At 42.4% G+C, this 232,475-nt stretch overlaps 5 protein-coding genes across 15 annotated transcripts; 2 read left to right on the forward strand and 3 right to left on the reverse strand.

The window, feature by feature from the left end:
• Positions 1-7,579: 7,579 nt before the first annotated feature.
• SPATA9 (spermatogenesis associated 9) lies at positions 7,580-29,349 on the forward strand. Its single transcript, XM_084801800.1, has 5 exons — positions 7,580-7,731; positions 7,876-7,964; positions 12,215-12,442; positions 23,457-23,552; positions 28,910-29,349. The coding sequence occupies exons 1-5, from the start codon at positions 7,671-7,673 to the stop codon at positions 29,192-29,194; spliced, it is 759 nt and encodes a 252-aa protein (XP_084657926.1). The 5' UTR covers positions 7,580-7,670; the 3' UTR covers positions 29,195-29,349.
• RFESD (Rieske Fe-S domain containing) lies at positions 19,940-47,413 on the reverse strand. 7 transcript variants are annotated; one of them, XM_084801802.1, is made up of 5 exons: positions 46,791-47,258; positions 39,961-40,140; positions 39,833-39,867; positions 37,196-37,371; positions 19,940-20,333 (listed from the first exon to the last, which is right to left on the reverse strand). In XM_084801802.1, exons 1-5 carry the CDS (start codon positions 46,831-46,833, stop codon positions 20,171-20,173), a joined length of 597 nt encoding a protein of 198 aa, XP_084657928.1. In that variant the 5' UTR covers positions 46,834-47,258; the 3' UTR covers positions 19,940-20,170. The 7 variants fall into 7 exon arrangements, with proteins under 7 accessions (XP_084657928.1, XP_084657927.1, XP_084657930.1 ...); XM_084801801.1 differs by having other exon boundaries at positions 19,940-20,336; XM_084801804.1 differs by having other exon boundaries at positions 19,940-20,336; positions 39,961-40,133; positions 46,266-47,258.
• A 28,693-nt stretch (positions 47,414-76,106) lies between these two features.
• Positions 76,107-78,906, reverse strand: GPR150 (G protein-coupled receptor 150). 2 transcript variants are annotated; one of them, XM_084801045.1, is made up of 2 exons: positions 78,490-78,906; positions 76,107-77,860 (listed from the first exon to the last, which is right to left on the reverse strand). In XM_084801045.1, exon 2 carries the CDS (start codon positions 77,851-77,853, stop codon positions 76,567-76,569), a length of 1,287 nt encoding a protein of 428 aa, XP_084657171.1. In that variant the 5' UTR covers positions 77,854-77,860; positions 78,490-78,906; the 3' UTR covers positions 76,107-76,566. The 2 variants fall into 2 exon arrangements, with proteins under 2 accessions (XP_084657171.1, XP_084657172.1); XM_084801046.1 differs by lacking the exon at positions 78,490-78,906 and having other exon boundaries at positions 76,107-76,803; positions 77,002-78,181.
• A 4,085-nt stretch (positions 78,907-82,991) lies between these two features.
• Positions 82,992-113,027, reverse strand: ARSK (arylsulfatase family member K). Its single transcript, XM_084802020.1, has 8 exons — positions 112,776-113,027; positions 108,190-108,319; positions 104,555-104,714; positions 96,879-97,158; positions 93,768-93,939; positions 88,539-88,763; positions 86,674-86,898; positions 82,992-83,784 (listed from the first exon to the last, which is right to left on the reverse strand). Exons 1-8 carry the CDS (start codon positions 112,908-112,910, stop codon positions 83,480-83,482), a joined length of 1,632 nt encoding a protein of 543 aa, XP_084658146.1. The 5' UTR covers positions 112,911-113,027; the 3' UTR covers positions 82,992-83,479.
• Positions 113,028-113,120: 93 nt separating this feature from the next.
• On the forward strand, positions 113,121-206,395 carry SKIC3 (SKI3 subunit of superkiller complex). Of its 4 annotated transcripts, none has more exons than XM_084802018.1 (46): positions 113,132-113,208; positions 113,800-113,868; positions 116,639-116,762; positions 122,560-122,630; positions 122,840-122,934; positions 124,442-124,573; positions 127,183-127,273; positions 129,444-129,587; positions 129,917-130,008; positions 131,048-131,123; positions 131,625-131,765; positions 136,422-136,520; positions 136,604-136,712; positions 143,488-143,628; positions 144,203-144,304; positions 146,755-146,894; positions 149,033-149,119; positions 149,700-149,803; positions 150,486-150,612; positions 150,962-151,141; positions 151,832-151,956; positions 152,818-153,071; positions 154,516-154,618; positions 156,604-156,780; positions 156,876-157,020; positions 157,127-157,205; positions 157,294-157,355; positions 158,381-158,437; positions 159,880-159,948; positions 160,989-161,063; positions 161,940-162,081; positions 165,141-165,234; positions 167,098-167,175; positions 168,892-169,016; positions 169,973-170,096; positions 171,694-171,912; positions 173,138-173,210; positions 176,596-176,649; positions 176,802-176,913; positions 178,515-178,643; positions 183,512-183,633; positions 185,660-185,818; positions 196,624-196,776; positions 199,812-199,942; positions 201,730-201,853; positions 203,862-206,395. In XM_084802018.1, exons 7-46 carry the CDS (start codon positions 127,184-127,186, stop codon positions 203,934-203,936), a joined length of 4,692 nt encoding a protein of 1,563 aa, XP_084658144.1. In that variant the 5' UTR covers positions 113,132-113,208; positions 113,800-113,868; positions 116,639-116,762; positions 122,560-122,630; positions 122,840-122,934; positions 124,442-124,573; position 127,183; the 3' UTR covers positions 203,937-206,395. The 4 variants fall into 4 exon arrangements, with proteins under 4 accessions (XP_084658142.1, XP_084658144.1, XP_084658143.1 ...); XM_084802019.1 differs by lacking the exon at positions 113,132-113,208 and adding an exon at positions 113,239-113,267; XM_084802016.1 differs by lacking the exon at positions 116,639-116,762 and having other exon boundaries at positions 113,121-113,208.
• Positions 206,396-232,475: the final 26,080 nt, after the last annotated feature.

Genomic DNA, 232,475 nt, shown 5'->3' on the forward strand with positions numbered 1-232,475 from the left:
CCGTTCAGGAGAAAGGAACATAGCAGGGTATTATGGTTTTGTTTAAGTAGAACATTTATCATTAATTCAAGCAGAATAACCAACGAGTATAGAATTGTAAGTAAAAGGCTATTCTTATGTCAGGCCCTAGAACCTGAACTCAATTTCACAGCGTGACCAAAATAGAGACTAAAGACAAAATGGCTTCTGTTAGGTTAAAGATGAAACAGGTGTCAACAGAGGAGCTACAGTTATGCTATAAACTAAAGTAGCCTCAAAAGAGGGTCTATAGTTATGCAAAAGTTAAAGGAAGCCTCAACATTTTATAATGAATGTTGAGGAAATAAATGAACTATGTGATATAATAGAGCACAGTAATTAGTATTCCACAGTGAGGGTTCTCTATGAAGAAACAGGGTGATTTGGGCTGAACATATTTCAAAAAGCATGCTGGTTTTTGTTTTTGTTTTTTTTAGTTAGACAGCCTTGGGTTTTATTTATTTTTCCTTCTGCCCCTCTGTCCCTGGAAAAGTCAGTGAAAGGCTGACTGGGATTCTGTCCTGGGACTCTGCAGCAAGCGGTGTCCAGGACGTGTTCTAGCACTTGGGTGCTTTGAGATGGCATCCTTATTCTGACAAATGAGAACAAACCCATTCTAGATCGTCAGAGGGAGCTGAGTTCTCTGTTAAAGTGTTGACAATACCATAAATATGTTATCATAACTTTTAAAATATGCTAATTTTATTATGTCATGCCTTTTATCTCTTAGAAAGGTGTGGGCGTTCTTTATTTTTTATTGTACCTACTAAATCTGTTGATCCAAAGCAAATACCATGCATTTCAAACTTTTCCCTTGAGAGAATCGTGCTGTCACAATATGAAATTATTAGGATAATTTAAAACAGAACAAGCTACTGAAAAAAATCTTTTAAGAATTTAACTGTATTCCATGAGGTGGTTTGAATGAGAATGCTCTCTCCCACCCCGTAGGGTCATATATTTACAATTCTTGGTCACCAGGTGATGACCTGTTTAGGAAGGGTTAGGAGGTGTGGCCTTTTGGAGATGGTGTGTCACTGAAGGTAGGCTTTGAGGTTTCAAGAGGGCAAAGCAGCCTCTGTCTCTCCCTCCCTCTCCAGTCCCTTTCTCTGTCTGCTTCCCGTGGTAAAGCTCTCAGCTGCTGCTTCGGCACCATGCCTGTCTGCTTCCTCCCATGATGGTTATGGTCCGATCCTCTAAAACTGCAAACAAGCCCCCAATCTTTTATAAAGAGTTGCCTTAGTCTTGGTGTCACTTCCAGCAACAGAAGAGATACGTCACTAGCTTTAGTTTGGTTAAAGTTACAACGTGGGGCTATTAAGACGGCTTAGTGAACAAAAGTGTCTGTCGTTAGACTGGTAACCTGAATTCCATCCCTGAGACCAACAATGTGGAAATAAAAAAGTGATTGCCACAAGTTGTCTTCTGACATCCAAACACTCATGGTAGCATGCATGTCAACACACACACACACACACACACACACACACACACACACACACACAGTGAATAAATGAAAGCAGTTTTAAAATTATCCGTAATGTTACAATTGCTTCCATCTATTCTTAGTCTTTTCCCTGAACATTACTGAGTTAGAAATCTAGCTTTACTCTGGCTGTGTTTTTCATCAGTGTGTAAAGCATGTGTAATCCGTCAAGCTGTGAATGTTACTACTGTCCGAAGTATACAGCTCAGGCAACTTTCACAAAGTACCACTTTCTCATCCTGAAAATATTTACTCACATTGATCTGAATCACGGGAATATTCTAACATCTTTTCAAGCAAAAATAGCTCTTACTATTTTTATGAAATTTATTACAGATTTTGGGAGGAGAGTCTAGTTTAAAAATACTCTTCTTGGAAGCTATCCCAGTATTATTTTCTCTATATACAGATGCCTGGCCCATAAGCAAGCATCACATTTTGACTTAATCCAACTGGAATGAAGCTCATTGCTAAATGATGAAAGCTGCTAAGACAGTTATATTTTCATTTTTTTTATGTGTTGTTTAGTTATTTAAAATGGGGTAGTATTTTTTATTAAAACACAAGAGCTATTTTTGTTAGCACAGTTAGTAATTGATTTATTCTCCCATAGCCTAAAGTTTGCAAAGACCTGTGAGGATGCAGCCACTGTGGTACCGTGTTAGTTTTCTAAGATGACAGGGCGTTATTTATTACAAGGAGACAAAGATTTCCTATGCTTCCTTAGCCACTGGCCGACTAAGGCAAGAGACTGATGCTAACTCAAAAGATTGTTGCAGTTGCAAATGGCGGATAATTGGTAATATTTAAGACATTGATTAATTAAATTCCCAGGAATTGCAATACTATTTATACTTTCAATAAAACTTAATATATCTCGTATTTTTTTCTAAGTTCCTGTTGTGTGGCTTCTCTAGGAAACATAAGTAACTAGGATGAAAGAAAAGTATTTTGATGAGTAAGGATGATAAATTACATAGTTCTACACGCATAAGAGCATGGGTTAGAGCCACACACACATTCACACAAGTGACTGTACAAAAGAAAACTCCCAGAATCTCAATGAACTTAGAAGTTCATACCAACATCCTGTTTCAGGTTTTGCTGTTGAGCTGTGGTTTATAAAAAAAAAGTCCTTAGTCCTTACTGGGAAAAACTGGGTCAAAGGTAGTTGAGATCTTGGCAGTTTTTGTGATTTCTCATGAGTCTGTAATTAAGATAAAGCTGCTGCTGCTATGGAGCATCGTTATCCTAACTTAATATTTATAAGCTACAGATGGGTATAACTAAATATGAACGTGCCTCTGCTTCTCATCCTTTTTACCAAGTCTTGGAAACCCATTAATATTCTCTTCCAAATATTCTCTACAAAAACCTGATAAAGTGCACTGTATCAGGGTGACCAAATCTCCCCATCTGCCTCTGACATCCCACTGAGACTTGAGTTTCTTCCTTAGCTGTTTCCCTAGAGCCCTGCATGACATCTGACCCCAAGTAGGCTTTTGAGAACTGTTAGTGACGAGAGAAAGAAAGAATGAATAAACGATCTTCCAGGCTCTAAGAGGGTTTTCAGTGTCCTGTCCTCTAGTTAGGTCAAAACCGACCATCCGTTCCCCCTGGTCGCAGCTAACCATCCTCACTAACCTGTCTCTCCAGTTCTATCCCACCCAACAATGCTTTGCAGTTTTAAACGGCTTTGGATTATTTAATTTCTTCACACACACATTTTTATCATTATTGTTCATCTTCTTCTCAAATATCCCTTGTATCTGTCCCTTCCAATTCATTCTTACGTGTTTAGTTTATGTGTAAACGTGGCTTTGTTTTGACCCCAGGTGTGAGATATGGGGCTACTCCGGGTTTGTCCACGGCTGACAGTTGCTTCCTGAAGGGGCACGTGATGTTTGTCAGCTGTAAAGTACCTCGTGCGGGGCCGTGGCATTTGTCAGTGGGAATAAAAGCCAGACCCAAAGGGAGACTGGGGGCTTCCAGAAGGAAGAAGGCTGATGGTGCTTCCCGCTGCTGCTCCTGTTGCTGCTGATGCGATTTGAGAAGCAGCTGGAGGGATCCTGAACTGAGGACTTGGACTTGCCCTAAGGAACCCGACCACCCCGACCAGCAGGAAACAGCTAAGGAAAACCACGCCCACTCTTCCCGCTAACCTCCTTTCTCTCCTCCCTGGTGTTGGGGTGTTGGAAGGGATTGGCGTGGAGTAGGAAGAGATTTAAGGAACCCAAAATAAAAATAATTTTTAAAAGTACACCTACACTTACAAATACTAGTTTACGATCATTTCATTACTCAGTATGCCTTGATTCAGTTTTCCGAAAAAGCCTTAAATTCTGGGAAACATTTTAAAATATACTGTGTTTTTCAGTTCACTCCACAAAGATCATAATGTTTGTGATCACTGCTACCATTCACTGAGTACACACTGTATGCCAGGCGCTGTTGATATATATACATCGGACTCCATAACAAGACTATGAAGCAGGCAACTTTTGTCATGATCTTAAAGATGAAAAAAAAAAAATCAAAATTCACATATCACATTTTTAAAAGTAGCCAAACCAGGAGATGAACTCCAGTTAGCTAGATTCCCAATCACTGTGAAATATCATCTTCCCAAGTGCAGTTACATCATGTTAGTTCACTGACACATACTTTCCAGAATCTCTGCCCAGAAAAATTAGATACTCAAGAACCAAGAGCTGCTACTGACACTTGTTAAAGCGCAGTAAGGAGGCAGGTTTTAGTCAGTATCCTCATGATAGATGTGAGAATCAGGTGGCGACATGGGAACTGGTACTCACACGTGCACATCTTCATCTGTACTTAAGGATACTTACTGCCTTCTTCGCCCTCACTGTGAGTACTTGAGGATCACACACTGTCGTTAACTCAAAATCAAACAAAAGCAAAGGGAAAGGCAAGGAAAAATATGAAAATACAATGTGTAAGTGGCCTTAGTAATTTTTATTCAGTAACAGATCTAATAGTGGGATATAAAAAACTAAATAATTGGATCAGCTTATTATTGTGCATTTATTCTTAGATTAGCAACTATACCTACCTTTGTATAACTCAGATACTGATGAAAAGTCAGTCATGCAGTTTTTCCGAAAAAGCCTTAAAATAAGAGAAGTAGAGATTTTTACAGTCCATGTTCTCTAATCTAAATTCCAACCAAAAATAAGATCTCAAAATGTAATTACTTGAAAATTGTAAAACATAGCTAAGATATCCCTTGGGGCAAATAGAAAATCAAAGAAATCACAGAAAAGAATCATTCCTTCAAAAATCTATAGGCTAAGGTGAAAGATACACTTAGAGTACTCTCATTGTTGAAGAAGGAAAACTAAGAATAAGATAGCGTTTTATTTAAGAAAAGAGAGGGCCTGGAGAGGTGGCTCAGAGGTTAAAAGCGCTGGCTGCACTTCCAGAGGTCCTGAGTTCAATTCCCAGCAACCACATGGTAGCTCACAACCATCTATAATGGGGTTTGGTGCCCTCTTCTGTCATATATGCAAATAGAATACTCATTTAAATGAATAAATATTAAAAAAAGAGAGAAAGAGAAAGACATACATTCAAGATGAAAATAACATAGATAAGACTGAAACAATTACATGGAGCCCAGTGGCAACATATCTAAAACCCTTGGAGTAAGTATTTCCTAGTGAAATATATTATGAAAATTACCCAGAAAATGTAAACACGTATTGTCACATATGAATGCAATAGCTGGAAACTGCCTTCTATTGGAAATACAAAGAAAACAAAGGAAAAGTTAAAGTAATTCTAAACAGTTCAGGAGTTAGTGTTCTAGACATTACCGAAAAACTCAAGATGTCTTAATTTGTACTCACAAAAATATGCTGCTGTTTTGTTAAATAATGAAAGATCCATGAATCAATCTCACCTATGGACATATTTATAAAATGTTTACATCAAAACTTACCCAATGACATGGCGCAAGGAGTCAAAGGACCAGGAATGATCAGAGTATCAGCATGGGTAGTCTAGCACATGGTTTGATGTGTGTGTGTGTGTGTGTGTGTGTGTGTGTGTGTGTGTGTGTGTGCGCGCACGCAAATGGAGGGGGAAGTGGGTCTCCCATCCACAGATGGTGATGAAGGGAGATAAAGCCCGACAATGATTTCCAGTAAAAGCAAGTTCCAGGGGGTCATTCAAGGAAACTAAATATGGCAGAGTTCCTTAGGTTCCCATTTATTGGTTTAGGTGTGGTAAACATATGAGGGATATTTTGGGGCTTGTTGGGTTAATTCTTTAGGATGTCCAGGAAGTGAGATGAGAAGAAATGTCCATGAAACAAACTGTGAACTTAGGAAACACGATGAAGGGGGTGCTGGATAGAAGCAGAGGACCAGGTATAGCAGAGACAAAGAGGCTGCCTGAAGATCGTCTGGGGTAAACCCTTAGCCAAGTGCCCTGATGCATCAGTGAAAGCATATCATTATCTCTCAGACTCACCATTTACATCGTTAATCATTAATGAGTAACATTTTCTTTCTGGCAATGTATTACACTTCTCAAATGTTAACACATACTTAATAAATTAAGGCTATAAAGGAAGAAAGAGAATGCTATTTGCCAGAAGTGGATATGGTGTAGTAGGGAGTATTTACAGTCAGGTTAAATGCTGAGGAAAATGTGATAGCAGGGATCTCTTCCTCCCCAGTTCTGTGAACAATCTTCCCTTGTCCGCAGCCTCCAACTTGTTGAAGACAGCCATCAAGATACAATAAGTGTAAAATCAGACTTTAATCTACCAACGTTTAACTCATCCACATTAACTCAATCAAACTGATCAGATATTTAGTTCTTTCCTTGTATGGGAAGCGAGAGGCAATGATTTCCTAGGTGTGTAAAAAAAAATTGAGGTAACCCCAGACCCAGAAAGACACACAAGGTATGTACTCATTTATAAGCAGATTTTAGGCCGGGCATGGTGGCACACACCTTTAATCCCAGCACTCGGGAGGCAAAGGCAGGTCGATCTCTGTGAGTTCGAGGCTAGCCTGGTCTACAAAGTGAGTCTAGGACAGCCAAGGCTAACACAGAGAGACCCTGTCTCAAAAAACCAAAATAAATAAATAAATAAATAAAAGCAGATTTTAGCCATCTAGGACAGGACAAAATTACTACGATGCACAGACCCAAGAGGATAAGTAACAAAGAGGGCCCAAGGGAGGATGCTTAACTCTCACTGGAGGGCAAAGAGGAGAGAGGGAACAAGGCAGAAGAGGGAGCACAGAGAGAAAGAAGGGTGGAGATCAGACCTGGGGAGAGTGATGGGGCTGGGGTAGGGGTCCAAAATACCTGCAGAGACAAGACAAGGCGTTGCCAGGCCATAGGAGAAGGGGAGGAACTCAGTCCTAATGCAACTTGAGGAGCTGGGGCAGGTGGGTAGGGGGCTACCCTTTTCCAAGCCATAGGGGAGGGGGGATGTAGGAAGGAGAGTGGTTCTGAGAAGAGAAAAAGAAGCGGGCTACTCCTGGGATGTAAAGTGAATGAATGAATAAATAAATAAATAAATAAATAAATAAATAAGCAAACAAACACTGTAAAAAATAAATAAAGACAAGCCAAAACCAACATAATGTTTCCTGAATATGATTGCTCTTCATTTGGATGAAGCTGTATTTGCTTAGAAGTCTTTCCAAATTAATTGTTCTCTCTCTCTCTCTCTCTCTCTCTCTCTCTCCGCCCCCCCCCCGTGTGTGTGTGTGTGTGTGTGTGTGTGTGTGTGTGTGTGTGTATGTGTGTGTGTGTTTTGAACTATATGTGAAGCATTTTTTTTTAAAACACATCCCAACCCCCTTCAAAGGGAGCTTTGTTCTTAGGTGATCCATTAATTCCAGTGGCACTGTAGCATTTAGGACAAAACTCATTTTGTATTTTGCAAGTTCCTAACGTGATTCACTTCCCAGGCTCCTCGGCCCCTCCCTTCTTGCCTCCAAACACATTCTTCTTCTTCCCACCAACACAGCTATTTCAGAAGGTTCTGTGTAACAAGTTCTCAGAAGGCCCCATTGTGTCGCAACAAAGGCAGGTTCCGTCCTCGCCTGCTGTCCCGGGTGGAGGACATCCTTATGCCAGGCCTGCAACTCACTAACGCTTGGAGCCCGAGTTGCAGCTCATCATGGAAGTCAGACCTATTGGGTGGATATGTGGGCAGGTGCTGAAGAACTTCTCCGGAAGAAGTATGACTGGTCCTCCTGTAACTGGGGATATGGGAACAAGTCCCACACGCGTCCCTGTGTTCCCAGTTACCCGGGAGGTGGGCCAGTGCTCCATGTGCTGCGAATGTTACAGGATATATCTTTCCTAACTTCTCCTTTTCTTAGTTGAGGGGCTCCACAAGGCAATCATGGACCTTCTAGATGAGTTTAAAGATGACCTCCCTACCATCCTAAGATTATCACAGTCTAACCAGGTAATGTGACTTATAAGCTTCAAAAAGAAGACAAAATATGTTGGTTTTGTATCGTACAATTTTTTAGTGCCGAGATTAGGAATGTTTAAGAAAACACTACTTTTTCCTCAGAAGAAAAATTATTTTAAATTTTACTTACTGGGAGAAGTCCTTGGGTAGCAGATAGATAGACCAGGAGGCGGCTGACATAGATCAATTAAGATTAACAATAATCATTGCATTATTAGATTAAAAATCTGTGAATCTTTCATATCAGAAGCTGACAATATAGTTTACTCAATTTAAAATTGGAAAAGTAACTAGAAATACTTTGAAGCACTGGAAAATTTTCTTGGCCAAATGTTGGAGTTCTAAGAGATGAGATGGCCAGGTGTCCATGGCGGACCTAGAATGAACAGGCTTAAAGTGGGTGGTAATGGACACTATTACTGAAGTCTCAAGGGGGGTCACAGAAGCCAGAGACATGCTAGAAATGTTACTATTCCAAAATTTGTTTCCTCTCTTGCCAAACTTAGAAACACTGATATTTTGTTCAACCAAAATGTAATTTGTACTTTCTTTGTAACTCCTCTCATCATTGTCACCAGATGTAAGGCCATTAGCTGCCTTTTTCCTAAACAACGCTCTCTCCTGTTTCCCACACCTTGAGTTGCTTTCCTTACGAGAATCTTAGGCCTCTCAGAGAAGAACGTAATGAGAGCTTTCTGCCCATTTTGAAATCCATTGTCCTTTTTTCATCACTCACTTTGATAACTTAGTTACACAAACCCGTTCCTACGTGTGAGATGTACAAAGCACAGGACTGTGTAGAAGGTGGAGAGACCTCATCCGAGCCTGTAGGAAGTCCTTAAGAAAGTAATGACTCCTACTTACCCCAGCACTCACCGCCCCCAACCTCCCAGCTCTGGTTTTGTCTGGATTTGACAAGAACAATTTCAACTTCCACGAAACACTCTTGATTAAGTTCCACAGATGTTGAAAAGGGAACGGGAAAGAAGTTGTCCCCATTTCCCTTTCGTATGAAGTTCAACAGCAATTGAGCCAATGTAAAGTGTGATTCTCACATGGGTTTTGACTGGATCCCAAGGCTAAACAAGGCAGCGGGGAAACCATGAAGTTCGCTCATCTGGGGTCAATGCTTAACCTCACACACATGATTTGCTTAAAACAAACAAACAAACAAACAAAATAGCATAGGAAACAGAAAAAACTGACAGCTGAGGTTGGAGAACCTTTAAATTTTTTTCCTATTAGAATTAATTAAGAAACTTGTTGAAATTAATACTGCCTTGAAAGCATCCTAAGCATGTCACTCGCCCTCTGAGGAATGTAAGCAGCTGCTTCTCACTGACAGCTTTTTGTTCAGAGAAAAGGAGAGCACCACGCCTGCGTCCCTCGCTTTGCTTTCCTCCATCATTTTCCTGAGAGGCAGGGAGGATGTCTTCTTGGGAAAGAGCCAGTTCCGTGGTTTGTGGGAGGGAAGGAAGGCAAATGTGGTCCGATTGGAAGTAACAAGTCCTTGAAAGGCATATGGGAAAGTGTTTTGTTTTTTAAAAAAACATTTAAAAAGGTATGCAGGTCATCTCAGGATCACATTTGTAACAACCGGCTCAAGCATTAAAGAGGAACAAAGACCGTAGTCATGAGGCACAGGTTAAGACCTCGCGACAGCTGGGATTTCATGATGACAGCTAAACAGGCCATTATTGCAGTCCGGGCTTGCATGAAATAATATTAAATCATAATTTTTTTTCAACAAACGTCATGTTTTGATCAACCTAAATGATGTGAGCCCTACGTGAGGTCTAAGATGACCCAATTATCAATGATAATTAATCTTATTTTTCTATAAAGACAAAAGGCAAGAAAGAAAACGTGGAAAGGGAGCTAGATTCATCTGGTGGAATAAATCAGTTTGTTTAAAAGAAGCGACAGATGGTGACCATCAGTGACTGCAAGCCGTGGGCTTGGGAGGAACTTAAGCCATGCTAGTTCGTGCCTGCCACGTCAGCACTCGGGGCAGGGGGAGGAGGGGCTGGAGCCAGGAGCCAGGAGCCAGGTTGGCAGCATAACGACTAGGAGGCCAGGTTGGCTTAGATAACATGCCTGTGTCTCAGAAACGGACAGAAGGAAGTAAAGTGTCCTGTACAGACACTTAGAAAGCAAGAGGAGGAGACTGTGGATGGCTGCCATCTCACAGCTGCCACCACGGTAAGGACACCCAAACACCGGTCACTTCAAAAGAAGACAAAGTTTACAAGGTGAAATCTCACATGTCCAACGCCTGTTTGTCCTGGCAATGTGGCTGGCTGCTCTTAATAATTCCAGTGAGGGAGAACATAGGTAAACTGCAATCACAAGTAAAGCCAAAACTGGTGCCAAGCCCACATGGAGGAAGCTTTGAAAAGGGCGAGTACAGCTTATAGTCAGAGGAGAAATGGACGAACAGACACTGGAGCTCCAATGCTGCAGGCAGCGTGGCTTCTTCCCGGCTGTCCTTCAACCACAGCCAGGGGAGAAAAATGACACCAAGTTAATTATACCTTTGTGCTGTTTTACTCGCTCTGCTTTTAGATTGCTTGTCTCTACCTGGCCTGGGAGGCTGGCAGTTTCAACAGCCTACCATCTACAGGGCACTATCTACTGTTGCCGTTACCTGGGAGACCAAGACCACCTGTGGGCTACAGGACTTTTCAAAAAAGTTAACTGAACAAACCACTAAGGACTTCCTTCCCTCCCACAAACTCAGGACACTAAGAACAGGGCAAAAAAAAAAATCCTCATAGATGGGCCAGAACAGCTTTTGTTTGTCTCCAATGAAAAAAATGCTAAACAATAAGAAAAACACACAAGTCAGTTAATGTATATTTATTTTTAAAGTAAATACACAAAAGGTTAGCTCTTAGACAAGCACATGATGTTCACTGCAAACAAAACCAATTCAACAGACCTTGTGCATGTATATACTTAAGCTTGACAAAATATTACAGACTCCAAGTTGCTTCTCTGTAGCCAACGCTTAACCAATATTTCCTCAGTTATGGCCAGATGACCCCCAAATTGCTTAGGTTAATGATGAAACTGCCTGTCTATTGCCCGGATTGCAGTCTAACCACACTCTATGCAGTTTCTCTGTGGTAAACTAGTGGGTTGAATGCAGAAGACACCACATGTTATATGTCTTGATAAGGCTACAGGCTGTTAGAAATTACTAGAATTTCTGAAGTTTTGAGATTTAGGATGTTCTTAAGCTTACCAGTAGATCTGTATATATGGCATTTGATTTAGTTTTCTTTAAATCTTTTCTGCCTATTCTACATGCTCTAATTCATGACTCAAACCCTTTAAAGTTAACTTGTAAGATAGTTGCGACAGCTTTAAATAAGTACTGTTGCTTGATTATTTCAGATACCAAGAAATGCTTGGATAAAAATTACTATTTACAGTGGGGCCCCGCAGCACAGGAGTGTCGTCCCAGATGAACAGGAGGCCGAGGCAGTGTGATTGCAAGTCCAAGGCCTGAGTGGGCTACAAAATGAGTTTACACCCAGCCTGCACAATGTATATGGCCTTGTCTCAAAATAAAAAGTGAAAAGAGAGCTAAAACACAGCTCAGTGGTTAAGCACTCCCCTCGCATGTACAAGTTACTGGGATGAATTCCAAGTATTGGGAAGAAAGGAGGGAAGGAAAGAGAGAGGAGAGAGAGAGAGAGAGAGAGAGAGAGAGATGAGAAAGAGAGAAAGAATCTTGTTTATTTTTTTTAAAGCAGCCTGTAAAATCAGTGTTAAATTACCATGTACCATGAAGCACAGTAGCTCATGCCTTTAATCCCAGCACTCGAGGTAAATGGTGATAACTAGCACTCTATGAGTTTGAGGCTAACCTGGTCTACATAGAAAATTCAAGGCCAATCAGGGTGACAAATGAGGATATAGTGAGACCTTGTTTCAAAAAACAAAAACAAAAACAAAAACAAAACAAAACCATAAACCCAGAAAGAAAATGTAAAAAAAAAAAATCTATCTTTTGGTTAATTCAATTCTTGATATTTATCCTAAGGAAAAATTAAAGTGTTCATACAAACTAATTAGGGGTGTCCTTGAATTGTATGACGTGTGTTTATTGCACTGAGTGAATGTATGACATCATGTACAACGTAGTTGTATCTGCAGTTTCTGCTACAGGTAGATTCTAATAACGTATCAGAGAACCGTATATCAGATTCTTTTTAAAGCTTTTTTTTTTTCAGAAAAAAGGTCCAGCTCAGAAAACATCCAAGGTCAGAATGGCTCTAGCCTTAGCAAAGATCAATCGTGGAACATTGATTCAGGGGCTAAACAGCATCTCCAGCTCCTCCAAATCGGTAGCCAAACTTCTGCAGCCACAGCTGGCATGGAGACTCTTAGAACTGAGGCACATATCCCATCGGCTCCTGAGGGAAGTGAATGCACCGAGGCAACCCCTGTACAGCATGCAGGTAAGGGCACACTGCATGTGTAGAGCTGTGGAGCTCTTCTAAAGATTCGTAACTGACCAAAGTGCTGAAAGTTAAGTGACTGGTGAACGCTCAGCCCTGAACGGGTCATCCATAACACTCCTTTCGAGGCTCAGGGGACATCATGGGGGGGGGGCAGATGACTGGAAGAAATTCTGTGAAAGCCCAACTTCTGGACATGCCATGCCAGTTGCACCCATGAGCTCACAGCAGCAGTGGCTGCCTGAACAATAGTGAGCCCATTTACACTCCATTACCGACTGGGAAGGGCTAATACGGCTGTTGACAGTTAATGGCGACTAGAGGAGGAGTGAGTCACTTTCCTTGAGCGGTATAGGCACAGGTAAATTGCCCTAGCCCTATGCTCATACAAGTATACCAGTTACAGGTAGTGGGACACCCCTTCCCCCCCAAAATAGGAAATTCGGAGGTGACTTGTTGGGGAAAAGGTGTCATTAAGAGAGGGAAAGGATAAGACAGACAATATCATAATCAGTTATGAAATTGATCAAAGTACAATTGAAAAACTGTGATCAAAGTACATTATATTGCACAGAATTGTGAATGAATAAATAACATGTTACAACTTCTTTATTTTATAAATGAAACTACAGTGAATTTGGGGTCCTTCATGAGAAATAGATAATGTTGGATAAGAGAAACGAATATAGTACAGTTTCTAGTTTAAATCTGAAAGGGAAAATAATGTGTACTTTTTCTATCTTATTGTTTAATTGAGCTGTATAAAACTGTCCATTTCAAATAGTTCAAAGTAAATATCAGCATGTACATTGACTACCTGTGTCAAACTTAAAGAGAATTCTACAGTGAATTTTCAAAGGTTGTGGTTTGCTCCTTACACCCAGAACATTGTGAAGGTTAATTTTATAAAACTGTGCTTGTTTCTGTTTTTTCCTTAACACCGGTATCACAAAAATAACTGAGACTCTATTATATTATTTTAACAAGGTTTACAGCACAATCTTGAGCAGTATTAACTCTATTTTTAATCTTCTAAACTAATTTGCCTCCTTCCAGCATACATCCCAGAGATACTTGCACTTTGTGGCCTTTCCCGATGAGCTCTCTTAGTCGCTCCTGGACACCTGCCTGTGGCTGAATCCCTTACTTTCTCTTCCAACTCCTCCTCCTCTGGCTTGCAGGAATTCCAGCCCTATTCTCTCCTTTGCTCAGCTATTGGCTGTATGATGCCTTATTTGCATACCAAGAGACAATTAGGGAGTAGTGTTTACATAACATTGAGATAGGAGATTCTCAGAACAAGTATTGTAGCCAGATATTGATGGTATGGAAATTAGCATTTGAATTACACAATAACCTTATGCCTATGTATTGTTATGTTTCCAAAAATAACCTTTGGTATGGTAGTTGGGTGTATTCAGCTTTAAACTTACTTGAGTATACCCACTAATATTTATTTATTTCTAATTATGTTCTCTGCATGGCTTTATGGAGCTTCTGTTATTTTTTTTTTATTAAAAGATGCAACTGTTAAAACTTTTTTGTTCCTGAATATTATTTTTAAACCTTGTGACCCACTACTTTAGATGCTTCAATCTGAATGATAGGCAGAGCATCTGAACCTGTTTTGTTTTGAGGTGCTGAGTCTCACGCAAGATCTCAGCCCCAGGTGTATCAGTCTGAACATTTGCTGAGGGGAGAAATTGGGTTAAACCAAAAAAGAGCAGACACAGCGGCACAGACAGCAAAGCAATGTCTTTTCCTTTGCGTGTCTTCATTCTTCTGTCTGTGCCTACTCCATTCATACACGATCCAGCATGACTGCTTGGGGGTCTTCAGCAGAAACGCAAGCCCCTGACCCAGTGCTCCTGAGGTTCACTGGTAGAGGAAGGCATCCATCTCAGCCCTTGCCTTTAAAGCAGAGAAATGGTGTTGGCTCTCTTTCTTAACAATTAAACTTTATCATACAACCCAACTATCTTACACAAGAAGGAAAAAAGGTTAAAAGGAAAAAAGAGTGAATCTTCTGGCATCTGTTCCATGGGACAGATCCCTAGGTGTCTCTGGCCTGCACGCTGGTCCTTTTCCCGATCCACGGATGCTCAAGCTCGGTCTGAACCTGCTGTCCCTCTTGTCCTCTCTGCCTGTCTGTCTCTCAGGTGCAAGGGCCAGTCTCCTCCTCCCATCAAGGGTCGATTAGAAACACAATAGTCCGGGTGGAGTGTTCTCTGCCCCCCCCCCCCCATCCAGTCAGCTTCCTGAATTCCAGGCCCAGGATGGTTCCACCCAGTCTCTCAAGGTTAATCTCAGGGAGTATCCATGGTGTGTCCAAGGGCAAAGCCCGACAAGACTGCTTTCACCTGTGACAAAGCTTACAATCCTTCCCACAAAATGGTCTACATCACTTGACCTGGGAGAGATTCCCTGCTTTATTTCCAGTTGGGGTCGGAGCCCTACACAGACCACATGGCCTGAAAGGTGGAGTGGGAAGGACGTGTCTTCAAACAGAATGAATGTTGCGTGGACCACTTTATCATGTAGGAGTCTGTCTTTAACTCAAGGCTTTTACATTTGAAAAAAATCAGATACTTTAATTACTCAACACCGGAGAACAGAATTTATAAAAGGTTTTCTCGTGATAATTGATATCTAAGAATACGTTTTTTAAAAGTTTGCATTTGCCAACCAATGGATTCTTTAAGAGCTCCAAGTTTCGTTCCTTATCTTTATAACATTGAAAAAATTTTTTTGAATTATCTTAAGTTCCTCTGAAATGTCCTTTGAAGGCTAATGTTTTACCTTGCCATTACTTCTTTGAATTTTGTCGAAACCATAGGCTTAAAAAAAAAACCAAAACCCAGCATTATTTTTATTTTATCGAAAAATGTTTTGCCTTTATGTAATCTGTGTATCACTTGTGTGCCTGTGCCCATAAAGGTCAGAAGAGGGCATCAGCTCCTCTGGAACTGGAGTTACAGACAACTGTAAACCTCCATGTGGATGCTGGGAATCCAGTGAGTGCCCTTAACAGCTGAGCCTTCCCATCCCCAAACAATAGTTTTTATAGAGTTGTGGGGAAATGTCTTTTGAGAATATTTCTGAAGGATTTCCAACAATTAGGCTGTCATGATGGTTGATTTTTTTTCTTGATTTTCTACAAATTCAGAGCTTTCAAGGATCTGAGATTTTACTTTGCTTTTAAGCCAAAAAGTTTTCCTCTTGTACACACACACACACACACACACACACACACACACACACACACACACACCTCACATCCTTTATGTCAGAGACATAGATTGTAGTCATAGGAAAACTATTAGCTAGAACAGTGTTTTGTGTTGGTTCCCTACTTTTCATTCCATCTATAGGATGATGCAGTAAGGCGGCTTTGTTAATTGTGTATATTTAATGCACAAAGAGAGAAGACCTTTTTTTTTTTTTTGGTTTTTTGAGACAGGGTCTCTCTGTGTAGCCTTGGCTGTCCTGGACTCGCTTTGTAGACCAGGCTGGCCTAGAATTCACAGCGATCCGCCTGCCTCTGCCTCCCGAGTGCTGGGATTAAAGGCGTGCGTGCGCCACCACGCCCGGCTGAGAGAAGATCCTTGAACTGAAGAAACAGAGCCCTTTTCAGGGAAACTGGAAGACCTGCCCAGCTTCTCTTCTAAGGGGGCAGGGTATCCATCACCCTGGAGGATTCATCTCTGATCTCACCACAGGAATGCACTTGCTGTATCCTCTAAAGCTATTTGATACTCAAACATGTCCCTTGCTCAGAAGACACAGTTTGTACAGGAATGAGTAATCTATGGAGAAAAATCCCTTTGTACTCATAAAAATTTAGTGACAGAAAAGCTCTATCTTTGTATCCCAAATAAACTTGTGTGTTTCTTTTTATCCACTAAAGAGAACTAAAAAAATACAATGTATGTATGTGGTTATGTGTCTGTATGTGTGCATATGTCTGTGTGAGTGTGTGTCTATGTGTCTAAGTGTGGTCGTATGTGTATGTATGTTTATGTACGTGTGCATGAGGCTATGGTTATGTGTGCATGTGAGTGTGTATGCATATGTGTGTGTGGTTATGTGTGCCTGTGCAAGTGTGAGTATGCATGTGTGTGTGTGGTTACATGTGTGTGTGTGTGTGTGTGTGTGTGTAGAGGGTCATGTGTATATAGAGAGGCCCAAGGTTGAGATCAAGAATCTTCCTCAATTGCTCTCCACTGTATTGTTTGAGGCAGGGTCTGCACGAAGCAGCTAGCCACAGCTCTAGCTTCTAACACTGGCTGGAACTGTGTGCCACATAGCCTGATTTTTTTTTTAAACTCAGGGCTTCATGTTTGTACGGCAAACATGTTACCAGATGAACTGTCTCTTTCTTGCCCCACATTAATAAATTTGGACAGACCTGTGAATTCCTTCCCAAGGGATTCTGTTTCTTTTCTCCTTCAACTCTTGGCATGCTTTCTCGCTTTAAACATTCCCAATTATTTTGACCATGTTTGTGTGTATGTGGCCTTTGAGATGATTATTCTTTGAAGTGATTAGCGACTCAGTTTTCAGACTATGATGCTTTGTGTTGCATAGTCATAGATAATTTCCACAGGCTTTATAATTGTATTTTAACTGGAATTTCCCCAGCAGAGTATCATCTTCGTAAAATCGTCTGATTTTGCTTGTGCTCCAGGGGTATATGGAGAACCTGGGATCAGCAACAAGCTTCCCCAGCTCAGCCTTTTCTGGACTACTCTGAGAATCTCAGATCCTTCTCAAAGGCATGATTCCAATGAGAAAATTCCCAGCCTGGCCCGGGTGGGGAGCAGCTCCCTTTCTTCTGGTAGTGCCTGTTGCTGTTATTTGAGTCTCATTCTCACTGAAACTGCAGCTCGGCCCATCCTCCCCTCCACTTTATGTCCATCCAAGCCTCACACGCAGCCGTGCATGAAGCTCATCTGGTGGTCCAGTAGGGGCCCAGACAGCCTGAGGTAGCAGCTTATGTGCTTGCTTCTGTTAGTTCCTTCTTTGTTCTAAAACACAGGGATTTATTTCCCTTTTTTTGGAGACTTGGCCTTACATGGAGTTCGGGGTGTTTAATTTTAAATGGTATTTCTCAGTGATTTTGTGTGAATGTTTCCACATTAGTTCAGCCTGACATGTTTCTGAAGACATCTTTCTTTCAGCCCTACTTACCATTTTTTTTTTTTTACAATTTAATATAAGATGCCTACGTTTCTTTTAGGAAGTAAGTATGGTATAACTTAACCTTTCAATCAATCCGGAAAATATTTACTCAAGTCGGTTATATAAAATCAGAGGTATTTTATCCTTGCCTCAGTGAGGTAATGAGATACAGAATGCAGATACTGTCAGTTGAGCTAGTAAGTGTATGACCAAAGGGTGCAGAATAAACTGTAGAAGGATCCAGAAGACACATGCAATTTCAGAGTGGCTACTAAAAACTACCTAGAAAATGCAGTATTCTAAGTGAGACCAGAAAACAGAAGAACAATAGAGAAAATAGAAGAACAGATCGGGTGACAGGAAAATCATTAGCGGAAATGTCCACAGTGGCATGACTGGTGTAAGAGAATGGCATTTTAGGGAAAATAAGCAGCAGTGTGTGTTTGGGGTGTCGGGGTGTGATAGAAGAGTGTCTAGGGGTCAGAGGTTACAGGATATTTGAGCATCAGGGGTGAGGAAAACGCTTTACCACAGTGGCATACAGTGATTAACAGAGAGAAGAATCATCACGGAGAGGAAACTATTCGCAGCAAGAAAGAAAACGGGCCAAATCAGAGGGCACAGCGAGGGCGTATCTGGAAGTACGCATGTGACCATTAGGCCAGAGAGTCAAAGGTACAGCAAAGGGGAGCGCGAGGTGTGAAACGTAGGAAGGCTGAGGGTGGCTTTCTGGGCAGACTGTTTCCACGGTGCTAAGGCACATCGAGTACCTCTCAATCACAGCATGGAGAAGCTATGTTCATTCTTAATAACCCAGCTGCTGGGCGGGGCGTGGTGGCTCAGGCCTTTAATCCCAGCACTCGGGAGGCAGAGGCAGGCGGATCGCTGTGAGTTCGAGGCCAGCCTGGTCTACAGAGTGAGTCCAGGACAGCCAAGGCTCACAGAGAAACCCTGTCTCAAAAGACAAAAAAAAAAAAAAAAAAAAAAAAAAAAAAAAATGCCGTGTGAATGACTGGAGGATGTCGCTTTATGTAAACATGGCTATGGGTAAGTTGGTAACCTAGTAACCAATCCGAAGCTTTGTTTCATGGTCCAAGGATCATTTTCAAGTGTGCTGTTGGGTCTCTGATCTGAGAGTGATGAATGATAGAGAAAAAAAAAAAAAGCATCTTTTCTACCTGCAACAATTTAACTGGTTCTACCTAAATCTCTTACTTATATGGAATACGTGAGGCATATTACTTTGTAAAACAAGGAAATAGAGGAACATCGTCATTAGGACATTGACAGTAACTAGAGTGACGTTTGAGCCATATGGTACAGGGAGGTCTACAGAAATGCTTCCCTTAAGATGAGCAGAGAGAGGATGCTGGTCCAGAGCACCTAAGACAGACCCCTGGGTCTTCTGAATGGATGCTTACATCTGGAACATGTGACATCTTTTCTTAGCCTTTAAAATGCATACAAAACATGAGCTGCCCGAAGACCAGATCCACACTCTTTACTTAAAGAATTTGCAACCGCCAGTCATGAGTCGAGCACAGAGGTCGGTTAGGGTTTAGCATCTCGGTGCTGAGTCATGTTCCTTCCCCATCGCTTCCAGGTTCTGCAGAGCCGAGGCGGCAGTGATGGAAGAATAGCTAATGATGTTAAGCTTCAGAAATGGAAAACTCTGAGCGGAAAGAGTTCCCCGGAGGTTTCCGACATCCCTAGCACCAGTACTTGAGAGCGGTGCGCCCGCCCAGCCTGCCTGCTGCCTGGCTGAGCAGAGCCTGCAGCTGCTTTTGCTGCAGTGACCTAGATAATCAGCTTAAATGCTGACTTCAGCCAAGACACGTCAGCTCCAGAGAGAGCTGTTGACTCTGGAAAGCCTGTCAATGTGGGGCCACAGAACTGAGAACTCTTCCTGGGTGGAGAGGAGGTGACCGTTTCTATTGTTGCGTAGGCATCGTGGGAGGTGCGGGACAAGATACTGGCAAAACCTGAGTGAACCTCAAGTCCCATATTCCTGGATATTTAATTCAAGCACAGTGAACTCATGCCTTCTTTTCAAGTTGAAGTGAGAAGCTTTCTAAAAAGACACCCCCATCCCCCCCGCCCCCCCCCACGCACCACCTTCCCTGCATCCTTCTGGGTGCAGTGAAGAGTTGAAAGTGTGCATTACAAATATAAGGTCTTCTGTGGGTTCCTGATGGGCCTGCCTCATCAACCTAGCAAGTGTGATACAGACATGGGAAAAGAGGACATTTCCCAAGACAGAACTTTTTTTTGTTAATGTAAATTTATTTTTTTATTCACTTTACATCCAGATGGTAGCACCCGCCCTCTCCTCCCAGACCCACGATCCTTCCTGCTCTCTCCATTCGTCCTTCCTCACCAAGTCCTCAGAAAGAGGGAGCCCTCTTCCCCTACTGACTGACCCCAGCCTATCAAGTCTCATCAAGACTGCTTGCATCCTCATTTACACAATACATTTTGAAACTGATTTTGTCTTTTTATGGAAGAATAAATCTGGGAGAAGTATGTAGTGAAACAAAGTATGCTTTCTCACACAGACGCCTCTTCTGTTTTGTGACATGTGACATGCACAGGCCTTCCACTATGCGCACTTTGTTGGGGGAGGGGAGGTGCCTGCTTCTTCCGCCCTTTTCCTGTGTGCTTGTGTCCTGTAGCTGTGCAGCCAGATTCAAAGGCATGACGCATGCCCATGCTTCTGGAAAGAAAGAAAATGCAACCTTTGATTCATTTCCCAAAGACTCTTTAAGAAAGCCAGGAACCCTGAGCCTTGACTTACAGAGAGAGTAGTCCAAGTTAGAGGAAACGTGTTTCCTATGGGGGTAACTTATTACAGAAAGAGAAAGCACGCATTGAAAGCAGTAAGAAAGTTGTACCTATCCCCGTGTCTGGGGGGTTGGTGTGGTCTGGAGAAAGGAAAGAAGAAAACCATACAGTTCACATTACATTCCCTCGGCGTTAGCTGAGAGGCTTTCTTGGCCTCTTATTTGCTTCTGCCCTCCATAAGCCCCTTACTAAGAGATGAGGACATACTGACTGGCCAGTTTTCTTCTTCATTCAGAAGTGGCAGCCATCAGGCAAAATGAAACATGCAGGGCATTGGACACACTTGCAGTTTAGAAATTTCACTAGCACAATACCCTGCGCTTCAACTTAATTCGGATAATACGGAACAGTCTAATCTGAACCTGTGTTCCTACTTCATAGCTTTCTTAGGGATTAAAACAATGCTAGTAACACTATTAGAAGAGAAGCTAGCATGTGAGGAATGCTTATTAATATTAAAGATACAAAGTTGTATTCGGAAAAAAGCAATTACAATTTTGATATATTTCTGTCAATTTTCTATAAAAACCTAGGTGTATTTCTTATACATATGAGATGGATAGAATTCTTAAATTTTAAATCCGAATATTCAGGCAAGTGTGCAAATCATTGAATGCATAACTCAGTAGTTTTCATAAACTGAACATTATGGTAGTAGCTACACCACAAAAATCTCATACTTTGGTAGGCACTGATTTCACCGCTGTGAGAAAGGAGCTCATTTTCTTTTTTTTTTTTTTAAGAGAAGCTAAGATTTATTTATTTATTTATTTATTTATTTATTACTATGTATACAGTGCTCTGCCTGCATATATATATTTGCAGGCCAGAGGAAGGCATCAGATCACATTACAGATAGTTGTGAGCCACCATGTGGTTGCTGGGAATTGAACTCAGGACCTCTGGAAGAGCAGTCCGTGCTCTTAACCGCTGAGCCATCTCTCCAGCCCAGGAGCTCATTTTCATAACTCCCACCAATAGAGATTATTTTGGTTCACTTTTATTTAGAGTTCAATTATCCCTAGGCACACAGTTTTAACACCATTCTTTCTCATATACCTTGAGACCATATACATGAGTCTATCATGTGGCTTAATGCTACTGTGTACAGGTGTTCAAATAAGTTCTTTATGTTTTTGTATTCCTAGCAAAACTTTGAAATAAACATTAGCCAGCTCCATTTTCCCCTTTCTCACTCTGACCATCAGACCAATTCCAGCCCTCAGCCCACACGTCCAATTAGGGGTTAGACCAGAGGTGTGAGTCCTCTTTGAAGTCTGACTTTACTTTCAACAGCAGTTACGTTGTCACAGAATGTATGTTACGTCTGTCTCTCCTTCCTGGCTCTTTGTGGAATGGCAGCAACGGAAACACCACCTTTCTGGGGTCATCTTAAGGATAAAATCAAGTGTTTATAAAGCACATATTTGTCTTTGTTGCTGTTCTGTTTGAGCTATGGTGGGTCTATGCCTTCCAGGCTGATCTGCGGAGCTGTGACAATCAGCCTGTGCTACCGTGTCACCTTATGAAGCGAGCAGCAAGACACCTGCAACAGAATGAAATGCTTGCGCAATGGAGCATTACCATACACACTTGAGAAGCACGATCTTAAACATACGTGGCAGAGCAGACTATTGATAAGACTTCTTTTTCCTAGCCTTGCACTAGCAGTAACTGTTCTGGCTTTGGGGGGGCAATATAAATAACCTTTGCAAAATGAGATCTTCCTATGCTTCCCAGGATGACCTCAGACTGCCGTGGTGAAGGAATCCTCCTGCCTCAGCTCCCCCCAAACAGCTGGAACACATGCTCCTATGTGTGGGTACATTTTTCCTTGTTTTTGTTTTGTTTTGTTGGTGTTTGTTTGTTTGCGATGTTAGGGAATAACTCGGAACTGGAGCTGCTGGGCAAGCACTGTCCCACTGAGCTTGTTTAAATAATTTCTCAGGGCCATGCGCATACTGTTGTTAGCACGCACGCACTAGCTACTGTGCATTTCTATTACTTTCTTAGATACAGCCCTATCATTGGACTGAAGCTGCTGCCCGGAGGCTTGGCTCTCACTTCAGAGCGGTGTGGCTAACTGCCGCTTCACTGCTGGAGGAAAGGAAATGCTTTTTCTAAGGCCCTCCTTTCAAAGCCTGTTCAAAGCAACAGAGGTATCCCATAGGCACAATCCCCTTAAACTGAATATGTTCAATTGATACATTTAAGGCAATAACATCTGTTACCAGAAACCAGAAACACACGAGAGGCAAATTCATTATTAGCATAAACCCTGCAGAGAAGTAGGCTGGGTCAGAAGAGGGAAACTTGCTTGGGGCTTAATGATCATCTAAGGTCAAGGCTGGCTGCTGCAGTCCCATGATTAACATTTCCAAGCAGGTCATTAAATCTCCAGGAAATGTTTAGTATTTTGCTTGCTGTTTGCTTAATTGAGGTTGTGAATAATTTAGTAAAGAATGATTACATGAGAATTAGAAAAAGACAGAACTGTTCTAATATTCAGGGAGAACCTCCTAGAGGGCACCAGTCACAGCGGTAAACACTGAAATAGTTCAAGGTTCAGGAATGGAAGAGTCCAGGTTTCTGTAGATTTGTCACAGGTTTCTATTAGTAAAAGGAAAAATCTTCCTGTTAAAAAGAGAAGCAGGAAGCCGGGCGTGGTGGCGCACGCCTTTAATCCCAGCACTTGGGAGGCAGAGGCAGGCGGATCGCTGTGAGTTCGAGGCCAGCCTGGTCTACAAAGTGAGTCCAGGACGGCCAAGGCTACACAGAGAGACTCTGTCTCGAAAAACCAAAAAAAAAAAAAAAAAAAAAAAAAAAAAAAAAGAGAAGCAGGAACTAATATTTTCACAATGTAAAAATGCCCATATAGTTAAAATAGAGACAATTTTCATTAGGCAAAAAATTTAAGCTCTCGTAATAATATTGTAAAATACAGCATTGAAACTTTGAATTTTTCGTTGTAATAAACTTTTTTTTTTTGCAGGTCAGAAGGGGTTCTTTGTTTGAAATCATTTCTTTTCCAGCAAAAACTGCTTTAACAAGCGTAATGTATGCCTCCTATGCAGCACTAATTTATTTGGTAAGTTAACTGGTAGAGTCTAGAAATAAATCTTTTCCTGCATTGTATATACCATCTAGTCTTAGTTTTAATGTTACCAGCCATGAGCACACCACTGGCTATGCAAAATGATTTCATTTTGGTTGTTTGCTTTTCTCACAAGCCAAATTAACCCCCCAGCCCAATTTGTTTAGTTAATTACTATTTAAAGGAATTTAGTCAAAACAGTTTAACTTTGGATTTGAGATATCCTGTGGACTTGTTACAGCCATATAGTCTTATGATGTCTTTAGTTCAGTGTTTCATTATTTTGGGTGTGTGACTTTGAAGAACACGGTTACTACATCTCGATTACAAATGCATGATGAAAACACAAAAGACTTTTATTACTTATAAGAGTTTCCCCTCATTAATAAATACCCACATATGCCTTATGGAAAACGTAATACAAGAAAGGTGTTATCTTGAGTTATCACAAAATCCATTGGTCTATATCATGTCATGAGCAAACCTTCCATCTCCTACAGTGGCACCATTCTTGCCTCTCTTTCATTTAAGTGACTGCCATTTTGATTTGTGGGCGACTTGGCTTTTTAGAATGTTGGTAGATTGAGTCATTTACTTTCTTTCACATGTTTTGCTGCTGCTCAGCATTATCATCGTGAGACTCCTTACTTACCTACAGCCGTGTCTGTTCCTGTCCATCCCTGTCTAGTGTTTAGTGACTTGCATTCCCTTTTCCATTCAACTACTGTTGGGCATGATAGATTATTCCTAGTCTGAGCTTTCATAAAATTACCATACATATCTTTGCACATATTTTTTTGTTGAAATTGCTGGGCTATCAGATAAATGCATTTATTGCTAATAGATATTGCAAAGGAAAGAAGCTTCTATAATGGTTTTTGGCAATTAAAACATATCCTAGCAGATAATAACAGCCCTATATTGTCACCAGTGCTGCTTGATGGTGTCAATAATTTCCATTTTAGACATTTTTGAAAGTGTATTAAAAAACTGATTTTAATTTACATGTCCTTGATTAATAATGAGATGAATTACCTTTGCATAACTTAACAGGGAATTTGGATATCTCATCTGTGAATTTTTGTTAAAGTCTTTTTTTCTGAGAGATGTCTAACTATCTAATTTATTGATTTTGCTTTGAGAATATATACAACATATTCTTGTTTGATTTCATGTATTTTCACTTTGTTAGCAGAATCTTAAAGTATAATTTCCTAATCTAATGCATTTCAGCTTATTAATACTTTTCTTTATATTGTGTGGGTTTTTTTCTGTTTAAATAAATCATGACCTACACCCAAGGTCACTGGGTACATTCTCATCTGTTATATTCTAGGAACTGCATTATTTTGCCTTTCACGTATAGATTTATAATCCACGTGTAATTGGTACGAGGTCAGAGGCAAACACTTATCCCAATGGTACCCAGTTGATCTCTCCTTACTCATCCTGAAAAATCTTTTTATTGTCTTAGAACATTGTTAACATTATTTTTGTAAAACTGTTTGTTTCTCAATTTCTCTCTTAACCCAGTTGTCACACAAAGAATCGAGACTCTATTATTATTTAAATAAGCTTCACAGCACAAGAACTGAGCAGTTATTACTCTGTTTTTAACCCTGCAAGCTCATCTGGTTTCCTCTCAGCATACATCCCAGAGATAGTGAGATACATGCACTTTGTTGCTTTCCTACTCCAGCTGCTCCCTCTGGATGGCTTCTTGGACCTCTCCCATGGCTGAATCCCCTGGTGGAATCTTCTAATTCCTCCTCCTCTGGCCCTGTTCTCTCCCATGCCAATGACTGGCTGTAAGCTGCTTTATTGTCATACCAAGGGACAGTTGGGGATCAGTGTTTACACAACATTGAGACAGGAGACTCTCAGAACAAGGATTGCAACCAGATATTGCGGGGCAGGGTACAGAAACCAGCATTTGAATTACGCAATAACCTTATGCCTACATCTCCCCATTTTAGTCCAATAAAAGGTACTTTTTATTATAATAGCAAACTACAAATAATAACAATTATGAAACCTATTAAGGTTTATATTTGTATATTTTGCATCATTGGATAAAGTATTCTATTATCTATCAATTTCTATCATCCTAAATAGTTTAAATTTAACTGTGAGACTATCAATATCTAGTTTTCAACCCCATCAGAGACTTAAGAAAGAAGAAATATTACCTAAATGTGTAGGAAGTGCAGGCAAAAAGCTTCCAAAAGTATAGAAATAACAGAGATATCGGCTGCCTGGACAGTCCCCCCAAATTTTTCCATAATGGTGGAGCATCATCATCCTTTTGGCTCAGAATAGTTCACAGACTTTTCTATGAAGCAGGGATTATAAAGGCCTTGCCTACCTTGTCCTTGCAAAACTCAGCATTGGACTTCCCCACATCCAGTTTGTTCAGTTTTGGACAGTGTTTTGCCTGTAATTGACACAAGGACATTTTCTCGTCCATTGGCTCCCTTGCCACATATGAGCCTTTAATGATCTTTGATGTAGAACAAGGGTGCTGCCAAGAACAGACCTCTCTTATTATCAAAAAAGCCTTAAGTCAATAAAATCTTTAAATGCCATATTCTATCGATCTTTGAGGGTTTTTGAAGACCATTAATCTAACTATCTTATCTGAATTGTTTGTTTTTCCCAATTTTTTAAAAAAATCTGTCAATCTAGGAAACATCTTCCTGTAACTAATTAAGCTAGTATATAATGTGACCAAGAGTTTGATTATCTGACTTCTAATATGCATTGATCCTACTTATGCTAAACAGTTCATAACAGTAGCTTTCAAAATGACTAGAACTTAATGTTGCAGTTTTAAGAATTACATAGTTGTAACCAAATATAATCTTAAGTCTGTATCAATATACAAAGACCCATACCAATGAAATATTTTGGTTTATTAATATACTTTGGTCTCAAAATAGACTCAATAATCTACCCTTTTTTTTTGTATCATTCCTGTAGCCACTCCCTTTAAAACAATAGCAAACATCTGTCATGCATAGAATGACCAGAAACCATCCATCTCCTCTCGGAAATGAGGCATAGCTTTCTTAAATTGCTTCCTGTTGATGTGGGACATAGGTTTTTTTTTCTTTTGGGGGCTCAAGAAAATTGAGATATTGTCCAGTCTTAAGAAAGCTAGCGCACGCCTTCAATTGCAGCACTTGGGAAGCAGAGGTATCCTGTGAGTTTGAGGTCAGCCTGGTCTGCCAAGTGAGTCCAGGACAGCCAAGACTACACAGAGAAACCCTGTCTTAAAAAAAAAAAAAACAAAAACAAAAACAAAACAAAAACAAAAAACCCCAAAAAGCTAGCTGAAGCCAGGCGTGGTGGTGCACACCTTTAATCCCAGCATTCGAGGGAGGCAGAGGCAGGGAGATTGATGTGAGTTCGAGGCCAGCCTGGTCTACAAAGTGAGCCCAGGACAGTCAAAGCTACACAGAGAAACCTTGTCTCAAAAAACCAAACCAAACTAAACCAAAACAAAACAAAAAACCAAACAAACAAACATAAGAAAGAAAGAAAAAAAGCTAGCTATAACTTTTGCTCTTCAGTCTCTGAATGCTGACAAAGTTCAGAGCTTAACTGAAGTCCTGACTGGACAGTCTATGATGCTGGGCAATCTAGAAGCTATTTTGAAATTGCCCTAGATGCAGATTTTTTGGGGAAACAGTTATTGAGGCCGTCTGTGAGAAGAAGTAGGATCAGCTGGGCTACTTGTCTTTTTTGTGTCTGGTCCTCCTGCTCTGCAAAATATTAACGTTCAAATGTATTACACGTTTGTGTATGAACATAAGTATGGGCTGTGCGCTGAGCACAGTCCAGATAAAGGTGATTCTCTGCTCTCTGTTCTAGCAGGTAAGACACCAAAATTAATATAAAGTTTAATGTACGGCATTTAAAAGAATGGCATGATAAGTCCTGAGAGTTTCATAGCCAAAGTTGGATTGGCCATGCACAGCTCAAGTCCCGGCTGGAGACACTTTCATGTCTCAGTCAGTTTCAGAGCTGTTCCCATGTGGAGGGATCAGCACATTATGTTACCTGTCCTATTTGGTCTTGATTTCATTCTGTCTACAGTGAAGATTTTCAGGAGAGCTACCCCTGTCAAATATGATTTTCATCAGTTTGAACTGAATACAGTTCCTTTTGAGACAAGATCACATTCTCTTCCTCAATGCAGCACATTTTGGGATTAGGACCTTTATATGCTGATCTAATTCAGCAGTCTTTTCTAATATCCAGTGTATCTTAGAAGTTGTGTTAGTTGTCTCATCTAAAAACTTTAAAAATCAGTAAAATCATTATTTAATCTATTTTGGGGAGATATTATATTCCCCTTCTGTTCTATGACTACCTTCAAAAATATTGTCATATATTTTCATAATTGTTTGGCCTATAGGATCATAACTTATATTTGTAACAGGTTTTATGTGATAATGTCTAAAAAATGGTTGTACTCCAATGCACAAACATTTTGAAGCACCATCAGCTCCAATTGGCAAAGGCGCCTCCAAGGCAGTCAACCATCTTTAACAATTGTATAACTTAAGAATCATGCTTCCCAGAATTCAAAGCAAAAAGCCCACGGAATTCTGATATCAACCCATGACATGGTACATATATTTCAGTTCTCCAAACGCTGCAAAATGGAACATACAACCCACTGTAGGTCCTTGTTCCAAGGCAGCGCCCAACAGGACCTACATTTCTATTTAGCATATGGACCTTCATCCAGAATCTGAACCTTGACAATAGACACACAATATCCAGAATGATTCTTTAAAAAGACCTAAACGAGTGAGAGGACTAGGAAGGAAGGTCAAGGGATTGGTATGAGGATGAATATAGAAATATGATGATACTTCCATTGTGTTATAACCAATGTTATTACAATAAATGTTCTGTTAGAAAAGCAAAATGCTTTGCAATCTGAAGGAGGGAAAGACAACACTGAGTGCCTACTGTCAGCATGCCATCTTGAGGCAGTTCTTCTGTGTGGGAACCTAGTTCCCTTAACTTCATGGAATATCTGCTCTTCTACTTGGCTCCATCGGCATCATCACTAGTCATACAGCATAAGCTGAATGAAGTGCTTGTTGCATTTTACTTCTGAACTTATTTTTATGAATGCTTTATTTTAAAAGTTTTCCGTATTAGGATGAGGACTTAATCTATCGCTTGCCACGAGTTGGTGTTTCCTCACAGGACAGGCTTTTAAAATTAGAACACGTACATTGACCATGACAGACGTGCTAATTTTTGCCTGTGGTTTTTAGTACCTTAAAAGGAAATTGCTTTTCAACATACATATTTTTTTTTTATTGGTACAGGCAGTCTGTGTTAATGCTGTGCTGGCAAAGATAAAGAATATTTTCCAAGAGGAAGAATCCATAAGGCAAAATAGAGAGAGTGAGAACTTTAGGAAAGCCTTTTCTGAGCCTGTGCTTCCCGAGCCCATGTTTTCTCAAGGTGAAATCAAAGCCAAGCCTTACAGGTCATTGCCAGAGAAGCCGGACACCTTTGCAGGCCACCCTGCACCTCCCGCCAGCAAGCAGAGTAACAGGATCCAGGTTTTACATTCCGTGTTTGACCAATCGGCTGAACTGAATGAGTGAGAAATACGGACAGATACCACTTTACAGAGATACCAGAGAGCAGTTTATATATGCTGAGTGATCTTTTAAAAAGTGGGTAGACCAGGAGAAGCTATGACATCATTCTCTTGTATTTATATGGCAGAGATAATAAAAGAATCTTGATGTACAATATATGTATGGCTATCCAGTGTTTTAAATTTTTATTTTCATCTGTACATGTGTATACATAATAGGAATCTGCAAAGGCCAGAAGAGAGCATCAGCTCTTTAGGAGCCAGGCCACATGGATGCTGGGAACTAAACCCAGTCCTCTAGAAGAACAGAATGTGCTCTTAACCACTGACCATACCGCTGTAGAAGATTATCTAGCCATACAATATTTATAATGAATAAGAGAATTCATATTTTGTTGTGTTAAGAGTTTATACTATTTATAATATAGATGTGTTCATAATTCGTTTTTAAAGAATTGTTTTGAATGTTTATCTGGAAAGAAAAAGTTCATAACCAACTAGTCTACATTTGGGGGCTGGAGAAATGGTTCAGCAGTTAAGAGCCTTTGCTGTTCTTGCAGAGAGCACAAATTCGGTTCTTAGCATCCATGACAGCTCACAGCTCTCTGTAAGTGCAATCTATCTCTGGGATCTAATATCCTCTTCCGGCTTCTGGGGGCCCCAGGTGAGTGTGCTGCACACACATGCTCAGTGTCCCTCCTCATGACTCTCTAAGTCACTTGGGAAATTATGAAGGACTTGATAGTTATGGATAGTGTAAACTTATAAAACAAAATGTTACCTGCAAACCTGATGAGAAGATTTCGTATGTGAGGACAGGATGATAAGGTGAGGTTGTTATCTGATAAAGGAGTTCGGCTATATCCCCAGTCTGGATTCCTGGGTCAAGTGATCCTCTTACCTCAGCTTCCTGAGAAGCCAGGACTACTGCTTATGCCACTGAGCCTGACAAAGCCACCACTTTTATTTCCAAATTTAACGCCACAAATTTAGAACAACAAACGCAGTCCCTAAGTGGAAGCTATCACTGCCATTGGCTCCTGACGGAAATGCTGCTATACTTGGCCCTATAAACCAAGGTCCTAATTTTTACCTAAAGGAGTGACTTTTGTTTCTTCAAGGCACTTTACAGTCTAACACATAAGATTTTGTTGTCGTTCAAGAATTAAAAGGCTGGTATAACTTCCACTCAGAGATGGTACATTTCTTGAACCCCAAGAGTGACTACGTGTTGAAAAAAAGCCCAAGCCTAGCTTATTAGTATTTTTAGAAGTAGCAAATGTCTTCTGTCATGTAACCTATATCCCAAAAGAAAAGGAAATGTAATAATATACAGCAAAAGGTCCAAGCCCCTAATGTCACTAATGTGACATTATTGGTCCAAGTCACTAATGTGGATACTGGAACCAAGCTACAATGAGAGAGCAGCAAGCGTACTTAGCCACTGAGCCATCGCGCCAGTCCCCCTCACCCCCTAACAAAGTCCTTTAGCATGTTAAGTACTATATTAAGATACTTAACTCACCCACAGCATGAAAATTCCTATGCTTTGAGATTTGGTTTTATTTTTAACAGTCTTTACCCTGAATTCATAACCTACACATCCTTTCTGGCCCCATTTACACCTACATTTTACTGTGTGCTTGAGCTCCGCATGAGAGGCGCCCAGGGTGTTGCTTAAATCCGGAAAAAGAAGTGTGATAAGGGTCCCAGTCAGCCAGAGCAGTGCTGGCCACAAGTAACTGGCATAGGAAAACCAGGGTAAAGCAGGTGAACACCAACCTGCTTATCAATGCTGAGGAACAAACTGCTGCATCTCTACTGTATACATGTTTATGGGAAACTCTAAACATATACACAATGTTCTCTAAAATTCTTTTAATCTTTTATTTGAAAGTTGCGTGTAGGCAAAGTACTTTGTCCTGTTGAATAGAAGACTTTACAACTGTCTTGGTGAGCGTGTCACTGTGTGTGGCTTTTTTATTTCAAGAATCAGCCCTGGTAAGAGACAAGTCAAAGACAGGAGGTAGTGGTGCACGCCTTTGATCCCAGCACTCGGGAGGCAGGAGGCAGGAGGCAGAGGCAGAGGCAGGAGGCAGAGGCAGGAGGCAGGAGGCAGAGGCAGGAGGCAGAGGCAGGAGGCAGGAGGCAGAGGCAGAGGCAGAGGCAGGAGGCAGAGGCAGGAGGCAGGAGGCAGAAGGCAGGAGGCAGGAGGCAGAGGCAGAGGCAGGAGGCAGAGGCAGGAGGCAGGAGGCAGAGGCAGAGGCAGAGGCAGGAGGCAGAGGCAGGAGGCAGGAGGCAGGAGGCAGAGACAGAGGCAGGAGGCAGAGGCAGAAGGCAGGAGGCAGGAGGCAGGAGGCAGAGGCAGAGGCAGGAGGCAGAGGCAGGAGGCAGGAGGCAGGAGGCAGGAGGCAGAAGGCAGAGGCAGAGGCAGAGGCAGGAGGCAGGAGGCAGGAGGCAGAGGCAGAGGCAGAGGCAGGAGGCAGAGGCAGGAGGCAGAGGCAGGAGGCAGGAGGCAGGAGGCAGGAGGCAGAAGGCAGAGGCAGAGGCAGAGGCAGGAGGCAGAGGCAGGAGGCAGGAGGCAGGAGGCAGGAGGCAGAGGCAGAGGCAGAGGCAGGAGGCAGAAGGCAGGAGGCAGGAGGCAGGAGGCAGGAGGCAGGAGGCAGGAGGCAGGAGGCAGAGGCAGGAGGCAGGAGGCGGAGGCAGGAGGCGGAGGCAGGAGGCAGGAGGCAGAGGCAGGAGGCAGGAGGCAGGAGGCAGAAGGCAGGAGGCAGGAGGCAGGAGGCAGGAGGCAGAGGCAGGAGGCAGAAGGCAGAGGCAGGAGGCAGGAGGCGGAGGCAGGAGGCGGAGGCAGGAGGCAGGAGGCAGAGGCAGGAGGCAGGAGGCAGAGGCAGAGGCAGGAGGCAGAGGCAGGAGGCAGGAGGCAGGAGGCAGAGGCAGAGGCAGGAGGCAGAAGGCAGAGGCAGGAGGCAGGAGGCAGGAGGCAGGAGGCAGAGGCAGAGGCAGGAGGCAGAAGGCAGAGGCAGGAGGCAGGAGGCAGGAGGCAGGAGGCAGAGGCAGAGGCAGGAGGCAGAGGCAGGAGGCAGAGGCAGGAGGCAGGAGGCAGGAGGCAGGAGGCAGAGGCAGGAGGCAGAGGCAGGAGGCAGGAGGCAGAGGCAGGAGGCAGAGGCAGGAGGCAGAGGCAGAGGCAGGAGGCAGGAGGCAGGAGGCAGGAGGCAGGAGGCAGGAGGCAGGAGGCAGAGGCAGAGGCAGGAGGCAGAGGCAGGAGGCAGAAGGCAGAGGCAGAGGCAGGAGGCAGAGGCAGGAGGCAGGAGGCAGGAGGCAGAAGGCAGGAGGCAGGAGGCAGGAGGCAGAGGCAGGAGGCAGAGGCAGGAGGCAGAAGGCAGAGGCAGAGGCAGGAGGCAGAGGCAGGAGGCAGGAGGCAGAGGCAGGAGGCAGAGGCAGGAGGCAGAGGCAGGAGGCAGAAGGCAGAGGCAGGAGGCAGAAGGCAGAGGCAGGAGGCAGAGACAGAGGCAGAGGCAGGAGGCAGGAGGCGGAGGCAGGAGGCAGGAGGCAGAGGCAGGAGGCGGAGGCAGGAGGCAGGAGGCAGGAGGTAGAGGCAGGAGGCAGGAGGCAGGAGGCAGGAGGTAGAGGCAGGAGGCAGGAGGCAGGAGGCAGAGGCAGAGGCAGAGGCAGAGGCAGAGGCAGGAGGCAGAGGCAGGAGGCAGGAGGCAGAAGGCAGAGGCAGAGGCAGGAGGCAGAGGCAGAGGCAGGAGGCAGGAGGCAGGAGGCAGGAGGCAGAGGCAGGAGGCAGGAGGCAGGAGGCAGAGGCAGAGGCAGGAGGCAGAGGCAGGAGGCAGAAGGCAGAGGCAGGAGGCAGGAGGCAGGAGGCAGAGGCAGGAGGCAGAAGGCAGAGGCAGGAGGCAGGAGGCAGAGGCAGAGGCAGGAGGCAGAGGCAGAGGCAGGAGGCAGGAGGCAGAAGGCAGAGGCAGAGGCAGGAGGCAGGAGGCAGGAGGCAGAAGGCAGAGGCAGAGGCAGGAGGCAGAGGCAGAGGCAGGATGCAGGAGGCAGGAGGCAGGAGGCAGGAGGCAGAAGGCAGAGGCAGAGGCAGAGGCAGGAGGCAGGAGGCAGGAGGCAGAAGGCAGAGGCAGGAGGCAGGAGGCAGGAGGCAGAGGCAGAGGCAGGAGGCAGAGGCAGGAGGCAGAAGGCAGAGGCAGGAGGCAGGAGGCAGGAGGCAGAGGCAGAGGCAGGAGGCAGAGGCAGGAGGCAGGAGGCAGGAGGCAGAGGCAGGAGGCAGAGGCAGGAGGCAGAAGGCAGAGGCAGGAGGCAGAAGGCAGAGGCAGGAGGCAGAGACAGAGGGAGAGGCAGGAGGCAGGAGGCAGGAGGCGGAGGCAGGAGGCGGAGGCAGGAGGCAGGAGGCAGAGGCAGGAGGCGGAGGCAGGAGGCAGGAGGCAGGAGGCAGAGGCAGGAGGCAGGAGGCAGGAGGCAGAGGCAGAGGCAGGAGGCAGAGGCAGGAGGCAGAGGCAGAAGGCAGAGGCAGGAGGCAGAGGCAGGAGGCAGGAGGCAGAGGCAGAGGCAGGAGGCAGAAGGCAGAGGCAGGAGGCAGGAGGCAGAGGCAGGAGGCAGAGGCAGGAGGCAGAGGCAGGAGGCAGGAGGCAGAGGCAGGAGGCAGAGGCAGGAGGCAGGAGGCAGGAGGCAGAGGCAGAAGGCAGAGGCAGGAGGCAGAGGCAGGAGGCAGGAGGCAGAGGCAGAGGCAGGAGGCAGGAGGCAGAGGCAGAAGGCAGAGGCAGGAGGCAGAGGCAGGAGGCAGAGGCAGAGGCAGGAGGCAGGAGGCAGGAGGCAGAGGCAGAGGCAGGAGGCAGAGGCAGGAGGCAGAAGGCAGAGGCAGGAGGCAGGAGGCAGGAGGCAGAGGCAGGAGGCAGAAGGCAGAGGCAGGAGGCAGGAGGCAGAGGCAGAGGCAGGAGGCAGAGGCAGAGGCAGGAGGCAGGAGGCAGAAGGCAGAGGCAGAGGCAGGAGGCAGGAGGCAGAAGGCAGAGGCAGAGGCAGGAGGCAGAGGCAGAGGCAGGATGCAGGAGGCAGGAGGCAGGAGGCAGGAGGCAGAAGGCAGAGGCAGAGGCAGAGGCAGGAGGCAGGAGGCAGGAGGCAGAAGGCAGAGGCAGGAGGCAGGAGGCAGGAGGCAGAGGCAGAGGCAGGAGGCAGAGGCAGGAGGCAGAAGGCAGAGGCAGGAGGCAGGAGGCAGGAGGCAGAGGCAGAGGCAGGAGGCAGAGGCAGGAGGCAGGAGGCAGGAGGCAGAGGCAGGAGGCAGAGGCAGGAGGCAGAAGGCAGAGGCAGGAGGCAGAAGGCAGAGGCAGGAGGCAGAGACAGAGGGAGAGGCAGGAGGCAGGAGGCAGGAGGCGGAGGCAGGAGGCGGAGGCAGGAGGCAGGAGGCAGAGGCAGGAGGCGGAGGCAGGAGGCAGGAGGCAGGAGGCAGAGGCAGGAGGCAGGAGGCAGGAGGCAGAGGCAGAGGCAGGAGGCAGAGGCAGGAGGCAGAGGCAGAAGGCAGAGGCAGGAGGCAGAGGCAGGAGGCAGGAGGCAGAGGCAGAGGCAGGAGGCAGAAGGCAGAGGCAGGAGGCAGGAGGCAGAGGCAGGAGGCAGAGGCAGGAGGCAGAGGCAGGAGGCAGGAGGCAGAGGCAGGAGGCAGAGGCAGGAGGCAGGAGGCAGGAGGCAGAGGCAGAAGGCAGAGGCAGGAGGCAGAGGCAGGAGGCAGGAGGCAGAGGCAGAGGCAGGAGGCAGGAGGCAGAGGCAGAAGGCAGAGGCAGGAGGCAGAGGCAGGAGGCAGAGGCAGGAGGCAGAGGCAGGAGGCAGGAGGCAGGAGGCAGAGACAGAGGCAGAGGCAGAGGCAGGAGGCAGAGGCAGGAGGCAGAGGCAGAAGGCAGAGGCAGAAGGCAGAGGCAGGAGGCAAAGGCAGGAGGCAGGAGGCAGGAGGCAGAGGCAGAGGCAGGAGGCAGAGGCAGGAGGCAGGAGGCAGAGGCAGAGGCAGGAGGCAGAGGCAGGAGGCAGGAGGCAGAAGGCAGGAGGCAGGAGGCAGAGGCAGAGGCAGGAGGCAGAGGCAGGAGGCAGGAGGCAGAGGCAGAGGCAGGAGGCAGAGGCAGGAGGCAGGAGGCAGGAGGCAGAGACAGAGGCAGGAGGCAGAGGCAGGAGGCAGGAGGCAGGAGGCAGGAGGCAGAGGCAGAGGCAGGAGGCAGAGGCAGGAGGCAGGAGGCAGGAGGCAGGAGGCAGGAGGCAGAGGCAGAGGCAGAGGCAGGAGGCAGGAGGCAGGAGGCAGAGGCAGGAGGCAGAGGCAGGAGGCAGGAGGCAGGAGGCAGAAGGCAGAGGCAGAGGCAGGAGGCAGAGGCAGGAGGCAGGAGGCAGAGGCAGAAGGCAGGAGGCAGGAGGCAGGAGGCAGAGTCAGAGGCAGGAGGCAGAGGCAGGAGGCAGAAGGCAGAGGCAGAGGCAGGAGGCAGAGGCAGGAGGCAGAGGCAGAGGCAGGAGGCAGGAGGCAGGAGGCAGGAGGCAGAGGCAGGAGGCAGGAGGCAGGAGGCAGAGGCAGAGGCAGGAGGCAGAAGGCAGAGGCAGAAGGTAGAGGCAGAAGGCAGAGGCAGGAGGCAGAGGCAGAAGGCAGAGGCAGGAGGCAGAGGCAGGAGGCAGGAGGCAGAGGCAGGAGGCAGGAGGCAGAGGCAGGAGGCAGGAGGCAGAGGCAGGAGGCAGAGGCAGGAAGCAGAGGCAGAGGCAAGTGAATCTCTCTGAGTTTGAGGCCAACTTTGTCTACAGAGTGAGTTCTAGGATGGCCAGGGCTACAGAGAAACCCTGTTTTGAAAAACAATAAACAAAAAAAAAAGTATAAAAGAAACAAGACAAGCTAAGTTTTATTTGGTTTTGATATATCTAGCAACCCCTAGCCCTTTCTCAATAGGGCCTCACTATTTAGCACTGGCTGCCTGGGGCTTACTATGTAGACCAGGTTGGCCTCAAAGATTCGTCTGCCTCAGCCTGAGCCTGTTGGAATTAGAGGTGTGTACTATCCCACCTAGCTTTAAGTTTCTCATTTTTATGTCCAAAATACACATTGGCCTCATTTTTTGGAGGCAATAGTAACATGTAAAACATGTTAAACATTTGTAAGCAAAAATATACAACTAAAAATTGAGGATGTCAGTGTATTTAAATTTTACCTTTAAAACTGAAAACCTTGATAGGCAATCTGTGTACACAGCAGTGTAGAACAGAGAATGCTGGGAACTGCTGAAGCAAGTCATGAGGCTCGTTGTTAACTGGTTTTTTTTTTTAAAACAAGCTCGGCTTTTTATTGAGCAGGTTAACAAGAGGTTTAGTCAAAAAGACCAAAGCTCATGTCATCGTTGTTAACTGTTAACTTTGAATGCATGAAAACTTTCCAAAATAAAGCCTGCTGTATTTAATAGGGATCTTTTTATCATTTAAATTTTTCCTGTTTTTGTTTTCTGTTATGACTGTGTTTACTCTAAGTTATCTGCCTCCTCCTTAAACTGTCTCAAGCCTATAATGTACAAAGTCTGATCAGTCCTGAGACAGACAGACTGTATTCTATCAACTTGTTTGGGCCCCTGAAATCATACTAAAGTAAATGTGCTGTTAAATCTCCCAGATCTAAGACTCAAAGAAGTATCTGCTTTTGTTTTTACTTATGTCTAAATGACTTCTGTGTGCAAGTGCTCAGAGAGGCCAGAAGAGGGCATCACATCTCTTGGAGCTGGAGTGCTAGAAACCAAACTCCAGTCCTCCAGCAAGGACCCATCTCTCCAGCCCCTGACAAAATCTGTGGTTTTTAAAGATATATCTACCCATGTTAGAAAAAAAAAATCTGTCTTTGCAACTGAAAAAAAAATTTACTGTAAAATCTTTTCAAGCATCCATACATTTTTTTCTGTCATATACTTTTTATCAGGAAGAACTCCGAATCACTCCGAATTCTCCAGTGGCATAATAATCAGAGTCACATTTAAAAGGTTCCTTGGAAAGAGTCACATACATATTGCCATTATCCACTGTCACGGCATGAATCCTTTGCTTTACTCCTTTGGAGCACCACTTGGGCTTTGCTGATGGGTCTTTAGGGTTTATAGACTGGTATAATCCTTCTCCTGTTGCCAAAGTGATTTTGTACTTATGCCAGGGACAAACTATACATGATTGTCCATTGAAATCCTGGAAGGGAAAAAAATAACAAGAGTTAATAGTCTTGACATTTCAAGTGTTATGACAGATCTCAGATTTAGTTAAGAATCAAATGCAGAAAAACTGGGTTTTAAAAACCAGCTCCAGAAGCAGTGGCCACACATCTGTAACCCCAGCTCCAGAAGCAGTGGCACACGCCTGTAACCCCAGCTCCAGAAGTAAAGGCACGCGTCTGTAACCCCAGCTCCAGAAGCAGAGGCACGAGCCTGTAACCCCAGCTCCAGAAGCAGAGGCACGAGCCTGTAATCCCAGCTCCAGAAGCAGAGGCACGCGCCTGTAACCCCAGCTCCAGAAGCAGAGGCACGCGCCTGTAACCCCAGCTCCAGAAGCAGAGGCACGCGCCTGTAACCCCAGCTCCAGAAGCAGAGGCACACGCCTGTGCTGTAACCCCAGCTCCAGAAGCAGAGGCACGCGCCTGTAACCCCAGCTCCAGAAGCAGAGGCACGCGCCTGTAACCCCAGCTCCAGAAGCAGAGGCACGCGCCTGTAACCCCAGCTCCAGAAGCAGAGGCACGCGCCTGTAACCCCAGCTCCAGAAGCAGAGGCACGCGCCTGTAACCCCAGCTCCAGAAGCAGAGGCACGCGCCTGTAACCCCAGCTCCAGAAGCAGAGGCACGCGCCTGTAACCCCAGCTCCAGAAACATTGGCACGCGCCTGTAACCCCAGCTCCAGAAGCAGAGGCACGCGCCTGTGCTGTAACCCCAGCTCCAGAAGCAGAGGCACGCGCCTGTAACCCAGGGCCCAAAAGATGAGGCAGGAGGACCTTGAGCTTGAAGCGGATAAGCCTGCCAGTGAGACAGCTCAGCAGTTAAAGGCATTAGCCTCTAAGCCTGATGAGTTCGATCCCTGGAACCCACGTGACAGAAGAGGAGAGCAGCCTCCACAGGGCTCTCCTCTTTGTTCCCGGGGATTGCCCCCCACACACAAATAAGCAAATACGCATTACAAATGAACAAAGGAGGCAGTGTCCCCTCCCCCTCCTGTTTACAAGTTATTCAGCACAAAGCAAAACCTAATCTGAGGACAATCAAGTCCTTTCTGTTTCTGGCTACAACTCAGTGAGCTGGAACTCCAGCAGAAGAGGACAGGCTGGCAGAAGAGCGCCTCACTGGCAGCAGTGATCTACATTAATGTCACTTCCTTGACAGACAGAAAAGGGACAGGGCCCATAGTATTCACTAGCTTCTAGAATCGTTCGTTGTAAGGCCTAGGCATGACAGCAACTTTTCTTTTTCCTTTTTAAAGAGAGTGTTTCTCCGTGGAGCCCTGGCTGTCCTGGAAAACTCTCTGTAAACCAGGCTGGCCTTGAGCCTGATCCCAACTTTTAAACTGTCTTAAGTATTGCCAAGCTTTAAGGAGCATGAGTTTTGCAGTCTAAAAGGCTCCGACATGCCAGAGTGCTGGGCTGCGGCTCACATGATGAGTAGCAAGTTCTTCATACACTAAAACACTAGAGCCATTCACATCAACACGTGCTTGCAGCTAGTACCCCAGAAATAGGAGGATGCTAATTTTGGTTCCTGTACTGTTATCAACAAATAGTCACATTTTCATTAACTTAAATACATGCCCTGTAACATAAGGAACAAGAGCAGATGTGGTTACCAGGCAAATAGCAACAGCACAGAGAGTGAAACTCACACTGCTACTTTGCAACAGTTCGACACAACACAACAACAAACAAACAAGACAGAAGTTGGATAACTAAGAAAGCAAAGACAGGGGTTGGGGATTTAGCTCAGTGGTAGAGCGCTTGCTGAGCAAGGCCAAGGCCCTGGGTTTGGTCCTCAGCTCTGGGAAAAAAAAAAAAAGCAAAGACAATTCCACCAAATTCTTCAGGTAAGATTTCAAAATGTGGGTTTTTTTTCAAGTATTTTGAAAACCTTCTATTATATTGAAATATATACTCATAAAATTCAAAGTGTACAATATATAAATAAAAAGTGAATGCACTAGAAATGGGATCTCATTGGAACTCCTCCATTTGCTCTTAATACTCACAAGCACATTGTTAGCATCCCTCCGTACCGGCAGAGTCAGGCCTGCTTCCTTAATTCAGTGTGTGCATAATGTTCCTCAGCATGGTATGTTATATTGTATTTAATGAGGTGGTCTCAAATTTTTCCATGATAATGATACTGCAGTATTTAGTCTGTATTTAGTCAAACTTCTATATTTAGTCAAACAGTTGTGCAATTATACCCACAGGGTAGATGTCCCAGTATACTTGTTAGGTCAAAAGACATTCAAACTTGTTATTATTTATCTGGAAATTGGTTTTCTTTACGTGTTAGGGTATGAATAGGTAGGAATATTGACAATCACCTCCAAAGCACTAAAGTGGAATTGAAATTATTCTTTGAATAAAGAATATAACAAAATAATGAGAATATAAGCAGCACCTAAATTTGCTTAGAGTAAAATTTACATACCTCAATTTCTCCCAAGTGTAAGGGTCCTCCAGAATCTGAAAAGGAATTCATATATCTCGTCACTAAACTGAATTTTGATAGTTTTATGATAAGCAAATACAAACCGTATATATGAAAATAAATCTTACGGTAGCAGCGAATGTCCATAGCATGATATTCGCCTTTATGGTAGAAAATGACCACTTCTCTGTCATGGACAACAGCTGTCATTCTCTCTGACTTTCTAATGTCATCTTCTCTGCCAACAAAGACGGGAGTGTACTTCTTTTCATCATCTTGTTCAGAGATTTCAGGGTCCATGCTGTTTACTGAGGAGAGAAAGAACAGAGGACAGGAAGCAATGTGAGGAGAGGAGGAAGGAGAAAACACTTCTCCTTGAATTTCTTGAAACGAATGCATTTTCCGTAGGTGCATAGAACAAAACATTTATAAACACTAGATTATAATGTGTCTTTACTTTGACTTAGGGACCCAAGCAAAGAAGACTCCCACTGTCAGGAAAGACTGGGCTACTGTCAGTACTTAAGAGCCTAAAGCGCCACTGCATTTTCACTTCCTATCAGGTTCCGGATTGAAGAGGACCCAGCTGTTCTCGCAGTTTTCTTCTGCTGAAGGAGTTCCACGCATCCTTGGATGCCTTGCTGCAACGGCTCACAGAAAGTGCACAAGTACATAGCCAACCTTTGCTCATCCAACTAGATAACCACTCTGTGCGAGAGGACAGAGGGGTGAATAGATTATTCCGTTTTCACAAATAGGGAATAAGAGGATTTTCCCCCTTTGATTAACTTATACAAGAGGCTATGCATTTTTTTCTTAGGATGAATATTCAGCATTATTTTTTTTTAAGTGAGCCGAAGGCTTGTATATACATTAAGACATTCTCTTGCCTCCATGTGAGCAGAACCATCATGACGTCACTGGTGGGATTTCCATGTAGGCTCTACAAAGCAAGCCTACCCCTAAGAGAAGAGGTTACCGTGTGGGGTCCTGTAGGTCCCTGGACTGTTACCTTGAAGTAGAGCTTCTTCAATTCCTTTGTTATGCGAGGAAATTAAAGGCTGAGGACAGATGACAAAGGCTGAAGTGTCATGGTAACACCTGTTACAACCATGCACACCACTGACAGAGGAGTTACTTCAGGGATGACTATGGTGGTAATAATCTTCCACGACCACCACAGAGTGACAGATGAGCTACCTTCAGATTCTCCTTCAGAGCTTTCTCCTCGTTAGAGATGGTCATTTTATGAAGGCCTTCTGATCAATGACTATGTGGTTGTTAGGTTGGGAGTTAGGGCATGCAAATTATCTGCCCTCTCAAGAATTGTGTTCTATATGGCATGATTGATGAATCTATAAATATGAATGACATTATTGTAAACCATGATGAAATTACATTGGGTGACATGTGAGAGAAAATAACCAGGTGAGGAAATTTCACAAAGAATGAACTGTAGAGTAACAGGTAATAAAGTTGAAACTTCTGCCCTAAGACGAGCCAGATATGTGATGCACTGGTGGAAGAGAATCCCACACCAAAGAAAGAGCGAAAGCCTGAAGGAGAGAAAGGGCTTGTTTAATCTGAGGGACCAAATGTAAACTGGAAAATAATAAGAAAGATTGGCTATCATTTGGTTAGAGGTAAAAACTAGTTGTGCAGCACTAGTTGTGGTGACAGAGGGGAGGATAGCTAGTCTAGGAAGACTGGGAAGTCACAAACATGTAAAGCAAGGAAGTTTTACATGTTCCCCCTTTAAAAATAGTGCTCCAGAGCCTGTAATCAGCACTTGGGGAGGCAGAGGCAAGTGGATCACTGTGAGATCAAGGCTGTCATGGTCTACATGGTCTACAAAGAGATTCCAGGACAGATAAGGCTACACAGAGAAAGCCTCAAAAAAGAAAAAAGAAAAGAAAAGGAAAAAAGAAATCAAGACTAAGAACTTACTCATAAAGACAGTCCCAAGGGCTACAGGTGTGACCCACCCTAAAAAAACAACTATTTATAACATTGTGCCACTCAGCAGATGCTCTTCAAGATGCAGAGCTACACGACCTGATGTTCACAAGGCATGCGTGTTTTGAGCCAGGGCTCATGTGTCTTAGGCTGGCTTTGCACTCCTGATCTTCCTGTCTCCATCTGCCTAGCACTAATATTACAGGTCTTAGGTACCACACCAGGTTTATGCAGTGCTTGGGATCAAACCCAGGGCTTTGTACAGACATGGAAAGCACTCTATCAACTAAGCTATATCACTAGCACCAAATGGTGTGTGTGTGTGTGTGTGTGTGTGTGTTCAATACCCAAATAATTCTTTGGTCATCTTAAAAGACCTCAATAGATATTTACATCAGATATAACCTTCCAAATCAAAATGAAATAATTCTAAAGGTTTGTAGCAATCCTAACAGTCTTTCTGTGGGTTGGGTTCCCTCTTTTAAAGTTATTTTATGTGTCTTGGTGTTTTGCCTGCACTCTATCTGTGCACCGTATGTTCATGCTTGAGTGGTCCTGAGGAGGCCAAAGACAGCATCGGATCACCTGGATTCTGGAGTTAGAGGACTGTACACACCATGCGGATGCTGCAAACCAAACCTGGGTCCTCTGGAAAAGCAGCCAATGCTCTTAAACAACTGACCCATTGCTTTAGCCCCATTCAGTTTCATCTTAGCAATTTTATAATTGTATGAATTTGTTATCACTGTGAGGTTTTACAACTCTGCCTTATGCAAGATAAAGAATTACGTATGGAAAAGGAAATGAAGTGAAGAAAACTGATGTCCCACGCTATTAGTAGAAACTCACCTGCTATTAAACACGGCAAGAGTGTGAAATGTTCCTGATATTACAAACATACAGTTGTCTAAAACTGAAAATACTATGAATCATATGTTAACTTCGATACTCCAGTTATACCAAAATGACCTCACAGTCTACCTTCTAAACAACACTGATATTGCCACAGTCATAAGGAGTTGACACACCTTTCACTTGGCCAAACAGGAGGCTACAATATTGGATCATTTCAGTCTGAGGTTAACATTTTGCACAAATGTACCCATATATCCAACTTGTTTAAAGGAGAACTTGGACTCCAACCCATAAACCTTACAATGCCAGGAGGGGAAAACTATGATTCATTTAAAAGCAAGCTTATAAAAACAGAAAACATTTATTTAGAAATAAAATCTCTAGTAAGTTTATTAGAAGGGAGCTTTAGATAAGGGAATTTACGAGCTACTGTAACAATGGGGCAGCTAAGCCAGGTGGGAGAGAGGACATCTGATGGCATCCCAAGCCTGGGTTCTAAACCATGCATGAATGGAAGAAGGGATGTGTGTGCAGATACGGGTCTCAGAAGCAAGAGCTTTCACAGAAGGCATACACTTTACACACATTAACGTTAGGGACTACTCTGGAGTTTGCAGTCAACCCTTGCTCTAATTTACCTAGTTGGGCTGGGCTGAAGCTCCGTCCCTACCATGTGGGTTGGTGGGGGTGCTTAAGTTGGCATTTAACTGTTGTGGTGGTTTGAACAGGAATGGCCCCTGTAGACTTATGTGTTTGAATGCTTGGCCCATAGGGAGTGGCACTATTAGGAGGTGTGGCCTTGTTTTTGGAGGAAGTGTGTCACTGTGGGGGCGGGCTTTGAGGTCTCATATATGTTCAAGCTAGGCCTAGTGTGGCAATCCCTCCTTGCTGCCTGTGAATCAAGATGTAGACCTCTCAGCTCCTTTTCGAGCACCATGTCTCACTGCATGCTGCCATGTTTCCCACGATGAGAGTGGACTAAACCTCTGAACTACATGTAAGCCAGCCCCGATAAAATATTTCCTTTTGTAAGAGCAAAAGAAAACAATAATAAAACCCAATAAATAATAATAAAACATAAAAAATAATAAAACAGCAATAAAACCCAAACTAAGACAGCTGATATATGCTGTTTTTAAAAATTATTCCACAATAGAGTAGCCAAAGTAATTTTAACAAAAAATGGCACACATCTTTAACAGCAGCACTCAGGAGGCTGAGACAAGCAGATGTCTATGAGTTCAAGACTAGCCTGGTCTCCATAGTGAGTTCCAGACCAGCCAGGGCTATACAGTCAGACTCTGTCTTAGAACAAATAAAAAGGTAAGCGAGACCATCATCATAATTTGGGTGGAGGTAATTGTTTGTCGCTGAAAGGAAGCTGGAACTTCCTGTATCTCTAGTCATCTGGCTTTGCTTGATTTGGTCAAGTACACAAATTTCTAGTGGGCACATGCACCTTCAGAGCTGGACCTACAGCCTTATCAGATTTCATGAAAAATACACAAAGAAACCAAATGATAAGAAAATAAAAAAACAAGTAGATAAAGGGGGAAAAGGCCAAAGTAAAAGGAAGGAAATTAATTTTAATTTGCAACACATATACCCCCAAAGTAAGATGCAGAATATATGAAGAATTTTTATGGACAGCAAGTAAATACCAAATAAGCAAGAAAAACGATCAGAAGGTAAGACCAAATAGCTCACAGGTGAGGAATTCCTAGCAGCCAATAGCCACATATGAATATGTTTAACCTCATCAGGAAGATGAAAGAAATGCAAAGAAAAACCCCAAGCTAGAATATTTCTATCCAACAGACTAGCAAAAGTAGTTACAGAAAATGGGCAAGTATATGGCATAACCACTAGTGATGACATAAGCTAATGTCAATGCAGCTTGGCATCACCCTGTAGGCTGAACAGTCATGACCGAATATCCTACTTGAGGAATGTTAGAAGAATGGCCACACCAGTAAAAGACAAGAAACAACACAGACCATTAGTAGTAAGATGAATAATTTGTATATTCATTCAATGGAATGCTGTATAGCAGTAGAAATGGACTCTTTTTTAAAATGTGAAAGTAAGCTTTCACTTTTTATCAAAAGCACATAAAACCAAATAACATGAATACATGCTTTTAAAATATTTTCACTGTTATCTTATTAGTATTGGTATTTGCCTGCATGTAGTCTGCACACTATGTGCATGTCAAGTGCCCTAGGAGGCAAGAAGAGGACATCAGATCTAGATCTAGAGTTATGGTTTTAAGTGATCATGTGGGTGCTAGAAATCAAGTCCACATCCTCTGGAAGAGCAGCAAGTGCTCTTAACTGCCCAGCCATCTCTCCAGCCCCCGTGAATATGCTTATAGGATAAACGTGCAGAGAAAAGGAAGAGGATAATAAAAATATTCTTAAATGCCTCAGAAATATTTAAAGTTACTTTTTAGTATTTAAGTTGAATACTACTCTGTCTTTGTTTAAAAAAAAAAAGAAGGAAAGAAAGAAAGAAACAAACAAACAAAGAAAAACAGGGGTTTGTATCAGAGCATTTACCTCCACATAGATCAAGAATGAATTATTTCAGAATTTTGTACAGCTTATGTCAAACTTGGTACTAGATAAGAAGTTTTACACACACACACACACACACACACACCCCAAAATCTAATAGATGTAGACTAACTCTAAAAGTTAATCATTCCTGACAACCAAACAAATAAAACCACATATGAGCCTCCAACCAAGAAAAACTGTAGTGAACTGTGAAGGGGCTGATAAGAAAGGAGCAGTGCGGGCTCTGTCTAAGTGATAACAGTTTCAGAGAATTATGATTATAGCCTCGTATGTGTTTAGGAAAGTATTACTTGTCAAATAATAGTCTTCTTTATGTTATCATAAATGGTACTATTTATGGTATGTGATAATTAAAATGAACACCCTTAATTAAATACTGTGAATATCACAATCCATTCAAACAATGAGTTCATGTGTTTACCTTTAAAAATTTGTATTTTGTTACTCTGATAAACTATCCATGCACGTTTCCATATGCCTACACACTTCCTCTATTAAAAAAAAAAAGTAGAATCTTAAAAAAGTATAGCTTTTGTACACTGACAGATAAAATGTATTTACAGCATACAACATGATGTTCTGATATACACATACACTATAGAATGACTAAACCTAGCTAATTAATAAGCGAGTTACCATACATTAATTATTGTATTGTGATGAGAACACTTTGCTTTTTCAAAAATACAATATATTGTTATCCATCGTCACCATGTATACAATAGTCCTAAGATAACAGATTCAATTAACTAAATAAAAGAAAGTGGAAAATTAGTCAACTACCCTATTTGAGGAATAGATGATTTCCTTCTTTAAAATTTACTTCCATCATTTTCATTTAAAAAAAGAAAAAGAAAGAAGAAAAAAGTTTTTGTTTGTTTGCTGTTTTTTTTTACAGGTCCCTAAAATTAGGATTCTTAAAGCGAGAATTTCATAAAACTACCTATTAGCTAAGTGGATGCCAGTTTGCAACACCTAGTGTAGATATTTCATTCAAGTATACATTTACTGGAGACAAAAGACATGAAATTAAAGATACTCACGTGTCTTTCCTTTTGAGCAATGACTAAAGTGTTCCTTCTAAGAGTGAGGACTTGGCCCCCACATTATCACAATGCTTATCTTATGGGTGACACTCTTGCTTTTAGGCTCAGGGAGGGGATAGGCTTTAGTCAGGTTTTCATCAGTTTGGATGACAAAAAAAATACACGAGACCAGCTACATTTGGTGACTACTGCTTGGACACTTTACATGTTCAATACTCCTCACAAAAACTGAGGATTCATGATCTAATGTCACTTGGTATTACTTCCGAAAAACTCGCAGCCAGTTATTTATAAACATCTGGCCTGAAAGTCATCTTGAAAGGCACAAAAACCGTTCAACAAAAAAATGTGTAGAGATCTTTATACTGGCGTTGCATACGTATTACCAGGAAAAGATGGTTCCGAATTTAAATCCTAATATACAACGTTGGGTTCACAAACATTTAAAGCCAGAACACTTGCTCAATTTAAGTCACTCAGCTGAGCCAGTGTCTGGTATTAAATATGATAAGGCGAGTTCACCTGGATCTGAACCCCAGAATGCTGAATAAGAGGTCTGCATCATAGGGTGTGGGAGACGAAAACTGCTTTAACGCACCTCTCCAATTTACAGCAGGGTGCGACTACAGGAAACTCAAGTTGGGCTGCCACCCCTATGGCCTCCGTAGCTCTAACAGGAGCTGCATGCTGCTGGACTGAGCGGCGCCCGGGATAAGTGCACGGCATCCAGCAGCAGTGCCAACGGCCATCCCAGGACACCAGACGGGGTGCGCGGGACTTTCAGAATGATTAGCTTTCATAGTTTACGTGCACAGGTGCCGGGAAAGCGTGCTTAAAGGCTGCAGGTCGGTCTCGTTTGCGGCCCAACCGTTAAGGTGAGGCCATTACGGATCGCCAGCCCACGAAGGGACCTTGCGCTCCCAAGCTCAGACACCACAGCTCCCGGAACCGCCGCCAGCCGCCGCAGGAAATGCGGGCCCGGCCCGGCGTCTGACCGGAAGCAGCGCGCCGGAAAGCCCCGCCCCCCCCGCCCCGAACCCATTCCCGCCCCGCGAGAACCCAACTTACGAGGCTGGGGTCCGCGCCCCGCCCCCCCCCATTCAGCTCCGGCAGCCTCTGCGTCGCGCGCCTGCGCGAGGCGTGTCTCCGATGGGGGGGGGCGGGGCAAGGGTCACGTGCTCGGAAGTACTGGTTCTCGGGGTTCCCGCCACACCTCTGGGATTGTTTCTCTTAAGTCCAATTCTGTGAGTTGATTTTGGTGGTGACAGGCAGCAACCTACTCTGCTCTTTCGGCATAAGTGACATCACTTTTTTTTTTTTTAAGACGATTATTGGTCTCACTAAATTTACCCAAATTTTAAATTCACTCAGCAATGTCATGCCTAAGAATGTACCTTGCAAAAAAAAAAATATATATATATATATATATATATATATATATATATATATATATATATATATATATATATATATATATATATATATATATATATATTGGCAGAAGAGGCCAAAAAGAAAGGACACATGTAATCCATGTATAGGATTGTTTAGAGGAACAAAATAATACCTAGAGCAATCTTCAGCTCAGGCAGTGGTTGAATAAAATACAACACGGACAACTTTACAACTGTATACTGCACACCCAAAGGTCCAATTACACACTATAATGAACACTGAAAAACACAGTATATAGGTGTATTATGCTTTCTTTAATACACGTAAGTTATTGCTTGAGATGCAAACAAGCAGGTATGTATGTACACTTTTTTAAAAGATTTTTTTAATTAGTGGTTTTAAAGAGAGATGGTGTTTTCACGTTCAAATTTTTTTTAACTGCCCTTCCCTTTTTCTATTTACTTATAGTAAAAGCAGCACAATAAGAATTCCTCGTATACATGCTTAGAGGTAGAAGCCAAATAGCCTTAGAGGTTTATAAAAGGTCTCTGTAAACTGGGACATGGCAAATACTTGTAGAGCCAGCTACTGTGGGAACTGAGATTAATTAATAAACTAATTAATAAAAGGGGACCAGCAAGAAGGTTCATTGGGTAAAGGTGCTTCTAAACCTGTCAACCTGAGTTCTAGGCCCGAACCATGTAATGATGGAAGACCTGACTCCACATGGTCTTACACTGACCTCCTCCACACAGGCATGCTAGAGCATGTATATGCCTGCTCACACAGATTAATAAAGATTTTTAAAAATCGCCGGGCGTGGTGGCGCACGCCTTTAATCCCAGCACTCGGGAGGCAGAGGCAGGCGGATCGCTGTGAGTTCGAGGCCAGCCTGGTCTACAAAGCGAGTTCAGGACAGCCAAGGCTACACAGAGAAACCCTGTCTCAAAGAACCAAAACCAAAAAAAAAAAGAAAAAAAAAGAGATTTTAAAAAATCAATTATCCTTTGATGCAATAGCTCATAGCCTTGGCTAAGCTTTAGATTTGCCTAGGAATTAAAAAAAATGTGCTGAGTCTGTACTCCAGATCAATGAAGTAAAATCTTAGAAGGAATTAAATATATTTTTACCTTCAAAAATGATGGCACTGTGAACCAAAGATCGAGCATTATAAACGGAATTTAACATACTAACTGATTTCAGACCTTCAGTGTCCCAAAGGACTAAGGAATCTGAAACTCGGGGATCTTATTCATTTATCCTGGTATGTTGCATTCAGTTTTTGTTTCAAGACAAAAGTTTTGCTGTGTTGTCCAGGATGATCTTAAACTTGTGAGCTTAAGAGAATCTCTCAAATTACCCTCCAAAAGCTCTCAGATCACACAGGTGTGTTCTGCCATGTTTGCCTTACGAATATTTAAAAACTGACAACAAGCAAAACACCGAGGAGGCCAGGATAACTCCATGTTAGTTTCCTTGATACCGTTCTGTTCACTGTGTAGTTTTAGGATGACCGATCATATTTTATAGAACAATGTTCCTTATGACCATTTGCTTCACTATCAAACTGGGTAATTTTCTAATTTTTATATATACCTTAATATGGTTATAACAAAAATTAGATAGTATTTGCATTATCTACTATCTGTCTTAATTTTTTTTCTTTTTCAAGACAGGGTTTCTCTGTGTAGCCTTGGCTGTTCTGATCTCTCTTTGTAGACCACGCTGGCCTCGAAGTCACAGCGACCTGCCTTTTTCTGCCTCCCTGAGTGCTGGGATCGCAGGCACATGCCACCACACCCAGCTTTGTCCTAATTTTTTAAAAATTTAATTTATGTGTCTATATGTGTGCTTGAGTGTATATGTGTGCCCCATATGTATGTAGGAGCTCTCAGGGGTCAAAAGAGGGCCTTAGAGCCCCTGAAACTGGAATTACAAGGGGTTGTGTGTAAGCTGCCGTGTCTGTGCTGGGAATTGAACTCGAGTCCTCTGCAAGAGCTCCAACCAGGTGCTTCATCTCTCCAGCCCTGTCCCAAATTATGTTTTGACACATGTAGCACATTAGCAGTATCCAGCTTGTGTCATCAAAATTAAATAAGTTTAGTTAGAAATGAAGCTTTCTTTTGCTTAGCCTAAGCTGATATTTAATCTTTTTAAACTTACTTTACGTGTGTGAGTATCTTTCTTACATGTATGTCAATGTACCATATGTGTGCCTACTCTCTGAGGAAGCCGGAAGAGGATAGTTCATCCCTTGAGACCATAAGTATAGACAGTTGTGTGCTGCCATATGGGTGCTGGGAATTGAACCCAGGTACTCTAGAAGAGTAATGAGTGTTTTTAACCACTAAGCCATCTCTTCAGCCCATAACCTGACTTTTTTTATTTATTTATTTATTTATTTATTTATTTATAATTTTAATTTACATGCATTGGTGTGAGAGTGTCAGATCTTGGATTTACAGACAGTTAGTTGTGAGCTTGCCATGTCGGTGCTGGGAATTGAACCTGGGACCTTTGGAAGAGCAGACAGTGCTCTTAACCACTGAGCCAACTCTCCAGCCCTCCTGACCCTTTTTAAAGGTATAAATCTTTTAGATCCATTGGCCTTCAATCTGTTTCTAATTCAACACATATAGAATGAAAGAGAAATTTTTCTTTTATCTTTCCAAAAGTATTAATGTAGTAGTTATTCATGAGAGAAAATTAGATGCTGGGAAAGGCTTTAATGGATAGTATAATAAATCTCTACTTCCTAGGTGCACACACACGAACACACAAAATCATATGTGCACTGTCATATACATTAGGTAATAGCAACAGCCATTGAGTCTGTGTAAAAGTCTTTACAATTGAGTAGATTCATGGCTCCCACTGCTCCCTCTAAGTGCTACCTGTGACCATCTTGGGGCATTTTCTACTTTTATTTTGGGGAATGATTTACCTTTTCCCCATCTTCAAGATTTGTTCCTCTCCCTCCCCGCCCCCACTCCAGTGTTTCTAACTTTAGTCTACTAGTGACACCCAGTGGTACTTGTGAAATCAGAACACACTAGATTGTCCTCTGTATTCTGGGCTCTCAGGGACAGTTTTAAGTGTCACTTTTGAACTTGGGGGCAGTTCAGGTCCTCTACACTGAGTAGTAGGCTGCTTTTAGGAAGATTTTCCAGGTACCACACCCTTCCCTTTAGAAAATTTAATCACTGTCTTCATTAGTTTTGTGAGCTGGTAGAGGCTGAATGCTACTAGTTTGAAGAATATTCACCAATGTAGGTTTCCTACATCCTCAAAACACAATATTGATGCTAATGCTCTTGTGATGCAACCACAAAACGAATGAGGGTATCTGTTTTAGTTACTTTTGTATTTTTTGTAAAATACCAACATCTAGGCAGATTATAACAGAAAGAATTTAATTTGGTTTACAGTCTCAGAGGGTTAGAGTCCACGATGATGGAGCAAAGGCATGGCAGCAGGAGGTTGAGAGCTCACATCTTGATCTGAGAATAGGAGGAAGAGAGACAGAGAAAGACAGACAGACACACAGAGAATATCTCATGTCTTTTGAAACCTCAAAGTCCACCCTCCAGAGACACACAATTCCTAATTCTTCGCAAGTAGTTCCAACAAGTGGGTACAAAGTATTCAAATATATGAGCCTATAGGAACTATTCTACTTCAGATCACCACAGTATCTTCCTTTCTTTCTTTGGTTTTCGATACAGGATTTCTCTGTGTAATAGCCCTGGCTGTTCTAGATTCACTTTGTAGACCAGCCTGGCTTCTAATTTACAGAGATCTTGTTGGCTCTGTTTCTTAACAATTAAACTTTATTATACAACCCAACTAGCTTACACAAGAAGGAAAAAAGGTTAAAGGGACAAAAGAGTGAACCTTCCGGTATCCGTTCCATGGGACGGGTCCTTAGGTGTCTCTCTGGCCCAAGTGCTGGTCCAGCCTGTTCGCTGCTCCACACACACTCCAGCCTGGTCTGAACCTGCTGTTCTCTCCTCCCCACCTGCCTGAGTCACGTGGGAAGGGCGGTCTCCTTCTCCCATTGAGGGTCAATTAGAAAAACAATAGTCCAGGTGGGGTTCCCAGGTCGGCTTCCTGAATTCCAGGCCCAGGATGGCTCAACTCAGTCTGTCACAAGGTATTCATGGGGTGCCCCAAGGGTAAAGCCGGCCAAGATTGCTTCCACCTGTGACAAAGCTTAATCTTTCCCACAAGATCTGCCTGTCTCTGCTTCCGGAGTGCTGGGATTAAAGGCGTGCCCCACCACACAAGGACCACCACACTGTCTTTCAATGCATCTTATCTTCTATCATTCCCAAACGCTATCTCTTTATCACAGTTCACATTTCCCCCCAGATACCATGAGAGAAACAGTGGTGTTCGCCTAGAATCTCATAAATTCACAGCCCGGGTTTTCTAGCTGATCATGTGACTGTGGGTGAAAAATGCAGTGTGAACCTCTAGACTAACAGAGAAGAGGTTATTAGGAGACCTTGGCAGTTACATGTTCACCTGTCACAAGAATGAACAGCACTATAGATGGAGGAGCCCCACCAACCTGGGTCTCAAATAACGATAGAGAATAAAGACCACCCACGTCTCCATTTCCAACCCATGCAATTCACCAACTTCCATCAAACTCCAGAAGACATATGACTTTGGTAAAAAAAAAAAAATGAACTTTTGTTGTACTGAGGGCCCAAATTAGTTAGTTTTCTCACTGTTGTGACAAGATAAATATGTGACAGAACATGAGGGAGGGAAGAAGTATCTCTTTTAGCTCAGGATTTCAGAGGGTCCAGTGGATGGTTGTAAGGCTGATGGGTGTTGCGGCATATTTGATTACACTGTCAGCTCTGAGGTTGTGTTGTTTACTGGAAAAAAAAAAAGAGAGACCTTTTTCAAATTGTTATGTGGCTCAGCCCTGGTACACACCTTTAATCCAAGACAGGGTTCAATAAAGTCAACCATAGGTAAAGAGGTGAATCAAGCAACCAGTTGACAGGGAGTGAACATAGGAAAAGAACAGAACCTTTACTCGGATCTAGCCAATGGCCAGGACATTACTCTAATTATAGGTATCATGTTTATTGGTGAGTTGGGAACTGGGGACTCCTCATAAGGCAAAAAGGAATCCAACATTTGGCTTCTATTGCAAACACTTTCCATATATGGAGAATAAATATGCTCTCTTTGAGAACCAAGTCTGGACATTTCCCCAGGCATGGAGAACCTTATACTCAGTCACTCCCAACCACTCTTTGGTCATAAGGGGGCCCCCTACAATGATGGATTGGATCCATTCAAAAGTGAAGTCCTTCACAGGCTTAGCCATGGAAGGAAGTGGTACCTATCTGAATTCCTTTGTGACCAGGATGCGATTGCAAAGGGGTCTGTGCCTTCACTCACTGAGGAAACAGCTCAGTTGCCTAAAATCCCAATCCCTAAACTGATCACCCCTCCTCCAAAAGGGGCTCGTATTGAACTGTGGGGTCCAACAGAATCGTCACAACATTTGGCTAATAGATGGTTTCCTGATGGCTCATCAACCACTGATGGAACCAAAAGCAATGGATATTGGCAGCCTACAGACCAAAGGATAGAGTGGTCAATACTGGGGAAGGAACCACAAAACCAGCCCAACGCTATTGGCTGTAAGACAAACAACCAGGAAAGCAAAAGGAAAAATCTCTCTTTGCGGTGCATGTGCAATGGTATGGCTATGTGGTCATCAAGACGAAAGCCACTAACTGGGCATGAATCGAAATGGCAAAACCTAGTGAAACTCAGTGAAGATACAAAATTTTATGTAGCTCATACAGACAAGACGGACAAAACATCTGAAAATAATGAAGCAGTGGACAAATAGGCTTCATATTTAATTAAGACTAGAATATTAAAATTTGTCAGGAAACAAATTCAGAATAAATCAACATGAATGATAAAACTTGAACTTTTACCCTGAACACTAAAAAATAAGGGGAAATGGGAGAACCAAATTAAACCAGGACAACCCTATGAGAATAACTATTATAAGGGATCTATAGCCAGGTGGTGGTTCATACCTTAACCCCAGCACCTGGGAGGCAGAAGCAGGCCCATAAGAATTACACTTCAACTTTGAATTTACGTATAAAGAGAAAGGGGAATATAGGTATATTTATACACACATACTAAAGTGTATTTAGTTTCAAATTTTCAAAATAGTTTTTTAAATTTTCAATTGAAAGGTAATATTTTTTCTGTTGTCAAAAAAAGCATTTGGTTCTAGGAACAAAAAAGGAAGCCTCGTCTCCAGAGTTAGGTTTTGGGCAGAATTTTGCTCTTATCTTTCCAGAAGAATAAGAACATCCAACTAAGGAATCCGGAGACCACTGAACAAGTGAAACATCTGAATCAAAAGGACGGATCATCAAGAGAAAATGGCCCAAGAAAAAAAGTAAATTGGCCAAGAGGTATCACACACCTTCAGCTTGTCTCTGCTGCCGTCTACAGGCATAAGTGGCAAATGGTCTTCATGTAGTCCCAACTCAAGTGAAAATTAAAGCTGGTATGGGGTTGGAAGCTGACTCTTTCCTTCTCTAAATCCACAATATGCTTGTTAAAGGAAAATCCAAAATCTCGGCCTCATATCAGAAGAGCTAACTGGTATGGGACAGAGCAAAACAAAAAATATGGGATTATTCTATTGTGACTAATATCACAGTCTTTGGTTTTTATTTTACTGTTTAAAACTTTTCCTAACACATAAATATTGTCCCACAATCTATAAAATTATTATGTATATATAAACTCTCTCTTGTGATGCTAGTAGTCACACAGAATATTAACTAATTCTAGAAATAAGCTTCATCTAGCTCCCTGTGTGTGTTTTCAGGTTTGAATCTGAAGCAGATAACTAGGAACAAAGTTTGTGTACCTTGAATATACTTAATAGATTGTGGTCCTCAAACCTTTAAGAGATCTGCTGAATATGGCATTTAAAATGTTTATGTTTTCTACAGTAAACTATCACCATTCCTTAGAGACCTTTGAGGTCTCCACCTGAATTGTGGTAATGCTAACCACTGGGCAAAACTGCCCCCATGGCTCTTCACAAACAGTGGACACCTTTGGGTTGACTGCTGTGTTCTGCCTTGCCAGGATTCCCGCTAAGCTGACAAACACCACCTAGCTTCAAACTACAAACTGCTCAGGACATTCAAATTTCTGAGTTCATATGAGTCTGACACAAATATTTTACAGATCTTTAAACTCAAAAATGCTAAATCCTAAGACTGCCAAATAGAACCAAGCTGGACACTGTGGAAAGATTGGCAGAAGTAGCTTCATTATTCTAAATAGTTTTACTGTGTTAGAATTTAAGCCTTTCCTTTTTATTTAGACAAAAAGGAGGAAATGGTGCAGGATATTTGATCACACTGTGAACCTCAAGACTGTGTTATTTACTGGAAAGAAAAACCTGTGTCTAGTTGTAGTGTGGCTCAACCCTAGAACACACTTTTAATCCAAGACAGCATTAAATAAAGTCAACCATAGGTCAAGAGGTAAAGCAAACAACCAGTTGACAGGGAGTGAACATAGGAAAAATAAAAATAAAGCAGAGGGAGTAAAAACAAGTCAGGAGGAGGGACAGAGAGATGCATAAGAAGTCAGGAGGAGGGACATGAAGTTTGAGAGTTTTTTGAGATGGTGTGGAGAATGAGTGTGTCTTCTTTTTGGAACATTGGCTGAGGAAGAAGGTCTTCTGGGTACCTTCTCTGACTCTCTGAGATAGCAGGCTTTCACCCCGGCATCTGGAGTCTTCTTTGGCAAAACTGAATAATTGAGATTGTGTTAAAAACAACAGACTTGCATGTGTACAATAAGTCTATGTGACAGAGCTTGCTCCTTACTATTTGGCAGGAGGGAATTTCTGTGAGGAATAATGATAAAGTGTAAATCCCAGTGACATACTTCCTCCAACCATCTTCAAGCAATGTCATCTTATTATGTATTCATTAAGGGGTTCATCCATGATTTAGGTTCTACCATCATGATCCCATGATTTCTGGGACCACCATCAGAGACATTCCTGTAGGTGGGACTTCACTCATCTTGTAGGTGTTTCTCAATCTAATCAAGTTGACAATGGAGTAACCACCACAAGCATTGGAAATTTGGGATTGTTTATGATTGTAATCTGGCATAGTCTAACCTGATGTGTTATACTTATATCGAGTTCCACTATATTCAAAATTAAAATATTAATTTTCAGCATTGGCAAAGGCTTGCTTGCCAACTTCTGAAACATCAGCCAAGGGGTCAAGCTAGCAGCTGAGCTTTTTTAGGGAAAACGTAAAAGAGGGATATGTTAAGAAGAACACTTAGGTCTCTGTCATAAGCCTGGAGAAGGCTTATAAGTTTATGGATTCCAATAAAAATGCTGAGTGCCAGTTCTGTAACGGCTTCTTTCAGCAGGAACATTGCGCACATTTCTGAGCTTTCATGGCTAGGGGAAGAATACACTCTTAGACCACTCACGATTACCTCCTTTGGCCCCTGACATCATCCTCACATCTAGTGCTGAAAAATATACTTCAGGTTAACTGTACTCATCTTTTAGCTACTGAGAGAGAGTACCTTTCAGATCTCACTGTCTTTTATTTGTGTTGCTCTTTGCTCTTTACTACCTGAAAGAACCAGCTGAGAATAGAAAGAAAGAGAACAATCTAAGATTTAGGTGACTGCTCAGGTAGCAAACTGTCTCTGTCACCTTCTCATTTGGGAAGCTGCAAACCTGCACTCCCTGTGTACTCAGGTGATTAATTTTATTCCTTCTCAAGTCTCTGATGAGGTTGAAGACCAGGTAGTTTAGTTTTACAGTTAAGCTTAGTCATTTAAGTGTTAAGATATTTTTAGGTCTAGATAGATGTTTTAAGCTGATAATGATGAGATATGATTTATATTCAGAATTTTAGACACATCAAGATAGGGAAGATGTTTTTTTCAAGGCTGCCAAATACAAATAGCCAAAACCCTAAGAATGTAACATTTATGTAATTTCTGATTGTTTCACGGTTCTTCTTGCTGTAGGTGCTGTTCCTAGATTCTGAGAACCTCCCAAAAAGACCACCAGGACTCAATACCGATGCAGTACACACAAGGACCTTTAATTTTTTGACTGAAGCTGGTCTCTGATGGTCACCAACACAGTGGTATCCAGAAATAGCCTCAAATTCTGAGCTGAGGGTAAATTTATAGGTTCCTATCCTTCCCAGCACCCCAAAGCAGGGGAGTTTCAACCTGCCAAGCACCTATTGGTTGAGATGCAAAAGGGATATTGTGCTTTAAAATGATTGGTTGTGAGAGGGCACCAAAATCACAAACCGTTCTGGTTTTCTTTGTTCTCTCTCTCTCTCTCTCTCTCTCTCTCTCTCTCTCTCTCTCTCTCTCTCTCTCTCTCTCTCTCTCTCTTGGTTTCCTAGCAGTCTTATCTCCTATGAGAGGAAAGGAATGCAACAAGACTCGTTGCTAGTTCTTTCCTGCAGCTGGCCAGATTATCTCTTGTAAACCTATTTCTTAACCTTTGCCCCATAACCCTGAAATCCAATTTTAGTTCTTCTGGTATCTCATAGGGAGTTTATTGTACATATGTGTAATAATACAACTGTATATGTAGAAAAGACATTTAATTATAAAAAGAAAAAAGCCTATCAATTTTCAAATACGTAAAAAAAATCTCAATTGAGATAGATTAAATTGCTGGCAGCTTCTGGAATTAAATTTACATATGCAAATGGTCACTTCCTTACTGCAGTACTTCTGAAAGAACAAGCCCTACTGTACCCTCTTTGCAGGCAGAGAGCCTGTAGGAGAGAGAGCAGCCACTTAGCCACACACGCCCAGAGTGAGCAAAGCTTGGAGCTCTTGGGAGGTGAAACACTTCTCACTCTTTCCTGATTTCTCTTTCAGGTAAAATTTATGTCTTAACATTCAGCAATGAATACACAACTCCTAATAGGAGATGGGGAAACAGTGGTGTTCACCACGGGTTCTGCATTGGGACTGTAGCAAGTCTTGAGTACCAAACCCAGCTTAGCAAATGCTCACAGAGCTAAGTAGCCCCGGTAAAGGGCCTCTAAGTATAAGCTGCTGCTGCTTTGCCTTTAGCAGCACCCAAAATGCCTGCTGTCTAGAGTCTCCAGAAAGAGAGAGAGACCAAAAAGACAAAGACAGCTAAGATAAGGCTCTATAAAATGACTGTCTTTTAGCACCCCGGATTTTTAGATAGCAGTGAGTAGAGTAACATGTGCTGCTATTAGAAGCAGTGATGTTAACACAATGCAAACTTCAGGTTTCCTGTATGTCTAGGATCTTTCCAGGGTAGGTTGCCCATCTGAGGCCCCATCAGTCCCTAATGGTTTAGGGTGCATTTCCTGAAACAAGGATATTTTCTACGATCATATAATCAGAAAATTTAACAAGGACACCTTATCTTCTAATTCTCAAATCCAGTTCAGAACCAAGACATATATATATATATGTATATATACACATGCATATACACACACATATATACATGTATATTTGTTTATACATATATGTATTAATACATGTGTATATATATGTTTATACATACATTGCTATATGTATATAAATCCATAGTATGTGTAAATATATGTGTATATATGTTTATATATGCATACTACATATATATATACACACACATACATACATACATATGGTGTGTGTGTGTGTGTGTGTGTGTGTGTGTGTGTGTGTGTGTAGTTCTTTTTTTCCTCCAAGACAGTGCTTCTCTGTATAGTCTTGGCTGTCTTAGATTTAGTAGACCAGACTGGCCTTAACTCTGACCTGCCTCTGCCTCCCTGAGTGCTGAGATTACAGGTGTGTGCCACCGCACCCTGCCCAAGATTATATTTAGTTGCCATGTTTATTTTGTAGCTTCCTTAAGTATAAATTAATGAACCAGGCAGGCAGTTTCAAGGCCGGAACCTTGAGAACAAGCAATTCTGTTCTTGTCTTTAGTCAGATATGCTCTTTGTTCTGTCCTGGCTAGAGGCCAGAAATGCCAGAAGTGATCAGGGGCTCTAGTACCTAGTTTGGCTTTTGTTTGTTTTTGTTTTTGTTTTGTCTTTCTTCTACTTTCACACAGCTTCCTAGACACTGCGCGTGAGTGAGACCAAAACTCCAGTCTAGATGTTTTTGATGAACAGCATTGCAATTGGATCTCTGGACTTTCATGGTGGGAAAGATTACACTCTTATTAGTGATGCTTTTAGTTTTTGGACTTGGTGCACTCAACTGCCACCTTATCTTCGTCTCCTTTTGGTTGCAGTTGATCCACACTCAGATGGTGATGCTGCGCCCTCATTCCAAGTGTCTGTGCTCCCATCAGCCCTAAACCCTTCTACACTCCAGTTTCAACCCATCTCTTAACTCATTTCGGTCTTCACTCTTAGGGGAGAGTGTTACAAGGATTAACACTTGGAGGCCATTGAAGACATGCCCCCTCCCTCACGGACCTGCTCCAATTCTGTCTCCATTTCCTTGGGCACAGGAGAAAGGGCAATAGCTAAGTGTCCTTCCAGATTTAAAATACAGGGCAGCCAAGGCTACACAGAGAAACCCTGTCCCGAAAAACTAAAACTAAACTAAACTAAACTAAAATACTGTATGAACAGGCAGAGATATTAGGGATTTGTTGAAGCCTATCAGGGGAAAATTCTCTCCTCATGGTCAAAAGAATGGATTCTGACTTGCACCTCTGGCCCTGGGGAGAAGCCTTAGATTCTGATCTGCTCTGAAGATTAAAACATTACTTACCATGTTCTCCTCCCTTAAGAGTGAATCCAGCTGGGCCTGCCCATTCATCACTTGTCCAGAAGCCAACCCTACAAAAAATCTGGTTTGCCTGACCACAAGAGGGGAAAGTCCGAGGAATAAATATGTACTTAATGAGAAAAGGTACTTTTGCTTCCCAGAAGGCCCTCCTCACAAACCTGCTCAGACAGCTTTCTGCCACACAGCATGATAGGCCAGCCCCCTGTCCAAGTTCTAACTCCAAAAACAGTAGCTTTTTCTTTCCTTCTTCCTGTCCCGACACTCTGGGCTTTCTGTCTCTCCTTCTCATTTCTGCCATGCATTTCTGACCTTCCTTGCTGAACATTTGATTTTCTTGGACCCTGACTCAAGTAGTGATGATGATCTCTCAGCTTCTAAGATTTAGAGTCTACCTGTCCTGTTGTTGTTTTTCCCAAACTCCAACAAAATGGTCCTAGATCTTCCTTCTGGGCCCATTTTTAAATTATTTTATTAATAAGACTGGAAACCCCAAAAGAGAACCCTGATTTTCTAGCAACACAAATTCTTCAGTATTTCTTTTTTTTTAAAGATGTATGTATGTATGTATGTATGTATGTATGTATGTATGTATGTATTATGTATACAGTGCTCTGGCTGCATGTACATCTGCAGGCCAGAAGAGAGCACCAGATCTCATTGTAGATGGTTGTGAGCCACCATGTAGTTGCTGGGAACTGAACTCAGGACCTCTGGAGGAGCAGTCAGTGTCCTTAACCTCTGAGCCATCTCTCCAGCCCTCTTCAGTATTTCTTAAATGTATTAGTTGGATGACTTTTTCTCTTTCCTTCCTCCTTCCTCTTTTTGAGACAAGAACTGATCTGCATGCCTCTGCCTCTTAGATACTGAAATTGTAGGTGTAAGCTACCTTTTCAAGACAGGGTTTCTCTGTGCAGCCTTGGCTGTCCTGGACTTCCTTTGTAGATGATGGTGGTCTAGAATTCACAGTGATCCTCCTGCCTCTGCCTCTCTGAATGCTGGAATTGCAGGCATGTGCCACCAGGCCTGGCTAAAAGTAGCATTTAATTCAAGAGATCAGATTTATTGCCTCTTTTTCGTTTGCCGTTTGCTTTTGGGTTCAGTGTAAATGGAAGCTGAATTTGAAATAAATGTAGCTTTTAGTTAGTAGGATGTATTTATATGGTTTGTAGATTCCAGTGATATTCCTAGTATTTACTAAAATGACTTATCTGGTCAGCCCACACCAAAGAGAAAGCCAGTGTTCTGACAACATGTCAATGCGCAGGTGGGCTGGTGAGATGACTTACTGGGTAAAGTGATTATTGCCAAGCTGATGCCCTGAATTCTGTACATTCTACTCACATGGTGAAAGGAGAGAGCCATCTCCTGAAAGTTGTCCACTGCCCTCCACAGATGGTCCAGGGCACACTTTGTAAGTGCCTTTGCACACATACAGACACACAGACACACACACACAGACACATACACATACACAAACACAAACACAATAATATATAAAAAAGATTTTTTAAAAGTTGTAAGATAACTAATCCCTTAAAAAAATACAGTATCATTTTTAGTATGTCAAAAGATTTGTTTTTGAACAAAACAATTAAATGTTGTAATTAGATTTAAATCCAAAGGAAGAAAATTTCTTCAAGTTATACTGAGAACAACAGAGAACATTTGTCTGTGCACTGAGTATAAAAGTTATTGGGACAAACTCTAGCTTATTTCCTTAAGTGAGATCATGCTTTTGGAGTTATGTAAGAATGTCTTAGTAGCTGTGAGCTCAGAGGCAGAGGCAAAGCATCATGGGATGAGCTCACAATGCCTGCAAGCGAGCTCCAGTTTACCCCCGCTGCTGACATGAACACAAAAGCAAACACAGCAAATGCTAACAACTGTTGCAGTTCCGTGCTGAATATGTGGGTGTTCTTTTGTATGTGGGTGTTCAGTGTTTTTGTATACTTTATAATAAAAAGTTTAAAAAGAAGCGAAGTCTCTTTAACCTAATGTTCCAAGGATGTGACTGTGCAGCATTTCTTTCTCCCTCATAATAACGTTCAGTGCCTCTTAATAACATCACCGCTGCGCAGGACACTCTAGAACAGGCTTGCATAGGGCAAGGTTTTCGTATCTATACTTTAAATATACACTAATGTTGGATATACAATAATAAAGAATGTATAGAAAATAATAAATAGAAGTAATAGAGTAAACAGAACAATTAGAAAGCGCTCAGTAAAACATAAAAGGTTGTCTCAGAAATCCAAAGTGCATTTTTAACATCCAGGGATGAAGAGCCAGTTGAATGCAGTTTGCACAGTGGTCAGAATGGTCAAGCTAGAAGCTCGCACAGTGAATATCCGGGTCCTTTAGTTAGTATTCCCTCAAGGACAATGATGCAGACCGACTCTCCTTGAAGAGCCCCATGAAGGCCAAATACGCATCATTACTCCCACCTATCCTTAAAACAGAGTGTGCACAGAAAGCAGATTTTGTCACATGTCCAAGTGATCAAGGTCAGTCCTAGGACTTCACTGGTCTTAAGTACAATGAGGCACTGTCTTTCATCGGCTGCATTAGAGTGGCAGCATGTTGTTGGAAAGCCCTTAGTCACCGCAGGAATGCCGACTCAGAATGAGAGGAAGGGAGATGGGGAGAGCCAAGAGACAGATGTCTCAGCACCATGTTTTCTGCAACCAGATCCAGCTCTTCCTAAAACTGTACTGTGTTCCTAATTTCGATGACCCCTATCTTAATCCAGTTTGAGAGAACTTTTGCTGTTTATAATCAAACAACTCTTGAAGGGTTACAAGGAAGATTAGGAAGGCTCCCATATTTTTCCTAACGCACAACTTCTAAGTGAAATTTTAGCTGACCACAGCAGTTGTTTGGCTGTCTCCTTGATGGGGGCACAGTTCCTTTGCCCAAGGGTTGCTGTGGTAGTTGAGAGGCAGTACAGCAGCCTTTTTTGACACTCTTTTGGCCATCAGAAGAAAGCATTTGCGTTCTATTGCCCTGTCATCTATCTGGCAGGTGTCTGGCAGAGAAAGTGATGCTGTCTGATTTCTGAGGCAATCTGCTACGAAGCCATTTTGTTTCTGCCTTGTCACTAGGATGACAACTTTGCTTGCCTGAGAAGAAGTCTGGCTTTCTTGAGGCCACATGGAAGGACATGTGGATACCCTAGTCAATAGATCCTGATGAGCCTAGCTTTTGAGTATCCAGGGTGCTGTTCATCCAATGTAGGCACTCTTGAGGTGATTCCTGCCCCTGCTGTTTCTCTCTTCCAAGACGAAACTCCAATATCATGGCACACAGTCAAGCTATTCTGCTGTACTTGGTCTGAACTCCATCTCTACAAACTCCACGAACATAATCAAATAATGGTTATGTTCTGCCACAAGGTCGGAGGTATTTTGTTACTCAGAAACATCTTATGAACATGTTGATCCTGAACAGGACCAGGTTCTGCTAGCAAGGCAGGAGAGGCATGGCGGATAACACGGGTATGGCAACCTGCTGTGTCTGACTGCTTCTCCCTACGGTGAATGAGGTTTCTTGTAGATGGATACAGGGTCTCTTCTGCATCACATGACGTCCTTTAGGGGCACCAGAACACATATCCCATAGATAGGATTGGCCACAGCAGCATCTCAAGCTATAGAGCATCCTCCAGTGCCCCTAAGAGGCGTCATAGTCTAACTCTTGTGTCTATGCCAGCATGTTCTGGAATCTCAGGGAGCCCCTGGAGCAGAAAACTGAGGGATGAGCCAGATCCTTGTCTAGTTTAATAGAACCTTGGAGCAGGGCAGTGGTGGCACACATCTCTAATCCCAGCACTTGGGGTTTGGGGGACAGAGGCAGGCAGCTCTCTATGAGTTTGAGGCCAGCCTGGTTTATAGAGTGAGTTCCAGGACAGCGGGGAACTTGCCTTGAAAAACAAAAGAAACAAACAAAGAAAGAAAAAATTAACAACAACAACAACAACAACAACAACAACAACAACAACAACAAAAACTCACCTTGGGTTATTATGTAGAAGAAAAGCTTATCTGTTGTCACAAAACCCCAACAGGCATACAATCTCATAGGATCTTCAGCCTAGGTTGGGCTACCTCTATATCACAGGATTCCAAAGAGTCCAAAAGATCCAGATTGCATACCTATTGGTAGCTCTGCCACCTCCCAGAATGTTTTGTTTAAACCTGAAAATTGTGAGGAGAAATAACAAATCCATGCTTGTCTAATTAAAACAAGTTTTATTTTAGAGGTGTTCCTAGGACCGGCCAACCCTCTGTCTCACCCTAAATCAGGATTTTAGAGAGAAGCTCTGGGTGTGAGGAAGACAAGAATTTTGTCAGGGGTGGGGAGTCTCCAAATAGGGGATTTGGCCAGCAAAATAAGCGGGGCTATAGGAGCACAACAACTTAGCCATAATGACCTCCTGAAACAAAGACATGACTTCCATTCCTAGAACAGGAAGCCCAGAACCATTTGTAGTTAAGGTACCGGTGAGACCTAGTCTAGTCCTTGAGAAACAGAAGTTGAGTCATTAAACAGGAAGGAACCTGGTTTGTCTTTTAAGCCTAGGATAGAGAGAAGCTGGGGTTTTTTTTTTTTTGTTTGTTTGTTTGTTTGTTTGTTTCCTCATCTGCATGGATGCACCTGAGTCACTGTCTTGCCATTTAGCTGTCATAGCATGAGTTGTGTCCAATAGGAAAAAGAAAGCACATGGCAGACCCATGTCTGGAAGGCACACATGTCACCAGCATTGCACACACCACAGCCGGGAACACAGTCACTTGCTATAACTAGGAGCAAAGAGGACTTCAAAGGCAGTTTTGGTTGAGCAAGCATAAATGAGAAGGATGGATTTGACAGATTAGGTGGCGTGCCCCTTCATCTCTGGCAAACGAGTCCCTTACTAAAATTGTCTAGAGGTTGAGATATTGAAAAATCCTGATGGACATATGTTATTTGTTCAAAATATAATTTTGCTCCTTAGATAGTAAGTCAGGATTTTTTGTTGTTATTGTTTGGTTTTGTTTGCCTAACACACTCCCTCTCAGCCTCTTCCTGCTGGCTTGTATGGTTGCAAAGTAAGAGCAAACAGCCATGTAGAAATATTTATCAATCATCTGATTTGTGAAACATCTGCTCATGTCTCCTTGTCTGAAAGAGATCACAAGACCATGAAGATTATACAAAGCAGAGATGGGTGGGGAGGGGTGATTCTTTATGAGTTATTGCTGTAATGATCTAGTCTTGTGTGTTTATCATTGGCATTTCCGACCTGGCTATGGGAAAGGACAGCACAATAAGTTTACACCCAAAAGGTTAAATTTAAATGAAACAGATGGCTGTGATAGTTGATAGATATCCAAGCATTTCCCAAATTGTGGGTGAGGTTTTCTTTGTACTTGATGCTGCTTAAATAATAGCAAACCATTAGCTAATAAATTCATACAATTCCCAGTGGAAAATGTTAGCAAAAAATATTCTCTGCTGTGGTTTGAAAGAGAAAGGTCCCTTACAGGCTCATGTTAGCAGATGTTCCCAAGTGGGTGGTACTGTGTCCGGAAGGGTGTGGGACCTTTGGGAGGGAGAAGCTTGCTGGAGAAAGAGAGCTGCATCCCTGGGGCCAGGTTCTGAGGTTTTAGAGCCTGGCTCCACTTTCTTTTCTTTCTTCCTGCTTTCTGTGTGTGCATGAAACGGGATCAGTCTGTTTCTTGACTGCTGGCTGACCGCGTGCTTCTGAGGACATGCTTTCCAGCCACAGTGGGCATAAGCCAAAATAAACTGTTTCTTCCTTAAGCTGCTTTTATTGGGGGTATTCTGCCCCAGCTATAGGAAACTAACTAATACATCTTCTAAGTTTAGTAATTATGCTGATGTTTCTTAAGCAATGGTTCTTCATGAAAATTACAATTCTTCATTTAATATTTATTTTTAAATACAAGAGTCATAATTTTGATTTTGACAGACTTGCTCTATTGTCAGATGTAGTGTCCCATACATCTCCTCTGTACATGTTGGCTGATGGACTACATTAAAGTACGCTAAGAAGCATTCTGTTTCTCTGATAAAAATGTACAAATCATTATACAACGGGCTAAAATGGGATTTCATTTTTCTTGCCAAGCTTTTACTTCAGCTATCCACTGCTTGCTGTTACAATTTACAGAAAATTAAACTCAATTTAAGCCATGTGGACGTGTATTGGCTTCGTTCCCAGGCATTCTGAGAGCCTGGTCTCTAGCATCGGGCCTGACTGTTGAGTGGGGTCTTCTCATCTCTCCCTCCTGCTCTATCCTCATGGCTGTGGTGTCTTCAGTTGGCGCTTAGGGCCCCGGCTCACTCTTTTGTTTTCAGGGCATGTATGAGAGAATGTGGTAAAGATAAGAACGTCCTTCTTAGCTATGTTCCCTTTCCTCTACAATTTCCCCTCGCTCTCATTCTCCACAGTTGGACTGTTTCCGTGCTGAGCAAGACATGGTGGAAGAGGCAGTACAATTATAGTGAAGGGTAGTCAATTAAGCTCCAGTCAAGAGCAAGAGATAGGTCAACTTTAGGGTTCTCTGAGAACACCCGACTACTCTTAAAAGGGTATATCCATCCTGAAACACATCTGAGAAATGTCAGAAAAGGCTTATGGATGCTAAGGAAGCAACCCACTATGGTCACAGCTCCCTACTATAACATAAGCATAGTAGGGCATCCGTCTTCCGTCGTGATGCCCCAACATCTTTTGCTTCTCTCACTCAATATTATTGAGTTGGATTTTTGTTCTTCAGCCCAGTGTTAGAAACTAACAATAATCTGAAGAGAGACTGCTATTCCCATCTAGCCCGGTACTTTCATACACAAATCTTACAAAGGAAATTACATAACTCCACTGATTTATTGAGAAACCACACATTCAAAAATAGCAAGACGGAGCTGAAATGATGGTGATTGAGGCCTGGGTTATGTCTCGTACAACTTAAAAAAAATAAAAAGTAAAGCAAGCTATCAAAACCCACTTTGCTTCTATGGGGTGTTGGTGGTTGATTTGGTTGCTGCCCAAAGGAGCAGACTCATGTACCCCAAAACCTTGCCTAAAAACTTACTCCTGTTTGCCCAGTAAAACACCAACACGCCTCGGCAGGGCAAATGGGATAGACGTGGCTAAGGCTCCTCGGCTTTTGGGACAGAGAGGTTCTTGGGAAAGGAGTCAGAGACCGGAAGAGGATCTTGAAAAGGAGCCAGAGGAGGAGGAGGCTAAGGAAGGAGGCTGCCATGGGTTCGATGGGGGAAGAAGCACACGGCCGGTGGGGATGGAGGATTTGGCCCAGATAAAGAGCATTAGCAAGTATTTTGGAATTATGAATGGGAATAGCTTGGTAGAAATTATTAGAAGCAGATGGCATCGGATGGAGACTAGGAGTTATTGGAGGATAGTTTAGGAGGTAATTTCTACCTTTCAGTGTCTGTGTTTTCATTGATTGCTAGCAGGTTAGAAAATACCGCTGTAATAATAATTAGCCTAATCATAAACATTTATTAGGCTATACTTCTACATTAACCACAACAACGTGGATGGAAGTCAAATCTGGTACTTCAGACTTTGAACACTGCGCTCTTTTCACTAACTTACACTGTCCAAGTTTGACTACCTTTATCAGAACATTCCTGTTTACTATAAAAGTTTCTCTGCGATCCAGAGAGAACATTTTTAAGAACAGAAGAGAAAAACCACATTTTCTAACTTCTTCCACGCTTTGTAAGAAGTAACTTAGAAAAAAATAAAATTAAAAGGCTCTGTTTTCTTCACAAAAAAGCCAAGCTGTTCTATTTTTACATACGCTCTACAGCTAGCTGCTGGTTGTGTGCTTTCTTCTGCCCTTGTTTAAATATTTTTTTTTTTTTTACATTTTGTTACAAGTAACACCATAGGCTTATGTTTGCTTATTTTAGCTCTATGTTGCTGTGTGTGTTTAGGTGATTTTGTTTGCTCGTTTTGTTTTGTTTTCACAGAAACAGAATTCTTCACATTCTTGTACTAAAATCAAGGCTGGCACATCGCTTGACTCTGCTTGGCATCCTATAGCTCAAGCCTTTATGCAACAGCTTGGTAAAAATCTAACAGTGACTAGAAAGGATGGTTTTACTTTATTCCAGAGGGTCAATATGACCTTAACTCCAAATATGTGCGTCTAGTTTTGCCTCTAGCAATCCTTCTTGGCTGATCTTAGGAAAAAGCCAACTTCAAGACCAATTCTCTTAATTTAGCTTTGCTGCATGATGTATTTTAGCAGGTGTCTAAACATGAGGGGCAAAGTCTTCCTGACTAGGTGTGTTAGTCAGTGTTCTATTGCTGAGAAAAGACACGGTGAGACATGGCAACACTTATAAAGGAAAGCGTTTAATTGGGGCTTGTTTACAGTTTGTCATCATGGGCAGGAGCATGGAGAAGCAGGCAAGAGTTCTACGTCCAGTTGTGACGGCAGCCTGAAGAGATAGACACTGGTACTGGCTTGGGCTTTTGAAACCGCAAAGTCCACCCCCAGTGACATATTTCTTTAAAAAAAAAAAAAGCCATACATCCTAATTTTTTTTTTTTCAAATACAGCCATCCCCTGGTGAGCAACTCTTCAAATCTGTGAGCCTATCAGGCCCATTCTTATTCAAACCCCCCATACTAGGTCATAACCAAATCTCAAGGTTTTCTAAAAGAATTCAAATTCCTGGGTCCAACACCGACAGATGGCAGTGTTAACAGGATGCCTCAATTCTATTAAGCTATAAATAGTTGCAGGAGTAGTAACTGAGTTGCCTAGATCTACATTAAACTTTCAGATCTCGCTAAAATTAGGTGGAGCTCCTTACGTATAAGCATCTTCGTATGATTTGGTCCCAACTAAATCTTCTACAAAATTTAGGACTTCAAATTAATTTCTTTAGTTGGTATTTCTATATTTCCATCCTAGCTGGAGAATTCTCAAATTTTATAGCTGGCGATTAGCTGCAAAGTCCCTCTTAGAATTGTGAGAATTACCTTTTTTTTTTTTTTTTACAAACATCTTTACAGTTTACTTAAAGAATATAGTCTTGTCTTCCTAACAAGCATTTTCTCTTCTTTGCAGTCGAAACTACTTTTTTTTCCCATCCTTTGTCCCTTGCAGTTCCTATCCACTGTTCCTTGCCTTAGCCAAATAAAGGTAGTTCCATGTCCCTTGCAATTACAAGTCTAGCTATAAACACATCGAATGAGTTATGCAGCGAAAAAGTATCTCAGCAACTGGGGGCCAAGGAATGCCACAAAAATTACAGCACACAACAGACCTCATGTAAGAGATTTGTTGCAGGGGTGTGTGTGGGTAAGGGGGACAGGGGATGAAAATGGGTGCCTGTGATCTGGAATGGTGGGCATTACAGGGGGTATGGAGCATTTGCAAGGGAAAATAAGCTAACAATGGAATTGAGCCATTGGTACTGAGTCATTGACGGTGAGGTGGGGCTAGGGCATGGGGAAACTGAGGAACATGGGTCCAGAATGTGAGTAAAGGACTTTTGGTGGTTCTTAGAAAGCCCAACACACGTGATACAGTTCTAATTAATTATATAGGAGAGTCTGCTGGGTGGCATTCAACAAATGTTTCTCCTTATGAAAAGTGAAAAAAGACAGTTGTCTAGAATAGACAGAGGGTACGCTTATATTTGAATGTTATGCCTGAATATGCAGCAAGCATTTAGTGACCTCAAAAGGAACTGGCCTGAAAGTCATGTGTTGGAGGAAGGTCCAACTGTGTTTTCAAATGCTAATTTCAGTGCCTTGGGGATCTGGTTACCACCCTGCCATGGGCATTGTTATGAATGTTGAACTGTCTCCTGTAACCATGTGATGGTAAGGAACGTTCCTCAATTATCCCTGATTGGATAAATAAAGATTCTGAAGCAGAAGAGAGGTAGGCAGAGTTTTAGGTTTCTGGATTTGGGTTCGAGAGATGAGAGAAGAGAGGGGGAAAGCAGCAGAGCAGAAGGAGGAGAGAAGCCAGAAAGAAAGGAGTCTGAATAAGGCAAATAGTGGTGAGCATGTCGGTGTAGGAACAGGCTGATGGAGCAGCAGCTGCCCCGGGAGTCATCAGATTGGCATGCAATTGGTTTTTATGTGGGTTTTAAATGTACTAGGAGTAGATGGCTCAGTATCTGCCCAGAATAGTGCTTATAGCTTAAAAATAAGTCATAGACTCTCTATGTCAGTCATTGGGGAGGTAGCTGGTTAGAAAAAACTAGCCTTAATAATTTACTGTATTGATTAATATAGAAAGAATAATTCATCTTTCTACAGTCATCTCTATTGTATGAGATTGCAAAATAGAAAGTTGGGAAAGGTGAATCATGGTATTAGGTTTCTCCAGAGAAATAAAAGCCAATGATATGTAGAGAGACTTTGTTATGAAATTTGTTTTCTGCAGTTATGGAGGCTGACAATTCAGAGAATTAAGAAAGCTTGTGGTAGGCCGGGCATGGTGGCGCACACCTTTAATCCCAGCACTCGGGAGGCAGAGGCAAGCGGATCGCTGTGAGTTTGAGGCCAGCCTGGTCTACAGAGCGAGTCCAGGACAGCCAAGGCTACACAGAGAAACCCTGTCTCAAAAAGACCAAAAAAAAAAAAAAAAAAAAAAAAAAAAAAAAAAGAAAAAGAAAAAAGAAAAAAGAAAAAGGAAAAAAGAAAGCTTGTGGTATATATCACTTCAAAGTGCAAATGCCTGGGAAACAGATGTGTTTATGGGAGGGCTGTGATATCAAATCCTTGGATTCATAGGAGCTCTTTAACACAGGAGCTCTTCTGTCTCAAAATCGAAGATGCTATCCCAATTCAAGAAGAGACCACTGTTATCACCAGCCACCAACCACCACCAGGTGCCCCAGGTGTGTACTATGGATAAAAGGACCAGCAGCCACCCAGCTTCCTCTCTCTCTCTCTCTCTCTCTCTCTCTTCCTCTCTCTCTCTCTCTCTCTCTCTCTCTCTCTCTCTCTCAGGACCAGCAGCCACCCCAGCTTCCCCTCTCTCTCTCTCTCTCTCTCTCTCTCTCTCTCTCTGTTCCCAGTCTCTCTGTGCTTCTATCCTTCCCCCATGTCCTCACTCCTCTCTCCTCCCCCCAAAAACCTCTTTTCCACTAGATCTGTTGCGTGGTGTAATTTCTCAGAGGTACACCTTGGCATTGGCCAGCCAAAGATACTCCCCCTTGCAGCATTATAACACTTTTCCCTGTGTTTTTGCTCTACTCAAATTGGTCCTTAACAGACTGGATGATATCAACCAACATTGGTGAGGAAAGATCTTTTTCATACAGTCTACTGATTCAAAGGTTAACCTCTTCTGGATATACCCAAAATTCATGTCTGCAAACATTGCTTTCCTAGGCAATCTGGACTTCATTTAACTGATTAGCGTTGACACATAAAGTTCCCATCACAGTCTGTGAATAAAGAGCTCACCAGCTAACCAACGTGCAGCACTCCTACTACTGGAGTAGTGCAAATCTTGTCTTGAGGGTTCTCTGAGCTTCTATTGATTTCTGTCTCAAGAAAGTGCTGCCCTTTCAGTTAATCTGTCCTTGACAGTGTCATTGAAAGTACCTTCGCTATCACCGGCCACACAGGAAAGATGGAGACACCCTGATTGTGCTCAACAACCCAGATTTATTGATGTACTGTGACCAAGAGTTCCCAATTTTGAAATGCTGGTCTCAGTCGGAAGTCCCAGCTCCCTGTGCTCTGAGGAGTGAGGAGATCTGCCGGTGGAGAAACATGCACTATAAATCAATACTTAAGAATCTGACGCTGCAGGTGCCGGTGGAGCTGACTCTGCACACCCCTCTTGTGTACTCCGTGACCCTGCTCATTACTATCCTCTGCTCTATGTTGATCCTTGTGACTGTTTTCAAATATGGCCATTTCTCCCTGTGAGTTTTATACAGTTACGTGTTTTCTATGAGCCTAATAAATGAGACCTATTCATTTGTGGAAAAAAAAAAAAAAAGAAAAAAAAAAGAAAGAAGTACCTTCCCACAACTCATATTGATCACATTATAACTCTGATTAAATTCTCCAAAGTCTACTTTTTGTTTTCTAGGCCTGACACACAGACCTTTATTTATTATCTTCATCTGACGCTGGATCTCCTTTGGCCACAGAGACCCCACAGCTAAGGCTGTATGGGCATCCTGAAGTAGAGACCAAATCAACACCATTTTGTGTTCAGGGTCTGAGCACCCGACGCTCCCCCTCCTCCCCCCCCCCCTCCCAGAGTTTCCAGGGACAGCCACAAACACACAGCTAGCAACTGTTCCTAGGAGCTTGCACCTGGGGCCAACCAACCAATCAGAGCTATAGGTCACAGTGATCAGAACAAACAAAAATTCCCTCCTGCAGCCTGGCCCTGGTCCCCTCACTTAGCCCTGGTCACCCAGCCAATCAGCTTAAAGGTCACCCTGTTGGCAAATCAAGTTTGTATTAATTACGATGTTGCTGAAGTCGGCTTCCGTAAAGGGTATAAAAACCCACTGCTTTTGCTGCTCGGGGTTTGGGCAGGCAGACACCGTCGATATGGGTCAATAAAAGCCTCTTGCATTTGCATCGATCTCTGACTCTGTCTCTCATTGGGGCTTCCAGGAAAAGACTCTCCCGACTCGAGTCTTACACTTACAGTATGTGTTTCAATTGCTGTCCTTGTCCGGCATGTTCTAGTCTCTATGCTTCCGCAGGGCCGCTGCCATGGGCCAGAACACTTTGCCGTGTTAGTTACTTTTCTTTTGCTGTGTTAGAATACAGGACAGAATCAAGGAAGCAACTATTTATTGTGGCTCACTGTTTGGATATAGTCCATTATGACAAGAGGGCATAGTGGAGAAACACGGGCGTGGCAGTGGCTCACAGCTGGACAGCGGACGCATGAGGTGGCTTGCTACGTTGTATCGGAGGTTAGAAATCAGAGAAGACACACAACTATAACCCACGTGGTCTGTCCCCCAGTGTCAGCCCACTTTCTAAAGTTTCTACAACTTTTCCAGACAACACCTCCGGCTGCAAGCCAGGCATTCAAACACACGAGCTAGTGACAGACATTTCACATTTAGTCACTCAACCCCAGAGTGATGAGTGGTGATGAGTCAATCAAGTTAGTCTTTGAAGTTACTGTTAAGGTGGTGCTGTTAAGGTGGTGCCTCTGGGACTGAGACCTATCTGTTGTGATACCAAAACAGGAAAAAGAACAATACAGTTTTCAAGTTAATGGGAAACCAAAACGGGAAAATATACCTTTCTGGTTAAAGGTTCTGTTTGCAGTTAGGACAGTTAAGAATAAATTCTTGTTTGTCCTATGCTTGCTTGACCTATCTGTACCAGATGTGCTTGATCACATGTGGGCAGGAGGTGCATAGGCAGGAAATACAAAAGGATGTATACTTGCCTCTGATTGGACCTGACAGAAAATGTGGTGGCCTTGTGGTTTTGTCTTTTAAGCCTCAGCAAAATGTGACTTGTGCCGTTTCCTGGGAAGCCAAAAATGGAGCTGGCAGGAGTCTATCATGCTGGCTAGTATTTAATTAGAGCTTGCTTCAAATTTGGCTCAAAATTGTGGAGCTGGTTTTTCTCTTGAGAACACTAACCAACACGGGTCATGAAGGCTGTCAAGTGTTGTCTGCTTCTGGTTCTGCATGGAACTGCTTGTTTCTTTATATGAATAAGCCACACTCCTGCTGTGAGCTCTTACTACTATGGGCCAAACAAGGAACACCACATCATCCCTGCCATGGTGTACTGAAGTGTCCTAAAACTACAAACCAGTGATGACAAAAATAACGAATGCATTTAACCATCCAGTCTCCTGGGGTTGTCAGGTGGTTCCCTTCAGTATTCCCAGCATCTCCCGATTGAACCCCCTGTTAAAATATGTGGCACTGAGGTAAATTGCCCGGTTGTCTCTTATATCTGGCCATATTGTTCATTTTAGTTTTTCCTATGTTTAACATATCTCCTGACATAAAACATTTAGTTAATAAATATGTGCTAGTGAATATAAAAGTAATGCTGTAACCCAGGCTTGGATTTATGGAGAGAGTTCTATTTTCTCCTTTGGCTGATCTATTCCTGGTGTGTTTGAGACCATAACATCCTCCTAAGGGTGGGGAGGATCAAAGAGAGCAAGGACCACCTGAAGCTTAGTGATGTTTATTGTCCAGACTCTTGAGAAATGGCAAGGGTCTCCGGGGGTCCTGTGGCCTCAACCCTGGGCATAGACTTCTGAATTCCCACTCTGCCAACATAGCACCCCATAGGGGAGGCTGGTCTCTGGGGCCAGGCATGGCGCTGTAAGGAAGGGCTGTGTGTGCTGGTGGTGGAGAATGGCATTGCGCCCTCATGCCCTGCTATCATGTTGCTAGCCAGATGTTGGCAGACATGAAAGCTTTTGAGGACTGCCCGTTTCCTTTTAGTCAGGAGCTTGTAAAACCAGGAGCAGGAACTGTAGAGCTTTGATAATAATCAAAATAATGATGTCTGAGATTTATCTCTGGTCTTTGGTGGAGAAGTGACATTCTAAACTGCCATTATGAGTTAACTATCTAATGGAAGGGTTTCTGGTAAAAAACAAAAAAACAGAAAAGCAGACACGACATTGTCCCCTTCCTTGAGAGTTAGTGCAAAGGGCCTATCAGTCATCTTGACAAGAGGATGCCCTTCAGGAAGTAGTCTGCTTCGGAAACTCTGAGACATTGTATAAAGCCTGCCTTAAAATGTAGATTGGAAGGTAAGTCCACTGTCCACTTTGACTCTTTGAGAGTGCTTTCCTCCACAGTTATCTCTCTGTCCTCTGTCCAATCTCACCTTTGAGAATTTTTCCCTTCCCTTTTCCAATTTATCCCTGCATTGCTTTTTCCCCAGTGGCCTCTGTGCTCCTGTCCACTGTCCACTTGAGAAGAGCCCCCTTTACTGTAATAAATTCCTTCTGTCTTCTGGTCTACAGTGTATGTGTCTCACTTGAACTCTTCTGCGTGGACCACAATGCTAGGAAACCGAGGGAGGCAGAGGAAGGTTATAGTAACGTTGTCACCTCTGGCATTTTGAACAAAGCACTAAGGCCCAGAGGGGGCTTGAGAAATATTAGAGGGGCCAATTTGCCCAAACTGTCACATGTAAGAGAGTGGTCTTCTGGTTCCCGTCACCAGGTGCACTCAGCTCCCCCAGAGGTGCTTAGAGACAGCTTCTGGGCATTGGTGAGTTCCATACCTTATTTGGCAGACTTCTTTCTGTTATAGCAAGGTCCCTCCGGGGGCAAGGAGGTAAGGAACATGAAACCGAATCCATGGAGAGCTGACACAAGGACTCGGTCTTGCTGGGTGAAGCCCTTTCTAGGTTCTCACAGAAAATCACCTTTGTGTTCTTGCTGGATTGAGCAATTGGGGTGAATGCGCCTTGAGCAGCTGTTTCACACCTGCCATTTCTTGGCAGATCTCAGCTGGATAGGTCAGCCTTTCTGAGGAACTTGATGCCAACCCCTAGGCTCCAAATGTCCAAGTGGGACAAAGGCGGACAGGAGCAGAGTCCTTTCTGTTAGGGCCTACTGTAGGCTGAACTGGTATATCCACTAGGAAAAGGAACTCTGGAGGAAAGTAAGCTGCACTTAATGAAGATTTCCTTTTATGTAACCTACCTGTACCCGACTCACAATAAACTATGCAACACGGTTGCCCTGAGTGCCTCCTTTGTGCCACATGTTGTAGAGGTGTGCAGCTATAACCATGAACAAAACACAATCCTCAGAGATTATTACTTGTAGAAATAAGCTTTAGCCAATCCCTTCCCCTCTGTTTCTTAGTGGCCCATTTACTCTGGACAAGAAACCAAGATGTGTGACTGCTGTCAGTTCTCAGGCGAAGGACGTTGTTAAGCACGGGGCAGAATGCTGGGAAATACTGCGACTCCCCGAGGAACAAGGACAGTTAAGAGGAGGAGTCACACATCAATAGTTCCCTGATTTAGTTCTCTCCAGTCCACATGAATAAGCTAGGCACTGTTTCGTTTTGTTTGTGCTGCCCAGACTATTCCAGAACTCACTATGTAGTCGATGTTGGCCTTAAATTGGAGATAATGCTCCTGTCTGGGAGTGCTGGGATTGTGTTTTGAATTGCTGTACCTACCCAGGAGCGCCCCTACTTTCTCCTTAGCACCTGAGCAGGAGTCCCAACCTGGCACATCACCTGAGTGTTTCCCTCGTCTAGTTTGCCCTTAGGAGTTCAATGTGGACAGACTTAGCAGCTGGTCTGGGCACAAGAGCCGTGCCCTGCAGAGTACAGACGTGCCTGGAAGGCCCAAGGAAAGCTTGATGTGCACTCACTATCACTGATACGGAAGTCACACCGATTTTCTTCCCAGAAAACACATTGCCGTAAAAAAAAATGTTCCAGCTGCTCCGTGGGAAATGTTTTATTTTCAAACGCGGTGTCTCTGAAGTGTCAGCATGACTACTTTTCCACAGGATTGCTAGTTGGACTCCCAATCTCTCCAGGGAGAGCCTTTGGCGGGGGTGGGGGTGGGGTGGGGGTGGGTATCAAATCTGCTGCTTGCCAAAGATGCACTTGACTTAAGCACAATTCAAAATGAATTAAAAAAAAACACACACACACACAACGCAGCAACGAATGAAAAACTTTTTGCAATTTAGTTGAAATAAATGATCTCCTCTAGAACACATTGGGAGTATAAAAGAGAAGTGCAAAAATAATAACTCTGCATCTTGGATGTTTCTTTTACAGCTTTCCAAGAGTTTTGTCTCCTCCAAATGGCCAACATGAGAGGAACTGAGGGGGGTGGGTGGGAGGGGGAAGAAAACAAACTGGAGGCGAAAGACATGCCATTATTAGAAGTAAAAACAGGACAGTATGATGGAAGCGGACAGCTTCAGTGGTCCCTGGAGACAGATCGACTCTTTGAGATTTAGGCAGACCTCTTCTGCCTGTTTTGCCTGGAGACTGTGCCACAGTGACAAACGACCTGACTGTGCAGCAACTCCTAGAAGGCACTTTCGCAGGAACAGGGAAGAGGTCTGGGACGTGGTGGGGGTGGGCGGAGGCAACCCTGGTCCCGGTCCTCCCGCCGGGCATGGTGATAATGGGGGTGGGGCCAGCGGTGGCGGTGGAGTGCCTGGTGGTCCCCAGACCCCTCGTTGATCTCAGCTTCTCCCTCCCGCACGCAGCACACAACTCCCAGGCGCCTCCGTAGCCGCCGCCAGAGCCGGCAGTCCCCCGCCTGGAAGAAGAGGTAGACGTAAGGGTTGAGGGCGCTGTTGGCCACTTCAACGACACTCATCGCCACCACCAGGCCCTCTCCCTCCCAGCCACTCGGGGGCCCCGACGACCAGGCGGCCGCCAAGCGGGTGGTGAAGTAGGGCAGCTCGCAGCCCACGAAGAGAAGCGCCAACGCCAGGCTCATTTTCAGGCTCTGCACCTTGGCTCGGGGCAGCGCACTGGGCAAGGGGCCTCGGGTTGGACTGGCCGACCAGGGCGCTCTTGCTACCCGAGCCTGAGACCCGCGCTTCCACCAGACACACAACAGGTGGCCGCAAGAGATGCCCATGATAGCGACCGGTGCTGCGAAACCCATGATAGCCTCGTAGAGCGCGTAGACCTGCAGGTGCCAGCGCGGCAGGGGCGCGAAGATGCTCCCACAACCATGCTCCCCCGGCCAGGCGCTGGCAGCTGGAGACAGAGGAGCGTCCCAGCGCACCACGAAGGTAGGCGGCAGGGCCAGCAGCAGAGCCAGCAGCCAGCCCAGGACAGCCAGGGCGCGCTCGGACAGCTGCGGACCCTGAGGACCACGCACCGCGAGCTGGCGCTCGAGCGTGATGAGCGCCACCAGGTGGGCGGAGGCGCCCCGCCCGGATGCTTGCAGCAGCTGCGAAAAGCCGCAAGCCAAGTCGCCCAGAGCTGGACGTGGGTCGCCCAGCAGCTCCCAAGCCAGCTGCGACAGCGCAGTGCCCCCGCTTGCATACAGGTCGGCCGCTGCTAGCTGCATGAGCAGGAAGTCCATCTTGCGACGCTTGGGACCTGGCCAGGGCCGGCTGCTGCCGCCGCATAGGCGGCATAGCACCGTGGTGTTGCCCGCCACCGCGGTCACCAGGATGATCCCTATGAAGAGCAGGTGGATCCGGTGGCTGGGTGGCCCGCGTGGCGGTGGCTGCGGTCCCGGGACAGAGTCTCCCTGTCCCGAAGTCAGGTTGAGACTCCAGCTCGGCAAAGTGGGCACGGAGAGGTTGGCCGCCGGAAGCAGAGCTGAGGGGCTGAAGGAATCCTCCTCCATCCTTAATCTGAAAGAAGGAGAGGTGCGATTGAGAGCTGTATACTTGCTTAAAATGCCAAAGTGGAGGCGAGGTGGTGCGGGCCCGCACCGTTGGGTGTCTGCGACTTCCCAAAGTTAGTTGAAAAAGCACCCACATTCAAGGCGAGATGGATTCGGGTGGATTTGTGCTTATTTGTTTTTGTAGGTTGTCCTCGGCATTTGTCACTCAAATGTGGGTTGTACATTCGAGGAACACACATGATCCCTATTCTCCACCTTCTCTGCATTTCGCCCCCTCCCCCAATCCTAGCAGAGCCGTTTCTAATCCTTAGGGACGCCCCAAGCTGGGTCGGTGGACCTCTGGGCTCTGGAAACCGTGCCCTGTGGCGTATAGCCATACAGAAAGTTGTGTATGTGACCAAATACAGAGGCTGATTAATGTTAACCCAGAAACAATATGTGAGATAAGGAATCTCCTGCCTGAGTTTGTACCCCCTCCCCCAGCAATTAAGTCTGTGATTGTCAACAGGAAAAAAAAAATACGAACACTACTTTTGATGAAAACAAAATTTTTGTAATGCCATATGTCTGTACTAGCTTGAGAAATACAAGGACACAAGAAACACAACAGGGCTCCCCATTTCTCCCACTTCTTACCCCGCTGGGTAGCAGCCCAGAATGTGAGCTAGGCAAGCAGTCTACCACGGAACTACACCCAAACCTCTAACAGGTTTTTGAGCAGAACTGATAGATAATAAATCTCTGATAGGGCGGGCTATTCCTTCCTCTGCCTGCAGAGAGAACCAAAGGGCCTTACTGTTGCCTGGCAATTCGGAACAGCTGAGGTTTGCAGATGCTTTTCAGTACTAGAAGCAGGGCATGGCAGCTGCTCTCTTCTCTTCAGTGATGTAAAACTCATCTTGTTAGTCTGAAGAGGGCACTAACAGGTTTTGTTTTTTGTTTTCTGTTTTTTTTTTATACAAATGGTGGTTCATGTATTGAGTTCCCCTGGTATTCCCACCCAGTGAGGGATGTGTCATGCAGGCAGGCTCCTCTTTCCCCTGATTCCGGTGTTCCAGCAGATGGGAGGTTGTTAGGAGTGGCTACGCCTCCAATAAGCCCAGAGAAAAGGTGACTAAGAAAAATGATGCGGCGGCCAATTTTTAAAAAAGAAATGCAACTCACAGGAAATGGTTTGGATTTAATGCTGCTGCTTTTAGCCCGGCTTCACAAACATATTTCAGTTTTCCCGTTGGAAGCATCAATTTGTCTTTTGTGCACCCATCACATTCATCATAGTGAAAATAGAGTTACTTGTACTTCCTGGTCTTGGGCCAGGGAGTGTGGGTGTCTGCTGCTTCCCAGGCAGGTTTGCTACGTGCAGATGCGTGAGTCAGGAGGCCTTGGTGGCTGTTTCGCTTCATGCTCATTGCTCTAGGAATCTGTTTCTAAGGTCCATCATTTTGACCAGAGACATTTGTCATTTTCGTTATACATGTGCCTGATGCTGGTCCTGATACATGGCAGGTATCAGTAAATATGTGTCCAATTGATGAATTAGTGACTATATACTGCCTGTCAGGTAATTTTGAGCAAAGTTCTGGGCTTGACTATTCCTGTACCATATAAGATGCCTTTCAATATTGGTGCCAGCATCATCGTCTAGAGGAGCCCCAGTAAGATCTGAGGGCATGTGGATGAGGACGTCTTTCTTTTCAGGGACGTTGGAGGAAAAGGTAGAGTGCTAGCAATGGAGAATTTCAATCCTGATAAAACACTCCTTCTTCAGAGAGTTTGTCCAAGGCATTTTTTTTTCTGGGTACCACATGGTCCAGTCTTTTCCTTCTGAGCAGTGCCTGACAGCCAATGGCTCCTCTACCAAATGTCAGTTCAATTATTTCTCAAAGTAATTTTACAGCTTGTCATAATGTTCTCATAAATCACAAAACAATTCTACCACTGAAACTTCATTCCACTGAACTTCAGAAAGACTTGATAAGATAGTGACTTTAAAATATAGTTTTTTTTTTTTCAGGGAACATGGCAGCCACAGCTTCTTGGGCTGCCAGAATCAGTTGTGGTCACAGAATACCCATGGGATGAGCTGACTCTGGCTCCCCAAATCCGTTTTCCTCTTTTTTTTGACATCACCTACTACCTGGCATTGGTAATGGCACTGAAGTAGCGACCAGGGTATTAGGATGTATATAGCGTCATTTGTCCCCTTTCCGCTCCTGGCTACAGAATGAAAGAAGTGGTAAGAACTTGGAAAGGTAGGTGTACTCCCACATGCTAATAGCTATACACACAAGTGGCTAGATACTTTTTTTTTTTTTTTTTTTTTTTTTTTGGTTTTTCAAGACAGGGTTTCTCTGTGTAGCCTTGGCTGTCCTGGACTCACTTTGTAGACCAGGCTGGCCTCGAACTCACAGCGATCCACCTGCCTCTGTCTCCCGAGTGCTGGGATTAAAGGCGTGCGCCACCACTGCCCGGCTATAAGTGGCTAGATACTTATACTAGCTTTTGGATAGGTCCCGGGTGCGGGTGGTGCTGTTGTCACAACTTATGAACACTTGCAAAAAGGAGACTGGAAACCAGAAAGCGATGGACAGCTGGAGCTGTCCTTCCCTTCCAAGGTAACCCTGCTGGGTCACCTTTACATGCCAGCTGACCAGAGCATAGTGCCATGCTCCTTCACGGCATCTTTCTTGTGACCATAAAGGCCATCGTGAGGACGCAGGACTCTGCCGTGACTCTTGCTCCCTGTGAGGATATCTCAAGTCAGATGCTGTATATCTGGAAGCAACAGAACTTATCATGTGAAAAGAAAAGTGAAGCAAAACTGCCTCCCGACAGCTACTACCTGACCCCAACCTGCCAGAGGCTCGAGGTGGTGGAAGGAGATGGGGAATTTGTGACTGGGTGCAGTGGTGCACGCCTTTCATTCCAGCACTTGGGAAGCAGATGCAGGTGGATCTCTGAGTTCAAAGCCAGCCTGTTCAAGACAGCCTGTTACACAAAGAAACCCTGTCTTGGAAAAAACAAAAACAAACTAACAAAATAATTTGAGTCAATAGCAAGTTCCAGGCCAGACCTACACAGTGAGATCCTGTCTGAGAGAGAGTGGGGGGCCGGGGGGGGGGGAGCCAATGCTATTCTGAGTTCAGCTTTGAATTACTGTAAATTTCTCTCTTTTGGACATTAAGAATTGTATTAATTCAAAAGTTATGTTTCTTTTTCTTTTCATGTTTTGATTCCATTTTGAATTATTCGGATTATTCAATAGTGCCAGCATAGTAAGATGGCTCAGTGGGCAAAGGTGCTGTCCACCAAGCCCAATGCCCTGAGTTTCATTTTTGGGGATTCTTTATGGTGAAAGTAGAGAAGAGAACAGAATCCCCATGCCATCTATCTATCTATCTATCTGTCTATCTATCTATCTATCCATCCACCCACTCACCCACCCACCTACCCATCCATCCTCCAAACCACCCACCTATCCGCCCACCTATCCATCCACCCACTCACCCACCCATCCGTCCACCCCCCATACCCATCCATCCACTCATCCATCCATCCACCTGTCCTTCTGTCCATCCGTCCATCTATCCATGTACGCTGTAAAAGCCTGATAACTGAGCTCTATCCCTAGACCTCATGTAAAAGTAGGGGACAGAAACTATCAATATTGTTTTCTGGCCCCCACATACATGTCCACAAATACTATACACATAGGCAAGAAATAATAATTGAATAACAATAAAATTTAAATCAAAAAAAGAAAAAGCTACTGTAGACAGTAAAGGGATTCAATACATAACAAATAGATAGTGTGCACAGACAAAAATAAGAATGAGATAAGGGAAGGTCAACTGAAGTAGAGTTTCTAACAGGGCCTCCGAGTCAGTAGGTCCAGAGACCTTAGCATGACTGACTCCATAATGAAAGTGCCATCCATGCTGTAAAACTCAGTTCGCAGACAGGACCACCTGCTAACACTAAAACAAAGGCTAACCCATTGAAGTCTGTGGTTCTGGGGAAGTCTAAATGGACTAACCTGGCTTTTTGGCTTCTGGCTAGCTGTTCTTGTTAACTAAAGAATGTCAACCCAGAACGCGGTTTTTGTGCTTGAAAGGTCACTCTGAGAGAGAGGCTCAGGGGTACATTGGGAACCCAAACACCCAGTGTAGCCACCAGCCTGCTATTGGCTTAAACCCATGTCCGACCAGTCTTCTCTGGTAGATACCCCACAAGAAAACAATAAACAATGTAACAACTAGGAATACAGTCACTTCCGGCTCACACTGAGGCCACTGATGATAGGGCTTCACAAACACAGCAGTGAGGCAGCACTGAGGTTTCCTGGTGCACGGGCGGTATTTTTCCTTCTTCAGACAGGGTTTTTATGTAGCCCAGCCTGGCCTCTATGCCAACGTGTAAACAGAATGTCTGTCATCAAGAACTTAATTCTCTCTACATTAGGTTACAAAATTAATGACTTCATTTAACAGGATTTTAAATCCCAGCATTCGGAAGGCAGATCTCTGAGTTCAAGGCCATTCTGGTCTAAAACCCTTAGATCACTGATCCATGAAGAATATATTAAAGATCTAACTTCAGTTTTTAGCATTGCTGTTTTCTTCAGTTTTGTTAATTGCTAAACAGTTGACCTTTTATTGAGTTAACTGCAATCTTATGTTAAATGCATTATCTTTTCCTCCACTGATTTGATTGTGCCAAGGTCCCTTCCAGGAGTATGGCCTTTCCGAACTCCCCGCCTCTCACACACTGCCCTGTTACTCTGGGGCCCAGTGCCTCATGGACTCAACTCTTTTGTCCCACCTACTCTCGCATAACATTTCCATACAAATGTGGACTATTTGTTAATTATCACAATGGAGAATTCTTTCTTTTCTTTTCCTTTTTTATTTCTATTTTTTTTTGTTGTTGTTGTTGTTTTGTTTTGTTCTATTTTTTGAGACAGGGTTTCTCTGTGTAGCTTTGGCTGTCCTGGACTCACTTTGTAGACAGAGTAGCCTCAAACTCAGAGAGATCTACCTGCCTTTGCCTCCCAAGTGCTGGGATTAAAGGTGTGCGCCTCTGCCGCCACCACCACCCGGCGACCTAAGACATATTTTTAAAGTAAGGAAAATTAGCAATTGTTAAGGTTGTTTCAGTTTAATATTTATTGACATGAATATATGTAGCTTGAAAAAGTTTTATTATCGTCTTCCATAGTGGGATGCTCACAGATACGCCAGCAGTAAAATACTGACATGGAATCTTTTAATATTGTTTAACACATAGGCCTTTTGCTGGGCCGTCTCCAGCTGGCTTTGTTACTTAACAGGACTAATCCTGGCATCACGGCCCTCCACGTGGCTAGCTCTATACCCTCTCTGCTTTGCTGCTGTCAGTCCTTCGTCTCTGTGTCCACTGGTGAATCTCCTACGTTTGCCTTCCTCTCCCAGTGTCTCTGTCTGCCTCTGTCTCTCTTTATTTGAACCAATAGGCAAGTGAGGAAGGATGAGTATTTATAAAAATATAAGACAGCTGACGGGCCATAGAAAAACAATACTAAGATCCAGCTAGTATTTAGTGCTCTGTCAGTTTCACAATCTACAATGGAATACACAGAGACACACCTTCACACAATGTTCCACGAGTGTCTACTGATGCTGGGCGGGGCTGTGAGCCACTGGTTGATTGCACTTTCATACTTGTTTGGTTCTTTTTGCCAATCTTGATGCCACCTAAGGTGTGCTATAACATTTGAGTAATTCTGTCCTACGCTTTGTTTCCACGCGATAAACTGCTCTCTGTTGTACTGATGGACGGAGGCAGACACTTTAGGGTAGTTTACTATAGAACGCAGCTTCTGGTCCAAAGAAAGAGTAATTTCTGGAAATTCTGCAGCAACGTTTGTTAGCTCATCTGGATCTGAGGAAAGATCTGGAAGAAAAGAAATAAAATGGTTACACTCTAAAAAAAAAAATTTTTTTTAAGAGCATCACTGCTCCAGATAATGTAATGGGGTTTATTTTCATTTTACTTTCTTGAGTGTAAGGTAGGCAGTAAGCATTCACATGCCACAGACTGGCCTTTTAATGAGCAGCACTCCACATAATGATGCATTCCATCGTAGGCCAATGACCATGAAGCAAGGAAAGGCTATGGATAGTGTTCTAAAGAGCCAAGGCATGGCTATGGATAATATTCTAAAACACCCTTCCTGTTAATGAATGACCAAGTATTTTCCTGTCATCATCCTGCCATCCTACATTTTTTTCCCCTTATGTACTCTTTGATGCCAGAAACAGCCAAATCCTCATAATTAGTAAGCTGGCTTAGGATAAATTTTTCTTGTTTCTTATTTAAACTCACAGACATGTTTATAAATGTCCCAATTATAACCACCTCACATTTCTCATTTTAATAATTCCTCATTCGAATAAGCCATGTTCTTTTCTTTTTTTAAAAAAAATTATTAATTTATTCAGATTACAACTCAATTGTTATCCCATCACTTGTATCTTCCCATTCCTCCCTCCCTCCTGCTTTCATCTTTTTTTTTTTAACTAAATTATATTTTTCTTTAAGCAGCTTACTGCTTAGAATTCTGAAGGTTACAATAACCAGTACTGTTCATTTGAGCCAATGGGCATGAAAATAAGCACTTTTCTCAACCAAAACTAGTGAGAAAAAATGACAAATACTTCAGTTCCACACATGTTCTTTTTACATGGGATGAGAAGACAGAGGATGTAATTTAGAATACCAGTTTACTGAAAGAACAGCAAGTCAAAGACTTGTGGGCATTAACTTCATAGAATAAGTAAAACTGTATGTTCAGGAAAAGTTTGTATGGACCTATGTGGGTACACTGGCCTGGAGATGTCTGAAGGCCCATGTAACTTTACCAATTGACTTAAAGATAGCGCCTCCTTAGGAAAGACCAGTCCCTGAATAAATGCTAGAGAGTCTGTCATCGTTGTGCACCTCAGACCCTTAGTCACATTTGCCTTCTGCAGAATATGTTGTAAAGCCAAAATTTTCGACAACCGTAAAGATGTAGACAGATTTTCTTAACTAGGCAGAATCTACTTAAAGAAAAAGTACTGTGATGAGCTGAGGTGGCAAGATGGGGAAGAAGAGGGGGAGGAGGAGGGAGAAGAGGGGGAGGAGGAGGGAGAAGGGGGGGTGAGGAGGGAGAAGGGGGGTGAGGAGGGAGAAGAGGGGGAGGAGGAGGGAGAAGAGGGGGAGGAGGAGGGAGAAGGGGGGGAGGAGGAGGGAGAAGAGGGGGAGGAGGAGGGAGAAGGGGGGGAGGAGGAGGGAGAAGAGGGGGAGGAGGAGGAGAAGGGGGGGTGAGGAGGGAGAAGAGGGGGAGGAGGAGGAGAAGGGGGGGTGAGGAGGGAGAAGGGGGGGTGAGGAGGAGGGAGAAGGGGGGGAGGAGGAGGGAGAAGAGGGGGAGGAGGAGGGAGAAGAGGGGGAGGAGGAGGGAGAAGAGGGGGAGGAGGAGGGAAAAGGGGGGGTGAGGAGGGAGAAGGGGGGGTGAGGAGGGAGAAGGGGGGGTGAGGAGGGAGAAGAGGGGGAGGAGGAGGGAGAAGAGGGGGAGGAGGAGGGAGAAGGGGGGGAGGAGGAGGGAGAAGGGGGGGAGGAGGAGGAGAAGGGGGGGTGAGGAGGGAGAAGGGGGGGTGAGGAGGAGGGAGAAGGGGGGGAGGAGGAGGGAGAAGAGGGGGAGGAGGAGGGAGAAGAGGGGGAGGAGGAGGAGAAGGGGGGGTGAGGAGGGAGAAGGGGGGGTGAGGAGGAGGGAGAAGGGGGGGGGAGGAGGAGGGAGAAGAGGGGGAGGAGGAGGGAGAAGAGGGGGAGGAGGAGGGAGAAGAGGGGGAGGAGGAGGAGAAGGGGGGGTGAGGAGGGAGAAGGGGGGTGAGGAGGGAGAAGGGGGGGGTGAGGAGGGAGAAGGGGGGGTGAGGAGGGCTTCTCACACTGAGAAAGGATGAGGAAATCAGAAACCAGGCACAGACAGTAGACTGCAGTATCACTTTCAGCCAATGGTCAGAGGTGGGGAGGGGGGCGCTCCCATCATAGAGAGCTGCTAAGATGAGCCCCTGTGGTTAGGTGTTCTGAGATTGCTTGATGACACGACACTGAGCTTGAGTGGCTGTTCTGGGGTGCTTAGGTTTGCTGGGCTTGGTGTAGCAACTCTGTGGATTTCACTCAATGATGTCTACCCGTTACATTTAACAAGGTCTAATGTATCTGAGTTGCTCTGTTGGAAGGCAGGAACCCCTGTTCTTAAACTTAAGGAAGTTTGGCCCCTAAGGAATGGTTTCTAGTTAATAGTTCTGATATTTGTAACTTGGATGCAAACTTAGGAAGCAATAAATATCAACAGTGGCCTTGACAGCTACTTTATGTACAACATGGGGACAAAAGACAAGAAAAACTCTAAATAAAATGCTGTTTAAGAATAAATTCACAGAGAGTGATGCTACAAGGCATTTTCACAGGGTAGAAGGAGCCGGGGGTTTGTGGTTAGACCCACGCTGAACGTTTAGTTTTATGACTTCCTAGTCCGAGGCCCTGCACAGGTGTCAGCCTTTCTCCTAGCATCAGTGGAACTAGGTGTAGTGAGAATGTGTTGATCGGTGATGGAGAAACAGAACAAGTATTGGAAGCTCTTACCAGGAAACACATGGCCAAATGAGTTTGTAAACAGACCAGATCTAAAGACTTACTCTAAACCATGAGACTAGGGTAAACCACAGTAGCCCGTTCAGGCATGAGAAGCAACAGGTATGCCAAGAGCTCATTCCAGTTAGGCTGCACCAAGAAGCTTACCAAAGAGCTGAGGCTGCACTGAAGCGCCGTCAGAGTAGGCAATGTACTTCCACTGGCCAGTTCGCAGCATGTAGGTGGAAGCATTTACGTTGCATCCATGGAATTCACTCAGAATCCAAGGCGGACGGTGGACTTTGGGTGTCTGCTCACTTGTAGATGCTTCTGATGATAGTGTCAACAAAGAGTAGCCACTCAGGGTGTGAGGCAGTGCAATCCCAGCAATGTCTTTGGAACAAAAGTAGAGTGTTTTTTTTTTTAAACTAATTCTTTTTGGAGTTATTTGAGCATTCAGACACATCATCTACATTTCCCCATCACTAAGGGTTGTAAGCTAGAGATCTTATATGGATTTATAAGCTGACGGCCTAGACTAAAATGCTCGCTCCATGAGCCTTGTTCCCCTGAGTGAGGTTTTTTTTTTTTAAGATTTATTTATTATGTATACAGTGCTCTACCCGCATGTACACCTGCAGGCCAGAAGAGGGCACCAGATCTCATTACAGATGGTTGTGAGCCACCATGTGGTTGCTGGGAATTGAACTCAGGACCTTTGGAAGAGCAGCCAGTGCTCTTAACCTCTGAGCCATCTCTCCATCCCCTGAGTGAGTTGTTAATTCTCTGTTTCCTCATTTGTACAAGAGGTATAATAATAGTAATTCTATCTCAAATGTTCATCTTTGTTGAAAATTAGCTAACTTAAAATTTGAGAACAAAGCCTGGCACATAAGAGCCCTCAGTCAAAATTACTTTATATGAGGCCAGCCTGGTCTACAGAACAAGACCGAGGACAGCCAGGGCTACACAGAGAAACCCCAACTCAACTGCCCCCCTCCAAAGGAGGTCTACCCTTATTGGATGAGGTGTATCACTAGGGGCAGGCTCTCTTTCTGTCTCATGGATGTAGGTCAAGATGTCTTGGCTGTTCCTCCCACTAGACTATGCTTTGGCTCCACCATCATAGCCTCTCACCCTCTGAAAACATAAGGCAGCTGAATGCTTTCTTTTAAAAGTAGCCTTGGCTACGGTGCTTTGTCTCAGCAACAGAAAAATAACTAATGCACCCTGCAAAAAGTGGACAGAACATTCTGTTGGAGGTTGGTTTGCTGCTATGTACTCTAATGCTAATTGCTGGCCCCAGTATCGGGTTGCTGCCCAGAGGAGCACATTCTCATGTATTCCTGTCTTTGTTGTGTAAGCACTGCTCTACCTAACATAAAGTTAATAAAGTTGCTGAAGCCTGTTACTGGGCCGAAGAGAAGTGAGGAAGCAGAAGATGCAGCCAGAGGAGAAGCTGGAGAGAAGGAAGTTGCCATGGTGCAGCATGGACCATGCACATGTGGCCATGAAGGCTGGCCTGATGGAACAGAAGCATCCCAGACAGGAACAGCCAAGTAACATGGAGTGTGTAGCTGGGAGACAGCAATGCTTTTATACATCCAAGAGGCCTCTGTCTTGATTATTTGGGAACTAGCTGGGGTAGAGAAGCCCATCTAGAGTCAAATAACATTTCCACAAGAAGATTCCATAGTGGAAATGCTTATATTTTAGGGAGGTGGTGGTAGAAAGTTGAGTACTGTATATAATAAATAAAATAGTTATTTTATAATAATATAAATATTACTTATCTGATGTGTCTTATTTTATAGTTATATCCCAATTGTGAATCTTTTGAAGAGAAAATGACTAAACTGGACGAAGGCCATAGAAACCCGAGGGTCATTATTGTTGCTTTTCAGAGTACCTATCTGACTCAGTGAGTGAGACGCTCAAGTTTGTAGGATTCTGAGCATGTTGCTTTGTTTTGTTTTTTGTTTTTTTGTTTTTTCCTTCTCCAGTATCACAAATACCTATGTCACAGTACTTACCGAGCATAGTAGGGTAAATATCCACAAGAGAAACAAAATTCGGTACTTGTAGGTTGACCTTAATTCCTGGTCCCATCATCAGAAGAGGAACATGGGCGCTAGCTTCATACATACTCATTTTATAGAACTGGCGGTGTTCCATGGCCATCTCTCCGTGGTCTGACGTATATATAACAATAGTTCTCTGAAGAAGATCTAACTTGCGAAGAGCCAGAATAATTTCACCTACCATAAAATCAAGATAAGACCTGCGGATTGGCTTTACTTCGTATTTCAGTTTGTCACACTAATTTAAGCAACTGTACCCGGAATTTGTTGGGCTACTTCTCAGCCTCTGAGTAGGACCTAGTTTGCACCTGCTTTCTCCTCAGCTGAAGGACTGGAGAGAGGGAGGGGGACAGAGTATCTACCGGGTCATCTGCTCGGCTTCTTTACCTGGTGTCATACTGTCCTGGGTTGTTTCTATCAGAGAACACCTGAAGGCAGAGAGGCTTCTTCCTTTTAGTGCCTCAAATGAGGAACGACAGACAGGTCTGGGTGTCACCACTGACCACGTGATACAGATGTTAATGAGGGTTACTATCACTACTGACCCAGTTTCTGCACAATAATGTTTCACCTGTTGAGGTGGCAGCCCCCATCTCTACCCCCCCACCCCCGAGTCCAGATAGCCATCCTGAGCTCAGCATTAGATGGAGGACTCCCTCCAGCTCTCTGCCTGACTCCATTTGGAGAGTGTCTTTAGACATAAGATGCCCCTAACCACATGTGATATACGGCCTTTGACACAACTCACTGCTAGCTCTCCCATCCCTGTGCCTACAGGATAATTAGGTACTGTGTTTCTGCTCATATGATAGGAGCGTGCTGCCAAATGCAAATCCAGTATCATTAAAGTGCCTAATTCCAACGAGTTATGTACATGTATCCAGGAAGCCCCTCCACCCATGCCCCAAGAACTGTATAATTTTTTTTCTCCTCAGATAAAGTTGTATTATCTCCCTGCAGTGGTTCCTGGAGTGGTCCTTCTCTGTTGTGCTCACAGCCTTCCAAGCCCTGGACTTCACCTTCTGCTCCTTCTGCCTTTGTGGGTTGGTGACCAACAGCCCCTCAGGGAAGAGGAGACCCACCCAGGGGTTAAGGGCACTCATAACTTCCCTGCTACCTTCTCTCTTCGCCCCTATGCAGCTGCCATTGTATGCTTCCAAAGCTGACTTCCAGTTGTGGATATACCACCCTTAAAGAAGGATGAGCCACACAGATAGCACAAGGGGTGCCTTGGGAATAGCTGAGCAGTAACGTCCTTGAGAGGCCTTGTCTCTTTGACTTAAAAGTTGCCCCTCATTTAAATTATGAGACTCATAATAAAGTATAGTGCAGAGACAGAAGAAATCTTTTTTTGGTAGATCTTGAATCTGGGGTGCAAAGGTCTATATTAAATACACATATCTGCAGGTCTGTTAAGCATTGAGGGCCAAGGCTCTACAGAGTTAAAGAATTGCTTACTAATCAGGTCCCCTCCGCATCCTTACTCTGGCTTTCACTCAATAGTTCATGCTCTGGTGGATGCCTTATTTCTAAAAGATCTGATGACCTAGTCTTGTCACATGTCCAGTTAAAACTTCAGATTATATTGGGCATGCTCAGAGTGGTACGGTCTTAGACTTAAGTGTTCTGCAGTTTCCCACTGTCTAATTCTTTAGCAGGACACACGAGTTCTTCATCTATGCTCTAAACTTAGCATCCTCAACTGTCTGGTAAATCTAGCAGTCCTAGACCACACAGTATACCCTGAAGAGTGTAGTAGCTCATGGTTTTTTGTCTCTGTGTTGAATGTCCTTTCTCCTATCCTCCTGTCACATTTTCACCTTTCTTTTATGATCCAGCTCAAGCATTAGGAAGCCTTCTCTGCATTTTCACACCTAATCTCTCTGCTGCCCCCTCCCTTTTTTTTTTTTTTTTACAACTGCAGGGATATATTGTTAACTCTGGTGTTTATCTGTATGTATGTTTACCACATATGCGTGTATGTCTGTATGCACACATGAGCCATAGCACTAGGGTGGAGGTCAGAGGACAGTTGTGGGAGTTGGTTCTTTCCTCTTCCACGTGCTTGGTGACAAGCGCCTTAACTGCTGCTCCATCTTGCTGGCTGCCCTGTGTTTGTTTGCTGAAGCTTTAGAGATCAGGTACTGCATTGGGCTCTATGCTGAATACTATTAAGAAATAACACTCTTGACTCTTCTTTCTCAAGTCCACAGCTGCCCTCTGGGATGTAATTTTGTTTTCCTGTGTACATCTTTCTTAATGCTCATGCATGAAAAAGTATATATTATAAAGTATATATGGTTAAAACTATAAAGTATATTTTTTAAATATCTTATTCCTCTCTCTCTAGAAAAGAAATAACACATTAATTTAAGTTATTACAATTATTGCTCCATCCCAGGGCCTTTATATTTTCTGCTTAATCTTCCTAGAATGTCCTTCTTTTTGCTTTTCCTCAGTTTTTGGCTCACAAACAGCCTCCTCAGAAGTGTCTACCCCAGATCCCCTAAGTTAGCACAGCAGCCTCACCGTTCCCATTCACCTACACCTTCCACTGTTCACATCGCATCTACTACAGCATCTGTTCACCTGCCCAGCATCTGCTAATTGTCCTTTCTGCTGAAGACACTTCAGGAGTTGTACTGTCTCACTCACTCCCTGCAGCAGCATCAAGTCCACAGTCCTTCGCTCTAGAAGGTGCACTTGTTGAGGAGGCAGATGAGAAAAACATTCCCGAGTGTCAGGAAATATCAATGAGATACAACTCAATAGTCAGATGCAATCATGGTTAAAGAAACACTTAAAACATGACTGCCACTGTGAGGGAGAACTTGGAGGCAGGTGTGGTGCTGTGCACTAGTGCTAATACTTGGGAGACAGCAGCGGAAGGATGAGAAATTCAAAGGCAGCCTCAGCTACATAGTGATTCAAGGCCAGTCTGGACATGACCTGTGACTCCGCCCCCCCCCCCCACATGTATCTCTATGTCTCTGTGTATGTCTCTCTCTCTGTCTGTCTCTCTCTCTGTCTGTCTCTGTCTCTGTCTCTCTCTCTGTCTGTCTCTCTCTCTGTCTCTCTCTCTGTCTGTCTCTCTCTCTGTCTGTCTCTCTCTGTCTGTCTCTGTCTCTCTCTCTCACACACACACACTGAGAACTTGGAGTCTTTGTAACTTTTCATATTTACACTGATTATTTAGGCAATCTATCCACAGGGCTTCCTTTTTCTTTCTGCTGCATTCTATTTACTCAGTGAGTACTAATAGCACTGGCTGTTTGTCCTTGAGTATAGAAAGTGTGCTGTTCACACTTCACCAATGCAGTTGTGTTCTATTCCAAAATTTAGCAAATTAAGTAACACAATTTTGTGAAAACAGTTTGTCATTGAAACAGCTGCTGGTTTTTGTTTTGTTTTTTTTTCTCTAAGTAATGCTTCTTCAGCAGGATCAGGAAACAGCACTATGTGAACACGGAGAGCTCTTCTACTTTCATCTTAGGGAGGTAGGCTTGCCTGAGATGACTTTGAACATGAATGTCAGGAAACCCAATGACTGCAGGCAGCAGAGGAAACTGGTCTGAACTGTGGGTAAGTCTTACTCTAAAGGCTTAATGGAGAATGAGCTTATCTGTAGGTATTACAAGTATAACAAAGAAGTCTCTCTCTAAATGTGTTTGTTTGCTTGTTTATTTATTTATTTGGTTTTGGTTTTTCAGGACAGGGTTTCTTTGTGTAGCCTTAGCTGTCCTGGACTCACTTTGTAGATGAGGCTGGCCTCGACTCACAGAGGCCTGTCTCTGCCTCCCGAGTGCTGGGATTACAGGCATGCCCCACCACACCTAGCTCTAAATTTTTTTTTTATTAGAAATGCTAAAATGAGACTGGCACATCTGCAGTAAAACCAATAAAAGATGATAGTAAATATTGAGGTGTTAATTATTTAAACTGAAGATATTTTTCATACAGTGACTATGTTTACCTTTGAAGTAATGAATAAAAAATTAACAGATCTCATAAGCTAGCGGGACTGTACTTAATCTTATGTTATTTGACATTTTAAAGATAACTTCTTACTTTTGATTTATAAATTGGTGTTAAGATATTTCTTGTCCTCTTGGTCTTTAAGAGCTGAGCTCTGTCTCCAGCCCGAGTGTTAACAAGCCCGAGTGTTAACACTTATTTCTGGGATATGATGTACATATTGATTGGATGTCTGTTGATCTTCCTCAGTGAGAAGAATACAGAGAACAGACAAGGACTGGACACTAAAGAGCAGAGTGCTTTCAGAACTCTACTGACCTATGGATCTTACGCAGGAGCAACAAGTACTCTTAATCACTAAGCTATCTCTCCAGCTTCTGGAGTGCATTTTAAACACGTGTAAATGATACTGTGCAGCAAATATGAGCTTAAGCACTTTTCACAACACCTTAACCCACCACCTGCTCTGCCCCTAAGTCTGACATTCCCAGCAATCATAAGATTTGGATTAGAATTTTCTAATTTTAATTTGCATATGAATGATTTTATAGAAAAATTTTCATGTACCACTTTTGTCAGCAAGCGATTTTTCTTTCTAACTTTACATAAAAATATTACTTGACACCTAATGATACAAAGTATATGTAAGAAATTCACATCTGTTTGGAGAAAAGTTAGAGGTTTGGTTTTTTTTGTTTTTTTGTTTTTTTTTTTTACTTTTAATTCTTCTATGTCTCTATGTACTAGGCTCCTGAGGACCATTAAGCAAATCATCAGGTTCCAAAGAAGGTTTTTGCCACTCCCCAAATTGAGTCTTCTTCATCAGTGTTTGCAATGTGAAATTTTTCATCTCCTGGAAGCTAAGTTGCCTTACATTATCTCTCACAGGCCTGTGTTCAGACAAGTACAGACCTGTTTGAGGCCAATTGTGTTTTGCTTCAAAGAGAAAACAGCTTTCTATGACTCTTTCTTTATGTATGGACACATCTGAAAACTTAAATAATTAAAATAGAAAGGGCTATTTATTCTGTCATTAATGTGTTTTTATGAGTCAAGATCCTCACAATTCTAAGGCTGTGGTATCTAAGCAACTGCTTTACGAAACATCTGAGGATGCTCCCACAAACCCCAACTAGCACAATCACAAATTGTTGGAAAAATATTATCCTTTTCTTCATGTAATTGCTTATTAATTATACCACCTACCTAGCATGGCATCTGTCTCAGCACACATAGCATAATAAAATGCTCTAATGTTCTTAATTTCCTTTTCAGTAAACTTCCCAGTGCAGTTTTTTGTATAGGAGGAGTAATAGTCCACGGGGTGCATTTCTGACAAAGGCAACCACTTTGGGATTTTGATGGCATCATAAGCTACCTGAAAAGGAATGAGAAAAGGCTTTAATTAGGGAAGTCACAATACCCCTTCCTTCCAATGAGCATCGTGGTGGACGTCACAGTGTTTTATACACGGAACGGTTGAAAAGAATGGCTGTGAAGCATGGCAATTCTCCATGGCTCCGTAACTTTTATTTATTCTCCCTGGAGCAGGAGTGTGTGGGATTCTGGTAAGCTTTCCTTGAAAGGTCTAAAGGAGAACAGAGTTGTCTCCCAGTGAGAAATGAGACACTTGCCAATAGTGGATAATGAAATGCAAAAAGCATACTACGTCAACTGTGAGCAGTGCCTGCCTTCCCCTGTGCAGCTGACCTGCAGTGTGAGCAGTGCCTGCCTTCCCTGTGCAGCTGACCTGCAGTGTGAGCAGTGCCTGCCTTCCCCTGTGCAGCTGACCTGCAGTGTAAGCAGTGCCTGCCTTCTCCTGTGCAGCCTCTGACCTGCAGTGTAAGCAGTGCCTGCCTTCTCCTGTGCAGCCTCTGACATGCAGTGTGAGCAGTGCCTGCCTTCCCCTGTGCAGCTGACCTGAAGTGTGAGCAGTGCCTGCCTTTCACTGTGCAGCCTCTGACCTGCAGTGTGAGCATTGCCTGCCTTCCCCTATGCAGCACCTGACCTGCAGTGTGAGCAGTACCTGCCTCCCACTGTGCAGCCTCTGACTTGCAGTGTGAGCAGTGCCTGCCTTTCCCTATGCAGCCTCTGACCTGCAGTGTGAACAGTGCCTGCCTTCCCCTGTGCAGCCTCTGACCTGCAGTGTGAACAGTGCATGCCTTCCCCTGTGTAGCCTCTGACCTGCAGTGTGAGCAGTGCCTGCCTTCCCCTGTGAAGCCCCAATGTGAGCAGTGCCTACCTTCCCCTGTGCAGCCCCTGGCCTGCAGTGTGAGCAGTGCCTGCCTTCCCCTGTGCAGCCCCTGACCTGCAGTGTGAGCAGTGCCTGCCTTCCCCTGTGTAGCCCCTGACCTGCAGTGTGAGCAGTGCCTGCCTTTCCCTATGCAGCCTCTGACCTGCAGTGTGAACAGTGCCTGCCTTGCACTGTGCAACTGACCTGCAGTGTGAGCAGTGCCTGCTTTGCACTGTTCAGCCTCTGACCTGCAGTGTGAACAGTACCTGCCTCTCACTGTTCAGCCTCTGACCTGCAGTGTAAGCAGTGCCTGCCTTTTCCTGTGTTATAACTCCATAAAGATGAATATTCAGTAAAGAAATGAAATGTGTTAAGACAGGGTGAGGAATAAATTCAAATGACATACATATGAAGTTGAAGAAGAGGTTGGTCTTGAATGCTGACTGTGCTCCCATCCAAAGAACCCTGATCCACAGTCTGAGGAACTTAGGGGTCAGAAACGTATCATAGCTAGGAAGACCAGTTTGAAGAAAGGATAGGGAAAATGTTCACCTTGAAGGAACTATTGCACATATATGTACATCGGAAGCTAAAATGTAAAATATAGGAAGGTGATCCCAATAGAGAAAAATATGACAATTTGCTGAGGCAAGAGAAGATGCTTGCTCATGGGGAAGGCAGGCACTGCTCACACTGCAGGTCAGGGGTTTCACAGGGGAAGGCAGGCACTGCTCACACTGCAGGTCAGAGGCTGCACAATGGGAGGCAGGCACTGCTCACACTACAGGTCAGAGGCTGTACAGGGGAAGGCAGGCACTGCTCACACTGCAGGTCAGAGGCTGCACAGGGGAAGGCAGGCACTGCTCACACTGCAGGTCAGAGGCTGCACAGGGGAAGGCAGGCACTGTTCACACTGCAGGTCAGAGGCTGAACAGTGGGAGGCAGGCACTGCTCACACTGCAGGTCAGAGGCTGTACAGGGGAAGGCAGGTACTGCTCACACTGCAGGCCAGTTGCACAGGGGAAGGCAGGCACTGTTAACACTGCAGGTCAGCTGCACAGGGGAAGGCAGGCACTATTCACACTGCAGGTCAGAGGCTGCACAGGGGAAGGCAGGCACTGCTCACACTGCAGGTCAGAGGCTGCACAGGGGAAGTCAGGCACTGCTCACACTGCAGGTCAGAGGCTGAACAGTGTAAGGCAGGCACTGCTCACAGGGTACCTAGTATGCTTTTTACAATACTGATCCCAAGCCTTTCTGTGTTTCCAGTAGTGTACTAAATAATATATTTTGCTATTTCTATTAACAACCCAAAGGGAAATTTTAAATATTTTGACAGGTGTTTTTAAAGCTTCTAGAAAGAAATGATAATTTCTTCCTTTGATAATTAAGATTGTTTTTTGCAGTTTCATTCTGTATGGCTATTTTTACCATCCTGAACCGGGGGAAGTGAGGCCTGCCTGCACTCCAAAGATAATGTCTTTCAGTTCCTTTTAATAGACATATCACATGTGAATCTATACAGTTAGCAAGTTCTAGCATTTTATTTCCAGAATATTATCCTTTTAACAAACTCATTACTGCTTTAGTTTAAAAGTGTAAGTTCCTAATCTTTCCATAAATAATAAAGTAAGAATGAGTTAATGCTAAGTGCCTTTGCTTATGATATCAATATCTTTTTCTTGTTTGTTTTTCTTTCTTTCTTTTTTCTTTTCTTTTCTTTTCTTTTCTTTCTTTTTTTTTTGAGACAGGGTTTCTTTGTGTAATAGCCCTGGCTGTTCTAGACTCATTTTTGTAGATCAGGCTGGCTTTCAACTCACAATGATTGGCCTACCTCTGCCTCCTAAGTGCTGAGATTAAAGATGTGTGCCATGGTGCCCAGCCCCCTTTTTTTTTTTTTTTTTTTTTTTTCAAATCAGGTTTTCTCTGTGTAGCCCTAGCAGTCCTGGACTCACTTACAGACCAAGGTGACCTCTCAAACTCACAGAGATCCACCTGCCTCTGCCTCCCAATTGCTGGGATTAAAAGCGTGCGTTGCCGCACCCACATCAACGTCTACTTTTGAGCATGCATAGAATACTTACTTTTTCAAGCCAATAAGGAGATGAGTGAAATGTCGAAGCGCCAAAGTTTTCTCCTGAAGCTGGTGAAGGGTAAGGGTGTGGTAGGTTCAACCCCACGTAAAGGACAAACGGTTTGGTGTAGTTAATTGCCTCCTGCCTTAGCCAATCGACGGCTCTGTCTATAGTGTCCCAGTCCTTCTTCATCACTTTCCTCTTCCTGTCAGGGATAAGATTCGCCACAGGCCGGCCTTCTTGTCTGAGCAAGAATGCAACTTCTCTGGTCCATGCTTCCACACGATTACTGAGGGTATAGAAAGACAACTACGTCAGAAAACATTCACGCAGTCCTAGAGACTGGCTAAGCAAATGCACGAAAGCAGGAAGGGAGCTGATTTTAAGACTTACTCGTGTAAGTGTTTAGATAACTGCACCACATCTCAGTTGAAGAGTCGCTGAGTGTTATGGACTTAAAGGCAATGGAAGCCGGCGTGGTGGCGCACGCCTTTAACAACAGCACTCGGGAGGCAGAGGCAGGTGGATCACTGAGAGTTCGAGGCCAGCCTGGTCTACAAAGCGAGTCTAGGACGGTCAAGACTACATAGAGAAACCTTGTCTCGAAAAACCAAAACCCAAACCAAACCAACCCTAGACTCCCTTTGTCTAGGTTTGTGAGGCTGATGTTGTTGCCTACGGAGCATATGTGGCACTGCCAAGACACTTGTTTCATAGTCTCCATTAATATAAGTGCCTTTGAGGTGCTCTATCAGAAATATTTTTAAGGAATCTAGATAATAACTCCAGCAAAATTATATTTCAGGTTAAAACACAATACTCAGAAGAAGAAATTTCAGACTAGAAAACGACCAATGGTCCATAGATAATGTGGCTAAATATAAGTTTACCCCTCCCACCTGCCCAACTTGATCACTGAAGGTAGAAAAAGAAATTGAAGCAGTTATATAATAAAAATATTTTATTTTTCGGGCTGGAGAGATGGCTCAGCAGGAAAGAGCACTACACTGGCTGCTCCTCCAGAGGTCCTGAGTTCAATTCCCAGGAACCACATGGTGGCTCACAACCATCTGTACTATGATCTGATGCCCTCTTCTGGTGTACATGAAGACAGAGTACTCATAAACATAATAATTAAAAAAAATCTTTAAAAATATTTTTCAAAGGACATAGTTAATATATTTTCATAAAGTATCAAAAAGTAGAGTTTTAGCAGAATTACACCTAACAGATTCTAATTAATTCTAACAGATGAGAGACTCCAAAATAGGGTTTTCTGGGTAAAATTCACCATACTGTAAAGCACATGGCATCAGTTCTCAGTCTTCTGTTTGCATCATTGCTAAGCAATGCCCTTGTATGAGAGGCTGGCTTTAGGGTGCATAACACCACTGGCGTTCAGAGTAGAGCTCTGGGAGCCCCAGGAGAGCTTGCTGCATGAGGAAGGCTGGGAGGAAGCTCAGGGCTTCCTTGTTTAAGGAAACACTGAGACATTACTAAGAAGCAAGCTGGTCGCACAGCAGAGCTAGCTGCTCATCGCTGGAATGGCACTGTAGACCGTGCTTAGTCCTTACCCAGTTAACCCTAGGGCCCAGTCAGGAGTGAACCCAGACCACGGCCCTCTCTGCTGAGCAAGTTCATTAATACCAATCTTTTTCTTTGGTGAAATTATAAAAACCGTTAAGCCCAGCTGGCTATACTTTTTATCACATGACGAGTGGGTGTGATCGTATTCAACCTTTCTGAATAATCTTTGTCCACTGCATGTTTTTTTGGTTTTCTGTGTTGCTGGGATTCTTTTAATTTGTTGTGGTTAGGCTTGGAGGCCAGCTGTGGGGCTCCTGGGAGGCCCAGAGAGAGGGAGGGAGGTCACTGGGGCACGCTCATGCAGCTCTGAGACCACGTCTCCTTCCTTCGTTCCCGACCTCCCTCCTGCACACTCCTGTCACGGTGTTCTGCATCACCACAGACCCAGAGCCGATGATCCATGCACTAAAGCGTCTGAAATCTCGAGTCAAATCTTCCTGCCTTAAAAGCTCATCTCCCTCAGGAACACAATGGAAATCTTACTAACAGAGTCCTCTTAATGGTAGATGGTTTATATTAGGTTAACTTTAGCCTAGCTTTATCACCACGGACAGATCTAAAACTTGACTTTAGCACAGATTTTTCTGTGTGCCACTGCTGCACGGGTTTTCTGTGCCAGCTCCCCTGCTGTAACACTGGGTATATAATTCATACAGTAAGAAGTACGTCTGAGGAAAAATCACACATTAAAATCGATTATGACAAATGAATTTTCTTTCACTGTGAAATAGCAACCAGTGTAGGCAAACCTGTAGCTTCCTATATCTCCCACAAAGCTTAAACCTCTGTAGTTCTATTGGCCTCTCCCTCCACATTGTTTTTGTTGGAACTGCAGAAGCTAATGTGTCTACAGTAATTCCTTCACATAGAAAAATGATAGTTCTAAAAATGCCCTTGCAAATTTCTGAACCAACCTAATAAATTTATTTTAGAGAAAGGAATTCACCATTTCTTACTGAATGTTCTTTTCTCATTATGACTAAGCTTCAAATTTGATCTTACTTAAATATTTTTATAAATCTCTATGATCTTAACCTGGTCAGCAATTATGAAAATTCTGGCATGAAGTGTGAATTGGACTTATGCTACTTTACAGAACTTTTTTTTTTTCTAGACAGGGTTTCTCTGTGTAGCCTTGGGTATTGTGGACTCACTTTGTACACCAGGCTGGCCTCAAACTCACAGTGATCCACCTGCCTCTGCCTCCAGAGTGCTGGGATTAAAGGTGTGCGCCACTACCACCTAGCTACTTTACAGAACTTTGAGAAAGAAAACAAATAATGCAACTATGTCCATAATGCAACTCTGAGGTAGTACAGTGTAGGTGGGCTCACGTCAATGTTCTCCCAACTTACATAACTCAATGAGTGGTTTGTGTAGAAAGCATTTTCCTAGCTTGCATGAGGGTTTGTGTTGAGTCCCCCGTACTCACCCAAACCAAACCAAAGAACTTAATGTAAAATAATGAGGTACAAGTGAGGTGAAAACAACTGAGCTGCAATCTGAATTAATTAAATAAAAAATAAAATTAAAAAAAGAAAAATGATGTGCATGTTCAGAGAACTATACTGAATAAAAATCTCATTCAATCTTCAAAAAGATTTGGTTTTTTTTTTCCAAGACAGGGTTTCTCTGTGTAGCCTTGGCTGTCCTAGACTCACTTTGTAGACCAGGCCGGCCTCGAACTCACAGCAATCCACCTGCCTCTGCTTCCCGAGTGCTGGGATTAAAGGCGTGCACCACTATGCCCGGCTCAAAAAGACTTTTAAAAGGCACAACAAAATGGTGTCTATGATGCTTGAATGTTGTCAGATTTCATGGCTAAGCATCCCTCTATTAATACATTTACTATAGGATGCTAGTGTACCCACACACATTTAGGTATTTCAGCCTTGCTTTGAAATTATAAAAAGTCTGAAAATTTCTCATTTTCGTTGTACACTTTATTTTTGAAAATTTTATATTTCTAGATTCATATCAGAAAGAGGTGCACGAAGAAAGCTAGACTGTTATTCATGGTAAATACAAGTGCAATGCAATAAAGTCACATGGTGGTGGGCTGGGGTGTGCAACTAATGGAAAGATGCAAAGAATAAATCAGGGTATCCCTTAAGGGAGGGAAAATTAGAAATGGCATGGGGGGGGAGCTAAACGGGTCTACAAATAAAAGCACTTGCTGCACAGCCCTAACGACCCAACTTCGTTGTCCAGAGTCTACATAATGGAAGAAGAGAACTGACTCCTGAAGGTTGACCTCTGACTTCTACATGTGCCATGGCGTGCGAGTATGTGCATGCCCTGACCCCAAACTCACATACAACTCTTAAAAATATATATTAAATGGACTCTCAAAAAACTCACTAGACTGCCAGGCATAGTGGCACATGCCTTTAATTCCAGTACCTGGGAGGCAGAGGCAGGAGGATCTCAGAGTTTGAGGCCAGTCTGGTCTATAGATTGAGGCCCAGGACACCTAGGGCTATACAGAGAAGCCCTGTCTTGAAACACCTAACCAACCAACCAAAAACAATTCACCAGAAATCATTATTGGACTCTATCAAAGAATAAAAAATAGACTCTAATAAGAGGAGTATAAAGGAATGGTTCCAAGTTTATTTTTAGTTTTAGAGAATTTTCTGCCAGCTGTTTAGGCCGATTGGTCAAGTCCTTTGATAATTTTTAATCTTACTTATTTCTCCATATTGCCTTAAAGGAATTCTGGTTCCTCTAATGCCCTCCAAAAGGTTTGTGCTTAATTGAGTATCTTTGTTAAGACATTTCTCCTTCATGCTCTTTATTTGTACCTACAGATGGCCTAGTTCTATGGAGTTTATAAAATTCAAAATGACATTAATTATACACATGACATTAAGGAAATAGTGAAGACTATATAACAGATTCTAAATGAACGTGAAGTTCTTTTTATTTTATTTATTTTTATTATTATTATTATTATTATTATTATTATTATTATTATTATTATTATTTGGTTTTTTAGAGACAGGGTTTCTCTGTGTAGCCTTGGCTGTCCTAGACTCACTTTGTAGACCAGGCTAGCGTCGAACTCACAGTGATCTGCCTGCCTCTGCCTCCCGAGTGCTGGGATTAAAGGCATGTGCCACCACACCCGGCTTGAAGTTCTTAAAGTAGGTAAACTTTACTATACACAGCTAAACTCATTACTTTTAGGAATTAAATATTTTTAAAAACCTTAAGACTTGTAACGAGTTCACAAGCTCAAAAGTATTACCTATGTGTTTTAAGAGAATAAAGGTAAGAATTATGGTCTGCAGGCTGGGGATTTAGTTGAGTTTGATTAGCATGTGTGAGGCCTGTGTTTCAATACCACAAACAAAGCAAAGCAAGGCAACAACCTGAGTCCAAAACACAACACACAAACAAACCCAAATGTTTTCCACTACTGTAAAGATGATGCTGAGAGTGCACACAGGCAATGTGCCACTCTGGACACTAAAATATAAAAACAGTAAAATGAAGAGTTCTAAAAGAAGCTAAGATGACCAAAGTAAATGGGTATAAGGTATTAAGAATACCTTATTATGGATGGTCGAGGTGGTGCATGCCTGAATTCCCAGCACTTGGGGAGGCAGAGACAGGCAAATCTCTGTAAATTTGAGGCTAGCCTGGTCTACAAAGCAAGTCCAGGACAGCCAAGGCTACAAAGATACACAGGGAAACCCTGTCTCGAATTAAGGAAAAAAAAAAAGAAAGAAAGAAAGAAAGAAAGAAAGAAAGAGAGAAAGAAAGAAAACCTTATTATGGGAAAACCATTTAAAAGTATAACAACTACTATCTTTGTTTGCAGAGGCTAACTTGGTCAGTGTTCTGAGTTTCCTGGTTTCTTCTTTGTCACTGATTCTCTCTGGACAGCCTTCCTTGCTGGTCTGGAATGGCAAAGGGGGCCACTATGCTACAAAGTTTCAAGAGTTAAGAGTTCTGCATGTATCTGTTCTTTCATTTGGGAAGTAGCCCTCTAGATTTCATTTGTTTGGAAGGACTAAAAATGTTTCTTCTAAATAGATTAAAAGGAAATCTATCTTGATGAGCAGAGAGCAGACATGATTATAAGACAAACTTACAATTACAAAATGACAGATGACTTGATCTAAGGTTTTATAGTTTTAGTTAGTCAACCTAGACAGTATTTTGTTTCGTTTACTTTCTGATAACATTGGATGACATATTAGTTGTCTAGTTGCTGTGATAAAATACCCTGACATGAGCAACCTTGGGGAAAGAAGTTTATTTTGACTTGTAGTTTAAGAGTACAATCTACTGTGGCAGGGAAATCACAGCAGCTGGTCACACTGCATCTGAAGTCAGGAAGCATAGAGAGAGGAATGTTTGTGCAGAGTTCATTTTCTCCTTTTATTCAGTCTGGAACCCAAGCCTAAGGAATGGCGCCACCCACAGTGCGCAGGTATACCCATCTCAGTTATCCTAATCTACATAATCCTTACAGGTGTGGCCAGAGCCTTGCCTACTAGGTAATCCTACATACTGTCAAATTGCTAATTCCATCACAGATGCTAAGTTTCACGACACTAGAGAATAGTGCATTTTGTTGACCACAGTATTTTAGCATCTAAGAATAGTCTGGTATGTATCAGTTCAGTGAACATAAATTTAATGGATGTTGTGTTGTAAATTAAATCAAGATCAACTTTAGTCTTAGTGTATTTGTGCGTGTGCATGTGCGTGTGCATGTGTGTGTGATGGGATGTGAGGATATCAGAGGACAACTTTTGGGAGTGGGTTCTTACCTTCCACCATGTTTAAGGCAGTGTCTTGTTCTTCTCAATGTACTCTGTATACCCTGGTGTTTGAGGTTGGTCTGATGTATTTTGATGCTAATTACTGCTTGCTGTCTCTGCCCAACCTGCACCTTGTCTAAGCGCCTAACCTGCAGTGTGGCTATATTCTAGATTTTAAAAACAGAAAAGGAGAGAAATTTAATACTAGAAAGAACAGCAAAATTAATATTCACATTATTCTAGTATTAATACTCTAGTGTTGGTTTAACTGCAAACTCGGGAGGCAGAGGCAGGCGGATCACTGTCAGTTTGAGGTCAGCCTGGTCTACAGCGTGAGTCTAGGCTAGTAGTCAAGGACACACAGAGAAACCTTGTCTTGAAAAACCAAAAAATAAAACAAAACAAAAAAACAACAAAATTAGGCAATCTAGGACAGGCGGTGGTGGCACATGCCTTTACTCCGAGCACTCGGGAGGCAGAGGCAGGCGGATCACTGTCAGTTTGAGGTCAGCCTGGTCTACAAAGCGAGTCTAGGCTAGTCAAGGATACACAGAGAGACCCTGTCTTGAAAAACCAAAAACCAAACCAAACCAAACCAAACCAAACCAAACCAAACCAACAAAATTAGGCAATCTGATTCTAGAACATCACTCTTTACCACAGTGCTTAGGTGCTCATTTGTTTTTGTGGCGATGTGGATAGAAGCCATGGCCTTGTGCACACTAAGCATGCTCTCTAGCACTGAGCAGAACCCCTAGCTAAGATAGCTGCCTGAGTTACTAAGGTTTATTAAAATAAAAGTGAAGTTATAATAGCTTCAAATTCTAGAGGCCTGTCAAAGGTCAGTAGCAAGAAGGCTAGTTAACAAAAATTGTAAAATGAGAAAAAAGAAGCTGTAATATAACAGAAACTCACAAAATAATTCACAGGCTAAACTATTTTACAAATATTATATATATATATATATATTTTTTTTTTTTTTTGAGACAGAGTTCCTGACTGTAGACCAGGTTGGCCTCAAACTCATAGATCTGCTTCCCTCAGCCTCCTGAGTGCTGGGATTAAAGGCGTGTGCCACCAATGCCTGGCTGCTAAAATCCATTAATTATAGATGTTAACGTTTTAGATAAAGACCCCACCAGAATATTAGCAATTTTAATAGTTTAAGAAGATTAAAGAAAGTTAAGCGTTTGCCAAAGGGGCCTAATTGAAGGATTAAGAGATGTATTTTTAGCCTTGTGGTGAAGTAAGTATAAAAAAACTATACAAATGTGCGGCAGCAGAGGACAGTGCTGGGTTAGTTTTGTCCGTTTCAGTTTTTACCTAACGGAATGATGTCCTGAGGTATAGTCCAGTTTCCCAAATGCCTGTGTCTCATAGCCATGCTTCTCCATGACATCCATCCATGTTGTATAATTTGGGTCGAGACCCTTAAAATTATTCCAAGATTCTGTTAAGTGAGTGAAGAGGCCACTCCACATTGCTGGGGGTGGGGGTGGGGATAAGAGAGACCAGGTAAGGTAAATCTTAACAGTTCAACTATAAAAGCAATTACTCACAGAGCATAGCTGGCTGTTTTAGAGTCTATGATCTGGGATAAGAAACGTCATCAGCAGGGGCAGTTCCCAGACATTTCTCATTTTGCCACTTCATTTTATTGGAGGGAAAACCCTGCAAGGAGTATTTCTAGTCTTCAGACAAACCACCCCCCACCCCCTGCCACCCCCACCCCGCCCAAGGCCTAGAGGTTAAGTTGGTCAAGGTATCTTTGTATTTATGGCTGGCATTTAAACACAGGGCCTGAACATCATTAGCATTTTTATTTTAGTCATAAAAGCTATCCGTATTTTTTTCCTAGTGTTTTAAAGCCTAAGTTAGCGGACTGTGTTGGGGTGACCTTTTGTACATGGTGTCAAGGTTGCCTCTGTATATTCAACTTGATTGCTGTTCTGGCAGAGAGCTGAGTACAGGCCGGACTTAAGTACTGTTATTCTTATGGCCCAACGCTGCTGGCCTTATATTTTGTAAACATTCGCCTTCCCCATTTGTTGACTGGCTTTAATAAAGAGCCGATGGCACAGACAGGAGGGAGCAGGAACTCCCAGGTGGAAAAAGAGGCTCCAGGAGAAGAGTCAGGCCCGGGAAGATTCACCCGCAGGACAAGGGAAGAGGAGCAGAGAAAACTAGTCCCGTGGCTGCAATAGTTGGGGCGAGCCAGCAGAGGGTCTGCCCAGCTAAGGCCTAAGCTTTTACATATTAATAAGTATGTCTCCGTGTCTTTATTTAACCACTGGGAAGTCCAAGGAAGTCCAGCTATCAGACTGACAATTACAGATATTGATTCCCTTATATCTTCCTTCTCTAAGAAAAGGAAATAAATAAGGATGCTATTTGTTCTCTCTCACTTTCTAAAAACTTTAATAAATGCTTCTTTTCCTTTGCTCACTTCTGTGTGCAGACATGGTGAGCTGGATATGCCTTCTTTTGTCTGTGTGTGCCTGTGCATGTCTAGGGTGTCTTGCTAAATAGGGTTTGAGATAAGGTCTCTCTCTTTTCCCAAACCTGAAGCTTGCTGTTTGGCTTTACTGGCCAGTCAGTAAGCCCCAGGGCTCTTCATGTCTCTGCCTGCCCAGTGCTAGCATTACAGGCACGCACTGTCACACCCAGTTTTTCATTGTTTTTTTTAAAAATACATGGGTGCTGGGTACTCAAACTCAGGTATCATGCTCATGGGGCAAGCATTTTATCACCTGAGCCATTTTCCAAGCCTCCCTTTTCTGGTCTAACAAAATACTTTCTGAGAGGTAGGGTACGAATCCCAGTAACCACAGCTCTGGTATGTTCTCTGATGTCATCCAGCCTTTTGTTTTAGTTTTCTTCTGCAAATTGGGCCAGTAAAAGTAACCATGTTCACAGAAGCATGGTTCTAATATCTATAAGATATTAGAGGATATTTAGAGTATCACCAGATACAGTAGGAACACACTAAGCATTAAAAAAAAATGTTATTCCTTGTCAAAATACGCTTCTTCTAGGAGATCTTCAGAGTTCCTTAAGCACTTTCTCATTCATTATTCCAACTGAAAGCCATATGTGTGTGAGGGACACAGCACAGTTAGCCTTCTGTAGCTTAGGTAGCTGGGCACTTCCTTACAGCTTCCACTGCAATGGAAGTTTATGTAATGTAAAGTTTAGAGTCACCTTATCCTAGCTCAGGGCTCATTCTGGTCAACACACTATAGACGTTAGCAGACATGCTTTTCACTCCAATATTTAAAAATTTTAATATCAATCTTAATACAGACATGTTTTTTAAATATGATCTCTATGGTTTTGTTGGCTCACAGAAAAACCAAACTGCTTGTGTTATTTACGTGTTCATGACACATAATCACAGACCACACGTACAGAGGCATAGGAGAGCAATTTTCAGACAAGATTCTTAAAAGCAATTTTCATTAACTAAACTTACGGCTTTGGACACTGACGTGCTTGCCAACCAAACTATGCCTATTTGTTAAGTTATTACAATAAGGTAAGCACTTAGATTTCTGATTGACATAAATTGGGGCAGGAGAGAGAGAGAGAGAGAGAGAGAGAGAGAGAGAGAGAGAGAGAGAGAGAGAGAGAGAATATAATCTTCAATAATTTGGAAAACTTAAGATAAACATGATTATGAGAAGTTCTGACTGGGAAGAATCTTCTGTAGAGCCTGGGGAATCCTCTGGAAAGCCCTTCTGAACCCGTCATTGAAAGGCTCCCTTGTGTTGGGTGTGGCCTGGTGCTTTGTATTTGATTGCTAATTATTTCCCATCCCCCCTGAGGTGTTGCCTGCTGCCTTTAAGGAGCAGACTCTCACATACCTCAAAAATGATGTTTGTAACCTTACCTCCAAGTTATCCCTGACTGGCTGAATGGATGCGGATACACCTCGGCAGGGCAGGGTGAGGGAGGGGTGGTGCTTACACACCTGGACAGGGCAGGGTGAGGGAGGGGTGGTGCCTACACACCTGGGCAGGGCAGGGTGAGGGAGGGGTGGTGCCTACACACCTGGGCAGGGCAGGGTGAGGAGGGGTGGTGCCTACACACCTGGGCGGGGCAGGGTGAGGGAGGGGTGGTGCCTACACACCTGGGCAGGGCAGGGTGAAGAGGGGTGGTGCCTACACACCTGGGCAGGGCAGGGTGAGGGAGGGGTGGTGCCTACACACCTGGGCAGGGCAGGGTGAGGGAGGGGTGGTGCCTACACACCTGGGCAGGGCAGGGTGAGGAGGGGTGGCCAAAGTCTGTGGGCTTCCGGGAGAGAAGGGTCTTGGGGTAGCAGAGAAGTAACAGAAGAGAAGGAAGGAGCAGGTTTGCAATGGGACAGGAAAGAGCCACGTGGGCCACATGGAAAGAAGCAGCCCAGGCGAGCAGCATAAGCAAGTATTTTGGGGTTATGGATGGGAAACAGCCCAACCAGGACCGATTAAAGCAGATGGCATGGGATGGAGGCTGGGAGATAATGGAAGACAGTTTGGGAGTTAATATTTGCCCAGCCCCAGGGAAAGTGAAGCTATTCTAAAACACAACAGGTGTCTGTGTTTTTATTGACTGATAGCAGGCTATTTTTTTAATAATAAACTTATTATATATTTATATTTACTACAACGCCCTTGGAAACAGGACTGTCTGAAGTATGAGTGCCTGTGCTTTGATAGTCGAGTGAAAAAAAAAATGAAACAGCAACACAGGGACTAGACAGCATCCAAGGCAAGAAAAAAAAAATCCCTACCTCATAAAAACAAGTTAGAAGTTCAAATGACCGCAACGTGCAGCATATACCTTATAACACACACCAGTTACACCAAGATATTTTTATTAGGTACTAAATGTGACTTTACAATAGATTTTTTTTACATATGATATTTTAAACCTCAATGTACGTTAGGGCTCTAGGCAGATTATAGGCACGGTCATACCTGCACGTGATGGACAGCAAATGGGAGAATTTGTGTAGGCATTCAGAAAGGTGGTGCCATGTGCTCTCATGAAGCTGATGAAGGGAAGTTTTACCACCTCACTTCCTGGTTGAAATGTTAGTCTCCCATCCTGAAATAAGGAAATTCGTCATGGCTACCAAAAGAAAACAGTTCCTTTAATTTTAAGCACAAAACCTACAACCCCAAAAGACGTCAGTATGTTTGTATGAAACTTCAAAAAGAATAAAAAACAAGCACAGAGATATGTTATTAAGAACCCAGAGGCCAGATAAAATTTGGAAGAATGTTAACGCTCAAATTCGTTTACATATATTAAGTTAAATGACTTCTTGGAAAGTTCTTTTGGAGAATGAAGAAATAAAGTAAAAATTATTTTAATAAACATTAAGTATTTGTGGGTTTATGTATCAGGAACCTTACGAGATCTGACGGCACAATGATGAGTTAAAATAGAGTCCCATTTCCATGAAACCCACACCCCGTGGGACAGGTAGAAAGTCTTAGTTAGGGCTTTGTTGCTGTGAAGAGACATCATGACCAAGGCAACTCTTAAAAAGAGAGACAGTTAACTGGGGATGGCTCACAGCATCCGAGGAGGGAGAGAAGCATGGCAGCATACAAGCTGGCATAGTGCCGGTGATGGAGATGAGAGTTCTACATTTTGACCCCAAAGCAGCCAGGAGCACAAGGGACCTCAAAGCTCACCCCCACAGTGACACACCTCCTCCAACAAGGCTATTCCTTCTAAAAATGCCACTTCCAATGGGCCAAGCATTTAAACACATGAGTCTATGGGGGCCATACCTATTCAAACCACCACACTTGAATAATTATATGAATTATATGTGTATATATGTATATTTGCACGAATATAGACCTTTTCCTTTGAAACAAAATCTCATGGATCTTAGGCAGCCTCTCACTTGCTGACCTTATGATTCGCAGACTCTGCCTCCTGAGTGTGGGGACAATAGGCATGCATTGGCATGCCCTATTCATGTGGTGCTGGGGATTGAACCCGGGGCTTTGTGCACGCAAGAGCACCAAATGAGCTACATCCTGATTTGGCTATACATTTTAAATAGATTCTAATTTCTGCTTCTGAACCATGGCATAGTATTTAGCTCCTTATCATTCTGGGCCAGGGAGGATCCAGGGAGAAGTTTAGATTTCAAGTATTGTTCTAGTTTTATTCAGCTGTTGTACCAACCGTAACCATGGCCCAAAGCCACTTACGGGGAAGAAAGATGCGTTAATTCCAGGCTACAGTCAATCACTGAGAGCAGTTGGGGTAGGAATGCAAGCAGGACGGTCAGGAGTAGAAGCAATGGAGGAATACTGTTTTCTGGCTTGGTTTCTGGCTAGTCCACTCACAGCCTTATGCTTAGTGTTCTCATATATCCCAGAACCACCTAGACAGGCCATGGGATGGGGATGGCCACAGTGCTCTGGGCTCTACTGTAGCAATGAATAAATCGAGACAATCTGTCCTCTGTTTTTAAATTTGACACAAGCCGGTGGTCTTTGGCAAGGAAGTGGAACCTCAGTTGAGAAAATGCCTCTTTGAGCTGGCCTGTGGGCAAGTCTGTGGGGGCATTTTCTCTATTAATGATTAATGTGGGTAGGTTCACTGAACTGTGGGCAGTGCTCCTCCTGGGCAGGGGAGTCCTGGGTTGTATATGAAAGGTGGCTGAGCAAGGCAAGAGCACCAAAGCCAGTAAGCGGTCTTCCCCCACGGCTTCTGTTTCAGTTCCTGCCCTGACTGGATGGACTGTGACCTGAGGATTAAGATGACAAACCCTTTCTCCCCCAACATGTGTTCAGTTACAACGTTTTATCACAACAATAGGCATACTAATTAAGACCCCCCCCCCCCCACAGACATACTCATAGCCCAGTGTGATCTAGTGATCTAGGCAATTTCTCAGTTGAGCTTTCTCCTCAGATGACTTTAGGCTATATCCTGTTGACCATTAAAGATGACTAGGAAAAGCAATCACAACCAGAGAGTTGAACAATGGCTTGTCTGCTATGGCAAGGCTGTTTATTGTGGGCCTTTCAGGATTATCTATCATGGCAAGTGATGTTTTTAGGAGATTCTGCACATATTCCTGTTCCACTATTCACATGTGAAACCTCATCAAATGAAAAGCAATGTAGCTGCAACTGTGGAGAGGCACAGGGCGTGTGGCTACAGGGGTGCAGTGGACAGTGGAGGGGCACAGGGCGTGTGGCTACAGGGGTGCAGTGGACAGTGGAGGGGCACAGGGCGTGTGGCTACAGGGGTGCAGTGGACAGTGGAGGGGCACAGGGCGTGTGGCTACAGGGGTGCAGTGGACAGTGGAGGGGCACAGGGCGTGTGGCTACAGGGGTGCAGTGGACAGTGGAGGGGCACAGGGCGTGTGGCTACAGGGGTGCAGTGGACAGTGGAGGAGCACAGGGCGTGTGGATACAGGGGTGCAGTGGACAGTGGAGGGGCACAGGGCGTGTGGCTACAGGGGTGCATAGGACAGTGAAGAGGCACAGGGCGTGTGGCTACAGGGGTGAAGTGGGTGCCCTGGTCCTTTAAGGCCCAGGCAGAGATGCTTTTTATTTTTTTTTAAAAACACAATGAAACAAAAGCTTTATCCAGATATAATTTACATACAGCTTACATATTTAAAGTGTGCAACTCAAGGGTTTTTGGTGTATTCAGAAAGTCATTTAGAACACGCTCATCCAAAACTGAGAGAGCTACTAACTTGCTTCTGTCTCTACACACGGGCTTTCTTTGGACAGTTCAATTAAATGGATTCATATAAAACATAACCTGTCATCGTTTCTTTTACTGAGAGATTAGTTTTCTAGGTTCAGCCACTTGGTAACAAGCTTGAGTTTTGGATTTCTTTTTGGTTGCTGTATAATATTACCTATAATTTCATTTATACACTTACCAGTGGATGGAATATTTAGGTTACTTTCACTTCTCATCTCCTAGTGTCATACTGCTATGGAGAAGTATAATATTTCCAGTAGAAACTTTTGTGTGGACTATATTTTCATTTCTCTTGGATACTCACATAAATATATTAGGAATAGAATTGCTGGATTGCATAGTAACTCTAATCACTGTAGAGAACTGTCAAATGGTTTCCAAGGTGACTCTCCTACTTTTATGCCTTTTTTATTCTGGCTTCCCTTATGGGGGATGAACTGATTCATTCTACACTGTGTCTTACTGTGGTTTGATATAAGGCTTTAGTCCTTACATTCACGTCATTGATTCATTTTAAGTTACTGTTTACACATGGTGGAAGGCAGGACCCAACTTTGTTCTTTTTCATGTAGATACGTATTTTTTTTTCAGCACTGCCTGTTTATAAGACTTTATTTCTGCGCTCTTAAATCTGTTCTATTGATCTGAATGTTTTTCTTTCTGCTTGTAACACATTATTGTGATTATTGTAGCTTCATCATAAGTTTTGAAATACAAAATTCTTATCAGTATTCTTTTTCAAATTTCCCCCCCCTTCAATTCAGAGTCCTTTCGGTTTCCATCTGAATTTAGTTTAAATGTAAGATTATATATACACATGCAACTTTTTTAAAATATAAGAAAGTATTTCAGGATATTTAATCACACTGTGAACCCCAAGACTGTATACTGAAAAAACCTGTTTCTAGTTGTGGTGTGGCTCAGCCCTGGCACACACCTTTAACCCAAGAACTTTCTGGTTATTGTAAACAGATTGTTGTGGTGTGGCTCAGCCCTTGCACATACCTTTAATCTAGAGCTTTCTGTTTACTGTAAACAGATGGTTGTAGAGTGGATCAGCTCTAGCATACAAGTTTATCTAAGAGCCTTCTGTGAACAGAGTTAAATAAAGTTAACTCTAGGTCAAGACGCAGAGCAAGTAACCGGTTGACAGGAAGTGAACATGGGAAAAAAAGAGTAAGAGGAAGTCTGGAAGATGTACAGAAAGACACACAGGAAGTAGAAAGGAGGTACATTCAGTTTGAAGGTTATTTAAGACAGTATGGAGAAGGAGAAAAAGCTTTTTTCTTTTGTGAGTTCTTGGCTTCTCCGAGATAGCAGGCTTTCACATCAGCATCTGGCTTCTGAGTCTTTACTGGTAAAATAGAACTTTGTGAATTTTGATTAAAAACAACAAGAAAGTAGATTAAATTATTACAATTAACATTTAAATCAGCATTAACACAATAATTAAATGTCTAGCTGACTTTTATGGAAGTGCACATGGGTTTCCCTTCATAACTGAATTAAACCAGGATATAAGCTAAATATTAATTTATAATGGCAAAAAGACTTCCGTGGACTGAGACTAGCGTTAAAAGTAAAATTTGTGGCCGTGGCATGCGGGTTTAGTTTCAACTGGAGAGGTTTAGGCAGAAGCATAGCCAGAGCCCAGGAGTTGGAGAACCGCCTTCTTACTACTAATTTACATCTATGCACACAGGTGCGCAGGTGGGTGCGTGTGGGACCCTTCAACCCCAAAGTCCCACTCTCCCTGAAGTCCCTTCACAGGCAGTGGGCGGCGTCAGCCCGCCGTCCTCAGTTTACTTACGAAGGAGTCACTTGCTACGAGCACTACATTGGGTGCCTGGGCCACCTGCAGCCTCTGCTCCTGTGTTCCAGGGGCCGGTACCGCGAGCGCCGACGCTGCGACCACAAGCACCAAGAGCAGCACCATCGCGGGCATGGGCGTTCAGAGGCAGCTGCTGCGCCCCTGATGAGCAGATGTGGGACCTAGCACTAGAACTAGAAGTTTGTGTTCCAAGTACTGAAGTAATGAAGGGTGGTACCGAGAAACTACAACTCCCATCAGGCTCAGACAGGGCGCATGCGCAATCGCAAGGCGGCTCTCAGCTCACGTACAGACCATTTTAATCAAAATTCGAGGCAATGATAGCTCAGTCAGTTCCTCTCACGCAAGCGATGCCTGGGGAAATGCGCATGCGCTTCCAGGCTTGTACTTTGTGGCAGTCTCATATGCCCAGGTGGGTTCTGATTTGCTTTCGGTTTTGGTAGAAGTTGAAATCTAAAGGCAGTTGAAGTGGTATTTATGGGGCGAAAGGGTTGGGCATAGGGGTGATGCTGGGGGTTGTTTTCCTTTTGCTTGGCACAGTGTGGGTGAATGTTGGCTGACATAGTGAACTTGGCGGTGATGAGGTGGCAGCGCTTCTGTCACTTAAGTGGATGGGGCTGTGCCCCTTTGGGGCCTAAGGCCGGGTCCCCTCAGGTGTGGTCTGGCTAGTGGTTGGGATCTCTGCGGTCCTCCGGAACCCTAGCCATGCAGCCTGCCTCATCGTATTGCCTCTTTTTGCCGGGGCAGTAAGGATTGCGTTTTGTATGGGGTGAAGAGCGGCGCCTTTTCAGTTTCAGGTTCCAGATATGGAAAGGCTTGGCAGTTCTTTGCCTTTAGCGTCGCAAAGCGAGGGGGAGGGGGGGGGACGACGAGGAACAGGTTCTGAAAAGAAGAAATGTGGGCTCTGTGAAATGTGCGGTTTATTGACACCGGCTGGGAGTAATATTGTTGGGTGTAGAATAATAAGGTTTTCTTTTCTTTCTTTTTTTTTTTTGATTGCTAGATTCCTTTGGAGAATTCTGGAAGAAGTACGTTTCTGTTTCAAAATCCAAGTCTTCACTGTTAATTTCAGGTATATATATAACTGCACACGAAACCCACTGTTTTGATTTTATGTCAGGAAAAGGAGTTGTGCTCATACCTCACAGCGTTTTGTACATAGTAATTGTATTAAAGGAACTGTCTCACATATCTAATACATAGTGGTACGTGCTTGGTGTTCTGCTAAGCTTTACTCTGTAACATGTTTTTATGTGGAATATACTCTGTAGTCTTCGCTTGGACCACTTTGCAGATGGGAAAACAGATTTGACTTTTCCAAGGCTTTTTTTTTTTTTTTTTTTTTTTTTTTTTGCAAGGAAGCTCTTTGAAGAGGAAGCTAGTTAGTCTATGACCTGACTCATTACGCTTCGTTTCTAGTTGCAAATTGTTGCGACTGTTCCATCTCTATTAGTAAAGCTGAACCAGGCATGGTGGCACACACCTGTAATCCCAGCATCACCCTACAGATCTGTGTGGATATGTAAAAACATATTCTTTGTCCCTGAAGAGTTTATTTCAATTGGCATTTAGTTTTGTAAAAAATTATATTTGGCCGTTTTTTTTTTTTTTTTTTTTTTTTTGGCATAGAAATGGTTCTTTGCAGATAAGTCATTCTTGAAGGGTTTGTTTCTGCAGGCCCGTGTATGACCACAGGAGCACATCCTTTCTTCTTCTTCTTCTTCTTCTTCTTCTTCTTCTTTTTGTTTTTGTTTTTGTTTTGTTTTTCGAGACAGGGTTTCTCTGTGTAGCCTTGGCTGTCCTGGACTCACTTTTTAGATAGACCAGGCTGGCCTTGAACTCACAGCGATCCGTCTGCCTCTGCCTCCCGAGTGCTGGGATTAAAGCCGTGCGCCACCATGCCCGGCACATCCTTTCTTTTTTCTGCCCGTGCTGTGACAGCGAGAGCAGCTCCTGCAGAGGGTTGGCGCAACATAGGTGTTTGAGGGACCCAGAGACGAAGTGTCGCTAGAATCTAAGAGGCGTCTAGTCCTTGGCTTCAGCGGGGCCGATAATGTGCCTTCCTGATGGGTTGTCCAGCCTGTGCCTCTTCATCTTCCTGTGAGCAGCTCGCTCTACGTTTGTGTAGGTTTAAGTATGAAGAGTTCTGATTCTGAGCTGAAGTCAACCTCCTACTTTTCACCACTCACTTAGTCATGACTCTTTGCTTTTACATGGATACAATCCTGTCTTCTCATTCTCATCAGGAGCCTTTTCAGGCTTTCCCCAGTTCTTCAGTTAGTGTTCTCTCTCTCTCTCTCTCTCTCTCTCTCTCTCTCTCTCTCTCTCTCTCTCCCTCTCTCTCCCTCTCCCTCCCTCCCTCCCCCCCTCTCTCCCTCCCCCCCCCTCTCTTTCTCTCTCTTGGTTTTTCTAGACAGGGTCTCTCTGTGTATCCTTGGCTGTCCTGGGCTCACTTTGTAGTCCAGGCTGGCCTCGAACTCACAGAGGTCTGCCTGCATGCTGGGATTACAGGTGTGTGCCACCATGCCTGGTTCACCTAGTTACCTTTATTTTTCTTTTTTATATATTTTATTAATTTATTCATATAACATCTCGATTATTATCCCATCCCTTATATCTTCCCATCCCTCCCTCCTTCCTGCTTTCCTCCTCCCCTTATGAGCCTTATAAGCTTTGTTTATTTTTTGAGCCTTAAGGAGCTTCTCTCCAGGATAGAATGTTTCCCCCTCCCCTATGACTGTGACTGAGGGGGACCCCCTCCCCCTGTATGTGCTCATAGGGTATCAAGTCTCTTCTTGGTAGCCTGCTGTCCTTCCCCTAGTTGTCTCTTTACTTCAGGTTTCTTCATTGTTTTAATGGCTGCCTTCTAAGCAAAGAATGTTTTTGTTAATCACCGAATTCCTCTGTGAGCAAAGAAACTTTAATGTGTACATAGGTTTATAGAATTAGGTAGCATTCAGGATATGTGCTCATGTGTTTATGTAGTTAGGCAGCATTCAGGATATGTGCTCATGTGTTTATGGCGTTAGGTAGCATTCAGGATATGTGTGCATGTGTTTATGGAGTTAGGTAGCATTCAGGATCGGGGCTGTGGTTTAGTTAGCAAGGGCTGATATTACAAAATACCACAGCAGAAATTTATTTTCTCATAATTCTGGAGTTTAGAAATCCAAAATCAAAGAGTTTTCACGTTTGGTTTCTTCTGAGGTCATTGTTATTATCTGGTAGATGGTTACCTTCTCAGTGTGTCTCCACCTCATCTGCATTCTGGTGCCCAAATTTCTTCTTTTAAGGGTGACAGATTGGATTAGGACATTCCTACATAACCTCCTTTAGCTTTCATTACCTTTGTACTTTGCAAATATTGTGTTCTGAAGTAGTGGTGCTGGTACATCCAAGTACACCCTTGGATGTCTGAATTAATGGGTGTTATATGATTTTTTTTCTGTGGAAAGATGGACAAACATCTATTCACTTCAGATAGGACACTAGTGATAGATTAAAATAACTTTACCGCTGGGTGGTGGTGACACACGCCTTTAATCCCAGCACTTGGGAGGCAGAGGCAGGTGGATCACTGTGAGTTCAAGACCAGCCTGGTCTACAAAGCGAGTCCAGGACAGGCAAGACTATATAGAGAAGCCCTGTCTCGAAAAACCAAAACCCAACCCAACCCAACCCAAACCAACCAACCAACCAAACAAACAAACAAACAAAAAAACCAAAAAGCCAAAAAACAAAAAACAAAAACAAAAACCAAACCAAACCAAACCAAAAAACTCCACAAAACTCTCCCATAGATCAGCTTGTTGAACTAATCATCTTATTGTGCTTTCTTTCAGAGCAAGGGTGTGGGCCTACTTAGAGGAATAGATGACTCAGAGGTAGCTGCATCACTGAAAAACCCATTGCTACATGGGTAATGATTCATGAAGGCTGTGTTCTTGAAGCTCCTTGTATAAACTGGTAATAGCTTAGCCACTTGGAGAGTATCCTACACCAAATAACTGCACACTTACTGTTATTGCTTATTTTACCTTGGTGTAGGAGCCTTGTTAATCATGTAAGTTTCAGATGCTTTCTGAGATTTGTGAGTTGTTGCTTTCTTGAGCCTTATAAGCTTTGTTTATTTTTTGAGTCTTAAGGAGCTTCTCTCCAGGATAGAATGTTTTATTTTGGAAGACATTACTGTTTAACACAGGGGGATACAATTATCCCCCCAAAAGGCTTAGAACTGTCTGCCTGTCTAGAAAGGTCTTCAGTTGAATAGTCTGGGTCTAACTTACGGTCTTCTGCAAGTCTTTATTTTTTATTTTTATTTTTTGAGACAGGGTCTCTCTGTGTAGCCTTGGCTATCCTGGACTCGCTTTGTAGACCAGGCTGGCCTCGAACTCACAGCCAACTGCCTGCCTCTGTCTCCCAAGTGCTGGGATTAAGGTGTGCGCCACCACTCCTGGCTTCTCTGCAGGTCTCTTAATGTCCAAAGTAACAACAGAATTTCCCAAAAACTTCCAGTCAGCTCTGGGAAGCACATAGATATGCATACTTGTAAAAATCTAATAAGACTAGAAAAGTATACTAGTGCTCATATTTAAAAGTATGGGTAATAGTTGATTGAAAAAAAAAAACCCACAAAAACCTAAAAGCAGTTATATTCAGGAATATTCCAAGTTGTGTTCTGGGGTGTGCTAGTGTTTGAGATACATGTTCTAGGACTGTAGAAGTTCAAGGTTACTGTATTCAGCTGTGTTGGGGTCTTTGAATTTTCCCAGAGGTCTTAAGATGCCAGGATACATTGTGACTGAAGACTGAGCTCTGTATGGTAGACACAAATTTCCTGCACTATGGAGTAATGTCTTTAAGCATGTTCCGTGGAATATGGTTTAGGAGATGCTGGTAGAGGTCATAAATGTTACAGGACTGGACTGGTGTGAATTAAGCTATGGCGCAGGTTGTGTGCTTGACATTTCAACTTGGTCTTGAATTAGGAGTAACCTGAGAACAGTCAGAAGTAAGAGGAGGTAGACTGAGTGGTTGGGAGAAGCAGCGAAACGCAGAACACAGGAGCACTCCCCCAAAGGGTGACGGGAGTGAGCAGGACACATCCTTCTGGAGATGTAGCCTTTGGCAGCTAGATCATCAGTCATGTGTTTTCTGTGCTGTAGTTAGGTTTACCATGCTTTCTGTGTGTTACTCAACTAGATTGTGCCGTACTTAAGTTTACTGTTGCTATGAAGAAACATGGTGACCAAAGCAACTTGGCGAGGCAAGGGTTTCTTTGGCTTACGCTTCCACATCACAGTTCATCATCAAAGGAAGTCAGGACAAGAACTCAGTCAGGGCTGATGTAGAGGCCATGGAGCGGTGCTGTGTACTGGCTTGCTCTTCATGCCTTGCTCAGCCTGTTTTCTTATAAAACCCAGGACCACCAGCCTAGGTGTGGTCTCACCCACGGTGGACCGAGCCCTCCCTCATCAATCACTAAATAAGAAAATGTCCCACAGGCTTACCTGCAACCCTATTTTATGGAGGTATTTGAGGTTCCTTCTTCTCAGATGACTTTAGCTGTGTCAAGTTGACATAAAACTAGCCAAGACAGATTGATTATATAAGGAGTTCCAAACAGCATGAGCCATGTTTTTGGGAAAGAGCGCACATTTCCATAGAACAATTAAAGATTCTGTTATGTTCTTGTTGAGTAGCACAGGCTTTATTATTAGTATGAGCGCAGTAGCTGATCTGAAGAGGATAGACTCATGTTTGGTGACAGTTGTTGTTAATTAAACAGGTAAGAAGATTACCTCCTCAGAGAGCCAGCAGTGAGGTTGCAGATGGGTTGAGTTTTTTTTTTTTTAATTAAAAACAATTTGTATATGTGTACTGTTTTACATCATGTTCCCAATTTCCCCCAGTGCCTTTGATGTCTTCCTGTAACCAGCTTCTCTCAAATATATAACTTTTTTAAAAAAATTATTATGCTATACACACAAATGCACACTCACACATGTAGAAATAATATATAACTACAACCTGCTGAGTCAGTTTACTGTTGCTCATATATGTATGTGTTTAGGGCTGAGCACTTGGTATTAGGTAACTGACTAGTGCTCTCATCCTTCCGAGCAGTCATCAGGAGGCGGAGCTTTTTGAGATTTCTACCACCTTTATTGGCATGTCCGCTGGTGTCATTACTCAGGTCTTGTTTTAGGTAACTTGTTTTAATTGAAAATCCCTGATCATTCAGGAGTCGGATGCTATGGAGAAAAACCTGCTAGCTCAGAGAGAGGCAGAGAAAGCACCCAGCTGATCTTCCTACTCAGCCCCCGTCCTGATCAAAAAGCCCCAAAAGGCTCACTAGCTCAGCTGGCAGGCCAGGAGGAAAAGGCCAACAAACCCCAACGCTAGCTCCAACCCGAAAAAGCCAAAGACCGAGGAGCTGAGAATCTCTCAGAGCATGCTAAAATCCCAAGCCCAAAGAACTGTCCAAGACCAAAGACTGAAGACCCCTTCTGTTTCTACATGCTGTCTTAAATACCACTCAACTCAAAGTCCCTCCTACTCTTTAATCCCTTCAGCTGGTTTCTTGCGCCACCTCTTGACCTAGGGGCCACTTTATTAAATCCTGTGTACACATAGCTCTAGGATTAAAGATGTTTACAATAAATAGAAATTTCTTGGATTAAAATGTGTTAGGGATCAACCACAGGAAACAGATTTACAGTTTACAGTCTCAGGGATCACAATGAGATCAAAGATCCTGTAACAGGTAACCATATTGTTTTGAGTCTGTGGGGCAGCTTTCCTGTCATATATATGGAACATATTTGGTTTTCTTTTCCCAGATGTTCTGGTCCTCTAACTCTTACATTGTGCTATTCTCTGAGTGAGCCTTACGTAGGGGTTATGTTGTAGGTGTATTGGGGTTGAGCATTCCCGGCCCGTTGTTTTCTGCATTTTGACCAGTTGTGGCCTTCTGCAGTTGTTTCCAACTGCTGTGAAGGAAGCTTCTTGGGTGAAGGGGGAGTGCTACACTATTTGAGTGTGAGGGTAAGTGTTAAGAATGTGGTTAGAGGGGCTGCAGAGATGGCTCAGAGGGTAAGAGCACTGCCTGCTCTTCCAAAGGTCCTGAGTTCAATTCCCAGCAACCATGTGGTGGCTCGCAACCATCTATAATGAGATCTGATGCCCTCTTCTGGCTTGCCCGTGTACATGCAGGCAGAACGCTGTATACATAATAAATAAATGAGTAAATTAAAAAAATGCAGTTAGAGGAGAAGAGAGGGGCTGAACAAAAATGCAGCTAGAGATCATAGTGACTTGGGGAAGTTGTTGCAGTATGTTTTTCTCTAGGTTCCAAGGCCTCACCAGGCATGGCTAGTTGGCTAGGTTTATAGTTGCAGGAATGAGTTCCCTCCTGCTGCGCAGACTGTACATCAAATTAGACAGCTATCACTTCAATATAAGTGCCACTGCTAATTGCACGTTTGGGACTCTGTTGCTGTTCTCGTCATTGTGTTGTTTGCAGATGTCACAGCTTGGTAGGACTATTTATTACTTTTCGCTTTGTCAACTTATATGATACCTTCCAATACCATGACTTCTAATTTCCAAAGGGAGAATTTCAGGTCAGATCCAGCCCGATTCCTCCAAGTCTGAAGTGTTTTTCATCAATAGGAGCTAACCTTCAATTCTGCTGTTACAGAAACATAATGAGTTATGGAAAACAAAGAGTCAAAAAGATTCCTACCGTCATTCCTTAGCATCTACAGATCGTATTAATACATCTCCAGATTAAGTTGTCTTAGAAAGTTTGAGTTAAAAAATTGTCGTTGAAGTGTTGAGTTGGGTTTCATAAAAACAAAAGCAAAAGCAAAAACAAAATCGTAGGGGTGGCCACCCGCAGTGGGCCGAGCACCCACACCAATCATTAAATCAGGAAATGCTCTACAAACTTGCCAACAGCCCAGTCTTATGGAGACATTTTCTCAAGTGGTGTTTCCTCTTCTCAGATGACTCTAACCTGTGTCAAGTTGACCTAAAATTAGCACAGACCCTGTGCTTGAGTCTCTGCAGGCAGGAAAATGCATGGAGCTCTCAGTCTTTTGGGATAATCACATTTGTATGTTTTGATAGTAAAATCTTTTTATATGAGTATTTTTAGTACTCCCAAATTATAAACGAAGAAATAGTCATTCAGAGAGATCAAGTCCGTTACATAGGATCATATAATAAATTGTATTAGCTGCATTTACTTTGAAAAGGAAACTTCTTATCACTGTCGTGAATGCGTGTGCAGTATATTGATAGAAGATAGAATTATATAGGAACTAGTGACTGTTAAGTACTCATCCTTAAATGGGCATGTATATCACCCCATCAGAGCTCTAGAAACATTGTGGAGGTGAAGGTGGCAAGAGTGCTAGAACCCGAGGACAGGAGGGATGCTGGGAAATGCTGTTTTCTGGATATGTCACCACCATTATGCTCATGAAATCACAGAAATGGTGGTTACTTGCGTAGCTAGGCCCAGCATCATTCTATCGTAGATAAGGGTCTACTCTTTTTTTAAAAATACATTTTATTAATTTGTTCATATTACATCTCAATTGTTATCCCATTCCTTGTATCCTCCCATTCCTTCTTCCCTCCCATTTTCCCCTTTCTCCCCTCCCCTATGACTGTGACTAAGGAGGACTTTCTCCCCCTGTATATGCTCATAGGGTATCAAGTCTCTTCTTGGTAACCTGCTATCCTTCCCTTGAGTGCCACCAGGCCTCCCCATCCAGGGGACATGGTCAAATGTGAGGCACCAGAGTACGTGAGAAAGTCAGACCCCACTCTCCACTCTACTGTGGAGAATGTCATATCCATTGGCTAGATCTGGGTAGGGGTTTGAAGTTTACCCCATGTATTGTCCTTGGCTGGTGCCCTAGTTTGAGCAGGACCCCTGGTCCCAGATCTGCCCGGCATAATGTTCTTGTAGGTTTCTCTTGAGCCATTGTCATTAATGGTAACTAGGAGAAGAATCATTTTCTTCAGTGGCGTAACCACTGTTAAGTTGCTCATTATCCAGTAAATATCTCCCACTCATGTTCATGGGAGTAACCCTAATTAAACTCAGTGACTCTCTACGGGAAAAAAAGAAAAAGAAAAAGGAAAAAAAATCAAAATGAATTTTGGTGTGGGATGAGGACAGGATTTCCAGTAGTTTTTGAAGTGGCCCTAATTGTCACTTCTGCTATTTTCTGCTGTGTACATGTGGGAAGCAGTGGTCTCAGCATTGGCAGTTCTAAAATCAAAATAGTCATTTTGAAAGTTCTGAAAGTTTTTGAAGACACTCTGTATCTGGTATCCACGCAAGGCTTAATTCTTCGTGTAGGATTAAACATTCATTTCAGTATTATGCAAATTCTCTTTGTTCTAGCATAAATTGTGTGTAACTATAGAATTATTTTTAAAATACCTTACTTTATGACTTGCTGCCATGAGCATTTGGTTGCATACTTCGTCTATGTGCCCGTAGACTCAGGGTTGCCAAACATTTTACAGGTGGAAGGAGTCATGGAGGAAGTAGCTTAAGAAGTCCTGGGTTAAGCCAGGTCAGAAATTTGGAGACGATTCTCTCTGGAAAGATGGAAGACTAAAAATCATTTAGAATTATTTCTTACGCTTTAAACATGATCATGGTTAATCTGACTTTAAAAAACGTGGAAGGTTTGCCTGTTTTATACTGCTGTCTCATGCTTGTTTTTACTTAATTTAGGTGAAAAATGGGCAAGGAGCCACTTGGCACTCAGCTCAGGAAGAAGACGCACGCATGGTAACAGGCAGGAGGTGAGTGCCGCTATCCCACAAGGGTCTTTTTACTTACTGGTCCTTTCCAGGTCCTTCGATAAAGGACGAGTGATAGATTTGTTTTTATATCACAAAAAGATCTTTAGACTTTTGATACATGATTATTGTTAGTTTTTCCCAGTTTATAACTAACTTTCTTTGCCATGCTCATTTCTGATTTTTACTGTTATTATTTTTATTTTCCGGAGTTCTCGGATGCGCATCCTGAATATTCTCTGATGCTCTTTGCGCTTCAGCTGCAGAGGTCATATCAAGTCATCTTCCAAAGTTGATAACTTCGAGGGTTAGTATTACTTTTTGTCGTGACCTACTTTCTAACTCTTTGAAAATAACAGTTTCTGTTGCTTTTCAAGCTTAATTTGAATAAAAATCTTTTAAGTGGGTAGTAGGAAAATTTTCATTGCATAAAAGTATGCAAAAATATTTGCCTATTCTTTTGATAACCAGTTTTTATATTCAGTATGTTTTGGCGTAGTACGCTAAATTTTAACTTGGGAGGAAGAACAAATGATGCGAGGCGAGGGATTAGGAAAACTAGTAGTAGAGTTGTGCAGTAGTATTGCAGCCTTTCGAAGGAGTTATGGTCTTGCAAATGCTTAGAATTGAGGGAAATACTCAAAATAGAGGAGCATAAGGGGTGCATGGAATAATATTGGATAAGGAATTTTTCATGAAAGAAAAAGTTTTTAAATGGTCAGTTTCCCAATGTTTATTTAAAAATTGGTTAGTGGTCTCTTCCTTTCCTGTTTAAAAAAACTCATTTCAGGGACAAATTTGTGTTTGAAACCTAGGTGCATACACATATGTGCACATATATGTATATTGACGTGTAATTCTTTACATTGTAATTCATTGACGTGTAAAGAATTACATGTGGAAACACATAGATACGGGAGGTGCTGAACACAGCTCCTGTTGTCAGGAGAGAGTGCGTTTGTTTCTAGTGGCTTTAAGAGTAACCCACGCAGGCGGGCGTGGTGGCGCACGCCTTTAATCCCAGCACTCGGGAGGCAGAGGCAGGCGGATCGATGTGAGTTCGAGGCCAGCCTGGTCTACAAAGCGAGAGTCCAGGACAGCCAAGGCTACACAGAGAAACCCTGTAACCCACGCTGTCTCCAATGCTTTTCCCTTTGTCCACCTGACTCTCTGGGTTGCTAATGTCAGACAGCTCTACTTTACTTCCCCCAGCATGCCTCTGACGTTTGGTCTGTCTCCTCTGGTCTGTTCAGTGTTGTTTTCTCATTCTGTGTCTCTCGCTTCCCTCCTTGCTCTCCTCCCTCCCCCACCCCCTTCTCTCCTCTCTCCTCATAGATGCCTCTGAGTGGAGTGATTTCCTTTCTTCTCTCCGTTTTTGTGCACCGTTCCCCCACTAGTCACTGTTACCTTACACAGCGCCCCTCCCTAAATTCCTGCCGCGCCTTGCCTTTAGTTTAGCATTTGCTCCTTCCTTGCTCACGCTCTCACCTAAGGTCTTCTTTTATTTATTTATTTATTTTACTTTTTAAATTTATTTATCATGTTATGAAATACAAGTGTTTATTGCAGACCAGTGATACAATTTCAGTGGTAAAGAAACTTGCAATTCATCACAAAGGCTCTTGTATACATCTGCTGTCATGATTGACATTCCAGGTCAGGCATCAGTAGTAAAATAAGTCATGGTAAAAATTAAACCAGGAAGTTACCTGTACCAAAAAAACATGACTTCTTTCCAGAAAAAGAAGCCTGGATTCTGGTTAACCGGTCTTCTTGCCTTATTTGTGATTGGCTATCTCTGTTATCCTCCTTAGTCCACAGGTTGTCGTGCGGAGGGAGCCTGGCTTGAGGAAGTTACTGTGACTCAGCGCTGGGCTCTGATAAGTGCTGCCCTAAGCGCAGTTCCCCTCTGGTTCACCTCTGAATCCCTCTCAGGACACTCTCAGGTAAGGGAGTCAGGATGATAAATGTGCTGTGCCGTTTCAAATGAAGAAATTATTGCTACAAAATGCTGATTTATATTTGGGAAATCTGAATGTATCACAGATAAATTGATTTTATAGTGTCTCCGTTTTTATGTTATTCTGAATACTAGCTTTCTTTAAGTTAAAACAACCATATCTTCAAATCTCTAACTTCCATAGACTTCTTTTGTTTCATACTTGTGCGATTCACTTTGGCTAGAATGTCTTGGTCGTGTTGTTAGTGTGCTGTATGAGTGTACCATGTTAGTGCACTACATTAATGTAGCATGTTAGTGCACTGTGATAATGTAGTGTGTTACTCTATTACATTAGTGCAATACAATGTGTATAATACAGTGTATTAATGTATCACATTGCTTTATTATTAGTTTAATGTGTTAGTGTACTGCTTCAGTGTGTTTCTTAGTGTATTAAATTAGTATACTATGGTGATTGTTCATACTGTTAGTGTATTGTGTGAGTGTATTATGTTTGTGTAAAATGTTAGTGTACTGTGTTTTTGTCCGGTGTTAGTTCACTGTGTTAGTGTATTGTGTTAATGTATATACAGTGTTTGTGCTGTATTAGCATAGCATGTCGATGGATTCTGTTCAGGTACTACATTTGTCTAATATGCTAGTGTGCTTACTGTGGGAAACTGTTTACTGTGTCTGTAACTGTATTTGAATACTATGGCAGTGTGCTGTGGTGGTGGCTCAGTTTGTTACTTTGAATACCTGATGTCTGTAACTGCTTAGAATCTACGTGACTTTCCTTTATCTTTATGATGAGATTAGAAATAGGCTGAGTCAGCAGTTAAGACTTGTATTGTGGCATATGTCTATAATCCCAGGACTTGGGGAGGCAGAGGCAGGTAGATGTCTGTGAATTCCAGGCCAGCCTTGTCTACGCAGCAAGTGTAGCACAGCCAAGGCCACACAGAGAAAACCTGTCTCCAAAAACAAAAAGCAAACAAACAAACAAAATTGTATTGTGATTGCATTTGGTTTGGGTAAGTTGGTGACTTGTAAAATATTAATATTGGCTACATTATTTAAAATTAATGCATTTTAATATTAAATGAGGTACTTTGCTTATAAAGTAAAATATCTTTTAAAAATTTTAAGTAAAATTTAAATTAGTATAAAAAGTTTTAGGTTTCATGTAGGGAAGGTTGGTTGGCCTTGAACTTGCTATTTAGCATAGGCTGGCCTTGAACTCCTGATTACCTTGTATCCGACTCCCTAGTGGTAGGATTACAGGAGTAACGCTGCTACACCTGGACATGTGTAGTGTCTCTTCAAGGCTGAAGTTAGTGTACAGCTCTTGCATGGTCACCACTCCTCTACTCCTGTGTTAACATTTATATTTATTTTTCATTAGAGAAAGTAGCATTACACTAATCCTCAGTATGAAGAGTATTCGCATCCTCACTGAATCTTACAGAATCTAGTACTAAAATAACTTCCTTAGCCTTAAGCATATTCTCCCCTCTTAGGTAGGAAAGCTGTTTGTGTTTTGCTCTGTTTTGAGCTTATTCTCTTTGTAGCTGGTCTTCGCTACTTTGTGGGTTCTTCTTTTTCCCACCTTTTACCCCTGGGTTTCAGACCCTATTACTAGATAGGAGAGAAAGAAGGGTATAAGGGGAGAGAGATCCCTGAATCTAATTTTTTTCTTTTTATTTCTTCTTTGACTACTAATAAACCACAACCAACCCCCCCTCCCCCAAAGGCCACCAACCACCAACCCTGCCAATTAGGACTCTAGCATTTTATATACCCTCTGAAAAGTTCCCAGAATTCCAAAGGTCACACAGTGGCAGAAACTATCTGCAGCTGGCAAAACCAGACCTCTGCTAGAGCACGAGACAAATCATAGTCAGCTTCAAACACTCTGAAGCAGCCTCTTATCCCCATGCCTGGGATTAAAACAAAAACATATTCTTACAATATTTCTGTGTGTGTGTGTGTGTTTTTCTTTTTTAGTAAACAACCCAAAATTCCAGAATTGTCACTGTAGATCTTGCTTTTAAAATTGGATTGGGATTACTATGCATTGTAGGTTCTTGTTCATAAGATCATCTGTCTTTTAACTAAACATGTGGAGAGTGAGTATATTGTAATGCAGCTATATTTCAGCATGTATTTATTGGTCATCTGTCATTTGTCAAATACTAAGTCCTACAGATAGAAAAACAAAACCAGACAAAAACCCTATAGTGCAGAGCTTAGATTCTGCTGGGGTTAGGATACCCGTAACAGACTGAAGGTGTAGAACATACGGTTCAGGAGATGGGCTAAGTACTCTGAAGTAAAATCAGGCCAGGGAAGGACATAAGGAAATATGGGCGGCTTTACATAGGAGACGGAAGGAGTAAAGTCTTGTGTAGCTTGTCCAGGGAGGGATCCAGTGAGAGGAGACATTTGAGTAGAAATCTGAAGAACTGAGGGAATGAGCTGTGTTCAGCAGGAGGAAAACATATTCCAGAGAGAAGGAGGTAGGTGTCTTGTTTTCAGATGGTTAAGCCTATTGGGACCCTTGTCACTAGAGCGGTGTCATTGTAGACTCACTGTGGCGTCTTGTTTCGGTAGAATGTCTAGCAAAGAAGTGAAGACTGCTCTGAAAAGTGCGAGAGATGCCATCAGAAACAAAGAATACAAAGAAGCGCTGAAACATTGCAAGGTAAAGCATACTGTTTCTTTGGCAGTCAGATACATTACCAATTCATGGGTTATTTTAAGGTATATGTCATTGACTGCCTACATTTAGTCAAGTGGTAGAATGTGGAGAGCAGTTGGACTCCTCTCTATATATTAGTGGTTTCTATTGCTGCACTTAATTTTCTTTATTGCTAAATTATCAAAGCCCTGTTCTCAAAGCCATAAGTATCGTAAGCACCTTGTATTACAGAATGCCGCTATACTTTAGCATTATTATTATGTTTGCATTACATTAAAAATCTGAGCCAGGCACAGTGGCGCACACCTTTAATCCTAGTACTTGGGAGGCAGAGGCAGAGGCAGGCAGATCTCTGTGAGTTCAAGTCCAGCCTGGACTTGTGAGTCTAAGACAGCCAATGCTGTTACACAGAAAGATCCTGTCTTGGAAAACCTAAAAACCCAAAAACCCAAAAAAACAAAAACAAATTGGAGAGTCCAGCGGCCAAGAGTTATAACAATGAGACCATTACAATAATTGGATTGGGTGGGTGGGTGCCTCAGGTAAACAGATTAGAGATCTGCCCATAGGCCCCAGAACACACTGGCGCACCAAAAGGGAAGAGATCCTAGTATTTCTTCTTGGATTCGTTTGGCCAGGAGCAAGCGCAGTCTTGAATTCCCTACTTTTCTCCCCATGTCTTCTATCTGTGTGGTGTTTATGTCCCTGGCCTCTGTGTGCTCTCTCTGATGCATCTGAGTTTCAGTCTGTCCCTGCCGTGTGCTGTCTTGTGAGTTTGTCCCTCCCTTGTGGTAACTCTTTCATTGATTAGCATAGAAAGCGTCACAGAGGGAAGGAGGAAGAGGGAATACTTTACAGATTTTGTTGTTGTTGTTTTTTTGTTTGTTTGTTTTTTGAGACAGGGTTTCTCTGTGTAGCGTTGGTTTTCCTGTCCTGGGCTCACTTTGTAGACCAGGCTGACCTTGAACTCACAGAGATCTGCCTGCCTCTGCTTCCCTGAGTACTGGGATTATAGACAACTGCATCTGGACCAATTGCCCTTGGATGCTTTCTTCAAAGATGTCCTGGGAACTCTCTTGTTCTGATGAGGAACAGCAACTGAAGCACTTGGTGCTGGGAATCAGCCGCGCTGGTGTTTTGTAGTTCCCAGTTTGGTCTGTAGGTCACTGTGCAGTCTGGCTGCCCTGCTAGTCGGATGAAGTGCGCGGTCAGCGCTGCCATCTTGGATCTCCCTTCTCTCTGTTTCCGCCACATTTCTTTTGTATGGGAGTATTTCCTTAAAAACATGTGTCTCGGATGCTGAAACTCTGGTCGTTAGACTGTAATCAGTATTGGTAGTTGACCTGCAGCTGTGTCAGTTGATAAGCTGCTATATGCCACCAGTTGTACTTGCTGTTGGTGACATAAGCAGAACAAGCCCCTCGTGTTAGAGCTTACTTTGGCAGATATTTCATTGAGTTCTGTAGGAGACAGCATTATGGGATAGAATGTAGCTCAGACAGTACATTGGCGACAGATTGCTGGAAGTGTGTGTGTGGATGCATGTAAGCCTAATATTGGGGAGGTTTAACTCATAGAAATGTGATTTTTCCCTAGAATATGCAAAATTTTGAGAGACTGGTTTTACTTTAGCTCCCATTTTTTTTTCTTTCCGTAGAACATACTAATCTTGCTTTAAGCTATTTCCTTTAATTTAGCACGCACTCTTATTTCTGAGAGCATTAGCTCTATAGTGCTTTGTTCTAGATTGCCTTTGTTAATACTGAGCGTGCTCAGTGTCATTATGTTAGGATGAATTTGCCTGTGAGTGCCGTGAAGAATCTGCCTTTGGTTTAATATGGGAAACTATTATTATGGAAAAGAAAGTATTGGGGTTGGAGAAGTGGTGCGGAGGCAGGAACGGGGCCGGGCATCACCATTCTTTTTACCCAGGGTTCTCATGAGGCAGGGGAGGCATTGGATGTAGGTGTCAAGGTCCCTTGGGCACTATATGGAAAGGCACCTCACTTTCTAAACCCTGTCCAGTCTTTCAGTTACAGTACTTGGCTAGGTACCATTCTAAATGACACTCTGATAGTGGCAGACCCAGTGTCCCAATTCATAAGATAATTGTTTTGTTGCTTGTTCAGTAGTTTTCAAAATGTAATGACTTACTCTTAATTTTTTTAATCAGACAGTGTTAAAACAAGAGAAAAATAACTATAATGCCTGGGTTTTTATTGGTGTTGCTGCAGCTGAGCTAGAGCAGCCTGACCAGGCCCAGGGTGCCTATAAGAAAGCTGCTGAACTGGAGCCAGAGCAGCTGCTCGCTTGGCAGGTATGGAGACACTTTTTTCTTATAATGTGTTTGTTTTCTATTTTTCAAAATGTAGGCTCCAGTGTTAAAATAAGTACTTAAACCTAAAAGTTAGTTTTAGGTGCCAGAGACACTCTTTAACTTCCTGCCCTGTGGATTACTTTTAAATATAAAATCTTTAAATGTAAAGACTCCCTATGACTTTCAGCTTACTTGGAGGGAAATTCCACACATACTTCATCTGTAAATGATGGTAATTTTTAGATGGTAGTACGTTATTTCACACAATAAGTGAACGTGGGGACCTGAGGCATTTTGCTAAGAATAATCACCACTGCTTCCTCTTCTAGGGGCTGGCAAGTTTGTATGAGAAATGTGATCACGTAAATGCTAAAGATGATTTACCTGGCGTTTACCGAAGGCTGTTGGAGCTTTATGAAAGGTAGGGGCTGTGGGGAGAGGCTTAGTGTCTTTACAAGGCTGAATTAGAATAGAGTGGTTAGAAATTATACAGAAGTGTGTCAGGGCTCTCTGGAGAAACAAAACTGATGGGATGACTCTACATATGTAAAAATGGATTTATTAGAATTTGACCATGTCCCCTGGAGGGGGAGACCTGGTGGCACTCAGAGGAAGGACAGCAGGTTACCAAGAAGAGACTTGATACCCTATGAACATATACAGGGGGAGGTAATCCCCCTCAGGAACAGTCATAGGGGAGGGGAATAAGGGGAAAATGGGAGGGAGGGAAGAATGGGAGGAGACAAGGGATGGGATAACCATTGAGATGTAACAAGAATAAATTAATAAAGGAAAAAATTAAATTTGATAAAGTATAAAAGAGAATTTATTAGAGTGGCTTACAGGCTGTGATCCAACTATTCCAACAGTGACAGGTCCATGCATCCAGTAGTTCAGTCTCAGATGGTCTTTGGTAAACACAGGAATCTCAAACAAGTAGGCTGTACTGCCAGTGACGGAGCGGACTTGCCAGATGAGGACACTCAGACGAAGAGCAGGCTTCCCTTCTTTCATGTCCTTTATGCAGGGTGCCACCCAAAGATGTGGCCCAGATTTTAAGGTGGGTCTTCCCACCGCAGATGGTTCAGTCAAGAAAAATCCTCCCAGTTGTACCCAGCAGCTTAGGTTTTGGTTAGTTCCAGATGTAGTCAAGTGGACAGCCAAGAACAGCCATCAGAGGTAGGAGGACATAGACATGTACTGAGAATTTAGAAGTAATTTCCTTCCAGAAGTTTCTCCCAAAATTTCTTGTGATGTGATTGAAATAGACTGAAAGACTCTTAAGGTGATTGACTCAGTTTGGAATTTAAAATTATAGTGAGGATAATGAAGATGGTCTATCCTGCGTCTTTACAGAGGTCTTGCTGTGCAACGTAATACTGTAGTAGTAAATATTTCAGGCTTTTCAGTCCGGTGGTTTCTGCTACCAAACAGAAATTTCTTTTCCTCTTTAACCTCAGTGTTGACAAGCAGAAATGGTGTGATGTCTGTAAGAAGCTCGTGGATCTGTACTGCCAGGAAAAGAAATACCTAGAGGTTGGTTAATGACTTCTGAGGTACTTTCCACAAAAGTGTTGTTTAAAAAAAAAAAAGCTTTCATCTAGCTTTAATGAAAGTAAAAAAATTAAGGTGTAGAATGATAGCAAAAAATTTGAGAAATAAATTACAGTGTTTTGTAAACTGAATTTACAACTCAAATTTAGGATATCCTAACATCTAAAATTTAAAACTAGTTTAAGGTGACCAAGAACTGTTCCCATTTTGAAACCTTCTGAATTGTGGGTTTGGGGATGTCGTCATCTCTCTTGTGTCTTAGTGATAATTTCAGATAGAAGGGTTCTGGGCATTTGCCTAATTCATTTATTTTAATTTTATTTTATTTTTTTAAATTTACTTATTTTTATGTTGGAGTCCATATAGAGTGGGATATTGTACTTTTGCTATTTTTACATATTAGTGGATCAGATAGTTTTGGTCTTTAGGGTTAGCACTTGAAGTTTATGGTGACATAACTATTTGACATCTGCCTTTCAATAGGTGGCTCGGACGTGGTATAAGTTGATAACGACACGGCAAGAAGATGGAGCAGATAGGCAAGAGCTTCATGAGCTGTGGAGAAAGTTGACACAGTTGCTGGCGGAGAATATGGAAGAGCAGAACAATGAAACCCAGCAGATGGTATCAGTTTACGTCATGAACATTGAGCATGTCTTTGAGTTTAGCCAGTGGAAGCATCATTACCAGGAGAGCACTGGGGGGGAGGGGAGGGCAGAGCGGTGGCGCATGCGCACAAAGAGTACCAGGAGGGGGGTTCAGGGGGGAGGCGGGGCGTGGAGGGGAGAGAGAGAGAGAGAGAGAGAGACAGAGAGAGAGAGAGAGAGAGAGACAGAGAGAGAGACAGAGAGAGAGAGACAGAGAGAGAGAGACAGAGAGAAAGACACACAGAGAGAGACAGAGCGAGCGAGCGAGCGAGCACACACACGTGGGCAGGGGCGTGGCACATGCTTAGCTCTCAGTTTCATGTAGAGTGAAGGGGTAGACTTTGCTCTTAAAGCACCTTAAGTTCATCAGAATCCACAATAGATCATTAACCTAGTCGCTATATAAAGGAAAATACATAAGAACTGACTCACAGAACTACTGTATCTTCTAGAAAGTTGTACTTTGTAGGTATTATTACTTATGCTTGTTAACTAAGGGTACTAAACTACTTAATAGTTAAATTCAAATATTTATATTTAATAGTTAGGTTATAGTAGGCAGAGATCTTTTAGTGTATTGTTTTCAAGTAATTGAAATGGATTTTTTAAAAATATTGTAAAACAGTTTTATTTTATTTTTATTTTTTAAAGATTTATTATTTATTATTATGTATACAGAGCTCTGCCTGCATGTAGATCTGCAGGCCAGAGGAGGGTATCAGATCACATTATAGATGGTTGTGAGCTACCATGTGGTTGCTGGGAATTGAACTCATGACCTCTGGAAGAACAGTCAGTGCTCTTAACCGCTGAGCCATCTCTCCAGCCCCGTAAAACAGTTTTAAACCATAGTTGAAAATATTTCTATTACATGTTTTATTAGTAAGTTTAATAGTAACTTATTTTTTTATTATAATAAATAGCTACTTAATGTATACTCATTAAATTGAGTGCAGTTTAAAGTTTTAACAGTTCCAGACAGTACACAATGGAAACTTTTTGTGTATGTTCACTTGTCACTTTGTTCTTTTGTTCAGAAAATATTGCCAAGGATGTATTGTATGCCAGGCAGTTCCCAAAGGGTTGAAGATTAAAAGTATAGGAATGAGATGTTTCTCTGGTCATCAGTGTGCTAGTTGCATTCTGCCACTGGATGAAATACCTGAGGAAACCAACTTAAGGAGGAGGGGTTCCTGTGGCTGTAACCAGAGGTTTCAGTGTGTGCTGGCTGCCTCCTGCTGCGCTGTCTCTAGAGCAAAGCAGGCATAGGGAGTGCAAGCCCTGGCAGATCAGAGAGCTGTTTACCTCAGAGGAAAGGCCAGCGTCTATGTCCCCTCCAGGGGTACCCACCTCCCTTTCACTAGGCCTCACTTCCGAAAGCTACTACCACTTTCCAGAACACTACAGGCTGGTGACCAAACCCTAAATGCAGGATCTTTCAAGGATGTTTAGATCCAAATTATGACATACAGTAATAATGACTTGTCTGTGTACATAAGTTGTGGAAGAAATTTTAGTAGTAACAGAATTGGGTAGCTCGTTACTTTCTTTTAAGCTATAGCTACATAATATAGCTTACTATTGTTTTTTTTTAAATTTATTTATTTATCATATACAAGTGTTTTATCTGCAGAAGAGGGCACCAGATAACATTATAGATGGTTGTGAGCCACCATGTGGTTCCTGGGAATTGAACTCAGGACCTCTGGAAGAGCAGGCGGAAGTCTTAACCACTGAGCCATCTCTCCAGCCCCCATTACTATTGTTTTTTAAAATAGTATAGGCTAACAAACTATCGAACATGTACCTTTAGTTAAGTATTTTTTTTGATTTACTTAGACTTTATGTAAGATAATTCATCAAAAGAAGAAAAAAAGTAAGTTTTTTTTCACTTCTTTTTTGTTTTTGTTTTTTCTAGACAAGGTTTCTCTGTGTAGCCCTGGCTGTCCTGAAACTCTCTTTGTAGACCAGGCTGGCCTCGAACTCACAGAGTTCCACCTGCCTATGCCTGCTGAGTGCTGAGATTATGTTCCACCACGCCCGACAAAGTATAGTTTCTTACTATGTGCCCAGGCTTGCTCAGACTCCTAGATTATGTGTTTGTCTACAAGCAAGCTTTCTCTGTCTTTATTTTTCTTGCCCTTCTCTACTTTTATCATTCCCCTCACCTTCTCCTTCCACGTGTCACTCTCCTTCTGTCTTTGTCTTCCTCCTTTTCTTCCTTTTTCATTTCTTCTTTCCTTTTCACCCTCTGTTTCTCCTTTCCTTTGTTCTTTCTGTGCTGGCAGCTGAATCTAGTGCCTTGCACATTCTAGGACCATACTGAACACTGAGCTATTCCCAGTCTCCACACAACACACGCATGCACACACACTCACACATATGCACATATACATGCACATATATGCACACAGATACATACACAGGCACACACATATACACACACTCTCATACACATATACACACATGGACATATACATACACATTTATACACGTGTATACACAAAGATGCACACAATACACACACACGCACATATGCACACATGTGTGCTCACTCACATACACATGCACACATATATACATGCAAACACATATACATATGTGCACACATACACACTCATACACACGTGGTCATACATGTACACACATACATATACATATACATAAACATGCATGTGCACACACGTACAGACATATGCATACTCAAGTGCATACACATATACACATATACAACATACACCTCACACACATGTATACCTGCATGCACACACACACATATGCACATGCTCACAAAAATATGCACAAACACATGTACACACACAAACTTGTATATACATGCACACACAGATGCACAAATACACATACACATATATACATGCTCACACAAATGTGCATACACACAAACTTGTATACATATGCACACACTCATATACAGATGCATACACACACACACACACACACATAAACATTGTTGTTTTTTGCTTTTTTGTTTTGTTATTGACTTTGAGACATGGTCTCATTCTTGCAGCCCAGGCTGGCTTGGAATTCTTGATCCTCCTGCCTCAGTCTCCTGTATACTAAGGGTTATGGAAGTGTATCACAATACCTAACAATATTAACAAACACGTATTAGCCATGTATATTTATGGCATTCAGACATAATACAGTCATTGATCATATTCAGCCATCTTTCTACCCTTTCTCTTTACCCTACCTCCTGTACTTTTCTTAGAAATTTTAAAATATTAAAATAGAATCGCAATATTTCCCTCTTTTTTTTTCTTCCAACTCCTCCATGCCAACCTTCCCTCGCCCCCCCCCCCCACCCCCTTCAGTGTTTCTTGCCTGTATGTGATTTCAGGGCTGACCACTTGGGGACACCTCCCTGGGGAAAGACTGCTCCTGCTTTGAGCATTCCTTAGTCTCCTGTGGTTGTTTGTCTAGGGGGACCCATGAGATTTCCATCTTCCATGTTAGCATGTGTTTGTGTTGTTTCAGCAGCCAGGTTATTGAGGCACCATAGCTGTGCTCCCCTGCAATGTCTATATGACACAGTTTCTTAGCAGATTTCCTCCTCGTCTGACTTTTACAATCTTTCTGTCCCCTCCTCTGTGATTTTCTCTGCGTCTTAGGTGCAGGAGTTGTATTAAAAGATGTGTCTGTTTAGGCGGGCGCCTCAGGATCAGTTGTTCTCTGCATTTGGACCAGTTGTGTTTTTTCTGTAATGCTCTCTGTTGCAAAGGGGTTAGGTGCTACACTTATTTGTGAGCCTTGAGTAGTTGGCTGGGTTTCCAGGTCTAGGTGTGATTTCCTTCCTGTTGAGTGGGCTGCAAGTCCAATTAGACCGTTGTTGGTTATCACAAGATAGGAGAGCCACCACTACATTTTTAGGATAGCTTGCCCAACTTCATAGTTGTGGCTCACAGGTGTCAGTAGTTGGTAGAACTCTTGGTTGATGCTCTCCCTTCATCAGCTGCCAGGGCTGTGAAGTTAGTATTGAGGGAAGATACTCTCAAGTTAGATAGAGCGCTGATCTCCTAGGTCTGTGTCCAAAGTCAGCAGAAGCGACTCACCTTCGACCTCTGGGCAGCAACCAAGGGCCATAGCCATAGCCTGTGCTGCCAGCTGACAGGGAGTGTAGTATAGTTTATTGGCCAGTTGGAGGTAAAATGTATTTTAAAGCTTACATATACATTTTCTTTCCCTCATTAAAATTGTGGTAGCTCAATCTATAATCCCTATGGTTGGGAGGCTGTGGCAGGAGGATTTCTACAAGTTCAAGGCTGGCTTAGAGGACAGAGTAGACCCCTGCCTTACAAAACTGACCTAATCCCAGCACTCAGGAGGCAGAGGCAGGCGGATCTCTGTGAGTTCAAGGTCAGCCTGGGCTTACAGAGTGAGTCCAGGACAGTGAAGGCTACACAGAGAAACTCTGTCTCGAAAAAAATAAAAAACCAAAACAAAACAAAAAGCAAAACTGGCCAAACAGACACACAAACAAGTAAACAAACAAAAGAATCATGAGGGCCAGACCTAAGTTGAAGGTTTAGTTTTTATAAAAGAGTTTTAGTACACTAATGCTCACCACATTTTATGTAAGTATGCTACATAATAGCTTTTTGATTTGTTTCAGCTTTTAACTGCGTTTGAGAATGCACTGGACTTAGCAGATAGTATCCCCAGTGAAGAGCACCAAGTGCTTTACAGGCATTTCATCCAGTGCTTGTCTAAAGTAAGTGAATTTATGTATTTCCAGTTATGAAAATGATCATCATGCTAATGGGAGTCACTTTATTATGCTTTTATTTTTTCAAGCTTCCCCATGAGACGCCCAGGTTGAAGAAGGCCTGTGAAGGAATGATAAATATCTATCCTGCCGCACAGTATCCACTAGAAGTGATTTGTTTGTACTTAATTGAGTCAGGTAAATTTTTTTTATATTCTTCCCAGAGGTGTGTGATTACATGAGTGATACTATAATCAATAAAGCAGTGCTTTACTCCTTCCTATGTGCTTCTAGACATAAAAGAAATGCAGTTACATAGTGTTGCTCTGTCCAGACCGTCTGAGAAGGATACTTATGGGATGTAAAGGTACATTAGACGCTGCAGGTCTGACATGTAGTCCAGATGGCAGGTGTGGAGTTGCGGCACCACACACCTCTCCCTTTTAGTTGGACAGTAGAGTTCGTTGATACGGTAGACTGGATTACGTTGTGCACGTCTTGATGTCATGAAAAGGATTTGTGGGACCATTGAGCTTCACAGTATTGACGTTAATGCCATAGTGACTTTAAAAAAAAATCTGCACTATGGTGAACTGTTAGTCCGTAAGTGAACTGGAGTGAATTCAAGTTGGAAGGGGTGTCTTCACGTGTGCACCGTGTTTCATCTCTTTTCGTACTTTCTTTGGTAGAGCAAGATGATTGTTAACAGCTGGGTGTTTAGGAGTTGGCTCATCTAGTGGGCCTTGTGTGCCTGTGATCTAGGCTGGATTTGTGCAGGTTGACTGCTGTGGCTCATCTAGTGGGCCTTGTGTGCCTGTGATCTAGGCTGGATTTGTGCAGGTTGACTGCTGTGGCTCATCTAGTGGGCCTTGCATACCTGTGATCTAGGCTGTATTTGTGCAAGTTGACTGCTGTGGCTTATCCAGTGGGCCTTGTGTACCTGTGATCTAGGCTGTATTTGTGCAGGTTGACTGCTGTGGCTCATCTAGTGGGCCTTGTGTGCTTGTGATCTAGGCTGGATTTGTGCAGGTTGACTGCTGTGGCTCATCTAGTGGGCCTTGTGTGCCTGTGATCTAGGCTGGATTTGTGCAGGTTGACTGCTGTGGCTCATCTAGTGGGCCTTGTGTGCTTGTGATCTAGGCTGGATTTGTGCAGGTTGACTGCTGTGGCTCATCTAGTGGGCCTTGCGTACCTGTGATCTAGGCTGTATTTGTGCAAGTTGACTGCTGTGGCTCATCCAGTGGGCCTTGCGTACCTGTGATCTAGGCTGTATTTGTGCAGGTTGACTGCTGTGGCTCATCTAGTGGGCCTTGTGTGCCTGTGATCTAGGCTGTATTTGTGCAGGTTGACTGCTGTGGCTCATCCAGTGGGCCTTGTGTGCCTGTGATCTAGGCTGGATTTGTGCAGGTTGACTGCTGTGGCTCATCCAGTGGGCCTTGTGTACCTGTGATCTAGGCTGTATTGTGCAGATTGACTGCTGTGGCTCATCTAGTGGGCCTTGTGTACCTGTGATCTAGGCTGGTATTTGTGCAATGTCGGCCTCTGCCCTTCTCTGTGTTAATGCTAAAAAGAGCGCTTTATGATGCCTGGAATACCCTCCTACACATGCGTTTATTCACCTGAGATAAGTTCACAGAAGTCAGTGATGAAATTGAACTGGAACTAGACCTGGAGTAGCGTGCTGGTGACTGGATTACTGCAGAACTTTCTTAGCGCACTGAATCTTTTCCACTTGGTTGCACAATTATTAAATACATGAAATGTTTTGTATGAATAATTCACATTTGTCATAGAAAAATATGGTTCAGTCCTGGAGATAACCAAGGTAGGTGCAATGGCCACAGCCTACCAGGAACGCTCCCTTGGTTATCTGCTCTTTGTAACACAACTCTCCTTTATCATCCCTTCTTGAAGTTTCCTGCTCCGTATGAAAACAAATGGAATTTCCATTAATAAGTAAGGAGATCTTTTTCTTGTTTTCAAAGAGAATAATGTTAAGTATCATGAAAAAGCACCAAAAGTATCAGAGTGAATTACTTTATAAAGTACAGATTAAACTCAGTTCAAGTGAGGATGGCCTGCAGTAGACCACGTGACACCAAGAGTGAACTTGCAACGATGCTGGTGACAGGAGGGAACATATGCATGGGAAAAATGTGCTGAGTTTCTTAAAGGGAAGGGCAAAATCATTTCCAAAGTTTAGTGCTTCCGAAAAGTTAGCCCAATATAGAAAAGAGTGACGGTGTATGTGAAATGTACATCATTTGAAAAGAGCTTTTAAAGTGGCCAAAGGCTACCACTTGTTTGTAAATGGGAAATCTGCAAACTAAAGCTAAGCATGTAGCTTAGAAATCATTTGTAGGAAAGGGAGGTGGAGTTGGTGACATCAGAGAAGACTGGGTGAAAGAGGGCTGCCTGGGGAGTGCTGCCTGCCTTGAGAAGAGGAAGCAAAGGGTGGAGACCAAGAAGGAGGCAGGCGAGAGAGCAGGACAGGGATGAAGATTTCAGGAAATCTTTCTGACAGTACCGCTGGACTGTCGTGATAGACTGAGCAACTGATTTTATGACTAGAAAACTAGTATTAAGGCTATCTTTAAGGAAAAGTAATTGAATTGAAATAATGATGGAGAAAGTTGAGGAAGCAGTTAGAAGCTTTTTGTTGTTTTTGTTTTTTCGAGACAGGATTGCTTTGTGTAGCCTTGGCTGTCCTGGGCTTGCTTTGTAGTCCAGGCTGGCCTCACACTCACAGAGATCCGCCTGCCTCTGCCTCCCGAGTGCTGGGATTACAGGTGTACACCACTGTGCCTGACTAGTAGTTACAAGTTTAAGAAGTAAAATAATCAAGGAACTTTATTAACTGCATTTGTGGAAAAGCAGAGGAAACAATGTGGGCAGCAAGCTTTCCGACGGGCAGAAGAAGGATTATGGTGATTTCCTGTCTGGACCACTTCAGGAGGGTCAACTGAACATGACAATGCTGTGTTAAGCTTTTGGATGATGAGATACACGAGGGAACTGTCAGCACAGGAGATACATTTTTTATTTTTCACCTATAGGAAACCTTACTTTAAAATCATCCAGTTTCTTCAGTGTATGATACAGATATGCTACAGCCTTTGTGGGTGTTGCCGTTGAGAACTAGTGACTGGTGGTTTCTGCTCTCTATTAGTGGTTTGCACCATTTCCTCCTTGGTCTGTTCAATAGCAAATGCTTTAGGTGGACATTTCTCTTGGAGAGATGACTGAGTGAGTTCTCAATAAGTGTAAATTTGCCTATAATATGGCTTTTTGGGTAAACTTGGGTCGGGTGTTTGAGAATGCTTATACAACAGCAGGAAGAAATGAAATAAATTCTATCTGCAGTTTTACTCACCAAGTTAGTAGTCGCTCTAATAAGGAGACCACTCATTCCTCAGTCGGCATGAATTATTAGCTTAAGAAAAAACAAGATATTTTCAACATAACATCCATCAAAATGCATATTTATCTAGCATTCCTTGAGGATTAGAATAAAATGGATTTGAGATTTCACCTAGACTTTGCTGTAGAGCAAATTGGAGAGAGCAGAAACAAAAATGAAATGTTGTAAAACACTGACTACTAAATAGACAATAAAAACCAGTATGATTCTGTGGGAATTTAGTAAAATAGGTAAAAATTGGATTGAAAATGTAGCAGATAGGTAAGTGATAGAGTCCTTGTTTAGCTTGTAAGAAGCCCTGGCTTATCTTAAGGTGGGGGTAGGGCGGGATGGGGTGGGGGTGGAGCAGAGTGGGGCGGGGTGGGGTGGGGTGGGGCAGGGTGGGGCGATGTGGGGCGATGTGTGTAAGTGGGTGCCTCCGTGGTGCATCTGTCCACTGAGTATGGTGCTGCACGCCTGTACTCTCAGCACTTGGGAGGAAGAGGCAGAAGAGGTAGGCTTTCCAGACCAGTCTCAGCTGCATCCTGGGTTTGAGGCCAGCCTGGGCTGCTTGAAACTAGTCTGAACAAAACAACAAGAAAGCGTCTTTGAACAGTGAGTGCGGGTGGGTGTTGTGTAAGATTGAAAGGGAGGTCTGCATCATGCTGAAAAGGAGTGGAGAAGTAGATGCTCATGTGTGTGCTAAGGCCCCAAGAGTTCTCGTTCTGATGATTTGTTGTGATGATCTGTGCAGTGAAGCACTCCAATTGAAGAATATTCCCAGGACAATTGTTATTCTGGGGGTGGGGCACGAAATGAGTAGTTAATACAGGAGAGTGAAAAGTTGCACATGATTTCTCTCTTCATCGCGCTAAGCCAGACTGTGTATTCTGAAAACCAGGGACTTCTAGAAACCTTGAGGGTCCTCCAGGGTGCTTCAGGAGCCATGCCGTTTGCCGCCCTGCAGCAGTTAATCAGTGTCTCCTCTCCACCAGGGTCGAATGTATTCCATCCTTCTGGGTCTTGTTTTGTGTGTTGAGGCTCAGGATTGATTAGTGTGACTCACTTTTCCAGCTTCATGTAACTGGTTTGAGTACCTGTCCCAGGAGCCGTTTGTTGAAAGGTATATTTTGTAACATGTGCTGAATGACCCTTTTGATTTATTTTGCCTTGCAGCTGAAATACAGGAGGACAGGGAGGCTCTGGGCTCTTTACATCAAGCAGAAGACAGCGTCATTAAGAGTACGGTTGTGTGTTTGGGGCTCAGGGAGACAGCTCAGGGTAGAGCGCTTGCCAAGCATGATGGGCAAAGTGCTGTGTGTTTTATGTCTTAGCAATATTTGAAAATCCAGGTGAAAATAGAGAAATGTGTGCTGATGGCCTCTTTTTTCCTCCCTCCAAAGCTAGGCTTATTTAAAAGTGAAAATTTGTAGTGTTCATTGGTTTCTTTGGTATGTCAGAATGATTTTTAAGAACAAAACAAAACCTTTTATTGTGGTATAATTTATTTAGCTGAATTCCACAAGGCTATTTTGTATCTATCAATTTTATCCTTGGAGTCTTAATACTTACCAAGCTTAGGTTTGGTAAGGCTTCCCAAGCTTAGGTTAGGCCTTTTTGAGAAGTAAACATAATATTGTTTAACTGTTTTTAAATAATTGTTTCCTATATTTGTTTTTTGTTTCTCTAATTTTGTGAGATTATAATACACCATTTCCCCCTCCCCTTCCCCCCAGTCCTCCCATAAAGCCCTCCTTGCTCTCTGTCCATTCAGTCTGTCATGAATTATGTTTTCAGAGGCTCATGATACTATTTAATAAATGCTTACATTTATGCTGTATCTTCTATCAGTCTCTCCTCCCTAGACGTTTTCATTAGTTACAGAGGCAGCAGAGGCACTGTGTGTCTGTTAGATTAACAGTATAGCTAGCATGTGGTCTTAGCAAATCCGTGGTTCTACCAGTCTGGACGAGTAGCGTCAGCATTACCTGAGAATGTGTCAGAAATGCAGCCTCTCAATCTTGCGTCAGAATGACTGCACCAGGCACTAGGAGTGTGCTCAGCATCCGCTGTTGAACAAATCAAATCCTTCAGTAGTCCTGATGCCTAGGGGAGATGTGCCACCTAGACAGATACTGTATAGAAATGGAAAGAGCCACACAGCTTTGGGAAGGATAGTGAAGATATGAAGCTAACTAGAATTCCAAAAATTCCAACATTTTTGGAATTCATATGTGTAGATACAATGATGAGGTGATCTTTTTGTTTGTTTTTGTTTTTGTTTTTGTTTTTGTTTTTGTTTTGGTGAGGTGATCGTGACAGAAGGAAAGCCATATTTAGAAGCATAATAACTAAAGTGATATTTCTTCCAGTTTGGCTTCATATTTTACTATATGGATATGGTGTTGATGTTTTATTTATTTATTTATTTTAGTTATTATGAGTAGTTTTTGATGCTAATTTGGAGTTTTGAGTCAGTATGTTTAGCATTACTTACAGATTATTCATTGGTATGCATCTGATATACATTATATTGAAATATAATGGCATTATGCTAATATGTGATTGAGTCACATTTATGGTTTGAGAATATATATTTTAGAATAGATGGTAAAACAGTAGTTCTTTTAAAATATTAATTATATTTATTTGTTCCCTATGTTCATTGTTTCAAGTTGTTTCTCAAAGATTGGAGAAATGGTTGGAGAAAATTTACTTAAATAAAGAAAGATTATTGCAGCATCGGATAACTAATACATAAGCATAGTTATGTTTTGGCAAAAATAGTTCGGTAAGAAGTGTGTGCAGTGTAAATTGCTTAACGTGTAAATCTAAGAGGACTGTGAATAAGTCTGCACTCCTGAATCTAGTACAGCATCTTTTGAAAGTAGGATGCTGGAAAAGTACACCAGAGTCTGCTGCCGTGCCTCCAGCTATGAGTTGTGGCGCCCAGGGAACCAATAGGGTACTGTTTCTTTCATGTAAATACTAAAGTTGATGTGACTGAATAGGTAATACTACTGAGAATTGAATAGGAACAAAGCACTTGGCGAGGCATGGGCTAGTGACAGCCCATAGACCAGTGGCAGTACCAGCAGCAGGAGGTTTCTGTGACATCCCATGGGCCAGCAGCAGTAGGTTTCTGTGACAGCCCATGGACCAGCAGCAGGAGGTTTCTGTGACAGCCCATGGGCCAGCAGCAGGAGGTTTCTGTGATAGCCCATGGACCAGCAGCAGGAGGTTTCTGTGATAGCCCATGGACCAGCAGCAGGAGGTTTCTGTGACAGCCCATGGGCCAGCAGCAGTAGGTTTCTCCTTTGAAACCTTTGAGCATGAATTGAGTTTCAGAGTATCTATTTAAAGTGGTTTTTACTTCCAGAATGTAAATGTGTTATTGAGGTATTAATATCTTTTTTATTTGCTGTTTTATTTAAGTTTTTAGTCCCTTAAATCAGGACTTGGTAAAATATTATAAAGCAGCTTTTGAAATTAATATATATAGGATTTGGTAGTTAAAAATTTGTGTATACGTGTATATATACATACATACATAATGTTGTCTTTTCATTTTAGGAAGTCTGACAGATGAGGGACAGCAGTATTGTTGTAAGCTAGTGGAACTGAATTCAAAAAGTGGTCCAGGCCTCATTGGCTTAGGCATTAAGGCTTTACAAAACAAGAAGTATGAAGATGCTGTTAATCACCTAACAGAAGGTAATGTAGCATAATTATGGGGTGTAGGGATTCAGTCCATAGGGACTACTGTTTTTGCCTCCTGTAAGGAGATAAACTAATGGGAAAATGTAGACATGTACTCTGGCGCCTGCCTATTAGATTTGAATTTCAACTCAAGACCACAGGAAAGTTCAACTTCATGTGTCCCAGTGATTTTCTTTGTACAATAGAGAAACTTTGAGGAAGCCTTAGTGATCTTAGTGGTTTTTGGATAAACATACTCAAGCTGAGATATGACTGACAGTCAGGAAAGTAGATGCAATGTGTGAGGAACATTTGGGCCAAGGAGTGCATTTGTGGAGCAGCAGAGCTAAGGAGAAAACTGTTGTTCAGAGTAGTTCAGTGAGCCTTGAGGGTGGAGTATGGTGTGGGAAGGGACAGGAAGTGATTTTTAAACACCATTGAAAAGCTTACTGTACACCCAGAGGACAGGAGGAACCGATGAAAGGTTGAAGCATAGAAACCTTACATTCTGATTTGCTGTTTTAGAATTCCCACGACAGCATGGGGATGGGGAGGTAGAGCAGTATTTGTGATTATCTCATCCTTCTAGGCTTGAAGGAAAGCCCTCTCTGCATAACTGCATGGTGTCGTCTAGCGGAAGCCCAGGTCAAAATGCACAGGCCTAAGGACGCCATCCTTTCCTGCAATCAAGGTATTCTTGACGGACTTTGTGTTTTTATATAAGGGGGACCAATGCTGCTTGCTTTCATCTAACTCGAGAAAGATATTATTTTAGAAATAATGGACTTAAAAAAAATTTGTGGTTGATTTAAATTGGACGGAGGAAGATAAGTGCATGCCATGTCTGCTAGTATATTTATCTTTAAGGTGGGGGCTTAGGATGCTCTGCTTCCCAACAAGGACCTTTCTGGTATGTTTAGGACCTTCATGAATTCTTAATGTCATAGATAGAGATGAGAGATAATTCTTTGTTCTCGACCAGTTAGTTTCCAAACTTCTGTATTTGACAGTCCATTCTAACTCAGCATCTTTCTCCTTCCAGTGCCCTTAGACAGTCTGTTTTAACTCAGCATCTTTCTCCTTCCAGTGCCCTTAGACAGTCTGTTTTAACTCAGCATCTTTCTCCTTCCAGTGCCCTTAGACAGTCTGTTTTAACTCAGCATCTTTCTCCTTCCAGTGCCCTTAGACAGTCTGTTTTAACTCAGCTTCTTTCTCCTTCCCGTGTCCTTAGACAGTCTGTTTTAACTCAGCTTCTTTCTCCTTCCCGTGTCCTTAGACAGTCTGTTTTAACTCAGCATCTTTCTTCTTCCAATGCCCTTAGACAGTCTGTTTTAACTCAGCATCTTTCTCCTTCCCGTGTCCTTAGACAGTCTGTTTTAGCTCAGTGTCTTTCTCCTTCCCGTGCCCTTAGACAGTCTGTTTTAACTCAGCATCTTTCTTCTTCCAATGCCCTTAGACAGTCTGTTTTAACTCAGCATCTTTCTCCTTCCCGTGTCCTTAGACAGTCTGTTTTAGCTCAGCATCTTTCTCCTTCCCGTGCCCTTAGACAGTCTGTTTTAGCTCAGTGTCTTTCTCCTTCCCGTGCCCTTAGACAGTCTGCTTTAGCTCAGCATCTTTCTCCTTCCCGTGCCCTTAGACAGTCTGTTTTAGCTCAGTGTCTTTCTCCTTCCCGTACCCTTAGACAGTCTGCTTTAGCTCAGCATCTTTCTCCTTCCCGTGCCCTTAGACAGTCTGCTTTAGCTCAGCATCTTTCTCCTTCCCGTGTCCTTAGACAGTCTGTTTTAACTCAGCATCTTTCTTCTTCCAATGCCCTTAGACAGTCTGTTTTAACTCAGCATCTTTCTCCTTCCCGTGTCCTTAGACAGTCTGTTTTAACTCAGCTTCTTTCTCCTTCCCGTGTCCTTAGACAGTCTGTTTTAACTCAGCATCTTTCTTCTTCCAATGCCCTTAGACAGTCTGTTTTAACTCAGCATCTTTCTCCTTCCCGTGTCCTTAGACAGTCTGTTTTAACTCAGCATCTTTCTCCTTCCCGTGCCCTTAGACAGTCTGTTTTAGCTCAGTGTCTTTCTCCTTCCCGTGCCCTTAGACAGTCTGCTTTAGCTCAGCATCTTTCTCCTTCCCGTGCCCTTAGACAGTCTGCTTTAGCTCAGCATCTTTCTCCTTCCCGTGCCCTTAGACAGTCTGCTTTAGCTCAGCATCTTTCTCCTTCCCGTGCCCTTAGACAGTCTGCTTTAGCTCAGCATCTTTCTCCTTCCCATGCCCTTAGACAGTCTGCTTTAGCTCAGTGTCTTTCTCCTTCCTGTGCCCTTAGACAGTCTGCTTTAGCTCAGTGTCTTTCTCCTTCCCGTGTCCTTAGACAGTCTGTTTTAACTCAGCATCTTTCTCCTTCCCGTGCCCTTGATGTGCTAGGTGCAGAGGACTAGTAGCTGTTGTTCTTAAGCATCTCCAACTTTATCACATGCCATGTGAAGATAGAGGGCTCAGACTCATGTGTTCGCTTTTAAATTCAGATCTTTCTAGAAGAAGTTGAGAGTTTATCTATATTTGAATTAATTCTCTATATATGATTATATGTATAATATATACACATATTAGGAATTTTTCTCCCTGTATGTGCTGTGTATTATACTATTTTTTTTTTAAGAAAATTTAAAAATTTTTAAGATTGACTTTATGTGTATGGGAATGTCTGTATGTATGTCTGTGTATTATGTTCATGTATTGCTTGTGGAGGCCAGAAAAACAGGGCATGGGATCCCTTGGAACTTGAATTGTAGATGGTTGTGAGCTGCACTGTGAGTACTGGAAACCAAACCCGGCCCTTTGGAAGAGCAGCCAGTGTTCTTAATTGTAGAGCCATCCCTCTATTCCCATATGACATTCTTTAAAAGTGTTTTCGTTTTAATATTTATTTATTTATTTATATGTGTACATGTGCACATGCCATGCCATGAGTATAGAAGTCAGAGGACAAATTGCAGCACGTGGTTCTTTCTTATCATGTAGTTTCTAGGCACTGAAGTCTGGACGGCAAGCCGGGCCAGAGCCATTATCTTCTAAGCTGTCTCACTGGCCCTGTGTCCTTCTTAAGCCAGCCTCCTGAACTGCTGGAGGTAATTGCTGTGCCCTTCATCTTGTCAGCTCTGAAGACTATAGACACTGCCGCTGAGTCAGGCGGCGGCCGGCATCAGAAGAATCTTTGTCTTCGCCTGAAAGCAGAGGCTTTGCTCAGACTCCCGGGTTGTGACTCTTCAGAGGAAGCGGCCCGTACTCTTGATCAGGTAGGCAGTCCGAGTCTTCCCCTTCCCTCAGCCTCAGCCACCGTCGCCAGCATCTCTCCCGCCACACGTGTCCCACATAGGTTCTGAGTTACCGATCTGTACTGTGATACATCTCCCACACTCTTGAAACCCTTTGCAATTTGTTTGCCTTCGGGTTAAATACTTCAGTGCTTCTCATGAGAAGAACGTCTGTTTTATTTTAGTGCCTGTTCTCCCATCTGGTTTCTGTCTTATTACAATAGTGCTACTTGTTTATTAACAATTTAGAACGTTTAACTTTTTCCTTCTGAAAATGTTTTACAGATTATTGATGACTTAATACCTTCATTTTAAAAAATTTAAGGTTTGCTTCACCCACAGATGTTGATTTTGTTTTTAAAAAAGGAAACTATTTTCTTCTTTTTTTTATTTCTTTGCTTTGGCTGTTCTGGATTCACTTTGTAGACCAGACAGTGATCCGCCTGCCTCTGCCTCCCAAGTGCTGGGATTAAAGGCGTGCACCACCACGCCCGGCAGAAACTATTTTCTTAAGGCTTTTGGCTTAATTTGAAATTCTTTAGTGAGAAAACATAACGGGCAGATCATGAGTTTTAGCAACATTGTTCCTTTAAATGCCTTGAGTATGTAAAAGGATTTTGCATCCTATGGTATTTCTTTAAAGTGACAGCAGCTGTTGGCCTCCTTCAAGAACTCTTACGTAGTGGGATGTGGTGATTCATGCCTGTAACCCCAGTAAGGTTCAGCAGAGAGAAGGCTGTGAGTTCAAGGCCAGCTTGTGATACTATGAGTCCCAGGCCAGCCTGAGCTGCACTGTGAAAGCCTGTCTCCAGAAAACCTAGTACTTTATTTTCTATTTGTTTCTTCTCAGTATGTATCTTATGTAGATGCTTTATAGATACCTTTCCAATACCTTTTTTCACAAACACAAAAACCATAATGAAAAGTTTCTTTAAAAACTGTAAGAGTCCATATCTGAGACAGAAAGTTTGTAAGTTGAGCACAAAATATCATGTTGTGCTAAAAAGCAAAGAGACTATAGGAGAACCACACTAAGCGGACACAGGAACTGGCTGAAGGGATTGTAGCAGCCACTGAGGGCAACAGTGCACGTGCCTGGGAGAAACTCTGTGTTGAAATATGTTTAAGTTTGTATGTTGTGACCCTACCACAAAGAAAAAAATCAAAAAGACTTTGCGAAAACATATCACTGGCTGATGCTAGGGAACCAACTGGAAAGGGTGCAGGCACCATTGTGCCTCTGATGAACTGCACCCCCAGATAGCCAGACATCGTAAGGGAGGAGATGTTTTTCTTGGTTTAAGTATTCCGTGTGAGAGGGAGAAGAGCAGTGATCTTTGATGGATCAATAGATCTAGGTTGAGGACCAGTGGCTTCCACAGATAGAAATATAGCCTGACACAACCACAGCAAATAAACATAGCATCTCACTGCTAGATCATCAAGCCAGGGACCAGGGAGAACGTCAAACAACATGAGACATACTCAGTAGAAATTGACTTTGTAAAACTTGACAACTGGCCTGTGCTTGCACAGTTACGTTGTAAGGGAGAAAGCAGAGAGAAAGAAGCGAACTCTGTAGATAAAAAGAAACTTAATAGAGCTATCATCTAGATGAGTCGTATGTACCTTAGTTGAATTTTGACTAAATGAGTCACTCAAAGTCCTGATGAGGTACTAGGAAATCTAATGATATGAAAGCTGTACTGTTGGCTTTGGTAATGTGGCTGCCATGTACAAATAACTTTTTATCTTAAGTGTGTGTGTCGAAGTATTCATAGCCGAGAAGTTATAACACCTGACATTTGTTTTAAGTTCATCTGAGGGGTATGGTAAAAGGATGGCTATATACATGGAAAAACATGGCTTTCGAGTTGGTAATTTTGTAGCTGGATAACAGGTACATGTGAGGTTGTTACGCTGGCCTCTTATTTTCTTGTGTATTTGAAGTTTCTCCAGTTAAACAATTAGAGAATGAAAATCTCAACAGTAACAGAACGAGGTAGACTTCTGACCACATCCGGTCAGACCCTGTGCTTCTGTGACTGTTCTTTAAGTAGAACAGAAATGGGGATGCAGCTTTCTGGAGAGACCTGCAGCAGCTGTCAATCACTTTCTAGGTTTCTGATGCAGATAATACCCCAGGACTGCTGGTTCTTCAAGGCCTGGCCCGTCTGAACATGGGCGCTGTGGACGAGGCTATGAAGGTTAGTGTGTTTCACTCCAATGGAGCAGGAGGTGAAGGCTAAAAGATGGTGTTGGGGGTTTAGTTTCGTGGTGCAGTTTTTGCCTACAAAGTTTAAGGATTTGGTCCCAAGAACCAAAAATAGAATAAAATAAATTACAAAATAAAAAAAAAAGCAAACAAAAACCGAGCTAAGAAATAAAAGTCAAAAGCCATTTAAAAATATTCTATTGTTTATATGTATGAGTGTTTTTCCTGCATGTCTGTCTGTCTGCCATGTTCATGCCAGGGACCCTCAGAGGTCAGTGAGGGTCATGTGATTCCTGGCACTGGAGTTGCCAGTGGTTGTCTGCACTATGAGGAAGAGCAGCCAGTGCTCTTAAGCTCTGAGCTGTCTCTCCAGCCCCCATTTATTTTTATTATTTTAAAGAGTCACTTTATTTATTTGAGAGATTTGTTTATTTTTATATATAAGTGCTATTTTTATATACAAGACCTTTGGAAGAGCAGATAGCTCTTTAACCACTGAGCCATCTCTCCAGCTCCCCCTCCCTCACTTTATTTTTAATGGCATGTGGAATTGCCAAATGTCTCTTCCGCAGATCACGGAGGACCTTGTTGCCTCTTACCCTGACCTAGCGGAGGTTCATGCACTTGAGGGTTCAGTTCATTTTACTAAGAAGGACTACCTGCACGCAGAAATGTGGTAAGAATCTACAGGTTGCATATGAGTCATATCTTACTTCTCAAAAACTCAAAATGGGCTTGATGAAGTCCCAATCTTAGAATTATGTGATGTGTGTGTGTGCGCGCGCGCGTGCATCTGTGTGTGCATGTACATGCGTGTTTAGTTTCACTTGTAGCATAGGAACTGTACATTTATTTGTAATCTGTTTCTAATCTAATTAGCTGTCCATAATGCTTAGTTAACCAATGTAGTATTTAGCATGTGCTCTGAGCACATAAAGTGTCAAAGGTCATTGCTTCTTAAAGCTCTTCTTCAGTAACATCTTTTTTCTTTCTTTCTTTCTTTCTTATTATGGTTTAAATCCTGGAGTAGTGACGTCTTTAGATTTGTTTGTTGTTGTTTTGTTTATTTATCTTTATGGATGTTTTGCCTGTATGTATGTTCACCACATGTTTGCCTAGTACCTGCAGAGTTCAGAATGTGGTATCAGGTCTCGTGGAACTGGAGTTCCAGACACTCTTGGGCCTCTGTGTTGGTGCTGGGAATTCTGGTCATCCCAAAATAGCAGGTGCTCTTTACTCTGAGCTGTATCTTCAGCTCCCAGATGTGGGATTCTAGAAACACGGTTTTACACACATGTACACATGCATACATTCGTGAACACTCTTAAAAGCCTTTTCACTCCCGTTTGGTGGTTTAGTTTCCAGAGAGCACTTGAGAAAGACGCTGAAGTTGCCGAATATCATTACCAGCTTGGGTTGACATATTGGCTCATGGGTGAAGAAACAAGAAAAGATAAAGGAAAGGCTCTTAGCCACCTTCTGAAGGTAAGCAAGTGCCCTAGTTGTCAGAATCAATACGTGTCAGGTTAGTTGTTTAAAATTACTGCTAACTGAAGTAACTTTTTTGAGTTTCATTTCTCATAGAAGAAGTTTGTGAGTATATTCTGTGGGTTTTCCTAGGTAAAAATTTAAATCATGGACGTATAAGAGTGTGTGTCTCAGAACTATACGTGTAGAAGACAAGCCATGCTGCCTGTGGAAGCAATGCTGTTTTAGCTGATGGGTACATGAGCCTGGACTTTTAGCTTCCTGTCTCTATAGATAAAGTCTGCTGTATCCTGTGTATGCATTGAAATGAGCTCTAACTATTCCGTTGTCAACGCTTACCCCCAAGGCTGCGAGGCTAGACGCGTACATGGGTAAAGCTTTCCGCTGTCTAGGCCATTACTACCGAGATGTGGCCGGAGACAGAAGCAGGGCACGCGGCTGTTACCGGAAGGCTTTTGACTTGGACGACACCGACACTGAGTCTGGAGCTGCCGCCGTTGACCTGAGCGTGGAGCTGGAAGACACGGTCTGTCTCGTGACCACTTCTATCTCTTAGTCTTTTGCCCCAGCATATACATGGAATGCTTTTTATAGTATTTGAAAATTGTTGTACCTTCCATTTTTCTTTGTAGGTAAAATAGAAATATCTTTTTACTTGTATATAGACTATATTTTCTTTTCATTGGTAGATACTAAATTGCTTGTCACTTTCCTGTGTGTATGTACTTTTATGTGGCTATGTACATGCATGCATGTCATTCATATGGGCACATGTGTCAGCGTGAATGACCCTGAGGTCATCATTGGGTGCTTTTCACTGGTAGCCTTCCTTTTTTACTTTCCGAGAGAGGGCTGTTCACTGAGCCTGATGCACACTGCTTTGGCTCGGCTAACTGGGCAATGAACGTCAGGGATCTGTCCATCTCCCTGTCCCCATGCTCCACAGCTGGGGTTACAGGAGCATCCCCCGCCCCCAGCTTATGTGATGAGCTCTGGAGATCCCGACTCTGACCTCAGGGCCTTGTGCTGGTATGCCAGGCACTTAACAGCTGAACCAGCTTCCTGGTCCTGACTTCTCATTTATAAAATTAGTTTGATGTATTTCATTGTAAATTAGAAGGATTAGAAGTGGAAACTGAAAATATATTTGTATCCTTTGCATAGTTGCTCCGCATTTTTGTATTTGGTGTCCCTGACACTGCTTTTTTCTCATTAGGAAACGGCTTTAGCTATCTTAACAGCAGTAACCCAGAAGGCAAGTGCTGGAGCAGCAAAGTGGGCCTGGCTCAGGCGAGGACTACACTATTTGAAAGCTGGTCAACATTCTCAAGCAGTGGCTGAGTAAGGCATCTTATCATATTTACATTGAAACAGTGCAGTGCTTGCTTAGATTTCCTTGATAACCATATGACCTTTATAAGTGGCCTCTAAACAAGATGCATTTTGAGAAAGATAATAAAATTTACTATGATTCATGGGGTACTTATTGCCTATAAGATGTAGACTTTATAGCGGGCTAAGGATGTGCTGTAGTTGAGGAGTTAGCCAGTTAGGTCTTTGTTGGCATCAAAACGCAGTAGGTCCCTTCAAGTGTCATTTCTGCAATAGAAAGCTGAGGTCTTTGCTGTTACACCGACACTTGGCTTAGGTAAGGCAGACCGTGGCCGCTTGAAGGGTACTCTGAAGAGGCACATGTGTGATTGATTTTAGTCATTTGGTTTGAGCTGTATTTCAGGATGAAAATATAATTGATTCAAGATAAGTCATATATATATACATATATATATATACATACACATACATACACATACAGTTTGATCAGCACTATAAGCATCCCCCTTAGTCCTTCCTGTCTTCCAGGTTAGGAGGAGGACTGGCAGGCTGATAGACTGAGGCAAACCGAGACGTCCACCTTTCCTGGTGGCGTAGAAAACTTCCGCCAGATAATAAAGAAAAAGAAATTATGGTCATTGTATTCTCAAAATAGCATTTGTTCTTACTTTTTAAAAAAATCACTTCACAAAGTCTTCTTACTATTAAAAACATTCAAAGTATTAAAGAAATAGGGAAAACTGCTTTAGGTACCATTTTTGTAAATCAGAAGACTTGTGGATGATTTCATTGAATTGCTTATTTCATATAACCTTTTAGATGTGGATGTAGTTCTCTTACTTTTAAATCTCTCACTATTACAATTTTAAGTTTACAGGCCGCTTTAAGGGCAGACCCGAAGGACTGCAACTGTTGGGAGTCATTAGGAGAGGCATACCTAAGCAGAGGTGGCTATACGACAGCCTTGAAGTCTTTCACAAGAGCCAGTGAACTGAACCCAGACTCCACATACAGTGTGTTTAAAGTGGCAGCAATACAGCAAATCCTAGGCAGGTATGCGGAGGCCATTGCTCAGTATCAGCTGATCATTAAAAAGAAGGAGGATTATGTGCCCGCCTTAAAAGGTAATTTCTTTTCAAAAGTTCCTTTTCTTCTTAGACTTTAATAATACTGAACTATCAAACACCCAAGTAAATTTTCTACCTACTGTTTTGAATAACTTGAAAAGAATGTAATCAATAGCAAGTATCTAACATGAATTTATCACATAATGTATTATAGATTTGATTATAAAAAGATCAAATTTTGTTTCCTAACAGTTCATAAATAATATGGAAGAGATTTAACGTTTAGACAAATAGAACAACAGCTATTGTACCCCAAATAAATCTTCTAAGCAGGATTCTCTGATGCTATGTGTCTATGGTTTCTAGTGCTATGAAGAGATATTATGACCATGGCAAATCTTATAAAGGAAAGCATTAAGTTGGAACTGCCTCCTTACCAATTCAGGTTTAGTGCATTGTCACCATGGCAGGAAGCATGGCAGCATCCAGGCAGACATGGTGCTGGAGAAGGAGCTGAGAGTTCTACATCTGGATCTGCAGGCAGCAGGAAGAGAGTATGACCCTGGGCCTGGCTTGAGCACCTCAAGCCTCAGCACCAGCCCCCAGGGACACCCTTCCTTCAACAACACCACACCTACTCCAACAGGACCACACCTCCTAAGAGTGCACTCTCAGGAGCCTTTGGGGCTGTTTTCATTAAAACTACCACACTAGGTTTTGGTAATTCTATATTCCTAAAATATCTTAATAATTAAAAAAAATTTTATGTTATAGAATCTAACTAAGATTATGTAAGGATGCAGTCTGCTTTGTTTTATAATTAAGCTGGTTTCAGTTCCTCCTTCAGTAACCCTTCATAACACTGTTTTTAGCACTATAAAGAAAACATCGCCACCTACAATTTAAGTTTTTGAGATTGTATCTTACTCCTTATAAAACAATCTAGCCTACTATGTAAGTTCCTCTATTTCAATTCCTAATATTGTAGGTTTCGAACTTGGAGTTGTTTTTCTTTTCTCTCCCTTCCTCTCCAATTTTTCCATTTATAAAACTTTTCTCAAGACAAGAAAGAACTCACTTTCAGGAATATTCCTGACACTTGATGAACTTACTCCTTCATTTAGTTTTTGCTGTGTACTTTGCGACACAGATTTTATTGTAAAAGGTCAAATACTGTTTTCATTAAGTTAAGTACATGTGATAGAGAATAGTAGTATACCTAGATTGGAAGCTGGCATCTGAAGAAAGAAATTAGCCTGATGCCAAAGAACTCTGTACTGATAACTTCCTGTGGCTTTTAGTGCATTTTGATTGCAAGGGAACCTTGACATTTGAGACCTTTTCTAAATGTACCAAGATTATATAGAGAGGTAATTTTAGAAAATAACACTGTCTTGTTTTCTGGGAAGTGTTCATAAAAAAGCAATAGGCTTATCCCAAATTGGCTCTAAGTGTTCATTTTGTGTGTTATAATGACCTGCACAATTTCACCTCCCTGCAGGTTTGGGCGAGTGCCACCTGATGATGGCCAAGGCCGCCCTGGTGGATTTTCTGGACGGAAAAGCTATAGACTACGTGGAAAAAGCACTGCAGTACTTTACTTGGTTAGTATCACCTTTGTTTACACTCTTACCTTTTGGTAGTATAATAAGGCTGGCTTTAGAATATAATTTTATGCCTGTGCTTGCTAGATATAGCAGTTAATTTGGAGTGTCAAACCTAAGAATAACAGATGAGCCAATGAGTTCTGTGGCGTACAAACAATTTTACCCTGAGAAAGATTGGCTTTGCGCTCTTCATAGAGAGGAGGGAGACCGTAGCCACCAGTGGAGCAGCAGCTCTGACCAAGTGCCTTAGCGCTCTCTCTCCTGACCTTGATGGGTGTCTCTCTGCTGGAATTGACAAGTGGAGCATCAGATACGTAGCATGCCTACACTCATCAGTAGGGCCCGTGTTAGGCTGAGGGTAAGGAAAACAAGCCTTCAAATTAATCCTGGAGCGAAGCCATAAGAAAAAAGCAGTGCATCTAATAAGAAAAGAAACAGGGGAAATAAATCTGGTGTGCTCTAGAAGTGCAGGAGATGGCTCTGCAGGTAAGTGCTCCTGAGTTTCAGCCCCCAGCGTGCACACTGGGTGTGGCTGCACATATTCCTGGAGCGCTGCCGAATCACTGAGTCTTACTGGCTGCCAGGGTACCAGGTTCAGTGACCCATCAGCCAGGTGTCAAAAAATATGACAGAGAATGATAGAGCAGTATGCCTGATGGCCTCTGTAGTCAGATGTGCACATTGCAGCACATGCACACACACATGCACACAGACACATGTACATACACATGCATGCACGCACACATAGCATGTGCCTGCACATACACACGCGCGCGCGCACACACACACACACACACACACACCCCGTATACCCACAGTAGTAGCAACAAGAAGTCTACACATTGTTCCAGGCACAGTGGTGCGTCTCTGTAATCGAGCCCCTTGGTAAGAGGATGGCTCTTTAAAGACCGGCTCAGTAAGGTCTCAGCAGCAGCCTTACCTGTGAGCTGAATTCCCAGCTCTGATTTTAAAACTTTTCTTTTTTAATTAAAGTTGTAAAGACATGAGTGCAGGCTGTTAAGATTGCTACTGTTGAGTTCCTTTTTCTCCTTTCACGTGTCCATCTTAGAAGTCCTACTAAGATAGTTAAAGGAGCTTAGGAATAATGCCCTTCCCCCTGGTTCTCACAGTGGGTGGGTTTCCAGTGGGCACTGCAGTGATTAGTGTTTCTTAGGAAGACATCGCGGAATGCATTTTGGCTAGACTCCTGGAGGAGAAAAGGCTGTGAAAACGTTCCATCTGCTTGTCCATCTGCTCGGGACACACAGCAGCTTGTAGTGGCTGCTTGTCGAGCCGTGGCCTGAACTGAGATGCCCTGAAAGGTGGAAGGAACGTGTACTCTGATTTTGCTCATGCTGTAGGGAACTAGCACTTCACATCTCTCCTCATACCTGTGTGTGCTTACTGAGTTTTTTATTCAAGCTGCTCTTACTTGCTTCTGAATGTTTACAGTTTTGTTATTTTCCTGTCAGTAAAAATTCTTTGTTCCACTAAAGAGAATTGGTACAAATCTAGTTGATACATTTTCTAGTCTTTTGAGGGAAGTCCAAAGACAGAGGCTTTTATAACAAAGTCACTGCCTTAATTATCAACTAGCCAAACAAAAAGGCACACATTTAGAATATTTAAAAACTAAACTGAAGCAACAGTTACAGAGTTGCCCCAAACTAGTCCTCATGTGTTTTCTATTGTTTCTGCTACTTCTAACTATTATGGTGAAGAAAAAAAAAACTGCAAAATTTCCTGCCACATATAATCATCAGTTCTTCCTACCTTAGTCTTTTCTAGACCTTTCCTCTTCCTAGCCAGGAGGTGACAGGGCGTGGTTCTGTTATGTGCTCAGTGAATCATGCCCAGAGTCTGACTAGTCACTGCTCTCGGTCAGTACTGCATATAGCTCTTCTGCTGTGAGAACACACAGTCCTGAGGGGCATACAACTTAGCTTTTGATATCGTCGTGAAAACCTCTGTTTCTCTTTCAGGGCCCTGCAGCACCGAGCCGATGTGTCTTGCCTTTGGAAGCTCGCTGGGGATGCCTGCACCTGCCTGCATGCTGTTTCACCATCTAAAGTGCATGTTCATGTGTTTGGAGTCCTTCTCGGCCAGCAGGAAGGAAGAGAAATATTAAAGAAAGATGAGCTCCTACATCTCGGAGGAAGGTGATTTACCGAGATTACCAGTCATTGGCATTAGAGTTTCATTAGAATATTATATTTTAAAATCATCTATGCCATTCATCTTTGTTTTTCTGTAGGTGTTATGGTCGAGCATTAAGGTTGATGCCTACATCTAATACGTGGTGTGATCTTGGAATTAATTATTACCACCAAGCACAGCATCTGGCAGAAGCAGACAGCAGCATGAATGACCCTGCAGAGTTGCTGCAGAAATCTTTGCATGTATGAGAGCCTTTCTATGAACTTAAAAAACAAGTGATTAAACCATATTTTGTTTATGTAAATGCTGATATTCAAGAAATAAAAAAATAAATTAACTTCTTTTCAGTGTCTGAAGAAGGCAGTGAGACTGGACAGCAAAAATCACCTATACTGGAATGCTCTTGGTGTGGTTGCCTGCTACCGTGGTGAGAATTGAGGGACTCTTACTTTATTTTACAAGATAGTTGTTTCCAGGCAACAAAGTTCAGTTACTTTAAATTCTGTATGTTTCAGGGATTGGAAATTATGCCCTTGCTCAGCACTGTTTCATCAAGTCAATCCAAGCAGAACAAATTGTAAGTAAGTGTTTTGTGTGTCTACAAAAATCGACTGCAAAGCTCAATGTATTAATTTCCTTTTAAAGTTAATTAATTCATGTAATTTGTATGTGTGTGGATGTGTGAGTGTAGGTATGCATGAACCACAGAGTACCTGTAGATGCCAGAGGGTTACTTTTTGGAGTTGGTTCTTGCCTTCTACTGTGCTGAGGCAGGATTTCTCCTACTTTAAAAATATTATATTTAGCCAGGCGTGGTGGTGCATGCCTTTAATCCCAGTACTCAGGGAGACAGAGGCAGGCGGATCTCTGTGAGTTCCAGATCAGCCTGGTCTACAAAAGAGCCCAGGCTACACAGAGAAAGCCTGTCTCGAAAACAAATTTGAAAAAAAAAAACCAGCAAAAAAGTTATATTTATTTAGTGTGTGTGTGTGTGTATGTGTGTGTGTGTACATGTAGTTGTCTGGACTACTTTGAAGGGTTCACTTTATTCGTTGAGAACTCTATATGTGTACATAATGTATTTTAACTATATGCCACTCTCTATGCACGGATGCTTTTCCCACTTCCTCTGATCCCCTCCATCTTCCCAGCTCCCTTCCTACGTTCATGTCCTGACTTTGTTGTTGTTGTTAAATGCACTATGCAGTTTAATTTGGATTGCTTGCATGAGCATGGATATGGGTTATCTGCTGGAGTACTGGCAAGTTACAGTGGCTACACCGGTGCCGATGTGGGGTTTCAGGAGCTCGTGCCTGACCCACGGCTGACTGTGCATGTAACTGGCTGCTGTGAGTTCACGAGTGCCACAGCCAGCAGCGTCAGTTCAGAAGACGGAGCCGTCCTCGCCATCCTCCAGCTCGCACATTCCTGAGATGTTTGCCGAGCCCTGGAGGGTGTGCTATGGATGTTCTTCAGGGCTCAACACTCAACAGTCACTTTCTAAAAAACACTTGACTAGTTATGAGTCTGTATTAACTGCTGCCCACTGCAAAAAGAAGCTTCTCTGAATGAGGCCTGTTTGTTTTCAAATATTTCTTTTAGAATGCTGCTGCATGGACCAACTTAGGGGTGCTATACCTTGCGACCGAACACATCGAGGTATCATTGTCAGTTTTGATATATTTAAAATGAAAGATATTTCCTACATATGACTTTGTGGAGAAATATTTTATGTATCATATACCTGATATGTCAAGTATGTTAATTGACGGCATTTGTTTTGTTATGTTGAGTAATGAATATGTAAGACTTATTTTTCCTTCCATGGAACTTCTCATTTCATAGTCAGAGAAAACTCCCCCTGTGCCCCACCCCCACCCCAAGACAGCATCTTTCTGTGTAGTCTGTGCTAGCCTTGAACTCACTGTGGAGTAGCCATCCTCTACTTCAGCGTAGTCAGGTGTTTTATAGATGAAAGCAATCCTTTTATTAATTAATTTGGTAACTCTAAATATAAGGTAAGTTCTTTGTATACCATGTATAAACTAAATAAAGAGAGACAATTAGCAATTTTTAGTATCTTAATTAATTTAGCCCATGTTCATAGGCCATATGTGGAAGTCTTCACAACCCTAGGGGTAATGCCGCATCTCAACCATTTCTTACTTTAGTTGGTGTGCTAAATCCTATCCTTTGACGACAATACAAAACACCCAAACAAAAACCTTCCATAATATTCTTGAGACTACATTAATCACTTACTGCAAAAATGTTCACCTTTTGGAAGATTGTAAATTGAAAGAAAAACTTAAATTGGACTTTGAGATATGTGGAATAATGTAGCTCTAGCTTGGGAAAGCGCACACACTTGGTGTGGGCAAGGCCATAAGGTGGAGCCTCAGGACAGCTGGGCACAACTGTTGCCCACGAGCTTTTTTCTTCCTGAAAATTAGCCTTTTTGTGTGACACCACTGTATTATCTTGAAACAGCAGAAAGCAGTATGGAGTGCGTGTGTTGTTACTGCTGTTGTTTTTAAAGCAGGGAGTGGGAAGCATGTGACTTTATGGTCCAAGAGAGGTATGTTTAAGAGTCAGTCTTTCTTGACTACCTATTGTAGAATTGTATTGTTACTTTGTCCAGTAGCAGCTTCATACCTTCAGCTTTATTGGTTGTGAGTTCTTTTTTTCTCAGTAGAGGGGATAGGTTCAGCCTTAATCATTTCTTTCACACGTAGTTAGCACATGGTATGTGATTGTTTGAAAGTTTCGCAGACTAGGTGCTCGACACCTAGAGGTAGAGATAGAGATAGATGGAGGTAGAGATGATAGAGAAGATGATAGAGACAGTAGAGACAGAGATAAAGATATAGACAGACATCATTTTGCGGGGGACCAGAGCTCTTAACCTGTAGGGGAATCTGTCGCACACAGCATTATTCTAAGACTTTGTAGCTAAAACACAGCATTCTAATTGTCCTTAAACAATGAAATTTTATACTTATGTTTATTCATGACAAGTTTGACTTACTTTATGCATTTTAAGCCATAGAAGTTTATGAAATTGCTTGGTGTAATTTTTTTTCTTTTTCTTTCTTGCCTAGCAAGCTCATGAAGCTTTCAAAATGGCTCAGTCCCTTGATCCATCTTACTTACTGTGCTGGATTGGACAAGTAAGACACACAACAGTTACTACTGAACTTACCAATATAAAATAACCTCATATTAGTGATGCTAATGTGGTACTTGAAAACTTACTGTATGCCTAGGTCTTTAAATGCGATATTTTAATCTGTTGTCAATCCTTTGAGGTGTGGCTATTGTTATATTCTCTAAAGATGTAGACATTTAAACTCACACATCCTAAATATTGTGTCAAAGCTACTAGTGATTAGACTTAAATGTCATGAATCTGGTTATGACTTTGCCTGAAAAATAAACATAGAACTTTTATTAAACTTGTATTTGCAAAGATGTTGTACACTTACAGAGATCATTTTGGTTATTCCTTTCTAATTTTCTATAAAGTCTTCATATTGGGTTGTGCACTTACGAGTATTTTCTTTTTGACCATGTTTAGATTTTTATACTGACATACAGGATCAGGTTAATTGTTACTAGTCTGGATCTGTCACTGACTATTTTTGCTTTAGTTGTATTACCTGAGAACCAGTATTGGGGCAACTGGATGATGCCTTCTCTAGTCAAGCATAGTAATAAATTGCTAAGTGTTAGCAACAATAGGAGTACCACATGTATCAGAAAACCACTGGTCATCGATTAGTCATGTTTTACTGTGCATTTATATCTTAGTCTAATTCAAGTTACCTGGTAATGCAAGCAGAGCAAGCACAGCAACTTCTTGTCCTCATTAGGTGCAGTGGCTCATGGGAGCAGGACAAAATTTGTGCTGTCCTCTGTGTCAGTTATTGGACAGGGAGCATTTCTGCCTGATGTCAATCTTATGATGAGACTGTTCCAGGGTAGTAAATATTATCATAGTTACCTCCATGTAAAATGTTTGCTATTTTGAAAATATTTTGCTTTTAAAAATAATTATTTCAGGACTCTACTCACAGGCTTAGTTAAAACTGCAAGTGGGGCTTAGCTTTGAAGCATGGTTAGTAACTGTCTGGTTCTTCTAGAACCTTTTTTTTTACCATTAGTTTTATTCCTTTTACATTAATTAAAATCTTCTAAATCCTTTTAATAGGCTCTTATTGCAGAGAGAGTTGGAAGTTACGACACCATGGACCTCTTCAGGCACACTACCGAGCTCAGTATGCATGTAAGAATCTGAGTGCTCTTCTTGACAGTTCATTAATGTGCAAAATATTATCCTCGTTAAGAAAATGAATAGACTGGGTGAATTTGACAGGTGGAGGCAGGAGGACCAAGAGTTCAAGGTTATCTTCAGCTACAGAGCAAGTGTGAGGTCAGCCTTCGCTGCATTAATTCTGTCTCAAAAAACCAAAACCAGAAATAACAAGTAAAAAGAAAGAAAATAAAAAGTGGCATAGAGGGTATAAAATGATAATGTTGTTTCTACTCTGTCTTAGAAGTAGATAAACCGTCTCTACCTAGAACTTCCGGTTTCCTTCTTCAGTGTTCAAGCTGAGAAAAAAAAAATGACAATGAGATTAAAATTATTTATTTGTTTACTTTTATGTGCATGGGTGTTTCCCCTGATGTCCATGGATGCCAGCAGAGGGCCTTGGAGTGGAGTGGAGCTGCCATGTGGGTGCTAAGGGGAGAGGACCACTGAGCCCTCACTCCAGTCCCACACTAAAATGTATTACATGGAATTAAGACACTGAGACCATAAGAAAAAATGAACATGAGGTGTCGAATGGCTTCAGTTGATAGTCTAGACTCTGTACATACATTGAATTAGTTTGTTTTAATCTGAGGGAATGGTCTGAGAAGAGGAAAACAAGCCCATCTGACAAGGCTGTTTTCTACTCTATTGTATTTGATTCTTCTACGCAGGATTAGAGAAGTGATTGTAAATTGATGTTAACAGTTTTTTTTATGTCATCTTTGTTAAAGGGACTTAAAAAGGACTAAGTTATAACACTACCTATTATTGAAGTATAGTGTTTTGTTTTAGTTTTATTGAAATACTTATTTACACCAGTTCACTTTGTTTTTTGTTTTTTTCAAGACTGAAGGAGCAATGGGTTATGCATATTGGGTTTGTACAACATTACAAGACAAAAGCAACAGAGAAACAGAGCTATACCAGTACAACATCCTCCAGATGAATGCAGTCCCTGCAGCACAGGGCGTTCTGTGTAAATATGTGGGTAAGACACCTATTGTATGCGGCACAGTGTCAGACTACTGACATGTGTCAATACACTGTAGGTAAGACACCTATCATATATGGCACAGTGTCAGACTACTGAAATGTGTCAATACAGTGTAGGTAAGACACCTATCACACACGGCACAGTGTCAGACTACTGAAATGTGTCAATACACTGTAGGTAAGACACCTATCACATAGGGCACAGTGTCAGACTACTGACATGTGTCAATACACTGTAGGTAAGACACCTATCACATAGGGCACAGTGTCAGACTACTGACATGTGTCAATACACTGTAGGTAAGACACCTATCATACACGGCACAGTGTCAGACTACTAAAATGTGTCAATACACTGTAGGTAAGACACCTATCACATAGGGCACAGTGTCAGACTACTGACATGTGTCAATACACTGTAGGTAAGACACCTATCACATATGGCACAGTGTCAGACTACTGAAATGTGTCAATACACTGTAGGTAAGACACCTATCACATATGGCACAGTGTCAGACTACTGAAATGTGTCAATACACTGTAGGTAAGACACCTATCACATAGGGCACAGTGTCAGACTACTGAAATGTGTCAGTACACTGTAGGTAAGACACCTATCACATAGGGCGCAGTGTCAGACTACTGACATGTGTCAATACACTGTAGGTATTTGGTGTAATATTAGACAACTGTAATGATTTAATTTTTTAGATTTACCCATCCCATATTAAATATTAGTGTTATTTCAGATGTTAAATTGCTTTTTCTTGTTACTTGGAAGGAATACAATTTTTAAATCAAAGTAGTGGTTTTAGAAGAGTTACTAAACTCCTTTTATTACTTAGTGATTCAAGATTTTCTTGTACTAATGGACGTGTGTTGAAGGTTAATGCTTCTGAGTTGCCGCTGCTGTTACTTCTCTGTATTCTTCCACTTCAGTTTGGGGACCAGACACTTTATTTTCCTTTACTTATATTTCATTATTGGGGAGAGAAGATCTCAAGTTCCAAGTTGTACAGTAATAGTTAGGAGAGTTAGATACTGTGTAAGAGATGCTAAACCCACACCCCATGACTTTAACCTCTTCCCGTTAACACCAGATTATCCTATAAGATACTGGGGAAATACATCTAGATTTAAGAAACTGGCAGAACAGTGAAGTGTATTAGCTTTCCCTGGTAATAATTTCCTGTCTTTTGAAATAAAATGACCCTGAGCTTTTTATCCCACTTCACTACTTAGTATTATTACGGAGTCCTTGGACGTACTATAGAACTGAATTTCAGGGCTCTTACTTGTGACATCAAAGGGAAAATGCCTGCCACTTAGGATGTCAGTGACATGAGTGGAGCAGCTGGCAAGAGTAGTCACAACAGGAAGCAGCCATGGAATAACGTGAAGTAAACAGCAGGAGAGAGAAGGCTTCCACCTGAGTGCTGATGAGTCAGTTCACTTATGCAGTTAGCGGGACGACTTGTGAAGACAGTATTTACTTTACTGACATCAGCACTTTGGGTGTTGTCGTCTATTGCAGTATGCTGACACGAAGGACACTGATAAGTCCCCAGAGATGAGGCAGTGTCTATGCAGAAATCTTATTCATAAGTTTCCTTACTTTATTAGTAACTTAAAGGATTTACATAAGGAGGTAAATCTCTGAATGAAATGCAGATAAGCTAAATGATGAACACAGCATTTTCTAACAAATGTGCCTGGTTTTTAAATGGTGGGACCATTTTCATAGACTCATGCAAATGCTGTGTGCTTGGCCAGAAATGCTAACATAGTAGAAACAGGAAGAAGAGAGATGCTGATGAGGGTATTTCTCCCTGCCTGTCCTACTGAGCTCATGTGAGTGGTGTAACCTTAGGGATTTAGAGAATGAGTTTGACCATGATTTTCACCTTAAAATACTCTGATGTTAGAAACCCACCCATCACATAAGATTCATATTTGCCTTGTACTTTTGTTAAACAACACAGGAGATATGAAAGCCTGCTCTTTAATACTAGCTTTAAATAAACTAGGTAAGGTAAACTTTTCTTTGCCAAAGTTGATATATAATGCACTTTCAACATTAAAATTGGAAAAAACTGTATTGAAAGTGCTCAGATCCATTTTTCTGTTCCTGGTGTAAGTACTGCATTACGTTTTAGAACATATAATTTGGAATAGAACCACCAAAAGAAAATTGTTACTAAATTTAATAATAAATAATAATAAATAGCCAAAAAATGTATGAAATTCTGTAAGAACTAATAAAAAAATTTGCAAAAACCTTAATTTCTTTATGCCAGAACTAGTTTTAATGAGTTACAATTTAAACTTTACTTTTAAAAAAACATGTTTTTTTAACTAAGCATGATAATAAAATATATTAAGATAAAACACAAAGTATCACATTGAGACTGGACAAAGCAACCCAACAGAAGGAAAAGAGTCCCAAGAGGAGGCATGAGAGTTGGAGGCCCACTCGCTCACAGGCTTTGGAATCCCATAATAGTACTAAGCTAATAGCTATACTATACCCCACCCCACCCCACCCCACCCCACCCCACCACACCCCACCCCACCACACCACACTACACCACACTGTATTACTACACATGCAGAGGACTTGGTGCAGACCCATTTAGACCCAGTGCTGGCTGCTTCAGTCCCTGTGAGTTCATATGAGCCTTGCTCAGTTGGTTCACAGGACCTTGTTCTCCTGGTGTCCTCTGTCCCCTCTTCTGAGGGGTTCCCTGAGCCCTGAAGCGAGAGATTTCATGGAGACACCCCAGTTAGAGCTGTGTGTTCCAGGGACTTAAAGAAAACATGCTTAAAGTATAAAATATGACTAGAAACCACATATAACTCTTCAATATTATTCAGTGATTTAGAAGAATTATGATCTCTAGTTTATTCAAGATAAATTATGCCATTATTAAGAATACCACCAATCTCAGTAGGTAATCTTCTTATTTTGAGATACTGAAACTAAAAGAGAATTTAACTGTTATTTTTGTGAATATAGTCAGCATACAGATATTAAAGATATTTGTGAATTTTCAGAAAGAATTCAGAATTATGCTCCAGCTTTCTCAATGTTGGGTTATTTAAACGAGCATCTACAGTTGAAGAGGGAAGCGGCCGAGGCATACCACAGGTAGGCATGCTTTCCGGACATCAGTCATGTGTTGCCAGTATTCTTTTATGTTTAGTCTTGTGACATGAGAAGTAATGCGATTTTTGGCTCTTACCCTGGTTCTTACTGTATTACCTTGTAGACGGTGAACAGATACAGTTTCAATTTTTCAGCTGTATTTTGGGTTCCATTGGGATCAGAGAAAGGCACAAGACAAAAGCTCATAGATTCCACTTTAGAAAAATATATGTCTCTTACTAAGATAAGAAACAAGAACATGAGTATTTGCCTGATTCATATTCATTCCTGTCAATAAATGTTTGTTGGATACTGTGTGCCAAGCCGTGTCCTTGGCATGAGAATTAAAGCAGATGGAGGCCCTGTTCTCATGGACCTCCTCTAAGGGAGGCCCTCAATAAGCTAATATCCAGTTACTAATACTGGCTAAGGAAGAATTAGAGTAGGCTTTAGGTCAGAGAATATGGGAAGATGCATTTTAGATAGAGTAAGAGCAAGTACTCCCAAGCAGAAGTGGCTTTCCATATTTAACACACAGAGCCCTGGTGTACTAGAGTGAATGACCATCCTGGAGACTGGTAGGAAATGAAAGAACTAGTTTGTTCTCTGTAAGATAGTGGTATGTGAGCATGAAAAATAACTGTTGATCTCCCGAACAATGACTAAATAAGGTGAAAAGAGCTATTGCCTCGCTTTAAGATAGACCACTGCTTCCATCTAAGTAAATATTCAGAAGAAGGTGTCATGAAGTGTCCCCAATACTTAAAGACGTCCATTTGTGGATTCCCATGTAGTTCAAAGGAACGATCACTAGATGGTACTGGAGGATATACAATGGAGTTATCTTTCCAGGTCATGGAGGAAGGTTTATAAACAAAACAAAACAAAACAAAAAAGTCCCACAAATATTTTCTTACAGCGTCAGTAAATTTAGAGCAAATAAAATATAGAATATTACAGTTAACACATAAAACTAGACAGCCTAAGGTGTTTGCTACCTTTTTGAGTGTGCTCTTGTTACTGTAGACATGCACCCTCTGATGCCACAGTCACTTGGATATGTACTGCTTCTTTTTTACTGACCATGGCAACTATATTATGTGTTATAATGTTTGAGGCCTAAAACACAAATAGTGGATAAATTCAACCAGAAGCATAGTTTTAATCTCTGTGGCATTTTTATGCTTCCTGAGAAAATTGTTTTTCATGCAGCATCAAGTAGATTAAAAGCCTTTCTTGCCTCTTTCTCCTAGTAGATCCTCTTTAAAGAGAAAGGAAAGAAACTATATATATATATATATATATATATATATATATATATATATATATATATATATTTAAAGCTCAGCTCTTAGAGTATTTCCCTCCTTGCCTATAGAGAACATAATGGGAGGAGAAATGTTGGCTTTAGCTCTTGATAAATGTATTCTAAGCCTAGAGGGACCACACATCCTTTCCCTTAGCTCACTGTCTTTTGGTGTTTCTGTTGGACAGCCTGAGAGCACATGACAGCATTCAATTTTCTGTCTTCCTGCATAAGTATTTTCAAGAGTGTCTTCTGTATGGTCATTGCCTATGTTTATATTACAAACTTTAGAATATTTATAGCTCACAAGCAATAATAAATGACTTTAGTTATGAAAAAAGAACAAGATTATTTTTTACTGACAACCTAAGATTTAAATATACCTAAGTGCCTCTGTGGTACCGACTTACTGAAATATAAACAAGCTGCCATAAAGCGCAGTAAAGAATTAGTAGAATTGGAAGGAAAGAACATAAATCCATGGGTTTGGCTGAGGAGGACTGAGTAAAACAAAATGTTGCACATAGAAAATTTAAAACGCCTTATCCTTTCTTTTAAAGGGCAACTGCGCTGTTAGATCCTGCCGAAGACCAGCACACTTACAATGTTACAGTGAGGCACTGGGGCAGGCTGTTATGGTAAGGCTGTTTTTCCTCCTTAATTCTGTGCATCTATTTCTCAGCGAGAATCGGGTGCTACAGGTGGGAAGACTAGTGTCCAGGGCACCAGGATGCATGATTCCAGGCTCCAGAACACAGTCAACCTTGCTGGAGTAGACCAGCTTGTGAGGAGTGAAGGTGGAGCCGATGTTTATGCCCTGGATGAGGCACGTTTGGCAGCAAGGCTGTCGTTTTCTCTAGCGTACTTAACTTGTCGTGGAGTTGGATTTATTCTTACTGGCTATATATTTAAATTGGGAATGAATATGATGGTCTAGGAGCTCCTTTGATACAGTACTAAGAAATTCTGGACAGTGGAGCTAAAATCTAAGTCTTCGGATGGAGGGGGATGAACAGTTTTCATTAAAAAAACTATATATATATGAACATATTTATAAATAATCCACCTACATCAAAGGATAGCCTTCTTTTAAAATTAGAGTTTAATTTTTATTTTTCATCTTTATAAAACTAATAGTAGAAGCAAAGATTCCTTGTGTTTTTAAATTCTACTTATAGCTTTAAAGATTAAAATGCTTTTATAAAAATAAAAGCATTTCTATAACATTTATAAAAGAATTTTAGATTATAGGGATAAGTACCAGAAACAAGAGTCTCAGAAATACAGATTTAGCTAACAGTTGGGGCTGAGGTGATGGCTCAGCCATTCAGAGTGCTTGCTGTTCTCCAGAGGTCCTGGGTTTGGGTCCTAGCACCCACAGGAGGTAGCTAGCAACTGTCTGTAACTCTAGCTTCTGGTGATCTGATGTCCTCCTCACATGTATGTGACATAGACCCACCACAGGCAGACACACAAATGCACAAATTAAAGATATCTTTAGGTGTTGGCCTCTGAGCTTGTGTGGCTTTGTGGAAGATAAGCAGCCAGCTGTTATGCTATTATGATCCCTAATGCATGTTAGTTTTTCTCGCTATGTATTGAAACACAAAACAATAAAATGTTCCATATGGAATTTTATTGTGTCTATATGCCATCAAAAGAATGGGTATGGATCAATAGTTTTCAAGAAGGCTAGGTTTTTACTGTTCACTAAATATTTATAATTTACTGGAGAGTCTAGATTCATATTCTTTTTAAAAATATTTTTATTAATTTATTCATATTACATCTCAATTGTTAGCCCATCCCTTATATCCTCCCATTCCTCCCTCCCTCCCACTTCCCCCTCTACTCCCCTCCCCTATGTCTGTGACTGAGGGAGATAGATTCATATTCTTAGGATAATATTTAACTAACACAGTAAGCTTAATAAGCTTAAATAATTAGGACTTTTTAAAAATAAAAGCCCACCCGAAATTATTCTTGTAACATAGGGTTTAAGTAAAGTTTGTTAAGAAAAACAAAAAACCAAACGAAAAGAAAACAACAACAACAAAAACAACAAGGAGCTTACGAGAGTAATTTGAGATTAGCAGAGCAACTCATTTTCACATACAACTTAAGAGAAGAAAATACAAAGTTAAATTATTCCAGTGTACTCTACTTATGGTGTGCCTTCTATTTCAAATCTTTTCAAGAACTTGAGCACTACTAGATTTTATTTGCTAAATTACCATTAAAAAGGACATGTAAATAAGTCATTAATAGTAGCTGAGTGAATATGTCTGTATACTTTTGTAAAACCAGAAGTAATTTTTTTTTTATCTTAAAAGTAAGTTGTGCTTACTTCCTAGTTCCACTGGTGACTATGACGAAGCCATCCAGGCCTTTAAGTTAACGCCCCTTGAGGAACTGGAAGACATCATCGGTTTTGCGTTGGCATTGTTTATGAAGGGACTGTATAAAGAGAGCAACAAAGGTAAGTCATCACAGCGCTTGAAGCTTTTACAGTACTTAACTAATTCATTAAAATTAAAACCTTTAATGCATATCTGTCAGTTCACAGTTGTGTGCCTGATGTCCCTGGAGGCCAGAAAAGGGTGTTGAATGTTCTGGGAGTTATAGATGATTGTGCACGACTCTGTGGGTGCTGGGAATCGAACCCTCATTATCTGGAAGAGCAGCCAGTGTTCTTAACTGCTAAGCCGTTTCTCCAGCCCTGGGGTTACCATGTCTACTACATTCTGACTAGGAGTCGGGAGCCTTAATAGGCCTTGCTTATGTGTTATCTCATCAGTATGCTATGATGAGGAATAATCCTTATAAACAACTTGAGCTGATATCCGTTGTACATTTGGGGAGACTAAGGCGCTCTGTACTGCTTAAATGAAATTTTTTGATAAGTGCAAGCTTCACCCTTTGTTAGTAATATATTTTTATCTCCCCCCAAATTTTTGTTTGTTTGTTTGTTTGTTTTTCGAGACAGGGTTTCTCTGTGTAGCCTTGGCTGTCCTGGACTCACTGTGCTCTCCAAAAATTTTAACTGAGGACATTCTGATACATGTGAGCTCCACCACTAGGTGTACAGTGCACTTAATACTATGTGCTTGGCGCAGGTGGTGCTCTGCGCTGGGAATGAGATCGCACATGAGTAGCTCCAAGTCTCCTTTTCCACCTAAGGCGACTCAGCTCTCACAGTATATTCTGCAGGCAGAAGGTGGGACTGTCACCTAACAAACGCAAAGGTACCCTCAGAGCCACCGTGGAATAACTAAACCATGGTAGGCTTTATCCTGTGTGCTTGAAAACAAGAGAGCAAGGAAGATTGAATTTTAGTCAGATCTTTGTTGAAAAATGTGAGTAGGATGGAGAAAATGTCATATTTTGTTCATTAGAATTGCTTGTACATTTTGTTTGCTTTCTTCTGGATACTAGCCTACGAGAGAGCCTTGACTGTGGTTAAATCAGAGCAAGACAAAGCTCATATCTTGACAGCTCTGGCAATAACTGAATACAAACAAGGAAAACTGGATGCAGCCAAGTCATTGCTTTTCAAATGGTATGTATGGCTGACAGAACACCTCTAGATCAGATCTTAAAACATTTGTGATATTCGAACAATGTAAAATAAGGCTCTAAATGGTTTAGGAACTTTTAAGTAAACGGAAGGAATTGGCCCTACCTTGTTCTAAGTTGGCAGTCACGGGTAGAGTTGAATATCATGGCTGAATTCATAGCTTTGTAGCTGTCCAATACTGCGAGTAAGCGATCACGTGGACCATTAAACCTTCAAGAAAAGGAGCTATAAACTGACTTGGTGTTTGGTTGCTGAGATCCTCAGAGAGGCTTTCCCAATGCTCTCTCCCTCCCTCCCTCCCTCCTCCCTCCCTCCCTCCTCCTTCAAGTTAAGTTCCCTTAAGCAAGTCTTTAACAATTCCTAGAACTTAGATACTTCTGGCTTCAGAACAAGGCAAGATAAGAGCCCGAGACAGCGCTTACTGTACGATACTTGGTGAGGTAGGGCCCCTCCCCACTGCAGGACACTTATAGTCCTGCCACTGCACATTAGAAGCACTCCTCAGTTACTGTGACAAGGAAAACATGGCCTCCATAACTACCCCGCAACCCCAAGGGAGGACCTTCTGCCACACTGGAGATCTCTTCCCTGACCTGCACTGTCTTTGATGTGCCGTGATGAGAAGAGGCCCCTGGGTCCTGCAGATACAAAAATGGCTTCTGACCCTTTAAGCAGTAAGGGAAATGATAAGACCTTCTGGAAATGGCTTCCAGTTACAGCCCTGCCTGACTTTCTGGGAAGGCCTGAGAACCCGTTCTCCAGGGCCAGTCCTCCTGGGCCCTGGGTCTCCTTTCTTCTTAGACAATAAGCGTACAAGGTCAAGTTCATGCTGAGGAGACCTGGGGACTTGCTCAGTTCTCAGCTGTAGCTCCTCTGGTAGGGAGAGCCTCCCGCTATCAGCCATGCACCAGGCCCTTGGCGTACTGTAGCCTGGTGGCTCTGGTGTTTGTGGTCCATGCCACTACTGTGGGCCCACAGTGCTCTCCCGCAGCATGGGTCATCCCCCCCAGCCCCCACCCCGCTGGGAAGCAGCGGCCTCTCCCTTAGTTCATTTCTGGGAGACAAAGGAGAATGCTGGTGCCTCTAAGCTGCCATCTTCTGACCTTCCCTTAATAAAATAGGACTTTATTAACACTAAACGTTTTACTAAAATTATTCTCAATATTTACCTAAGACTAAGACTCAATATAGGGGGAGGAGGTCCCCCTCAGTCACAGACATTGGGGAGAGGAGTAGGGGGGAAGCGGGAGGGAGGGAGGAATAGGATGGGCTAACAACTGAGATGTAATATGAGTAAATTAAAAAAAAGAAGACTGAGACTCAAAGAGGCCAATTTATATATGTTTCTAAAACTTAGACATAATGACTTAAAATGAGTTTTGTCAATTTCTGCTATGAAAGGCCATTGTTAAATTTTTACTCTAGTCAGATAATTATTTTTAAATGTTAAAAAAAAGCACAAGATTGGCTTATTTTGACAAATCTTTAAGTAAATAAGTTTTTGTATTAAGTAAAACCTCTTAACAGATATTAGGCCTTTGTACTAATGACTAACATACTACTAAATATTTATTTATAGCTCTATTTTAAAGGAACCAACCACAGAAAGCCTTCAGGCACTGTGCGCTCTCGGCTTGGCAGTGCAGGACGCTACCCTGTCCAAAGCGGCACTTAATGAATTACTGAAGCACAAGAAACAAAGGAACGATTGTCACAGGTGCCTTCTCACGTCAGCCACTTCCGCAGTCCAGGGCCGCAGTGTGGCCGTGCAGAGACAGGTGTCGAAGGCTGTCCACAGGTGAGCCCCGATTTGGGGTACCAATGAGTGTGATGTGATTATGTTCAACTTCTGGGCCTTATTATGACTATAGAATGAAATATGGATCTCTTTTTTGGAAACCAGACGTTTGATCAATTGATGAAATTTTCCTCTATTCAGGTGATGCTCCGCTTATTTTGATACAAAAGTCTGTAACTCCTGAGTCTGTAATATTGTCAGTTCATTCAATACCTATCTGTAAGTTCGAGGCCAGCCTGGTCTCATGAGTGAGTCCAGGAGAGCAAGGCTACACAGAGAAACCCTGTCTTGAAAATAAAAAAAAAAAAGAGATCATTTAACAGTAGTTACCTTTATTTTATTTTTTTGGTTTTTTTTTGTTTTTTGTTTTTCGAGACAGGGTTTCTCTGTGTAGCCTTGGCTGTCCTGGACTCGCTTTGTAGACCAGGCTGGGCTCAAACTCACAGTGATCCGCCTGCCTCTGCCTCCCGAGTGCTGGGATTAAAGGCGTGCGCCACCACGCCCGGCACCTTTATTTTCATATGTTGTAGCTTTCATTTCTTTTTCTTTCAACATTTATTCTTGTTAATAACCTTTGTTGATTAGGTACATTAAATTTTTATTACATTTATTTTTGCGTGGGTGAGTGAGGTACACACAAGTCGCACTTGTATGTAATGGCAGGAGGACAATTTATAGGAGTCACTTCCTTCTTCACCCACATGGTTCCCATGTGGTCATGTCTTCCCGTAGACAAGTGGTTCGCAACCTATGGACTGCGACCCTTCTGGCAAACCTCTGTCTTCAACAAAATTTACCTTATGATTCATAATGGTAGCAAAATCACAGCCATGAAGTAGCAAGGGAAGCAACATGTGTCACTGTATTAAAAGGGGTCCCAGCATTAGGAAGGTTGCGAATCACAGCCTCAGGTCAGGATTGTGTGCCTTAGCCCACTGAGCCCCATCTTTCTGGCTAAATTAAAAAAGAATTTTCTCTTAGCATCTCATCCGCCTCCTGTATAATACAGTGCATCCTGTGCCTTTAGGTTTCTTTGTTCGTTGGAACATACACATGTGGCACTTCCTTAACTTTTTGTCTCATAATTTTGTGACCATGACATTTGGGCAGTTAATATGAACTTGCTTGGATGTCTAAAAGATTTTAAACTTAAAATATTTACTGAGCTTTTTGTGGTTGAAGTAACTCCCATCTTGAAGGTGAGCGTTTTTGATGTTCTTTCTAGTAACCCTGCTGACCCCGCTCTCTGGTCTTTGCTGTCTCGAGTTGTTGCTCAGTACACTCAACAAAATGCAAAGGTGAGTAATGTTAAAATTCTGCTTGTGCTGAGTTAAATATATATGTGCATGCATGTTTATACATATATATTTAAATATATATGCAGAGAGAGAGAGAGACAGACAGACAGACAGACAGACAGAAAGACAGACAGACAGAGAGACAGAAAGAGAATGCCTCATTGTGTAGCACTGGTTGGCCTGGAATTTTATATGTAGACCAGGCTGCATCCAGACTTACAGAATCTGCCTGCCTTTGCCTTTTGAGTGTTGGGATTAGAGGCATCACCCACCAAACCCACCTTAAGTATAATTTTTTAAAAGAATTTATTTATTTATTGCATATGAGCACTTTATCTGCAGAAGAGGGTATCAGATTACATTATAGATGGTTGTGAGCTATCATGTGGTTGCTGGGAATTGAACTCAGGACCTCTGGAAGAGCAGGCGGCGCTCTTAACCACTGAGCCATCTCTCCAGCCCCTTAAGTATAATTTTTAAATTTAGCATTTTTCTTAGAAAATAATAAGTTCAGTGAAGAGAACGTCATCATTTAATCAATTCTTATTTGTACAAATGCTAGACTGAGTACCCTCTGTGTACTTACAAACCGTTCTGAATATTATAGGCATTGCAAAGTAGGAGGACCCTTACATTGTGAAAATATACAGATTATCTCAATATGAATAAGTAACATGCATAACATATAACAAATAAGCATTAGGGATTGCATTTTTTAAATTCCAAAAAATAATTTTATTAAAAAATTGTCTAATGATAATAATACAAATACTGCGAATATCTAAAAATCTCCATATAAGCATGAAGTTATTGATGTTTTATAAGGAATTACATACTGTATTTTAGCCATACTTTGCAGGTATCTATATTTTATTAGTTTCTGCCAGTAATGTTTCTTTTCTTTTTCACTTAAGTGGTTGGCGAACAATAGCAACAGTTAATTTGTTTTAAGTCTTATTTAGTAATAATTCTGACATTTAAAGTCTTTGTAGTCTTTTGTCCATTGTTCCTACTGATCTTCACACAAGGTGGCTTTATTTATTTGACTGACTTTATCTTTACTTGTAGACATAATTTGAACCTCACAATTTGGCTGACTATATCTTTATTTGTAGATATAATTTGAACCTCAGGATTAAAATAGCCCTCCATGTGGAAGAATTTTCACTTGGTTCTGTAAGATGTGTTAGCAGCCGCATTTATAGTTGGGGCCCAGTGTTAACCAGGCTGTTCTGTGCCTGCGTTTCAAGTCGTCCTTGAGAGGTTCAGCATATCCTGGGGTGTATCCTCTCCTTGTATGAGTTCTGGGCTTGTCCCTCTGGTGGGATCTACACATGGCATAAATGATCTCTCGACTCTAATCTGTCTCCTATCCACGGAGGCCCAGCCCCGCTTAGCTTCTGAGATCAGCCAAGACTGGATATGTCAGGGCGGTATGGCTGAAGGCTGGAGTCTGATTTGTGTCTCTAGATTCTGCTCTCTTAACTTTCAGTTTGGGCCTGATAAATCCTTAATATCATGTCAGCTATTCTGTACTTTTAGGAATATGTTTTGTTTTGTTTAAATTTTTATTTAGATAATTTATTCAGATCACATCCCAACTGTAATCCCCTCTCTTATATCTTCCTGCTCCCCCTCCCTCCCTCCTTCACCCTATCTTCCTCCCCAAGGCCTGTGGCAGAAGGGCACCTCCTCCCCCTTCATATGGTCACAGCCTAGCAGGTCTAACCCGGATGGCCTGCTTCCCCTTCCTGCCAGGCCTTAAAAAAAAAAAAAAAGTTCATGCCAGTGCTTTTCAAACGTTAACACGCTGTTTGTTGGCACCACCTAGTGGTGTAGATGCAGCTTACACTCAGCAGGGCTCAAGCCGCTGTCTCCCAGTAGCTGCGTTGGCTCAAAGGCTGTCAGCTGTTGGACACAGTGAAGGACTCTGTGCCTGAGCTCTTCTGCTACACTTGGGGATGGAGTTTTATGAACAGTACTGTAAAGTTCCGGTACTCACTGTCTGCTTTCTAGAGAGGGAAACTTGAGGCATTGAGGTTAGGTGGTGATGGATTTTAATGGCACCCTGGAGTCCCCTTACTCTGTCTGCTACATTGCCTTTCTCTTAATCCACATTTGTTTTATATTGACGTACATTTATTTTAGCATTCTGTATTTGGAGTACAGTGTTGAAATCATTGCTGATACACATTTGATATAAAATGCAAAGTGTGAAATACATGTGATGAAAGCTATTGTGTTTGCTGTTGTTACTTTTGAGACAATCTCATATGACCTGAGCTGGCCTAGAACTCACTGTATAGCCTAAACTGGCCTTGAACCCAGGGCAATCCTTCTGCCTCAGCATTCTGAGTGCTAGGATTATAGGCATTAACCACCATGTGTACAAAATCTTTCTTATCGTTCACTTTCTTTTTAGGTAAAATGTTCAATAATTGAAATTTTAATTTTTACATTTCAAATTGACCTCAAAACTTTGATGCTGCTTTTTTTTTTTTTTTAATTATTGACAGTAAGAAGCTTCATGGTACATGGACATTTAGTATTAGGGACTATGGAGGTCTTAAGAATCCTGTTATCTTTCTTTGTTTTCAATCATTGAAGGAAGTCAGGACAGGTACTCACACAGGGCAGAGACGTGGAGGCAGGAGCTGAGTCCATGGAGGGGTGTTATTTACTGCCTTGCTCCTTGTGGCCTGCACAGCCTGCTTTCTTACACAACCCAAGACCGCCAGCCCAAGGATGGGACCACCCACAATAGGCTGCCTGAGCCCTCGCCAATCAATAACTAATTAAGATACTGTTCCACAGGTTTACCTACAGCCTGATCTTACGACATTTTCTCAATTGAGGGTCCCTCCCCCCAGATTACTTTAGCTTGTGTCAGGTTTACATAAAACTAGCCCGCACATACACTTTTGCAATCATTTGTTTATGTTCATTCACCACAAAACCATCTATCTAGCTAGCTCTATCTATGTCTGTCTATCTTTCTATCTGATTTTTATTATCAGTTCATCTGATTGGCAGGTATTTTCCAAGAATAAGCTATGCTAATTTGTGTTTGATATCCTTCGCTTTTCCTTCTTCACTCTCCCTTTCTGCTGTTCTTTCTTTCCCCATTTTTATATTGTTAGGCAGTACATACATTTACTTGGTGCCCCTGTAAAATCATTTTACTTTTAAACTTTCAGTGTTTTAGTAGCAAAAGTGAAATGATCAGAGTAGACAGATTCTTAAAGCTATGTTGATATGTACAGAATTTACAATTTGCAAAGTTTCTGAAAGCTGAACTTCTCAAATGATTTGCAGGAAAGATTTTATTAGTCTTACTGTTTCATGGAAACCTTTGCATTTGTCTAAATAATCTGTTTTGTTATAGGGCGGTGCTGTAGCTGGCAGTGTGGCTCATATTCTGGATTCCAATCACGGAAAGGTTAGTTTTTGCTCTCATGCAAAGAAAATATTTAACTGGTTAAATAGTATTAATAAGTCAGAATATATCATGTTAAATACAGGCCCTTTAGTTTTGACAAGAGGGAACCGTGGAAAGAGTTGATGAGCACACCTCTCTGTCTTCCTGTATAGAAGGCGTTACTGTACACTGCAGTGAACCAGCTGGCCGTGGGAAGCAGTGCAGCAGAAAGTGGGAAGAACAGTGCTCTAAAGACCATCCAGAAGGCGGCCCTGCTTTCTCCAGGTGAGCATATCACGATCTGGTTCATTAATCTCGGTCTCACCCATTTTGCATTTGTGGGTTGAGAGAACAAGGTTTGTGTTTTCAAGATTTAAGAAATTTTAAGACTGTATTTTAAAGTTTTGTATATTACTCGATTATCTGAATTAGACTTTTGATAATTACAATATACCAACTGTTTAAACAGACGGATGAGAATGTTTTCTCAGAGAGACTTTGTTATCTGTTACTGAAAATCCAAATGACATGCTTTCAGGCTATTTTATTTCAATTTTCCATCAGTCTAGTTTAGTGACGTTTATCTATACCTACTAAATTACTTAATATAGTGTTTTTGTGTGTGGTTAACATTGGGATATGTTTTGTATAGTGTGTTACTTTTCTTGTTTCTATGACAAATACCTGACAAAAACAAGCCAAGGACTGAGGGTTTGTTTTGGGTCATGGTTTGAGAGTCCAGGCAATCCATCAGGGTGGACTGCATTCACGTCAGGAAGTGGCTGCTCAGCTCGCTCTGTCGCTTTCTGCTGGACTGGTGCCGTAACCTACACAATGGCTCTGTCACAGTCAGGATAGATCCTACACCCAGGGGAGTGTTTTCAGGACGGTTCTAAATGCCGTTATGTTAACTAGTATGGTAATGCTAGGAATGTAAAGTGTTACCCAGGGTTGGAGAGATAACTTGGCGATTAAGAGCACTGGCTGCTCCTCCAGAGGTCCTGAGTTCAATTCCCAGCGACCATATGGTGTCTCACAGCCATCTATAATGGAGTCTGACTTTCTCTTCTCATGTACATGAAAACAGAGCATTCATATGCATAAACAAACAAACAAATCTTTTTAAAAAGTTATTTTTTAAAAAGGTTCACCTCAGCTAGTTAATTCCAGCAGACTGTACCATGTCTTTTCTGTTGACTTTATAGGCATATTGTTCCCCAGTGTGTTTCCCTTGTTACTACTGGAAAATGTTAGAGCACTACAAGGTCATACTATGAAGGAGTGTACAAAGCAAAGTTTTACAGTTTTTCTTAAATATGAACTATAGTATCAAACAGTTGTCCCTCTCAGGGAATACATAATCACAGATGCAACATTCACTCAGCATTATGGGATGTCTCCCATGCTTTTCTGTTAGACAGTATATTCAATATTGAGCTCTTCCTTTGAGTCTTACTTTTCTTAAGAGCCCAAAACCAAAATGTTCTCACTTGATTATCCTTAAAGTAAGCCTTTGAAACAGGAACAGAGTGATAAAGATGAGTGTCTGCTTGAAACTTGTCCTCTGTGTCCAGTGAAAGTGAATGAAACTGCACTCTTCATAATAGCACAGTGCTTTAGGAACTGATGAGCCAACCAAGCCAGCCAGCCATGGGACAGGAATTTAGCGAGTTCTTCTCTGAGATGTTCAGAAAATGTACAAATCTTGAAGGTCAAATATACCAGTTAGGTTTTGGGAAACAAGTTAGATTTCCTTCAAGGAAGTGGATTTTTTTTTTTTAACGATATAATTACTTTTTACCGGTAAAGACATAAACTTTTACTTACGACAGATTTGCAGCAGCACATTGGTATGAACAAGCTTTGTAACTATATTTCTTGTCTAGATGACCCTGCTGTCTGGGCTGCGCTGATGGCAGCCTGCCATGCTGATGATAAACTGGCTTTGCTCAGCAACACTCAGCCAAAGAGAGTGGATTTGTACTTGGCATTGTTGTCTGCTGTTTCAGCTTCATGTAAGTTTTATTTTTACATAGGTACATTAAATTTTTTAAATTGCATACGATATGTTTTAATCCTATTCATTTTCTCCCCCCGCAAGTCCTCCCAGATCTTGCCTACTTACCTACCCACCAACTTCACGTTCTTTCAGGTTCATGCTCTTTCTCTCTCACAAAACAAAACAAACCAACCAAAAAACAAGAGAACAAAATCCAAAAAGACAAAAACACCAAGCCATAGCAACAACATCTACAACAACAAAAAGCAAAACAAAAAACCATGGAATCTATTTTACCTTGTCAACTACTCCTGAGCATGAGGCCTACCCAGGACTGTGGTTGACATACCCAGTGTCACTCCCCAGGTGGAAATTGCTCTCCCAGCAGGAATCAGTTGCAAATAGCTTTTTGGTTAGGGGCGGGGCTTTGTGCCTACTTCCCTTATCTGTGCTGTGATTCGTAATTTGTATAGGTCTTATGCGTGCTGTCAAGTCTCTGTGATGTCATATTTGCATCAGATAAGTTGTGTCTGGAAGACACTTTTCTTTGGTGCCATTCACTACCTCTGGCTCTTAGAATTGTGTCCCCTTCTGCAGCGATCCCTGAGCCTTGAGGGTAAGAGTTTGATAAGGGCATTTCATTAAGAGCTGAGGTCTCTTACTGTCTACACATTGTCCATTTGCAGGGTCTCTGTGTTAAGTGCTATCTACTGCCAGAAGAAGCTTCTCTGATACGGGTTAATGATGCACACTATTATATGGATTTAGTGATAAGTCATTAGGAGTCAATTTGTTTTCTTGGGAATTTAGCTGAATAATAGTAGTACATTTTCCCCTAGGACTCATGATATAACTAGTCTGAGGTTTTGACCTCATTGACAGTGTCAGGTGTGGATTCCATTCATGGAGTGGGCCTTAAATCTATTTTTTTAAAAGTGGTTAGTGACTCCTGTAACATAAGTGCTACTATTGCATCTGTATATCGTATAGGCAGGTTGCTGTTGTGGGCCACAGGGTTGGTAGCTGGGTGACACTGATGGTTACTTTTCTCCTCTGGTAGTGTAAATAGTACTTTCCAGCACTATGTATGCCAGCCAGTAGAGATAAGGATTCCTGTTGTATAATAGCTCCATTTCTCCATGTTTGATAACATAGGTGATCAGTGTCTTCAGTAAAAGGGCCTTGCTGTCATTTTGTAGAGGATAACCAGTAGTATTGGCACCCTATAATATTTAAAGGATTGGCCTAGGGGACCCTTTTGGTAAATGACTCAATAAAATGTAACCCCTTCCTGGTACTGGAGGTTTTGCTTAGTAGCATCTGATGTCTGGTTGGGGTGTTCTCTTCCCCACCATATGGTAACTCCGTTTAAATGTCTTTTACTTTAGGGATCCTCTAGAGCAGTAGGTTTCCATATGGCTTTTCAAAGCCTTCAGGGTTAGTTATTCCTCCTCATATTCCCTCTGCCCTGCCTTCCCATTCTCCATTCTGAAGTAGAATTAGGTAGAAAATAGATACCAGTTCATTGATTGATTCAGTGATTTGCTTAAAGCACTGTTTGCACTGCCTATTTGCCAAGCATGGCTTAAATTGCTAACTAAAATAGAATGACCTGGAGAAATAGCTGGAACATTGGGTTGTTGCCCTTAACAACCTGCTGGCTGCGAAGTACACGTCTGTAAAATCTTGCTTGCCCACCGACCTTGTGCTTTAGAGGATAAAATGGGTAGATAAACTGAATGCAGGATTGAAGCCTTTCAGGAGCTGTCCTGGCTTCCCTCACACCTCCTCTGTTCTACTCTCACTGGTGTGGCAGAGCTTTTTCCAGAAAGTGTCCTACAACATTCTCATTTCAAGTAACTCATAAAAAGCATTTGTATACATGATTTAATTCAGATTGTACCAGTGATTAAATCAAGAACACATACAACTCTAGTATGTATTTCATTTTCCTAGACAGGATTGAATGACATTGTTGCTAACATTTTTGAGTCAGCTGTTACGTGTTAGTAAATCAATTAAGAATACAAATTCTAGGGGGCTGGAGAGATGGCTCAGAGGTTAAGGGCAACGACTGCTCCTCCCGAGGTCCTGAGTTCAGTTCTCAGCAACCACATGGTGGCTCGCAACCATCTAGAATGTGATCTGATGCTTTCTTCTGGCCTGCAGGTATACATGTAGGCAGAACACTGTATGTATAATAAATAAATCTTTAAAAAAAAAGAATACATATTTTTCAATATTCTTTATGCAATTCTGAGTTTTGATAAATGACTTTTATAACTTCATCTCTAAAAGATTTTTCACTTTACATTCTTGCAAAGTAGGGCCACTGGCAACGTAGTCATTGAATTTTTTGTTTGAGAAAAATGTATTTTTATGAGAAGAGCAATACAATTAATTAATCTGTAGCTGTATTTTCTTTTTTAAAGGATATATTTTTCAGTGTACAGAATTCTAATCCCTCTCTCCTTTGTTAAAACTTTAAATGTTTAATTCTATTTTCTTCTATAGTTTCTGAAGAGCAGTTGGATGTGGTCTTATCTCTCTTTCCCCCTCTGACTTCTTGGTGGAGTTTTGCCTTATCATTGATTTCCTATGGTTTAAAGGTACATAGCTGGATATAGTTTGGAGACTTTGTTTTTGTCAGGTGCTCATCTTTCTCAGTGTTCTCTGAGCTGCTTGACTGGTGGTTGTGTCCAACGTTAATTTGGGGAAAATCTTAGTCATCATGGCTCTAAATATGTTCCCTTCTCTTGCTTCTCCTGGAATTCCCATTAGATTTATTTAGATATTTTGTAGTTGTCCCATAGTTGTTAAAAATTCTATTCTATTACTTACAGTATTTTTTCTTTTTGCTTTACTGTTTGAATGAGTTCAGTTGAGCTACCCGAAGTTCAGAAATTCTGTCAACAAGCCAGTCATGAACACTGTTCTGTTAGTGTTTTGGGTTTCTATGTCTTGTTGCTTCTGGCTTTTTCAGAGTTTAGTTTGTTCAGCTCTTGTAGGTTGTCCGTTTAATTAACAGAAACTTTACCATATTAACCAGAGCTGTTTAATTCTAGTAATTCTAGCATATGTACCATATCCCACCATCCGTGCAGTGCTGACTCTGGTCCTGATGTTGGCTCTGTCTTACAAAATGTATCTTTTTCACTTGAATCTCTTTCTTCTTTATAGATTTGTCATGGTTAGCATAGCTGATATAAGCCTTGGTAGTGTGCTGGTAAGGTGGGGTATGGGATGCATTTCGAGGTCCTGTGTGTGAGTGGGTAGTTTACATCTCAGTGAGCCTGTGACTGGGTATGAGCATCACTGTCTTGTCAGTCTGTCCTTCGCCCTCACTTGGGCAGGATAGGCTACTACAGCAGCCTTGAACTGGCTACTATGTCTCCTACATAGGAAGCCTTTGGTGGAAGGCTAATTAAGTTCCCCATCTTTTGTCAATAAACTATTAGACTATTAACTGGGAAATTATTAAATATTTGTAAACTAAACAGCATACTTCCAAATAACCCAGACCAAATAAGAAGTCTAAAAGAAAATTAAGAAATACTTTTAAGTGAGCTAACGTCTGCACAGTATGTCAAAACTATAAAATATGACTAAAGCACAGTTTAGAGGAAATTTATAATATTAAGTGGTTACACTGGGAAAGGAGAAAGGCTTCTCTCAACTTAATGATGTAAACTTCTGTCTTAGGAATCTAAAAAAGAAAAATAAGCCCAAGGTAAGATGAAGAAAGAAATGATAAAGATAAAATAGAAATCTGTTAGATAAAACAGAGAAAAATCAATAAAATAAAAAATGTGTTTTTAGGACAAAAACAATATAATTAATAAATATGTAGCTGTATGATTCAGGAAAAGGAAAATAGGATACCAGCATTTGAATGAAAGTAAGTCAGTACAGCTATCAACATGTTCCTAATATTTTAGCAGCAACTTCATGCCCTGAAAATTGACAACTCAGAGAAAAATATCAAAATTCGAAAAGACACAAAGTTTGCTTAGGCAGAAATAAATTCAATAGCTATGTGTTTACTAAGGATACCCAGACTGAGACCTTACAAACAAAACTCTTAAGACCAAATGACATCACTGATGAATTCTGCCAGACGTTTAAGGAAGAAATAATACCAGTTCTATAAAAATTTTGTTCAAAAATCAAAGAGATGAAATGCTTTTGAGTATCTTCTATGTAGCCGCCTTTGTCTCAGTAGAAAACCAAAGACATTCCAATGACAGAAAAGGGTTGAGCAGTGTCAGCTCTAGCATGCATGAGGACAACAGCCCAAGAAAGAGCACATCACAGTCCGGTGCAGTTATTCCAGGAATTTGAAAATGCCTGCAGTTAAAGATGCCATTCACATGGAATGATTCGGCGTTTCCCAGGAACAGAGGATTAGGGCTTTGGGTGAGCTGTAGAGAGAGGTGACTGCATAGGGGCAGGAAGGAGACAGCTTTGCTAATGGTGGGCGTGTGTTTTCCTCTGCTGTGGTGTCTCCACCAGTAGGTAAGTTGGAATGCTTCAGAGTAGACGCAGCTAATTTTACTTCAGTTACAGTGTAGAAATTGTTTGTTGTTTTTCATTGTTTTATTCAGGATATATATTTAGACTATCAATCAGAAGTATTTATTGTAAGTCATGGTGTTCTGGTGGCCAGGTACTAGCTGTGGGGTGTTTTCCTATGGTAAAAAGTCCAGAGATGCGAGTCTGACGTCAGCCTGAGCTATATAGAGCCTGACCCAAAGAAAAAGTGCGTAAAGTGTAGCTGTGATTTGTTAGCCAATAGTCCTCCCCTTGAGCGCACATCATATATAGCAGAAGATAGTAACATTGATCTCTTTGTTTGTTTGTTTGTTTGTTTTTGTTGTTTTACAGTTAAGGACAAAGACATTTTACAAAGTTACAACCAGTCACTTGAAAAGTGGTCTTTCTCACAAGCCGTCACTGGTCTAGTTGACACAGGAAGAGTCTCTGAAGCTGAATCTCTGTGCACAAAGGTACTGTTGTAGGAGAACACGGTGGGGTTTGCCCAGTTTTGCCTAACTAAAAGTGGGCAGCGTAGGACCTGATGAGTGTATGCCGGTGATGGTGAGAACAAGTGGGACCCAGTGGTGACTCACAGCAAGTCCTCCTTCCGTGTAGCATTGTTGTTCCCGGCTTTACAACAATTGTGATGTTCATGTTTATGATTGTCAGCCTCTTTACAAGTGAGAAATTCATATTTGGAGAAGGTTAAGTGTTTGCCCAGAAGCTTGCAGCAGCAACAAGTGGGTTGCTAATACTGTGCTACTGCTATTCGCCCCATCATTTATTTTGTCAAAAGCCATATTGCTGTTTGTTTCTCTGTTTGTTTGTTTGTTTGTTTGTGTGCACACCTGTGTATGGGGAGGTCACAGAGGTGATGGAATTATAGGCAGTTGTGAGCCACATTATATTGGTGCTGGGAATTGAATTCTAGTTCTCTGCAAGATCTATATGCTCTGTTAACCACTGAACCGTCTTCCCAGCCCGCCTCCTGGACTCTCAGTAGACCTTCCATTTTGTTTAGGGTGCCATTCCTTTGGCTTCTGGTTGCTCCCCTTAGAATACTGTGTTCCAAGCGTCTTTCCCTTTTCCAAGTTCTGAAGCAACAGAGTGACTGGAGATTGCTGACTGGTACCTGGAGCCACTTGTTGGACACCATAGGCTACCATAGCGGCTCTCTGCTTGCAGCTTCTTAGCATCTTTGCTGCCACACAGTAGGGACTCAGTAAATATTTATTCAATCGGTAAATCAACTTCATAGACCCACTGAAAAGGAGAGGGTTTTAAACATGGCTTTTTCTCGAGAGGCTTATGTTTCATAAATACCAGAGAGAGTGTGTTGTTCTCTTAGAAATGATCTTTAGGAGAGAAACAAATTTTACAGAGAGATAAATATGGTCCTTTATGATCCCCTTTGTCCTTAAGTTCTTTGAAAAACAGAATAATACGTTTTTCTTCCATGTAAAGAATTCTATCTACTCTAAATCCAGGACCCTGTATTAATTATATTGTGGATGTTGACTAAGCATAAATTAGCAGTTGTAATTTCTTCTTTACTAGAATGAGGAATGCTTTATGAGCCTTTCCTGTTCATTTTATTGTTTCAGTTTCTCCTAGAAGTAAGCCTTCAAATACACTTTAGATATATGTTAGACTATGATCTAATGAGAAAAAATAGATATATATTCTCTGAAGAGAGATGCAGTAAGAAGCATTTTGACTACAGAAGAGTTGGAAGTTTGAGATGAAATTCTAATTATTCTGATTTGATCTTAATATAGGTATTGAGTTATGGTGCTATACTCTATAAATAAATACAAATGTTATCTTTTTTTCTGTTTCTTTCCTTTTTGTTTTGTTATGTTTGTTTGTTTGTTTGTTTGTTTGAGCCAGGGTCTCTGTGTGTAGGCCTAGCTGTCCCTATGTGTGTGTGTGTGTGTGTGTGTGTGTGTGTGTTTGAGCCAGGGTTTCTGTGTGTAGGCCTGGCTGTCCCTGTGTGTGTGTGTGTGCGCGCGCGCGTGTGTGTGTGTGTGTGTGTGTGTGTGTGTGTGTGTGTGTGTTTGTGTGTTTGAGCCAGGGTTTCTGTGTGTAGGCCTGGCTGTCCCTGGAACTCACTCTCACAAACGTTATCTTGATCACAGACTTCTACTGAGATAGTGATCGCCTTTACTTTTTATACTTCTTGGGTCAGTTTTATGTTCAGAACCTTAGTATTTTAGTATAACAACTGAGAGTAAACCAACTCAACAGGGCACATTAGGTCTAAACTACGTGACTCAAATACTAACAAGCCTGTTACTTATATGAAAGACCCCAGGCTAGTGGTCCCAGTCCACATAGCCTTTTGATTATTTAACCTGTGTACCTGTTTTTTCTATAGCCACAAAAAGAAGTTTAAATTAAGGGGGAAATCTTTTAGCACGGAACACATGTTAATTGTCCTCTACTTATTCAGCTTAGAGCCTGTTTGATATGTTTCTATTTGGGTTTAATTTTTAGAATTTGAAGAGTAACCCTGACCAGCCAGCTGTTGTCTTACTATTGAGACAAGTTCAGTGTAAATCACTCCTGGAGTCTCAAAAGCCCCTCCCAGATGCTGTACTGGAGGAACTGCAAAAGACAGTCATGTCCAATTCAACCTCTGTTCCGGCATGGCAGGTAAGGTCTCTACTTTCTTTCTTTCTTTTTTCTTTTTTCTTTTAAATGTATATGGGCCTCATTTATCTATAGTAAACTATATATAGTAAGAACAGTTATGACACAACTGGGAAAGCCATATGTAAAAGTTATATTCAAAATGTTTACCTCATTTATATTTGGCAACCGTGAAGAAAATACTATCTGTCCTATCTAGGTGAGTCTAAAGTTTTGTACCTAAGTTATTCTCTATCATAGCTTGTATTTATAAACGTAAAAAAGCATCTTTCTAGACCTTAAAACATTTTCACACAAAGCTGTGAAGCTATAACTATCTAGTCTTCAACCCCAGCAGAGACTTGGGAAGGAATAAAATTATTAATTAAGTAGGGAGTGTGGGCAAACAGCTTCCAAAATTAAGAGATTATAAAGACAGTTTACTTTCTTATGTGAGTCCTAAATTAAGATGTGCTGTGATGCTAGTTGAGGAATATATCCCACCTCTATTTAACCCTTGCTTTTAGATCAATCATGTATTTGTCTGTTTCTAAATGTGAAGAGTATTGGGGAAGTTTAACATTAATTTAGGATCTGTTTCTATAATGCTTTAAGTCTTTTGTTGAAAGAATATTAATATTTAATATTTAATTATTTTAGTAAAATCAGTGGTCACTCCTTAACCAGCTTTATACCCAAATAACCACAGAGAGACCAGGATCTAATTAATTAGCCTATAGCACAATGCTGTGCAGTAATTACTCCATCCTAAACCTCCGTGCTAGGATAGCTTACTCCCTTTCTGATTTCCCACTTTATACTTGCTTTTTCAATCGTCTCCTAGGCCTGGTCCATTTCTCATGGTGTTTCCCAGTCTTCTCCACCTTCTCTTTCTCCTCCCCTCACTGGATCAGTGTCGCGAGCAGAGAGTTTACACTCAGAATCCGGAACAAAAGAGTCAGGCCAAGAGCAAGTGGTACGATTTAGCAAGAGAGGTTTATTAGCAATACAAAGGCAACTACAGCAAAAGGCAGCGGCTAAGGCTCCAAGGCCAAGCCACCAATACCATTTCATTACACTCTTAACACTATCTTAATTCTAATAGGAGTAGCATTTAGCATCTTATAATATCAATGTTCTGGGAACTTATGCCATTAGGGTATACGACCTGATATCGCGAAGTTCTGTCGAACAGGTTCGCTGCTGCGACTTGAATCAGTTCTCGGGTTGTTATCTGACAGCATGTCTGTCCGCTCCGTCCGGGGGGAAGCGCCCCTTTGGCTGGCAGCATTTCAAGTGATCATGGTGGCAGCGAGAGAGAGAGAGAGCTAGCGAGCGAAGAGAAGAGAGAGCGAAGAGAGCGAAGAGAGCTGGCTGCTTCTTCTCAGGGTTTTTATACTTACTTTAGCCTTACCCTCTCTAATTCACACATCTAGCTTTCTGCGGCACTCTTATCACCAACTTGCAGTCCTGGCTGCTCCTAGGTCAGAACTTACTACTAAGGTTTTATCTATCACTCACACATCTGGTCACACGTCAGCTTTTTGGGCTGTCAGCTATTTTCTACGCTGGGCTTTGAAACAAGCCCTGACATGTAGCTGCTTCCTACACTGGGCTTTGAAACAAGCCCTGACATGTTTATTACAATCAGCACGTCCCACCCTATTCTCTGTTATTGCTCAGCATTAGCTAGTTGCCTTCATTGGCAAGACAAAGAACAAATGGTGGCATGCTTAACTTAGAATAAACATCACAATGCAGTGTCCTAATTGATCCAGAGAGTGGGGTAGAGAAATCAGCATTTGAATGAACGAGCGTAAGCTTTACACAGCCCACAAGAGCATTATGCTAACAGTCCTTCTTAGCCTTGCTTGTAAATTTCCTCAATTGAAAACAATGGCAGAAACCCCTCTTTTACTTGAAGTTGATGTAAAAGAAATAGAGAACTGTTACAGATGTTTTATAAGAAGGGCACTGTCTTAATTCCTTTCCTTGCTTCTATGACAAAATACTGATAAAAGCAAATGAAGGGAGGAGGAGGGGCTATTTTGGCTCATAGTTCCAGGGTGGTTTGAATGAAAAGGTCTTTCATAGGCTCAGGCATTTGAACCCTTGGTCCCGTGTTGATGGTACTATTAGGAGATGCTTTAGAAAATGTGGCCTTGCTGGAAGAAGCATGTGTCAGGGCTTGGACTTTGACAGTTCGCCTCAGTCACTTTCTCTGCTTCCTGATGTGATCTTCAGTTTCCTGTTCCTGTTGCCATGCCTGTCCCTGCTGTCGTCATCCCTCCCATGTCGGTGTCGTACCCCTCCAGAACTGCACACCAAAATAAGCTAGTCCTCAAGTCACTTTTGGTTACGGTGTTTTATTGTAAGACCCCCGACACGGCGGTCTTAACGTGGAGACCCCCACCAAGAACCAACGAGACCAAGGCTTCGGCTGCAACAAGCAAGAGGCTTTATTATTAAGGGGACGGGTACCCGGGCGTTTCAGTCTCCGGAGAGGCTGGCGCGCCCAGCGAGTTTTTAGGGGGTCCTTTTATAGGGATTTTGGCGGGAAGCTCGGTTACAGAAGCGAAAAAGCATAGTTACAGGGCTCTGATTGGTAAATTTAAATGAGGCGAGGTTATAGCCCGGTCATCGGATGGGAACAGGGGAGTTTGCCCACTCCCTGGGCCAGATGGCCGACTATAAATATCTTGTTTGACAAGGACAAGCACGCTTTCATCTGAGCCCCAGGCCTTATCTTACCCCGGGAACCTATTATTCTAGTCTTGCCTTGCAAGATAGCGTTACTGCTGCTATGCTTGCTATGTCGGGTGCACAGGGGAGGGGGTCTTACATTCCCCCCTCTTGTTGTAAACTGAATGAAATCTTTCATTCAATGACCTCTGGTTGTGCCTGTTGGAGCTGTTGGTATTGTTGGGTTAGAACCAAGGCCTGTACAACCGATAGGTGGTCTCGGTTTCGGATGAATTGCATCAGTCTGTTAAGAACGCAGGGCCCAAAAAGTAGGAGCAGGACAATAAATAACAAAGGGCCCGTAATGGTAGATATTAAAGTGGTGAACCAAGGAGCCTTATTAAACCAGTTTTTATACCAAGTTCGTCCTGATTTAAATTGTAACTGTCGCTGTTTTAGTCTTTTTCGCAGCTTAGACATACTATCTTTGACTACTCCTGTATGGTCAGCATAAAAACAACATTTTTTCTTGAGGGCTGCACAGAGCCCACCCTCTTTCAGGAACAAGATATCTAACCCTTTACGATTTTGGAGCACTACCTCGGAAAGGGAGGTCAGGGACTGTTCTCATGGCCTGCTGTAACTGCTGAAAATGAGCAACCTGAGTGAGAGCAGTAGTCCCGGTTCCGATCCCTGCCACAAACACCCCCCCCCCCCGACTGTTAATCTTTTTAATAGCAGTGTCAGAGTGATGGATATTGGCTCTCGGGGGTAGTGATTGATCCCCTTAAAGTGGTGGTATAGGTCGGAGGGGTCATGGGGCGAATTAGGTTCGGGAAAGTCTTATCTTTAAAGGGTTGTCGGTCTGATGTGCTTTTTATGTGTTCCCGTCTGTGTCCTTGGCCGCCTTGACGTGAGCAGCATGAATCCAGGTGGCAATTCTGTCTACCTTGAGAGCCGTCGGGGTAGTTAGGAGAACGGTGTAAGGTCCCTTTTAGCGGGGTTCGAGGTTCTTGGTCCGGTGACGTTGGACCCAGACGTAGTCTCCAACCTTATTTTGCACCTCTTGGAGGGCTCTTAGGTGTGCCTGGAGGGAAGGCCTGGTAGCAAAGGAGCCAATATCTGGGTCAGGGAAGTAAACAATAGGAACATGTGAACCATAGACAATCTTAAAGGGAGTAAGCCCATGTGGGCCAGGGGTGTTCTTAACCCTGTATTAGGGCCAGGGGTAGCAGGGCCACCCAGTCCTTAGTGTCAGCTGCAAGCGTTAATTTAGTCAAAGTCTCCTTAATAGATCTATTTATGCGCTCTACCTGTCCTGAACTCTGGGGTCTATAAGAACAATGTAATTTCCAATTAATTTTTAATAGTTTGGCCACCTGCTGGCTTACCTGGGAGACGAAGGCTGGTCCGTTGTCGGACCCAATTGCCTGTGGCATCCCGTAGCGAGGGAAAATATCATCTAAAAGCTTTTTGGAAACCACCTTGGCCGTCTCATGTTTGGTGGGGAAGGCTTCAGTCCATCCTGAAAAAGTATCTACGAAGACCAGCAGGTACCGGTATCCGTATATACCTGGTTTGATCTCCGTGAAGTCAATTTTTTAATGTGTCCCTGGCCGGTGCCCTCGGACCCTAGTTCCTGACAAATTCAAGGACTTGTTGGTATTGACCAGCGTGCAGGGCCGGCAATTGTCAATGGCTCTCTGGAGGGCCTCCTTTTTTTTTTTTTAATAGGTAAAAGTCCGTTTCTTTTCTTTCAAGGAGGGTCTTTATTTTCTGGGCGCTTAAATGAGTGAGCTTGTGGAAGTAGTCAATCAAATAGTCAGTTTCTTTTGAGGGGACGACTACCTTGTCCTGGTATCGCCAATGGTTAGGGCCTTCAGGAAGAGCGCCCATCTTCTGAAGTCTTTGTATGTCGTCGTCGGTGAATTTTCAATTCCGGTCCTGCTGTCCTGGCGCTCCGGTGTCCCCTTGTAAGGAGAGCGCCTCGAGAGTGTCGAGGGGTCTTGTAGCGGCTTGGCGGGCTGTCTCGTCAGCCAGCCGATTACCTCGAGCCTCAGGGGAGTCCCCTTTCTGGTGGCCCGGGCAATGGATGATGCTGAGCTGCTGGGGTAAAAAGAGGGCCTTCAGGAGGGCCAGGATTTCAGTCTTATTTTTAATTTCTTTACCTTCTGAGGTGAGGAGTCCTCGGCGCCGATAAATTTTTCCATGTACGTGGGCCGTGGCGAAGGCATACCGGCTGTCTGTATAGACTGTTAGCCTTTTTTTTTTTTTGCCAGTTCCAGGGCCTTGGTCAGGGCGATCAGTTCAGCACGCTGGGCGGAGGTCCCTGGGGGCAGAGGGCTGGCCCATATTACCTGGTCGGTGGTGGTGATAGCCGCTCCGGCCCGTCGTGTCCCGTTATCCAGGAAGCTGCTCTCATCCGTATACCAAACGAAGTCTGGGTGAGGGAGGGGCTGGTCAGTGAGGTCAGGGCGGGTTTCATGGGTTTCCGCCAGGACTTGCTGACAGTCATGATCCTCGGGCCTGTCTGGGAGAGGGAGCAGCGTGGCAGGGTTGAGATTGGTTGTTGGCCCAAAGGTGACTCTGTCCGAGTCTAAAAGCATGGCCTGGTAATGGGTAACCCGGGCGTTGGAGAGCCATCTGTCTGGGGGCTGCCGGACCAGGGATTCCATGGCATGGGGGACTAAGATAGTAATTGGCTGTCCCATGGTGAGTTTATTAGAGTCTTTAAGGAGTAAGGCGGCTGTAGTAACCATCCGTAGGCAAGGGGGCCAGCCTGCTGTCACGGAGTCCAGTTTTTTTTTAGAGAGGTAGGCTATAGGCCTTTTTCAGGGCCCCAGTCTCTGGATTAGAATTCCCTTGGCGTAGCCTTGTTTCTCGTCAATGAACAGCTCAAAGGGCTTGGTTAAATCGGGCAGCCCCAGTGCAGGGGCTGAGATTAAGGCAGTCTTAATAGCCTCGAAGGCCTGTTGATGGGTGGGCCCCCAGGCAAACATCGTTCCTGGCTTGGTAAGGGGGTACAGGGGAGCTGCCAGTTCCGCGAACCCAGGGATCCAGAGGCGGCAAAAGCCCGCTGTTCTTAAAAATTCTCTGAGCTGACGGGGGACCGCAGTGGCGGGATTTGGAGGACAGTTTGTTTCCTAGCCGGAGTGAGCCACCTCTGTCCATCCTTGATGGAGTAACCTAGGTAGGTTACTTCAGTCTGGCAAATTTGTGCCTTCTTGAAAGAGGCTCGATACCCCAGCCGTCCTAGGACTTGTAGGAGGGCGTGGGTTTCCCGTTGGCAGCTCTCCTTAGAGGGGGCTGCCAGGAGGAGATCGTCCACATATTGGAGCAATATGAGGTCTGGGTATCGTACCCTGAAGTCGGCCAAATCACGGTGTAAGGCCCCATCGAACAGGGTGGGACTATTTTTAAATCCCTGGGGCAGCCGTGTCCATGTTAGTTGCCCCGAAATCCCCAAGTCGGGGTCCTTTTATTCGAATGCAAAGAGAGGCTGGCTGGAGGGATGCAGTCTTAGGCAGAAGAAAGCATCCTTTAAGTCCAGCACAGTGTACCAGACATGGTCTGGGGATAGCCCTGTCAATAGGTTGTAAGGGTTGGGGACAGTAGGATGTATGTCCTCAACTCGTTTGTTGACTTCTCTTAAGTCTTGGACCGGCCGATAATCTCCCGTTCCGGGCTTTTTAACAGGAAGCAAGGGGGTGTTTCAAGGAGACTGACAAGGAGTCAGTATGCCTTGGTCCAGGAGTTTCCGAATATGAGGCCGTATTCCCAGGTAGGCTTCCTGTGACATAGGGTACTGCCGGATAGAGACTGGGGTGGCAGAAGCCTTAAGGTGTACTAATATGGTGGGCTGTTGGTGAGCTAGGCCCATTTCCCCAGTTTCGGCCCATGATGATGGATACAGGGCTTGCCAGTCTGGGCTAGGGGTATCGCTCCCAGGGGGGGGTCAGTCTCATACAATCTGTATTTATCCTCTAAATTTAATACCAAAGTCTGAATAGGCCGCCCTTGTGGTCCTGTCACACGAGTGTGCCCTTCTTCGAAGTGAATTTGGGCCTTGAGTTTGGTTAATAAGTCTCTTTCCAGGAGGGGATATGGGCAGTCCGGGACATGAAGAAAGGAATGTGAGACCTTACCGGTGGCAAGATGTACTTTTTTCTCGGTGGTCCAGCGGTAAGGCTTCCCGCCAGTCGCTCCTTGCACCCAGGCAGTCTTTGTTGTCAGGGGCCCCGGTGCGGTGGTGAGGACGGAGTGCTGAGCTCCCGTATCCACCAAGAAGGTGACGGGTTGCCCCCCCCACATTTAGAGTTAGCCGGGGTTCAGGGGGAGGCTCCTGACCCTGACTTTTTCAGTTTTTCAGGTTGAGGAGAGCCGTGGAGGGGGGGGTTTTACGGGGCCCTTTGGGACGCCTGGGACAGTCCCGTACCCAGTGACCTTTCTCCTTACAATAGGCACATTGGTCCTTATCTACAGGGGTTTTTCTCCGTTTTTCCTGGCCCTGACTATCCTGGCGCCCTGAAACTACGGTGGCCAACAGTCTACTCATCTCCCTATGTCTCTTTTTATTTCTAGCATTTTTCCTTTTTTCCGCTTTTTTTTTTTTAATCTCTCTTTTTTATTATACACTTTCTCTGCCTCCTTTAAAAGATCCTGAACTGTACTTTCTTTGAGTTTTTTTTTTTTTTTTTTTTTTTTAATCTCTCTAATTTGCATCTGATATCTGGGGCAGATTGTCAGACAAGGACATGGCTAGGGTGGTGGCCTGGAGAGGGTCTTCAGGGTCATATGGAGTGTAAACCCTGTAAGCCTCTTTTAGACGCTCAAGAAAAGCTGACGGCGTCTTATCTGCTTTTTGAGTAACCATCTTAACCTGGGCCAAATTGGTGGGCCGCCTGGCGGCTTTTTGGAGACCCGCTATGAGCAGCTGACGGTAAAGACATAGGTGGGCCCTACCTTTCTCAGTGTTGAAGTCCCATTCCGGTCGTTCTAAGGGAAAAGCACAGTTAATTTTATTTGGCAGCTGGGTAGGCCGCCCATTAGCTCCTGGGACGCTCTTGCGTGTTTCCAGAAGGACGCGCTGCTTTTTTTTTTTTTTTCCCCGAGGTGAGGAGGTCTGTAGGAGCTGAGAGGTCTGGGGTGGAACTTTGCGCCGGCTGGGGAGTCGGCCGGCCATTGGTGAGGCCTCGGTCGCTGCGGCGGGAGCGTCAGGGTGGGCGCAGGTCTGGAGCAATCAGGTGGCGGCGGCGCAATATAGAGACCAGCCCCAGGGGAAGCCGCTGCAGAGCCCTTGGGTTCTGAGGCCGTGAAGGGTCCCCAGCATTGTGCTCCTCCCGGTTAGAGGAGTAAGGGAGGCGGGAGGCGAGCAGGGGGATAGCGGGACTGACGTCGGGAGGTAGCCTCCGTGGGAAGGGACACCCGGATCTCGATACAGTCTTGGCAGCGGAGTCAGGAAGGAAAAGGATAGATTTCGGACGCCCTCCTGGCCAGCTCCTCGCCGCCCCACCCCCGGGCCGGAGCAGAGAGTAATTCATACAAAAGGAGGGCTCGCCTTAGCCTCGGGGAAATCCCAGGGACCGTCGCTAAATTCTCGCACCTCCCTAAAAGCCCGGATTGGCGGTGCCCGCCCCGCCGCGGCGAGAGGAGCATGCGCCCAGGGTTGAGCTGTTTTAAGGCGGGCGTGGTAAGAGAGGTGGGGAAAAGGAGAGGGCTGAACGAGGAAAGGTCTGACCCATGGAGGAGGGTCACGAACGAGAGATTCCCAAGTCATTATGTAGGGGACCTGGTCCGGATGACCGTGTGGTCCAGGATCTATAATTTTGGACTTGATCTGTAGAATGAGAGAAAGGTTAAAAGTGCCATCTTGTGGCCACCCGGTATAAAGCGTAGGCCATTTAGCAGAACAAAGACTTTTCCATCTGCCCTTGCGGACTTCTACTGACACTTTGTGCGCAATGGCACGGACTTCTTTGAAATGCTGCAAAGTAAGGGTTAGCGGGGTGACAAGAGTCTGACCCATGGTACCAAAAACACAAAACGAAACACAACAGAGGAAATCTAGACGCAAAAGACCAAAAAACAGCTTGCGCGGGACGCTTGCGCCAAAACGGAGGTTGGAGACGCAGGGCGTCCGGACTTTTCCCTGTCTCCCAGATGAGGCGAATAGCCTCTCAGATGGGCCGGGGGCCCCAGATTCGGATGGGACGGAAAGTCCCTACGGAATCCCGATGGGACGTCTCCCACGGGTACAAGGGAGGAGTCTGAGAGCCCGTCAGCTCCTCCTCTCCTTGCCAGATTCAGAGAGTCTGCGCAAACACCGAGACACGTAACGATGAACAAAGACGAAATGACAACAAGACAACAACGACAAAGCCGGCCGGCACAAAGACAAAGGCTTACCTCCCGAATTTGGGTCGATGGTCCCCGGGCGGGGGTCTCGATCTCGGTGGAACCTCCAAATGTAAGACCCCCGACACGGCGGTCTTAACGTGGAGACCCCCACCAAGAACCAACGAGACCAAGGCTTCGGCTGCAACAAGCAAGAGGCTTTATTATTAAGGGGACGGGTACCCGGGCGTTTCAGTCTCCGGAGAGGCTGGCGCGCCCAGCGAGTTTTTAGGGGGTCCTTTTATAGGGATTTTGGCGGGAAGCTCGGTTACAGAAGCGAAAAAGCATAGTTACAGGGCTCTGATTGGTAAATTTAAATGAGGCGAGGTTATAGCCCGGTCATCGGATGGGAACAGGGGAGTTTGCCCACTCCCTGGGCCAGATGGCCGACTATAAATATCTTGTTTGACAAGGACAAGCACGCTTTCATCTGAGCCCCAGGCCTTATCTTACCCCGGGAACCTATTATTCTAGTCTTGCCTTGCAAGATAGCGTTACTGCTGCTATGCTTGCTATGTCGGGTGCACAGGGGAGGGGGTCTTACATTATCACAGCAACCTCAGTTGCCCAGCGTCTCTCACTCAATCCAGAGCTCACCATTCTGGCTACCCTGACCTACCAGCTTGCTCCGTTTGTAGCTTGCATTTGTTGGACGCTGGCTCTTACATGGCTCTCGGGATCTGAACTCTAGTCTTTTACTTGCATCACAAGTGCCTTGCCTGCTGTCTAATGTTCATTCTACTGTAGCATTTCTGTTGCCATTTGTTTCAAAATTCTCTTTATTTGAGATGCCTTTGTCTTGTTTTTTATATGAAGCATCTTGGGAAATTTCTGATATGAGAGTATTCTACACATTTTTCTGCTAATGGTTTCAAGCGTAATTCCATTTAGTTATGATGTTATTTTATGATTTCAGACTGGTGGTATTTTTGAAATGTAGTCTCTGTGATAGTTTTTTCAAACAGGAACTCAGTAGTAGCCCAGGGTGTCCTGGAGCTTGTGCTCCGCCTGTTTCAGCCGTCAGAGTCCTGGGACGATAGCACAATACAACATGTCTGACTCAGGATTTGCCCTATAGCCCAGTGTAGAGTCACATTTGGTAAATCTTGCATGTACACTTGTAAAGCATGTGTTCTGCAGTTGTGAATAGCCTTTTACGTAGGTCATGTAAACCAAGCCTTTCCATTGTATCTTTTTTCTTCTTGCTGAATTTTTACTTTATTTCTATCTGTTTCTTAATATGAATGCTGAAATAGGCATGTTAAAATCATCTGCCACTACGAACATGTCTACTGTTGCTTTCTGTCAGCCTTTTCTCGCCAATTCCATGTTGCTGTATGTAGAAATGCTCGTGTGGAAGGAGTGCTTTTACAGTGCCAACTTCTTCTCTCCCTGTTTCTGTCTTAAAGCTCCATTGCTGCACAGCACTACAGCTGTATAAACTTTCTTTTGATTTACACAGCTAATCAGTATTTACATAGTTTATCAGTTTTTGCATTGTAACTTGATATTCTTGGTTTGCCATCTTTGGAGACACTTAAACTTCAGCTTGGTAGGGCTAAGGAAGTGTTGCTTATAAGCAGATAAGCAGAGTAAGCAATGTAACAGAGCTCGTTCTTTTGGGGGACATGGACATAGCAATAGTTGAATTAAAAATTAAATTCATTAGAGTTTATTAGATTTCTTGAGAGTGGGGGATCAAACTCCATCCTAAACTCAAATGCTTTGCATCTGTCTGTCTTTCTGTTCCTTAGTGGCTGGCGCAGGTGTATCAGTCCCAAGGAATGATGGGTGCTGCAGAGATGTGTTACAGAAAGAGCCTGCAAGTGGCGTCCCAGCAGGGCAGCTGGAGTGGGAAGCTCTCGAGTCTGTTGAAGCTAGCGCTGCTGGCGCTGGAAGTGTGCATGGTAAGCGTGGTACAACTGTGATCGTGAAAACTTGATTCCTTCACAAACCCTTTTCCTTTTTAATTATGGAGCTTTCACATGGTCAAATTCTGTGGTGTTTTCCCTGTTTTTCATTGTCTTTTGCTGCGATCTCTTGTGGACGTTGTACCTTGAGCTCTGGAGATACACAGAGCAATAGGAACCCACAGACTACAGCAACATTTTATAGTTGTTTAGGGAAAATTATATAATTATATATAATATATGTTATATTATATATAATTTTATAATTTATATAATATAATATATATAATAATATATATTACACAATTATATAATAAAAATTATAGCAAGTGTATTCTTGGTAACTTAAGAATTCAAGTCTGCTACTTATTGTGGCAAGGATGTGAGAATTTATTTTTTCCCCCTAATTCAATTTGCCATTCCTCAAGGTATGTCTAGGGACCTATGACTTGATATCCTATTTTCTGAGGCCAATTTACATAAGTTAACTCAAAAAGTCTCATGTGCCATTAGGTAAAATTCTTAAAGATAACATGTATGTGAAGTAAAGTTAATCTGCAGACTAGTTTATATAATATGATTGTATCTGAGCACTTGCATATTTGGTATTTATGTTTAAGAATCAGGATATATACTATGTGCGTTTGTCGATGCACAAGCACAGCAGATGTACAGAAGCTTCCTCTGCTCTCATGTGTACATAAGATGCATTAAGCATTGATCTTTTTTTTGATTAAGCAGATTGATTAAGCAGATTACTTTTGCTTATACTATATTTAAAGGTTATTGCTCTAATATTTTTCTTACAATTAAATGAAATGTATTTAATCTTATATGTATTTTTTATGATATGACTATATTAAAATGTAAAATAAACTATATATTGACTTTTAAAATGCATAATATCTGGATACTTATAATTAAGAAATCTTGGAGCTGGGCGTGGTGGTGCATGCCTGTAATCCCAGCACTCAGAGGCGGGTGGATCTCTGTGAGTTCAAAGCTAGCCTGGTCTACAAAATGAATCCAGGACAACCAAGCCTACACAGAGAAACCCTGCATTGAAAAAACAAAAACAAAAACAAAAAAAAAAGAAAAGAAATCTTGGTACACTTTGAGGGTTTTGTTGTTGCTTCTGTTTTTGAATATTTATTAAATTCTATAAGACTTTTCCATAAACTGGCTAGTTCCCAAATAATTGAGACAGAGACCTATAGATTTATTTAAACAGCTTTAGCATAATAACTGGGCAGGTATGATACAAACTAAGTTTTTAAACTAGTCTGGCTACCTCCCAGCTACATTCCCCAAGTTACATCCTGTCTGGGCTGGATCTGCTCCATCAGGCCATGTCCTCTGCCTCCATCTTTTTCTCCTTCCTTTCTTCTGCTTCCTGCTACTGGCTTGGAGGTCCTTTCCTTAGATCCCAAGCCCTGGAATGGAAGTTCCGTTTGTCTCTATTCTGCCCAGTAATTGGTTGTTAGCATCTTTATTATGCAATCACAGATAATTGGGGAGCAGAGTTTACACAACATTGTCCAACGTACATAAGAATGTACTTGTCTGGACTGTGACCAAATGGCGGGGCCATAATTTAGCATTTGAATGCATAGCACCAGACCAACCACCAACATTTTTTTCCTTTTTGCTACTTTTATTTCTTTGGGTTATAATACAATTATACCGTTCCTCCCTTCCCTTCTTTTTAACCATCCATTGTGTGCCCCACCTCCCACCCCTGCAGTGCTGATTCTTCCAAAGCACAATTCCTGCACGTAAGGATCAAGGATTATTTGGGGGAACGAGAAACAGAAAGATTCTAAAAGCCAGAGGAACAGGGATTGTGCTGTAAGATTATTTGTTGTGTGGAAGAATATCACAAACCCTATGCTGGCCTTAGACCACTGGGTTGTTGAGGGTTTCTTTGAGCTTTTAGGCTCCCTGCATCTACCTGTTGGGATTGCAGGCATGTGCCACCCTGTCTAAGCAGTGCTGGGCACGGATCCCAGGGCCTCATGCCCGCCTGTCAAGCACACCACATCCAAAACTCCACGTATAGTTTTAGTAACTTTTTCTTCTTAGTTTTGTTGCCACCTGTTTTCAGTTACTGTTTTGTAGGAAGTACTTGTTATTTTTGAATCAATATTTTTTATAAAAACCTGTTTGTAACTGAAGATGCATGCACATTTCTCCCATGCAATGCCAATACTTTGTTTTTACTATTAATGACTTTGCTTTAATTCTTCTCTCACCTGCTTTGTATGTTCCATATTGTGATTTTATTAAATTGCAGGTTTTCTTCATAGATGGTTTTTGAAAAGCAGCGCTGTACATGTACCATTGCTTTGTCAGTGTTCTGCTGCTGCGAAGAGACGCCATGACCACAGCGACTCCTATAAAGAAAGCATTTAACTGGGGCCGGCTTACAGTTTCAGACGTTTAGTATATTATCATGGCAGGAAGCATGGTGGCACGCAGGCAGACATGGTGCTGGAGGGGTAGCCAAGAGTTCTACATCTGGATCTGCCGGCAACAGTAAACCTGAGAGATACTGGACTGGCTTGGGCAGTTGAAACCTTAGAGCGCACCACAAGTGACACACTTCCTCCAACAAGGCCACACTTCCTGATAGTGTCACTCCCTGGTGGTCACTCCCTATAAGCCTATGGGGTTGCATTCTTACTCAGACCACCATAACCATTATTAAAAATTGAGACATGTTAAATTTGGTAGACTAGAGAAATGATTACTAGTTAATAGGATTGTCATCTATAATATGTATTTTTCTTTTAACATATATTTTCATGTTTAAACTGATGCTTTCTTTTGAGATCTTCTCTTTATCTCAGTGTACCCTGTTTTATCGATCCGTATGGGCAAGGAACCAATCCTAGATAATTTTTTAGTAATTAAGATTGTGCTTCTTGTAGTATTTGTATGATGAATTCATAGTGAGAGCTGAGCTATGAAAATGAACATGTCAAAACTTTGAGTTAATTTTTTTGAGTTAATATTTATTTTGCACATTTTAGGCTAATGTTTCAAGTGATCACTGGCCATCCTTGGTTCAAGAGGCTACAAGTGAGGCCTTGAAAGTTTGCTTTTGTCCTCTGGCTGTCTTCTTGCAAGCTTTGTTGCAGTTCAACCGTAAGATGGGAGCAAGGTATAAGAAATCTGTGTTTATTTTTTCCTTGGAAATCATACTTTATTGTAAAGTCTCCTAAGAAATGATCAAAGGAGGATTTATAATGTGGTAAACTAGTGTAACAAGCTTTGGGATGTTCTTATATCGCTGCTTTAGGGAAATCTCATTCTACATTGCAGTGGGGAAGAAAACATTTCATATTTATTTAACAAAAAATGGTGCATAGATATAAATGTGACAAGTTTAGCATGAAAACCTTTCATGTGAAGATGCCTTGGGGTTTTTTTTATCTCTTTCTATTTTAGGATGAGCCATCAGTATAATGTGGATTCTAGAATTATATTCTGGATTATAGATGAGGTTAACAGAAGTTTTGCTAATTTAACAAACTGGAAAAATTAACAAATGTTGAAAAGATAAACCTATTTGTAAATATATACTTTCATGTATAGAAAAGTCAAAGACTGTTCAGATTAAGAGAACGTTTTTGGTAATATAATTAGAGGTTGGGGATGGGAGTCACAAATGTGAAGAGCATTACTTAAATATCATTTGTATAGGTGAGTACTTAAAAATTCTAAAAATAACATCTGGTTCTAATATGTCCATCATAAGTAAAACTGATTTAGGAATAAGCATCCTGACACAGAATACAGAATAGGTTTATAGAAATAGAGCTCACTATATAAATATGCCCTCCTCAAAAATAAGACTGAAGCATGAATTAAGATCATGCAGCTCTACAGCAGTTCTGTTTATAACATTTACCTGGTGAGGGCCCCTGTCTGTACGTGCATACATGCATGCGTGTGTGCGTGTGTGCTGTTTCACTGAGAATGTCCCGGTCTGTCCTTCCTGCTGATGCACCTTGGGAGCACACTGGCTCTTATGTGACCCTGCTGGGCTTCTTAGCATTGTTGTTATTTCCTAAAGTCATCCCCTAAATATGCAGTCCAGGAAGAAGCTGTGATTGTAGTGTAACACTGTGCATGGACTTCTTCAAGACAAACTCCTTAGTTCCTGCCCAAACCCACTGCTGTTTATATGATCTCTACTTAGCCCTTCTGAAATTAGTTGTTTTATTTTATTTCTACGACTAAGGAGTTTGGAAGGTTGTAAATGTTTGTAAGTTAGGAGAGAAAAAAAAATGAGAGCATAACTGTAAATTATTTTGTAATTATATGAGTTGAGTTCATATATTATTGTACATATCCTTGAAGACACTAAGAGCTTGTTTTTATTCATGTGGCTTCCTGTACACATAATAACATTTCTTGTTCCATTTATATATCTGTATTATTGGTAGGTAGGTGGTTGGTTGTTTGGGTTACTTGTTTAAGATTTTTTTTTTCTCCCCGTGAACTTTCTAGATTTTTGAGCTAGGTCTTCTTGTGTAGCCCAGGTGACCTTGGATCTTGTGAGCCTTCTGCCTTCACCTTCTTAGACCTGAGCTTACAGGCATGCACCACCATGCCTGGCTGATCTTTTTCTGCATACTTTTCAGTCAGAAATATTACAGGTTGAACACACAAAGATGCCCATACAATTTGGAACTTTCTCCTCATTGTATTTGAATGAGCTTTAAGTTTGCCTATCTGCAGTAGGAATAACAACAGCAGTAAGGATGTGAACATTAAGTATGATTGTCATAGTGATTTGTGCATAGTAAACATTTAATAAATAATAGCTGTTACTTTTCTTATCAGAGTAAGAACGAGAAAGGTAATGTATGTATGAAACCAGTACATAAAGTCTGCCATAGTAACTTAAGTGCTTAGAAGTAATTTTACTTGGTTTTCCTCTAGAGAGACACGGCGACTTTTGGAAAGAGTGGTGTACCAGCCTGGATACCCCAGCTCCATTGTATCCACTGCACGTTGGTACCTCTTAAGACACCTCTATGCGAAAGATGACCCTGAGCTCATTGATGTAAGCTGTTAACTACATTTAAAATATTAGTTATCTTTTCGTACATACCCTATTATTATTGAAGATTTAAAAGATGAATATCACATTCTTTGGCCACAATACTACAATTAATATTGCATCTGTTGAAAGTAGAGAAATAGCTACATGGTTTGAAGGCTGAATGTGTAGTTAGTATTTTACATTTGTTATAAAATTCTCTTCTTAGTATTACATTGAAAGCTAAGATTCTTTGGCATGAAAAACTAAGATATTAAGCCATGCTTAAAAATAGTTGTAGATTCAACAGGAAGCCATAATAAGTTTTTTTTTTTTGAGAAAAACCGTTTCTTTGAGAAAAAGTCCAAACCAATGAAGGTAAATGGCACACGTTTAAAACTCTTCTGTCATTGCCAGTTGTGAGCTGTATTCTAAAGAACTGCATACACGGGAGGGGCAAACAAGATGGTATCAGGAGGTTTCTCTTCCTGTGAAAGCCAGAACTAGACCCCTGCAACCTATCAAGGAAGGAAAAGAGTGACCACCAAGAGTTTCTTGTGGCATCTTCTCATGTCTCCACATTCAACCTGCCCCACCCATAGAATAGTAAATAGGGTTTAGTTCCATCAATGCACTTTAGAAGTGTTTTGATTTATGATTTTCTTTGTTCTGTTACTGTAAGAATATTGTGAAATTATTAGCAGTATTAGAGCATGGAATTTAAAGTAACCTAAATCTGTGTTCCCGAGCACAGTCACTAATATTTGGTTCCATAAAAAACTTTCTCTTAGCCATTTAAAGAAAATAAATAATGACATATTTAGATATTTTTATTTTCTGTGCTAAAATATGGCTGATTAAAAGTTATCCTCACAGCTGGGCTTGGTGGCACACACCTTTAATCCCAGCACTTGGGAGGCAAAGGCAGATGGATCACTGTGAGTTCCAGGCCAGCCTGGTCTACAAAGTGAGTCCAGGACTGTTAAGGCTACACAGAGAAACCCTGTCTCAAGAAACAACAACAACAACAAAATTGGTGGTAGCTGTGTCCACATCAACAGGGCTAGCTCTCCTTCACTGCTCTACTAGCTCATCCAATGCTGCAGCCCACAAGGGGACAGAGCCAGCTCTCCCACTCTGATGCCCTCAGAGCTGACTCCCCTGTGCCCACACTAGCAGGGCCAGCTATATTGTGCTGTCCAGGCAAGATGCAAGGCCCATTACATGCGTTTGTAAGTGAAAGAGAAGGGAAAAATGTTAAGGAGCTTATTTGAAAGGCAGTTTTTGGTTTTCTTGTAGACCATGAAGAGAATGACAAATACAAAGGTCGTTTATCAGATATATAGAGATTTATAATTGGGAGGTGCTAATTCAAAATCCTTATCTAGCAAAATTCATCAAGGATTTATTGCATATCTAAACATCTCATGAGACAGGTCCCCACTGCTCTTTGTTGCAGGCAATCACCTTTAAGGGTGTTTTGACAGTGAGCGGCCTTGGGAAACAGATAGGTTCTCCCTCTAGAATAAGCTCCTCTCACCATGCATCTCACTGTGCAGTAGGAAACTGCCTGCTGTACACTACTGTGCTAGTTTGCAAGAGCAAAGTCCCACACTTTTTGCAGTATTTGACAGCAGAAAAGCAGCAACCAACTGAATGATCAGGTAGAATTGACCCTTCCATCTTGTGGAACTGGTAAAAATTATGCAAAGCTTCTTGTCAAAACCCAAAACCTAGAGTGTAGGTCATATGCCATGGCTTTAAACAGCGCTCCATTGGGACCACCCCGCAAAAAGCAGACATATGGATATGGGGTCAGGGTTTACAAGTGACAAGAGTGAAAGCAAAACCCTTAATATTATGCACAACTGATAATTATAGCAGTCAAGGTATGGATATTCTTATTAATGCACAGTGTTTATATGTTAACTTTAGTTGAGTGATTTATTACAGGAAAGTAAACAGCTACATCACTAGTTGGTTTTACCCTCTGAAAGTTGCTCCCCAAACTTCTGTATTTGATTTCATACAGGTGTTGGTGAAGAATGCTGAAACTCACGGTGATAAAAGAACATTGGAGCTGAATCAGAAGCTGTCGACACAGTAATCGTGGATTGTGAGACTTACAGGAAGGAATCGAAGAAAACACTTATGAATGAAGCAGTGAATCCAGACTTTTCACCAGAACAACATATTTTAAGACTATATCTTAAGACTATATCAGCTGGGCGTGGTGGTGCACACCTTTAATCCCAGCACTTGGGAGGCAGGGCTGGGTGGATCTCTGTTGAGTTACAGGCCAGCCATTAATACACAGTGAAGTCCCATCTTTAAAAAAAAAAAAATAAATGAATGAAAACAAATAACTGTAAAGCTATAGTTTTAATCATCCATTGCTTCCCCCACTTCTTTTAACCTAGAGAAGCTGAAGTTCTTAAGTCAGGCGTGCAACTTTCCAGCAGCCGTTGATCTGCCTTTAACCTGAAAGCCACCTCTGACTTGTCCATAAGGAAAGTTAAACCCTCGGTTCCTTTAGATGTCTAAGAGCTACTTACAGACTGTTACTGTTTGTTACAGACTGTTACTGTTTGTTTGCTTCCGAGACAGGGTTTTGCTCTGTAGCCTTGGTTGCCCTGGAACCCAGAGATCCACCTGCCTCTGACTCCCCAGTGCTGGCATTAAAGGTGTGTGCCACCACTGCCCACACAAACATTATATTTTTACGTTATCATGGTATAACAGTGTATAATAGCTTATAAAGCCTTTGTAGCCATTTTATAAATACTATGAAAAAGTAAATTTTTAATTTTTTTAATCCCAGAGTTCTTCAGACCAAGTCTTGGCGAAATCACGTGCTCTTATAGTCTTCCTGCTAGTTTCAGCTCAGAGAAGAACCGTGATATGAATACTTGTAAGATTTTGACTGCTAATGGGTATAATGCTCAGCTATAGAGTTGCATTTTAAAACACACGTTAATGGAAACTCTGGGGGAAATGATGCAGATAATATTCACTTATTCATGCAGTCTCTCTGTTCATGATGAAAAGATATGAAATATCTAAAATAAAACAAAAAATCAGTGTCTTAGTGTTTTGTGTTATCAATAAGAGACATAATATTTTGAGTTTCAGGATTTAAAACCTAAAAGTAGAGTTACCTATTTTTTTCCCCAAAGAGTCATTTATATATTTGAATAGCCTATATGCCACTTACTTTAGATTGTGGCTTTAAGTGTTCCAGTGGGCATCATGGTGATGCACACCTTTAATACCAGCACTTGTGAGCAGAGGCATGCAGATCTCTGAATTTGATATTAGCCTAATCTACATAGATATTTCCAGGCCAGCCAGAATTACACAGTGAAATCTTGTCTCAACAGTTTTTTTCAGTCATAAACATTTATTGTATGTGGTTTTTCTCAGCAGCAAGCTCATTGTATTTTGTGAAGTCAAATGAATTGGTAATACCCTTTAGTTGTTTGTCAGAGGTTATTGTCTTACACAGAGCTGTAGCTGGTACTTTCCGGTCCTGGTGACAGAAACCTTTCGGTGGGAGCGCTGAGCATCCTGATGGAAAGTGAGGAGGTCAACACTTCACAGACCTAACAATGCTCTCTTCTGCTTATTCTTCCTCATTGTATAGCCTGACCCAGCTAGAGATGCGCTGAGAAGGTGGCTGTGTAGTTCAATGCCCACGTCCTTCTGTTTTTCCTCCTGACTGGGCTACTGCCATCTGCCCGCATTAGACACAGCGCCTGCCACTCACCCACCTGCTTTCTAGGGGTGGCATGTGCTTCACAGTTATTTCCTCCTGCATTTAGATGATGTGACCCATCTTGGGTTTAGAAAGTAATAGCCACTTAAGATTTGTGTACTGAAGCTCACTCATGGTATGTTTAGCCAATGGATTTTTTTTTTTTTTCCAATTTTGCCTTCCAGGGACCTGAGTTTTCTGGAAATTGAAATAGTAAAAATGTATTTAACACCAATTCAGTTCATTCTTTTTTATATTTAGAATGTGCATGTGCAGATTATTTTGTGCCAAACATGGGATCATCTTTTTTACCTTCTTCAATATTGGTGTTAATCAACATTCTTAAAACAAAGGCACTTTGAAACAAATGAACATTTTAAAACTGCAAAAATGAGTTAAATTAAAGCCAATTTGTCCAAGGACTGATTGATATTTAGTATTTCATTGTTATTGCTACATTTAATTTTAGAATTACAATGTGTTTTTTAAACCCTCATTTAGCTACCACTTACTAACTAGATACTTAGAGTATTACTTGGCTCCTAATGGTAACCTCCTGTAGAAAACACATTTTAGCTTCTAAGTAAATTGTGGACCACTGTCTCTTTGCTTGGAATCACTTGTCATGTTTTTGTTTCTTTGTTTTCTTTTGTGTGGGTTTTTGTTTTTGTTTTGTTTTGCAGTGCCTCTTCTATTTCTCCTCAGGGGAGGAAAAAAGTGATGTTATAGTCTTTTTGCACATTACCAAATGAACAACTGAAATGTTTTCTTTTGTTTGGGATTTGGCACAAAGTATGATTGGATAGGAAAAATGCAGAAATTGAAAGGACTTATATGTTGCCATCCATAAGACAGCTTGGTGTCTACTATCATGAAACTGTAGGAAAATAAAAATGAGGCAGGTTTTGGAATAAGAGTCAATGTGCATTAAATTTTTTTTCACATTAAAAAATGTGGAAATTTTTACTTCTTTAAGTTCACTCTTGCTTTTTTCCAGTTCGTCCTTTCTCCCACCTGAGTTGCCAATGAAAGAACTCAGGTTCCTCCCTGACACTTCTAAGAGGTAACATCAGGTTTCACAAATGGACCCTTATTTTATAGGAGAGGCTGTTCTGTTTTGTTTATATACTTAAAATATGTATTTGTATATCATAAAGGCTTTTATATGGAAGAAATGTCAGACCATTCCATCATTTGCCATATATGACTTATTTTTAGTTTAGAAAACAGTCATAAGAGACCACTCATGGTGTTGAGCTGTCATGTGATGTAGATATTTGGTGTGGTAATTTTTTTTACTTTCTTTTGCTGAATACACACACACACACACACACACACACACACACACACACACACACACACACAATTGGTTCTTTGTGAATTTCATATCACAGACCCAAATCTCACTCATCTCTCCCTCCCCTCATACCTGCCCTCCACAGTTACAACCTCCGTCCCAACAGAGAAAAAAATTTCCTTTTGGAAGCTGTAGTGTGTCACAATGCATCCCACAGTATACCGTTTTGTCCACACGTTGCTTGCAAAATGTTCATTGCAATGACTCGTTGGTCTGGTATGAGGCCTCTGGCTTCTGCTACTGTCGATACTGGAGCCTCACTGGAACCCAGAGTTGTTGCCCTGCATCATGGAGATTCCGTAGTTTTGGATGTGTAGGACTGGCCCCTCTGTGCATTCCAGCAGTTCATGGGTGAGATAGATGTTGGGGTGCACCAAGTCAAAGCCCTGGATCTGGGCTTGAGAGATATCTGAGCTGGTTAGTCCACTGGCTCTCCCATGCCCTTGGGTAGGCTCACCCACAGCACCCCGCAGCCAGTCTCAGCTCTACCCTGCTGTTAGGCAAGGTATAAGCCCAGTCTCTGGAGTGCTGCAGCAGGTGAGGGACAGGGCCAGGTCTCCCACTCTGATGATCTCAGGACCAGCTTTCCTCCAGTCTCTTTATTGTGCCCACATCCTTGTTTTTTTTTCTCTTCCATTTCTCCACCACTTACTTGATCCTTTTAGCAGCATCCAGGGTCTCTGAGTGTCTGGGCTTGTCACAGGGGTGGTCTCAGGAGTGTTGTGCCCTGCTCATGCATCTTGGCTCCTGGCTGGGGTCATTTTGGGCATGGTCTGGTCCCTCGGCCACTCTGTGCCTGGCTGGTGGTCATCCTAGGCTAGTTCCTTGTCCATGCCTTATGATGTCGGACTGGTGGTCACCTCAGGCTTGTCGCCTGGCCTGCCCAAGGGGCCCCATTCATGGATCATTTGTTTCTGTCTGTCTCCAGCTCACTGTGTTCCTCTAAGTCTCCGGCTTGCTCCCTGTCCTGGGAGCCCATCCAGGCCTATGGGGCACGAGACTGGTGGTTGTCTCTGGCTAGCTCTTTGTCTAGGGCCTCTGGTGCCACCCTGGTGGTCATCTCAGGCTAGCTCCCTGGCAGTAGACTGCTGGTTATCTCAAACTCATTTTTTTCCCCCCAGAGAATCTTAGGCTACTAATCATTCACAGAACATAGACATAGCCTCTCTTCTCTCTGCCACCTACTGGCGCACATGTGACACAGCAGCCACACCTGTAATGCCTCTAGGGGTAGGGAGTACAGTTTTTAGTAGCAGTATTTTTTTTTTATCCAAATACTCTATCCAACTATTTATATTTTCATAAATGCCGTTTTTACTTTAAAATATTTTGAAATAGAAAAATTTCCTCAAGAAATAGGCATTGTTGCTATTCATAACAGCAAGGAAACGGAATCAGCCTAGATGTCCATATGCAGGTAAAAGGATAGGACTGTGTGGTACATATACACATTGTCATTTTATTTGGCTGTAAAGAGAAATGAAATTTTCAGGAAAATGAAGGAGTCAGGAAATTATTATATCAAATGAACTAACTCAGACTCAGAAAGACAAAGCATGTTCTCTCTCACATGTGGATACTAATTTTAAGTTGTATACATATATTGGCACAAGTGTTGGGTGTTGGTCATAAAGGTGGTAAAGAGAACACAATGCAAAGAAGTTTTAGGAAAGCAGGGAGAAGCTAATAGAGTGCATGTGACATGAAACTGGTAAGGATGCTACCAGTGATGGATGGGTGTGGGGCCTGGGGAAGAGGAGAGAGGGGAGGGCCAGCCAAACAAAGTGTATGGGAAAGTGCCATGAAGAAGCAGATGGCTGCAGAAGTGTGGCCAGTGGTAGGCTGTCCATGTTCCAGTGGAAGGTGCTGCACCCATGTGCAAATGATCACCACCAATTAGGCTTGGTGAGGGGAGAGAGAGAGAGAGAGAGAGAGAGAGAGAGAGAGAGAGAGAGAGAGAGAGAGAGAGAGAGAGAGAGAGAGAGAGAGAGAGTGCGTCCTGAGGTTTGCAAGGGTTTGTAGAGAGGAATTTGGAGAGGACAGTGGTGAGTGATTATGATTAAAATACTTGGTGCTTGTGGATGAAGTTCTCAAAGAAATAGCATAGTCTTTTTAAATGTCATAACGAAGCGCATTCCTTTGTATGCTACTTAGGAAACAAGCAAGGGGCAGAGTTGCTTACTGGTTGGGAACATTTGATGCTCTTTCAGAGGGACCCAAGTTGAGTTCTCAGCACTGACGTTGGGCAGTTTACAGCTACCTGTGAGTCCAGCTCCAGAGGATCCAAAACCCTCTTCTGGTCTCCACAGGCGCCACACAGGATTGAGGCCCTGAGAATTTCCCGGCTTTGTGTCTGTCAGTGTCATCATTGTTTAAGGCGGCTGTGTTGAATGGTCAGCCCCGAGATCATACACATAAGGCAACACTATATGAACTGAGCTGGTTGTAATTATTTCTTTAGGAATATACACACTCACACCTGTAGAAACAGAAGAGATTGAGTTTGAGAGGAGCAAGGAAATGCATTTGAGGAGTTGGAGGGAGAAATGGGAAGGGGGAATGATGTAATTATTGTTTCAAAATAAAACTATTATAAAATAAAATGAATTTTTATAAGACCTCATCAATTAGTAGTTCTGTCTAATTCTCTTTTAAAATGCATTAAATTATACTCACATAATGTAAGATGCGTGTTTCAGGCTGGTGAGATGGGTTAACAAGGAAAGGGACATGGCAACCTGAGTTCCATTTATGAAATCCATGTTGGATGGAACCAGAGTTCTCTGACCTTCACAGGTACATACAATGCATGCGCTCGTGTGCGTGCATACACACACACAGTTAATATAAAGGAATTACCCTAAATATGGGATAATGCTACTCCCAGAAGCCATAGGTAGCCAAATAAATAAATCAGCTGCCAGGTATGAAAATCCTCCTTTTAGTTGTTGGTCACAGGGCCTTGGGCACCCCAAACAATACAGATTATTGCTATTGCTCTTGGTGGCTCAGCAGAACTAGATGGTGAGATGTTATCGCTGAAGGCACCACACATTTGGTCAGAGGACTTGGAGAAATCACAGTGGTACTGAACAGGGGGTTTCCTGGCTATTTTTCATAGTACTTGAAGGGCCGCTGAGGGAAAGATGTTATCAGCTGTTTTACCCACCTGTGATACCTGTGACATACAATAATGACAGTTATGGCAGGATATGGTCATAGGTGCAATAGTACCACAGTATTTATGGGGTTAAGTGACCACATTCTGGTTGGATTTAGGAACCACTCCACAGGAGGTGCCATAAATCTGGCCAAGAGCCATCACGTGGATTGAAACCAAAGGGATGAACCTACTACTAGTGTTTTGTTAAGTGTCAGACTGTCCTCTAGATCCTCATTTCTATACCTATGGATTAGTGCAGATCTCAGACTTTGCCAGAGACATTTCAATGGACAGGGTTAGTGCGGAAACTCGAAACAGGTCAAAACACAGAGAATAAGTGTTTGGCGTGCTCAGCCACAAATGCGACACATCACACTCCTTCCTCAAAGGTCAGGGCTTGGATCGGAAGAGAGCCGAAAGATAGTGAGAGCTAGAGGTTCGGGAAGGCCTGAGCACACCAGCATCTTCTGGATACGACAAGGGCAGTGTACTCACGAACTTACAGCAGCTTTGGTTGCCTACACAAGATCTAGCCAGTCAGCTAGAGCCTCCACCCCTAGCTGAGCTGCTATTGACAGTTGTTGGTGGAAGGGCTCTAGCAGGCCCAAGCATGGTACTCATGACACATACAGGTTTTGCCTTTTATCCTTCTCTCCTTGATAAAAACTGTTAGATTACATTCTGGTTTTGTTTTGTTTTTTGTTTGTTTGTTTTTTCTGAGACAGGATTTCTCTGTATCCCTGGCTGTCCTGGACTTGATTAGTAGACCAGGCTCGCCTCGAACTCACAGCGATCCGCCTGCCTCTGCCTCCTGAGTGCTGGGATTACAGGCGTGTGCCACCACGCCTGGCCTAGATTGCATTTCTTAAGCTAGCCACCAATGTCTATTCCCTTATTGTAGGCTCTGTTTCTTAACAATTAAACTTTATTATACAACCCAACTAGCTTACACAAGAAGGAAAAAAGGCTAAAGGGAAAAAAGAGTGAACCTTCCGGTATCCATTCCACAGGACGGGTCCTTAGGTGTCTCTGGCCTGCATGCTGGTCCAGCCTGTTCGCTGATCCACGTGCGCTCAAGCTGGATCTGAACCTGTTGCTGCTCTCCTCCCCACCTGCCTGTGTCACGTGCGAAGAGTGGTCTCCTTCTCCCATTGAGGGTCCATTAGAAAAACAATAGTTCAGGTGGAGTCCCCAGTTCTGCTCCCTGAATTCCAGGCCCAGGATGGCTCCACTCAGTCTGTCACAAGGTATTCATGGGGTGCCCAAAGGTAAAGCCTGCCAAGACTGCTTCCACCTGTGACAAATCTTAGTCTTTCCCACACCTTATTGATCCACTTCCTTCTCCTGACATGGACCACCAATGTCCATCTATCAAAGTACTAGAGTCCCAACAATCGAATGGCCCTTTGGGCTCACCCAACTAACATGCCCAATCAAGATTAAACACATCCTAAGACATCCTTTGCCCTTCATAAACTGCCATTTACCTGTGGGCCACAACTGTGTCCTTTTCCATCCAGGGCAAATATTCCTTTCGCATCTCCCTTGTTTCTTTTTCCTTCTCCCTAGTTCTTTATCTTCTGTCTTTGCTGCTCTTTTCCTGCCCTTTGTCCCTCTAGGGTAAATAAATCTTTGGGCTGTGAACTTGGTCCTGGTGGGTCCTGCTGGTCCTTTTAGTGATTTCTCGGGAGAGAGTGTGTGAGAGTTTATCTGGAAGAAATAAGAGGAAATAGTGGAGGTGGCTGTATGCATTTAAGAAATTCTTATTTTTTTTCTTTTTGTTACATTTTTTTACATATACATTTATATTATTACACATAAATAAAATAAACTGCATACAGCAGGAAGAACCATGAAACAATCAGGAATATATAAATATTACATTCATAGTAATTTCGCTGTTTGTATTTGGCAAAGTTGAAGAAAATATCTTTCCTATCTTGGTGAGTCTAAAATTTTGAATGAAAATCAATATCTATCATATCTCATCTTTATCAACTTAAAACATCTCTCTAGACCTAAAAACATCTTAACCTCTAAACAACTAAGCTTAATTTTAAGACTAAACTATCTGGCCTTCAACCTCATCAGAGACTTGAGAAGGAATATAATTTAATTATCTGAGTGGATTGGAAGTGCAGTTTAGCAGCTTCCAAAATGAAACAATGACAAGAGAGTTTGCTGCCTGAACAGTCACCCAAGACTCTCTATAATGTTGGAGCATCATCTTCAGCCTTCTCGCCCAATATATCTGACAGACATATTTGTGAGGCAGGAACTATTGAGGACTTGCTTACCGTGTCTTGGCAGAGTTTGGCCATTGACTCTGCCTGCATCCAGGCTTGCCCATTTTGGGGCAGAATTCTATCTGTGGCAGAAATGAGAACATTTTGCTAAGTGGCTGGTTTGCCACATTTGAAGCCATCTCCATAAGAAGGTTCCTTGATGTTCATCATCATCATCTTTGAGGTAGGCTAGGTGATGCCAGCAGTTAACCTGTCTTGTTGTCAAAGAATCTTTAAAACAATAAAACATATCCTGTAGGTCTCTGATGTTTTGAAGACCATATTTATTTTACTTTATCTATCTATAGAATCCTATCTGTTATATTTAGGATATATATTCTTGTGATAAAAAATAGACTAGCAATTGACATGACCATAAGTTGATCAACTAACAATTAGCTTGTAATACTTAATTATCCTAAACAGCCTGCAATGCCACTTTCAAGATACTGGAAGTAAACTTTGTATTATAATTTAGTTGTATGGGTACAATAACTCAGAGTGGGTATATATATATACCCACAATATATATATATTGTGAAGAATAATCTTAAATTTGAATTCTATACCAAGCTATCAAAATTAAACTTATTTTGCATCAATATACATAATTCTATACCAATGAATTAAAAAATAGCCTTATTTGTAAGTAATAATTAAGGCCTTAATTGAGGAGTAGATTCAATAATCTACTTTTTGTTCTATCATCCCTATATATTTCTATATCCCTCTTCTTTCTTTTCAACCCCTATCTCCATACCTAGGAAAGAAAGATAAAGGAAAAGAGAGATATCCCTGAGTCCCACCTCATTTTCTGTCTGTATAAGACCAATAATAATTTATAACTAACTCCCAATGAAAATAAGTATTTGTAGCCCAACAAAGCAAACAAAAACTTGCCCAACCCCCTTTAAGAGAAATGGGGCATCTAAGGGGCATGTGCCATGAAAGTCTTCACTAACCAGGAAACTGGGACAGAGGGGAGGACATCCTATTGGAACTCTAGATGAGAGAAGCATGGGAGAATGGCAAAGTTGAAGGATCCAGAGGATCCTAGAAACCCACAAGAAGAACATTATGATAGGCAGATTTGGGCCCAGGGGTCCCGCTCAAACTAAGGCACCAGCCAAGCACAGTACAGGCCATAAACTTCAAACCCCTACCCAGATCTAGCCAATAGACAGGACATTCTCCACAGTTGAGTGGAGAGTGGGGTCTGACTTTCACACATACTCTAGGTGCCTCATATTTGACCAAGTCCCCTGAATGGGGAGACCTGGTGGCACTCAGAGGAAGAATAAGCAGGCTACCAAGAAGAGACTTGATACCCTATGAGCATATACAGGAGGAGGAAGTCTCCCTCAGTCACAATCATAGGGGAGAGGAGTAAGGGGAAAATGGGAGGGAGGGAGGAATGAGAGGATACAAGGAAGGGGATAACCATTGAGTTGGTGTGGGATAGTCTGGAATGCTGGACCAACCAGCACCAGAAGCTTTCTTCTAAGCAGTCCTGTTCTGATGAGTAACAGCAATGAAATGCCTTGGGCTGGAACATGAAGGGTGCAGGATGTCAGCATCCAGCATACTGAAATGAATGAATCCTGTCGGGTCTGATCCAGCATCAATGTCCAGTTCTTTTGTTCTGAAAACATATTTCTCACAAGCATTACACAGTCCTAAAATTAAAAACATATGAGGTTTGCAGGATGCACAGAACAATTAAGGCTGGTTCTCTGTTCTTTGGATGAGCAGAATTAAGACATCTGCAAATCTTCATGCCATATGAAGAATGGCATCTAATAAGTCACAGGGATTCTCTGGCCAACAAGAAGTATTGTCTATGTGTAGACATTCATGTCTCAGCCAGCCTCAGAGCTCAGAGCTCTTCCCATGTAGTGGGATTAGCAGTGTAAGTTACCTGCTTGCTCTGCTGTTTGAATTCTTTACATCCCAACCCCACCCTTACTCCCTCATACCCTATCCCTCCCTCCCTTAGTCCTTAGAAAGGGGAGCCCTCCTTCCCTAACCTAACCTCAGCCTATCAAGTGTCATCTTTTCTACCCATGTCCTCTTCCTCTGTGGCCTGGTAAAGCCATCTTGCCAGGGGGGAAGTGATCAATATTGGGAAGCTTGAGTCGATGTCAGAAGTAGTCCCTACTCCCCATGTTGTGGGACCCTCAAGGAGGCTGTGCGGCTCATCTCTTACGTCTGAGCAGAACATCATACACTGACCTTGGTTGGCACAGCAGTCTCTATATTATAATCTGGTTATCCTGTTTTAAGTAACTAATATCCACTTATAAGTGAGTATATACCATGCATGTCTTTCTGGGTCTGGGTTACTTCACTCAGAAAGATTGTCTCTAGTTCCATCCATTTGCCTGCAAATTTCAAGATTTCCTTGTTTTTGATAGCTAAATAGTATTCCATTGTGTAAATGAACCACAGTTTGTTTATCCATTCTTCAGTTGAGGTACCTCTAGGTTGTTTCCAGATTCTGGCTATTATGAAAAAAGGCTGTTATGAATATAGTTGAGCAAATGTCCTTGTTGTGTGGTGGAGCATCTTTAGGGTATATGCTCAGCAGTGGTGTGGCTGGGTGTTAAGGTGAATTTATTCCCAATTTCTGGAGATAGCACCAGATAAATTTCCAAAGTTGTTGTACAATTTTGTACTCCTACCAGCAATGGATGAGGGTTCTCCTTTCTCCACATCCTCACCAGCATGTGCTGTCACTTTGAATTTTTGATCTTAGCCATTCAGATAGGTGCAACATGGAATCTCAGAGTCACTTTGATTTACATTTCTCTGATGACTAGGGATGTTGAGCATTTCTTTTAAGTGTTTCTCAGCCATTCATTATTCTCCTATTGAATATTTGCTGTTTAGCTCTGCATTCCATTTTTTAATTGGGATATTTGCTTTGGTAGTGTTTAATTTCTTGAGTTCTTTATATAGTTTGGATATTAGCCCTTTGTTGGATATAGGGTTGGTGGAGATCTTCTCCCAGTGTGTAGGCTGTCATTTTGTTCTGTTGACAGTGTCCTTTGCCTCACAGAAGCTTTTCAGTTTCATGAGGTCCCATTTGTTAATTGTTGATCTTAGAGCCTGAGCGGTTGGTGTTCTGTTCAGGAAGTTGTCTCCTGTGCCAATGAATTCAAAGCTGTTCCCCATTTTTTCTTCTAATAGATTTAGGGTGTCCACTTTTAAGTAGAGGTCTTTAATCCAGTTGGGCTTTCATTTTGTGCTAAAGTGGTAAATAAAGATCTATACATTTTTCTACATGTAGACATCCAGTTAGACCAGCACCATTTGTTGAACATGCTATCTTTTTTCCATTGTATAGATTTGGCTTTTTTGTCAAAAATCAAATGCCAATAGGTGTATGGGCTTATTTCTGGGTCTTCTATTTGATTCTACTGTCCAATCAGCCTATTTCTCTGCCAGTACCAAGCTGGTTTTTTTTTTTTTTAGCATTGCTCTATAGTACAGCTTGAGATCTGGGATGGAGATTCTTCCAGAAGATCTTTCACTGTACAGGATTGTTTTAGGTATTCTAGTTTGTTTCCATATGAAGTTGAGAATTGATCTTTCAAGGTCTGTAAAGAATTGTCTTGGAATTTTGATGGGAATTGCCTTTGGTAAGATGGCCATTTTCACTATGTTGATTTTCCCGATCCACGAACATGGGAGATCTTTGCATCTTTTGATATGTTCTTCAATTTCTTTCTTTAGAGACTTGAAGTTTTTTCATGTAAGTCTTTCACTTGCCTGGATAGAGTTACACCAAGATACTTTATATTATTTGTGGCTATTATGAAGGGTGTAGTTTCCCTAATTTCTTTTTCAGTCTGTCATTTGTATGCAGCAGGGCTGCTGATTTTTTTGAGTTAATTTTTTATCCAGCCACTTTGCTGAAGTGTTTATCAGCTGCAAGAGTTCTTTGGTAGAATTTTTAGGGTCACTTATATATACTATCATGTCATCCGCAAATAGTGATAGTTTGATTTCTCCCTTTCCTATTTGGATCCCCTTTAATTGTCTTATTGCTCTTGCTAGGACTTCAAGTACTATAATGAAGAGATATGAAGAGAGTGGACAGTCTTATCTTGTCCCTGATTTTAGTGGAATTGATCTAAGTTTCTCTTCATTTAGTTTGGTGTTGTCTATAGGCTTACTGTATGTATATTGTCTTTGTAATGTTGAGATATGTACCTTGTATCCCTGACCTTTCCAAGACTTTAAACAGGAGAGGGTGTTGGATTTTGTCAAATGCTTTTTTGACATCTAAGGAGATGATCATGTGATTTTTTTCTTTCAGTTTGTTTATATGGTGGATTAAATTGATGGATTTCCATATATTCAACCACCCCTACATGCCTGGAATGAAGCCTACTTGGTCATGGTGAATGGTATTTCTGGTGTGTTCTTGGATTCGGTTTGTGAGTATTTTATCAAGTATTTTTGTGTCAATGTTTGTAATAGAAATTGGCCTGAAATTCTTTCTTTGTAGATCTTTCTGTGGCTTAGGTATCAACAGGACTGTGGTCTCATAGAATGAGTTTGATAATGTTCCTTCTGTTTCTATTTCATGGATTAGTTTAAAGATAATTGGTATTAGCTCTTCTTTGAAGGTCTGGTAGAATTCTATGCTGAATCCATCAGGCCCTGGCTTTGTTTGTTTGTTTTTTTCTTTTCTTTTCTTTTCTTTCTTTCTTTTCTTTTCTTTCTTTCTTTTTTTTTTTTTTTTTTTGTTGGGAGACTTGTCTTTAGGAGATATAGTATTATTTAATTTGTTTACCTGCTCTTGATTCAATTTTGGTAGTTGGTATCTGTCAAGAAAATTGTCCATTTCTTTAACATTTTCAAATTTTGTGGCATATGGGCTTTTGAAGTACGACCTAATGATTCTTTGTATTTCCTCAATGTCTATTGTTATGTCTCCCTTTTCATTTCTGATTCTGTTGATTTGATTACTCTCCCTTTGCCTTTTAGTTAGTTTGACTAAGTGCTTGTCTATCTTGCTGATTTTCTCAAAGAACCAGCTCTTGGTTTTGATTCTTTGAATTGTTCTCTTTGTTTCTAATTTATGTATTTCAGCCCTGAGTTTGATGATTTCCAGCCATCTACTCCTCTTTCATGAGTCTGCTTCTTTTTGTTCTAGAGATTCCAGGTGTGTTGTTAAGTTGCCAGTATGGGATCTTTCCAATTTCTTTATAAAAGCACTCAATGCTTTTATGAACTTTCCTCTTAGCACTGCTTTTCATTGTGTCTGACAAGTTTGGGTATGTTGTGCCTTTAGATTCACTGAATTCTAGAAAGGTTTTTGTTTCTTTTTTTTATTTCGTTCCTTACCCAGATATCATTGAGTAGGGAATTGTTCAGTTTCCATGAGTTTGTAGGCTTTCTGTTTTGTTGTTGTTGTTGTTGTTGTTATTGACATTCACCTTTCATCCATGGTGGTCTGATAAGAGGCAAGGGATAATTTCAATCTTTTTGTATCTGTTGAGGTTTGCTTTGTGACCAATATAAGGTCGATTTTTGAGAATGTTTTGTGTGAGGTGCTGAGGAGGTGAATTCTTTTATGTTTGGGTGAAATTTTCTGTATTTGATTCCATTTGATTCATGACATCTATTAGTTTCATTGTTTCTCCATTTAGTTTCCTCCACGATGATCTATCTGTTGGTGAAAGTGGGGTGTTAGAGTCTCCCACTACTAAAGAGTGGGATTTGACATGTGATGTAGGCTTTGGTATTATTTCTTTTATGAATGTGGGTGCTCCTGGATTTGGGGCATAGATGTTCAGAATTGAGATGTCATCTTGGAGTATTTTTCCATTGATGTGCATGAAGTGTCCTTCCTCATCTCTTTTGTTTGTTTGGTTGAAAGCCTATTTTATTAGGTACTAGAATGGCTACTCCAGCTTGTTTCTTGGGTCTTTTTACTTCGAATACCTTTTTCCAGTCCTTTACTCTAAGATAATGTCTATCTTTATTGCTTGTTTGCAACAGATTGATGGGTCCTATTTTTGCATCCATTCTGTTAGCCTGTGTCTCTTCATTGGGGAGTTGAGGCCATTAATGTTGAAAGATATTAATGACCTGTGGCTATTGGTTCCTATTATTTTGATGTTGGTAGTGGGGGAGAGAGAGAGAGAGAGAGAGAGAGAGAGAGAGAGAGAGAGAGAGAGAGAGAGAAAGAGAGAGAGAGAGAGAGAGAGAGAGAGAGAGAGAACACTAGGTTTTTTCTTTTGTTTTTGTGGATGTGGGGTTGCTTAGGTTGGAGTTTTCCTTCTATTATCTTCTGTAACGCTGGGTTTGTGGTTAGGTACTATTTATGTCATGGAATATCTTATTTTCTCCATCTACGGTAATTGAAAGTTTTGCTGGGTATAGTAGTCTGGGTTGACATCTATGGCCTCTTAGTGTCTGCAGGACATCCATCCAGACCCTTCTGGCTTTCATAGTCTCCATTGGGAAGTCAGGCGTAATTCTGATAAATTTTTCTTTATATTTGGCTTGGCCTTTTTCTCTTGGAGCTTTCAATATTCTTTCTTTGTTCTGTATGTTTAGTGTTTTGATTATTATGTGGCGGGAGGATTTTCTTTTCTGGTCCAATTTTTTGGAGTTCTGTAGGCTTCTTGTATATTTATGGGCATTTCTTTCTTTAGGTTAGGAAAGTTTTCTTTCATGATTTTGTTGAAAATATTTTCCGGGCCTTGTAGCTGGGAGTCTTCTTTTTCTTCTATCCCCATGATTCTTAGGCCTGGTCTTTTCATAGTGTCCCAGATTTCTAGGTCATTCTGTGTCAGGAGCTTTTTGGATTTAGCGTTTTCTCTGACTGCTGTGTCCGTTTCTTCAGTCATATCTTCTGTCCCTGATATTCTTTGTTCCACCTCTTGAATTCTGTTGGGCGTGTTTGTGCCTGTAGATCCTGTCCTCTTCTCTAGGGTTTCCATTTCCAGGATCATCTCAGACTATGTTTTTTCCATAAATTCTATCTCCATTTTTAGGTCTTGAAACCTTATATGCATGTCTTTCTCCTGTTTTATTGTTTCTTTGAGTGATTTGTTCAATTCTTTCATCTCTTTCTTTGTGTGTCCCTGTTCTAGTTTGAGGGATTTATTTTCCTCCTTTAAGGCCTCTATCATTTTCATAACCTTAGATTTAGAGTCCTTCTCTTGTCTGCTGGCTGTGATAGTATCTTCAGGGCTTCTTGTGGTGGTGGTACTGCTGGTTTCTGGTGGTATCAAATGGTCCCGGGGATTGTTGCTTATCTCTTACACTAACATCTACCCATTGTGATGTCTCTGGTATGAGTGTGCATCCAGTGCCTTCTTGGACCTTGGAGCTTTCTTTGGATTTGCTGGGTGACCTGAGGTCAGATCCACTAGTGGTCCTGACTGTGGTGTCTGCTCAGTGCTAGAGCCCACAGACGCTGATGGTTTGTTTGTTTGTTTGTTTGTTTGTTTTCCAGTGTCTGCCTAGCTCTGTGTCCCAGGGAGTTCAAGAGCTGCCTGTCAACCAGACCTGAGGTGCTCTTGCGGGCACATGCTAGCCACTTAGAAACCCAGGAGCTTTCTGTGGCTTTTCTGAGTAACCTGAGGTCAGATCCATTTGTGATCGCGACAGTGGTGTCTGCTTGATGTTAGAACCCACAGACGCTGGTGTTTTTGCAGTGCCTGCTAGCTCTGTGCCCCAGGGACTGCGTGCTAGCCAGGCATGTGGCAGTCTCGAGGGCGCCAAAATTCTTTTTATTTTTTTAAAAGCTTGTTTTAGTGGTTGACTAGATTTGTGACTATATGTCTTCTCTCTTTGCCTTTGGATTGTCTATAAATTAAAAATTCAGGATCTTAGCTAGATTTCTAATGGTGACATTCTGTTCCTCTAAAGAGGTCACTGAAGTTTTCCAAGCCAACATGAATGAAACAAAGTACTAGTATTAAACTGTTGCTGCAGCCTGTGCACCTATAAGCCTTAGGATAGAAGTCCTTTTCAGTAAGGGTCATATGGCAAAAAGAGGTAAGGGATGCTCTTGGATCTAAGACTGGCAAGCAAAGCTGTCCTCACTCAGGGACTGGATGCTTCACAGAGGCCGCCATCCATGAATGATTTAGGGTAATTGTGTGCTTCTGCAATATGCCAAATGAATTTTCCTTTTCATAAGACTGTACACATTAAAAAAGAACATTCACACTGTTTTGAAAATCTTAAATGACTTGAGTCTCCATCCTTTCATCACACAAAATATGGTCATTGTTTAATCTATATATAGAAAAAATGCTGCATAATATATTAGTAGGCCGCTGTATCTGTTTTGGAAAACTTCAACGGTTCCAAAGCTAATTTAAAAGACCTAATTGATCTGCACTATGTAATGTTTTTTAGAAAATAAGAGTAGAGATAGTTTTTGTAAACATGGAGCTCAGAAGTTTGGAAATTAGGAAGAAGCTGGGTAGTGTGGGGTAAAAGAAACAGTCCTTACCTTACAGCCTCTGAGCAGCATGCTTTTCTGAGTATGGGCATTTCTGTAAATGCTAATTTCTCTTGCTTGTGACACAGATTTGTCTGGGCAGAAGAGAGGAGCCAGATGGAGCAGATGGTTTTTCATGGAGAAAGGAGGAGAGGAAGTTACAGAGGGGGAAAAACAAAACAAAAAGAAAAAAAACCCAAAAAACACTGGCTGAGAGAGAAATTTTGCAGTGAAACCACCAAACTGGACTAATTCATGGGTAGGAATAAAGAAAGGCTCCAAACTGCCATGCTAACTCTCAGAAGCACAGAATAACAAGTGGTGGAATGAGCCTGCACTTGGACAGGTAGTGGTACAGGGTGCCTGTGAGCCAGCTGGGAGTTATTTAGTTAAGTGGGGTACGGGCCAGAGCACCTTAGGAACTAACATTTAAATCGCTTGAGCAGTGTTAGTATGTGGTAATTTTTCAAGTCTGGTATTACCTCAAATCAAGTCTGTTACAGGCTTGTTTCAGTTAACTGGAAACCAGATGCCCTTGCTGGAGGTAGTTGGATGTAGGGACATCTGGATATGGAAGTAATAGCTTTTCCTGACAAACAGAAACCCTCTTTATAACGTTTCTGAGGGATGCTCTTTAAGTATTGTCTATTTGCTAACAATCCTTTTGTTTGTCTGGTCAGTGTCCAGCCTGAGCTGAGTCCATATGTCATTCAGCACATTGTCAGCAGGGCCACCATTTGGGGGCCCATTTGGGGCTTAACAATAGACAGCTACTGTGAGATGGAGCTGAATTGCTTGAGGTTCCTGCAGAACCTCGGGACAAGTGCTGTGCATATGATAGAAAGGCTCTTCTAAAGGAAGCTCTCTAGACTCTGGTTCTCAGCAGGAAGTGGTGAATCATATATAAATATTGAGAAACAGCCTCAATAAGATTTTGTGCTAGTCAAGTAGCTTCTAGGGAAACCAAAATTAAGATACAGTAGCTCGACATTGTACTAGCCAATCATTTGCTTCAGCCATGAGTGTTTGTGCTCCTACACTCTTTTTGTACTAGCCACTTCCCACCATGTCTTCAGCACCCAAGAACCCATGAGGTAAAATAGATTGAGTGCCTACTGTGTGCTAAACTCATTCTTTCCTTTAAGCTCACATCATTTTGTGTAGGAGATGCTCCTATTTAAAGGGGAATCAAAAAGGATCAGAGAGGTTCACTTTTAAATTTGTACTTTTAGGAAAGCAGAATCTACCTAAAAGATCACTCTTAATGGCTTCTAATTCTCTTCAATGCTGTAATTCAAAGAAATGTAGAAGAGGGGTGTGTGTGTGTGTGTGTGTGTGTGTGTGTGTGTGTGTGTGTGTGTGTATGTGTGTGTGTGTGTGTGTGTGTAGTATATATGTGTTAGTGTACAGGTGGTTCCACTAGCCTGCGTTTCGGGGCCCTAGCACCTTCTTAAATCATCACCTGCCACTACCAGCAGATGTGCCATGGGATAAAAATACCCCACCCACCTCCTCAGCTCCCTCAGTCTCCTTCTCTCTCTCTCTCTTTGCCTCTTTATCTCTCCGTGCTCTCTCAGTCCCCACATTTTCTATCTCTGTCTTCGTGGCTTTCTCCCCTTGACTGTCTGTCTCTCTGTCTGTTACATGTCTAATCATCCACCCCATAACTCCTCTCCTCTTCCCTTCCTCCCAGTAAACTTCCTTATAAGAGATATGTTGTATGACCTAATTATTATTATAACATTGGTACTCTAAAACTCAGTGGGCCCTCACCCGGATCCCTTCTATGCCCACCCTCGACAGATTTGGTTGCCTGCCCTTTTCACCAACCTTCATCCAGATGCTGCCCTAGGGTGAGATTCTCTCTTCTACCAGCCTGGTCTCCTGTCCCGTGTCAAAAATCCTAGTTTAGTGAACCGTTTCTGCTTGGGCAATTTGCTGTTGGTCCCTGACTACCGTCGCACTATGGCCCACTAGGGACAGCCTGTACTGACCCATTCTAGTCCACCTGTGCCCTTGGGATGCCTTATGCCCAGATCTGAGAGTTTCTTCTCTCCCCACACATGGGAATGGTGTCCTCATCAAAGCTGCCCATCGAGATGCATTTTGGAGAACCTTAGTCCCCTATAGCTAGCTTCTAAATGTATCAACCTTGGCCTCAATATACTGCCCAAGTGATCAGGGGAGCGTGAAAACCACTCCTCTCACTATTCCTTTTCCCTCACCCCAAACTCCGTTTCCCTCTGGTCTGGGTGCTCTCCCATGCTGTGTGACTTCCGTATGCAGTGTGTCAGAGCTGGGTGGGAATGGACTACAACACACACCTGCGCCCACCAATGGCTGCTCCGAGGAAGCAGCTTTCTCAAGACCACTTCTGAGGTATGTGCGGACCGTTTGTTAATTTGGTGTTAAATTCTGCTTAGCGTCCAAGTCCTCCGTGTGGTTCTGAGTCTCAGCCTCTCTCTTCACATGGACCTGCTCGATGCTCACCCTTTCCCACCGCCTGCGGCTAGACTGCAAGCATGCGCTCTACCCCTCCCAGATATCTAAACTCTGCTCTACGCGCTCCCAAAGCCTCTCATGCCTAGGCTCTACTCCCCAACTCCTATGAATCTCTTATCTCTCGTTTCTTTGCACTCTGCTCTCAAAAGAAAACATACATCTTAAGATTATAATGTGAACTCTTAGGTAAGGATTTATCATTTGTGTATTGGGTATGGTGTTTATAAACTAAGTTTAACTCTTATTTAGGATATATATATACATGTTTTTAAATAGCAGCCATGTTGACCACGTGGCTTACAACCTGCCATGTGACTCCACCATCTTAAGATGATATAAAGCACCAATCGTAAAGCTTCTTAGTCATAGTGGACTGCCTAATTTATTATTTTATCTCCTCTTAGACTAAGAAAGCAACAAATCTATTTTAAATTGATATGGATATTTATAGAAATTCAAAGTTACACATTTTACAATATATTGTATATGTGATTCAACCCTGGTTCAACATATTCTTTTCATTTTTCTTTTTTCTTTTTTTTTAAGATTTATTTATTGTATATACAAAGTCCTGCCTGCATGTGTGTTTGCACTCCAGAACAGGGCACTAGATCTCATTACAGATGCTTGGGAGCCAGCATGTGGTTGCAGCCAGTGCTCTTAACCTCTGAGCCACCTCTCCAGCCCTCAACATATTCTTTATGTGAAACTTCAAGGTTATAATGGTTTATTCAGATAAACAAAAGCTAATTAAAAATGTATGTCTAACTACTTACACCTTTGCTAGTTCTTTGATGCATGAATGGATTCTGTTTCTTTCTCCTGCTGCCGGCTACCTGTGCTCAGAGTTCGCGTCCAGGATTTCTTGCCTGTGCTCAGGGTTCACTTCCAGGATTTCCTGCCTGTGCTCAGGGTTCGCTTCCAGGCTTTCTGGCCAATGTATTTGGTATAATAATTTCAAATCTAATTTTAAGGTTGGTTTATACTGTTCCCCTGTATTGCTGACTCTGGAAATGGGTTACTGTTCACCCTTCTCAGACCCAGGCATGTTTTTAAGGTCCCTGGTCAATGGTTAAAACTCAAGTTGGGGTTATTAGTTAAAGGTTTTGCTTAGATAATCTTAAACCATGTGACATAATTCCAAGGATAATTTGGGGTATATTAATTTTAGGGACATCAGTTATTTACAATGTTAGAACTTGGTTATTATGCTCTATCTTCATACTCAAAAGGTTAAAAATCAATGCCTTAAAAATGTTTAGCCTTGTTTTTGCTAATGTTACTAATCTATAATATAACTTTAGATTTTCTTATGCCATAGACTTTTTGTAAACTAAATCATGCAGGAAACTGTTATGCTCTATAATGGTATATCATAAAAAGGTTAAAAAAAATCCCAGACTCTTTATGGATTCTATTATTTTCAAGGCTCTAAACCTAACAGAGATAGAACCTAAATCCTAGTCCTTAAAGATATTAAGAAATGCAAGTTAATAGTCAGTCATCTTATCAATTATCAAATTCCTTAAGATGCCCAGAAATATATTTGTAGTCATGCTAAGACCCAATGTAAATAATTACAAAATTAAGCTTTATTTAGCCTCCTGTACACGTTTTCAAAGTTAAACAGAAAGTAACTAAGAAACAAAGCAAAGTTTGTCTGTTTAGACCTACTTGAGATAGTGGTGGCCCTCAAACACTCACCTGCAAAATATGGCATAATTTCAGATAATATTCTGTTTTATGTTTGCAAGGTATAGTAAAGACAGATATGCTTAACTCAGATATGCTAGCCTTCAGGCCTTTCAGAGACCTGCTGAATATGGCATTTAGTATGTTTAAACTCATTATGAGAGACAGAGACTTCAAATCCTAACAGTAACTCCCCAAGGTCTCCAGGAAGATATGGGCACAGTGACAGTCGACTGCAACCCTCCATTGTGGTACTCTAACCACTGGGCAGACTGCCCCAGTACCTTACCCAGAGCTGGGGCCTGGCCTGAACTGTGGACAGACTGGACATCTGGACACTCCTTGTCTCATATTGCTGAAGAGGCGGTGAGGTCAGTCTCTCCCGTGTTCTTCCTCCACAGAAAAAGCCTCTCATCTCTGTGCCTGATGGGCAGACTGCCTGTGCTTGCTTTGACATGGAGACCCCAGAAACCTGGAACAGGTGTCTGGGTAGTGGACCAGTCTCTGTCATTTTGATCGATAACATAAATTCATTTGGATTGCATTTTATCCTTGTCAGGTCTCTGATCACGTTGCCGGCTAAGCTAATAGTAGCTTGACAGATAGAGAACAGGCAATTAGCTCCTTATCCCAAGGATTTACAACTATGTTAGTTCATTAGTCCATTCATTAGCTAGTTAAAACTATTAGGTACTGGATCTCTTATTTTAAAAAAGCAAACAGGTTTGCCTTGCTCACATACCAAGGCATGTTAAAAGACAAGCTTCATGTGCCTTCTCAGTCATCTTCATGCTTAAAAATCAGGCTTAAGCCTCATTCTCCTAGAGATGCTACCACTAGGCCTAGACACAGTCTACCTTGTTACCAGACTCAAAAAAACAGATCACAGATGTAACTTTTTACCACTCCTTTAGCTAAAGGACAGAGATTGCTCTTAGTAACTGTGTCTCATGACAAATAATTGAAGAAGAAATGTGTAAAGCCTAAAGCCAAGGCCTAAGGATGCAGAAGCTTAAGTTGTGAGGACCTAAGAAAGTACTTGAGCATCTAAGAAAGTAATTAATATAAAAAGAATGAAAAGTGCTGGAGATTTCTTACTGTTGCTCTGCTAATGTTGTATTATGGCTGTTTATAGTTTTGATGTTAATCAGGGGAGCTTTGATTTATTCATCTAAGTCTGGTAAAAACATTCCACTATACAATCCACTATCCTAGTTCCAAGTTCAAGATTTTTTACATTTTCTTCAGTTTGTCTTTTAAGTCTAGATTTAAAAGTGTTTCTCATTGTGCTAAATTTATATACATCCAGTCTTCTGGATAGAGGGGGAAAACCCTCTTTCACGATGTATAGACATACTAAAAATCAAGATCAAGTGAGCCCTTGCCCCTTCTGCTTCCTGGAAGGCTTCTGTCTTCCCTGAGTTCACCTTAAAGAGTGCTCATGCTGTTAACCCAAAATTATTTCCCAAGCCTCTGATATGCTACGACACAAAGATGTGTGTCTACTGCCTTTTTCTATAATGTGCATTTCACCGCAGATTACAAAGACTGGTGATGCTAACATGCTTAAAACTTATCTTCTTTGTAAACTTATAAAAGGATCCTTGTAAGCTACAGGAAATCTACCTCTCAGGTCGAATGGACTCGAGATAAGTACTTCCAATAAAAACCTAAGTTTCCCACCTATTTCCTGTTTCAGAGGATAGGATTCCTCCCCCTTTTTCCTAGTGTTCCCGACCCCCAACTACCAAAATCATGGGTGCAAAAGTTTCACATGTACACTCAAAAAGAAGTTTCTCCCTAACGTACTTAACTTATCTTCTGCCCATGTATATGTTCCAGTGCCACGTCAGGTCCAGGTGCTTCCTGCCTCCAGGACAGTGCCAAAGCAGCTCCCCACAGGTACTGCAGCCTAACCTCACAGACTGTGTCAGATGGTCTGCGCTTTCCTTCCTGGCTGCAGTGGTTCTCACAGATCCTGGACAGCAAGTAGAACAGCCTGCTCTTCCTGGACATGGCCGACATTCCGGCTTTTTGCTGAGTCCAGGGAGGAGCCTCAAGAGGAAAGAAATGCCCTCCAAAGCAACCACTTAGTAAATGGGAATCTGTGTATTGATTGAAAATACAGACTCTCGAACTTTATAAAAGATCAAGGCCAGAGTGAGCTAGCTGTTTCGTTTAATCTTTGGTGACTTCATAGCTTTTACTTTTCTCTGAGTTTCTCTAGCTACTTCCTAAAGCCCATCGACTCTCTTTTGAGCATCCTATGGTAGGTACCTAAACACTTGACTGGGTTGGGTGGCCTTTGCACTAGAGAGTCAATTAACCCTTCAGAGGAGGTAGTTGAAAAAAAATGTATGAGTGTGTGTTCCTTTTTTCCATTCCTCTTCTATTTATCCATCCTACATTTCTTGAAGATGTTGTGATACGTCATGAATGTGTGAAAATCTTTTACTTAAAAAAAAAATTATTTAGTGGACTTTCGAAGAGAGGAAAACGTCCACGACACATGGGTGGCTGGGTTGCAGAAGTGTGGGTTTGTTCAGTACCACGTAGGCATTGCCCATGTGAGGTCTATCCCTGGACACTTGTCTTATGAGCATAATGCATAACGTTTCTGGAGAAGCATCTGCCAGCCGAATGCTAATGGATTCTGTTTGGCATAATGGCTGCTGGTTTTATTTTGATGGCTCAAATTAATGGAGGAAATATGATGTATTGCAGGTTGGCATCAGCATCTTATGGAAATATTCAATGTCCATAATGTCTCCAGATATTATGCTTCCTTCCAAGATAATAGAATAAAGTGCTTTTCAAATTAGGAAATGCTTACATTGCCAATAGGTCATCAAGAAGAAATCTCTATTTCATACTCCCTCAACCTCTGTCCTTTGCTAGGATTTTACAGGGAGAAGTGTTTTTCTCATATATATAAAGGAGTATTTTCAGCACAAATATGTTTAGATAATGAGTGCCATGGACCTTGTCTTTCCTCAGGAAAATCAAATGCTCTGTTAATAGGGAATGTCAAGTGCAGTCTCCACTAGGTCAGACTCTGATGTGAGGTGATCTGCTTGTGTTTAAAGAAAAATTACAACCTGTTGTTTACATCACATTCTCAGGTCAGGCGGGTCCAATCCTGGCTCCAGCTAGTAACTTGACCATATGTAAGTTACTTAAGCTCTCTATGGTGGGATGCAGCTGGTAATTTGAATGGCTTTATGCATTCGTTTAGACTGCCTTGGGCAGACTTCAGCATCTGGTACAGCCTCAGTAAATGCTCCTCCTAATCGTTCAGTGACCTTCGAGGCAGGTGTGGAATTACTGTCCCATTTCAAGATGAGGAAGCTGAAATTACAGAACAAATCCCAGACCACACCGATGGTGGCTGGGGCACAGAATTAAAGTCAGATTTTTGTGGCCATCAACACCCCTCAAGTTGCTTCCCCCCTGTTTGTTTCTGAGGCTGTTGAAGTGAACCTGGCTTATGCCATAGTGTTAAATATACTAGTCGTTTCAGAGTCTCAAATGAAGTAGCTGTGCTCTACCAAGGTGTAGGTTGTGAAACGCAGCCCGCGCAGTCAGAATGGCATGACTTATAACAAGAAGACCTACAATAATGTTAAACTTTTCCACAAGCACATATGACTCTGATCTCCCGTGGGGGGGGGGGCGTGGGGGAGGGAAATGCATTGTGGGATAAGGTCTAAAAAGCATTCAAGTCTTCCTTGCAGCAGCTCTGCCAGGAGAACCCAGGAGGGTGCTCCATGCGCTTGAAAAGAAATACATTTATTTCTGGAATAGCAGAGGAATTAAGAAAGCAGTTAGGTCATCATCCTGTACTTGCAAATTTCCATTGGAAGGCTGGTCTTCTCGGGTAGGTGGGATCGAAGTCTTAAAGCAACAGCAATAGAATGCTGATGAAGCACTGACAGAGCCCGAGCCCTCACCGCTCCTATGACATTGCTGTTTATCTTCCTACCTGGGCGCGCCTGTTTCTCCAGCAGTCGGTGTTGACTTCCTTCCCCTCACAGACTTCACCCCTACACCCTTGGTACTTGCTCACTCTCAGGCAAACCTTCCCCATGCATGACTCCAGGAAGCTTTCCTTTGCTGGGGACTTCCAAAACTAAATTCTCAGTCTGGGTTTTTATCCAAGCCCCAGTCTTTCACCTTAACCACTGGACATATTGTCTTGACTGTCCCCAGGTAGATCTGAGTGTGCAGTGTCTGCTCTGCTGCATAATCTCCTGTCTTTTCAGCCCAAATGTGCTTCTTCCCACCTGTCTGTCCCACACACTCCAGGCAAAGTAATCTCAAGTGCAAATCTGGACATGTTACGCTGATTTACATTTCTTGGGGCCTTATTGTGGGTCCTAGAGGTAAAGCCCAGTTTCTAAACATGAATTACAAAGCCCTTTGTAGTTGAGCCCCTGACGTCCTCAATGTTCTCCATCTTCTCTCTTTCTGTACCCACTTCCTTCACGTTCCTCCCCTCCCCATTTCCCATGCCACAATTTAGGCTCTGACTATATTGAACTTCTCACAGGTCATGGATTCATTCTATTGTCCTCCAGACCTGTGCTCACTCCACCCCACTTGCCTTAGCTCCCAGCACCCACTTGCCCATGTATTTACAAATGTAATTATTGGCCTTTCCGTAGACGGTAACTTCCTTAAGCTCAAGATGCTAGCCTCCTATCAAATACACGGTTAGTACATGGCCTGCCTTCCACATCTGCAGGAGATTCATCTGTGGACTCAACCATAAGTAAAAGTATTTCAAGAGTTGAACCTGTGTTGAACATGTACTTCTTTCTGTTATCATTCCAAAAACGTCTAGCATAACTATGTAGCGCCGGCATTATAAAGAATTAATTATTGAGGTTTTAAAGAACATGCATGGCTAGCAGTGTGGCTGAATTGTAGAGCATACGTGTAGCATGCTTGACACCCTGGGGTCACGCCAACACTCAAACAAGTAAAATAAAAAAAGATCTGTGTAGGTCTTCAGCAAATGCTACATGGTTTTATATGAGTTCTATATGTATGGATCATCGGTTTGTCCATCATTGCTGAAGGACAGCCATAGTCTCTCTCTCTCTCTCTCCCTCTCCCTCCCTCTCTCTCTTTCTCTCTCTCTCCCTCTCCCTCCCTCTTTCTCTCTCTCTCTCTCTCCCTCCCTCCTTCTCTCTCCCTCTCTCTCTCATATGTATGTATACATGTATGTATGTATGCATGTATGTATGTACTGAGGTGTGTGTGTGTGTGTGTGTGTGTGTGTGTGTGTGTGTGTGTGTACCTGTGTGTGTACCTGTGTACACATTCAAGACTAGAAGAGGGCATCAAGTATCCTATCACTTTCCGCTCCTTTGCTTGAGGCAGGGTCTTTCACTGAGCTGAGGATGTACTGGCGTCAGCCCACTGCAGTGATGTTCCTGTCTCGGCCCCTGCAGGTGCAGGTGTGGACATGCCAGCTTTTCATCTCAGCCCAGGTCTTCATATTTAGCAGCAAATGTTCTCATCCACTGAGCCATCTCTGCATCTTCAATCTGCTTATACTGTCCATTAATGCTGTTGTTTTGCTCTGTGGAAACCTTTTCATTGGATGGAGTTGCACTTTGCCCACCCTGTGCTTCTGTCTTCTATCCAAAAGGTCATTGCTGCAACTAATGTCAAGAAAGTTTCCAGAATATTTTCCAAGAGCAGGTTCTAATAAGAGGAGAGTAAATGCTGGGTGGCAGCAGGACCCTTACACTATCCACTGTGTAAGGGATAGCAGTATACAAAAAGCCCAAAAGCATGTGAGCTACTTTATCATAGTTTCTGCATATGATTACAGAGTGACAGTGCTCCAGCATTAGCCTGTGTTTGTGGGGAGAGGAGCCTGACAGTTCCTACATGATTATGCAAAAGCATTTGAGGTGAAGTAAGTGCCATGTCTCTGTCTGGACCTCTCAGAAAGAAAGCTAACTCATGCTGGTAAGGTTTTTGAGTGAATGTAAATGGAATAATGCAAAGGGAGAGAGGTCCACAGCTCCTCTGTCCCATAAACAGAGGCTACATCATATAACCATCAAAGGTCCTGCGGCTTCTGAACCCCTCATGTGTATGATGAGTCCTGCATGTGTGCTTTCAAGGTCTTTGGGAGATTTTTGTGCGTAACATGAGCCTAGATGCATGGAGTTGTTGGTGTGAAGGGAGTGTGTATGGTAGTCAGGAGTTGAAAGGAGAACATTCAATAGATGCTTCCAAATTGCCCTCCAGTGTACCAATTTATAGACTCACCAGTGCTCAGTGAGAGCTTTCTTTTCTTTATCACACTTGCCCATGCAGTATTAACAATTAACGCGTTATCTGCCAATCTGAAAAAGGTTGGTGTTATTCTTCATAGTGAGGTTAGCATTTTTAATACTTCTACTGGTTGTTATAGTCTTTTGTCACTTCCGTGACCATTTTGAAAATAAAATTTTGAATTTATTATCCTCTTGCTGACTTACAAACATTTGTGATTACTTAGAGTATTAGATCTTGATCTAGCATGACATTCAATTACAGAGGATGCTTTTGTGTTTCAAACTCCTACATCTGTATGAAATTTCTTCCAATTACAGAGCTACTGATGCTATGCGTAGACTAGTAACAATAAATGGAGATGCTTTACATGGTTAGAAATTAGAGAAGTGGATATACATGAAATATTTGGGAGTTAAAATTGCTATATTGTGGGAGAAATTCTTACTATTCTACAAACCAAGGAAAATTTCTAAGTCTGGTTTGCAAAAATCTCTGTTGATAGAAATTATTCCTTGTTCCAGCAAAGTGTATGCCACAAATAGTTTGCTTTTATTTTTCATAAACAAAGATGCCTTATCCCAATAGTTTTTGTAATGGTTCGCTTTAGTTGTTCAGTTGACACAACCTGGACTTACCCGGCAAGAGCACCTCAGTGAGACATTGTCTACAGCTTAGTTGTCATGTGGACATATTTGTAGGGAGCTGTCTTAACGAGCGTAGGAAGAGCGTGCCCACTATGGGCAGTAACATTCCTCAGGCAGGGGTCCTGAACTGTAGAGGAGTGTAGACAGCTGAACACAAGGAAGCATGAGAAATGTTTATGCAGTCATTTCTCCTACTCCTAGCTGTGGGTGAGCTGTGAAATTAAGCAGCTTCAGCCTCCTGCTGCTTCATTTCCCTACAATGTATTGTAGGCCAAAGAAACCCTTTCTCGCTTTAAGCTGCTTTTTGTTAGGGTGTCTTATCACAGGAACAAAAATGAAACTATAACAGTTCTATCCATCGGTTGTGTGTTTTAATGTTAGAGGAAACCGATGTTTTTGAGGCACTTCTGAATTTAGCATTGAGGCCAAGTGTTGTAGAGTATTTTTAGAGGAAGCTAGTACATCATTTTATTTCTGAG

This window comes from Acomys minous (assembly GCF_964271855.1).
Source record: "Acomys minous genome assembly, chromosome: 11".
Lineage (NCBI taxonomy): Eukaryota > Metazoa > Chordata > Mammalia > Rodentia > Muridae > Acomys > Acomys minous.

What these genes read in the sequence shown, in the direction of transcription:
- SKIC3 (XM_084802016.1), top strand. Translation starts at nt 127,184, where the DNA reads ATGTCTAGCAAAGAAGTGAAGACTGCTCTGAAAAGTGCGAGAGATGCC. An exon ending in GTCTGCTGTTTCAGCTTCAT is followed by an intron (nt 178,644 to 183,511) that starts GTAAGTTTTATT and finishes GTTGTTTTACAG; the next exon opens with TTAAGGACAAAGACATTTTA. An exon ending in CCTCTGTTCCGGCATGGCAG is followed by an intron (nt 185,819 to 196,623) that starts GTAAGGTCTCTA and finishes TCTGTTCCTTAG; the next exon opens with TGGCTGGCGCAGGTGTATCA.
- GPR150 (XM_084801045.1), bottom strand. Translation starts at nt 77,853, where the DNA reads ATGGAGGAGGATTCCTTCAGCCCCTCAGCTCTGCTTCCGGCGGCCAAC.
- SPATA9 (XM_084801800.1), top strand. Translation starts at nt 7,671, where the DNA reads ATGGAAGTCAGACCTATTGGGTGGATATGTGGGCAGGTGCTGAAGAAC. An exon ending in GAAGAACTTCTCCGGAAGAA is followed by an intron (nt 7,732 to 7,875) that starts GTATGACTGGTC and finishes TCCTTTTCTTAG; the next exon opens with TTGAGGGGCTCCACAAGGCA. An exon ending in AACCCCTGTACAGCATGCAG is followed by an intron (nt 12,443 to 23,456) that starts GTAAGGGCACAC and finishes TTTTTTTTGCAG; the next exon opens with GTCAGAAGGGGTTCTTTGTT.
- ARSK (XM_084802020.1), bottom strand. Translation starts at nt 112,910, where the DNA reads ATGCCCGCGATGGTGCTGCTCTTGGTGCTTGTGGTCGCAGCGTCGGCG. An exon ending in TCAGGACATCATTCCGTTAG is followed by an intron (nt 97,159 to 104,554) that starts GTAAAAACTGAA and finishes CTATACCCTCAG; the next exon opens with TAATCGTGTGGAAGCATGGA. An exon ending in TATTTACCCTACTATGCTCG is followed by an intron (nt 86,899 to 88,538) that starts GTAAGTACTGTG and finishes TTTGTTCCAAAG; the next exon opens with ACATTGCTGGGATTGCACTG.
- RFESD (XM_084801801.1), bottom strand. Translation starts at nt 46,833, where the DNA reads ATGATGCAGACCTCTTATTCAGCATTCTGGGGTTCAGATCCAG. An exon ending in ATTCTGGGGTTCAGATCCAG is followed by an intron (nt 40,141 to 46,790) that starts GTGAACTCGCCT and finishes TTCTCTCCTCAG; the next exon opens with TAAACAGCATGGACCCTGAA. An exon ending in TATGGACATTCGCTGCTACC is followed by an intron (nt 39,868 to 39,960) that starts GTAAGATTTATT and finishes ATTCCTTTTCAG; the next exon opens with ATTCTGGAGGACCCTTACAC.